Source organism: Rana temporaria, chromosome 4 (genome assembly GCF_905171775.1).
Source record: "Rana temporaria chromosome 4, aRanTem1.1, whole genome shotgun sequence".
Classification (NCBI taxonomy): domain Eukaryota; kingdom Metazoa; phylum Chordata; class Amphibia; order Anura; family Ranidae; genus Rana; species Rana temporaria.
This window is the reverse complement of record NC_053492.1, coordinates 269,181,390-269,469,747: the sequence shown is the minus strand read 5'-3', so window position 1 is coordinate 269,469,747 and position 288,358 is coordinate 269,181,390. Positions and strand designations below refer to the sequence as shown.

Below are 288,358 nucleotides of genomic sequence, written 5' to 3'. Positions count from 1 at the left end.
CACATATCCAATCGTGTGTACAGGGCATTACTGTACTAATGACACGGCTAGGGAAGGGGTTAACATCAGAAGCGATCAAAGGGTTAAATGTGTTCCCTGGGAGTGATTGATAACTGTGGGACAGGTGCTTTCACTGGCGGAATGTAAAGAACTGTGTTCCTGCTTAGCACATTCCCCTCTCACAGAACGATGGTCTGCCTTGTTTACCTAGGCAGACCATCGTTCTGTCTTTCTTACGAATGATCAGTGGGTCCTGGCGGACATCGCATTCGCCGAACCTGCTGATTGGCTCCTGCTGTGTCCAATCACAGCTGAAGTTGGCCGCTGGTGGCGCATGCTTGCACCCCAGACCCGGAACGTTCACTTTAAGCAATCATAAAAGTTTATATATAATTTATATACCTAATACCATATGGTATGAGAATTTACACAACTTATCTAGTAGGGGGATATAAATTAGAACTAAGAATAAGAGATAAACTTTCAGACCGCTAGCAATGGTTTGTGGGTATGTTTAGTCCACTAATAAAATCTGCCAGGTGTCACATCCATGACAATAAAACTTATGAGTAATTGGACTTCCACTTACAGAAGCACGACAGAGGTATTTCCAACCACTGAGTTGTATTGTTGTACTCAATGTAAGAAGGAATGTTATATAACACAGCGCTGCATATAAATAGGTTCTGGGTTGAAATTGTACACTTTCCTACCTCTGTGTACATTTATCGGAATATCTAGCATTTTTATTTACTGACCTCCACACCAGTGTTTTCCATGTTGACTGTCAAAACACAGTGATCAGGGAAGGTAATTAGGAGAGAAACAGCACAACTGTCACCGAAGACTGACATCTGATTTCCAGTCTGTGAGTCTTCTACCTTGTATACCATGACTATAGATGACCAGTAAGGCTTAATTACAACATATTTATAAACAACTGAAAGAATACATATAAAATGTTTACAACAACATAGCTGAAAACAAAAGACAAGAAGACAATATAGAAAAAAATAATACATTTTTGGAGAGGGAAACACTAGCTTATACTTTAAAGCATTACTTCACCCTTAGGCCTTGTACACACGACCGAACATGTCGGACCAGTTTTCGCAGACATGTCCGACCGTGTGTAGGGCCTATCGGACAGTTTTCCGGCCTAGCGGACATTTTTTCAGCGGGCAAAAGTTTATTAGCATGCTAAGAAACTTGTCCGCTGTAAGCCTGTCCATCGGACATGTCCGATGGTCAGTACGACTCATCGGACATGTCCGCTGGCCCGATATCCCGTGCATGCGTCGAAGTAATTAGATGCATGCGTGGAAGCATTAAACTTCCGGGTTCGCGCACGTCGCCGCGTCATCACCGCGTATTCTGTCCGAGGGGGAATTTGGTCTGATGGTGTGTACACACATCAGACCAAAATCACCCAGCCGACATGTCCGATGAAAACGGTCCGCAGACCGTTTTCATCGGTCATGTCTAGTCGTGTGTACGAGGCCTAAGAGGGAAGTTCCACCTTAACACCTCCCTATCTCCCCCTGTTGGAGGTTTTTGTCGTGGAGGAGCGGGTACCTGCTTGCCATTCCTCCCTGACTGCCTGGGTGATCAGAGCAGAAGTTCTCCACCTCCTCCCTCTGCCCGCAACCTTCTGGAACACATCACAGGTCGCAGAAGGCTACAGGTCCATTCATAAACTGCAGTGGGACTCGTACATGCACAGTGACAAGCCAACTGTGAAGCTGCAATGAGTCACAGCCAGCTTCCCACACTAAACATGTTTATGTCAGGGACCTGAGGACCGGTGAAGAACCAGCCAGGTGAGGACAGTGTTGGATTATTGGAAAGGTGAGTGTCCTTTTTTTTTGTTCAATCACTTTTATTAAATCTCAAAAAGAGGAGTAACAAAGCGTATGAAACATTTTTGGTTTAGTAATAATAAACAGATACTGTATAAGATTGTTTGAGACGTTTTAAACAACAGATTTATCTGTTGGTAGTGTATGTTTAGTATGGGCCCATACATGCACAATCAATGCCTGATGGATCTGACAGCAGGGAGGATTAATTAAGTGTTAATAGTTAATATATATTAATATAATATATATTATTTTGTTGTATGCACATAGGTTTGTATACACAGACCAATAGCGCTGTAGAGAATTGGGAATTTTGTCTAGCAGCTTTATGTTTACATTCAGGAAAGATATTGGCCTGAAGTTGGAGCACTGGGTGTCATCCGTGTTATGCCGCGTACACACGACCGTTTTTCATGACGAGAAAAATGCAATTTTTTAAAAAAAGGTCGTGTGTAGGCTCCAGAGCATTTTTCTTGACAAGAAAAACGTTTGTTAAAAATTTAGAACCTGCTCATTTTTTTCTCGTCGTTTTTCACGTCGTCGTTTTTCACGTTGTGAAAAACGATCGTGTGTAGGCTTTTACGAGGGAGAAAAACTGCACATGCTCAGAAGCAAGTTATGAGACGGGAATGCTCATTCTGGTAGCGTTCGTAATGGAGATAGCACATTCGTCAAGCTGTAACAGACTGAAAAGGGCAAAGACTGAAAAGCGCAAATCATCTCTCACCAAACTTTTTATAACACGCGGTAACACAAAATCAGCAAAAGCTGCCCAAATGGTGGTGCCATTATAATGGAATTTCCCCTTTAAAGTGCCGTCATACGTGTTGTCGTAGGTGTACATCACCGCGCTTTGCTCAAGCATTTTTTTTTCACGATCGTGTGTATGCAAGGCAGGCTTGAAAGGAATCACGTCGAGAAAAACTTTGTTTTTTTCAATGACATGAATAATGGTCGTGTGTACGCGGCATTAGGTTTAGGGATCATAGATATGGACACCTAGACAGATTCTGCCCGAAAAAAGCCCTGTCAAAGAGATCGTAGTGAAGTGAGAATATCTGGGAAGCACTTATAATAGGAGGCAGAAAATCCATCCAGCCCAGGTCATTTTCAGCACCTTGATAGCTGTAACAACCTCTTCCGTGGATATAGGGGCTTCTAGGATCTGCCGCCAAGAATCCGTGATTTGAGGAAGGGCGATGAGTGTCCTTTTTTTTCAAAGTAAGCGGCTACAGTATTTGTAGCTGCTGACTTTATTTTTTATTTTATTTTTATTTAAGACTAAGGAAATGATTTAAGCCCAATGAAAGTCTTACAACTTTTTATCTCTTTATAGTCCTGTGCCCCACATGTAATGATTTGGAACTGATTTTTCTAAGGCTCCATGCACACAGGAGCTACAAAAAAACTGTAAAAAAAAATGCCAGTAGCTTTGCAGGGAGCCTTTCAACGTGTTTTATCGTTTCAGTGTAGCGATTTTTAGCTTTTTTTTCTTTTTTTTATCAATGGATAAAAAAAACGTTAAACGCTGGTGCCAGCGCTTCTGAGCGTCTATATTTTTTTACGCCGTTCTTCGTTTTTTCCCGCCGAAAAACGTCACTTTGAACGCAAATTTGGAGCTTTTAGAAAAAAGCCAATAAACTCCAAAGCTTTAACGCTAAAAAATTCCCATGTGTGCATGGGCACATAGGCTAACATAGAGTTCAGTTTATGGGCTTTTTTTTAAAAATGCCAAAACGCCAATAAACTGCAGTTTATCAGCTTCTGTGTGCATGGAGCCTAAGGAGATGCTATAAAATAGCTTTTTCTCTTAAAATACAGTTGACTGCTTCCCCACTGCAGTGACCAATGCTGGCATAGTTGAGTAACAGCCACATCTGTCAGCACAAGTGTTCTCACAAAAACACAGGCACGCGTGATACTATCGCATTTGACCGCACGGAACGGTCATTAATAGGGGAGGAACCCACCACCTGGAATGGGGACAAGGTGAGTATTTAAGGATGCCAAGGGGGGTACTTCAGCATCACTTTCCTCCCATCTGTTGGATGATGAGGAGGGCTTTTTCTTGGAGGTTTTTGAATGCCTGTCTCTGCCTCCATTAAGAGGATACCAGTGGCCTCTCTTCAGTCGGGGCTTGAAAATATATGGGTCTCTATATGGATATTTTTTTCTCCATCAAAATATGGTGAGTGCCTTTATGGAATGTTCCACCGGTGGGGGAAACTTTTGTTTCTCCTTCTCGGGGACATTTTGTTTTACTCATTGTATTAATTACTTTGTTGGATCCATTTTCTTATGATACACATATATATATATATATATATATATATATATATATATATATATATATATATATATATATATATATACCCCCCTTCTTTCCATAGTGACACAATGGGAGGAGTGCTGTCTTATTGAATTTTTTATTCTGCCCCCCTATGGGTTGGAGGGATGGTGAGCCCCCTTTTTGTATGCTTGGTACCAAGATTGAACACTACCCACCTGGGAGCTTTTGAGATGCACATCCTGAGACATTGATACATATACCTCTTGAGGAAAGGGTGAGTCATTATTCACGTCTACTCTTTGTGGTGTGACATGGTGATGATTAGCCTTTTGAGTGCTTAATATGTGTAGCGCCCCCCCTACTTGCAGTACGGGCGCTACCCAAAAGTTAGTGGGGAATGGGAGGCTTAGTTTTACTCCCATTCACAAATCATGGAAATTTAGGCTGCTGTCCATTCCAGAATTTGTCCTGTAGGTCAGTCTGCACTCCTCGCAATGGTCAACAAAAAGAGTTAAGTGTACGTGCTCAGTGTCATATCCAGAGGTTGTCTTTGGGAAATAGACATATGAGTGCTGCCAGAATTGCTGCAGAAGTGGAAGGGGTGGAGGGTCAGCCTGTCAGTGCTCAAACCATACGCTGCACACTGCATCAAATTGGTCTGCATGGCTGTCGTCCCAGAAGGAAGCCTCTTCTAAAGACGATTACTAGAACCATGTCCTGTGGTCTGATGAGACCACGATAAATGTATTTGGTTCAGATGGGGTCAAGCATGTGTGGCGGTAACCCGGTGAAGAGTACAAAGATAAGTTTGTCTTGCCTACAGTCAAGCATGGTGGTGGGAGTGTCATGGTCTGGGGCTGCATGAGTGCTGCCGGCACTGGGGGGCTACAGTTCACTGAGGGAACCATGAATGCCAACTTGTACTGTGACATACTGGAGGCCAAACACACTTTTGATACTTTGGGCCCAATTTGCACATTTTAACTTAGGGGTGTACTCACTTTTGTTGCCAGCGGTTTAGACATTAATGGCTGTGTGTGGAGTTATTTTGAGGGGACAGCAAATTTATGCTGTTATACAAGATGTACACTTACTTACTACAACATTGTAGCAAAGTGTCATTTCTTCAGTGTTGTCACATGAAAAGATAAAATGTTTACAAAAATGTGAGGGGTGTACTCACTTTTGGGAGATACTGTGTGTGTATATATATATATACAGTGAGGAAAATAAGTATTTGAACACCCTGCTATTTTGCAAGTTCTCCCACTTGGAAATCATGGAGGGGTCTGAAATTGTCATCGTAGGTGCATGTCCACTGTGAGAGACATAATCAAAAAAAAATTCCAGAAATCACAATTTATGATTTTTTAACTATTTATTTGTATGATACAGCTGCAAATAAGTATTTGAACACCTGTCTATCAGCTAGAATTCTGACCCTCAAAGACCTGTTAGTCTGCCTTTAAAATGTCCACCTCCACTCCATTTATTATCCTAAATTAGATGCACCTGTTTGAGGTCATTAGCTGCATAAAGACACCTGTCCACCCCATACAATCAGTAAGAATCCAACTACTAACATGGCCAAGACCAAAGAGCTGTCCAAAGACACTAGAGACAAAATTGTACACCTCCACAAGGCTGGAAAGGGCTACGGGGAAATTGCCAAGCAGCTTGGTGAAAAAAGGTCCACTGTTGGAGCAATCATTAGAAAATGGAAGAAGCTAAACATGACTGTCAATCTCCCTCGGACTGGGGCTCCATGCAAAATCTCACCTCGTGGGGTCTCAATGATCCTAAGAAAGGTGAGAAATCAGCCCAGGACTACACGGGAGGAGCTGGTCAATGACCTGAAAAGAGCTGGGACCACCGTTTCCAAGGTTACTGTTGGTAATACACTAAGACGTCATGGTTTGAAATCATGCATGGCATGGAAGGTTCCCCTGCTTAAACCAGCACATGTCAAGGCCCGTCTTAAGTTTGCCAATGACCATTTGGATGATCCAGAGGAGTCATGGGAGAAAGTCATGTGGTCAGATGAGACCAAAATAGAACTTTTTGGTCATAATTCCACTAACCGTGTTTGGAGGAAGAAGAATGATGAGTACCATCCCAAGAACACCATCCCTACTGTGAAGCATGGGGGTGGTAGCATCATGCTTTGGGGGTGTTTTTCTGCACATGGGACAGGGCGACTGCACTGTATTAAGGAGAGGATGACCGGGGCCATGTATTGCAAGATTTTGGGCAACAGCCTCCTTCCCTCAGTTAGAGCTTTGAAGATGGGTCGAGGCTGGGTCTTCCAACATGACAATGACCCGAAGCACACAGCCAGGATAACCAAGGAGTGGCTCTGTAAGAAGCATATCAAGGTTCTGGCGTGGCCTAGCCAGTCTCCAGACCTAAACCCAATAGAGAATCTTTGGAGGGAGCTCAAACTCCGTGTTTCTCAGCGACAGCCCAGAAACCTGACTGATCTAGAGAAGATCTGTGTGGAGGAGTGGGCCAAAATCCCTCCTCCAGTGTGTGCAAACCTGGTGAAAAACTACAAGAAACGTTTGACCTCTGTAATTGCAAACAAAGGCTACTGTACCAAATATTAACATTGATTTTCTCAGGTGTTCAAATACTTATTTGCAGCTGTATCATACAAATAAATAGTTAAAAAAATCATACATTGTGATTTCTGGATTTTTTTTTTTGATTATGTCTCTCACAGTGGACATGCACCTACGATAACAATTTCAGACCCCTCCATGATTTCCAAGTGGGAGAACTTGCAAAATAGCAGTGTGTTCAAATACTTATTTTCCTCACTGTATATACAGTATATATATATATATATATATATATATATATATATATATATATATATATATATATATATATATATATATATATATGTTGGTTCACATTAAAACTTGAACCTAACCTCAGTCCACTAAATACAATACTTAATATTAAACTTAACCTTTAGGTTGGGTTCACAGTGATACGAATTGGATGCAGATTTTGCTGCGTGAAATTTGCATGTCAGGAGACTGTGATCGACTCTCAATGGAGCCGGTTCACACAGCTTTGGGGCAGCCGCGGTCCTCACTGGGAAAGGGTTCTGTGCGTCTTTGGTTCTGAATCAGATGCAAATTCAGACCTGATTCGCACCTGGATCAGTGTGCAGGGTCACACCAAACCCCCTGCTATGAGCCGCGGCCGCAGCAAGTGTGGACCCAGCCTTAACCGTAAATTTAATTCAGGAATAACCTTTAATGTAACCTTTAAGTTATTAAGTGCCCTAAAAAATAAGCATCACAATGTAAATCTCAATTAGAACTATATTTTTCACCAAAAAAATATTTTTTTTGTTTTTGTTGCACAGCTCCTATTTATGTAAATTGTGATGCCGGCAATGTAACAAAAATCTAACATTACATTTTACAAGCTTTGAAGCTTTTAAGTTTTACAAATGGAATGCAGTATGACATGGCAAAGCCATCTCATCTCTTTTATAAAATCACCTTTTCATGAACTGCTTATTAGATAGGGTTAGCTTTTGCATAATTGAATGTGTGCATGCACTTTATAACTGAAAAAACAGACTACTGAGAGTGAAAACAAACAGTTCTAGAGTCAAATGTCAGTAAATGAATGACGTTCTGCAAGACCTGTGTCATGAATTGATAGCCTTTTGCTCAGAGATCAAATTGTTTTTTGCACAAAGAAAATACATTCAAAGAACTAGTACAGCTCAAGCCTGAACCTTAAGTAAATCTCTAAATCATTGTAACCCCTAAAATGAAAAAAGGAAATGAAAAAAGATACATTATTAGGTTACAATGTACATATATCAAATTTAAAGGGGTTGTAAAGGTTTGTTGTTTATTTTCTAAATAGGTTCCTTTAAGCTAGTGCATTGTTGGTTCACTTACCCTTTTCTTCGATTTCCCTTCTAAATGTTATTTTTCTTTGTCTGAATTTCTCACTTCCTGTTCCTCCTCAGTAAGCTTGCCCCTATCATCTGAGTCGTTCTAACTGGGGGTTAGTCAGCGTTCTCGCCCCCTCCCTTGGGACTACATCCCTGCGGGGAGACGATGGGGGAGAGCACGCTGACTAACCCCCAGCCAGAATGGCTCAGATGATGGGGGCAAGCTTACTGATGAGGAACAGGAAATCAAAGGGAAATCAAAGTGAACCAACAATGCACTAGCTTAAAGGAACCTATTTAGAAAATAAAAAAACAAACCTTTACAACCCCTTTAAGTAATGCTACATACAAAATCTAAAAAAACTAACTTTTTTCACTAGATGTCCTCAGTCTGATGGCCATGCACCATTCAGCCTACCTTCTCGAAGCTGAGGTCATCCTGGGCATGGCCCAGCCTGTTATTGGATTGTTAAAGGATAAAGCAGCACCGTAATGAGTTAATTTTTTCATTAATTCTGCTTTTGCTTCCTAACCCTTCCTTTTCTCTGGCCTGTGGTTAAGCATCTTCTTTATACCACTGACTTTTAGGGACTTTTAGGGATGAGCCGAACACCCCCCGTTCGGTTCGCACCAGAACCCTCGAAAGGACCAAACGTTCGCGCGAACATTTAGAACCCCATTGACGTCTATGGGACTCGAACGTTTGAATTCAAAAGTGCTAATTTTAAAGCCTAATATGCAAGTTATTGTTGGAAAACGTCTTTGAGAACCCGGGTCTTGCCCCAGGGAACATGTATCAATGGAAAAAAAGTTTTAAAAACAGTAGCTTTTTCAGGAGCAGTGATTTTAATGATGCTTAACCACTTAAGGACCCATTCACGCTGATATACGTCGGCAGAATTGCACGGCTGGGCACATCCACGTACATGTACGTGGCTCTTTAAGCCCAGCCGTGGGGTCGCGCGCGCGCTGAAGCTCCGTGACCGTGGCCTCGGGACTCGCAGACCCGATCGCGATCGGTGCCCGGAACTGAAGAATGGGGAGAGCTGTGTGTAAAAACAGCTTCCCCGTTCTTCAAAAAACAACAAGGATATGGACAGCCGCACTCCAGTTACTTGAAAAAGACGTGCCCTTTATTGGGTACAGGAAAAAAGCTATGATTAAGCATTGACACTCAATGTGAAACGCGTCAGCTGTTTATCCCACTGTGTGCTGATACCTGTAGTGTTTTTTTTCCTGTACCCAATAAAGGGCACGTCTTTTTCAAGTTACTGGAGTGCGGCTGTCCATATCCTTGTTGTTTTTTGCACATCCAGTGCATTGCCAGCACCCATCTGCTTCTGAGTGGACATCAATTACCCTAGTGAGCTCACCTGGAGCGGCAGCTTTCTTACCTGTTCCCCGTTCTTCACTGTGGCGCTGTCAACGATCGAGTGTTCCCTTTTATAGGGAACCACAAACGATGATGTCAGACCTACAGCCACACCCCCCTACAGTTAGAAACACAAATGAGGTCATACATAACCCCATCAGCGCCCCCTTGTGGTTAACTCCCAAACTGCAATTGTCATTTTCACAGTAAACTATGCATTTCAAATGCATTTTTTGCTGTGAAAATTACAATGGTCCCAAAAATGTGTCAAAATTGTCCGAAGTGTCCGCCATAATGTCGCAGTCATGAAAAAATTTGCTGATCGTCGCCATTAGTAGTAAAAAAAAAAATAATACAAATGCAATAAAACGATCCCCTTTTTTGTAAACGCTATAAATTTTGCGCAAACCAAACGATAAACGCTTATTGCGATTTTTTTTACCAAAAATAGGTAGAATAATACGTATCGGCCTAAACTGAGGAAAAAAATTATGTTTTATATATTTTTGGGGGATATTTATTATAGAAAAAAGTAAAAAATATAGATTTTTTTTCAAAATTGTCGCTCTATTTTTGTTTATAGCGCAAAAAATAAAAACCGCAGAGGTGATCAAATACCACCAAAAGAAAGCTCTATTTGTGGGAAAAAAAGGATGCCAATTTTGTTTGGGAGCCACGTCGCACGACCGTGCAATTGTCAGTTAAATTGACGCAGTCCCGAATCGCAAAAAGTGCTCTGGTCTTTGGGCAGCAATATGGTCCGGGGGTTAAGTGGTTAAGGTGCCTAAAGGTCCGGGTCTTAAGTGGTTAAATAAAAAAATAAAAATGAAAAATTCCTTTAAATATTGTACCTGCTGGGTGTCTATAGTATGCCTGTGAAAACGTCTTTGAGAAACCGGGTCTTGCCCCAGGGAACATGTATCAATGGAAAAAAAGTTTTAAAAACGGTCGTTTTTTTCAGGACGACCGTTTTTAAAACTTTTTTTCCATTGATACATGTTCCCTCGGGCAAGACCCGGGTTCTCAAAGACGTTTTCACAGGCATACTATAGACACCCAGCAGGTACAATATTTAAAGGAATTTTTTTTTTTTTTTTTTTTTTTTTTTATTTAACCACTTGACCACTGGGCACTTAAACCCCCTTCCTAACCAGACCAATTTGCAGCTTTCAGTGCTCTTACAATTTGAATGACAATTACTTAGTCATACAACATTGTACCCATATGAAATTTTGCAGGGTATTGGAGTATTGCAGAGTATTGCGGAGTATTGGAGTATTGCAAGGTATTGGAGTATTGCAAGGTATTGGAGTATTGCAGAGTATTGGAGTATTGCAGTGTATTGGAGTATTGCAGTGTATTGGAGTATTGCAGTGTATTGGAGTATTGCAGGGTATTGGAGTATTGCAGGGTATTGGAGTATTGCAAGGTATTGGAGTATTGGAGTATTTCAAGGTATTGGAGTATTGCAGGGTATTGGAGTATTGAGGTATTGCAGAGTATTGAGGTATTGCAGAGTATTGGGGTATTGTTGCAGGGTATTGTTGCAGAGTATTACGCAGGGTATTGTTGCAGAGTATTGCAAGGGGAATTGTTTCAGAGTATTGCGCAGGGTATTGTCCTCCCAGAGTAACTCGACCGCGCTGTAGACGTCGTTTGTCTATAGCGCAGTCGGCAAAAGGTTAAGCATCATTAAAATCACTGCTCCTGCATCAGGAGCAGTGATATTAATGATGCTTAAATACCTGCTTTATCTACCTGCTTAAATACCTGCTTAAATACCTGCTCTATCTACCTGCAAAAAATGACACTCTCTCTGTCTCTCTCTGTTCTCTGTTAACTGCCACAACACACTACACAAGGCCGCCCTGCATGCGGCCTTTTATAGTGTGGGGTGTGTACTAAACCCCCTGAGCCATAATTGGCCAAAACCACCCTGGCTTTGGCCAATTATGGCTCTCCGTTTTTTGCACGCTGTGATTGGCCAAGCATGCGGGTCATAGTGCATGCTTGGCCAATCATCAGCCAGCGATGCCGCAGTGAATTATGGTCTGTGAAACGTAACTCGAATTTGGCGCGAACGATCCGTTTTGTTCGTATTTCGACGAACGATCGAACATACGATGTTCGAGTTGAACATGAGTTTGACTCGAATACGAAGCTCATCCCTAGTGACTTTCAATGTGCAGTATTTTAAAATAAAGATGATATAAGTACTTGAATTATGTTAATATATTTTTGCTTCTTTTTGGCTAGGGGTCCTGCTGTGGGGTTGCTATGTTCTACTTTGACACTGCCAGTATTAATTGTTTAACAGTTTATCCATTCTTTAAGATTCAGCTGGTAATTTTGACTTTCAGGCTACGATTACAAAACTATCTCTGTCAGTTTTAGTTCTGCAAAAATAAGCTTTAGTTTCCCTGTCAAACAGATATTTAATCTTCCACACAAACTATCAGTCAGAATCAGTGGTGGCCCGTAATGCAGTGCGTCGCCCCCCATCCATGCGTCCGGCCCCCTAATCTACATGCAGGGCATAGATTCAATGGGGCTTTTTTTTCCTTTAAGCACTCTTCTTGTGGATTTCGTTGGTGCACCTGGGAGATTACTTTATTAATTTGCCCGTGTGGCGGGACTATTCACATTGATTTGAACTTTGTTCACCACTCACTGTTAATTTTTTAGCGCAATCTCTTTTCCTTTATAATCTTTTTTTTCTAAGCATGTGATAAGAGCCAGAGGCTCTTATAGGCTTCAAAAAAGGATGGCCTAGGGGGGCAGAGCACTGATTCTCTGACCGGGAAATCAGGAAGCAGGTCTTGATACCGTTACCCGATTGGCCAAAATGAGAAGCGATCCTATTGGCCAAAGAGTAGGGAGAAGACTCACGGCCCCCGTGTTGCAGGGGAAGCCGTCGCCCATAGGGAAGCGCTGTCTGTGCTATTGATGGGGTAGGTGCCAGGCTGGTAGCCCGACTGACCCTCCAGGGGGGGTCGTGCGATTAACCCGACTGACCTACGGGGACATACGGGGAAATATGCACAGATGTTGTTCCTGTCATTGTTAGTTAGCAACGATATGTGGCAGTGAAAGTAGGAAATAGACTAGACATTACAATATTCGGGTGTTATGGCATGTAGCACCAATATAATATAGCAGCAGCAAGAACATGCAATGTTCACAAACTTAGGAACTTCTCCCTACTTGTTCCTTGCAATTGTATAACTTGTTTGTTTTCGTGGTCTCAGCAGCATGATCAATCTGACATTTTGAATTTGAGCTAGACAACTACCTAAAGTGGAAAGGGCAAAACCAAAAATTACATATATGATTCAATCCATCTATGATTCTAAAGTCCCACTCTAGCCTAGCTTTTTTATCTGTTAATCCTGCCAGTAAATGTTTTTTTTTCCTGACCGATGGACTGTTTTCATCGGACAAACCGATCGTGTGTGGGCCCCATCGTTTTGATTTCCATTGGTGAAAAAAAATAGAACATGTTTTAAATGTTTCCTATGGATAAAATTCAGATAGAAAAAAAACGATCGTCTGTGTGGAAGTCCATCGGTCAAAAATCCACGCATGCTCGGAAGCATTGAACTTCATTTTTTTCAGCACGTCGTAGTGTTTTATGTCACCGTGTTTTGGCGCGGTCGGATTTTTGACTGATGGTGTGTAGGCAAGACTGATGAAAGTCAGCTTCATCGGATATCCGACGAAAAAATCCGTCTGAATAAATTCCATCAGAGATCCGATCGTGTGTACAAGGCTTTACACTACCTTCTCCATAGGTTGACAATGTTCCTTTGCAAGTGTGACCACATTGCTTCCCTATAGATATAAAAGGTAAGTGTAATTTACCTAGGCATTATTTAACAGCTTGCTACCTATTTGCAGTAGACATACTGAGAATGGGTGGCACAGCCAGGCACTGCAACATACACCTACATCAAGGTGTACTTTCTGGTTTAGCAGCAACATGTACCTGCTGACCCATGCTATCATTCGACACAGCTTGAGTTTGTCAGCAAATTTCAGCCAATGATTTTAGCTGAAATGTGATGATTGGCTGTAGTCAATCACAGCACAGAGTTCTGTGTTGATAAACATATAGAACTCTGTACATAGACAGAGACCTGTCTGTTTCTTCTCCCTGAAGTCAACTCTGGGTTCAGGGAGAAAAAAGCAGCCAGATCTGTAAGTAAAAGCAGCACACATTACACTTGTTAGGCATCCAGTTTACGCCTTAATTGTCCCTTGATATTACAGCCAACCACCACAGAGGTCGCAGGTTCAGATCTGGACCCTGACAGTCAGGGCCGTCGCTAACGCAGGGCAAAAGGGGGCAGCTGCCCTGGGCCCTGTCATTGCTGTGGGGCCCAAAGTAGCTGACACTTAAGCCCTGCGTTGCCCGCAGTTTTCCCAGAGTAGCGGGTGCAGCCGATATCCCCCCCTCCCCGTCTCAAGCGACAGGCACGATAAAATAGGAGAGCGGGACATCTGCAGGCTTCATGTTCTTGAGCCTGCTCATCCCGCTTCTCCATCTGTCAGAAGCTGCGGACCAGAGTGACAGGAAATGACAGAGCGCCGCTCTGTTTTTCTCCCCCCCCCCCCCGACAGACCCGTGTAGCACACAGCCGAGTGAAGTGTTGTGGCTGTGTGCTGGGTCTGATAGGCGAAGACTGCTGCACTGCTGTGTCAGGTTAGAAAAAACAACGTGGAGAGATGGGAAAGTGGATTTACATGTGCACTGGGGGTACAGAGGTGAAAACATGAGGGGGGTACAGAGGTGAACATGGGGGGGTACAGAGGTGGATGGGGGGGATACAGAGGTTAACATGGGGTGGAGATAGAGGTGAATGTGGATTGGGGGTACAGAAGTAGATGGAAGGATACAGAGGTGAACGTGGATGGGGGGTACAGAGGTGAACGGGGATGTGGGTACAGAGGTGGTGGAGGAGGGGGGGTACAAAAGGTGGACATGGGGGGATACAGAGGAGGATGGAAAGATACAGAAGTGAACGTGGATGGGGGGGTACAGAGGTAGACGGGATACAGAAGTGAATGTGGATGGGGGGTACAGAGGTGGATGAAAGGATACAGAAGTGAACGTGGATGGGTGGTACAGAAGTAGACGAGATACAGAAGTGAATGTGGATAGGGGGTACAGAGGTGGATGAAAGGATACAGAAGTGAGCTGTGGATGGAGGGGTACAGATGTGGAATACAAAAGGTGAACTGTGGATGGAGGGGGGTACCAAGGTGAACTGTGGATGGAGGGGGGTACAGAGGTGACCAATAGATGGTTACTTTGGGGGGAGGCTATGCCATTACTGCCCCTCGTGCTGATTTTTTTATGTGCCCTGCGTGATACATACACCTCACAGTACACACTCTCAATCCCTGTGTGTCAGCCTGGACTCCCCTATCTCCCCCCCCATCATCCTGGACTTCCCTATCTCTCCCCCCCATCATCCTGGACTCCGCTATTTATATAGCGCTGACATTTTGCGCAGCGCTTTACAACATAAGGGCAGACGGTACAGTTACAATATAATTTATAACTTAAGTTTATGTGTGTGTTTGTTTTTTTGTTTTTTACACATTTGTTTTTTGGAATGTTGGGGTGGAGGGGAAATTTGCATGGGGGGGGGGGCCCAAGAAAATAATTGCCCAGGGCCCAATCAATATTAAAGACGGCCCTGCTGACAGTACTTCCCTCCTTCCAAGATGGCCCTTGGGAATTTTAAGGCTAGGGTTATGAGGAAACCTCTTGTGGAACTCTTTGGTCAATATTGGGAGCATGACGGTTCCTAAAAAAATTACTCTGGTTCATACCCTTCCCATTGAACCAGATATTGTAATTTGTTCCTAAAGATCCTGGAATCAATATTTTTTTCAACTGCAAATTCTTCTTAACTCTGTACCTCATTAGTGAAGGGGTGGAAGAATTCTCCCAGAATTTTTTTTTTTTTTCATTTAATGTCAGTAAGTTTTTTGGAAGAGAGTCTAATAAAGTATTTCTCCAAATTCTAATCAAGCCCCTCTCTGAGCACTTTTAATTCAAGATCTTATAGATTGAAAAGGTGACCAAACAATATTTCTGCCCCTGGGAGCATTCAATGGAACAATCATACGGGCGATGAGGAGGTAATTGATTGCCATTTTTTTATGACAGACATTCCAGAACTCATGGTATTGTGAAGACAGGTTGTCATATGACTGCTTAGTTACAACATAAACTTGTTATTCCTTGATTGGTGGAGAACTTATTCTACAAAGTTCTCTACAATGTTCCTTGCTATGAGGGGAATACAAATTATAGTCTATGCTCCCCAGTTGATGGGGAGATTATGGGTAGAAAATCCTAGGAATGCCCAAGATGACAGGAAAGTTGGGTGATATAATCAGCTGAACGCTGATAGTCTCATAATGGTTAGCCCCAAATAGGAGTACTAGAGGAACCATTTCATGGGTAACAGGTCCTGATGATAAAGGTGAACCAACAGTATCAATAGGGGTAAATGTATTTCTAGTTTGAATATTAATGCTGTGGGTGAATTCCACATCCATAAAGTTTCCCCAGACTTGGAGTTCAGCATAGTAGTACAAGGAATGTCATGGTCCTGAGTGATACGTTTGAAAGGGACAACAAAATGAGTAAGTAGAGAACTAAATTGATGTTCCTCATGGATCAATGGGGAGATAGACTGGGTAATGGAGTTTATTAGCCGGATTCATAGAGACTCGTAAGTCTAAATGAGCGCCGTCGTATCTATCTAAGCATATTCTCAAACTGAGATACGCTTCACTGTTGCTAAGATACGACCGACGTAAGTCTCATACGCCGTCGTATCTTAGCTGCATATTTACGCTGGCCGCTAGGGGCGTGTACGTGGACTTCGAATATGTAAATTAGCAAGATACACCTATTCACGAACGTACGTACGCCCGTCGCAGTAAGCTACGCCGTTTACGTAAGGTGTTTTTCCGGCGTAAAGATAAACCACCAAAAAGATGGTGCAGCCCATGTAAGGTATGGACGTCGGAAGTGCTGTCGTATTTTACGTCGTTTGCGTAAGCGTACGTGAATGGGGCTGGGTGTAGGTTACGTTCACGTCGAAAGCAATGAGTATTTGCGACATGATTCTTGTCTTTTACCTGAGATCCTCATCAATGCCTGATTGAACCAGCTCAAGCCATAGAGTCTTAGGCCGAGTACTCACGAGCAGACATGTCCGATTAAACCGGTCCGCGGACCGTTTTCATCGGACATGTCTGCCCGGGGACTTCTGTTCGATGGCTGTACACACCATCGAACAGAGGTCCGCGCGTAAACAATACGCGGGGCATGTCTGCGGTGTCGCTGCGTCGATGATGCGGTGTCGCCGCGACAATGATGCGGCGACATGGGCCGCCTGCCTTTAAAATGCTTCCACGCATGCGTCTAAGTCATTCGACGCATGCGAGGGATGGCGGGCGGCCGGACATGTACGGTAGGTCTGTACAGATGACCGTACATGTCGGGGGGACAGGTTTCCAGTGGACTGTTTTAAAGCAAGTCCAGGAAACAGTTGTCCGCTGGAAACCTCTCCGATCCGCCCGAAAATGGTCCGCTCGGGCCTACACACGGCCAAACATGTCTGCTGAAACTGGTCTGCGGACCAGTTTCAGCAGACATGTTTGGTCGTGAGTACGGGGCCTTATTGGGAGACTTTAAACAAACCCTTTGTTTGGTCTGACCGCCAGTTTGTGGTCTTTTAGGGCCACATTCACGTAGGTGAGCGGCGGTGTAACGTATCGTAGATACGTTACACCGCCACAAGTTTTCATCGCAAGTGCCTGATTCACAAAGCACTTGCGATGAAAACTACGCTGGCAGCCTCCGGCGCAAGGCGGGCCAATTCAAATGGGCGTGTGCCATTTAAATTAGGTGCGCTCCCGCGCCGGACCTACTGTGCATGCTCCGTTTTGCAATTCCCGTTGTGCTTTGCGCACCGTGACGTCATTTTTTCGAATGGCGGCGCGCGTAGCGTACTTCCGTATTCCCGGATGTGTTACGCAAACGACGTTAAATTTTAAATTTCGACGCGGGAACGACGGCCATACTTTAGACAGCAATATGATTGCTGACTAAAGTTAGGGCACCCAAAACGACGACTAACTTTGCGACGGGAAACTAGACTAGCGGCGACGTAGCGAACGCGAAAATCTGTCGTGGATCGCCGTAACTCCTAATTTGCATACCCGACGCTGGTTTACGACGCAAACTCCCCCTAGCGGCGGCACATTTTCTGAAATTGTATCTACATTTTTTTGGTACTGGCAGCATTTACACACTTTTTTTGTTTAGCGCAGTGTTTTCTTCTATTTTTTCCACGCCCACTACCTGCCTATTTTGAATTAGGCGGGGTTACGCCGGGCCATTTGCGCTACGCCGACGTAACTTAGGGAGCAAGTGCTTTGTGAATACTGGCCTTGCCTCTCTATTTTACATTGGCGTAGCTCAAATGAGCTGCGCCACACCAGCTTAAACATGCGCCGATGTATGTGAATCTGGCTATATTTGTTTAGGCACTATAATATCATTCACAGCAATTGTTCTTTTGACTTAATTGGGACAATCAACTACATTGTTTATCACAATATAGACATAGGTTCTTCAAACCTTCTCTCTATTACTCCTGAGTAGAAATTTTTAATAGCATCAATCTGCATAAGTTTGGGAGTGTAATGCCGGTCGTTTTTTGTGATGAAAACATCATTTTTAAAAACGTCATTTAAAATGATCGTGTGTGGGCAAAACGTTGTTTTCAAAAATGAAGTTGGAAAAAGGTCATTTTTTTTTCATCACAAAAAATGACATTTTTTTTCATCACAAAAAGTGATCATGTGTATGTGGCATTAGAATCCAGAAAAACATTTGGACCCTTGCGAATAACCCAACTAACAGAGAAACACATACCACCATTACTTCCAAACATTCCCAGTCTCTTTCTCTAAGACCCCTTTCACACTGAAGCGTTTTTACAGCGTTTTAGCGTTAAAAATAGCGCTCATAAAACACTCTCCATGCATCTCAATGGACCCTTTCACACTGAGTCCTGCAAGCAGCATCTTTGGAGCAGCTTTTGGGCGCTGAAAAAAAACGCTCCAAAAACGCCCCTCTCCATTAAAATGAATTAAAAAGCGCTGTAAAAACGCAATACCCTTTCACACTGAGGCGTTACACTGGCAGAGTGTTGAGAAAAGTCCTGCAAGCAGCATATTTGGAGCAGCTTTTGGGCGCTGAAAAAAACGATCCCAAAACGCCCCTCTCCATTGAAATGAATTGAAAGCGCTGTAAAAAATCCTTAACCTTTCACACTGAGGCACTGCAAAAATGCCCTAAAATGTTAGGGTCTTAGTGGTGCTTTACCAGCACATTGGGATTGCAGATGAGGCTTCGCTCGAATAATGCTCGAATAACGCTTGAAAAAAGCTCGAAAAACGCTTGAATAACGCTCGAAAAATGCTTGAATAACGCTCGAAAAACGCCCCAGTGTGAAAGGGGCCTAAGTCTCTAATCAATTTGGATAAATGGTTAAAGCTTCCAAATCATTAGGAGTCCCCACTTTAGTGAGCTCATCTTTTACCTGTTCAGAAAGCCCTTTGTGTAGCCGATGCTATTGCACTCTTGGTTCCAAGTGGTATCTGAGATCCAATGTCAGAATTCAGCTGTGTACTCAGCAACAGAGCACCTACCTTGCCACAAACTACAGTATACATCAGTTGGAATAATCAAAAATCTAATTCATTGTTGTCACACAAGTCTTAAAATTATTCAGAATGTTGCTGTTTTGTTTTACATAAGGGGGGCCTAAGCTATGGCTTCCTAAGTCAGGAGGTAGGCAGGTGCATTCTACTTTCTCCACTGTAGGTGGCGCTCGTCAACAACGGCATTGCAGTTGGAGAGGAATTTAAGAGGAACATGGTTCCTCTATGGTTTCCTGGGTCACTAGGAAAGCTTTCCAATTGGATCATGCTGCCCCATGTGACTATGGCAGCCATCTTACATCAGACAAAGCCTATTTAGGGCCCTGCCCCAACAGGAGATGAGCAAGCCTGGGTCCAGTAGCAGATATAGCAGTGGGGAATCAAGAAGAAGTGTAGTCAGTAAACAAGCCAAAGGTAGAATTCAAAACAAACATAAAAAGTTTAGCGCATAAAATTAATAGATCACCCAATGAAAGGATGAATAAACAGTGCATCAAACAAATGGTGAAACAATTATGATGACAATATATCAACCAAAAAAAGTGATGTATATGTATAGACACTGGATGGTGTTGTCAACCAACAGGATACTTAAACAAAAGTCTACAGAATGTAAGGATGCAGGTTCCACACAATATTGCATCATAAAGGTGTTTATGGAGGCCCATGAGGCCGCCCTGCAGATAACATCTGGGGCCACGTGTCGCTCTGCCGCCCAGTAAGTAGCAATGCCCCTGGTCGATTGAGCCATCACTGCTTCCAGAGGAGCCAAGCCCTTAGCCCTGTAGGTCTGTGGATAGTCTGGACAATCCAGGATCGTTCTGGATGAAGCACATTTCCCCTTATTTTTCACAGAGAATAAGACAAACAAGTAATCCGAGTGCCTAAAGGAGGACGTAGCTCGAAGGTAGTCTTTTAGCGTTTCTCCTACATCTAGTGGATGAGCTTCTGAGGCCCCTTTTTTTTAAATGTGGGCAGGACAATCTCTTGATTCTCATGGAATGGAAGACCGGCGTGACTTTAGGCTTCGAATTGAGCATGGGTATGTGTACCGCTCGGTTTGGAAAAAAGGTGAGAAATGGTTCTTTGTGGCCAAGGGCCCCAATCTCCAAAACTCTCTTGAACGATGTGGTGGCCACCAGGATAGCGGTCTTCGCTAAGAGAGCCCTAATAGAATTCGGGGCAGATCCCATGGTACTGGATTCCGTGATTGAGTCCAGGACAAGGGGAAGATCCAATTTGGGGAATCTCAGTTTTCTTTGGGGCCTCAGTCTTGCTGCCCCTCTGAAGAACTTCCAGACCAGCCCAAGAAACTCCAGAGAAGGCCAATAGGGCTAAGACTTGGACTTTCAGGGAGCTGACTAACAGAGTCAGATCTAGTCCCGACTGTAAAAATTCTAGAATCGGGCAAGATTCTCCCATATGACTGGGATCCTCTCCGCCGGCAGAAAGATGGTATTCTCGATTGTGTCGAACTGAGCTCCTAGATATACCAGGTGTTGTACCAGTTCTAAGTGTTTTTTTTCTAGATTTAATACCCATCTGAACTCGAGAGGTGTCGCTATTACTTGTGAATCAGCAGCTGCTCCTTGTCCTGTTCTGATGAGGATCACCACGGCCAGAAGAACTTTTGAGAAGACCCGAGGTGAGGTTGTCAGCCTGAAAGGGAAGCAGGTCAACTGAAGATGTTCTTGCCCCACTGCAAACCAGAGGTATTTGTGAAATTCCTCTGCTACGGGCACAGGAAAGTAGGCATCGATTGAAACTAGCCAGTCGCCTGGCTGCACAGCTTGTTGGATGGTAGACAGGGTCTCCATTTTAAATCTTTCATACTTTATGAACTTGTTCAGATATGTGAAATCTATTACCGGGCACCATGAGTCATTTTTCTTCAGTACCAAAAAAAGGGGGGAGAACATCCCCTAAAACCGTTTGTCTTTTGGGACGGGTACCATGGCTCCTTGCTCCACTAGCAAGTCCACATAGGACAGCAGAACCTGCTTCTGATCTTTTGCCCAAGGTAGTAGTGTGGGGATAAACCTGAGGGAAGGAGTGTTGATAAAGGATCACGTGTGACCTGAGGAGACCTTATGGTCGAGTAGTCCGAGATCGAGGCCGCCCAGACTTGCCGGAAGAAAAGCAAGCATGCCCCCCCACTCGCATGGGTGGGCCCAAACTCAAAACGACTTGGAAGGTTCGTGTCCACTGAACGTCTGGATCTAAGCGTATTTTTGGAAGGATGTCTGTCCCCTCCTCCAGTTCCTTCTGAAGTCTCAGCCAGGGCCCATAGGAGCACACTTCCCTGGAATGCTCTGTGCTGCCTCTCCTTTCCTGGCCAAACAGGTGCTTGTCCTGGGGCAAGAAACCCTGACTTCCCACCTGTGGCCTGGGCTATGGCACTATCCAGCTTATTGCCGAACAATGAGGGCCCCTCAAAGGGGATCCTGCACCAAGCCTGTTTAGACACTGGGCCAGCGAGCCAAGGGCATAACCACAGGGCCCATTTAGCTGTGACCGAGGAAAGCATAGCCTGGGACAACAGGTGGATAATGTCAATAGAGGCCTCCCCCAGGAAAGACGATGCCAGCTTCAGCTCTTACACAGCTGAGCCTCTGGCCACTTCTCCTGGAATGCCCCAGAGCACCGAGTCCATATTTTCCATCCAAACTTCCATAGCCTTGGACATAACCACAAGGGCCAGTGCAGGCTTACAGGCTGTACCGGCCAAATGGTAGATTCTCTTTGAGGTCTTGGTCAATTCTTCTCTCTGGCCCATCCTTAAAGTACACAGTGTCTTCATGAGGAAGCATGACATGTTTTGCTAGAGGCACTAGTGCTGCGTCCACTAGGGGGGCATTCTTCAGGTGTTTTTCAACACCGGCTTTAAAGGGGTAGAGTCTTGAAGTCTTGCCTGACAAAGAGGTTTTTCTATCTACTCTGCCCCATTCCTCCATGATGACATCTTTCAGCTCCATCAGAAGTGGAAAGTTGGAATGTTCCTTTCCCAGATGACTGCAGAATTGTCTCTGTTTAATTGGGGGTGTGGTGGGTTCCTCCAATTTCAGGGCTTCCTTGACAGCTTTAATTAGTGGAGAGACCAGAGAAAAGTCAAAACCATAGAGGAATTCATCTCCCTCCACCTCGCTATCTGAAGACCTGGGAGATGGCTGGGATGGGCCCGGATCCTCCTGGGCCTCGTCAGCCAGAAAGGCTGAGACTGTGGTGGTCTGGATCTGCGAGTGGATTGTACCCCATTCCTTAAAAGACTGCTTCACCACACGTTTCACTAGAGACCCCATCTGCTGATTTCCAGTCTCTCTTTTTTGGACCACCCAGGCATAGCATGGTTCACACAAAGACTTGCCCACCAGGACTTGTGTAGCACATCCCCAGCAGGGTCTGGGATCAGAGCGGCTGTCATGGCAATGGGTGTGGTGTCTGGAGTAGGAATGGGAACATCTACTCTGTTGATGGGTCCTAGACGGAGTTTTGGCATCTGGACCTAGAAGAAGAGTGCTGATGTTGCGACCTGGCAGGGTCTCCTTCATCCTGGGGATGATCTGACCTGGAAGGGCTGACAGACAAAAGAGAGAAAAAAAAAGGTCAGATGACAAAAAGCCGGGTCATAGAAAGCCTACAACTGTTCTCTGGCCCTTCGACTTCGCCCACACATACCTTGGGTGTAAGGGCTGGCCGCTTGGGGGCGGTGACCTGTCTATGGCACCCGGAGGTAATGCTGAGCACTAGTTCGCACTTGCCGAAAAACCACAGTCCTAGGACAGGGAGCAGGATGCAGGGCTACTAAAAGGCAACACTTCCCCTTTAAGAAACCTCCCCCCTGTTATTCATGGGTCTGGGGCAGTGCTCACATAGTACAGGACGACCAGGACCTGGGGAAGCTGCCGCACACTGTTGCAGGTTTTCCCACTGAGGCAGGGGATGAGTACCTTTTAAATCCCCCCAAAAAAATTGAAAATAGGAGGGGTCATACTGCGCTAGAGACAAAACATATGTGTACAGCTGCAACAAAAACATCAAATATCTCTATGGTGCAAAAACAATTATATAAACATAAGTTGCACTTGTAATGTAAATAATAACAAAATGAAATGACATATATAGTGGTAAGTACTTAATTAATAAAGAAAACAAGAAACACCAAAATAAATATAAATTGAGTCCATATAGCAAAAAAGTTTACTCAATGGAAGTAAAAACTGTTCAATGAAGAGATAGGATCCCGGGTTCACCCACCTTCACCAGAGAAGAGGAGGGGGAGGAGGTGTGGAGGGAATCCAAAATTGAAGATAAATCACAATCTGTATATGAATGCCCTTACCAGAAATGATGGACCCCCTAAATAGCAAGGTCTTAAACACAGGAAGATTAAGCCCTCTGTGGGGACAGATTAACCCACAGGTAGGCTGCCATGGAGTCCATCAGGAAATATTTTTTTTCCATTTATCTTGCACATGATTGGGTATTCTTGCAAAGTGACATTTTACCACATTTACTAAGCTAAGGGAAACCTACCCTGCAAAGTGAACAGCCTGGGAGAGGGCAGGGAAACACTGGGTGATAGCCATGCTCTGCTGCAGTGCACAAGTGCTGACAATTTAAATGCTAGAAAGAGCTGGGAAATGTTATGCATAGTAATGCTACTTCATTGACCAGTCAAAGGCATGGGTGGAGGTGGGTCCTCCTAGATCAGGATCAATTGCTCAACTTAAGTCTACTCTGAAGCAGTGGCGGCTGGTGCTCAACATTTTTGGGGGGGCACAAACGAAAAAAAAATAATTGCAGCCTCACTGTGCCCATCACATGCAGCCACTATGCCATCAAACGCAGCCACTGTGCCGTCAATTGTCACCACTGTGCCATGCCATAAAACACAGCAACTGTGCCATCAATTGTCACCACTGTGCCATGCAACACAGAAACTGTGCCATCAATTTTCACCACTGTGCCATGCCATCAAATGCAGTCACTGTGCCATCAATTGTCACCACTGTGCCATGCCATCAAACAGCAACTGTGCCATCAATTGTCACCACTGTGCCATGCCATCAAACGCAGCCACTGTGCCATCAATTGTCACCACTGTGCCATGCAACACAGCAACTGTGCCATCAATTGTCACCACTGTGCCATGCCACCAAATGCAGCCACTGTGCCATGCCATCAAACACAGCAACTGTGCCATCAATTGTCACCACTGTGCCATGCAACAGAGCAACTGTGCCATTAATTGTCACCACTGTGCCATGCCATCAAATGCAGTCACTGTGCCATCAATTGTCACCACTGTGCCATGCCATCAAACAGCAACTGTGCCATCAATTGTCACCGCTGTGCCATGCCATCAAACGCAGCTACTGTGCCATCAAACGCAGCCACTGTGCCATCAATTGTCACCACTGTGCCATGCCATCAAACGCAGTCACTGTGCCATGCCATCAAACGCAGCCACTGTGCCACTGTGCCAATTGTCACCACTGTGCCCTTTAATTGTCACCACTGTGCCCCATGATGCCACTGTGCCCATTGTCACCACTGTGCCCCATGATGCCACTGTGCCCATTGTCACCACTGTGCCCCATGATGCCACTGTGCCCATTGTCACTCACCACTGTGCCCCATGATGCCACTGTGCCAATTGTCACCTCTGTGCCCTTTGTCACCACTGTGCCCCATGATGCCACTGTGCCAATTGTCACCTCTGTGCCCTTTGTCGCCACTGTGCCCCATGATGCCACTGTGCCAATTGTCACCTCTGTGCCCTTTGTCACCACTGTGCCCTTTGTCACCACTGTGCCCCATGATGCCACTGTGCCAAGTATCACCTCTGTGCCCTTTGTCACCACTGTGCCCCATGATGCCACTGTGCCAATTGTCACCTCTGTGCCCTTTGTCACCACTGTGCCCCATGATGTCACTGTGCCCCTTTCCCTGTAAAAAGCACTTACCTGAGGATTCCATGTCCTCCCTCGATGTCTTCTGCCGCTGTGGTAAAGCTTCAGCCAATCAGGTTCCTGATAACCAGAATCCGGGAACCTGATTGGCTGAAACGGCCGTTTGTCTTATGCAAGGAGCGCAGATTGCCTGCGCTCCGAGTATAGACATCCGGGAGCCGGAGAAAAGCCTATCAGAGCCGCTGGCTTTGATAGGCAGTTCCCCTCAGCCAACCAGCTGCCGCTATTCGGGTAACCGGCGTCCCACGTCCGGTTATAGGAATAGACCAGGCAGCTGGCAACCAACCAATAACATACATTCGTGCATTTATGCACGAATGTGTGTTATTTGCGAGAGGGGGTGGCGCTGCAGCGCCCTCTATAGACGGCCGCCAGAACTGCGCTTAAAATGTCAAAATGACATTTTAGCCGAATAAAAGTTCTTAAAGGGCCCGTTTTTTTTTGTGTTTTTTTTGTGTGACTGTGGGAGGGGGGGCGGTGCCCATGCGTCCCTATGGACGGGCCGCCACTGCTCTGAAGATAAGTACTAAAGTGCTTGGAGTTCATGTTTACATTGTGAAATAAAGTTAACCTGTGCACACAAAAGGTAAGCTATACTAAACTTGCTTATACTAAACTCAGCCCATTCTCAGTCATTCAGAGTTGCATTATTGGGGGCAGGGTGTCATGTGTACCCATATTTGGAAGTACTGGGTATTTCTCAGAGCTCCAGCAGTAAATCAGGGTGAAGGTAGTGTAGAAAGCTTGCCAACTGGGCCTCCGATAAAGTAAACTTGCTGCTGTAGAGGTTCACTGTATTATGTGAATATGGCCATCCATTTTAAAGATAGACACGTGACAGTAAATCCAATGCGCAATTTAAGTAAAAAAAACTTTGAGGAGCCTTTGCAAAAAAGCCCTTCCGGCAACATAAACTTCCCATAAATAAAGGCACGTTGTTTTTTTTATATCAATAGATTTTTACTTTATAATTCCATCTATGCTGGTGATGAATGCCCCCTATTTTGACTGAACACTGTAGGAAGCAATGTTTTGAAGCGCATCAGAATGTTTCTTTTTCTAATATCCTTGTATTTTTCCTTTTTTGCAAATGTGAAAAATAAAGACTAAAAAATTAATAAATAATTGTTCCAGTAAAGCACAAAGCAAAGATATAATAAAAAACATGTTTTATTGCTACATTGTAAGAATAATAATGAAAGAGGAAAGTGTGACAAATTTTAGGTAAACCAGAATGTAAATTGCAAATAAAATAAAAAATATCTATTTAAAAACACAAAATAACATGTTGTAAAGAAGAAAAGGGAAACAAAGAATAAAAAAAAAAGTTACATCACATTTATAATTAATGCCTTTGAGAGTTGTAGCATGCAGATGGAATAATAAGTATATTTCTTTGAAGCACAGGAACTTCTCTCCCCCGCATGCTAAAGTGACAACTCTACACTTTGAAAGATGAAAAAGTGGAATTCTCTCAAGGTTAAAGAAAGTAGCATAAGCACCGATGATGTTAGTAATATCACTGTGCAATGTACTGTCTGAAAAAACATGGAAGACAAAATAAGACATTTCAGTTATTTTTTCTCCTTTTGAAACTCTGATTATTGTTTCTCGCAAGAATCTGCTCCTGCACAGTGTTTGAGCAATCTATCATAAGGTTTGGACAACTTGGTATTCCCAGGATCAATGGAGAAGGCCCAGTGATGTCCCGCTTGCCTACAGGAAAAATGTAAGTTGGAGATATCTTTTTTCTTCTAATGTTTAATTAGTTTTGTCTTAACTTATTTCTTATTGTGGGGTAGAAGTGCACTGTTTTCAGTGAGTAGGCTGACTAATAGGCTTGTGTTGTGAGAAGGAAGAGTGCAGCAGAACAATTGTGTACCTGCCAGGGGTGGACTCAGCCCTTCCTACTCTGTGCTGGCAGCTCATCTGGCAGCTCAGCTGGCAGCTAATTGCCAGCTCCCATCTCTCCACAGTGATCCACCTGTTGATGATCCGCTCGTCAGCTCTGCCTACTTAAAGCCTTTCAGTTCATTTGCTCTTTGCCTTCACCTGTGTTAACATCACAAGAGACTTTCTCCTGCATTCCTGTTGAAGACCTGCTTGACCGACGTTCCCTCTGCCTACAGATCCTGCTTGCTGTATGTTTACCTTTACCGCTGGCTCTTGGACATTGGCTTGGCCGACTACCCGATCCGATCCAGTTACCGCTTAACTCTGGCTATGTTTTGACTACGTTTACCATTTTATTTTTATTATTAAACAAGTGTGATTTAACTGTAGATCTGTCTCGGACTGATTCATGGTTTCTGACAGTACCACTGTAAAGCAGAAAGTAGAGCCTGAATATGTAATAAGCACATATAGAAGCCGATATACATGCACTATATGTATATTGGTAAATTATACACTAAAACTCTCCATATAAAAAAATCCCTCAGTGAGCCACTTCCCGTGGACAGTGCTCACCAGGCCCGTCGGAACTAGACAGGCAAAGCAGGCAACTGCTGGGGGCCCCGAGCTGGCCAGGGGCCCCCAAGCAGGAGCCTGTTCATTCCGTTGCAGGGATGGAGGCTTTCGTTTGCTGAGGGGAGAGAAGCAGGGGCAAACTGGGCTGTGTGGCTGCCGGATATTTCCTGCGATGTCTGTTACTTTAACTTTTTTTTTTCCGCAGTGACCAGTCTTCCCTCTCTGCTTGGTTGAGCAGATCAGAGTCAGTGTATCAAAGCTCCTCCCCTCCTCAGTCCATTCTGTAAACACACACACACACAGAGGAGGAGGGGGGAGAAGGGACGCTCTGATCTCAGGTCTGCTCTAAAGTTTTTATTATGCTTTGCTTTGTAGGAGGAGGGAGGGGGGAGAGTGTCTACCCCTACCCATCCACCTTGCACTGGTTCCTTTCTCTTACAAAGCCCCCCCAGCACATATCTGACCCCCTATGTGGCTGCATATGATGGGGAACAGTCGCTGCATTTGATGGGGCACGATGGCTGCATATGATGGGGCACGGTGGCTGCATATGATGGGGCACGGTGGCTGCATATGATGGGGCACGGTGGCTGCATATGATGGGGAACAGTCACTGCATTTGATGGGGCACGGTGGCTGCATATGATGGGGCACGGTGGCTGCATATGATGGGGAACAGTCACTGCATTTGATGGGGCACGGTGGCTGCATATGATGGGGAACGGTCGCTGCATTTGATGGGGCACGGTGGTTGCATTTGATGGGGCACGGTGGCTGCATTTGATGGGGCACGGTGGCTGCATTTGATAGGGCACGGTGGCTGCATATGATGGGGAACAGTCACTGCATTTGATGGGGCACGGTGGCTGCATATGATGGGGCACGGTGGCTGCATATGATGGGGAACAGTCACTGCATTTGATGGGGCACGGTGGCTGCATATGATGGGGCACGGTGGCTGCATATGATGGGGAACAGGCACTGCATTTGATGGGGCACGGTGGCTGCATATGATGGGGCACAGTGGCTGCATATGATGGGGAACAGTCGCTGCATTTGATGGGGCACGGTGGATGCATTTGATGGGTAACAGTCACTGCATTTGATGGGCACAGTCGCTGCATTTGATGGGGCACGGTGGCTGCATTTTTTGATGGGGCATGGTGGCTGCATATGATGGGGGAACAGTCGCTGCATTTGATGGGGCACAGTGGCTGCATATGATGGGGAACAGTCGCTGCATTTGATGGGCACAGTCGCTGCATTTGATGGGCACGGTGGCTGCATTTGATGGGGCACGGTGGCTGCATTTGATGGGGCACGGTGGCTGCATTTGATGGGGCACGGTGGCTGCATTTGATGGGGCACGGTGGCTGCATTTGATGGGGCACGGTGGCTGCATTTGATGGGGCACGGTGGCTGCATTTAATTGGGCAAGGTGGCTGCATTTGATTGGGCACGGTGGCTACATTTGATGGGGCACGGTGGCTGCATTTGATGGGCAGGAGACCATTTGTGAGGTCAGGCACTGATGTTGGACAAGAAGGCCTGGCTCGTAGTTTCCAATCTAATTCATCCAAAAAGGTGTTCTATCGGGTCGAGGTCAGGACTCTGTGCAGGCCAGTCAAGTTCCTCCACCCCAAACTCGCTCATCCATGTCTTTATGGACCTTGCTTTGTGCACTGGGTGAACGTAAACTGTATCGCTATGCTGTGGTTCCTGTAGGCTTTGCGTGCGGGGGGGCTAGGGTTTGGGGGCCTCCATGTCTATTTTGCTTGGGGCCCCCAAATTCCTTCAAACGGCCCTGGTGCTCACTAATCAGAATCCATCTGGTCCATCCTGAAAATGCTGACAGAGATAAGGGAAAACAGTGGCAATTTCAAATCCCCAGACCGTTGTAATGGCTGCGGGAGCCCTGATAGCTCAGGATCACTAGAGGTAAGTATAGCAGGGACCAGGGGGTGAGGGGGTCCAGTGCCTGTGCTAAAAGTTTTTTTCAATATCCCTTTATGAACAAAATTAATTCCCTGCTTTAATTCCTAGCAATTCCCACTAATTCATGGAAAAAGTCCTTCAAACATACTCTTTTACTTAACTGGGCCCATCATTATGTGACAAACTGAAGTGCCTTTTCTGGTAGTATAGACCGGTGATCCACTACTGCAGTCCAGGCCCTCAAAAAAGGTCTTGTTGCTGCCCCTTTCATCTGGATGTAATGCTGCTGCCACCTGAAGACTTCAGAACCCCATTAAGACCCTATCAATAGACTTTTCTTACAGCCACTAGCAAGTAACATGCACTGAAAAACTGATGTTTCCAGTCCATAAGAAATGAGAGTCAGTACCATCTCACATGACATGTAAGAAATTGAAAAAAAAAATATATATATATATATAATATATATGTGTGTGTGTGTGTACACTTTAAGGTGTGGGATCCTCACACTGCCAGCATCATCATGACTGCAGGCGCAGCTTGTTTAACCTTCTAATTGGTGGTGGAATGTGCACCAGTACAAGAGGAGTGGAAGGACACAATCAAAACTGAGCCCGCCCTTGGTGCAAGAGGGTAGGAGGACACTTGGTCCAAGGACCACGAATAACCCTAGAGTACAAAAGGGATGGATCTACAGGGAGAGGCAGTTTGCCAGCGAAGAGAACCGAAGGAGCTAGCTAAATGCTGCAAGAGGGAGAGAGAACACACTAAGCAACAAGGGGGGTCTGCAAAAGCTGAATGCAGACCTCTACCAATGTGCAACAGAGACAATATTGCCTAATCCTTACACACCCACAACCATCAGAGGATGAACTGTTTCCAGGTGGACATTCATGGGATGTCCGAATACTGGCTGCTCATTTTTGTGCTGAAGGCAGAGCTTTCTTAAAGGGGACTTTCCCACACTTTCACTGTTTCAGGACACTTTGCAAAGATACGTTCACCTTTGTGTAATACCTTCACTTGCGTTACCTTCACTGTTGTGTTCAAAAGGCTCCACCACTGGCAGACTTTGTGGCAATTTTTCCCAATTGCCTGTGGTTATGTACGGTCTAAAGAGTGTATTTATTCCCAATACTTCGCTGCATCCCTCTTACTGCTTACCTGGAGTACTTGTTGCAATGAATGTTGTTTGGTATTGTTTGCAGCGCAATTCTCCACACACCTAGTACGTTTTTCACCTCACTCCACCAGTCTTCTAACGCATCACTAATTTACTAACAGACATATTAGTCTGAAAGAGTTACATGTTGCTTATCCATCTGAAATTTCTCTTCCTTGCAGTGTCCTCCAGAGTGATCCTCACTAGGCTGCCAAGAGAAATGGCACAACCATTCCCGCATGCCAGGGTGCTAGGTGTTATCTTGGACTCTGAACTTTCCTTTTGGCCCCATATGCAATTAGTTTTCCAAAGCACTTGAATGGGCTGCCCTACACGCAACAATTTGTAATGAAAACACAAGCACGATGCACATTTGTAGCATTTCTGAAACGCATTGCAAAGCGCTCATTTTCTGTGCAGTTTTCCATTGATTTGGAAACACACGGATGCGAATGGAGCCTCATTGTTCTTGTGTAAATGCAGCAATTTAATTTTCAGGCCACATTCACACCTAGAGTAGTGGGAGTACGTGTTTTTTGGCTTGTTTTTCCAGTGACACACACATAGAGCAGCCTAGTGAGGATCACTCTGGAGGACACTGCAAGGAAGAGAAATTTCAGATGGATAAGCAACATGTCACTCTTTCATTGAGGACTTACATTTTGCAGGAATTTTGGCAGCCAGGGATTGATCCTTAGCTGATCTAGCTGTGGAGGGACTGACACATATAAACAGGTGAATGTCCTCCCTACACATTTTTGCAATCTTGATATTTGTTACCATCATTCAACGGTGAACGTCCTTTGACTCTACAGCTGCAATTGCACAGCTAAATGTCAAGAGTGGGGGTTAGTACAAGGACCAATCTTAATCTTAATCTGGAAAAGAAATGACTTTATGCACAACCTGTTCCTAAGAACCGAAGGACTATACAATTACACAATGGGGTTGATTTACTAAAACTGGGGAGTGTAAAATCTGGTGCAACACTGTATAGAAACCAATCAGCTTCCAGGTTTTTCTTGTCCAAGCTTAATTGAATAAGATGGAGTTAGAAGCATATTGGCTACCATGCACAGCTGCACCAGATTTTGCACTCTCAATTTTTAGTAAATATTCCCCAATATTGAATTTAAAGAGTAGCACAAATACTTGATGCAGCATTGCCACTACCTTAGACACTTTTTTGGCCAGGAGAGATTCACTTTAAGGCACACATACTTGATTGATGACACCAAAGTAGATAACAGCAAAGTGACAGTTATGGATAATAAATGCATAACGCACTGGAAATAAATTACTATATAACTACAGTCAGATGAAAAGATGATTGCTAGGTTGGATATTTTCGGTGAATTACCATGGTGTTTTCAAATTTCTAGCACTATGATAAGTATAATACAGAGATATGTTTGCAGCCTGTGGGTTGATCCTATACAGTGGGCATATTTTATTGGTTTGATCATTATTTAAAACGTGTTCATTATTCATTGTGTCTGGACAAGTATATAGTAACATTTCCCTATCATTTGAAAGCACAGCTAAGTTTAAAATGTCATGCATTGTGCTTTGCTTGACGCATTAACTCATCATACTTGATAATAGGTATGAGTTTTGGGTTCAGGTCAAACTCATGTTTTTTGTGGTTTAAGAAAATGGTAAACCAATGTGGCTATTTGAATCTATACCAATTTCCAACCATGCACTGCCTAATTTCTGAACTGTGGTTATGTTTTTTTATTTTTTTTATGTTTCATCCTATAAAAGTCAGGGTTCTTAGAGTTGTGCTGTACTAGTATGGGTGCTATGGGACACCCATGCGGATACTCTCTCGAGCTTGAATGTGTGCTTCCCTAGATGCAGCGTTACTCAACCATGTCCCCCAGTCCCTCCTCACAGGAATAGACTGATAGAAGCAGGAGCCAATGGCTCCCGCTGCTCTGTCTGTCCTGTGAGAGCAGAAAGAGAGACCAGCACTGCTGCAGACAGGCATTGTCATGAATCAGATGTGATCAGAACTGTGTGGACTGCACAAGTGAACCAGACGTATATAGGTGAAGAAAGTAATAATTTATTAATGAAATGTGAATAATATGTAACACAACCACCTCCAATAATACACAGTGCACAACAAACCAATATTAGACAAGACCCCAAAATAACAATAATCAGACGAATAAATATAGCCAAAAGGGAATACCGATACCTGGGCAGGCAGGGGAGTTGAAAGTCTTCTCCCCCGTGCTCCGTGCAGTCTTTCCTCCCCTCCCGTGCTCCGCGCAGACTTTCCTCCCCTCCCGTGCTCCGTGCAGGCTTTCCTCGAAAATTAATTACATAAAAAAAAATACTGTCGATGAGTGGGAAAATGGGTGGATCCGGACCAGTGTTTGGCTCTCAGCACTGGCATAGGATATGTTTCTGCCCTTTCTGAGACAGTTTGCTCTCACTCCTTGCATAAGAATCCATAATCTGACTGTCTGTGTGTTAACATTAGAAATATTCCTACCTCTGCTCTCTCCTACAAGATGGGATCACCTCTGCAGGGTCAATGACTGAGCTGGCCGCCTTATTTTGCACAGAACACATTTTTCAATGTTTATAGAGAAGCTAGGTGATGTTTAGGCCTAAAGCCTTGTACACACCATCAGAAAAAGTCAGACGTTTTTTTCATCGGAAATTCCAATGAATTCCATCGAAGTTTAAATATAGAACATGTTTTATTTTTCTCTGATGGAATTCCGGAATTTATGCAATCAAAATAGTCAACAGTTGGTATTGCATAGCCCAACAATGGACTTACATAAAAGTACATAAAATTTAGAAATTTGAAAATCTCACAACTATCATGAAGGGTACTATAACCATTCACAAATGCTTAAGAGGGCATGACACTTTCTATTTGATACTGAACTCTCCTGAAGCCACGCGTTAGGTACAAAATTGCAAGTAAAAACAATAAGATAAACTGTCAGCGCAAAAGACTAGTGCATAACAAATGTAAATGGATATGGACAGACAATAGATCTAAAAAACAGTCACAGTTCTTTAGTCCATATTCTAATATGTGGTAATAACCAGTCCTTTAAAGGAGGAGAGGGGAGGGATAGGAGGATGGTAGGCGGCAGCTGTCCTCAGAGAAAGTCGGCTCTGTAAGGGGAAGACAGGGGAACAAAACAGAAAGCGCCACCTAAGTACAATATGTTGGTCACAATTTATTGGGTTAAAAAGGAAATGCACTTACAAACATGTATAAAAAACGGGCTCATCTGTGTGCTGTAATCACAGTGTGGTCCGGTCTCAGGTGCATCCAGGCTCACGGGTAGGCAGGAGAGTGTAGAAATTCATCTTGTAGTAATCAGGAAGCCAGCCAGAACCAGCGTGGAACACAGACGATGACATCACAGGAAGCGGAACCAGAGAGAGCACCAGGGGAAGGACAGTATGAGGCAAACCACTGAGAATCTAGGCTACGCGCTCAGAGCCTTCTGCTCCTTCTAAAGGCCTTTAACCACTTAAGGACTGCCTCCTGCACATATACGTCGGCAGAATGGTACGGCTGGGCACAAGCACGCACAGGTACGTCCTCTTTAAGTGCCCAGCCGTGGGTCGCGGGTGCGCGCCAGCGACCCGGTCCGAAGCTCCGTGAACGCGCGGGACCCAGAGCTGAAGAACGGCTTCCCCTTTCTTCACTGTGGCGCCCTCATTGATCGTGTGTTCCCTTTTATAGGGAAACACAATCAATGACGTCACACCTACAGCCACACCCCCCTACAGTTAGAAACACAAATGAGGTCACACTTAACCCCTTCAGTGCCCCCTTGTGGTTAACTCCCAAACTGCAATTGTCAGTTTCACAGTAAACAATGCATTTTTAATGCATTTTTTGCTGTGAAAATGACAATGGTCCCAAAAATGTGTCAAAATTGTCCGAAGTGTCTGCCATAATGTCACAGTCACGAAAAAAATTGCTGATTGCCGCCATTAGTAGTAAAACATTTTTTTTATAAAAATGCAATAAAACTATCCCCTATTTTGTAAACGCTATACATTTTGCGCAAACCAATCGATAAACGCTTATTGCGATTTTTTTTGCCAACAATGGGTAGAAGAATACGTATCGGCCTAAACTGAGGGAAAAAAATATATATTTTTTGATATTGATATTTATTATAGCAAAAAGTAAAAGATATTGCATTTTTTTCAAAATTGTCGCTCTATTTTTGTTTATAGGGCAAAAAATAAAAACCGCAGAGGTGATCAAATACCACCAAAAGAAAGCTCTATTTGTGGGAAAAAAAGGACGCCAATTCCTAAAGGTCTGGGTCTTAAGTGGTAAAAGGCCGATATGTCCTCCATAATGTCGCAGTCACGGAAAAAATCACTGATCACCGCCATTACTAGTAAATAAAATATTAATAAAAATGCCATAAAACTATACCCTATTTTGTAAACGCTATAACTTTTGCGCAAACTAATCAATAAACGCTTATTGCGATTTTTTTTACCAAAATTATGTAGAAGAATACGTATCGGCCTAAACTGAGGAAGAACATTTTTTTTTAGATATTTTTGGGGGATATTTATTATAGCAAAAAGTAAAAAATATTGATTTTTTTTTTAATTGTCGCTCTATTTTTGTTCAAAGCGCAAAAAATACAAAAACGCAGAGGTGATCAAATACCACCAAAAGAAAGCTCTAAAAGCTCTATTTGTGGGAGAAAAAGGACATCAATTTTGTTTGGGAGCCATGTCGCACGACCGCGCAATTGTCAGTTAAAGCAACGCAGTGCCGAATCGCAAAAAGGGGCCAGGTCCTTTACCTGCATAATGGTCCGGGTCTTAGGTGGTTAAGGAATGTTGACCCCAGATGTGACATATCTTATCTTATTTATAAACGGCACCTCCCCCCAAACCTATTTATCTAAACACACATGAGGGAAAAGAAATTCCAATACATTTATAGGGGTGGATATTGCAGCTTTTAAGTTGGTCAGTTGACTGTTATGGTGGCATGATTTCATTGCTTGAACAGAAGCATGGATTGCTGGGACATCTGGGATTTTCACTAGAAGACCCATTAATGTAACCAGAAGCAAGGAGAGAAGGTCTCTTCCCCTTACCATGGATCTTTCTTTTTCCACCCAGAGTTGGTCTGAAGGTTTATCAAACCAAGCGTGCAGTTGGTCAAGATTGGCTGTGGTATAATAGTGCTGCAGTACTGGGAAGTTTATACCCCCTATATGCTTATGTTTCACCAAAGTAGAGTACGTTAACTTAGCCCTTTTTCACTGCCACAGGAAGTGCCTGTTTACAGAGTTCACTATTGGGTATGTTAATCGGTATAGTTCTAAAACAGTAAAATATCTTTGGGAGCACTACCATTTTGAAGGCTGCAGATCGTCCCAACCAAATAGTTCATACTGTTCAATATCTTTTAAATCTTGGGTAATTTTCTTAATAAGAGGTAGAAAATTTGTGTCATAGGTGCATGAGGAGGGGCTGTCAGTGTAACACATAGATATAGTAGTTTTTTGGGTACAAGTATATGGAAATTGAGATTTCAAATATGCCAAAGCAGATTTTTGCATATTTATCTGTAAAATGGTAGACTTAGCGATGTTACGCTTATAGAAGGAGACTCTAACGCTGGATATTTTCTAACTAATACAAAACTGAATACAATACTAAAATATTTTGGGAATAATTGAGGATACAGGGATAAGAGGGGATTTGGGGAATATAATAATGTGGTTTTAAAGTGTTTTTGATTTATGTTTTGACATTAAACTAAGATGATACAGTGTGGTAGTTTAAAAAAGATGGTTAAAACTATACTATGAAACTATTTTGCTACTGTACAATTGGTGTGAATTTGAGGAGTTTCGTTTTTTTTTTTTAAAGGGTTTACCTTTACACTTTCCAAAAGATTATAGATATGTTTTGGCTGCTACTTTCGCCGTTCAATTTAAGCTTATTATCAAGAGATAAAAAAAAAATCAGGTGTTGCAGCCAAAACTTTTTGACATTTTTTAGATTGGGCTGCTGCTGCTGTATTTTAAGCCAACCAATGTAGTACAACTAAACAAATCTGTTACACATTCAATGTATGTAATGGAAGAATTAATTTTTATTATTGTTGTTATTATTATTATGGCCCACAAACCAAACCCAGGCACAGTTGATTATCCCAGCTTAAAAAAAATCATACATTATATTACCATGTTGATTTTGTCAGACTGTACAATGAAACTATCTTCTATTAGTAAAGGATTTATTAGAAGTGTGACTTATTATCTCCAAAATAAAAGGAATGTATAAGTTTTGTTCTTTGAGGGATTACTGGGCCCTCTTAGTGATATTACTTCTCACTGTAAAAGAGCAATGCTTTTTTCCTGAACATGAAATGTAATATTGATTTTCTTTTAATGCAGGATCAGTTGATCGGGGGGGTTTGCAGATTAATTATAGTAGGGGCCTGGATTTATTTATCATATGGATTACCCTTAAGGATGTAAGAAATTGAATATCAAAACTCAGTCCATGCATACAATGTCATACTCAAAATATAAGAGCTATACAAATTATATTTTCCCCTTATATCTACAGGCTAAATGCACTTGCAAAATGGTTTATGTATGCATTAATTATTGCCAGCTACAAGGTTGTATCCACATGGCTGTTCCTTTTCCATTATCAGATTAGGTACTTCTGTCATATGAAAGAATCCCCCTTTTTATAAGAGTTTTCTATAAATGGGTAAGAAATGGCTACACTTCTTTAGTATCTCATGAGTTGTATATATGGAAGCTATTTTGGACCTGAACACACATCTCCATAGTGCAGGTTAGTAATCATAATCAAAAAGGAAAAAGATGTTTGAAGTTACTATATTCTTTGATATAGGATATGCTCACTGTGCTGTAACCCCCTTGTACAGTATTTGACTTATTTAGGTTTTTTTGTTTGAGAAAACACCTGGTTGCATGCATCTCTTAAACTTTGTTTATTTTCCCATTGTGGGCATGCATCACTCATTTACGACCTATAGCTCATTTCAACTCCAGCAGTGTATGTTTGCCCCATAGTGGCACTCTATATCCACGCAGTTAATAGTAAGCTATATTTTAAAATAAGAATTTCAAATCACAATCTGCAAGATGGAGTAGACTGGCCAAAGAGGAATAACTTTGATGCAGGTGGACAGCTGGAGCATTCATTGCAATATATGCAAACTAAAGCCCCATATACACTGTTAGATTTTCTGCAGATTTTTGACTTCAGATTTACCAAAACCATATAATATGAGGTCAAATCTTAAGAGTTTCAATTTGTATGCTATGAGGCAGGCCCTTACACTACATGGTTTTGGTAAATCTGAATACAAAAACCTGCAGAAAATCTAATAGTGTGTATGGGGTCTAAGAACTCCCCTTTCTATAAACAAGAGTTTGCTTTGAATGGGTTAAAATGTGACCATTGATATAAGATATGCTTATTGTGATGTAACCCCTTGTATTATATATACACATACATACATACATAATTGTGGATATGGCTGCTTCCCAATGCATTTTGTGATCACCACTTAAGCCAGTCCTGGTCATGCAACCCAAACACATATTCACACCTATAGGTAGATTCACACACAATAGCCTAAACTTGCGGTGGCGTAGCTTAGCGTGTTTAGGCTACGCCGCCGTAAGTTAGCTAGGCAAGTACATAATTCACAATGTACTTGCCTGCTAAGTTACAGCGGCGTACCCTTAAGCGGCGGGCGTAAGGGCGCCTAATTCAAATGTGTTTGGGGAGGCGTGTTTTATGTCAATAGTGCTTGACCTTACGTTTTTTACGTTTTTTCCGAACTGCGCATGAGCCGGGCGCCTACATTTCCCAGTGTACATTGCGGCTAAGTACGCCGCACGGGCCTATTGATTTTGACGTGGACGTAAACAACGTAAATCCCGATTCACGGACGACTTACGCAAACAACGTAAAAAATTTGAATTTCGACGCGGGAATGGCGGCCATACTTGACATTACTATTCCAATAGGGCCTAGCTCTAACTTTACGCGGTCTATCTCTTACGTAAACGGCGTAAAAGTACTGCGTCGGCCGGGCGTACGTTCGTGAATCGGCGTATCTCCTCATTTACATATTTTACGCCGACCGCAATGGAAGCGCCACCTAGCGGCCATCCAAAATATTGCAATCTAAGATAGGACGGCGCAAGCCGTCGTATCTTAGATATGTTTAAGCGTATCTCTGTTTGAGCATACGCTTAAACATAAGTCGGCGTAGATTCTGAGTTAGGTCGGCTTATCTACTGATAAGCCGGCCTAACTCTTTCTGAATCTAGCTACTAGTTTGTAAATTGAATTAAAGTGGTTCTAAAGCTGTTGGCGCTATATAAATCCTGTATAATAATAATAATAATAATAATAATAAAGCCTAAACATTTGTTACCTTAATGCATTCCTTGTATTAAAGCAAAAAATGTTTAGGCATTGGATTTTGCCCCTCACCCCACCACCGGACAATTAGAAAAAGAAGGGGGGAAGCAGATTGGCGTTTTGGGACTTTAAATGAGATTACATCTGTAATGTATCTCCATCCCTTATTCAAAGAGTAAAGCAAAGGAAGTTGGGACTTTAAATGAAACAGTGGGCTAATGAGGATAAAAAATGAGATAGACCATTGTATGTTGCATACATGTTTTTTAAAGGTAAAAAATATATACAGTAAAAATGGGTAGCTTGTACCGAAGCACATAGCATAACCAACATTTCATCCATAATAAAATAGTTGATGTGAGAATACATGGCAATGAATAGTTGGAATCAAACAATAAAAATAAAATGTAACCAGGTCCTAAAAAATACTGATTGATCAGAATACAGTCCCATAAACATATATAGCTACATCTTTGTAAGCCTGACGCGGTGTTTCGTGTATATAGAAAACACTCCTCAGGGGGGCATGTAATATATCTGAAATAACAGAATACATAATAATCAGGGTATTGGACTTAATTCCACCAGAGAGGACAGTAAGTCGATTCTGGCTACTTACAAGGTGTGCCACAATTATGATGTATATGTGACTTGGGCCGGAAAACTGCCTATCCAGGGAGCTCAGGTGGCAGAAGGTCAGACAACTAGCAGGCCGCAGAGGCATCTTCCCCAGGCAGCAGGTCACCATAGATGTCATGAAGTGAGATATTCCTTCATGGTGCAGTGTAGGTATCTGTAACAATAGGAGAAGAATAGAGCAGCCACAGCCTGAAAAAGATCAACTGGCCCACCAGCTTAGGAAAAACTGCTTGGCGCTGCTAAGACTGGTGGGAAATGTAGTCCCCAGGAAGGAAGCTTCAAAGAAGTAGAAACTGTGTGGGACTACAAGTCCCAGGAAGAGGAGCTGTGAGGGAAGGGAGGAAAACTGGAAAGCCTGAACTGTGATTAGCCTCATGTTACGGGTCAGATGAGAGAGGTGGTGCTGAGAGCTGATAGGGCTGCAGAGAGAGAGGTACTGGTATTATATGTCTTGCTGTAGGGAGTCTGAACTTCTAAAACTGTCCAGGGATTGCTTCCACCAAAGGAGCTTCTAAATGCATGCAAAAGACAATGCACTGGAGCAGAGGGACCCTGAGGCTGCAGATGAAGGTCTGTGCACCAGGATCTGTGAGAGACTATTTCCTATTTCCCTACTCAGGTGGGAGTTGTGATGTTCAGATCCACAGCTGCTGCGTACCGATGGACCGTTTTCATTGGTTAACCGCTGAAGCTGACTGATGGCCCGTCACGCCTACACACCATCGGTTAAAAAAACGATCGTGTCAGAACGCGGTGACGTAAAACACATGACGTGCTGAAAAAAACGAAGTTCAATGCTTCCAAGCATGCGTCCACTTGATTCTGAGCATGCGTGGATTTTTAACCGATGGTTGTGCCTACTAACGATCGGTTTTGTCCAATCGGTTAGGAATACATCGGTTAATTTTAAAACAAGTTGTCCCAGATTGCCCGGGATTGTCCCATAATTCTCATTTGTGTCCTGTGTCCCGGGCACCTTCATTCCAGGACAATACAGTGTCCCGGAATGAAAGGACACATAGCCACCCTAATAGTCAATTGCCAAGCTACTTGCTAGGGCCGCCCCACCTGACATCTAGCAACCAGGAGGGTTGAGCTCTGGTGTGTTAGCATGCTCCATGTGCAGAGCCCAGCCAGGAAGTTGGCACGGCGCTGTGCTAATCACAGGCAGGGAGACATTGTCCCGATGCATGGCTGCAGAGATCGGGAAATGTCTCACTGCCTGTGATTAGCGCAGTGCAGTACCGACTTCCTGGCGGGCTCTGCACGTGGAGTGTGCGAACACGCCGGAGCTTATCCCCAGAAACCAGTGACGTCACATTTGCAGAGTCTCAGAGCGAGGCAGAGAGGAGAAAAGCCTTTACCCAGTACTGCCCTGCGCTCCGTGTCCACCCACCTCTCCTCATTCTCTGGCCGCGGCAGCAGCACCCAGAGCGCCCCCTTCAGTCTTCAGTGACCTCCTGGTGGGCGGCGGCATTCTGCAGTGCTGGCTAGCGTAGATCCATGGCTCGGCTACCCGTCCCGTGTCCCGCAGCGCATTGCCCCACTCCTCCCGCCTGCGGATCGAGCCGACCAACTGCCTGAGGGGGCCCCCCAGCCTGGACCAGGGAACAAAGACTGGCGCTTAACCACTCACCAGACCAGTCCAGATTAGAAGGTGGGCAAATGGAACCTGATTGGAGCAGGTCAGGTGACAAGTCGGGGCACTGGGGCTGGGGAAAGTACAGTAAAAAATATGAGGCTGAGAAGTGGGGGGCAATGAAAAAATGAGGCTGACAAGTGAGGGGCAATAAAAAAAATGAGGCTGACAAGTGAGGGGCAAAAACAAATGAGGCTGACAAGTGAGGGGCAATAACAAAATGAGGCTGACAAGTGAGGGGCAATAAAAAAAATGAGGCTGACAAGTGAGGGGCAAAAAAAATGAGGCTGACAAGTGGGGGCAATAAAACATGAAGCTGACAAGTGGGGGCAATACAAAATATATACTGTATGTAGAAAATGTATACCGCCTGTCTAAAAACTGCAAAACTGCAAAAAACAGTATCAAAAATCATCTTTTTTAGGGCTGGCGCGAGGACGTATGCGGGGGGGGGGGGTTGACGTGTCCCTGAATGGCAGTTTGGAAATGTGGTAACCGTAGCCACACGGGACCTGACCTCTGACACTACGCCCATGGTTAAAGGGGATTAATAAAAGCAAAACAAATATTAATGCAATTGACAGATTGCATGATGCATATAATTTTTTAGTTTTACCATATTTCCACTTCAATGTATATCTAAAAACTAAGCTTTTTTTACGCTTTTGATAGTAAATGGTTAAAACCCTTATGGAAAAAAAACGCATCCAAGAGGTGCTGGGACTTTAAAGTGAGTTCATACAAAGTAGCGAGAGGACAAAAACATTTGAAAAGAAGATTGGCTCATGTTAGGTCACTCACAACAGACAAGGCTACACTCCAGTGGGTACCCCAGCAAGTTATCAGAAAAAAAAAATATGACCAATAACTCTCCGGATCCAGCAATTAGTTTCCCTACACAGATTCACACAGGATAGCTCTATATTAAGTCCATTCAATATTGTTATTTTAACTGAAGTATTTCTGATGCCCAAAACACATTGGCTGTTTTTTTAGTACAAACAAATACATTTATTTGGACTCTTATATCATTTTTGCCTGGCACACCTTCCATTTGTGCATGTTTTTTTTTTTCTGGTTAAAACCCCTGTCGGGTTTCTTGTGTTCCAGCAGGATAAATCCCTCCAAAGTTAGAGAAGCCCCCTCTTTGACAGTTGGCATGGAAACTGGAATTTTTTTCCCATTACAAAAATGTACCCTCTACTACTGTTTTGGTGACAATGCAATTTCACTTACTCTCAGTTTCAGTGGCAGTGGCATTAAAACCTGGTAAGGTTTCTTTTTTTTTTTTTCTTTCTTTTTTTTTTTTTTTCACCTCAGACTCAACCACAGCAAGAGACTTGCTCATGATTTTATTCATAATTCCATCTCCAATTTTGGTTTTGCATCATTTGTGGTATTTCAAATGTTATTTTATGTATTTTTGATTTTTTTTTTCATTGTATTAATTATTTTACGTATTCTCGTTTTATTTAGTTAATAATATAAATCGTACCCACCCCCTTCCACCCCCCACCCCTGATGGTTTGTCCCTTACTTTCTTTTTAGTCTTCTTTAACTGCTGTCTGCTATGATTTTCTCCAGATATTGCTTCGTTAATTTAAAATCTTTCCACGGCCTCCATCTCTTTTTGTATATATTGAGTTGGCCCTCATCACAACTACATAGGTGTTCCATATTATTATAATTTTCCACCCTTTCGAACCATTCTTTTATATCTGGTTTTCTGATACCTAACCAGTTTTTTGTGTTCAGTGTTCGCCTATCACGGAGGCCCTCTCGTCCGAGGATGAGAGGGCCTCCGTGATAGGCGGACACTAAACACAGTGGGCCAGATTCTCTAAGAGATACGACGGTGTATCTCCAGATACGCCGTCGTATCTCTGTTTCTGGCCCTGGGTATCTATGTGACTTGATTCTTAGAATCAGTTACGCATAGATACGGCATAGATCCGACTGGTGTAAGTCAATTACATCGTCGCATCTTAAATGCAATACTACGCTGGCCGCTAGGTGGCGTATATGCAAATGAGCATGATACGCCGATTCCCGAACGTATTTACGCCGCGTCGCCGTAGTTTACGTCGTTTCCGTAAGCGTACGGTTACCCCTGCTATAAGGTGGTTTAACTTTACGCATGCCATGTCAAGTATGGACGTCGGGACAGCGTCGGGTTTTTACGTCGTTTACGTAACTCGTCGCGAATAGGCCTTTACGTTAATTACGTTGCAGTCGAAAACAATGTATTTGCGCCATACTATGGAGCATGCGCACTGGGCTACTTTTACGGCTGGCGCATGCGCACCTCGTACAGCGCGGGGGCGCGCTTAATTTAAATAGAAGCCGCCCCCTTTGAATTACGCGGGGATACGCCGGGCCATTTACACTACGCCGCCGCAAATTACGGAGCAAGTGCTTGGAGAATACGGCACTTGCTCCTGTAAGTTGCGGCGGCATAGTGTAAATAGCTTACGTGACGCCGCCGCAGGATGTACGGGAATCTGGCCCAGTGTCTCCTGGGAAGCTGAGTGTTCCGCCTATCACGGAACAGAAGAAGTAGGAGGCGCGGCTTTGAAAAATGGACGGCCGCGATTCTGCATGTCTTAGGATAAGGTAAGGGATGTTAGGTTACCGGCGTATAAGACGTCCCCCGACTCTTAAGAAGATTTTAAGGGGTTAAAAAGTCGTCTTATACGCCGGAAAATACGGTAGCCTGGTGTGTCCTTGCAAGCAGGGTGGTGCAAAGTATGCTTTTTGTGTCCTGAAGCAGGATTATCACTGTCGCTGCTAAGCGGGGAGTAAGTGTAGTAATAGGCAAAAATACGGAATATTGCTGCACTTTATTGAAGCATTAAAATCAAATCACAGATATGACATGAGCATAATAGGTAAAGCGTTTCACACTAAAGCCAGCGCTTACTCATATTACTGAATCTCGCAGATGAGCTGTGCAAAACCCTGGGTTCCAGTTCACAACATGTGAGAGTCGGTCACTCACCTAGAGCGACATTTCTTTGGCTTTACAGATAGGAAGTAAGTGTAGCACAAGGTCCTACAGCTTTAGACATTTGTGTCTGCATGCATTGACCCTTGTTATTAGAAGAAGGGCTCACCAGTCCTAGCAACTCTTGGTATTTAAGAGTGGCACGAGTGCTCCCCAACAGGCCTCTTCAGAGTCTGGCTCAAGGAATGGTGCTCAACCCTGTGCCGCACTGCGCCGCAGTTCGAATGGATTTGGTGTAGAAGTGAAGAGAGCGGCCTCCAAGCTGCCTCTAAACAACCAGGAGTGGTCGGCAGTGGATGCACCTGCACACGCTCGCGATGACAGGCCACAAGTCACTGTCACTGTTTGCAAATCAAGGCCATGGTCCCTAGAGGCAGATTCTGTCCCCACACAGGCTTTTTTTTTTTTTACCTCTCCCAGCTTTCTGTTCTACTTAACTAGCCAGCTGGGATTTGTAGTCCATAACAGTCTGACTGAATGTAAAAATTGGCTCCCTGGACTACATGTCCCAAGATGCTACACTCCACTCTTACATCAAAGTCACTCTATCTTCAGGATGCGATGGCGCAGAGTCCAAGCTCAGTACTTGAAGAGAACCGCCTAACAGTAGCAATGCTGTAGAGTGTCTCCTGCATTGTTTGGTGGTGGACCTTGAAATCTGGAGCGAGTCTCTTGGCAGCCTAAATAAGCCCCTGACAGTTGCAGGAAAGCATACGGCTCCTTTCACACTGGGGCGTTTTTCGAGCGTTATTCAAGCGTTATTGGAGCGTTATTGGAGCGTTATTTGAGCGTTATTCGAGCAAAGCCTCATCTGCAATCCCAATGTGAAAGCCCGAGTGCTTTCAGAGCCCTTTCACACTGCCAGCGCCCAAAACGTTTTAGGACGTTTTTTGCAGTGCCTCAGTGTGAAAGGGTAAGGCGTTTTTACAGCGCTTTCAATTCATTTCAATGGAGAGGGACGTTTTTGGAGCGCCCAAAAGCTGCTCCAAAGACGCTGCTTGCAGGACTCAGTGTGAAAGGGTCCATTGAGATGCATGGAGAGCGTTTTATGAAGGTTTTAATAGCGCTATTTTTAACGCTAAAACGCTGTAAAAACGCTTCAGTTTGAAAGGGGTCTAAAAGCAGCAGTGTTCACAGGCACGCTTTTCATTCTGCAAAGTGTCACAGTATACATTATATAAGAACATATTTGCTATAGTGATTGATTATGCTACTAAAACCGCACATGACGGACTTTGATCTATCACCAGTGATTGCTATACATGCAGTTGCATATAGTAGTAATTGATCTCACAAATTTGGAGCATTGTGTTATTAGCAATTAATCGTTTGGGCATTCTACACTTTCTTTGCCCACATGCAACAATCATTAACAAATAATCGTGGGGGGGATAAATGATGATAATCAATCTAGCAATAAAAATTTACTTGTGTTAACACTATATAGTATACATAATACAAGGTATAGCTACATCTCTATAAATACAATTGTGTTTCTTGAACAAGTTTAAATTGTGAAAAACTAGAAGCAAATTATATTACAAACTAGGCAGACAAATGGGACAATTTAAGCAATATAGCTGATTAGCGAAGAGCTGGCATCCTGGGTTCAACTTCTAGCTAGGACACAGTATACAAGGATATTTGATGACCTTGCCACCTAGCTGATCTATGCAAAATACAAACATGTCATTGGCTTCAGCCTGCAATATTCCCTACTTAGCAAGACTGTGATATAGGCTTTAAAAGTACAAATCTTCAGGAGTAGGAACAGACAAGAATGCTTCCACATTTTATAAAGCGCTTTGGTATATGTCAGCACCATATAACACATTCTAGCTCTACGAATGCTTGGCTGACACTAGGGGGCGATCAAAACACAATTTCTTCTACGCTGCCTCTGCCAACATTATCAGCAGATTGTTTTCTGTTTACTGCACAACACAAAGATTAAAACTAGCTCACATTGTACATTATTACATATTTTACTTCAATCAGAAATTCAGAACAGCAATGTTTTTATCATTAACACTTACTTTACATTCTACTATTATTATTATTATTATTATTATTATTATTATTATTATTATTATTATTATTATTATTCCACTACCGCAAACCTTTTATTATTATTATTTATTATTATTTTTATTATTATTAATAATATCATTATTATATATTATTGTTAGGATGCTAAGCAGCTGTCATATTATTAACCACTTTAGCCCCAGAAGATTTGGCTGCTTAATGACCAGGCAATTTTTTGCGATACGGCACTGCGTCGCTTTAACTGACAATTGCACGATGTATCCAAGCAAAACTGACATCCTTTTTTTCCCACACATTCTTTTGGTGGTATTTGATCATCTCTGCGGTTTTTATTTTTTGCGCTATAAACAAAAAAAGAGCGACAATTTTGAAAAAAAAACCACAATATTTTGTACTTTTTATACTCACTGGGCCGGATTCAGAAAAGAGATACGACAGCGTATCTCCAGATACGCCGTTGTATCTCTGAGTGGGGTCGGTCGTATCTATGCGCCTGATTCAGAGAATCAGTTACGCATAGATATCCCTAAGATCCGACAGGTGTAAGTGTCTTACACCGTCGTATCTTAGGCTGCAATTTCAGGCTGGCCGCTAGGTGGCGCTTACGTATGTTTACGCAATGAATATGCTAATTAGGTAGATACGGTGATTCAGAAACGTACGTCCCGCCGGCGCATTTTTTTACGTCGTTTACATTCGGCTTTTTTCGGCATATAGTTACCCCTGCTATATGAGGCGTAGCTAATGTTAAGTATGGCCGTCGTTCCCGCGCCGAGTTTGAAATTTTTACGTTGTTTGCGTAAGTCGTTCGCGAATAGGGCTTTACGTCATTTACGTTCACGTCGATTCCAATACGTCCTTGCAGCGTACTTTGGCGCAATGCACACTGGGATATTTTACAGACGGTGCATGCGCCGTTTAAAAAAAAATAAAAAAACGCGGGGTCAAGGCAAATTTAAATAAAGCACGCCCCCAACATCCCCATTTGAATTACGCGGCCTTACGTCGCAACACATACGTTACGCCGCCGTAAATAAGGGCGCAAGTTCTTTCTGAATACAGAACTTGCGCCCAAAGTTACAGCAGCGTAACGTATCGGAGATACGTTACGCCAGCAGAAAGATACGCGCATCTTTCTGAATCTGGCCCTGTAGCTCCTGCTGGATATTGCTTCTAATCCCCTTGGGGAGGTTTCCATTTGTGGATGGACAAGTTTCCATTATTTCTTATGGGAAAATTTGCTTTGATATACAATTACTTTGTATTACAAGCATGTTCCCAGAACGAATTATGCTCGCAATCTAAGGTTTTACTGTATGTATATATATATATATATATATATATATATATATATATATATATATATATATATATATATATATATATATATATATATATACACTGTATTAATTGGCGTATAACACTCACTTTTTCACCCAGAAAATCGGATGCAAATAGCGTGTGCGTGTTATACGGCGATACTTCAATTTTAGCTGCATCAGAGGGGACAGGGAGGGGGACGGGATGAGCGCCTTCAGATCACATACAGTGAGAATCTCCTGTTTACTTGGCGGCCTCTGTAATAGGAAGTCCCATCTCCTGGGCCGCCATTGGACCACTGTTCTGTCTGTCATTGGAGATTCTCACTGTATGTAATCTGTCGGTGCCTGTCTTGCCCCCCTCCCTGTCCCCTCCAAGGCTGCAGATGGGCATTAATCAGGCTGCACTGATGGCTGATGTCGAGGCTCCTCCATTGATGGCAAAGGTCAGACTGCTGCATTGATGGCAAAGGTGAGGCTGCTGCATTGATGGCAAAGGTGAGGCAGCTGCAGTGATGGCACTTGTGAGGCTGCATTGATGTGGACTGGTGAGGCTGCATTGATGCGAACTGGTGAGGCTGCATTGATGTGGACTGGTGAGACTACAGATAGGCATTGATCAGGCTGCATATGGGCACTGACCCTTATTTTTCTTCAAAGTTCCTTATTTCCAATTACATTTTTTTCCCTGAAACTTCCCTCTTAAAGTGAAGGTGCATATATATATTAAATGGGAGGCTGTTTACTTTTTATATAATATCCTGATACAACTATCATAAAGTTCACTTCCTTAGACTATGCTGGCTCTTTCTGTAACATTATACATGGCTATTCTTTAGCTGTGCAACTATTTTTATATTTCTAAAGCTGGACATACACACAGACCAGTTACAGATGATTAAACTGAATTTTAAGGCTAGGGTTCAGTAGTGTATTTAGGTTTTGTGCTACCCTAGGCCTGACTAAACTCGTGCACCCCCTAATTTAAATATGACCCACCCTTCCTGTTAAGACCACGTCCCTTTCTGTTTAGGGTGGGGGGAATGGATTGCCTTAAAGTGGAGGTTCACCCTAAAAACAAGTATTTACCATTCAATCCAGCATACTGCCGACAGTATGCTGTTTTTTTTTTTCTCGGTTTATATACCGTAGTATAGTTATTTCTTCCCCCGGCTTCCGGGTAGTGAATCCCATTAGTCCTATTCGAGACTAAGTGATTAACGTATTACAAAAGCTTGCCCCCCGGCGCATAATGCACGTCACCAGTTTCCAAAAAAAGCCGAACTGCGAGTCGGCGCTATACGGCGCCTGCGCACCAACGTTTAGTTTTTTCCGAAACTGGTGACACGCCTTTTGCGCCGGGGGGGCAAGCTTTTGTCATACGTCAATCATAATAGGAAATAGGAACACCCAGTCCCGCGGGATTTACTACCCGGAAGCCGGGGGTAAAAATACCTATACTACGGTATGTAAACCGAGAAAAAAAAAAACAGCATACTGGCCATGTTGGCAGTATGCTGGATTGAATGGTAAATACTTGTTTTTAGGGTGAACCTCCACTTTAATTTGCATAGATTTCCTCTCACTTTTTGGCTATGAGGCAGGAAGTGAATGGAAATTTCTACAATGGGACAGGGATGATAAAAAATAAACTGACAGGGGCTATAACCCTCCCTTACTCTATCCAAAATAAAAAATAAAAAGTGTTGCCTATAGTTCTATTTTAAGCACAAATTCCTGATAATTTTATGGAGAGGACTAAGAAGATATAACCATGCAAATGGCACATCAGAAATGTATAGCACAGTGAGGAAGGTTTGTGGTCCAGGCTGATAGGACAGTCAAAACGCACTGTGTTTTTAAAAGCGTGACCTAAACTTCTAAAAATGCAGCAAGTTTGACAGTGCGGGAACTGCAGATAAGTCACAGCAGAATGGACAGACAGTGTTGTATTTCATTGCTTGATGGGCATAGGTGTGCCATGTGCGCAGCCTATTACATGATGCATTTTTTGCAGGAAATGCAGGCATGGCGGCCCATTCAAATGAATGGGCTGCTGTGCCTGCGCAAATGTGGGCCGCCAAAACACATACATGTGAACCAGCTAGGCCCAAAATAAGCCCATCAAGCAGTTAAATATAGACAGTAATACCATGTGCTGTAAATTATGCTGTGTCCTCTGAGGCCTCACTCAGTCTGGACTGCAGGTCTGGTCAGTGTTTTAAAAAGTTCCTCTATTTTACACATGGCATGGCATGGGGATAGGGAGCCAGGGAAGGAGAAATAAGACCTTACCTTGTCCTGGCAAGCTCCAGCCTCTGATCTAAACAATTCTCCACAGTTCACACACACTGCTAGCCGCTGCCTAGTTTCACTTGACAAAGCAGGAACCAGGCAGCACTCCTCTCCATTGCGCGGTCTCACTCCTCCCCTGCTCCTCCGAGGTACACTGGTCACTAAACACTGCACGCATAGCAAGGGGCGGGCCATAGCGTCAGTGGAATTCAAGGCCCCACCCACCCATGGCCAGGGCCGCTACTCGATCTAAAAAGAAAGCAGCACTGGCACTGGCTGCACACCGCTGATGATTTTCAGCGCCAATTTGCAGGCAGCACGCGGGCATAACGGGTGGCTCTGCTTTGGGCCCCTAACAGTGACAGGGCCCTGGGCAGCTGCCCCGTTTGCCCTGCGGTAAAGATGGCTATGGTTACACTACAAGTGTAGCACAAGTCAGCGGGGACTGTTTCTGTGCTGCCCCCCTGAAAAGTGTTGCCCTAGGCCTGGACACGGGAATACAGCATTGCTAAGGTTAGAGCTGCCCTGTTGGCACCCTCCTTCCCAACATCCTTCTTTCTGAAAGTCAAAGAAGAAGAGCAAAAAATTGTCAGCTGGACAGTGGCTGCATCCAATCAAATGCAGCCACTGTTTGGGTATTGTGACAGCTGTGGGTGATAGCATGGATGGGAGAAACAATAGTGTATTATATGATGTATTGGTCTCTCAATTGTGCTCATGCAATGTTACAATGGTCTTCTGATGGAGGCTGTAAGCAGCCATTGCAGCTTAACTGTGGTTGTAAGGGCTCAAAATGTATTTACCTTCATGCTTTCTATGCATTAAGGTTAAAAACCTTTTGTGGGCAGCAGTGTCCCCAGCCCCATAAAAATTATCTGAGCCCCATCTTGCTCCAGCAATTTGCACAAGAGCCTCGGTCTCTCCCTCCTCATTGGCTGAGACAGCAAGCCTGCCCTGAACACACTGAACATCGGCTGGGCAACGAGCCTTGCAAGCAAGCTGCTTGCTATGGGGGCACTAATCAGGGGGGGGAAGGACATGGAGCACCGGCGGAGGACCCCAAAAAGGAGGCTAGGGTCTGCTTTGTGCAAAACCACTGCACAGAGCAGGTAGGTATGGCATGTTTGTTATTAAAAGAATAATAAAAAGGGGGCACTTATTTGAACCCACTTTCCTGAGATTGTGGCCACTTCAGCCCTATTTGGTATTTAATGCTGGCTGTTAATGTTAAAGGGCATAGGTGGTTTAAAGGTGGTCCTGTCACTTTAAGTATATAAATAGGGTATCCAAAGGGAACCAATTAGAATACCCAGAAAAATCTGGAAGCTTGGGATCACCTATAAAAGGGGCTACAGTTGCTGGGAATTTGACCCTGTACAGCAGAAAAGCTCCCTCCCCCTCCCCAGTCGTAAGCACTCGTATGTGGTTGGGTCACCCTGGATTCCTGGGGGGATGTTTATTTCAATAATAAGTTGTAATTATGCTGCCTAAGTTCTAATAACTGATAACATGTTGTTTTGAAGTTATGATGACATTTATACTATTAATACATTTTGAATTTGGTTGATTTATATATATGTATATACTTAAACCAATAAAATGCCATGCCCATTCTTTGCCAAATTTCCTTATCTATGTTTCTCATTTCTGATTTGATTGTATTTGGGAAGTGATGTTTTTGGTGGGCGGGTGTGGCCTACAATCCCCCCCAAAATCTGCCATTAAATTGTGTAGTCAATCATTATTCACTGTTGTCACCAGCAGGAAACATGTTGTAAGAAATGCCACACAGTCATTGCAGGAGTGCATGCATGTAGGCATGCAAGTAGCTACAAAGAAACTGTAGGAAATCAGCAGCACTAAGATGCAGACAAGAATGAAAAAAGTGAAAATATAATTTTATTATTATTATACAGGATTTATATAGCGCCAACAGTTTGCGCAGCACTTTACAATATAAAGGGATACATTACAGCAACAATACAATTCAATACAAGATCGTTAGAAGGGCCCTGCTCCCGCAAGCTTACAAACTTGGAGGGAGGGGCTGGTGAAACAAACGGTAGTAACAGTGAGGGATGAACTGATGAGGAGAGTAGAAGATTAGTTTGTTAGCCGAAGGCAGAATAGGACTCTCTGAAGAGATGAGTTTTCAGGGATCGCCTAAAAGTGGACAGAGTAGGAGATAACCAGACAGAATGGGGTAGTGAGTTCCAGAGGATGGGAGAGGCTCTGGTGAAGTCCTGGAGAATTTGCATGGAAGGAGAAGACAATGGATCTCAAGAGCAAAAGGTCTTGAACGGTTTGGGTGATATTTGGAGATAAGATTGGTGATGTATCTCGGGGCAGAAATTTAAATGGTTTTGTACGTTATTGTTAGTGTTTTTAATTTTATTCGTGGAGCAATGGGAATCAAGTGAAGGGATTGGCAGAGAGGAGTGGCAGACACTGAACAGTTGGTAAGGTGGATAACTCTGGCAGCGGCATTCATGATAGACTGAAGAGGGGATAGCTTGCAGAGAGGTAGACAAATGAGGAGGAAGTTACGATAGGCAAGGCAAGAGATAACAAGTGAGTGAATGAGTTGCTTAGTAGTGTCAATGGTTAGAAAGGGGCATATTTTGGAGATGTTTTGGAGGTGAAGTCTGCACGATTCGGACAGAGATTGGATTTGGGGCTGAAAGGACAGGTCAGAGTCTAGGATTACACCTAGTACCCTAGCATGAGGGGAGGGACTGATGGTCGTATTATTGATCTTGATGGAGAAGTCAGGGAGGGGGGGGGCACGGTCTGGAGGAAAAATGACGAGCTCACTTTTAGAAAGCATTGTGTTTGTAAAAAAATGTAAAAAGGCAATTGCTGTGTTACACTGATTTAACAAAATTACCATCATTATCTACTTCTATTGTTAATAACGCATGGGGCTTTCTATTTTTCTTACAAGTTTTTATTTTTTTTATATATATATATATATATATATATATATATATATATATATATATATATATATATATATATATAAAATAAGGGCAGAATCAATGAACCACTTGGCCGTCACTTTTGTATGTTTCTAAATCGTATATCGATCCAGTAAGGACTGTCCCCTGGAAGTTTCAGTAAGCTAAGAGAGCATGACAGTGTGAGAGGCTTGACTGTGAAAAGACACCTCCTCCCTTCCTCTGAGAGTCAGCTAGTGACTGTGGCTTGCTGAGGCTGGCCAAGCTCATGCTATAGCTGAGTGACGTGTGTGCTTCTCTGCGGGAGTGTGCCCTGCACCTGGCTTTACTCTCCCAGGGATGTGCAGAGAGCGAATCCGGAGCCCTGGCTTGTGTGTGTGTGTGTCACATCTCAGCTCCTCTGCTCACTCCTTCCGCACATATTCTCACATCAGCATCTTCTTAGGATACAGGCTGCAGCAGTAGCAGCATCAACCATATGCTGGGGCTCCGCTCTCTCTTACTTAAGGATTGCTGGTAAGTGAGAACATCCTGGAGACAAATGCTCTGCTCTGCACTCTTTATGGGCTAGGCTATATAGACATGTGTGTGTATATATATATATATATATATATATATATATATATATATTAATAGAGATAGATATTGGATTATGTATTTGTACATGGGGATGATTGATAAACCTAAATGCAGAGGTCATTTGACATGGGTTTGTTGCCTACTCTTTCAGTTCTATAGTATGGGCAGTTGTCTGAATTGCCCCATTTCAAGAGTTGGACTAGCTTGGATTGTTCAGTTTATAGATGTGGTTCATTTAGTTTGTAAGAGCCATATGAAATGCTATAACTGGCACTGGTAGAGCAGTTGCAGTTGTAGCTTCACCTGGCCACTCTCTGCTAGGTACATTACTGATCTCATGAAACTAGTAGCGTTAGGATGTTAGTAAGGATACTACATTGTGTAAACACATACATTGACGCTTGTCTTTGAAATGATTATAATGTGTATAATGCCATTAAGGAATGATCTTTTAAGCTTCTTTATGCGTTGGTTTAAGCCCTGTATTTATCACAGAAGTATCGATCCATGATAGTGATACTTTTATTATTAAAGTAATAATATAGAATTATGCACTGCTCACGCTGCTTGCATTTTTCCATATTTATCAGATTTCTCTCTACTCAAGGTTTTAAACACGATGACACAGTTATCCTTTTTTTTTTTTTTTTACTTTTCTTGTGTTTTGCTGTATACTGTTTGATATAGTTCTTCTCTGATGACTTACACAGGCATTCGTGATTTGTGGTAGAACTACAATTTTCATGCAGCAGGGCGTGCTGGGAATTGTAGTTCCTCCACAACTTCTGATTGTCCTAAAATGTCTATGGATGTAAGGTGACCAGTCTAGATAGTTATCCAATCAGAAAAACTGTGGTAGGTGTGCACAGTCTATTGCATCAGGGTGTGCACCCCAAAGCTAAAACATATTTTAGTGTGCACGTGTGTATATATACTGACGGTGTCAGCAGAGCAATGGACCGTGTCAGTATGGCAGAGATTGGTGTCAGTAAGACAGTGGACAGTGTCAGTAGTTTTTATTCTTTAAAAAATTTTAGGAGCCCCATTAGGTGGCTTCGATGAAATATTAGGAGTCTAAACAGGGGGAATCTGCCCCACACAGGATGATTAGGGTGTGCCTAGGCACACCTGGCACACCCTGTGCACACACCTAAGACTTTGGGGTTGATTTATTAAAACTGGAGAGTGCAAAATCTAGTGCAGATCTGCACAGAAACCAATCAGGTTCCAGGTTTTATTGTCAAAGCTCATTTGAACAAGCTGAATTTAGAAGCTGATTGGCTACCATTCACAGCTGCACCAGATTTTTCTCTCTACAGTTTTGGTATATCAACCCCTGTATGTCTCAGAGAGAACTTCTGGCCCTAAGCAAACCTGTGTTCAGATTCACAACAAATCGATCATTCTGAATGGATTTTCCCAGCTGGACACTACTGGTCCCCCTAGATAAAGATGACGTCAGGGGTGTCTTAGCAATGCATAAACACGCAGACTCAAATGAAACAAGTGTCCATACTTCCAACGTATACTGTTCTCTCAAGAAGGGGCCAATGATATAGCTATAAGTGCATGGTCTGGGCTTGGTTAGACGTTGAAAGCCCATAATTGCTTGACATAATTTGGGGAGATCACACTGAGTATTAAAATAGATATATCAATATATAATTATAAAAAATAATCAATATGAGTATATTTGTTGTGTGAGCATAACAAAAAATCGTAGTCCTATTTATCTGGGTGTCATGCCATCCATGTGTCAATTAATTGGAGAGAATGTAGATGTTTCCCGACAAGCGCCCATACTTATATCACAGTATTTCTGTTGCACAATCAGATCTTCTAACTGGCATCTGAGATTTTTGGCTTTAGGCCCATAGTAAGAAAACAACTTTTCCAGTGCCACAAAGTGCTATGACCACAGGTGAAATATTTTGCTCATGTATCATATAAAAGAATAATGCACAAATATCTGTATTTGAATAGTATCAACCTACAAGTGCTCTAAAGGTCAAATCATGCTTATATGTAACAATTGATATTACAATTGTGTTTGCTTCAAGGTCATTTATTATGTATGTTCTCAATTTATATATTGTTTTATTAGAAGAAAAAAAAACATCTTTGCCTTGGGTTTGTCCTTCCTGGCAATATCCATTGTTTTGTTCAGACCGTATATGAAATCTGCTGTACGTTGTAATTGTGTATGAATTGGGCTTGTTATGTTATGTTATGTTGATGGTATATACATGCTGTGTGTAATGACGGGCAGCAAGTTGCCTTCAGCAATACCTTTATCTGGATAACAATGGGTGTTAACAAAACAGAGCTGCTTTTCATTTGCTGGCTGTTCTTAGAGCTCAGGTTGCTGTAATATGCTCCAAAGCTGTGTAAGGGGTTTTAAAGTACATCCAGGACACAGCATATGTAAATGCAGTAGAGTAAATAGTGCACAGTTCACATATAAATACATGGCATAAGTACAACTCAGGTGCTCCGTTGCCTAGAGGGAATGCACAAGTGACTATATGATTTATAGTTCTGCCTGGATCTGTTTGGGAAGCATACATTATGCCGACAGATGCAATTATAAGTATAGCATATTAATTCAGAAGTAGATCTCCATTTTTCGCTTATATTTTTGGGACTGCGATGGCTCTATGATGCATTTTGATGCAATATACAGCATTTTTAATGGGTACTGTTTGAGATCTTTAAGTACATACCTGTAATTGCACAGATGCAGGAAAATAACAGAATATTCTACATACTGTGTGTTACTGGATTTAACAGAGTTATTCAGATCACATGACTAACACTAATAAAAATAGATGGGGATTTTGGTATATAGGATCTTGTAATCATTTCCAGCAACTTTCAATAAAAAGGGAAATAAAGTTTCACAATGGTTTCAATATATCATGTGAAAATTTTAGGAAGAAACAAACAAAAGCACATGCAAATACTTGGGAATTATGTTTGACATATTCATTTTACAGAGATGTTATTTTAGAAGTAGAACATTTATTGCGAGATGTGCATTAAATAAAAGTTTGAATAATAATCTCTTACGTAACGCCATGATCTGACTTTTATTATTGCCCAAAAAAAATCCCTTTAAATGAATGTAAATATTTTATAATTGTTGTTCATCTGTACTTAGGAAATGTATAATATTATGTTTGTTGCATCTGTCTGATACATACCGTATGTTAATTAGTTGTAGATTTAATTATGATATGATGCAATATTGCATTGTCTATTTTTTTTATCAATCTACTGTAATTTGCTAAAGCAGCCTTTATATTCGCATTCAAACATTGTGATAATGTACACATGATTTTTTTTTTAACCATACAGCTAAAATACAAAAAATGTTGTTTGCTCTATTCTGGCAATTATCGCCTTAGCAGTGAAATATTCTTAGGAATGTGAATTAGGTAACCCTCATGCACATTTCAAAGAACATGTTTTAGACCAGTGGTTCTTAAACCTTTTTTGTGTCATGGACCCCTTTAAGAATCTGACGAAAACTATGGACCCACCCTCCCTATAAATATTAATATAAACCATACTTTGCTTGCAATGAATATACAGTATGTACTTTATTTTATTGAAATTTGATTGCATCATACAAATATGGCATACATAAAGCCTGAATAAAGTAAACAATCTTTACAAAAACTCGCTCCTTTTCATGCAAAAGAAAATGACCAATAAATAAAAAAATAAATAAATAACAAATAACAAAAAAAAAAAAAATTACTTTATCTTGTGCAAATTAAACAAAACAATGTGAATTCTGCTTAAATCTTCTACTGCTACTACTACTACTACTACTACTACTACTACTACTACTACTACTACTACTACTACAACTACTTCTACTACTAGAAAATAAGAATGAGCACTTGATATTATGGAGTGGCACAAGATGGCAGTTGTGCATACAATGATTATACACATTTGAATGGTAAACATGGGCCAACAACAAGTCAAGAGACGATTAGTGGTCGACGTTGTAAGTAGTGGCAGGGTGCATTTTCTTTCATTTGTTTCAATGGGAAACCATTGATTGGGACAAAGGGGAGGGCTGTATAGTGAATGTAAATGTTATTGTTTATCTGACCCTCATGGACCCCCCTGAGACTCATTCATGGACCATTTAGGGGTTTATGGATACTAGGTTAAGAACCCCTGTTCTTAACCCACAACATATAATGCTGTAGGTTACACACAGTATGGTATTTTAAGTATCTTCCTTTATGCTTAGATCCAAGGGTTATTTTGGGGTTCTGTGAATATATAATGCTGAAGCCTATTTTAAAGCAGTCAATCATTTGAAACTAATATTCAGTGTCAGGTGAAGGAGATATAGTGATTCAACCTATAGTGATTTTTACTTGTAATGACTAGATAAGAATTATTCTGTGTAGTTCTTTCCTAGGGGGCACCGATGAACAATTCCAGCCATTGAACGTGCTTATTAGTACAATAGGAATATTCTAACTTTCTGGAAATCTCTGTACTAGAGTTTTTTTTTTCTCCCAGAATGGAAGCCCATTCTGCTGAACCATGTCAACCAAGGGTCAAAAATGTTACCAAAAGTTATAGCAGTTTCAGGACAAGCAGATTTCTCACCTATCTTTGATCTTGGTGAGATGGCTTACTGTACTTTAGCCCTGGTTCACGCTGATGCTACTTTGAAATCGCGCAACTTCACTTGAAGTAGCGCGATTTCAAAGTAGCAAGGTCAGCGCAATTTCAGGTGCTATTTGTTAGACATCTTCATTCACAGATGTCTATTGAAGTCGCACCTGAAATCTGCAAAAGTAGTGCAAATTTTGAACAATGTCCTAAAAAAACATTATAAGTGATATTGGCCTAATATTTCAACTTGCTAGGTTAACATTGGTAGCAAGTGTTGCATGTTTTGTGCCTTGCTTGCTTTATTTATATAACGTCCAAAAAGTTTATTCAAAATTCCTTCTGAGTTTTTCATGCTTAGTATGACTAAAAATGAAATCAAATAATGTTGTAGCTAGTATGCGTTTGTACATTCAAAGGTGGAGCTAGAACACTATGGCCTACATAGCATTTCTTTAGGGTACTTTCACACTGAGGCGCTTGGTGCGCTGACGGTAAAGCACCGATATTTTTAGTGACGTTTTACCGTTGTGTTTCCCGCGATTTTCAGGTGCTAGCGGGGAGATTTTAATTTCGATTTCAGATTTCAATGGGCAGGGGCGCTATAGGAGTGGTATTTTTACCGCTCCTACCGCGCCTCAAAGATGTGGCTGGCAGGACTTTTTTTAGTGTCCCGCCAGCGCAACGCTCCAGTGTGAAAGCCCTCAAGCTTTCACACTGGATGGAAAGGAGCGGAGCCTCTTTCAGGGCACATTGCAGGCACTATTTTTAGCGCAATAGCACCTGCAAAGCGCCTCAGTGTGAAAGCAGCCTAAATGTACCCTCTCCCTTTAACTAGAGAAAGGGTGTGGTATATTTAAGCAAACTTTATATTAAAATGAAATGCTCTTTTTTTTTTTACTAAACATTAGGAGAATTTACTAAAACTGGAGAAGTTGTACACATCAATAAATCAGCTTCTATCTCCTGCTTATTTTGTTAGACTTTAAAAATGTAAGCTAGAAGTTAAATGCCATGCATACCTGCTCCAGTCTTAGTAAATTCCCTCCATTGTCTGCATATCTTTAGTATCCAAACAATGATGGCAGGTAACACTTGCTGTGCCTGTGGTATGCTAGGCACTTATAGAACAGAACTCTAGGGAAAAATATTTTTTGCTACAATCCAATAGAACATTCTACAACTGTGGCCTTCTGTATTGAAACAGCAATATGCTCCATGTAGAAATACAATTTAATTAAAACGTACCTCTAATGCAAGCTTTCTTTCTTTTTTAGTTTTAGAGGTAAGGAATGTTTAGAACCACCATTTTTGTTTTTTATCCCATTGGGGAGTCCCATAGTCAACAAAGAAAGTTAGTGAAAATCTCTTCAAAAGTGATTAGAAATCCCACCTTTGGATAGTTGAAATCAGAACAGGTGTATCTATTGGAAGACTAGCCCTCACCTCAAGTTCCAGTAGCAACCATAACATTTTGAATTCGTATTACTTTTTTATGCTGTTACAATGACCACCAGGACAAATATAGAGAGCTAATCTCCTCAGCAGGGACAGGCACCAACAAAACGCTGACTGGGCTTCCAACCCCTCCATACGTTGTTCAAAATTTAAATGTTCTGGAATCAGATTCACTTTAATACAAACACATGCACGGTGCAAATTGAAGCTTCATTTTCACAGATAATTGACAATGTAGTTGTTCAGCATTTCAGGTCAGTTTTTGATCAGGATCAGGTCAGGTTTGCATTAGTATCAGGTCAGGTTTACATCAGGATCGGGTCAGGATTTTATCCTGTTCACAACTGAATGACGTGTGATTCAGAAGCGTTCCCATAGAAGTCAATGAGCCTGAATTCGCACCTGTACCGAACCGCACTGCTTAGAAAACTTACAGGACTCTGTTTTAATTCACACTGAATCCACACTCCGGCTGCAACAGACATATGTGAAGAGGCACAATAGAAAGCAATGTTCTTTCACATGTCATTCAAATTGGATGCGGTTCAAAATCCAATTGGCATATGTGTGAACCTAGCCTTAAATGTCTGAATTTCAAATGTAGTCTTACACCAATTTATTTCCAAGCATTCTAACAGTGTATTTTTAGGTCATGTTTTTGGGTGGAAGACCTTATTGTGAACTATCACAATCAAGCGGAGCATGATATTCACATTTACTTATATATTCCAGTTAATCCATAACATTTAGGGGCAATACAAGATCTGCCTAAAGTGTATATAGCCAAAGGTTTTTATTGCAGTCTGTGTCCCTGCTTGGTAGACTTAAAGGGATTGTAAAGGCAGAAGTTTTTTGTTATCTTAATGGATTATATAGCTCCTCTCAGCCCCCCTAATACTTACCCGAGCACCATCTCAGTCCAGGAGTGTCTCAGCTGCCCAGGACTCCCCTCCTCATTGGCTGAGACAGCACCATGGTGCAATTGGCTCCTGCAGCTGTCAATCAAGGCCAGCCATCCAATCAGGAGAAAGATGGGGTGGGCTGGGTCACAACTCTGTGTCTGAATGGACACAGGGAGCCGTGACTCGGGTTCCCCATAACAAGCACTCAACATGAGGGAGGGGCCAGGAGCAGAGAAGAGGGATCCGAGAAGAGGAGGATCTGGGCCACTTTGTGCAAAACCAACTGCACAGAGCAGGTAAGTATAACATGTTTTTTTTTGTATTTTAAAGCGAGACTTTACAATCACGTTAAACCTGGTACACAAGTACGTTTTTTTTTTTAATTCAACCCAGTGAAAAAAAAAGAGGAACTATGCGATGTTACTACAGCAATCTTCCCGCTGAGCTATTGTGTTCTAACAATGGGACTGTTCCCCCATTGGCTGCAACCGCTCATATTCTGTCTGGCTGCTAGTTTTCCAACATGCCTGTTTGACAGAAGCTAGACATTAGGTGGGCTTCTGTCGGATGGGCTGTTGTACACACAGGCTGAATGTCAGCCAGTTTCTATTGGCTGATACCAGCTGATATTCGGTCCGTGTGTACCAGCCTTTACTCCCTGTATTCGTCCCTTTGACCATTGTTAAAAAGTGATGAGAAATTCAAAATGTTGCAGTTGTCAGGAAAAAAGATGGGGGAATAGTGACAACTGTCCCCTCACTTTGGAGAGATTTCCTTTAGCTTCCCTTTGTATTTATAGTACACAAAGTAAAGAGAAATCTCCCTAATGGAACACAGACAGCCAAAGCCATGACCAACAATATGTTAAAAAGTTATTTTCCAACCAACAAATCTTTATATTACAGCCCTGAAAAAGAAAAATCAGCACATAAGATTTAGCTGTCTGCTACATTTTCGGCACATTTTGAAAACATCTTTTAAAGGACAGCAAAATTTCAGGGGTGAACTCGGGATTGATAAAGAAAAATTGCTTCTATGAAACATTGTTAGCCATATTACCTCTGCTTCACTAACAGCTGGGGATCTATCTCGTCTAGGCACAACCTGTGCAATGCTTGATATTGTTCAAGAGTCACTTCTATTCAGAAAGGAAGAATAGAATGGGAATTGAACACTTTGACTGTATATCTTACCAGGACGAGTGACCTTTGCTCTCTAAGAAATCTTTCTTTGAGAGTATTGATCAGGGATAAGTTAAATATCACAGTATCATAAACTATGCAAATAAATATAGTAAAATGTACATTAAACTACCGTATGTCTTAAAAGTGCTTTTTTTTTACATCATGGAAACAGAATCTTATATTTTTGTATTGAAGCTTGTAACTACAAGACCTTCACATATTAAAATATAAAGACGTTAAACATTTATGTGATCAGAATAAGAAATGATGCTTAACAACATTCTAAATATTTAACAAGCTAATCAAAAGCTGCATTAATTTGAATCTTGGGAAAGACATTTCAGCTATTGCTTGTTCTACTGATATTAGTTTATGAAGTTGTATATGTACATGCTTATTCTATAAAGCAGACTTTCCCAAAGTGTTGGACATAGCACTATACTTCCTCACTGTCAATATTACATGGCAAGATGCAAAGGCTGGCACTACACTGATAGACATATTTTGTTGAGTATACTGGCTAAAACAGCACAAATCTAACATACACTCCTACATCTACGGATGAATGAGTCCCTCTCCTGGGATATCAACAGATATCAACAGAACAGTTTGGCCTACAATTTTCTGCCCTGCTTTTTTCCTTTTGTTTTCAGTCATAGGATGTTGGGTGGAAAGGGAAAACAGGGCCACCGATTAATTGAATTTCAGCAGGTTCATCAGGAACTGGCCAATAATTGCAGAGTATATTGCATGCTTAAGCATGTAAATTTACAATTCCACTGAATCTGTTTTTGTGGGCTTTGTAGTAGTTATTCCTAATACTGAAACTACACTCACCGGCCACTTTATGTGATACACCTTGCTAGCACCAGGTTGGACCCCATTTTGACTTCAGAAACAACCTTAATTCTGCTTGGCATAGATACAATAAGGTGTTGGAAACATTCCTAAGAGATTTTGGTCCAAATTGACATGATAGCATCACGCAGTTGCTGCAGATGTGTTGGCTGCACATCCATGATTCCATGATTCCATGATTCCACCACATGCCAAAGGTGCTCCATTGGATTGAGCATTTTGTTCAAGAATCCAGTTTCAGAAGATTTGAGCTTGTGACATAGTGTGTTATCCTGCTGGAATTAGCCATCAGAAGATGGGAACACCGTAGTCATAAAGGGATGGACATGGTCAGCAACATTATTTAGGTAGGCCATGGAATTTAAACGATGCTCAGTTGGTACTAAGGGGGCCCAAAGTGTGGCAAGAAAATATCCCCCACACCAATACACCACCACCTCCAGCCTAACTGTTGATACAGGATGAATCCATGCTTTCATGTTGTTTTATGACAAATTCTGACCCTACCATCTGAATGTCGCAGCTAAAATTGAGACTCCTCAATCTTCTATTGTCCAATTTTGGTGAGCCTGTTCAAATTGTAGCCTCAGTTTCCTGTTCTTAGCTGACAGGAGTAGCACCCGGTGTGGTCTTCTGCTGCTGTAGCCCTTCTTTTTCTAGGTTCGGTGTGTTGTGCATTCAGTGATGGTATTCTGCATACCTTGGTTATAACGAGTGGTTATTTGAGTTAATGTTGTCTTTCTACCATCTCGAACCAGTCTGCCCATTCTCCTCTGACCTCTGACATCAACAAGGCATTTTCATCCACACAAATACCGCTCACTGGATATTTTCTCCTTTTTGGACCATTCTCTGTAAACCCTAGAGATGGTTGTGTGTGAAAATCGCAGTAGATCATCCGTTTTTGAAATACTCATGCCAGCCATTTTAATGCTCGGTTTGAACTTCAGCAAGTTGCCTTCACCACATCTCGATGCCTAAATGCATTGAGTTGCTGCCATGTGATTGGCTGTTTAGCTTTTTGTGCTACAACGCAAAGAAACCAGCGAGTGTATTTTCAGTTTCAATGCCACTGACCACCAATGGGGGGAGGGAGGTTGATAATACTGACACAGATGCTGGGGTTAATAATGCATGCACTGACATCTGTGCTGGGGGTTACTATTATGTGCAATGAGTTATTATTGCGTCCACTGACACCTGTTTTGGGAGTTATTAATGCATCCACTGACAGCGGTTTTGAGTGTTATTAATGTGTCCACTGACTTCAATGCTGGGGGTTATTCTTGCATCTGGGAGGGGTGCAAATTGGCATCTTCGCCCTAGGCACTGGTTGACATTGTCTCGCCACTGGTACTTAAAATGGGCCAATTACAAAGTCACAAGCACATTTTCTTAAATCATGAGGCATGTGTGCACATGTAAGGAGGCTTCCAATAAAGTGATATAAAGCCTCTTCATGGACAATATTAATATGCAGTGGCCCATTTGTTTCATGGCAGTAATGTTTACAGTTAGGCACCAACCAGTCTTAGGGCTTATGACAACAGGCTTCAATGGGCAAATTCAGTGCGCTTGTGTCACAAGCTTAAGACACTTCTGAGATCATTCAGAATTCATTGCAGGTGTAGTTGATCTGCATTTGACCTGCATTGCATTCTCATAGATGTTCTGAAGTGAATAAAAGCCCATCAATGCAGACCCTTAGAATCCCATGTTGTCCCATCAACTGCCATTATTCAGACTGTATTCTAACTTAGGTAGAACTGTTCATTTCACTAAAGTTGCCATAAAGGACATAAGGACACTCATTGCAAAAGATTAAGGACACTTCTTGCAAAGTGTAGTATATTCTCTGCATATATGAAGGGTTCTTCACTGGAAGAGTTGTGAAATCACTGGAACTGGTTCTATCAGCTTCAATAGGCTGCTTCAAAAAATTTATAAAAATGCAAAACATAAATGACTACTTATATATTTTTTTCCCAATCAATATTTATTGAGTTTCAAGAAAAGCCATACAGCAGTGGAAATATTTGTGGACACAGCCGCTGTAATAACAATGAACAGAAAACATAATTCCACTAACGTATTTGTAAAGTGTAGCATGACACACACAATGGTACTACTGCTATACATCTGGTAATCCTGTTGCAAGGCATTAAACAGGTTGATTATAGCCAGTAAACCAGTACAAAAAAAACGAATGTAAAATATTCCAAGGCCCATAGTGTATTATACACATCACACTATTCGTAAAAGGGGGTCTTTGGACCTAAGGGACTACTTATATTTATAGGTAATACAGAATAGATGATACGGGAAGTTATCCGACTGGATACAGTGAGGATTTTTTTTTTTTCGTTATTGGTGCAAACTAGATTGCGGTATATGAGGTACATCTCTCTCTAATTAGAAACCCATATCGCTGTGTAAGTCCTGTGTCATGGATGTACTCTATAATTATTTTGTATTTAAAAATTAAAAATACAAATAGTAAATAGCAGCAATAATTTTAAAAGATGTCTAAAGTTATAGCGACCCTGCAGTTTGTGCCACTGAATGTCACTCCATTTTAGAGGAATCTAATGCCTCGTACACACGATCAGAATTTCCGATGGAAAAAGTCACTTTTTCCATTGGAAATTCTGACCGTGTGTATGCCCCATCAGGTTATTTCCATCGGAAACTCTGATGAATTTCGTCAGAAGTTTAGATAGAGAACATGTTCTCTTTTACTCCGATGGAATTCCGTTGGAATTCCGATGTGATTTTGGTCAGACAAAGGTTCGACCGTGTGTACGGGGCTTTACATGAATGTTACTGAAAAACCAACACTTCTGGAAGTGTCAATCTCCCATTTTTTCTTGCTGGTTCCTCCTGCTAACTTCCTTGTTACTACTGTGTCTTGTAGTAAAGAAGTGGAAGGTGGCAAGAATAACTACTGAACGCAGTAGGTAATACCGGTGATTGATACTTCTAAAAGTGTCAGTTTCTACGAAGACTTCTGAGGAAGATTTCAACAGAGTGGTGTTCAGCATTGCAGGTAGCAGGAGATCTGTTGCAGGTATATCTTTTTGGACCTTTTTATTTTGACTGGGACACTTAAAAAAAATCCAAGGTCATCCTGGACCCACCCCAGCCTGTGACTGGACAGCAAAAGATCAAACAGTACCAGGACAAAATTTCTCTGTCGCTTTTTTTTTTCCTATCAGCATGCTCCTTGCCATTATATTTCTCCTGACCCCTTAGCTCCACTATACAGGGAGTGCAAAAGGTTGCTAATGGGTCAAATTCATGTCCTTACACTACAGTACTTATATTAAAAAAAAAAGTTTAATTATGTATTCATGATTACAAAGCTGCATTAAAATATAAATAAACCTATTAATTTAACCGTTTCCCCCCAAAAAAGTTACATTCAAGGCTTGCTGTCACAATTGCTTGTTCTCCCAACCTAACTGTCAAGCCATCAAATGGTTGGTGCCATAACTGATGTGACGCACCATGGAAAGTGCATATGAAACAGAAGCAAAGAGGGCAGCCACTTAAAGCTGTAAAAGATATACGTTCGCCCATACCAGAAGTGTTGATTATTTCACTTTGTTCTTAATCTGTATGGGAGCAAGGAAAGGTGAGGACCAGCTACTGGGTAGGAGGTTGAGTTAGGTCACCATTGTCCCTTTGCTCTGCACGGTCAAAAGAACTGTTTTATTTACCTTATAGCTAAGAAATATGACATTTTCCTAAATCCTTCAACTTTCATCTTACCAAGTTTTTCCTCTAATATTTAATGTTTAGAAATTACTGTATATAATATATAGACTACCTTGGGTGCGATGACAAGATTTTGTATGTTTTGACATGTGCAGACATGTGGAGAATGTAGACAATGAAGAATTCTACTGAGCAGATCTATTCATTTTCAATTTATAATTGCTATTCTGCTGCTCGCTCAGAGGTCATTATTAAATCTGACTATATCAATAACACAGAAAACATCACATGCAGTGACGGTGGCACCATTACCTTCAAAGAGCAAACTGTTGCTGGCCTTGCCTGCCATTAGTCATCTCATTTTATGAAAAATGTTTCACTTGTCATTGCAGTTATGACAGATCTTAATACTGCCAATTGACCTTCAGTATCAGAAATCATTAAGCAACATGTGCAGCTAACGGCTAATTCTTTTTTAGCTTAGCGACTATTACAACAAGATTCCTATTATCTTTATTATAGAAGCTGCAATATAACAATAATTTTCTGTTAAAAAATCCCTACTGCATATAGCTATTGCTACTTGTGTCATGCATGTTACCACCAAGCTTAGTGAATTTAAAGCAGTAGTAAACCATATTAACAAACAAAAAAACGGTCCCCCCTCAGGGTAATGTCATAATGTGCTGGTATGCATACTAGCACATTATGATAGACATACTCATGAAACAGATCTCTCCAGCGATGCTCTTTCACCACTGAAAGGTAATCCATCCTCCCCAGGTCTTCCTTCCGGGGTGGCAGGCTCTGACCATTGTAATGGCTGAGTCGCAATTATGTTACCCCCATGCATGAGTTGTAGCCGTGGTACAGCTTTCTCACCAGACAGCATGCTGTCCATTGAGAGCGCAGTGTGTATGCACCAATGTTGTCACTGGCTGCTTCACATATCTTCTAAACGATGGCACGTTTAGGAGATTTTTACTGTACCTACAAATAAGTCTTATTATAGTCTTAGGCCCCGTACACACAGCCGAGGAACTCGACGGGCAAAACTCATCGTTTTGCTCGTCGAGTTCTGTGTGAAGCCGCCGAGCCAACTTTCCTCATTGAACAACGAGGAAATAGAGAACATGTTCTCTATTTGGCTTGACGAGGAACTCGTCGGCTTCCTCGGCCGAAAGTGTACACATGGCCGGGTTTCTCGGCAGAATTCAGCTCCGATCGAGTTTCTGGCTGAATTCTGCCGAGTGTGTACGGGGCCTTACCCAAAGTTACAAAAAAAATAAAAGGGGGTTTACTTTTTCTTTTTTTTTTTAACTCATACTTACCTAGGTGGAAGTGGCATCAGTCCGATGCTCCATCTGTCCCCTGATCACTCAGTTCTCAGTGGTCTGTGAACAGAGAGCTGGTGACTGTCAGTCACCGCTGTCTGCTCTGCCCTCCCCCCCCCACGTACTGGAGCAATGGGCTGTGTAGTGGCTGGCTAAGGCTCTCGATGGCTTGCTAAGAGGCTGAGTCAGGTGCCAGTCCAGGCATCTGGGTGGATCCCAACCATATAGTCATGATATTTCCCCAGCCTTGAGTGGCTCTGTGACGTTAGCCAGCCCCCTCATCAATGCCTATCAGTGCAACCTCATAAGTACCCATCAGTGCGACCTCATCAGTACCCATCAGTGCAACCTCATCAGTGCCTATCAGTACCCATCAGTGCAGGCTACCAGTAAAGCCTCATCAGCGCACATCAGTTAAGAAGAAACATTTCTTATTTGTACAATTTTATAACAGAAAAAAATGTGCTCTCTTTTTATTTGTTTAGCAAAAAAAAAACTGTGGTGCCTAAATACCACCAAAGGAAAGCTCTATACAGTATGTCTAAAAAAAAATGAAACTCATTTTATATGGGTACAGTGTTGCATGACTGCACAATTGTCATTCAAAATGCGATAGCATTGAAAGCTGAAAATTGCCTGGTCAGGAAGGTGCCCGGTAGGCAAGTGGTTAAATTATACTAAGTAGCCATTTATATTTAAGCTGAATAATATACAGAATGCAGTCAAGAGGGGCAGCTGCATTCATTTTATCGTTGTTGCTAGTCCCTATTACTCTGCAGCCCTAAATGGCCCTATGTTAGTCCTCTTGCTGTCTCATATAACTGTAGCTGTGCATGGAGTTTGTTGTAAGCTTTTAATGCTCCATTTCTCTTTCCCCACAATCCTGAAATAAAAGCTGTGAAAACTATGTGCAAAAATCCATGTTGCCTCCTTTCACTTTTACTTCCTTCATCTCTCCTCTTCTTATTGGCTGGGAAGGAGTGATGTCCAGGCAGACTTTTTTTTTTTTTTTTGTTTTTTTTTTTTTTTTCTTTTTATCCCTCCATTTTCCACCTCCCCCCCCCCCCCCCATCCCCTGGGACTCCAGTTGCCATTCTGACTTTTTTTTTTTTTTTTTTTTTTTTTTTTTTATATATTCCGAAGAAGTTTTATCGGATATTATGCCCTATGCACCCATAAGCTCCGCAAATGTCATGGAATTTTTGAACTCCATCCATTTAGACCATATCTTTTCAAATTCCTCTAAACTATCTGAATCACTTAGCCTTAGAAATTCTAAGTTTTGAATGTAATTCATTTTATTGCACCATTCTTTAATGGGAGGACTTTCCCTTTCTTGCCAATGACTGGCTATCATACTTTTAGCTGCCGTTAACATATGGGGTAAGAGACTTTTCTGGTATTGTTTCGTGGGTAAACTTATCCTCTGATGCAGACATCCCCAGGGGTCATCTGGGATCTCTATATTCGTAATTTCCGTAATTAATTGTCTAATTCTTCTCCAATAGACTTTGATCTTTGGACACTGCCACCATATATGGGCCATATTTCCAATCTGCCCACATCCGCGCCAGCACATCTCTGAGGCTTCTTTCTTATATTTGTGGGCCTTGTCTGGTGTAATGTACCATCGGTTTAGGCATTTATAGTTTAACTCAATTGTTTTACTATTTACTGATGTAGTATGCACTCTTCTCCAAATTTGTTTTAATTCTTGAATATTTAACGACTGTCCCAATTCCTCCTCCCACTTTTTAATACATGGTGGCGTGTCCAAACAATCATGTCCAGGCAGACTTAACACAGACAGAATGTTGAATGCAAAGCCTATTTATACACTGAGTTTTCACATTTATCTAGGGATTGTTAGAGAGCAGTGACATAAGAGAGGGAGCAACAAAGAGCTTACAATAGCATCTATGCACAGGTTTTGTTAGGCTAGCAAGATAAATCTGGGTCACTTTAAATACCTTTAAAGCCATAACAGTCTGTCTTTGGGTACTAAGAACTATTAACTTCATAATAGAAAAGTGTCGGTTCTTCTGTAAGTAGTTTCCGTCAGCAATAAAACAGGCAACCTTATATAGATTATATTGTATCATCCTTTTTTCCATCATACATATAGAATACAGAATGCAAAACACTTTATTAATCCCAAAGGGAAATTGGGAAATTGTAACAACACAGACACACTTAACAAAGACAACACAAGATCACAATAATAAACTGAACAAGATGCAAAAACACAACAAAATTACCAACAACAGCCATTAACACCAAATAACAAAATTAAAACTACACTACAAATAAAACATCCATACAATTAAAATACACCATAGAATAAATAACACAGATAAAAATAACAGGCAAACTACCAAATACAAATAATACACCACTTTCTCTAACACCATCCCAGATAATAATCAACACAATACCAACATACTATAAAAACAGCACAAAATCCTGATCATAAACAACCAGAATTAAATCTTCACCTCCAGCCCTCACAGAAAATAATTATTACATCTTTGCAATTAGGTTTTAAATGTATTCTCATTAGGTGCAGTCATAAACATGAACCTGTACTCGGTAAATGAAAGAAATTATAGCCTCAAAATTGCTTAAAAAATTAAGAGTTCTGTAAACTTAAAAAGATTTGCTGTTGAGACACTGAAGGTAGTTGTCTGTATCTGAATAGGCATAATGTGCTCTCACTGTAGACAGTTCCTTGACTGCTGGGATTTCGACAGCATCAGATGGCAGTTGGACTGCCTATGGGGAATAACAGACTAATTCAGACAGTGTTTTGGCTATTGTCATTAGGGTTTTTGCTCCTTTTCTTGATGATGTATGTACTACCTGTTAAACACATATACATGTTCTAATGGAAAGATCTGTCAAACTTTTTTACTGTAAGATAAACCATCATACTCCAGAGTTGATTAGTATTAACCATTTCCTGCCCAAGGTACGTAATAGGAAGTCCTTGACTTTGTGCGGGGATATCAGTATGATGCCTGCAGCTACAGGCATCATTCAGATATCGTCTTTTAGAGCCGGTGATTCTCTGCACCATAAGAATGATCATAGAAGCTGTTCCACCGCTTGATTGTTCTTACGGGCGGTGAGAGGGGACGTCCCCCCTCCCGCCGCCCTCCAGTGCTTCTACCAACTCACCGCTGTGAACGGTGAGTCGGAGAATGGATCTGCCAGCCCCGGATGCTTACCATAGAGATTTCTGGCAGACCAGATGGTTGCTGGAGTCTCTATGATTGTTCGGAGGCCAGGCGCGATGTTATGATGACACGCCCGGCCTCTGCATTCAGGAAACTGCGCCGCCTCGGCTGGGAAGCCGAGATCGTTTTTTTTATTATTATTATTATTATTATTTCGGGCTTCCCAGCCTAGAGGTGAGATGTGTGGTCTTATTGACACAATATCTCACTGTAAAGAGGTCTGATCATGCCATATTCCTATTACAAGGGATGTTTACATTCCTTTTAATAGGAATGAAAGTGATATTTTTTTTTTTAAGTGTCAAATTAAAAAGTTAAAAGTAGAATTAACAATGAATTATTTTTTTTTTTTTTAAGTTCCCCTGTCCCTGTGTGCTTGCACGCAGAAGTGAATGCATACGTAAGTCCCACCCACATATGAAAACGGTGTTCAGACCACACACGGTTGGAGAAAAAACACTTAGCATTCAGGAGAAAAATCAAAACTCATCTCTTTTGATATCAAAGGAGACAGGAACAACAAGCGCCCAGAGGCGATTTAGTTCGCATGTGCCGCGCTATATAAGTTCTTCATTCATTCATTCACATGTGTTAGAGCTAGAGCAATAATTCTAGCCCTAGACATCCTCTGTAACTCAAAATATGTAACCAGTAAAAAAAATTAAAGCGTCGCCCATGAAGATTTTTAAGTACCGAAGTTTGGTGCCATTCCACGAGCGTGTGCAATTTTTAAGCGTGACATGTTAGGTATTTATTTACTCAGCGTAACATCATCATTCACATTTTGCAAAAAAAATGGGCTAACTTTAATGTTTTTTTTTTTTTTAGTTAAAGCATGAAATCGTTTTTTTTTTTTTTAACAAAAAAAAGTGTTTGGAAAATTTCTGCGCAAATACCGTGCAAGATAAAAAGTTGCAATGACCACCATTGTATTCTCTAGGGTCTCTGATAAAAAAAACATATATAATGGTTGGGGGTTCTATGTAATTTTCTAGCAAAAAATAATTATGAATTTTACCTGTAGGAGCGAAGTTCCAGAATTGACCCGGATGGGAAATGTACTTTTTTATTTATTTTTTGGACATACTGGAAAAGGTAAAACATATATAGACAATAGCTAAATACATTGATGTCAAGTCTGGGCTTAAATCCTTGTTTTTTTTTTGTTTTTTTTTTTACCAATAAATAGCAAAGTCAAACAGTAAAAATAAAATGGATATTTAAAGGCGTGTAGGTAAAAAATTTGTCTGAAACTAGCAAGTCATATACCCATTTAGCTGTTTAGTTCAGCTATAGAACATAATCCGATCTTTTCACCTTTCATGTTTAAAAATTCAGATCTTCCGGAGGAGTGGAAAAATAAACCTATGATAAAATAAACCTAGACACATAAAACTAACTGCAATATATTCTGGCACCATACTGCTAATAGGAACCTCACTGGATAAACATAAATCATGAATTTATAAATGGAATTTGGAAGCTTAGCTCTTTTCACTTTTTTTTTGAATCAGCAGAAAAGAGTCCTCTGTATAACTTTTTATGTAGTTATTATGTCAAACCTTTCCAAAACAAACAGGATATTGCCTTTTTGAGTTGAGTTTCTCTGTGTCCTGTTTTCTAGAAATAAAAAGTGTGTCTGTTACAGAAAACGCTAGAAATTAATTAAAGGGGCTGTAAAGGTAAAAAAAAGATTTCCTAAATAGCTTCCTTTACCTTAGTGCAGTCCTCCTTCACTTACCTCATCCTTCGATTTTGCTTTTAAATGTCCTTATTTCATCTGAGAAATTCTCACTTCCTGTTCTTCTGTCTGTAACTACACACAGTAATGCAAGGCTTTCTCCCTGGTGTGGAGAAAGCCTCTTGAGGGGAGGGGGCGAGCAGGAGTGTCAGGACGCCCACTAACACACAGCTCCTTTTTCTATCTGCAAAGTAGAGAGTGTCCTGACTTGGCTGCTTGCCCCCTCCCCCCTCAAGAGGCTTTCTTCACACCAGGGAGAAAGCCTTGCATTACTGTGTGTAGTTGTTTTTTAAAAAGCACTTTGCAAGTTTCACAACATCCGTGCAAGCATAACAAATAATTCCTGTACTGTTTGTAATATATATGTAATAGTTTCCATGTTGCCTTTTTCCAAGTGAATGTAACACTCCCTAGCATTCAATTCTTAGAAGAAAAAAGCTGAGGAATCACCAACCAGTTGGGGAAACACTATGAGAGAGACTTCAGGGGTATCTACGGGGCATATGGGGAATCGTGTGTGAATGGCTGAACAAATGGGTGCTTGGCCAGGCAAAATAACCTCCAACTGGAGAACAAAGCTTAAAGCGGTAGTAAAACGCGGAAGAAAAACCTGCAAGACAATGGCATAATGTGCTAGTATGCACTTACCTTAGAATGAAGCTCCTGTAGCCCGACCCAGTCAGCTGTGAGGGGGCTGGCATGTTGCCTCGCCGTTTCTTCCGGGATCGCTGGCTCCGGTGCTGTGAGTGGCTGGAGCCACGATGACGTCACTAATGCGCATGTGCGCGGGAGTGCTCTGTTCCCGCAAGTTCTGGCACTATATGCCGGATCTTCGTCGGACCTTCACTGCGCATGCCCTGCTGACGTCAGCGGCTGCATGCAGGGTGAATATCTCCTAAACCGTGTAGGTGTGGAAGAATGTTAGGTCCGTAACTGCTGTCTGCCAGTCTCTGGGTGTGCAGCTTTCTTTCTGTCCTTTTATGTCCCCTAGATTTTGATAAGATCTGATTTTTGGAAAAAGGCTACATGCATGGGTTAAATGGGTAATCGTTTCTTAGCCTGAGGGTGTGGTTAGGGTTTTGCTTTTCAGGTTTAAAAAAAATGACAGTGGGTATACAACCGCTTTAACATACATACATATGCACACACACACATGCACACACACGTATACATACACATGCATGCACACACACATATACATGCACATTGCACACACACACATACACACACACACACACACACACACAGTAGATAGATAGTCATAAAAAAAAACGGCAGGCATTTACCTTGGCTCTTCCTGCCGGGTACTGCACTCTAGGGGGAGACAAAGAGCACACACTACTTTCATGTGACGAGCTCCTTCCCTGCACAGTTCAGCTGACAATCGAGGAGCTCATCTCAGCCGCCCCTGCCGCTCAACTGCCGATCCTTCTATCGAAGAGTACAGGGGGCCCTCAAGGGCCCCCTGCAGCAAGGGGCCCGGTCGCCATTGCGATCTCAGCGACCCCTATAATTCCGCCACTGTGTGTTCCCTTATATGGATACAAACAGCCTAATAGCTTATTGGGGTAGCTATAGGATGATTAATCCTTACAGAATAAAAAAAGGAAGGGACACCGGGAGTGATACATTAAAAATACAGTGTTAGTGTAATCTTTAACAAATACAACTTATGGACCTTGCTTTGTGCACTGGTCCAAATCATTTGGTGGAGGGGGATTATGGTGTGGGGCTGTTTTTTAGGGGTTTGGCTTGGGCCCTTAGTTCCAGTGAAGGGAACGCTTAAATTGTCAGCATACCAAGACGGTTTGGACAATTTCATGCTCCCCACTTTGTGGGAACAGTTTGAGGATGGCCCCTTCCTGTTCCAGCATGACTGTGCACCAGTGTACAAAGCAAGGTACACAAAGACATGGATGAGCGAGTTTGGGGCGGAGGAACTTGACTGGCCTGCACAGAGTCCTAAACCTCGAGCAGATAGAACACCTTTGGCATGAATTAGAGTGGAGACTGTGAGCCAGGCCTTCTCGTCCAACATCGGTGCATGACCTTACAAACATGCTTCTGGAAGAATTGTCAAACATTCCCATAGACACACTCCTAAACCTTGTGGACAGCCTTGAGAGTTGAAGCTGTTATAGCTGCAAAGGGTGGGTCAACTCAATATTGGCCCTACGGACTAATACTGGGATGCTATTAAAGTTCATGTCCTTGTAAAGGTGGGTGTTCCAATACTTTTGGTAATATAGTGTATCTCATGGACCTGACTCTAATTCTGTGTAGGTTTGTGTCATGCATGGATATCAGACTTGATTGTTGGGTTCCATGCAGAGGCGCTTAACACTGCAGTGGTTCAGTAAGCATGTTCTTGCAAGAGTGTGAGGCCCCGTACATACACACGACCGAGTTTCTCGGCAGAATTCAGCCAGAAACTCGGTTCAGAGCTGAATTCTGCCGAGAAACCCGGCCGTGTGTACACTTTCGGCCGAGGAAGCCGACGAGGACCTCGGCGAGGAAATAGAGAACATGTTCTCTATTTCCTCGTTGTTCTATGGGAGAACTCGGCCCGCCGAGCTCCTCGGCGGCTCCAGGACTGAACACGCCGAGGAACTCGATGTGTTTGGCACGTCGAGTTCCTCGGCCGTGTGTACGGGGCTTCAGTGGATTTTCATGAATAATACATAAATTTTCTTATTATTATGCATTTTTATCCTCACAAAATTATGCAATTCACTAAATGCTTTATTCAATGGGTTTATTAAATTAACTGCATGAAATTTTGTTGATTTTTGTGGTAATTTGTATGCAAGTCAATTCAATAATAATTTAACAAAATGTTCTACTTTAAATACCCTTAACTTCTAAAAGGCTATAATTATGAGTGTCTGGGAGCCTTGAATTGAAACATATTCATAAGAAAAATTAAGATAATTTTATTTCCCTGACATTTCACTGAAAATAGGAAAATTTCAGCACAATTTCACCATTTTAGTTTAATGCATGATAGTCAATAAGGAAGGCAAAACTAACATGTTTTGTAATGATTTATGAGAGGTCACTTGGCTTTTACTGGTCCCTGTGGGTTATAAAAGCTCCTTTCAACTATCCTGGAACTGTTCGTATGCCACAAAATGCACCTCATCAGCCTCCAATATTTATTTATTTTTTAACACAAACAGAAAAGAAGACAGACATTAAAAAAAGGAAAATAAAAAATAATAAAAACATACAATAAAAAAATAAAAAAACACACACAAAAAAAATATATTTTACCCAAATCATTCTGCCCATCCATATCTAAAAGCAGTACATTTTAATATTAAAGTAATAACATTTTATGAGAAAAAATTATTCATATTGTCATGGAACATGTTTTTTATAAAATTTTTATACTGCATTTGTGAAGTGTTCTTAAAAGCCATTTCAGTATTTTGAAAGAGCTTCTGCTATAACTGATTTGTTACCTGGCCGGTTAATGAGTGTGTGTTTGGCCTAAATATTTGAAAAGATTTCTGTCCTCTCTATAGGAGGTCTTCATCTGAGTTTTTTTGGGCCTGAAATCTCATTCGGTCTTTAGCTGAGGTTTTGTGGGCTTGAAATCTCATTCGGTCTTTAGTTGAGGTTTTTTTTTCAGGGCTAAAATCTCATTCGGTCTTCACCTGAGTTTTTTTGGGCCTGAAATCTCTCATTTGGTCTTCAGGTGAGGTTTTCTAGGCCTGAAATCTCACTCCGTCTACACCTGAGGTTTTGTTGGCCTGAAATCTCATTCGGTCTTCAGCTGAGGTTTTTTTTTCAGGCCTGAAATCTCATTCGGTCTTCAGTTGAGGTTTTTTGGGCCTGAAATCTCATTCGGTCTTCAACTGAGGTTTTGTGGGCCTAAAATCTCATTCGGTCTTCAGGTGAGGTTTTTTTCAAGACTGAAATCTCATTCGGCCTTCAGCTGAGGTTTTCTGGGCCTGAAATCTCTCATTCGGTGTTCAGGTGAGATTTTTTAGGCCTGAAATCTCAGGCCTCGTACACACGACCGAGTTTCTCGACAAAAACCAGCAAGAAACTTGCTGGGATTTTTTTTTTGCAGAGGAAACCGGTCGTGTGTACATTTTCGATGAGGAAACTGTCGAGGATCCCGTCTAGCCAAAAAGAGAGCATGTCTTCTTTTTCCTCAACGGGAATGGAGAAACTTGCCTTGTCGAGTTCCTCGACAGCCTAACAAGGAACTCGACGAGGAAAACAATGTGTTTCGCCCGTCGAGTTCCTCGGTCGTGTGTACGAGGCTTCACTCTGTCTTCAGGTGAGGTTTTTTTTAAAGCCTGAAATCTCATTCCGTCTTCTGCTGAGGTTTTTTTGGCCTGAAATCTCACTCCTGTGTCCTTACCAATGAGAAATAAAGGCTTGCAATGTTTAAACAATTGCTATATGGAAAAATATAATGCACAGTATTTATGCATATGAAAAAAGTTCTGTTGAAAAAATGATTAAAGAATAAAACAAACACACAATTTACACAGTGTGTACAGCCAGGGGATTTGACAGCAGAGTCTTAGTAAATGAAAAGCAAATGATAATGAGCATATTTTCATACAAGTAACTTTGATGCATCAGAGGTTCCATATCCTGTTTGAACATTGTGCTTCTAATATGGTCTTGGCGGTCCATCTGTGACCTTAGACATTCTTTTATTATAACATTTTATAATATTTTCTACATTAATATGTAATTGCAAATTACTTGTTTATATCAAACCTTACTACAAGTATGCACTCTCTTTAATCTAGATTGTGCTGTTACAGCGCAAGATAAAAATAAAGGCAGATATATAAAACAAAATAAAATATAGGATAGTTTAAATATTTATCTCTTTGATGAATCTAGGCCATAGAGCTAGAGGGGAATCAAGCATAACGTTGCAGTGCAGTCATCTGGGGCACTGAAGTGGGTATTGGGAATTATTCTGATTCACTGTTCCTTACTAGATACATTTATACATTTGCAGGATGTATAGAAAATGTGGAATGCATACATAAACATGTAATGCTTAAGGTGGTACGTGTGGCAAAGAAATCCCAGCCTTTTAAGTAAGATTGTGTCTTGCAGCCACACCACTTAATATTAAGTTTGTGCACAAAGACTTGCTTGTGTTATATTTTTAAACTATATTTACATGTGCAAGTTTTACTGTAGAAGAGAAAAGAAATTATACAGAATGAACAGGAAAACTGAGATATTTAATATGTAAACAGGTTAAAAATAAAATCAGTAAGAATTCATTAAAAAATTATTTTTCCACTATCTAAAAATACAAATTTCCCCCCTCCATTAACCTGCTTCCAGCATAATTCATGAAAAGTTTATATAATTATTTAAATTAGGCATGAACAACGTTTTTTGTTTTTTTTTGTAGTTGTGCATATGTTTTATATTTGCTTCTACTTGTATGTATTTTATATGGATATACTGTTAGAGAATGTATTTTCATATATTTTTAGAATGTTTACTAATTGATTTAAAGAAGGCACAAATAATGAAAAACAACATATACCGTATTTATCGGCATATAACACCCACAGGCATATAACACGCACCTTCATTTTAAGAGGGAAGTTTGAGCGAAAAAATATTAAATAGAGAACTTTGAAGCAAAATAAGTAAAGTATTGTAAAGTATTTTTTTTTTTTGTTAAAACAACAAATATGTTATACTTACCTGCCTGCTCTTTGCAGTGGTTTTGCAGAGAGCAGTCCTCATCCTCCTCTCCTCAGGTCCCCTGCTGGCGCTCCTGGCTCCCCTCCCCCAACCAAGTGCCCCATAGCAATCTTTAAAGGGGCTGTGGGGGGAGCTGCATGCAGAAGTTTTTTGTTTTTTTTTACCTTACTGCATAGAAATCTTCTGCCTTTGCAACCACTTTAAATGGCCCGATTATCAATTTTATTGCTAGGGAAGGTATTTTCTGTATGTTTAAATTCACAAAATGTGAAGGGTCACACCTTCTTCTAACAAGCTCATAGATAACACAGGGTTGAGTCTTTGAGTCACCTGCTGTGTGCTAGAGGATGTAGGGCTATCTTCTGAGAACCTGAGGGGTCAGCTTAGAGTTTTATCAATGACTCATGCAGATAGCAATCAGAGAGGAAGCAGGCTTGGTGCTTTGGATTTGGCTAGTACACACTAGAGAGATGTTCTTTGTTCATATTTCATATCTTGTAACTTGTAACCACCATAGCCTAGTCTAGACATCCTGTGGCCGAGTGCTCTACATTTTCCTTCACACCTCTACTCACCATGCCATTAACTGTGTGAAGGGATATGAGCTGAATTGGGAGACGGGGGTGGCTTCTTTAATTCCAGGACAACTAGCTCTTTAGCACAATGCAAGCCTAATGATTTTGACCTTAAACAGCTCCAGTCTTCCACAGGTCCCATTGGCTTTTTCCATATAGTACTTAGTAGTATTCTTCAAGTATAGCTAAAGCCAAAACTTTTTACTTTTAGTTGGATAAAGTAGTGAATTGCTAAAGTTTCCATAAGAAGTTTTTTTTTTCTGCCCCATTTGCAAGGGTACTTGCCTTTCATGCCATGTCCCATTGACCCAATAGGAATCAAAAGGAAATCTTCATTCCCATAATGGGCACGCTGATTCAAACCCATAATGGGCAAACTGAATGTACCAAGTTGATCAATCGATCAACTTGGGTTCAACCAGCCTGACGGATTTGTGGTTGTGTCAAGGGGCTGCTTTAGCCGCTAGCGATAATAGCTGTCTTCTCACAGGGCGGACAGTTTCCCTCACCCATTCCCGGGGAAGACACTGTCTGTATTGATGGGGGAATCGTGCAAATTTCTTTCCTGCAACCCAAGAAAATTTGCTCTTGCTCTGTGTATGGCCGGCCTTAGAGTGTATGCATAGATGGAAATTAGCTTTTAAGTTGCTGATTTAGGGTATAATGTATTTATATGTGAATTACTGGAGATATGTCTTCACTGCAAAGTCAGATTGATAAAATATTTATTTTACAAAGGTTTTTAAACAAGATTCATGTACCTTCTATCCAATATTCACACATTTTTTTCAATTTTTTACAAATCCAATTTAAAAAAAAAAACTATCTTGGATGAATTTTGTTTGAATCTTGGATGAATTTTGTTTGAATCTTGAATCCAAATTGTTTAATTCTTGGATGAATTTTGTTTGAATCTTGTGTGAAAACATTTATAAATAGATCCCTAAATGTTGGATAAGAGCAAGTAACTTCAACTGTTTGTGCTGACAGTTTGATTCATCAGTCCTTTAATATTTATGTTTAATTTTTGCTTTAAATGTGAAGGGAATATATCTAGCAGTGGAAGAGGACATTACTTGTCCTCTGATGAAGCCACGTAACGTGGCGTAACATGTAAGGGACGGACTGATTCTTGAAGCAATACATCAGTAAGCTGTCATCAGCTGTTTCTTAGTTTCGTTTTCTTTGATCTTTTAAAATGCACTTGTTAGCGTTTTTACCAATAAACTAGCCTTGGTTTACTACACTATGGGAAGCTACCTTTTTTATTTCCCCATGCTGAGCACCACCGCTGCCAAATAGAAATCTGGAGCCTACAAACATTGGATTATACAGGACGCCCTGGACATCCACAGCTAGTTGCAGATTCAACAATACCCCTTGTGGATATCCATTTAATCAAGGCTTGATTACTACCTTGGGAAGGTAAGCGCATTGTGAGCCCACATTATTTGAAGATCCACATGAGAAGATTTTAAACACTTGTTTATCACTATTGGAGAAGTTTATATTCATTTTTGTCTTTATGGAACTTCCTACACTTTTATGCACGTATAAGGGCTGTATTGTTAGCCTATTATTCCAGGACTGATTTAGGCTTTATGTTTGCCTGCTGACTTTTTGCAGGTATTTTTGTGCATACTTTTTTTCACTGGCCACTTGCTGGCTGAACGTTTTCATTCACTATTGATGTTTTTAATGTTTTTTAGCACTTTGTTTCAATTTTAGTTTATTATCAATGTTCACTGATTAACACTTTGATTACTTAGTCATATTCTTTGCGCTCGTCACTTTACCTTTCATTACTTGTAATATCCTAATTAAACTTTCCAAATGAAAATTATTTCATTATCAATGGATATAATTATTAAATTAACATTTTAGGGCCCCACATAGTGTGGTGACTGTAATTTTTAGTCACTGGAAGAACACCAATCACTGTTTAGGCACATAGAAAACAACTGTTAATATGTGCCCTGTTCACACCGCAAGTCAGCCTGAAGATGCAGTGTAGTGAAAAACGTTAAAGTGCAGACAGTCTGCTGAATTTCACCTCTTTGCTGTGCAGTAACGTGAATGAAGTGTCACTTTGTACACTTCAAATAAAGTTGAGTAAAATAAAGGGAACTGTTTGATGCGCTAGTGGTTCTCTAAAGCAGAACTCCTGGACTTACAGTCCTTTTAAAAATACGCTAGTTTATAAGGGGCTACATCCAATGAGGTGTGTGCCACCTTGTAGACTTTTATTTACTATTTACATTTATAGTGAGTACCGTTAATACAGCTATCACTATACTCCCTAAATGCTGACAGGAGAAATGTGCTGCTCCTACACAGCAGCTGCCACGCCTGGTCCTCCCTGCTGGTGTATATTCACAGAATACTTTAACCACTTTTTGCAATTCAGCACTGCGTCGCTTTAACTGACAGTTGCGCGGCCGTGCGACATGGCTCCCAATCAAAATTGGCGTCCTCTTTTCACAAAATTCTATATTTTTTACTTTTTTGCTATAATAAATATACCAAAAAATATATAAAAACAATTGTTTTCCTCAGTTTAGGCCGATACGTATTCTTTGAAATTTTTTTGGTAAAAAAAATCGCAATAAGCGTTTATTGATTGGTTTGCGCAAAATTGACATTGCGACGAACACATCGGACACTTTTGACACATTTTTGGGGCCATTGTCATTTTCACAGCGAAAAGTGCTATAAATTACTGTGAAAATGACACTGGTAGTGAAGGGGTTAAACAGGAGGGGGCGATGTAGGGGTTAAGTTTGTACTAAGGGAGTGTTCTTACTGTGGGGGGGGGCATGGCTGTGCGTGTGACCTCACTGATCGTCCTTCCCTAACACAGGGAACAGACGATCACTGACAGCCACACTAGTAAGAACGGGGAAGGTTTGTTTACACTTACCTCTCCCCGTTCTTCCTCTCTGTGACCCGATTGTGGGATAACGGTGGCGATCGGGTCCGCGGGTCCCGTGGGTGCGGTCACGGAGGACAGGACCGGGTTGCGAGCGCACCACCGGCGGCGCACTCGCGACCCACGGCTGGGCATCTTAAAGGGGATGTACCTGTACGTCCATGTGCCCAGCCATGCCATTCTGCCAACGTAAATAGTCGTGCGGCGGTCCTTAACCGGTTAATTTGTATTGATAACAAATTGATTCACAAATTGCAAAGCCTTCTGTGATTGGGCATGAGGAGAGGAAGGGCAGGCAGAGCAGCTGCAGAATCAGAAAACCAAAGGGTCCACAAGGTAGCATATGCCTCTTTGGACTTAACCACTTACAAGCCAGCACATGTTTAAAAGTGCTGCAATTCTAGAGTTGTTCTTTACATAATACTAATTAACTCTGGTTCCACACATTGATCGCAGTACAGTTTTGCAACGTTTCATGTGTTTTCCTACTTCTCAACTTTCAGTCGCACATTAAGTGATAGGATAGGTCAGTTGTTCAAATTGCTGATACAGTTTTTTTTCCTGCTGTCTGGCTGACTTTTCTTGGTGGTGGAATAGTTATTGCTCTGTAACTTCTCCTTTCATTCATTTTCTAGCACTACCTCCTTACACTAAAAATATTTCTTGCTATTAAGAACATAATTCAGGCATGAAGCACAGATAATGATGGATCTGTTAAAGAAAATATTTCTGAATCTTGTCAGTTACCCGTGACATGAGTAAACTCAGTGCAAAAATTGCATTAGAGTCTTATTTATATGCATAGTCGGCGTCTATTAAGTCACATCTCCTACTGCTTTCTTAATATGCTACAAATTACATTAATAATAATCATTTGTGTCATCATCTAGTGTGTTAGATGAATGCTATGCTATCTTTGTCACATAATGGAGGATGATGACACAGCTGCATGAGAAACATTTCTAAATATGTTAGCAAGTGTACTTAAAAAGTCTTGTCAAAGCTGATGCAACCAATTTCTTTTTAAATTATATATTGAGAAAATCCTTAGAGATACTGTGAAGCAGTTCTGGGGATTAAGTATTTCAGCATTGTGAAAAAAGTATCTTATTACTTACATTAAATGTAACACATACAGGGAAAAAAAAGGCAAGGATGCTAAAACTGTTACATCTTTAAACAGCTTATACTGAATGTGGAGGAACATGAGACCTCTATAGTAGATGTAAATATACTAGATATTTTTTTTGTCATTTAGATAAAGCAGGAAGTAAGAGTAAAACTGGTACATATATGTATCGAAATTTGGATGGTTCAGCAGAACCGGCCCAATTTTAAACCATGTATGGGCACTGTGATGGAAGTTGATCTATTGATTGACCTCTGTACAACCGCACTCAGAGTTTCCCCACTCTTTTCCCACTGTCAGGATAAAATATCTCAATGGGGAGGATTCCCTCATCCAACTAAAATGTGTGGATGGGGGAATTGGGACAGTTTTTTTTCATTCAACCCAATGGATGAACGAAAAAAAAGAACTAATGTACCCGCTGCCTAAAGCAGCCCATAAACAGCGTAAATTCACAGGTTGCAGGGAAGAAATGTGCACGATCCCCCCATCAACATAGACAGTGTTGACAGAGGAATTCCTCCTACGAGGAATTGTCTTCTCCCGACCAAAGGGGTGGGAGTGGGTGGGAGAAGACAGTGCTTAAAGTGGAGGTTCACCCAAAAAAAAAAAATTTAACATTACATTCAGCCGAGTTGTCCTAATGACAATTGGCTGTTTTGTTTTTTTTCGTACATACCGTATTTTCACCGCCGCTTCCAGGTATGTAGTCTGCGGGACTGGGCATTCCTATCTGATTGACAGGCTTCCGACCGTCGCATACTGCGCGTCACGAGTTGCCGAAAGAAGCCGAATGTCGGTGCTGCTCTATACGGTGCCTGCGCACCGACGTTCGGCTTTTTTCGGCAACTTGTGACGCGCAGTATGCGACGGCCGGAAGCCTGTCAATCAGATAGGAACACCCAGTCCCGCAGACGACATACCCGGAAGCGGCGGTGAAAATACGGTATATACGAAAAAAAAAAAAAAAACAGCCGATTGTCATTAGGACAACTGGGCTGAATGTAATGTTAAAAATTTATTTTTTGGGTGAACCCCCGCTTTAACGCTATCGTCTATAGCAGCTTGTGATATTTCGGAAGCAAATCCTGCAGGCTGGTTGTACCCAAGTTGATCGATCGATCATGATCATTCATCCTGCCCATTATTGCTTAAAATTTTGAACCATGTATGACCGGCCTAAGTCTCCTTCATGGAGACAGAAACAGAAAAAAAATCCTGACAGAGGCTATACCTAAGTCACGCTGCTATAAAATGTGTTTGCATTGTTGGGTAGGGAGATTTCCTCTAACTTCCTGTTGGATTTTACACTAGTCTGAAGATATTCCCTTTCTCCTTGTTCTGTGTGACACCCATCAAACAGTTAGTATATCTTTCAAACAGATATGAAAAAGTTAACAAGCAATACTACGGCTAAATTAGGGATTCAAAGAGGACCTGAACTTTAACAACAATGATTTTCCATATTAAAGAGAGCATTTCGAAATATGTTGTTTTGAATCCCTCCTCAAACATATCAGTGCACTTGCCGGTATCTCCTGTGCATGCATCCTCATGTATCTCTGCAGTGTTGGATCTTAAGCACTGCTGCCTTTGACTGCTAGTCATAGGGGATTTGAAGTGACATTTGATGATATTACTGCTATGCTACTTAATTTTCATCTTGTTGGAGTCTCTCAGGTAGTAACATCCTTGCCTCTACCAAAACGGCCACCTTTACAGAGACACAATACATAACAAGCTGTATTTGTTTGACTTTCTTTGGCTACGGCTTTTACAATTCCTCTTTAACCACTTGCCGACCAGGCAAAATCATTATACAGTGGCAGGTCGGGTTGTACCGGCGAATCGCCGCAGCTGTACGGTGGTCCATTTAATAGCCACAGCGGGCGTGCGCATGCCAGCGGCGCGGCGGGGAAGCCGATGCGTGTGGCTGGTGGCCACAGAGAGCCAAAACAGGGATCTGTCAACCTAATCAAACAGATCCCCATTCTGACAGGGAAGTACAGAGTGATCGTCTATACCTAATCGCTGTATCGGCGGGGGAGCCGATGCCTATGTCCGCCGGCCACCCGCGATGTCTGCCAGCCACCTGCGATCGCTCCACAGAGAGCCAGAATGGGATCTGTCAACGTAAACATACAGATCCCTGTTATGAAGTACAGAGTGATCGTCTGTTCCTAGTGATTAGGAACAGTTACCTCTCTGTACTCCCAGTAAGTCCCCTCCTCCCACAGTTAGAAACACCTCCCAGGGAACACATTTAACTCCTTGATTTCCTCCTAGTGTTAACCCCTTCCCTGCCAGTGACATTTATACAGTACATTTTTATAGCACTGATCAATGGTCCCAAAAAAGTGTCAAAAGTGTCCGATCTGTCCGCTGCAATGTCAGAGAGCCGCTAAAAATCACTTATCATCACCATTACTAGTAAAAAAAAAATAATAATAATAAAAATTCCATAAATCTATCCCCTATTTTGTAGACGCTATATTTTTTGCGCAAATCAATCTATATACGCTTATTGTGTAAAAAATATGTAGAAGAATACATATTAGCCTAAACTGATGAAGAAATGTGTTATATTACATTTTTGGGAGTAAATGTATTATAGAAAAAAGTAAAAAATCTTTTTTGTTTATAGCGCAAAAAATAAAAACCACCTAGGTGATAAAATACCACCAAAAGAAAGCTCTATTTATGGGGGAAGAAAAAGGATGTCAATTTTGTTTGGGTACAACTTCGCACGACAACGCAATTGTCAGCTAAAGCGACGCAGTACAGAATCGCAAAAAAATGCTCTGGTCAGGAAGGGGGTAAATCCTTCCGGGGCTGAAGTGGTTGAACTAGCCTTCAATTACAGTATGTGTCTGACATATGACCATGCACATAATTATCAGATCAAATGTCTCCTGAGCACCAGCTGCTCAAACCATTATGGTTCCCCCACTATGGTTTGATAGTTGGAAACAAACATTGCTAATTCAAAGCATCCTTTATTTATTTGTTTCTTTAAATGTGTCTGGATGTAAGGAAGATGGTAAAGATGATTCATCAGATTACTTTTTCCATTTAACAAAGATCTAGGTGTTGTTGTTGAGTACAAGCAGTTTCTGAATGGCAACCTTTCCATAAACTTTAGCTTTGGGATTTAAAAAAATGTTTTTGTGTTGAGCCTTTTTCCTAGAAGGTCTAAATTATGAGCATTCATTCTGGGAATGGTTCCTTAACCCTATGCTTTCATTGTCTAACCCTTTTGGTGACTGACGGTCACTGACCTGGAACAAACTTGCAAAGAGTGAACTTCAAGCTAAAGCCCTGTACACACGATCGATTTGTCCGATAAAAACAGACCGATGGACTGTTTTCATCGGACAAACCAATCGTGTGTGGGCCCCTTCGGTTTGTTTTCCATCGGTGAAAAAAAAATAGAACATGTTTTAAATTTTTCCTATGGAATAAAAAAACGATCGTCTGTGTGGAAGTCCATCGGACAAAAATCCACGCATGCTCAGAATCAAGTCGACGCATGCTCGGAAGCATTGAACTTCATTGTTCTCAGCACGTCGTAGTGTTTTACATGACCGAGTTTTGGCATTGTCAGATTTTTGACTGATGGTGTGTAGGCAATACTGATGAAAGTCAGGTTCATCGGATATCCGACAAAAAAAATCCATCTGATTAGTTTCCATCAGATATCCGATCGTGTGTACGAGGCTTTAGTCAAAACTCCTTATCTGCCAATGAATCAGCATTGCAATCAGACAACTAGCATTTTTGGAAGGAGAGATCAGCAACCGCCACCTCTATACTTCTATCAGCCTCAGTTGACTTTAAGTAACTTTGCAGGTTTTTTGTTTTGTTGTTTTTTTAACAAAAGCACCAGCAGTTTTCACATTTTCTCCTTTCGGAACTGTGGTGGTTCCCTACATATCAAAGTTCAGGCATATCTCTTTTATATGAGGCACATTAGGGTTAATTTACTAAGGGCAAATATGATATTCACACTGTGAATTTGCATTTGCATTGGAGTTATCACCAGAGGTTAGTGAATTAGTGAACTTTCACTTTGCAATAAAAAACATAATTTTTTTTTTGCTTGAACATGATTGGATGGTGGAAGCCAGCAGAGCTTTACCTCATTCATTTAAGCTTTGGGGAAATTTCCCATGTAAAGTGCAACTTCCTTTGCAAAGTTAACAGTCAATTTGCCTGTAGTAAATAAATCACGTTATTACAGCTGTGTCTTTAACTGTGTGTGTGTATGTGTGTGTGTATGTGTATATATATATTGTGAGGGGTTAGCTCTGAATTTATACAGACTGGCAGTCGAAGACGGTTGAAAACAAAGTTTCTGGTTTATTTTTCCATCTTGCTGGAAAACAATTGCAAGCATCCAAACAGCATAAACAAAATCAAAACATAAAATAAACTCTAGCCACTCTGGGCGTCTACCTTCCACACAGGAACCTATCTATGAAGTCTACCACAGCCTACTGCATGGTAGACAGTGCTGGTCATACAGCACAAAACAATAGTCTTTTCCTTTCTATAACACAGTCTCCTCACCTCATCAGGAGAATTTCTGGCACTGCTCTCCTGTTCACACAGCCTTAGGAGTGACGCAGCCAATTAGTGGTTATCCTCTGGGCTACTTTATAGAGGCCTTTAATTGCCTCACTCTGAACAGCTGGAGTCTTCCAACGGCCCTTAGCTAGCCTTCCTGGCTATTTCTGGCAGCCGACGCCTAATAATGATTGGTGTATTGTCTAACAAGGCAGAAATGTATGTCCCGACTGTGACAACACCCACAGATTTACCTGACTTCCTGTCACAATATATATATATATATATATATATATATATATATATATATATATATGAACAATAGAGAGTGTGCATTTACAAATATCAGCGGAGCAGGGTCATGTTGTCAAAGCCCATTTATCAGCAGGGTAATTTGTAATGTATATGTTTTCCTATTAGTAACACAGATTAGCAGTTTGCAATAAACTGCTCTTTGTAAGCATTTATCTGAGTAAAGACTACACAAGTTTTATTCGGCTCTGATGACCGTGAAGCCGCGAGGGATATTTAGAGCAACAATTCCAAACAAATGGTTAAAGCAGAATTCTAGTGCAAGAATTAATTAAATAGCATGTTGTAAAAGGGCACAGCACAGTAGTCATAACGAAGTAAGGTACTTATTATTTGTAATCTCTAGCCTAATCAACTGCTTTAAAAAAAATGTAGGTATGCTAGGTAAATGCATATTATTAATTTTGAAAATAAGTAGTCCTCTGACATAGCTAGTCTTCTGTGTCAGCACTACTAATTGACAAAACATCCCTTGCTTACTTGTGTTCTGTCATAGAGCTGGAATCAAGCATGGGATTAAGAGTCCCATGGGTTTTGTTGCAGCGATATTTATCTCCAGAAGACCTCTATTGTGGTGGTTTACCTGTGATGGAATGGGAGGGGAGACCTCCCCTAGATGACTGGTTGCTATAGTTATTGTAATCTCTCTTGAACTAATTACGTTGTATTATTTTCTTCTCTGTGCCTGATGCATATTTCTGGCACTACTATTAACACAAAGAGACAGTGGTGCTGACTTTTCAAGGAAGAAATAGGACATTTTCACTTAGCAACCAGTGAGATTGTAGCTAGTATTCCCTATTCCACATTAAAAAAAGAAATGTGGATGGGGCTATTTTGGTATATTTATTTTTGTATTTTTCTACAATTAGATAGTTGATACAACTTAAAGGATAAGTTCACTTTTACAAAAAAATTATAATAATAAATGCACAACTTTTTGTGGCTAAAAAAAAATGTGCATTTATTTATTTATTTTTGAAGAAAAGAAATGTGGATGGGGCTATTTTGGTATATTTATTTTTGTATTTTTCTACAATTAGATAGTTGATACAACTTAAAGGATAAGTTCACTTTTGCAAAAAAAATTATAATAATAAATGCACAACTTTTTGCGGCTAAAAAAAAATGTGCATTTATTTATTTTTGTTGTTGGGAGCCTGCAAAGCATTGAACCCACAATCAGCTGATCGTTGGTGCTATGCAGGGATATTTCATATTCTGTGTGTAAGCTGTTTGGTCCTACATCGTACGGCGAAACAGCATCAATGAACTATTAACAGTGCCGTTTAAGTTCCTTGAGAATTACAAGCCAATAGTCGCAAAGGCTTTTGGACCTTGTAGTTTTCTGATTGACAGAACACTGTGAATGGATGATGCAGCCAGCGGGCAGAACCCCACGTGGTCGCGTCTTACAGATTGTGACAGCTAGCAGGAGGGAGAAGATTCCCTGCTAGCTGTCAGATTGGAGGTTCGGGGGAAGCGGGGGGCCGGTGCTCCTGTAACATGTTACAGGTTACACCGTTAATATTAATATTAATATGGGTGTAACATGTAACAAAAGGTGAACTTATCCTTTAAATGACTGTAGATTCCTCCTGTATTAAACTGTATTGTAACGGTACTGTCTGTTCTCAAGTTGTAAAGCACTGCGCAAACTGTTGGCACGATATAAATCCTGTATAATAATAATAATAATAGCCATTACTTCTAAAATGAGTAATGTTTTAATCCCAGGGGGTTATGGGTCATGCTGCCCTTGGGTCTCTTAGAGCTGAACCTAGCTAATCATATCATTGTGTTTGCACGCTTTAATATATCTCACTCTTTCCTTAATACCTTCCTGGAGATCTGGACATGAGATTTTTGCAGTTTGTTTATACTCAGTTTAGCTCCTGCTTTAGAAAGGTTTAGACTGCTCATTTCAGCAGCCGATGTAATAAGTCCCTGCATCCGCTTAAAGGACCCTGTCCTCTCAAAAATTACAATTAAAGTGCATTCAAATGTAAGGTTTTAATGCCCAACATATTCATATACTCTGTAAAGATTAGTTTATGTTTTGCTATTTTGAACAACTGCTTCCGGTGTCAAGGCACAGAGTAGTAGCTTAGAATATCTAAACATCTAAATATATACCTTTTATCAAATAATAGTACAGTACGTTGAGTGGTTTTAAAGCGGTAATAAACTGATGCAAAAAAAAAAAAAAAAAACCTTCCCCCTGCAAAATTATAGCATAATGTGCTAGTATGCATTGTATACTAGTATATTATGAAATACTTACCTTAAAACAAAGCCCTCCAACAGCACGTTGTCACCACTGAGAGGGCTTCCATCTTCCCCCGGTTTTCCTTCTGGGTTCCCGGACTCCCGCTGTGTTAGTAGCCAGAGCCCAGATGATGTCTCTCCCGCACATGCGCGCGGGGTCTCTCAGTTGCGGCACAGTGCTCTGAAGATCAGGCAAGCTATACTGGACCTTCAGAGTGCATGCATCGGTGACATCACCGGCTGTATCCAGGGTGAATATCTCCTAAACGATGCCCGTTTAGGAGATATTAATTTTATTGTTATTATAGACCTACCTGTAGGTAAAAATTACAATGTGGACTTTACTACCGATTTAAACCCAACAGAATATAACACACACTAAACAGTTTTCCAGGTGTCAAAATATTAGTTAGTTACTGTACAAAGTATATATGTGACTTAATTTTGAGTGACTTTTTGTGACTTTTGAACACATTCATATTATGGGCAATATTTTTGGGTAATCTGCAGTGCACATTGATCCTGTTTATTTTATTTAACAGTTGATAGTAAAATAAACGGATGTTCTGTTTTGGAAGCATGCGTATTTGTTACACAAGCTTTTGAAATATGAGTACATCAATATTTTACTATTGTGGGATATATTTGTTTTTATGCACTTTGACTACATAGCAATATAGAAGGAAAAGTCATTCTAAAGTAGGCCCCGAGCATTAATATTTGAACAAGATAAGGCAGATGTTTGTGCCAAGGAGAGTGCCATAATGGATGCTGCAATTAACTGCAAGGTCCTTATGGCAGAGCTCATGGGCACACTTTTACATGATGTCTCTTGAAGTGGCAGCTAATGTCCTGCTCTGCAGGAAATGTTTTGTTGCACCTGGGGAGTAAATATTGTTATTTTCATATCTAGTGATAGGAGACCCACAAGACCCACAATTGTTGCTATGTGTTCTGAGCAATAGCATAATCAATTTTATTTGTCTTTTTATTGCTGTAAAAAAATAATGCTTTTATTTCCCATGTCCCTGCTGTTTGGGAAGATGAGCAAATTGTTTTTGAACGCAGAGAATTTATTTTCTGGTAATAAAGCCAAGTAATCCTGCTGGTAGCCCAGAAACTGATGAGTTTTAGAACTGATGCAAAAGTAACAATGTATTCTAAACACATTAGACCAAAGATTCAAGACATTATGGAGTGCAAATAACTGCAAATCTCTACAGATGAATTGTGGCTGCAATTTGGAGCATTTCAATTTTGTCTCAATTATTTATGATTTGTAGCCAAGCATGGGGGCAGAATGAATTTGTTATCCCAGTTGTTTCCACTGCTCTTTGTTATTTTAGTTTTATTGTTATGTTTGACAATCGACATCATGCTAGTAGACCAACTATTCTTTCTTTCTTCGTCTAAGTATCAGTCAGACATTAGGAAGCAATCTAACTACTAGATAATATTTCCTTTCCAGACAGTCTATTTGCTCAACAGTCCAAAAACATGAAATCAGCAAATGCTACTGCTTTTCTTTGGGTTGTTACACAGCTGGATTTTCTGCTAATGCTGTCATTGGAGTGATATTGCTATTGACCAGTCAGATCACCACACTTTATATCATATCATAGACACAATGGTGAAATATCCCATGGAAAAGGTAATCAACCAATCAAGCCCAGTGAACACATTTTGCCCCTTACCTCTAGGATCGATAGGTCTGGGGGTCTACTGCAATTTAAAGTCCCTCAAAAACATTTGTGGGACATTTATATAATTAAAAGTACATACAGATATCAGAAAACATTCAGATTTGTTTTGTTTATATGTGTGTAAGCAAACTACATCCCCTGTTCATGCTTTCATGGGGGAATGTCATTAATGCGGAGTTCCACCCAAAAGTGGAACTTCCCCTTTAAGCACTCCTCGCCCCCTTACATTTGGTATGTCATTTTTTTTTGGGGGGGGGAGTGGGTGCTTAGTTTTGAGTGGAACTTCCTGTGCTACTTCCTGTTTCTGACATCAGGCCGCCTAGGTTGCTCCTTCTATCCCCCTAGGTGGCCCCTCCCTCTCAGCAATCTTCTAAGATTTGTCACAGGTCCCTGAAGATTGCCTGTCCACTCAGAGAGTGCAGCGTGACTCGTGCATGCACAGTGAGTGCCCTGCTGTGAAGCGCCATCGTGCCCACAGTTTCGATGGCGGGGCCACAGAAGGGAGGGAGAGAGGAACGAGGCTTCGGGTAGCCACATCGCTGAACCGTGGGATGGATGAGTGTCTCTTTATTAAAAGTCAGCAGCTATACTTTTTTTCGCTGACTTTTAATAAACTAAAAACAGCCTGGAACTCTGCTTTAAGCTGAATTTTTCTTGGGCACAGTTTTGCCTTGAGAAAAGCTGGAATTACACACTGAATAATATTTTAGCTAAGTTTATTTGTTTGAAGAAATCCCTTAGACTTTGCCAGACACTGGTAATTTTGGAGTCTCCTTAAAAGCCTAACCCAAAGTACAAGTTACTGTAAATATGTAAAATAGTATCTTATTACTATCTGCCTGCTTAAAAGTAAATCCCATTGACTTTAGGTAGCTTTAGCAGTGACATATGCATTTTCATCAAGTGGTAATAGACCCACTTAGGCCCCTTTTACATGGGCTTTCTCTGTAAAAGAGCCCTTAGGCCTTGTACACACGAGAGGATTATCCGCTGGAAACGGTCCGGAGGATAAATTTGATCTGATGGTTGTACTAACCATCAGATCGAAATCTGAGCGGAATTCATCCGCGGTGACGTGTCGCGCCGTCGCCGCGATGATGACGCGGCGACGTGCACGACGCTGGAAGGTAAAGACTTCCCACGCATGCGTCAAATCATTACGACGCATGCGAGGGAGGGGATCGGACGTATAATATCCGCTGGGCCGTACACACCACAGGATCTATCCGCTGGAACTGATCCGCGGATAAATACCAGCGGATAGATCCTCTCGTGTGTACGGGGCCTTAGACAGATAAAAATTGGCCAGTAGTTAACTGTGACTGAGCTTGTTATCACTATTGAAGAGGAAATAGCAGTGTAAAACTGGCCAGCAGCTAGTTTTAATGATGAAAAATAGCCAAAAATGTACTTGAGACAAAGAGTACAGTCAGATGTTTTACCAAAAAAATTAAGAGCCTGCCAATGATACAGTAGTTAAAAAAATGGCCAGCAGATCTGGTCCTGTCATATTGTAGCCCACACATCTTTACAGATGTAGATATATATAAATATATATATATATATATATATATTTTTTTTTTTGAGAATTTATAATTTGCCTGATCTAAGGCAGGTGAGGGTGGCCAATTGGTATTACATTTCATAAATGTAAAATTATCTTTGAACTTTTTCATTTGCATACATTTACATGAGAATATACACATTACTTTTATTTGCATCAGCATTTTGTTTAACACTAAAGTTAATACAACACTCAAGCATTTACATTGTCTACTCTTCTAGTTATATTTATATTTGCCTGCCAAGTTGGTGGGAATCATAGTTTCCTGAAAGCAAGTTATACATTCAAATTAAATAAGGCACCACTGGGACTTGGCATTAATAGCTATAATTGCTAAGAATTATATATTGATATATACAGTAGTATTAAGTATCGAAAAACCAATGTCAAGATGTCAATGGCGTTTAATTGCTTTTATTACAATTACGTCTGGTGATGGATTTTTTCAAAGCTGTCTTTTACAGGGCATTTTATTACCTTCCCTACATGGCAGTATTGTAGGGTTTGAGAGACATTATAATGTCATTTGTTAGTGCACATTTTAACCACTTTCCGACCACCTAACATACTTGTACTGCGGCAGGTCGGCTCTATTGTGCGAAATCACGTACCTGTATGTCATTTTGTGCAATAGTTACTAGGGTGTGCAGGAGCTGCCGGAGGCGTGATCGTACGCTGATTGTACAGAGGGGGAGCCAATCAGCGGGTTCGGCAGACCTGATGTCCACCCGCAATCGTTCCCCTGCAAAGCAAAACAGCGATCTGCCTATGTAAACAAGGCAGATCTCCATTCTGAGAGGGGAGAAGATAGGGATATTGTGTTCCTGGTAAGATTTTTGTCTTCACCCAGTCACTGAATCCCCCACACAGTTAGAAAGCACCCCTAGGGACAAATTTAACCCTTTGATCGCCCCTGATGTTGACCCTTTCCATGCTAGTGTCATTAGTACAGTTACAGTGCACTGAACACTGTAATAATGTCACTGGTCCCCAAAAAAGTGTCAACAGTGTCAGTTAGGTGTTCGATTTGTCTGCTTCAATGTCACAGTCCCGCTAAAAATCGCTGATCGCCACCATTACTAGTAAAAATTATAAAAATGCTATAAAAATATCCCATAGTTTGTAGATGCAATAACTTTTGTGCAAATCAATCAATATACGCTTATTGAGATATGTTTTACCAAAAATATGTAGCAGAATACATATTGGCCTAAATTCATGAAGAAATTAGTTTTTTACATTTTTTTATTTGATGTGTTTTATAGCAGAAAGTAAAAAAAAATTAGTTTTGGACTTTACATTTTATAAGTTTATACCGTATTTATCGGCGTATACCGCGCACTTTTTCCCCCTGAAAATAGGGGGAAAATCACGGGTGCGCGCTATACGCTGATAGTGTACCTTGGACTCAGAGGGGAAGGAGAAGGACGAGCGCTGCTGAGTGCCACCGGGCGCTGCTGGAATTCACAAGCCATCTCTCCTGTTTACTCAGCTCTAACGTCACACAGACAGTCCCGCTTCCGCCACCGGCATTGGATCAGTGTTCTATCAATCACAGGAGCTGGTCCAATGCCAATGGCGGAGGCGGCACTGTGTATGTGACTGCCGCCGAATGAACAGGAGATGACGGCTCGGTGATTCCCTCACTCCACGAGAGAAGGTGAGGCTGCAAATGGGCACATAGGCTGCATCTAGGTAAATCAAACTTAGGGGCACATAGACTGGAGCTGGGCACATAGGCTGCATTTAGGCTGGAGCTGGGCACATAGGCTGCATTTAGGCTGGAGCTGGGCACATAGGCTGCATTTAGGCTGGAGCTGGGCACATAGGCTGCATTTAGTCTGGAGCTGGGCACATAGGCTGCATTTAGGCTGGAGCTGGGCACATAGGCTGCATTTAGGCTGGAGATGGGGCACATAGGCTGCATTTAGGCACTGTGGCCCAGATTCACAAAAGAGATACGACGGCATATCTCCTGATACGCCTTGTATCTCTGTTTTAGGGTCTTCCTAACTATGCGACTGATTCATAGAATCAGTTACGCATAGTTAGCCCTAAGATCCGACAGGTGTAATTGAATTACACTGTCGGATCTTAGGATGCAATACCTCGGCTGCCGCTGGGGGGAGTTTGCGTCGTAAACCAGCGTCGGGTATGCTAATTAGTAGTTACGGTGATCCACGACGGTTTTTCGCGTTCACTACATCGCTGCTAGTTTAGTTTCCCGTTGCAAAGTTAGTTGTCGTTTTAGCTGCCCTAACTTTACACAGCCCACGTATGTGCTGTATAAAGTATGGCCGTCGTTCCCGCGTCGAAATTGAAAATGTTTTTGTTCTTGCGTAAGACGTCCGGGAATACGAAAGTACGATACGCATGTCGCCGTTCTAAAAAATGACGTCACTTCGAGCAAAGCACAGTGGGAATTTCAAAACAGAGCATGCGCAGTAGGTCCGGCGCGGGAGCGCGCCTAATTTAAATGCCACACGCCCCTTTGAATTATGCGGGCTTACGCAGGAGGCCGCCGGCGTATGTTTTCATGTGGGTGCTTGGTGAATCAGGCACTTGCGATGAAAACTTGCGGCGGAGAAACGTATCTACGATACGTTACGCCGCCGCAGTTCTATGTGAATCTGGGCCACTGACCACAAAATTAAAACATTTTTTTTTCCTGAAACTTCCCTCTGAAATTGCGGTGCGCGTCGGCACGCGTTATACGCCGATAAATACGGTATATCTATTCTAAAGACGGACTTTTGTTGGGCTAATCATAGATAAGGCATTGTATCACATACACATGACAGCGCAACACGTTGATATTTAAAATTTGTTGGATATGGCGTGTGCATATTTGTGAGTGTTGCTGTTTTTTGTCACTCATTTTGGAACTCAACTTTATTAGTTATTTACACTAAGCACAATTTTCTTTTTGCATACTGTTATCATTTTTTGCTGAAATCATTTTGATGTGCATTTCACATTATAACACAGCTTCTAGTACAGTGTTTTCATTATTGTATTTCATAGGTAAATTATAGATTCTCTTTCAAGTTCTGGTAAGCATCATGTGGAGCAGCTATTGGGTTCAGAATATCCCTGTAAGACCATCTTCAGGGGATGTTCATTATGCTTTACCAAAGAGCCCAAATTGACAGTCTTCTCTAGGAATGGAATTGTATTTTTAAGTTATAGTACTCAAAGCTGTACTTTTTCAACAATATACACATTGATGATTCTTTTTATCTTTTTATATTCTAAGCTTTTATAGTGGAAGGAACCAAGAAAGCCATGTAAGAAGGTAACATGCCTTTGTGCTACCAATATATTATCTACATATGAAAGTGGAATTAAATCTACAAGAAGCGATGTAGTTGGTTAGTACCGAGTCCTGTAAAAGCAGAAGCAATCAAGCTGAACAATAACACATGAAGACTCTGTAAAAATATAATATGATTTGCTCGGGTACAGTTCACCAGACAAAATGGATTGGAAATGGTTTGTGCTTATCACAGCACAACATCTTAAAATGGAAAGTAATTTCTGTAAGAGGTGTAACCAATGTCAGTGTGATTTTAAATGCTGTGCGATGACGTATCTTAGCACTAAAACTATCATTTACATTTTTTATTTTTTTTTTTGTAACTCACGATCAAACAGAAACAAGCTCTAATGGTTAGCTAACAAAAGAAAACAGAAGCAAAAATTCAATTGCAAGAACTTACTCTAGCAGTAAAAAATATTACAGTGTATTGGCAAACAACCTTATACTGTATGTGAACGCACAGTGTAAGAAGATGTAGCACATCTTCGACCCTAATACAACCACTGCTCTTTTAAAAAGTACCCATTTAGAATGAAATCTCCATTACAAAGTTTTATTCTAGTTACACAGTATATAGTGCAGTACAATACCAAGAGGCATTCTAAGCCCTCTGCTCGAGGAATCTTGGAACAGAAGGAAACATATGCAGAAACAAATATTTAAAGGGGAGTTCCACCCAAAAGTCGAACTTCCGCTTAAAGCACTCCTCACCCCTTACATGCCACATTTGGCATGTAATTTTTTTTGAGGGGGAGTGGGGGCTTTGTTAGGAGTGGGACTTCCTGTCCCACTTCCTCCTTCTGCCCAGGGACCGCCTTGGCGACTCCTCCTCTCACCTTAGGCGGCCCCTCCCTCTAGGCCAGGGGTGTCCAAACTTTTTTCAAAGAGGGCCAGATTTGATTAAGTGAACATGCGTGAGGGCTGACTATTTTGCCTGACATTCTTTGAACCATTAAAATTCGGCCTAAGTGTGTTCGAATGAGCACTAATACACTGCCCAACAAGAATTATCTTGCCTTTGTGACTGTGTGTGGTGAAGAGATGAGCTTGGGCGTGTTATTTGGATATACTGTATATATTTCTTTTGTGGCCCCCAACGAATCCCAGAGCGCTGCTTAGGACTAAGGATGAGATTGGGCTTGTTATTTGGATATGCCATATTTATCAGCGTATAACACGCACAGGCTTACCATTGCCATAAATGCAGCCTCACCATTGCCATGAATGCAGCCTTACCATTGCAACCAATGCAGTCTTACCATTGCAACCAATGCAGCCTCGCATGTGCCATAGATGCAGCCTTACCATTGCCATCAGTGCAGCCTGATCGATGCCCATCTGCAGCCTCAGAGGGCAGAGGGAGGGGGCGGGACGAGTGCCGACAGATTACAAACAATATATATATCCAAATCCCCAGGGGGGCCATATTAAATCAACAGGGGGGCCACATTTGGCCCCCGGGCCGGACTTTGGACATGCCTGCTCTAGGCGATCTCCTGGGACACGTGACAGGTCCCAGGAGATCGCCTCTCCACTCCTAGAGCACACAGTCTGAATGGAGGTGCCGGCGGAGAGGGGTAGAGAGGAGCGACGCTCCGGGCGGCCACATCGCGGACAGTGGAGCAGGTAATTGTCTGTTTATTAAAAGTCAGCAGCTACACTTTTTGTAGCTGCTGACTTTTAATAAACATAAAAAGGCTGAAACTCCGCTTTAAGATGTTTTGCTGCCCCTTTCTGCACAAAAATGCTTGCAATCATGATTCGTTTTTTGTAGTCACCAACCCACCAACCCAGAAAAAAATATATCTTTAGTAAAAAGCAACACACATTACACAAATGAACACTTGCTAGGCACATGTTTAACTCCCTTTCGGGACAGTGTCATTAGTACAGTGACAGTGTATAGTAATACCACTGATCACTGTGTTAATGTCAGTTAGTCAGTTATTCAGTTCCCACTCAGTGTCAGCTAGTGTCATATTGCCCTCCGCACTATTGCAGTCCCCTTATAAGTCACTGATCACCACTATAGTAGTAAAAAAATATTTTTTTACCGTATGCTGTATATTCCATACTTTGTAGATGCTATAACTTTCACGCAACCAATCAATATACACTTATTGGGATGTTTTGTTTTACCAAAGTCATGTAGCAGAATAAACTTTGGTCAAAATTGATGAAGACATTTTTATTTTTTATTTTATTGAATATTTATGTTTTATAGTTATAGTCGTTAAGAATATTGTTTTTTTATTTTTCAACATTTTCGGTATTTTTTAATTTATAGAATAAAAAACAAAAAACCCAGAGGTGATTAAATACCACCAAAAAAAAGATCTATTTGTGTGGAAAAAAATGATCTAAATTTTGTTTGGGTACAGCATTACAGGACCACAGTTAAAGTAGCGCAGTGTCAAATAGCAAAAAATTGTCTGGTCGTGAAGGGGGTAAAACCTTCCGGAGCTGAGGTGGTTAAAGTGTATGCAAACACCAAAAGCTAGCAGTGTGTTTGGCAGCCTGTTTTCAAGTACACAGTTTTCTTAAGCAGATCGTTTGGGGAATCTGTCACAAAGATCCTGCCAGTACTGTAAGAGCAATTCCTGTTGCAAGTTTACAACACTTAGGCTCCATTCACACCTAGGCGTTTTAACGCCTGAAGCCCGACGCTATTGCAGCCTGAAATACGCTGGAGGGGTGATTTAACATTGTTCTCTATGGAGATGGTTCACATCTCCACGCCGAACGCTGAAACGCCGTACGCCTGAAGCTCAAAACAAGTCCCTGACCCTTTTTTTCAGGCAGCTTCAGCGTTCGGCATAGCCGACAATGTGTAAATCACCCCTCCAGCGATAAACCACGGTAAAAAAGCTGCGTTTTGTCGCGGCAAATCGCGGTAAAAACACCGCAATTTGTCGCAGCAAATCACGGTACAAAACGCCGTGCTAAGGTGTGAATGCAGCCTAAGCCACTCACAATCAGCAGTAATGCAGTCAGCCTACCACATGTGCTTCTTTAGTTGGCCATTGAGATCAGGTCTATCAGATAGAGGCCCAAAGGCCAGCAGCAAAAAGTGCTCAAACTGGTGGGATGTCCTGGTAACAGATTAAAAAAAAATTTGCTTAAGAAAGCAGTATGCAGTGAGGCATGATGCCAAAAAGATTTTGGGTTTACATACACTTTAATCCTGATGAAACTTCAATAGGGTTTGTCAAAATTCAACCCAAGCTCTAATGTCTCGTACACACAACCATTTTTCTCGGCAGGAAAAAAAACAAAGTTTTTCTCGACGTGATTCCTCTCCAGCCTGACTTGCATACACACGTGCATGCAAAAAAACGTCCGACCAAAGCGCGGTGATGTACGACGGGACTATAAAGGGGAAGTTGCTTTAAAATGGCACCACCCTTTGGGCTGCTTTTGGGCTGCATACTTGATTCTGAGCAGGCACGTTTTTTTTCCCTCGGAAAAGCATACACACAACCTTTTTCTCAACAAAAAAAGACTGACGGTAAACACGACGAGAAAAAAGAGAGCTGGTTTCATATTTTTAGCGGGCAGTTTTTTCATCGAGAAAACTGTTAGGGAGCGTACACACGACCGTTTTTCACGACAATATAAAAAATGGCATTTTTCTCGTCGTGAAAAACGGTCGTGTGTACAAGGCATAACCATTTTCCTAATTGTCCCAAGGAAATAAAATGTTTTGGCTGGAGTTGGGCCTTACAATTAACCTATACAATTCTACAGCTGACTCCCTGCCCCTTCTCCTGTCCCCCTGCCACTTTTAAATCTCATTATACCTACTTTTTTTCTGCAATCTTATTGCTAGTCCAGATATTTCTGAATCCTTCCTATTATTCCTCAGTGGCAGCAATGGAGAAATGTGAGCCCAGACTTCATGATGTTGGCTGTGTTATTAGGCTATCATTAGACTATTTCGTTGGCATTTGGTTGTAATTGATTTAACCTTGATGAAAGAGACATTTTGTATATTTAGCTGGGTCTGTCATGGTAGCTTTATCTCTTTGTTGATATGTGAAAATGTTAATATCAGATCAATAGTTATTTGATTTTTTTTCTCCAGGGCCTTGAGGCTATGAGTTTTGTTGTCTAAACTCTACACATTTGTTGATGAATAAGGAGGATCAGTTTTTTTTTTCTTCAAATATCTGACTTGGCGTGAGTGCCAGGGGACAGTCAAAGATCAATTTTCAGTCCAGTCACACATACAGCTGACATATGACAACATATACAAACATTAAAATAATCTGTTTGGTTTTTAGCCTGTTTAGGCATTTGTGGTAAGAATTTTGACTGTTACTTTTAAATCCTTAAAGCCTCTCCTGGCCCCTCCCTCCTGTCGAGTGCCCCCACAGCAAGCAGCTTGCTATGGGGACACCCGAGCTGAATTACAGCTCTGTGTGTCCATTCAGACACGCCCCCTCTCTCTCCTGATTGGCTAACTGACTTTGATTGACGGCAGCAGAAGCCAATGTCGCCACTGCTGTGCCTCAGCTGATCAGGAGGGAGAGTTTCAGATGGCCGAGACACTTGTGGCCATCACTGGACAGATATGGTGCTTAGGTAAGTATTAGGGGGGCTGAGAGGGGCTGCTGCACACAGAAAGTGTTTTATCTTAATGCAAAACCCCAAATCAAAAATGTAATATGTTGCAGCTTACCACATTTGTTTTTACTTGGTGGTCCAGCCAGTAACACACTTCTTGTCTTAGGGTGCCTCCATTCTGGATAGAGGAACAACAGAGACATATTTGAGCCACAGCACTGAAAATCTTGGGAGACGCTATCATTTGGATGTACTTGCAGATTTACATAGACAAGACTAAGGCCAGCCATACACGGAGCATATTTATTTTACTGCCGGAAAAACATTTGCTCGATTCCCCCATAAACACAGACAGTGTTGATGCAGGAATCCCTCCTTCCAGGCCATTGTCTTCTTCTGACGGGGAGGGGGAGAAGGGCAGGGGGAAGCTGCCCCCGTCTGGACAAGACAGTGATTATCACTAGCAGCTATAGCAGTCGCTTGTGATAATCGCAAGCGAATCCAGGAGGGTATTTACTAAATGTACTAAATTTGGAGAGTGCACAATCTGGTGCAGTTCTGAATAGAAATCAGCTTCCAGGTTTTATTGTAAAAGCTTAATTGAGCAATCTGAAGTTAGAAGGTGATTGGTTAACATGCACAGCTGCACCAGATTCTGAGTGCTCCAGTTTTAGCAGATCCCCCCCTCTGTGTTGGAAGTTTTAGCTTCAATCTGCTCTTTCTTGTCTCTGCTGTCTCAGGTTGGTTAATTCTGCAGCACACATACCATTAACACTAAAAGGGTTGCAAATTCACTGGGCATTGCCAGGTAGAGTGAGATTTTTTAACAGAGCAAGTGGCTCAGGAAAGAACTGGGCACAGAAAGTAAAGGGCACCATGATTTGGATGTGATCTACAACTGATCTGTGCACACACATCCATTCGACTGGTATGTATGGGATTCGATTTTATAGTTAATTTGCCCAGAAACACTAATATTAGTATAAGTATGGAATATTTTCTTAATCAAATATAAAAATATATTTTGACACCACATATATTTATGCCGCGTACACTAGATCGGAATTTCTGACAAGGAAACCGTGGATTTTTTTCCGTCGGAATGTTGGCTCAAACTTGTGTTGCATACACACAGTCACATAAATGTTGTCGGAATTTCCGAACGTCAAAAACGTGGTGAAGTACAACACTGCAATGAGCCGAGAAAAATGAAGTTCAATGATTCCAAGCATGCGTAGGACTTTTGTGCGTTGAAATTGCATACAGAGGATCAAAATTTTCGACAATAAATTTTCCCGTCGGAAAATTCGAGAACCAGCACTCAAATTTTTGCTGTTGGAAAATCCGACAGAAAATGTCCGATGGGGCCTACACACGGTCGGAATTTCCGACCAAAAGCTCACATCAAACATTTCTTGTTGGAAATTCCGATTGTGTGTATGCGGCATTACTGAGATTCTAACAATGTGATGTCACCTTTTATTTATGCTTCAATAGTATGTAAAACAAACAGGCAGAGTTTCTGCACATTTTAATCATTTCATAAGTTTGACTAAAGACATCTCCCTGAACAGATGAGTTTTCAGGGATCGCCTAAAAGTGGACAGAGTAGGAGATAACCGGACAGATTGGGGTAGTGAGTTCCAGAGGAAGGGAGAGGTTCTGCAGAAGTCCTGGAGATAAGCATGGGAGGAGGAGACAAGGGAGTTAGAGAGCAGAAGGTCTTGGGAGGAGCGATGAAGACGGTTTGGGTGATATGTAGAGATAAGATTGGTGATGTAGCTTGGGGCAGAGTTGTGAATGGCTTTGTATGTTATTGTTAGTGTTTTGAATTTTATTCGTTGGGCATTGGGAAACCAGTGGAAGTATTGTCAGAGACACTGAACGATTGGTAAGGTGGATGAGTCTGGCAGCGCCATTCATGATAGACTGAAGAGTGGATAGCTTGTGAAAATGTAGGTCAATGAGGAGGGAGTTACGATAGTCAAGGCAAGAGATAACAAGGCAGTGAATAAGTTGCTTAGTGGTGTCAACGGTTAGAAAGGGGCGAATTTTGGGGCTGTTTATGTAGCACTACCCCCGAAGGAGCTGCTGTTTTTTTTTGGGTAGCACATTTACCTCGTGGCTCTCCGAATTCCTAGGGGTGTATGGTGCATATAGCAGAAGTAAAGGAATGTCCACAACAGGTGTCTTTTGCTGTGCTCTTTATTACCCAGCCAGGTAAAAACAAAACTTGTGGTGAAGAAGGTAAAGTTGAAAGAAGGAGAAGGAGAATAGCAAATTCAGGCGTAGCAATAGGGAAACAGTCCTGCTCCCACGTGTAACACTTCTTGCGCCACTCTTGCCTGAGTGGGATTAACGTACCTGGACAGGCCTCTCTCACCGACCTGGCAGCCAGAGTATCGAACCTTTGAGGATAAGTCTCTGCCACAGACCCTCCTAGAAAGAATTCAGTGAGAAACCTCTGCCACAGGCCCTCCTGATGGTGATTTCGGAGATTAACCTCCTTGGTGAAATTACGCCTGGATCTCCTTCTAAATTCTTTCAGGTACCGACTGACAGGTGACCAGCCTCTCAGTGTCCGGATACCTCGATCCCCGGTGGATTGTCGAGACCCTATTGGATTACCAGCCTCTTATTGGCTCTCCTCAGATGGACTCCCCACCGAACAGCTGTACCGCTTGGGATCTTCAGAATTGGGAACCCAGTCGACCACTGGGCTCCCGGCCATGACTTGGTCCCGGAACCAGGAACACCGCGTGGCACACACGCCCCGGCCCGGTAGGCCATAACGCCGGGGCGCCGTGGAACAGACACTCTAAAGGTGGATGCCGCACTTGAAGAAGGACCCAGACCGAATGACGTTTGCCCCATAAATACCCTCCCCCAGCATGCACAGCGAGGCTCAACCCTCCTGATTGGCTGCTGGGGAAGAGCACCCAAACCTTGACTCCACTGCTGCCATCTACCGTCCTGGGGTGAAAAGAACAACCCAGCACAACAGAATGAGCCCACAGCACAGACAAGCTGAGACAGAGACCCAATTTGAACATATCAACTAGATCAGAGTTTAACTACACTCTATTCTTCCTCTAAATTTAAATAGCACCGGTACTTTGAAGTAACCAGGCGCTACATTTAGAACGTGAAATCTGCATGATTTGGACAGTGATCGGACTTGGGGCTGAAAGAACAGGTCAGAGTCCAGGATTACACCTAGTATTCTAGCATGAGGGGAGGGACTGATGGTTGTATTATTGATCTTGATGGAGAAGGCGGGGGCAGAGGCTATAGGAAAAATTTGGAGCTCAGTTTAAGAAAGATTTAGTTTGGGGAAGTGGTGTGACAGCCATGCTGATATGTCAGTTAGTAAGTTAGTTAATTGCAAAAGATTTTAGGCAAAAACACACATAGTTTGTAATTTTTTTATTATTTTTGTTGCTGCCCTGCTTCCTCTGAAATTCATGCCTGCCTAACTAGATTCTTTCTGAGTTCTAAGATACAATTTTATATAGATAAATTGGTGGTGGTGGTGGGGAGGGGGGGGGTGTTAATTCATACTCCAGGCTTCTGTAAAAAGCATAGTGATCATTTTATAATTTTTCCAACATTTACTTGCTTCCGAAACGACTTCTCATTCTAATGGCTAATGTTGTTTTGTTAAATCAGTGTGGAAATCAAATATTCATTTTCTCATAGTTAATATGTTGCTTCCTTTATACAGACTTTCCCATTATTTTAAGTAATACTTTGGCAGGCAGCCTGACAGATGCATAGAATGTTCACACTATTATTATAGCTTTCTCTTCTTTTTACATTTTTCTTCATAACAATGTTTTATAGATTTACCTTTAGCCTGTGAAAAACATCAGTGTCTGTGTTTGGTAATTATTCCCTTTATAGCGTTGCTTTAAAGTGATTGTAAGGCTTTGTTTTTTGTTTTTTAAAATAACAAACATGTCATACTTACCTCCACTGTACAGTTCGTTTTGCACAGAATGGGCCCGATCCTCCTCTTCTGGGGTCCCCCGGCGGCGCTATCAGCTCCTCCCTGCATTGTCAAACCCCTAGAAGAAGCGCTCTCCCGGGGGGTTGCCTTGCGGGTGCGCTCCCAAGTCCAGCATTTGCGTCCATAGACGCAGACTGTTGGACTCGGCCGCGTCATTGGATTTTATTGACAGCAGCGGGAGCCAGTGGCTGCACTGCTATCAATCTATGCAATCAAGAGCTGAGAACCCCGGGCAGAGAGGAAGAGCCCATCTCCGGCGTGGGAATTACAGGGCTCAGGTGAGTAAAATGGGGGGCTGTTGGACCGGTCACTGTCAGAACTTTTTTCACCTAGGATTCAAGGCGAAAAAACATGAGGGTTTACAACTCCTTTAATCATAGAGCTGCCTTGTGCTTTACTTGCTGTTGATGTTTGATGTTTAAGTTGAGTTAATGCAAGATGATGACCAGCTTTCTTAAAAATGTTTAGGGATAACTAGAGCCAATAACCAAAATGTAATAATATCCACTTTGCGCCCAGAGGCCGTCATGTGACGTCCTGGGCTTTGTACAGGGATATCTGAATGATGCATGCAGCTACAGGCATCATTCAGATATCGTCATTTTCAGCCGGCGATTCCTTACACCATAAGAATGATCATAGCCTCTTGATTCTTATGGGTGGTGAAAAGGGGACGTCCCCCCCTTCCGCCTCCCTCCGGTGCTTCTACAGACTCACCGCTGCAATCGGTGAGTCGGAGAACAAATTCGCCGGCCCCGGATGCTGATCATAAATATTTCCGGCGGACCAGATGGTCGCCGGAGTCTCTATGATCGTCGGAGGCTGGGCGCGATGTTATGACGTCACGTCCGGCCTCTGCATTAAAAAAACGGCACCGCTTCCCGGTGATCTTTTTTTAAATTATTATTTTAGGCTTCCCAGCCTAGAGGTGAGATGTGCGGTCTTATTGACCCCATATCTCACTATAAAGAGGTCCTGTCATGTCATATTCCTTATACAAGGGATGTTTACATTCCTTGTAAAAGGAATAAAAGTGATCAAAATTGTGTTTTTTCAAAAGCTTCAAAATAAAAAAATGATAGTAAAATTAACAATAATATATATTTTTTTTAAAGTGCCCCTGTCCCTGTGTACTCGCATGCAGAAGCAAACGCATATGTAAGTCCCGCCCACATATGAAAATGGTGTTCAAACCACACATATGAGCTGTCGCCGCCAACATTAAAGCGAGAGCAATAATTCTAGCCCTAGACCTCCTCTGTAACTCTAAACATGTAACCAGTAAAAAAAGCGTCACCTATGGGGATTTTTAAGTACTAAAGTTTGGCGCCATTCCACGAGCGTGTGAAATTTTTAAGCGTGACATGTTAGGTATCTATTTACTCGGCGTAACTTCATCTTTCACATTATGCAAAAAAATTGGGCTAACTTTACTGTTTTTTTTTTTTTTCTTAAAGCATGAAAATTTGCTGCGCAAATACTGTGCGAGATAAAAAGTTGCAATGACCGCCATTGTATTCTTTAGGGTCTCTGCTAAAAAAAACATATATAGTGTTTGGGGGTTATATGTAATTTTCTAGCAAAATACTAATAGATTATGATTTTTACATGTAGGAGCGAAGTGTCAGAATTGTCCAGGGCGCAAAGTAGATATTGCAGCTGACAAGTCTTTAGATGTGGTTACTGTGTTTGTTTTCTTTTTTGGAGAACATTTTGAGCATTACAGAAAATAGCTTTTGACCTTGCCAGAAATGTAGTGGCTGAAATCAGCGGCTCAGCTTTATCCAATTACACAAAGAGTTCTGTTTTTACACACTCACAGAACTCTATGTGCAAGATGCAAAGTGTAAATCTTACAAGTGTATAAACGTTGTGCTGTTTCCAGCAAGTATAAATGCTTTTTGCTGCTGTGTTTGAAGAAAAATACTTTGATTTACTAAAGGCAAAGCGACTGTGCGGCTTCACTTTGCAAAGAATAACCAATCACGTGCAAGGAAAATAAAAAAAAAACAGCATTTCTGCTTGCATGTGATTGGATGATTGAAGTTAGCAGAGCTTCTGCCCATTTACTAATCTCTATGGAGCAACTGTTAAGTCAAGTTTGCAAATGTAACACAATTATTTTAATGACTCTAGGAAGACTTAGATATAGTTATCAAGTAGAGCTTTATAATAGCATTGAAAGTACATTTTTGTTACAAGGGGTCACCAGGACCCCATAATGCTTTTTTTTTTTTCTTGTTCTGCCCTACATAGCAGTAAGCAGAAGAAAAGTAAACGATCTGATGACCACTGGTGGCTGGTGCTAAATATTTGGGGGGGGGGGGGACTAACACCAGCCCCCCCTCTCCAGAGAGGCGGACAGGAAGGTTGCGAACACCACAAACACACTCTCCTCCCCTTCTGGGGGAGACGGACAGTGGGCGGGATGGCCCTGATCGTCACAAGCACCCCCCCGTCATATGACGGACTGACCTTAGGAGGCAGGGGGATTGCTTCTCCTCCTGGCTGAACAGGACGTGTGTCCTGACTCTGACCTGACCCAATTGTCCTAAGACTCCCTGGCCTATCGGGCCTCAGGACCAGCTTCTTGATTGGCCAGGAGGAGAATCAGGAAGACGATAGTGAATATTAATTCGCTATTGTCACACAATTGGGTGGGCTGAGGGTGCAGTGTACAGCACCTCACGCCCACCCTTTTTTAAAGCCAAATAGAGCCTCTGGCTCTAATCACGTGCTTCTAAAAAAAAACATTGGATTCCAATGCGTCCGGCACTCTGCATGTAGATTAGGGGTCGGACACAGGAATTAGGGGGCTGGCTCTTGCGCCCAGTATGGGTGGGCCACCACAGCGGATGAATATGAATGTTCCTTTACGAAGATTTTGTATTTTCATATATAGACAGCAATTTCAAACCTCTGTTCCCCACCCATTTCTTCTTTTATATAAAAAAAAAGCTTGCTGTCTACATAAATCAATAGCTAAAGCTTAACTTAATACATAAAAGTGCATAAGTCAGACAAGGCACTTAGGCAGGCCATACACAGCGCAAATTTCTTTCCTGCAGCCCGTGGGAATTTACACCGATTCCCCCATCAACACAGACAGTGTTACCAGGGAATTCCTCCTGCGGGCGGGAGAAGACAGTGATTATCACTAGCTGATAAAGCAGCCACTTGTGATAATTGCAAGCAAATCCAGCAGGTTAGTTGTTCCCAAGTTGATCGATGGATCAACTTGGTACATTCAGCCTGCCCATTAATGGTTCAAATCTCAGCCGGTTCAGCAGGAATTCTAACCGTGTATGGACAGCTTTTTGCTCCAGTGGGAGCCAATGGCTCCTGCTTCTTTTAATCTATCCAATGAGAACCCGGGACAGCGGCTGGAACTGCTGGGCTCGTGGTCATCACCCTCCAGGTAAAAAAAAAGGAGGGTTCTGGGGGCAGCTGCAGTGCAGAAGGTTTTTTACCTTAATACATAGAATGCATTAAGGTGAAAACACTTGAGGGCTTACAACTCCTTTAATTGTGACTAACACTGCTGCCCCTCGTAAACAAAGAGGATTTCTGGATGTTATGTGAACGGGGACAACTATAATGTAGGCATTATTCTGATTGACTGCAACAGTGGAAGCACACTTTAAACATGCAGGGCTAGATTCAGATAGGTTAGCGGATCTTTAGATCCGCGTAACCTATCTGATTTACGATCCGCCGGCGCAAGTTTTGAGTCAAGTGTTGTATTCAGAAAGCACTTGCCTCTAAAGTTGCGGCGGCGTATCGTAAATCCCCCGGCGTAATTCAAATTCCGCGGCTAGGGGGCGTGTAAAATTTAAATCAGGCGTGTATCCGCGCCGAAAGAACTGCGCATGCACCGTCTGCAAAATTTCCCAGCGTGCATTGCTCCAAATGACGTCGCTAGGACGTCATTGGTTTCGACGTGAACGTAAATTACGTCCATCCGTTTTCGCGACCGACTTACGCAAACGACGTAAAAAATGCAAAATTCTACCCTGGAACGACGGCCATACTTAACATAGGATACGCCGCATATAGCAGGGGTAACTATACGCTGGAAAAAGCCGAACGCAAACGACTTAAAAAAAAAGCGCCGGGCGGTCGTTCGTTTCTGAATCGGCGTAACTCCTTATTTGCATATTCGTTGCGTATACAAACGGAAGCGCCACCTAGCGGCCAGCGTGAGATTGCAGCCTAAGATCCGACGGTGTAAGTCACTTACACCTTGGGGATCTTAGGGAGATCTATGCGTAACTGATTCTATGAATCAGTCGCATAGATACGACGGACGGAACTCAGAGATACGACGGCGTATCAGGAGATACGCCGTCGTATCTCTATCTGAATCCGGCCCACAGTATATGTTTTTTTAATTCCAAAGGCTTAAGTATCACCTTGTGGTCATCCATTTGAAGATGATACTTCAAGTTATTTTCCCTCTTGTTTAAATGCCATTCCACAAGAAGGTTCTTTTGTCCCCGTAAGTTGCTGATTTCATTTGTAGCAGCAGATTTTGATGCAGCGAGGCCTGTCACTTGTCCAGTGTTGCTCATCTTGTAATAGATAAGAAACTAGCATGGGAGAGTGTATTTCAGCAGAGAATCTGCTCTAAATCATAGCACTCTGACAGACAAGTCTTTCAAATGTTAATCAATCACATGGAAGGCAGACGGCCTACACAAGTCAGTTGACTGTTATGTAAATACTTCCCCAGATGTCTAGGTATGAACTTTCCAGATTGAATTAAACAGACTGCAAGTACATTGTGGAAAATTAAATGCGGAGCACTTTTGTCTGTATGTATAATTTATATTCTTATTCCTCTGCTATATGTAACTTTTATCATTTTGACTCAGAATCCTCTTTATTTCTCATGCATGTTTTTTTATGCATTCATTTAAAGATAAATAATAATTCAATGCCTATTGTTACTTTGTCTTGCCATTGGAGCCAGAGAAGGGAGTACGCTAAATATTCAGTTGAATACTAACAGTTTTACAGCTCTATAGTACAGTTGGGGTAGGCCACAGTTCCTTAGATTGTTGTCTTTCTCTGCTCTTTGATTTGCTAGCCCATTTACGTGAACATCAAAGTAGAGGTGTCAAGTAATGAAGGGTGCAAGGCCTATGGGCCACAATAGCCCATAGGCCTTAGCCATTGCCAAAAATAAACAATGTCATGTTATCTCATGCCACGCAATATTTTAAAAAATGCACTAGAAAATAACAGCTAGATGGAATAAGATATTTAGAATTGTGTTGGTATGAAAGAATATAGACTGGTAGTAGCTGCTTTGTCAGTGAATCAATGATCCTAAATGGTAAACATCAATTCCCTACCACAGTAGAGTTCTGGTTTAAAGAAAAAAACAGATTACATACTTATATACACTATATTGTCTAAAGTATTGGGGCACTTTACATGCACATGAACTTTAATGGCATCCTAGTCTTAGTCCTTAGGCCTCGTACACACCACCCAACATGTCCGATGAAAACGGTCCGATGTGTGTACACACCATCAGACTAAATTCCCCACGGAATATCTGGGGGCCCCCTTATTTGAGGGGACTCCCAGATTCCGATAAGCCCCCGCCCGCAGACCCCGACAACCAACGGCCAGGGTTGTCGGGAAGAGGTCCTGTCCTCATCAACATGGGGAGAGGGTGCTCTGGGGTGGGGGGGCCTGCAGTGCGCCCCCCTGCCCCAGAGCACCCAACCCCCCCATGTTGAGGGCATGCGGCCTGGTACGGCTCAGGAGGGGGGGGGGGGGCGCTCGCTCGTCCCCACTCCCATTCCTGGCTGGCCGGGTAGCGTGCTTTGGATACGGGTCTGGTATGGATTGTAGGGGGACCCCCTACGTCGATTTTTCAGCGTAGGGGGGGTCTCCTTACAACCCATACCAGACCTAAGGGCCTGGTATGCTCCTGGGGGGGGAACCCAAGCCGTTTTTTTCTTTGAAAATTGGCATGGAGTTCTCCCTCAGGAATGCATGCCGAGCGACGCTGTCAATTTTTTTTTTTTTTTTTTTTCCGACGCAACTTTTTTTTACCCGGCGCGATCCACAAAACTCGGCGTAACGTAACTTCGCGCATGCGCAGTACGGCCGGCGCGGGAGCGCGCCTCATTTAAATGGGAATCGCCCCCTGATGAAGAGGACCGCCTTACGCCGGCCGGATTTAAGTTACACAGCCTGAAATTTCTAGGTAAGTGCTTTGTGGATCGGGCACTTAGGTAGAAATTTTAAGGCAATGTAACTTAAATGGGATTTTTTAAGTTGCGCCGGCTTTTTGTGGATATGCCCCTTTGTTCTCTCCTGATTTCATTATGTTTCTCTTTCTTGCATTGAAGCCTAATAACTTTCCTGTTCTGAGTACTGCCATGTAGTTGATTGTAGAAGAGAAAAAAATATTATAAACAAGTTGAGTCACTGACATTTGGTAACAGTTACCTAATATCCAAGTGATTGCAATGTACAGTACAGTAAGTAGTACAAATGAGCTAACTAGTGTTGTATACTTTTTTCTTTTATTTCCAGACATTTTTATTATTGTTTACATATCAAAAACAGTGTTCGTCACAGGAACATATTAAAAACCAGTGTTATACAATATAAAAAAAAAAAACTGTTTCCGTTTGTCTTTTTTCTTTTCTTTCTGCCCCCTTCCCTCCCTCACCAGCCCTCACCCTCCCACTCACTCGCCCTTTCCCACACCACTATTATACATTTTATACTAATTTATTTATCTATAAATTAGTGTTGTATACTTAAACCATTACTGACCTATACTTCTCTACTTACTAGTCACCTTTCTACCATGGTGATCCAATATCATAAATAATTTAAGTCCAAGAAGATGTATGTGCATTAGGTGTTCTGAATTCCTCTGACTTTCGCAGTTGAATAATTGTTTCAGGTCAGTGAAGCAAGCAAGCCACTCGTCAAAATCTTCTACACTGGGCCTGTGCAGAACACTCTCCATTTAATTGTATGGAAAGTTCATACTTTGTTGGAACATTGGAACAGGGAATTTTTTGCTGGGGGGGACGGACTCCGCTTTAAAAATCTCAGTAGGCGACACTTAATTTTTTTTTACAGGTTACCTGTTTGGAGTTACAGAGGAAGTCTAACACTAGAATTATTGCTCTTGCTCTAACGATGTCTCACATGTGTGGTGTGAATAGCATTTACATTTGCGGGGTGCTTTAAAAAATATTTTAATAATTCCTTCACTATTTATTTTTACACTGTCCCTTTATTTTTTTTCTATCACTTGTATTTCTATTACAAGGAATGTAATCTATCATTATTGCTTATCAATGATTAATATGGATCCATTTCACTCAGATTTTCCCACACATTATTTCTTAATAAATATTGTAGTGAGTATTCTTATACCATTTTCTGAACACCATGGAGTGTTAGTTTCTGACACCATATGGTGTGTTGTATGTGATTATTTCATGTTTTCACATAATCTCTTGTACTAAAGATCAATAATTGTTGAGGTGTGGGTTCTGGTTAGGACAGGGAGCAAAAACACCAAAATTGTAATATGGAGAAAATTATTCCATGGAAGACTTCACAACAGGATAGATATTAAAATTCATGCACAAATGAAACACATGATGAAGGACTTAATAACAGCATCTAACAGCAACTCACAATATCATCATTTTAACAGCTAATGTGCCCCCGATCTGCCTGGGTCTTAAAGTAACAGCCCATGCACATACACAAATCAGGATTTTTAGTTTGAAAAAACTAAATTACAAAAATGATTTTTTTTGTTTGCTGTTTTACACATTAGTTTAACACACTTTACTGCTCTGTAGGAGGTGGTTCACACTGCCGCGACCTGAAAGTCAGCACAACTTTGCCAGGCAACTTCTAGGCAACTTTTGCGTCAACTTCAAGGCAACTTGGATGTAACTTTGAGGCAACTTCAAAGCAACTTCAGGGAATGCTTGGGTAATCGTCCAGTAATGTCAGATCCAAATCACATCAATTAAGATAAGGATCCGACTTGGAGGCAACTTGCATTGAAATCTATGGGTACAAGTTGGCTAGAAGTCACCTTAAAGTAGTACAGGAACCTTTTCTGAAGTCGGAGCGACTTCAGTAGTGTACATTAAGATGGCTCTCATTCACTTCAATGGAATTTCTTATGTCCAGCGACTTGGGGCAATTTGAGGTCTGACAAGTCGGATCCCAAGTCGCTGTAGTGTGAATCGGCACTAATGGACAACCTACTGAAAACAACTTATGGCTGATCTCATCTGTTAAGAGAGGTTAATTTCAGTGAGTTTCCTCTATTTGTTAAAATACAACTACAAAAACATAAATATGGCCCCATAAGCTTGTAAAAATGTAAAAGTCACATCAAAACACAGCAATTATAACTCCAAATATGCGATCACTAAAAACACACTGGGTGGAATTTCAGTAAAGCTTCTGCACCACTTTAATGGTGTTAATCATTCTTGTTAATGTATTGCGCCAAATTCATAAAGCATTTAGGGCTGGTTTCACACAAACTCTCTGATCAGGTCCACCTGACTGGACCATCCATAGCTCTCTATGGAGCGGCGGATGTCAGTGGACATGTGTCCGTTAACAACCGCCAGCTTTCCATCCTGTCTGCCAAATATGAAATTACAGGGGATCCATTCTTTAAATCAGATCAGATGACCAGTTGGATGGAAGCAGACAGGTGGTCCGTTTCCATCTGAAATCCCCATACAGAATAGCGGACATGGACCTGTCATCCACCTGCTCAGCAGGCATCAGCAGAAAGATCTGATGCTGAGCATGCAGATATGTATTACGGAGACTGTCCATATGAAATCAGCCTTAGTTCCGGCAGTTACTCGTGCACCAAATTTAGATAGTTCTAACATGCACCACTTTTGCATTGTGTCGCACTGAATGTGCCACTTTCACATTGTGTTGCATTAAATGCAACAAATTAAAAAGTAATGCCAATTAAGACTCAGTAAGACTCTTGGTGTACAGAATGGTTTTGCTAAAATGTCTAGCGTGCATTCTAAAAGTCGGGCCGCATGAGCCAAATTCAAGTATAAGTTCTAGACAGGTACATGAATTTGGCGCATTTTTCACCATTTTTAGAATGCACCAGAGCAGTGCCGGCGCAAGACATTGTGCTGCCTGGGACCAAGAATAAAATGCTGCCCCCCCCCCAAAAAAAAATCACACCAACCAAAAGGCCCCCACATTCATTATTTTATATGATAACTAAAGGGGACCCGTCATGGCTCTATAAATGTATATAGGACTATAAATATTACTTGACATGGCTCTATACATGTATAAAGGAGTAAAAAAAAGGGCCAGTCATGGCTCTATAGATGTATAAAGAGAACCTGTCATGGCTCTATACATGTATCCAGGAGTATAAAGGGACCTGTAAATTGCCGGCGGCCACAATGTCTTTTGCGCAAACTAATTGTGTTTTTTTTTTTGGTACCAAAAATATGTAGAAGAATACATATTGGCCTAAACTGAAGAAAATAGTTAATTTTTCTAAATTTTGAGGATATTTATTATAGCAAAAAGTAAAAAATATATATATATTTTTTAAATTGTCTTTTTTTTGTCTTTTATAGCACAAAAAATAAAAACCGCAGAAGTGATCAAGTATTACCAAAAGAAATCTCTATTTGTGGGAAAAAAGGACATCAATTTTATTTGGGTACAATGTCGCACAACCGCGCAATAGTCAGTTTAAGCGACACAGTGCCGTATCGCAAAAAATGGCCCGGTCATTAAGTGGGAAAATCCTTCCGGTCTTTAAGTGGTTAATCAGAGCTGGGCAAGGAAAGTCCCTCTCAGGTTCTCATGTCTCATACAACTTGTGATGTGTGTTTGTACTTACAGTTTTGCTTCAGACTCCACCACCAGATGCGGGTTGTCACCTGCCACACGTTGCGGGTTGTCACACGTTGCGGATTGTCACTTGCCACATGTTGTGGATGGTCACTTACGTCACCTGCCACACGTTGCGGGTTGTCATTTGCCACATCACCTGCCACACGCTGCGGATTGCCACTTTCCACAACGTCACCTGGCACACGTTGTGGATTGCCACCTGTCACGCGTTGCGGATTGCCACCTGTCACGCGTTGCGGATTGCCACCTGTCACAAGTTGCAGATTGGCATCTGTCACACATTGCGGATTGCCACCTGCCACATGTTGTGGATTGCCACCTGTCACAAGTTGCAGATTGGCATCTGTCACACATTGCGGATTGCCACCTGCCACATGTTGTTGATTGCCACCTGCCACACATTGTGGATGGTCAAGTGGCCACATCACTTGCGACACGTTGCGGATTTGCAACGGATTTTGTCACTTGCTGTTTTCCACAATAAAGACAGGCAGCATAGAGATGTATCTCTGCTGCCTGCAGCTGCAGTGCAAAGTGAGGGCAGAACTGTCCTGATGCAGGGCAGGTAGTGAGAGATGACATCATCTCTCTGCTCCTCTGCCTCTCACTCGCTGATTGACACCCCCCTCTCAGTGTCCTCTTCGCCCGCTCCTGTCACCACTAACAGCAAGCAGCGGCACCGGGCTCCTCACAGGCAGCAGCGCCGCTCACTCGCTAACTGCTCCCACCCCCGCTAGTGTCCACTCAGGCAGCCCGGCACCATGCTCCTCACAGCCCGCGGAACGGGCTGCCGGGCGTCAGTATGCTGCCTCACTAAAAGTGCCGCCTGGTACCCATGGTACCACTCGGTCCCATCATAGGGCCGGCCCTGCACCAGAGACATTTTCTCAAAATGTGCCTGCGCCAGTCTTTATGAATCCCTAGGAGTATATTTTCTTTTAATTTAGCATGGGGTGTTATACCACGATCTGTACGATCCATCTAGATTTTACCTTCAATGTGCAAGGTCCTTTCTTGTTCTGACTACTCTAGTCTGATGATAAGTTAAAACAAATCGATTGTTGTTTGCATAACCTTAGTAGGATTACATAACATTAGTAGAATTGCATAACATTAGTAGGAACATTGTTTGGATTGATAACCTGGTCAGGAATCATAAATGTCCATTAATCGTGACCATGTTGGTCACATCCTGAGGTTTATCTTGTAGCTTGATTTTTCTACAGTCTGATGTAATGGTTTTTTTTTATGCTTGTAAATTATGAAAGTGCAATTTCTCTTACTTTTATTTCTGCAATTTAAGACAAGGAGCTGATTTTTTATTACAGTACCTCAATGAGTTCAAAAGCTTTTGCAATTCAAAGCAAACTAATAAGAGTGAGACATAGCTCCCCGAGCACTCAACTCTTGCATGCCTGCAAACTGTAGTTGTAGGTAGCCTAATCTTAATTATTTTTATTAACTAAGCTGTTATTTGAGTCATATGACTGTAAAGACATTAAGTTTTTTATTAAACTGTGTCAAAATTTAAATTTCTAACAGTAATTCTGATTGCCTGTGGCTGTTGTTGTAATTATTTTTACACTATCAATAATTACTTGCTGTTTTCAGAAAAAATATAATTATATACCAGCACACACACATAGCAAATATTGAACTGCCAATATTTTGTTGACCTTCTCACAACATATGATATATGCTTTAATTTTTTATTCAAGCTCAACTAAAGATATTTGATGTGTTACATTTACCATTAAGCATTATCCTGGACTCACAAAGCCAGGCAAGTGGTTATCCAAGTGCCTATTCAGTGCAAATCAGAATGTGTGTTAAAGCAGAGCAAAAGTTAAAGTGTATGTTAAGCCCAAAAAAGTCTATCTATGTATATCTAGCCTTGAAAAAGTGGGAAAGTGTTAAAAACGCAGTTGTGTTTTTACTGCTATCCAAGGCTCTGTTAGAGAGATTTACTAATATCCTTACTAAATGGGATACGCTCAAGGTGTGGTGCAAACACAAGTTTGGGCCTAACTTTGACTGTTTAGGCCTGGTTCAGGAGGTAGTTTACATTCTCACCCCGCACCCCCCTTTCCTAGCCAGTCAGGCTGCCTGCTCTGCTAAAGCTCTGGCCTATTTTCGTCTCTATTGTGCTTGGGAATTCTCTTTGAATTCTTTATTTTTTGTTTTCTTTGTTTTTTTTGCACGGAGTGTCCCTTCAAAAATATGCCAACGCCTCATCATTAATATAGATCTGGTATGTACTTTTAGGGGCAACACCATTTTTTGAAGTGTAGGAGGGTCCCCCATTAACATACATATTAGACCCTCATCTAGGATAAAGTACCAAACAATTTTCCTCAGAAAGATGGGACTTTGAATGGATCACAGACAAAAAATGTATAGAAAACAAATTGTATTTGAATTTTATTACATAAATAATCAAATCATGATGAAAAGCGTGATACAAAGCATTGAATAAAACCAAAACATAAGAATGAAAACATAGTATTAAAAGACCAACTAAGAGCCAAAGCCCAGAAGCTGTCAAAAGGACTGACCAGCCAACGCGTTTCGAAAAACACTCATGGTTTATATCTTCTTCAGGGATTGAACCAGGCTTATTGTTTTCAAAGCTGAAAGTTGGATCACCCCTAAGAGCGTTTCACCAACCCAAATGCGATAATTCAATTGGGATTAAAAGGTCAGAGGAGAATATCCATCCATCACATGCATGTGTAGGTCAGATTGCCACGCACCCAGGGCTTTTTTTTTCATACAGGGATTCTGTAGTGAGCAGGATGAAATCCTGGTCGCCGGAAGTGTCTAAAAATTGATATTTTCAAGAGTTTAGCAGTAAAATGCCAGAACAGATCCGTAGAAGATCAGCCAAATTTTAGCACCTCTGTTGTGTTGACTGACAATAGGAGCCACGTTGAGCCTGTCCAGGAGTAAGATCATTACAGATTCATCAGTTGAGGATATACCCCTTCCTCTTCTGGGCCCTGTCCAACTACTAGATAAAATTAGGACACTGACATTAGATCATGCTAAAATTTGGCCGATCTTCTATGGATCTGTTCTTGTATACTACTGATAAACTCTTGAAAATATACATTTTTGGTACTTTCGGGGACCAGGATTTCCTCCTGTTCACTACAGCATCCCTTTAGGAAAAAAAATCCTGGGTGCATGGCAATTTGACCTACACATGCTTGTGACAGATGGATATTCTCCTCTGACCTTTTACTCCCAATCGAATTATCGCATTTGGGTTGGTGAAACGCTCTTAGCAGCGATTCAACTTTCAGATTTGAAAACAATAAGCCTGGTGCAATCCCTGAAGAGGACATAAACCATGAGTGTTTTTCGAAACGCATTGGATGGTCTGTCGTTTTGACAGGTTCTGGGCTTTGGTTCTTAGTTGGTCTTTTAAGTCTGTGTTTTTATTCATATGTTTTGGTTTTATCCAATGCTTTATATCAGGCTTTTCATCATGATTTGTTTATTTATGTAATACAATTCAAATACAATTTTTTCTATACATTTTCTGTCTGTGATCCATTCAAAGTCCCACCTTTCTGAGGAAAATTGTTTGGTACTATATGTATATGGGATGGGATCAACAGACAGTCCTGTCAGTTAACAAAGGCAAATCCCCCTTTTTCATCTAGGATAAACGTCTGGTATAGATGTAAGGGATCCCTGTCAGTTTATTTGCAAATAGAAGTAAAGTGGCAAATGCTGTCGTTTTTCTAACAATTAAAACACATTTTTTTGTCTTTGCGAATGTCAGTTTTGCTATATATTGTACAGATAAACCACTTCACAGACAGGTTTATAGCACCCCAAGTCTTGCTATTTAAAGGAATTTTTCATTTTTAATGTTGGCCTTAAAGTGGTTGTAAAGGCAGATGTTTTTTCTTAACTTTAATACATTCTACGCATTACTACTGTAAGATAAAAAGCCTTCTGTGTGCAGCAACCCCCCTTAGCCCTCCTAATACATACCTGAGCCCCATTTCAATCCAGCAATGTTGCACAAGTGACTCGACTGTCTTGGACTCTTCCTCCTCATTGGCTGAGACAGCAGCAAAGCGCCATTGGCTCTCGCTGCTGTGAATTAAAGTCAGTGAGGAGAGAGAGGGGGTGGGGCTAGGTCGGCCTGGGCCGTGACTCCGTGTCTGAATGGACACAGGATGCTACAGCTTGGCACAGGTGCCCCCATAGCAAGCTGCTTGCTGTGGGGGAACTCAAAAGGAGGGAGGGGCCAGGAGCACCGAAGAGTCACCCGATTAGAGGAGTATATGGGCTGCTCTGTGCAAAACCACTACACAGAACAAGTAAGTATAACATGTTTTTTTATTTTTAACAAAAAAAAAGAAACAAGACTTTAGTATCACCATTATAAAAATAGCTGATCTTTGCTAAGTACAATTTTTATTTTAGCTTTTTAGTTTTAATACATGTCCCCCAGGGCAGTACTTAGTTCCATTAGTTTGGCAACCCCTTTCCTATCAGCCTAGAAAATTGCCATTACTGCTTGACTCGGGGTGGGTTTTTCATGTTACGATCGGTATCCCTGAGTCACGCTCGGGGTAAGCTATGCAGAGCCTGCAGCGTGCGCTGGCTTACCTTCTCCTGGATCCAGCGATGCCACCGCGCTGTGTGAGCGAGCGGGACCTCGCTCGATTCACACAGTGTCCTCCTGTGCTGCCGATCTCCGTTCCCTGCGACGTTGTGACGCACGGGAGCGGAGAACGGCGCCAAATTCAAAAACGTAAACAAACACTATACATACAGTATACTGTAATCTTATAGATTACAGTACTGTATGTAAAAAAAAACACACACCCCTTGTCCCTAGTGGTCTGTCCAGTGTCCTACATGTCATTTTATATAATAAAAACCTTTCTTTCTCCCTGCAAACTGTAGATTGTCCATAGCAACCAAAAGTGTCCCTTTATGTCAAAAATGGTTTTAGATCAGCTAAAAAACAGCGATAATAAATTATAATCACTTGCAGAATTGTGCGATAGCGATTTGTGGGGAAATTTGTCATAGAAAAAAAAAAATAATGACAGCAACAATTCTGCAACTGAGAAAATTTCAGTGATTTTGATTTGATTACATTATTGAATAATTGTTATTAGAATTATATTATTATTTGTTATAATTATTTATAATTATTTATTATATTATAATTTATAATTTTGTTTTTTTAAAAATGTCATACCCGGGATGCCTATTAGATTCTTGTTTGGTCAGATTTAAGTGAGTTATTCCTAAGAATTACAGGCCTACAGTATTAAATGCCAAATTTCCTTGCAAATAATTGTACCGCTTTTGGTATGTAATTCCAGACAGAATCATGCCGCCAGGGAGGTTAACATTCAGGTCCCATTAACTTTAATAGGGCTTAGATTCAGTACCTGAACTTTGAGCATGTCCTGCAAACCCGCCCCAAACTAAACCCAAGTATGTTCGGCACATCCCTAATTACTAAAATAAAACAAGTTTCCATAGAAGTTACCTCATTTGTCTGAGACGGTATAAGCATATAAATCTATCTTTAATATGTTTCCCCCTTGGATGTAAGGTATGTTTAAAAAAAAAAAAAGATTATAGTGTTGTTAGTTTCCTTCTATTTATCAAATTTTATATTCAAGTATTAAAAATAAAACAGAGCTACCATGGTACCATGGGCATGAAGAATGACTACTCCTTACTCTATGTGTCCTGCTAACAGTCTTTTTTTCTTCTGTTCATAGTTTCCTCTGCGTTATGAATATTGTAGAAACATAATACAAATTGGTATAAGGTAACGTCTGATGCAATGTGCTGCAAGACTCCAATGGAAACAAGTATATTCAATATAGTTTTAGCCCATAAGCATTAATTGGTTCTGCTAATTAATAAGCCAAGGAAAATAAAGATGTGAGATCTAAAGTTTAAATTGGTTGCCATTGCCATACCATGGACACTAAACCAAGATCAACACATTTATATTCTGTGCTGTTGTAGCCAGTGTTTTCTTACTGAAAACTAACATTTCTCTTACTAAATATTGGTCCAGTTTTTATTACTCATTTTTATTGTACAAATTAGCCTAAGGAAAACATAAAAGAAATTCAGGATGATGGACTTCTTAGGCACCAAACTAACAATGTAGTGAAGGAAAAATAGACCCAATATTACAAATGGCCTTTTGTCGGGTATACAGGATAGAATGTATTTTATAAAGTATATGAATGTATTTGTATTGTATAAATTGTTTATAAAATCAATAAAAAAAAAGAGATTGAAAACAAACTAATAACGTATTAAAATAGTGATACATTTTATTCACGAAAAAATAGAAACAATTTGAAAAATGTTAAAAACATTGACTATTCATAATGTTGCCCTAGAAGAAATAACACTCCACCTATTCAACCACAATTGATAATAGATACTTTAGTTACAGAAAGACCAAGGATCAGACGCCATTGGCAATGTAGCATCAATTGTAACATATAGCTAAATTCACAAAGAGTTAAGCCGGCGTATCAGTAGATACGCCGTCGTAACTCTGAATCTAAGCCGTCGTACATTTAAGTGTATTCTCAAATTGAGTTACACTTTAATGTAGCTAAGATACGACTGCCTGCGCCATCGTTTCTTAGCTGTCTAGTTCCGCCGTCCGCTAGGGGCGTGAACGCTGATTTACGCCTAGAATGCGTAAATCAGCGAGATACGCCTATTTACGAACGTACGCTTGCCCGTCGCAGTAAAGATATGCCGTTTACGCAAGGCGTTTTCAGGTGTAAAGTTAGTCGAACAAATAGCTGGCCTAGCCAATGTTAAGTATGGACGTCGTTCCCGCGTAAAATTTTGAAAATTTTACGTCATTTGCGTAAGTCGTCAGTGAATAGGGCTGGACGTAATTTACGTTCACGTCAAAACCAATAAGTCCTTGCGGCGTACTTTGGAGCAATGCACACTGGGATATGTCCATGGACGGCGCATGCGCCGTTCCTTAAAAACGTCAATCACGTCGGGTCATGGTTTATTTACATAAAACACGCCCGCCTCTTCACAATTTGAATTAGGCGTGCTTACGCCGGCCCATTTACACTACGCCGCCGTAACTTAGAAGGCAAGTGCTTTGTGAATACAGCACTTGCCTTTCTGACTTACAGCGGCGTAGCGTAAATACCATACGCTACGCCGGCTCAAAAATACGCCGCCCTACGTGAATCCGGCTAATAGACTAGTGGTAAACAGTGTTTCGTAATTCAGCTCAGCTCTCCATGTTGCGTGTATTTAAAACGATTCTTTAGGAGTTTAGGCATATTCTATGAATAGAAAATCAACAATGAATTTCTACATAACATTAATAGAAAAAACAAATGTTTAAATAATTATTTTAATACAATGATAATATGTGCTTGCTGTCTAAGTGCTTGCTGTCTAATACCCCACACGTAGCGGAACCAAAAAAGTGGGCCCAAGCGTAGGGAGTGGCAAATCGTGGCTATGGGAACAAAATTTACTTACAGAAACTAAGATAAACATTTAGATTTTTTTATTACATTTTAGTTTCTGCAATTTATTTTAAAACCCAGTAGTGATTAAATATCACCAAAAGCTCTATTTGTGAAAAAACTTGGGTACAGTGTAGCATGACCGCGCAATTGTCATTCAAAGTGTGACAGCGCTAAAAAACTGAAAATTGGCCTAGGCAGGAAGGGGGCAAGAGTGCCATGTAGTGAAGCGGTTAAGGACATTTCTATCATGAAGTGAACTTTTCCTGTTCATGCAAGACAATGTAGAAGGTTTACTGGATTCCCCCAATCCCAAGCAACAAGCACTCACATTTCCTTGCTTTAGTTCCTTATGGCCACCGATATGGAGCAAAGAACAAAGTAAAATACCCTGCACTTTTGGCATTGTTGAAGATGTGGCTCACTTCCCATCTCCAATGTGACAGTGCTAGGAGCTGCCATTTGGCCCAGAGTGGCAGGGGGTATGGAAAGGTGAGTATATTCTACTATGTGTATATGCTACTTTGCCCTGCATTGACAAAAGAACGGTTCACTTTAACCAACTGAAATGTTAGTAATGCTACGTACAGACGATCCGACATTCCGACAACAAAACCGTGGATTTTTTTCTGGCGAAATGTTGGCTCAAACTTGTCCTGCATACACACGGTCACCAAATGTTGACGAAAATTCCAAACGTTAAGAACGCGGTCACGTACAACACTACGACAAGCCGAAATAAAATGAAGTTCAATGATTCTGAGCATGCGTCGAATTGATTCGGAGCATGCGTAGGATTTTTGCATACAGACGATCGGAATTTCCGACAATAACTTGTCGGAAATTCAGAAAAATTGAGAACAAGCTCTCAAACATTTGTTGTCGGAAATTCCGACAGCAAATGTCCGATGGAGCCTACACACGGTCGGAATATCCGACCGAAAGCTTACATCGAACATTTGTTGTCGGAAATTCCAATCGTGTGTGTACGCAGCATAAGTGTGTCTGTGCTCATTCATTGCAATGTTTGGAATACTTTTTTGTATACATTTCAAATAAGATGCAGCTGTTAGATATATGACATCATAATCAAGAAGCCTGATTTCCATCCCAGTGCTTAACTACCAAAGTGACCTCCCATCTTCCCATCTTCTTATCAAGAGAAAACATGCTTTTGTACTTGTAGATAGAGCAGGTAATAGTTAAGAATCTGTTTTGTGTGTGCTTTTCTCCTTTTGTATATGCTACCTGTATCCTGTTGGGGAGATTTCAGCGAGACAATGTCACGTAGACCATTGTCACCAGAACATGTTTACCCTTTGATATATTTCCCTTCACCTTGTGCCCCCATGACAACTCAAAATTTTTGAATTTCCCATTGCTTACTGTTCTGCAAACAATAATCACTGGGACCAAGAAGGGAAATTTTCCAAGTGGAGACATATACAATTTAAGAAGCTATATAGGAATCTTGGTATAAAAATTAAATTCAGATAAAAGAAGTTATGTTGCTCTAAAAACTGAGGCAAATTGCAGTTTTACTTTCTAAAATAGGTGAGAAGATATGAAGAGAGCATAAATAAAGAGAAAAAAAATGGGTGCTGACATTTTCAACTTGTCTTTCAAGCTGTCATCCTTATCCTGTCATCACTGACCCAGAAAAGGCTTGGAGGTGAGCAGTTCCAGCTTCACTGTCCAAATAACTGTTCTGGCTCAGTGGCATATAGAGTAATGAAGCAAGCATGAGGATGATAGCTGCAGTGCTTACAACCTCAAAAACAAGCCAGTATTGGATAAACCAATATTTCTACCCTGACAGTTTAATTTTAAAGTAAGAAGCGTGTCTGGATCTCAATACAGGAACTATAGGATGAGGTTCTAATGCCTCGTACACACGGCCGGACTTTCCGATTAAAAAAGTCAGATGGAGGCTACACACGGTCGGACTTTCTGATTAAAAAAGTCAGACTGGCTTTTTTTCTCTGAAAGTCCGGCCGTGTGTAGCCTCCATCTGACTTTTTTGTCGGAAGTCCGAAGGACCTTACATAGAGAACCTGTTCTCTTTGTTTCCAACGGACTCGCGGCGGGCTTTTACACAGTAAAAAATTCGACCATGTGAACGAGGCATAAGAGGTCCTTCTCTTCTGTTAAGCTACTGTATATGTTACACATGGACCACAAAGACACTTATGACCATTTTTACAATGTACGTAAAATTAGGGTTGTCACTTCATCCCTTTAAAACCAAACACATACAAATTTCACAGGTTCTGTTGCTGATTACGGTGTTAATTAAACTCATGCAGTTCCTTATCTGCATTATACTTGCTTACTGGGCATTTAAACCCTCTTCCTGCACAGGCCAATTTTCAGCTTTCAGCGCTGTCACTCTTTGAATGACAATTGCGTGGTCATGCAATACTTTACCCAAATGAAATGTAACAATTTTTTTTAACACAAATAAAGCTTTCTTTTGGTGGTATTTAATCACTACTAGGGTTTTTATTTTTTTACTAAACAAACAAAAAAAGATTGAAAGAAAAAAAATTTATTTTATAGTTTGTTATAATGCACTGAGGCTGCACTGATAAGTGGCACTGATGGGCACTGATAGGTGGCACTGATAGGCGGCACTGAAGGGCACTGATAGGTGACACCACTGAAGGGCACTGATAGGCAGCACTGAAGGACACTGATGGGCATTGATGGGCACTGGTAGGTGACACTGTTAGGCAGCACTGATAGATGGCACTGATTGACAGCACTGGTGGGCACTGTATATGACGACCCCCCTTCCGAGGCTTCCAATGCTTCATAATTCTTCCTTCTGGAGCCATATTCTTCTTCATTCTTGCTGGTAGTCAGTTAGAGTGTCCCCAACCATCTCTGAGGACTACAGAACGCATTTTGTCTATGTTATGGAGAGGGAGAGGTGTTGTGTAGTTTTGTTTTAGGGTGACAATGTTCCTCCACAGTTATGGTACAAGAAGTAGGTGTTGTCACCCTAGGGCAGTAGTCTTGTTATTTGGCAGGATCCCCAGGTTAAAATAAAGCAACAGACTCTTGAAAATAAAAATAAACTGAATGCAGCCACCACTTTTAACCACTTTACAACCGGGCCTATTTTGGCACTTCTCTCATGTAAAAATCACATTTTTTTTGCTAGAAAATTAATCAGAACCCCCAAACATTATATATTTTTTTAGCAGACATCCTAGGGAATACAATGGCAGTCATTTCAACTTTTTTTCTCGCACAGTATTTGCGCAATAATTATTCAAACACCTTTTTTGGGGGAAAAAAACGGTTTCATGAATTAAAAAATAACAAAACAGTAAAGTTAGCCCAATTTTTGTGTATAATGTGAAATATGATGTTACGCAGAGTAAATAGATACCTAACATGTCACGCTTTAAAATTGCGCACACTCATGGAATGGCACCAAACTTCGGTACTTAAAAATCTTCATAGGCGACGCTTTAAATTTTTTGACAGGTTACTATTTTCGAGTTACAGAGGAGATCTAGTACTAGAATTGTTGCACACGCTCTAACGCACGCGACGATACCTCACATGCGGGGTTTGAACGGCGTTTACATATGTGGGCGGGACTTGCATGCGTGTTCGCTTCTGCGCGCAAGCTACCGGGGATGTTTTAAAAACATTTTCTTTCATTTTATTTTTATTTTATTAATTTTTTTATTTTTACACTTTTATTTTCGATTTTAATTTTTTTTTATCACTTTTATTCCTATTAAAAGGAATGTAAACATCCCTTGTAATAGGAATCAGTGTGACAGGTCCTCTTTATGGAGAGATGTGGGGTCAATAAGTCCCCACATCTCTCCTCCAGGCTTCCAAGCATGAAATCTGTGAAAAAACATTCACCGATCTACCGGGCGACCATAACGTCGCGCCCGGGCTTCCGACCGTAATCTCTATGCTTCCCCAGCCAGCGCCGGCCGATTCGCTCTCCGGGCCCCCGATGGCACGGGAGAGCCCGGAGAAGCACCGGATGGTGGCGGGAGGCGTCCCCTCCCGCTGCCTATAAGAATGATCAAGCAGCAGAACTGCCGCTTTGATCGTTCTTATTGTGCACAGAATCGTCGGCTGAAGACGGTGATATATGAATTATGCCTGTAGCTGCAGGCATCATTCAGATATCACCGCACAAAGTCGAGGACGTATTTTGTCTATGGGCCAGTTGTAAAGTGGTTAAAGTGATACTAAGGGTCCTTTCACACGGGGCGGATCAGTAATGCCTCCCTGGCTTCTCCTCCCAGCTAATCTGGTCTTAAGATCCGCCTCCTGTCCTGAGAAAAAGCTGGAAGACAATAGCGAATACTGATTCGCTAATGTCACAAGTGGGTGGGTTTGGGGCGCAGTGCCAATTAGAGCCTCAGGCTCCACATGGAGATAAGGTGACGGTGCATGGAAATTAGGGGGGCACCACTGCGCCCCTTATGGACCAGCTGCCGCTGGATGGAACTATAAAGCCCCATACACACTATCAGTTTTCCTGCAGGGTTTCTCTTTAGGTTTACCAAAACCATGTAGTGCAAGGGCCTGCCTGATTGCCTACAAATTGAAACTCTTGAGGTTTGACCTCATATTAGATGGTTTTGGTAAATCTGAAGAGAAAACCTGCAGAAAAACTGTGTGTATGGGGCTTAAGGGGTTAATGTACTAAAGACAAACAGACAGTGCACTTTGCAAGTGCAGTTGCTCCAGAGCTTAGTAAATGAATGAAATTGCTGCTGACTTCCATCATCCAATCATGTGCAAGCAAAAATGCTGTTTTTTTTTTTTTACTTTTTCTTGCATGTTATTGAGTATTTTTTTACAAATCAAAGCTTACCTCATTTACTAAACTCTGGAGCAGCTGCACTTCCAAAGTGCACAGTCTATTTTCCTTAAAGTGTCTATAGACGGCCATCTATCATGTTTTCTGAGTGCCAGCAGAAACTGGCACCTGAGACACTTTGACAAGGGGAAGCAGTTGATCATATTAGAAATACTGTCCAACATCTACTATTTCCCTTTAGATAAGCCAGTACCAGAGGCTTTTCAGAACAGCTCCCCTATCCTGCTTACTAAACCGTTCATGTTCAGGGAAGCTTTAGAAGATTTAGATGCCTGTTCTTAATCTAGGCAGAGTAAATGAGTAAATCTAAAAAATGAATTTAAAAAATGAATAGTCATGGTGCAGTCCTGGGCTCAAATCCAATTAATTTCCCTGAAAATCCAGGGTCTGCCCACTCTATCACTCTGGTTTAAAACTTTGCTGGTTTTCTTTCAAAAACGTAACCGTGAGAAGGATTTATTCTAATCAAGCTAGAAAAATAATTTATTAGATTCATCTAAAAATTGAAAGAAATTGAAATAAGTTAACTGACTTTAAAATTGCATTTTTTTTTTACAATCCAGACAAATGTTCTAAATGTACTTTTAGATTCTTTTTTTTTTTTTTTTCTGGTAAAGTACCACAAGCTCTATAATGAGATGCAGCCCATTAAACCACTTCAGTTAGGCAGATGGTTACTTTACAAAGCATCCACTGATGGGGAATTTATGCAAAAATGACTGTGCTGGGGAATCAATGAACAGATCAGTTTACAACAGCTATCTTCCACATCTAGTATAAGCCTGCTTTCCTGATTAGACCAACTCCAAGATACAATCGCAGTACCATTTTAATTAAATCAGAGTTGCATAATGCAATATGTACTTCCACTAACTAATGTCATTTACAGTAACACAAAATGTACAGCACACAAAGACTTTGCTTTTCTTGTTTTTATTTCTGCCTAAGATTTTGTAGCCGGACACTTGTAGTTAGATGCTAAAACTGCACTGATTAATGGTCTAAAACCATCTGATCAAATCTATGTAAATGTTCTGACGTTTTCTATTTTTTTTTTGTTGAATATTTGAAATTATTTAGTATATCTAATGATAAACTATACCTAGGATTAATAAAGTTGTTCATTAAAAAAATATGAGTACATAACATAACTCATCGTTTTGCTCGTCGAGTTCTGTGTGAAGCCGCCGAGGATCTCGGCGAGCCAACTTTCCTCATTGAACAATGAGGAAATAGAGAACATGTTCTCTATTTGGCTCGACGAGGAACTCGTCGGCTTCCTCGGCCGAAAGTGTGCACACGGCCGGGTTTCTCGGCAGAATTCAGCTCCGATCGAGTTTCTGGCTAAATTCTGCCGAGAAACTCGGTCGCGTGTACGGGGCCTTAGAGATAACCCCTCTTAAACATTTGTCATGACAAGTCTCCCCATTATAAGAGTTTCTCTCTATTCCTATTTTGAAAGCTACTTAAAATTTAGGATTTACACATATTTTCATTCCAGGTATATTAGTGATCAGGATTATTATACAGAGTGTGTCTCCCTAACATGGACATAGACAGCATTTAAAATTTAACAGTGGTTCTAAACTCTCCCCTGTCTATAAAAAATTCTAATCTCTATTGTCCATTGAGGGACACAGGGATATGGTAATTCTTTAACATTTGGGCACTATTTTGGCATTATGGCAGACCTTAGTCTACAACGTTAGTTGGCCACAGAACACTTCTCATGTCCAGAACCCTGGCACAGCCTTTGGTTTGACGCAGTCACTGAAGACTCACCATTTAAATAAGACCACGTGGTGAAGATAGCCTGGAATATCAACTTTAGGCACTAAGCTCTGCATTGTGGCACTTTCCAGACCTGTATGTAATGTGCCATTTAGCCGCAGATTGCTCCTCAATTTCAGAGCCATGATACATATAGCATATAGCTGGTGTATCTCAGTCTCTGATGATTCCCTGTGTGAGTAAACCTCTGGAAGTGCTGAAGATAGCCTGATACACCATCTGCAGACATAGCGCTTTGCCATGTGGTGTTTTCCAGACCCTTGTGTACTGTGTTAGTTTGCCGCAGTTTCAGAGCTGTGGTACAGCTTCTGTTGTGACCTAGTCTCTGCAGTCTCAGTCTCTGAGTGAGCCTCTGATTGTGGCTAACATAACCTAATATATGACGCAATGGACTCTGCTTCTCAGATCTTTGGATACTGCATGAGTAACCCACAGATCGCTTTCCAGTTCTAGAGTTGTGGCACAGACTTTCAGCAAGACCTAGTCTCTCACAACTCATTTATATTGGCACATGGCTCATTATATATTGACCTCTACAACACTTGAATGAGCAATTCCTCATCTTCGGAGGAAATCTAGGTACTCCACCATGACAAGGTTGACAGTGTCATTAGTGCCCACACTATTTCCATCGCACAACATCCTGGACATCAAGTCTTGTTTTTGGATCTCTGTATCCCATTTTCTCCACTGTATTGTGTTCATCAAGAGTTTAACCTTTTTTACTTTTTCACAAGAAAATATCTACCTTCTTAGTTATTATCACCTAAAAAAAGTAATTAGACATAGCACTATGTTACCTACCTGTTAATTTTCCCTAGGTGGGAAAGTCCAGATGTGATTATGGGTCATATTTACAGGAAGAAAGACTGATTGTTCACATATATTCAAGTATATAATTAGACAGGTTGTTTTGTGGTTATTATAACTCTAAAAAATCTAAAGGTGTTGGAGTATAGGAGTTTGACGGTATCCTTTTTGTCCTTGTATGTCTATTACATTATAATATATCCTCGTCTAGCTTACCCTTTTACATAGGTGTGTGGATTTCTATGCCTCTTTCTTAGAAGAGACATAGTATTCAATGCTTCTTTGTTTCACGTTGAGGGTTCTCTTCCTACTCTTCCTTTACATTTTTGCTGAGCGGACTGTCATATTATAAATCTGTCTTTTCTTGAATCCTGTGTATATGGGTGTTCTTCTTCAACCTCCTGCTGTTTGTTGGTTGGACTTTGATAGGAACATACTTTTTTGTCTGCCTTCCTTTTCCTGGGGTCAAGGATTAGGTATCCTAGGTCTTGACCTTTTCCTTAGTAAACATTCTATTTTATTGATCATTTTAGTTGTTAGACCAACAATCCTCTTCTGTTCAGGTAGTTGTTCTTCCACCTGTTTTCCTTGCGGTGGATTAATGTTTGTTTAGCCTAGTGATGCTACCTTGCTCTACCCTGAAACACCAGGTTGATTCTTGGTGCATTTGTTTAGCTGTTTTATTTCCATATATACTCTAGCCTTTTTTAACCTAGTCTTTGTTCAGGCATTGCTTCACTTGGATGCTTTTATAGGTTTCCCAACCATTACATCTGTCAGTGGCTGTTGCCCACCCCTCGGTTGGGTTGCTTTTGGATGTCCTAAATATCCAAGTGTTATTATATTCCTGTGTCACTCAATGGACAATAAGGAAAATTCAATTGTTGTGCTTACTTATTTTTCTTGAAGTCCATTGAGGAACAAAGGTCTTGCTCTCTATGCTGTTGTACAAGAACAAGTCTCCTGCGCTCTGATATTTTTAGGAAGTACTATGAAGTGGTGCAGTTCAATTAAAAGTTATCATCTAGAGTCTTGCAGCCCTCCTCAGAATCGTGGGAATTCATGAAACTATAAAAGAGAAGAAAAAGAGCGGAGGGCGCACCGACCTCGTGTGATACTGATAAAATGTATTTATTCCAATAATAAAATCAATGGTTATACTCACAAAATTGGAGTTAAAATCAGGCTTTAAAAATGAGTACAGCAGATGTCCAGCATCGTCAGTGGAACACGAATAATCGTTTGAACCAATCAGTCGATGTAATAGCTGACGCGTTTTGGGGGCGTACCCCTTTCCTCAGAGCTAATGTGGTCTGCAGTGCTCTGCAGACCACGTTAGCTCTGAGGAAAGGGGTACGCCCCCGAAACGCGTCAGCTATTACATCGACTGATTGGTTCAAACGATTATTCGTGTTCCACTGACGATGCTGGACATCTGCTGTACTCATTTTTAAAGCCTGATTTTAACTCCAATTTTGTGAGTATAACCATTGATTTTATTATTGGAATAAATACATTTTATCAGTATCACACGAGGTCGGTGCGCCCTCCGCTCTTTTTCTTCTCTCTATGCTGTTGGCCTTATGAATTGCTTACTTACTAAACTGAGGCATGCTAGTTGGAGGCGGAGTGATATGCCAGCTAGGTTGACCTTTTTTAAACCAAACCTTTTGAAGGCTGCAATATAATTTAAATGTCCAAGAATTACTATATTACTGTAATTGGACCTCAAGAAAAATGTTTTACAGTATGTGCAAAAATCTATGTATATAATAAAGAATGTCACGTCACCAATACCTCCGTCTGACACCAAGGTGACAGAAACAATTGAGTACTATCCATGATACTTTTTTAATTTGCACTAACATACAATTTTTCAGGAAAAGCTTTTGGGGTGTGTCCCCTTTATCAAGGTCCCAGCAGTACTTATGCACTGCTGGCAGCTTGACGAAGGGAACTCTCCCCAAAAGCTTGTCCTTAAAAATTGTATGTTAGTGCAAATTAAAAAAGTATCATGGATAGTACTCAATTGTTTCTGTCACAAGTGCATTAATACGCTACAATGACCTTAGACACCTAGGTAAAACTGAACTTCAGCTAGATAAAAGAAAACACAAATGAATACAGCTATGTATTCCTTAAAATAATTTAAGGTATTTTTAAATGTTCTTAAATATGACTCTTCTAATCCTCCATGTTTACAGTATGCACATGTGACAAAATATAACATAATTAGAGACAGTAGAGAGAAATGACCATCAGTGTGTTGCATCTTCTTTACTGTCCAGTAGGGAGAGAGTTGATGAAGCTGTATTGCTTAATTGCAGTTAAGAAAAATGTAGGTCATCAACCTTTCTGGGATAGGTGTATACACCTCTACTTTCTGGGAGAGGTGTGTAAATTACAGAATTGGATCTATAGAAATACAAATATTTTGGCATGAAAAATAGCACCCATACCAGTATTTTAGTTGTGTATTTGTTTTCTTGGAACTTATCTTAAAAGTTAGACCTGAAGTTCAGTTACCTACTTGCAGACCATCCCCATGCACATATACGGCGACGGGGCAGCCATTCTAGGTCGCATACATAATTTATGTCTGGGACCCGCTGATTGGCTGAGCAAATCACAGTTACTAACAACATCAGGCTCTGTACATGGAGCAGAGATGTGACTGCTTTTTTCTCTCTGCAAAGGAGAACAATCAGCCACATCTACTAGTAAAAGCAGCACATATTGCAAGCATTACACTTGTTAGGCACACAGTTATCCCTTTCATTGCACCTAGATGTTAATCTGTTCCCAGCCAGTATCATTAGTAGAGTTACAGTGTATAGTATTAGCACTGATCACTGTATTAGTTTCACTGGAGAGTGTCAATTTTTCAGTTCCCACCAAGTGTCAGATTGCCCGTCGCACTATAAGTTGCTGATCACCACCATAACTAGTATAAAAAAAATGGAATATATATACCATTATTTGTAGACATTATTAGCCGGATTCAGAAAGACTTACGCCGGCGTATCAGTAGATACGCCGTCGTAAGTCCGAATGCGCGCCGTCGTATATTTAAGCGTATTCTGGAAACCAGATACGCTTAAATTTGGCCAAGATACGACCGACGTAAGTCTCCTATGCCATCGTATCTTATGTGCATATTTACACTGGCCGCTAGGGGCGTGTACGTGGATTTACGCGTCAAATATGTAAATGAGCACGATACGCCGATTCACGAACGTACGTACGCCCGTCGCAGTAAGATACGCCGTTTACGTAAGACATATGTCGGCGTAAAGATAAACCACCAAAAAGATGGCGCAGCCCATGCAAGGTATGGACGACGGAACAGCCGTCGTATTTTACGTTGTTTGCGTAAGCGTACGTGAATGGGGCTGGGCGTAGGTTACGTTCACGTCGAAAGCATTGAGCCGACGTTTCGTAGGGAGTATTTGCGACGCAATTCTGAACATGCGCTCGCATGCGCCGTACGAACGGCCCTCATTTACATGGGTCACGGTTAATTTAAATGTAGCCCGCCCACTACATGCCTACTTTGAATTAGGCGGGGTTACGCCGGCCCATTTGCGCTACGCCAACGTAACTTACGGAGCAAGTGCTTTGTGAATACTGTACTTGTCTCACTATGTTACGTCGGCATAGTGCAAATGGGATGCGCTACGCTGGCCTAAAGATACGCCATTGTATCTGAATCTGGCCCTATAACTTTCAAGCAAACCAATCAATATACACTTATTGGGATTTTTTTTTTACCAATTACATTTTGTCCTAAATCTATAAAGAATAAAAAAAAAAAAATCTTTATTTTTTATTAGATATGCTTTATAGGTGAAAGTAATTTATTTTTTTCAAAATGTATGTATATAATAATAATAAAAAAAGTGGTGATCAAATACCACCAAAAGAAAGCACTAGTTATGTGAAAAAAATGACATAAATGTAATTTGCGTATAGTGTTGCATGACCGCAAAATGGCTAATTAAAGCGGTTGTATACCCCGCTTTCACATTTTTACCTACAGGTACGCCTATAATAAGGCTTACCTGTAGGTAAAATTAATATTTCCTAATCCTGTACGGTTTAGGAGATATTCACCATGCATGCAGCCGCTGACATAAGCTGCCCATGTGGTCTGAAGGTCCAGCGGATGCTGCTGAAAAATCAGAGCTCCTTGCCGGAAAAAGGACTCCCGTGCAGGCGTGACATCATCGCACCTCTGGACACTTACAGCGCCAGAGCCGTGAACCCAGAACAAACACAGAGGGAACATGTAATCTCCCTAAGCGGTGACCGGGAGGTGATGCCGGCGCTTCGTTTTAAGGTATTTCACAATGAGCTAGTATGCAGTGGATACTAGCTCATTATGCCTTTGCCTTACAGGTTTTTTTTTTTTTGCAGGTGCTGAATAGCAAAGAATTCTCTGGTCATGAAGGGGGTAAAACCTGCCGGAGGTCAAGTGGTCAAAATGCTTTTTTTGAGATACAGCACCACATACATTAGGTATGTGTAATAGTATGCATTCCACAATCTGCAGGTGGCTGCTTCTGCTCAGAATACTCTGTGCTGTGTCCCCTTTACAGCTATGAAGGTTAACAGCAGTGGCTCCTAATTGGGAAAGTTGTGCTGCTCTCCAACTCCCTATTCCCGCCTCTGTTATTCATAGAATTCTTCTCACTATGCTCCCATGACACATCAAGTTCTGTGAATGGAGGAGGAGTTGAATGACAGCATCTCTTCCACCCATTCATGAAACTTGATGCATCGTTTAAGTGTAGTAAGATGAATGGCGGAAGAGACAGGATGGGGAGAATTGCGCAACCTTCCTGTTGTAGAGCCACTGCTGTTAAAGCCGGGGTTCACCCCAAAATAAAATTTTAACATTAGATTCAGCCGAGTTGTCAGAATGACAATCGGCTGTTTTTTTATATTTTATCCCCGTACATACCGTATTTTCACCGCCGCTTCCGGGTATGTCTTCTGCGGGACTGGGCGTTCCTAATTGATTGACAGGCTTCCGACCGTCGCATACAGCGCGTCACGAGTTGCCGAAAGAAGCCGGACTGTGAGTCGGCTCTATACGGCGCCTGTGACGTGCAGTATGCGACGGTCGGAAGACTGTCAATCAATTAGGAACGCCCAGTCCCGCAGAAGACATACCCGGAAGCGGCAGTGAAAATACGGTATGTACGGGGATAGAATAAAAAAAACAGCCGATTGTCATTCTGACAACTCGGCTGAATCTAATGTTAAAAATAGTTTTTTTGGGTGAGCCCCCGCTTTAACCTTCATAGCGCTGGAAGACAGCTGCTCAGGGCAGTACCCAGTGGCTGTAAAGGGAACACAGAATAGAAGATTTTGAGCAGAAGCAATTGTCTTCAAGTCACATCATTAAAACATACCTAATGTGTATCCAAAATCTAAAATAATACCAATAATAATAAACTTCAACTGAAAAAGTGCATGTAGATTATTTTGTGCTGACAAAGTCTATAGATGATCCATTTTTATTTATTTTTTTCCTAACAAGGCTTTAAAAGAGTTGAGAGACATGCAAAACAAATTATGTGTCCTATTAACTCAAATAAAAACGATGTATTGAAAAAATGGAAAAAAATCTGATTTGACTGTTAAAGAAGTCTCTTGAGGAGCAATGTGTTTGCTCTTCACTGTGTATCTATGTGGACTCAAGCTAATAAGTATACGTAGATGAATAAGGTATTCATGATGGAAAGGACACAGTTTAATACATATTGTTGGGGGGTTTGTAATACTGATTTAAATAATATACAGAACATAAAATAACTATAAGCTTTAAACTTAAAGATACACTTCAGCAGCATACAAAAAGCACAGCCTAACCACTTAATATGTCACTTTTACATCTAGACATTGCTGTAGTGCTCCTGTCCACCTCACTCATTTTTGCTAGTAAACTTGGATCTGAAAACACATGCTTTTGAATGAGAAAAATTCTCAAACTCACCCGATACAGATTATTTTCTGTCTGTCATGTACAGAAAACATGGTGCAGCAAAAAATGTTAATACTATGAGTTTTCTCACAGCCAGTAATCAGATACAAACCTGCACTGGAATTCTCATTGTAATTGAAGATAGAAAAAGAAGAAGAAAAAAAAAATTCATTCACAGGCTTCAAGAAGTAAATTTCCACTGACTATTTTAGGTTGTCTGTGCATATCCATCTGCAGGGAATTACACAGGTTAGGGTATATTGAGTTTCTGATTTTATTATAGCTTTGGTATTTACTGTACAGCATTAGTTACTCCCTAATCATTGTGTCTTGTTGCCTGAATTGCTGTTTAAAGTGGAGGTTCCATCAAAAAAACAATTTTGCTTTAAACTGTAGCTTACGACTAAAAAAGAAAAAAAAAAAAACTTTTTTTTTTTACTCATCTGGAAATGCCTGTTGCTATGCGGTCCCATGAAATCTGCCTTTGAAACCACCTAGGATTCTGACATCATCTCCCTCTAATGCTCCTGGGAAATGTGTGTCATCATTTCCCAGGATGCAGTGCGCTGTCCAATTATCACTCCCCATCCAAGACTTCCAGGAAGTAAGTGCTTGTAGGCTTCACAATGCCCACAAGCAAAATGACAACGGTGTGGACATAGTTTATAAACTTTCTTTTTTGAATAATTATGCGGATCGGCGGCGGATTGTAAAATAGTAAGTGACCAGATTTATATTATAAAAACGCAGGATGAAAGGACATACATTTTAAAAATGCTAATTGTGGTTGGAACTCCGCTTTAAATAGGTATAGTGACAATGTTTTGAACTTTTCTGTATTTTTCACAAACATTTTATATGATTGTTCTTATATTAGCACTTACTCATTGATTTAGTTAAAGTTGCACTTTTTGATTATTCGTTATATATTGCATTTATGCATAATCATTTTTTATCTGATAGAGCACTGGTTCTAGAGATATATACTGAGATATCGGTTCACCTGAATGCGTATTAATTTGGTTAGATAGGAAGCCTCATTACAGCAACAAAATCATAAAATGATTGACTCTGCATATAGTTCATCTTGTAGGAAAACATTTTGGGGTTGATTTACTAAAGGAAAATAGACTGTGCACTTTGCAAGTGTATTTGCTCCAGAGCTTGGTAAATGAGGTAAAGTTTCACTTTGCAAAAAGTACCCAATCACGTCCGAGGAAAATTAAAGAAAAAATGCATTTTTGCTTGCACATGATTGGACGATGGAAGTCAACAGAGCTTCTGCTCATTTACAAAGCTCTGGAACAACTGCACAGTTTATTTGCCTTTAGTAAATCAACCCCAGTGTCACACTTGTAGGAAAAGGAAAGCATCTACGCCTGTAGGATATCCTGGTAAACAAAATACATATCATATCAGTTAGTAGCATAATAGTAGGACTATATTTAGACTTCTACTTATTTATCTATATGAACATCCCTTGCACCCTACCCCTTTGAATTCTAGTGCTGGATATATTCATTAGTGCACACAGCTGTCCATATGCATTAAGGAGAAAAGGAAAAGGGACCACAGATGGTATATGTTATGCTTTGCTTCTTTCCTGATGTACTGTGCCATTTTGTTTATACGTTTATATCATTCTCTGGTTAGTTCCCACTCTACCAGCAAAATACCAACTGCTTATATGTACATATTGTACTTAAATGACCATATAATGTTAATATTGTGTAAACCAACACAGCAGGAGGAGAGTAATCAATCTGAAGCAGTTGGCCACCTTAAACATACAGTGTTTTGAAAAAGTATTCCTACCCCTTGAAATTTTCAAAATTGTGTCATGGTACAACCAAAAACGTAAATGTATTTTATTGGGATTTTATGTGATAGACCAACACAAAGTGGCACATAATTGTGAAGTGGAAGAAAAATGATAAATGGTTTTCAAAATGTTTACAAATAAATATGTGAAAATGGTGGCGTGCATTTGTATTCAGCCCCCTTTAATCTAATACTCCTAACTAAAATCTAGTGGAAACAATTGCCTTCAGAAGTCACCTAATAAGTAGAGTTCACCTGTGTGTCATTTAATCTCAGTATTAATACAGCTGCTTTGGGAAGCCCTCAGAGGTTTGTTAGAGAACCTTAGTGAACAAGCAGCATTGTGAAGGCCAAGGAACACACCAGACAGGTCAAGACATGGCTCTTCACCTTAACTAACAGGCCGGGCAAGGAGAGCATTAATCAGAGAAGCAGCCAAAAGGCCCATGGTAACTCTGGAGGAGCTTCAGAGATCCACAGCTCAGGAGGGAGAATCTGTCCACAGGACAACTATTAGTCGTGCATTCCACAAATCTGACCTTTATGGAAGAGTGGCAAGAAGAAAGCAATTGTTGAAATACAGCCATAAGTCATCCCATTTTCAGTTTGCAATAAGCCATGTGGGGGACACAGCAAACATGTGGAAGAAGATGCTCTGGTCAGATGAGACCAAAATGTTACTTTCTGGCCTAAAAGCAAAATGCTAGTGTGGCAGAAAACCAACACTGCACATCACCCTGAATAGACCATCCACCACAGTGAAACATGGTAGTGGCAGCATCATGTTGTGGGGATGCTTTTTTTCAACAGAAACAGGGAAGCTGGTCAGAGAGTTGCTGGGAAGATGGATGGAGCCAAATACAGGGCAAACTTAGAAGATAACCTGTTAGAGTCTGTAAAAGGGGGCCAAGGTTCACCTTCCAGCAGGACAAGGACCCTAAACATACAGCCAGAGCTGCAATGGAATAGTTTAGATCAAAGCATATTCATGTGTTAGAATGGCCCAGTCAAAGTCCAGACCTAAAGCCAAGTGAAAATCTGTGGCAAGACTTCAAAATTGCTATTCACAGACACTCTCCATCCAATCTAAAAGAGCTTGAGCTATTTTGCAAGAAGAATGGGCAAAAATGTCCTTCTCTAGATGTGCAAAGCTTTTTTTTCAAGGCACTGTAAATTGCAATATTTGTATGCAGACCAATAGTTACTGACAGTCACAAGAAATGTGTAACAATGTGCATGTAAGGGGATCTTGAAGGGGATGCTGTTATTTTTTTATTTTTTTTACAGAGCATTATGTGCTTTAATTATGATTTGATAATTACAAAGAAAGTTTATAAAGAAAGAGCACAGCAGTGTGCATGGCATGTTTTTGTGTAATACCCTGGAGGCTTTAAATGTCAAAGGTTGTGTCCTTGTTTTCCCTTGAGTAATCTGTGGATAAGAAGGTGTCATGTAGTTGGGTTTCCGATTCTCCCCATCAGGAGATTATGGCACTGTTAGCTGTGCTTCCTCTGGAGGTTGTTGAGTATGCCTCCTCTATGGAGTTTTGCTGGGGAGGAGAAGTTATTTGTCCTCTATGTGGAGAATTTCTGTTCATTCAATACAAAATGCTTCAAGAAAGAAAGTTTAAAAGTTGACTATAGTTGTGTGGCTATGGAACACTCTTTACTCACAATTAAAAACACTTGACCTGAAGTTAATTCAAATCCTTCAGTATAAGAATGGGATTTATACAGGCTACAGATAGATTGAAAGTATGGAAATCATCAGGAAAGAGAACCACTGGAGAATCAGTAAGGGTCAGAGAGCCTGGGTGTATTAAAGTGATGTAGTGACATTGAAAGGTCTGTTGTTCTTAATGGGAAATGCATCAGGACGCTGAAAAATCTGTGTCCCAGTTATGTCCCAAAAATTACAAGGTGCAGAGGCAATAGTGGAGGTAAAATGCAGGTCAAATACATACCTGTCCATACAGTAACAAAGGAAGATGTGTACTGTAGATTTAGGCACCCCAAGTGTGACCCACAAGTTTATGAGATCCACCTAGGGAGCTATAGTATGAGTTGTTTGCATAGAACCATCTGAAAGAGAATTTCTACTATGCCATGGTGTGATTTGCCCATGGAGAGGACTTTCCTTCTGCCATGAGGCTAAAAACCCTCCCTTCCCTCATCATGAACCATAGGTGTTATGTGAGCTATTGGTTACATACTCACTGTAAATCTACAAGTAGAACCAATATTTCAGCAATGAATAAAAAAAGTGATAACTGTATGCATTGCGTCCATATATGCTTTTTGTTTCTTAAAGCACTTTGAAAAAGAAAATTCAAAAGATTTTGACCTGGAATTCTGAAATTCCTCTCAAATAAAGCTCTACTTCTATATGTTGTGGATACCACTCGGCTGCAGTGAAGTGGTTGCAGTGAAGTTTTTATTACAGTATTGTGTGATTGCTATCCACCTAAATAACATGGTGGCTTCTTAGAACTTTTAGAAACCGTAGGGATGTTCCTCCTTACCGCTATAGACATTAACGTTACTATTACTATAATGTGAAGTACTATTGCATAATGTGAAAAATATATATATTTGTTACATCCATGTTTAAAAAAGTTACACCTTTGATTTGGCAATGTTAGAGAGTCCAAAACCCAAACTACTTTGGGGACCAAATGACTAAGCATGATTAAGCATCTATCCATGATGTGAAACATGTTAGCTTTTTTGTCCCCTATGTCCACTTTCTACCATTGATTGCAGTGTTGCATGAATTTTTGGATGTTATACAGCTTTGGATTTTATCCTTTGTTCATTTTGTTTCAATAAATTGGAGTGCGGCAGTCCAGGAACATTTCTTTTTTCTACTTTGGGGACCACTTATTACTAGAGTCCTGGAGAGAAGTGATAAAGTGATTGTCATACATATCAGTTTTGGACATGAGTTGACAATTGTTCTCACCTACTAAAAACTGATTTAGCAGGCAATACAGAATCTCATAACCAGAAATAGACATACAGTATCACCTGCAAACTGATTCTAATTAATTTTGCTGACGGTTTTATTCAATAACTTTAAGCGAGTAACTATTCACAGTTGTGGTGTGTGTGCGTGTATGTGCGTGTGTTGCAGTAATTCAGTCTCCAAATTCCCCAGTTATGTAAGATGTGCATAGACTGTAATCCAGCACTAGCGCCACAGCTCCAGACATGGTTTTTATTTTTATCAGCAGATAAGAATGCAAGTCCTCTGGAGTGACAGAATAACATATTCCAGATCATAAAAGATTTAATAAAGGGTTAGATATGGTAGAACAAGTCTGAATATTTAATTGTGTGGGCCTGTACATTAAAATAGCATGTGATCTTCTCTAATAACTAAGAGGGACACTGAACGCAGTAGACAGCGCATTTGATTTGTTTGTGCTCTCTCTACGGGTGCATGACAAATCAGCTGCAGCTTGTTCCTCCACTGGCAGCCAACATGCAGAAAAAAAGAAAGGCCTTATGAGGTTTTTTCGAGCTGCCCAGGAGAGAACAGAGAGAGTACAGATCAGACCCAGGTGCACTGCAGTAAGCCAAGCAGAAGAGAACAGTTTGTTAATGGGTGTTTGAATAATTCACATCACATACACTGATGGTAGGCTTTAAATACAGCCGAGGGATCAGAATATTTATTCCTTAAATAGAGAGGCATAATTTGCTCGGAAAATTCATTAACTTTTGCATTGACTTGTGTTACAATAATATGTGACACTTTATTCTGGAGAAATATGCATTGATGCCCTGTGTGCAATGATTAGAGTATCATATCCATTACAAATCTATAACACTAAAGGGAGCTACCATCTGTCCCAGAATATTGTGTTCAATATCAGCATAGAGGCGAAGAAGCTGAGCGGGCATATTTATTACTAACTTTTTATTGCAGTGTTTTTAGCCTAACACGTACCACTAAAATATATCCAAAAGGTACACTACAGTGAAACATGAACATTGTGCATTTAAACTTACTCAGGGGACATAACTAACCCTCTGAGTGGCTCTAACTTTTATCCTAGTATTCATTATTAGCTCTTGGCTGCCCCACTAGCTAAATCCCCATTGCTGCTGGCACCTTTATCATCTAAATTGCACTGACTTTAAGCCAGTTGAAATGTACGCTAGTGTATTCTCTGTTTCCAGCCCTTCCCTGGCCCTTTTCCCATATATTAAAACACAAAGGTATGTTGTAGAGCAAGATTTATTAAACAAGACTTATAGCACAATTCAGAAACTATCTGAGAAGTCTACTGAATCTGCAAGGGATTATATAAACTACAGATGTAGTATTTTTTTTTTCATTCAATAGCAGTTTACTGTGACTTGATATATACTCTTGCCAGCACACCATGGATCAACAAAGAATGGCGTCCAAAGGGATATTTATTGCATGATCACAATACAAGAAGAGTGCAACATTTCGAAGTCATGCAGGACCCCTTAGTCAGACATGTGATGATCATCACAAGCCTGAGGAAGGGGTCCTGTGTGTCTCCGAAACGTTGCAGTCTCCTTGTGTTGTGATCATGCAATAAATACCTGTTTGGACGCCATTCTGTGTCGATCCATGGTGTGCTGGCAAATATCTTCATTGTGACTTGAACCAGTATCCAGCTGGTTGTTGCTGCAGCGCCCAAATTTGAGAGCTCATCCAGGAATGTGTGCGATGGGGACTTGAAGTATTGATATATGCGCTGTTTAGACCGCGCAGCATAATATTTTACATTGACGTTTTCTCCCTCTGGGTACGGTTTGACCCTTTTGTTGCTTGCAGCAGTTTACCATCAGCTAATTATCCCTTTAGTAGCGCGGGAATACACATATATCTTATTTCGTTTATCTTATCCCACCCATTTCCGCAGCAACTACTGTATGGATGTGTTTTCATTCATGGAAAATTCTAAACAGCGCAGAATAATTTTTTACATTAACTTATCTCCCTCTGGGTACGGTTTGACCCTTTCGTTGCTTGCAGCAGTTTACCATTAGCTATTTATCCCTTTAGTAGCGTGGGAATACACATATATCTTATTAAGTATTGATATATACTCTATTATCTGGACCCAATAATGGCAGCGCACGTATTTTTGTTCCTACATGTTCACAGTAAAGAAGATCTAAACTTGATCAAACTTCATATAAACTTTAACACAGTCATTTCAAGAGTTATTTTTACCTGTGACAATTGTCTCCCAACTGTGCGCCTCCATTGAGTCTTAGTTACATGTGCTGCTGGTGGGTACTACAAGCAACCATGCAGACACAAAATTGCACAGGCATGGTCCACTGCTGTCGCTATCTGCAAATTGGCCAAGAGTAATTATGGGAAGGCTTCTACGGTATGTGCTGTAGACAGGAAGTGGCTGAAAAAGGCCGGGGGGAATAAATGGTGCTGAAATCCATAAAAGGGGGAAAAAAAGGAAAGTTTCCTCTAAACCCATTACACTATCATCTCAGCCTTCTTGGACTTTTACTAGCATTTCAAACATACTAAGAGGTTAGCAGAACATATTCTCACAGCTGCCAGGCCAAAGATCCCTCTTAGATAGGGAAGAGACGCTGCGGTGGCTCAACGCGATTGGCACTGTGCTGACAAGCCATTCACCTCTGCAGCTAGGGGTTCGGATCCCGGTCTTGGCTACATGTGAATTGAATTTGGTGGTCTCAGCCCGTCTCCCGGTGGGTGTGCTATGCGAGGTAAGCCTGCGCTTAGTACGCCCACCCCCCTCCCACAAAAACCATCACACTTATACACACTCGAAATTGGGTTAACATGCACGCACTTTGACCATGCGGTCTCTAAAAAGAGAGGCGAAGGACTAACGGGCCTTATAGGGAGTCCCTCTGCCCTGTTGGGCTTTAAAGCGGAGCAGGTAGGGCAGGCTATGTGGGAGGACCCCCTCACAGACCCGCCATTGCCACCCGGGGCATGGAGAAAGGTGGCAGATTGCCTCTGGGGGAGGCCTGCCTACTCCCAACTCCTGCAGTCCGGCTCCTCTCTCGAGTACACGCACAAAATACACTTTAAAAAAAAAAAAATAGGGAAGAGACACAGTTCCTCCCAGGTGGATATAATCATTAAAGTGGTTGTAAACCCTTACAGGCCACTTTTTACTACAGGTAAGCCTATAATAAGGCTTACCTGTAGTTACCCTGGATATCTCCTAAACCTGCATGGTTTAGGAGATATCCTCTGTATCAGCATGTGCAAATGTCATCGGCACATGGGCACTGAAGCAGTGGCACGTACGTGCCGTTGCTTCAGCTAGTGTGCCATTACCAGTGAATCCCGCGCACAAGCACGGGAGTAATGTCATCTTGGCTCTGGCCAATCACAGCGCCAGAACCCGCAATACCCTTAAGTAGCTTCGGGAGCAATGTCACTGACCAGAGCTGTGTATGGGGACCGCTAAAGGGGGCATCGATCTAAAGTAAATATATCATAATGAACTAGTATGCTATGCATACTAGCTCATTATGCCTTTGTCTTACAAGTTTTTTTTTTTTTTGAGGGTTCACAACTACTTTAATATTATTAGAGGTCAGAAAGTTTGTAGACATAATAGCTAGATCAGTGTTTTTCAAACTTTTTGTCAGTCAAGGAACCCTTTAAAATTCTGCATAATCTCAAAGTATCCCATTCTAAAATGTGAAAAATTAAATTAATTGTTTTTCATAATGCAGCAACATCCACACACATAGGACACCCAACGTTAGAGGTGATTTATTCTTCCTAAGCTTAAAACATTGTAGACTGGTACTAACTAGTGATCCAGTGTTTCTCTTCTCCCTCAGTTCCTCTCCATCACTCATCTAATGTGACCCCAGTGCTGATGGAGAGGGGCAAGTGACAGGCACACAAGGATGCTGTGCAGGTTTCTGATGTCCTCCAAACAATGATGTCATAGTTTTTTAGAATGCCAGCGGGTAGAAGGTTATAATGGTGCACAATGAAAACCTGTGACTTTGTGAAAGTAAAAGAAAGGCTAGTATGCAATTTTTTTCAATTTTAAAGCATTTTGCCAAGGCACCCCTGAAACAACCTGAAGGCACCCCAAAGAGCCTGGGCTAGATTGTGGGATAAAACATACAGTTCTCCAAATCCTTAGGACCACTTAGGGCCAACAACTTTATGGTACCGACCTCCTTTTAGATACATCAGGTACACACTAACTATAGAAAAATAGTACATTACACATTGGCAAGGGTCTACTGTTATGATTTTCCTCTCTTCTTTTTTTTTTTCTACATATTTTTATGCTATATATTGCTGACTATATATATCAGATGACGCTCTGACTGCTCTACTTTCAAAATATATTCCCACAGTTTATTCTTAGATCTACTACAAAAATTTACCAAGGGATTTTCTACTTTGCTCCATTGTATGTAAGATAGTTATTGCTGTTATGCAATGCACTGTATAATCATGTTTAAGTTGTATTTCTGCTTAAAAGCTGTAACTTAACTAATTGTTGAAAATTAGAATAAAAATGCAATTATAGAGTATATATATATATATATATATATATATATATATATATATATATATATATATATATATATATATATATATATATAAAAATATATATGTGTGTGTGTGTGTATATATATATATATATATATATATATATATATATACACACATATATGCAATTTCAAACACATGCACACAGGTGATAGGTTTTCCTGCACATGATTAATTGCAAAGAACAGAATGCACAAGGGACATAATAACATATTGTCGCATCCCTGGAGATTCTACTTGTCAAACAGTCTATGTAAGATTGCCTAATACAAATTGCAGTTTTTCTGTACATCCTGCTCTGTCCCTTAGAAGCAAGAGTACGGAGGCCCCCGATGAACAGCCGTCAGTGAACCTGCTTTATTTACTACATGGAGGGCAAAACAAAGCTTCCTTCCAAGATGGCATATGGGAAGTAAACAGAGAGCATGCTTTCTCTGTCTGCTGAAGCATGCACTCTCATTTACCTAATCCTTACACCATTTAACTAGTGCATGCCCTGTTACCAGGTTCAACAACTGCACTAACAAAAGATTTTATTCTTGGTAGTGTTTCTATAAAAAATAATGTTTAGATATGAATCTGAAGAAATATTTCCTACATTTATATCTATTAAAAGGTATAAAGACAATACACATGATTACCACCAAAACCAAAACTTTATTTACATTATTATTGTAATTGCAGCCATGACGAAGGGGGCAATATGTGGACCTTGATCTTATACTTTAGCAATATTTGGAATTTAACCTTACTTTGGATTCATATATGATGGTGTGGCACCCCAATTTCAGATTTATATTTTGTCTTATTCCTAACCTGACAGATTCTCTTCAAGGCTGCTCTGGGAATACACAATTGTTGAGCTATGTTTAGCTCATAAGGCAGATATATGAGTGTGCTTAGCACTACGCATAAATTTTCAGCTGCTGTTATCTCATGTGTCAAAGATCTTATCAGAAGTGACTCTGCTGATAACATAGGAATGGAGCACCAGAAACAAATGGCACTCAGAGTTTTGGAGAGAGAGAAGTAAACACTACAGATATACTGTATGTGCCTAGGTCAGATTTCATGAGTAGGGTTTACGACCAATTTAAGTTTTTTCACCTTAATGCATTCTATGCATGAGTGATCAAACATTTGGTTGTTATTTATAAACAGTGGCCTTGTTTGTATTAATCATACGTTTATTCAAAATACGTGAAGCGTTCAAATTAATACAAGTAATATCTTACTTTCAACATTTTACTATGTATAATACTGTGCAGAAGTTTTAGCCAACTGAGAAAAAATTATGTCAAGTACAACTGATTTCAAATATATGTATTTTACCGTTTTTTTTCTTATCAATTTTATACATGCAAAGTGAACAAACAAGAACAATCTTCACCAAAGAATGAAAATCAATTTTTAAATCACCTTTGGCTTAAAAACAGCATTACAGGTATAATCGATGGAAAGTGCAAAATCAGGCTCACTTCTTCATAGAAACCAATGAGCTTCTAACCCCAGCTTGTTCAATTAAACCTAAAACCTGGAAGCTCATTGGTTTCTGTGCAGAAGTGAGCCTGATTTTGCTCTTTCCAGCGATAGTAAATAAACCCCATTGTGTACTAAAGAGTTGAGTGTGCCTGTATTTTGAGTTGGTACACTAATAAGACTCGCAGTTTTTAGGTTTTTTTTATCATATTTACTTTCAGGTAGTTGAATGATGGAAGTCAACAGACCTTCTGCTCATTTAATAAGCTCTGGAGAAACTACTTTGCAAAGTGCACAGTCTATTTGGAAAATTTTAACTGTAAACATATTGCTGAAAGCAAAGACTGATGAGTTGATTTACTAAAGACAAATAGACTGTGCACTTTGCAAAGTGCAGTTTCTCCAGAGCTTATTTAATGAGAAGAAGCTCTGACTTCCATCATTCAAGCACCTGCAAGTAAAAATTCCGTTTTTTTTTTCCTCTCTGCACGTGATTGGGTATTCTTTACAAAGTGAATCTTTACCTGATTTACTAAGCTCTGGAGCAACTGCACTTTGCAAAGTGCACAGCCTATTTGCCTTTAGTAAATCAACTCATCAGTCTTTGCTTTCAGCAATATGTTTACAGTTTGAATTTCCTTTAGACTTTGAATTCAATTTAAAGTTTGATTCAAATTTTGATTTGAATTTTGGAAGATTGGACTCATTTGATTTCATTATTCTGAGAATACGGGTATATATGAAGCTCCAAATAATGAAAAAGTTGGCAAAATTTTTATTCAGAACAAAACGAACCGCACATGTCTAGAATGTAGATTCTCACTAGCAGGAACAATTGTACCGCACTGGAACTCTGGGTCAGCCTACTCAGTCAACTCTACTCTGTGTCTTAGGGCCAGATTCACAGTCCGGCGGCGCAGCGTAACGTAACCCGTTTACGTTACACCGCTGCAAATTTTCCGATTTAGTGCCCGATCCACAAAGCACTTACCTGGAAATTTGCGGCGGTGTATCGTAAACAGGTCCGGCGCAAGGCGGCCCAATTCAAATGGGGCGGGTACCATTTAAATTAGGCGCGCTCCCGCGCCGGACGTACTGCAAATTTCCCGACGTGCTTTGCGCGAAATTACGACGCGCCGACGTTTTGTGAATCGGGACGTGAAAAAAAGACTTGCGCCGGGAAAAAGAAAACATTTAAAAAAAATTCAAAAGCAACGCCGGAAAGACGGGCATACTTTAACATGGTGGAGTACTTTTACACAATGTTAAAGGTGCCCTATCTTTGCGACGGAAATCTAACACTCGCAATGACGTAACGACGGGAAAAATCTTCGTGGATCGCCGTAACTCCTAATTTGCATACCCGACGCTGTATTACGACGCAAACTCCCCCCAGCGGCGGCCGCGGTACTGCATCCTAAGATCCGACAGTGTAAAACAATTACACCTGTCGGATCTTCTGGCTATCTATGCGTAACTGATTCTATGAATCAGTCGCATAGATAGAACAACAGATACGACGGCGTATCAGGAGATACGCCGTCGTATCTGCTCTGTGAATCTGGCCCTAAGTCCCTAGTAGTTTCTAATCTGTGCAACCAGACTATTAACTCCCTAAGTGGCCGTCGGGTGCCTACTAAAAAATAATAATAATAATAATAATAATACACTGTTGCCCTGTCCACTATGGGTTCCTTACCTTGTATGAGCATAGGGACTGGAATAATTTTATGTTGTGGCTAAAAAGATGCTCTGCAATATAACCAGATCCAAGTTTATATAAGAATTGTGAAAATACAAAAAAAAAAAAAAAGAACAATGCCTAGTACAATACAAATGCCTTTACAAATGAATAATTTCTGTGTACTTCCCACTCAGTGGTCAATGGATGCATCTGAAGATGTGAGTGCATTTAGTGACCCCCATAGCATTCAACAATAACTTGCAAAAGTAATTTTATTACGTGTTCTCTCTTTTGTCTCAGCAAGAAAGGAAAAAAGAAAACTGACATTTGTTAAAAGGATTTCCTTTTCTTTTTGTGAAACTGATGTAGCGGTGTGTTGCCACTAGTTACTAACATCCACGCATATTCACCCTGCTGCCAGACATCCATACGTCACACTTGTAGACAATGAAAAGTCTTTTGCTTTGTTTTGTTGTTTTATTTGGGGGAAGGGATGCAATGTTTTTTGCAATGTTATAGCGGCTATGCTTTACATTGAAAATGTCATTGAGGTTTACTCATTACCTTTGCAAATGTTATAGCAGTTATGCTTTACATTGCCTTGGATAGAACAAAATTGGTGGACTCTAATCTTGACAGCGTTACTACAAACCATTCTCCTCCTCTGCACTCTCCCAGCAGACTTCTACCTCCAGAACACTTCTCCTCCTGCGCATCACTTTCCTGTCACAGCATTAGACATCCTGTCCCACCTTCTAGGCCTCACTCTGAATACGTCCTAGAAGTAGTTTCACTTGATGATCCTTAATAGGCCAGGGGCCTGCAGTTCCCCTTCTTGGTGGCCTTGAACATTAGTTGGAAAATATATTTGGTAATGGAGTACTGATCCCAGCAAGCCCAACTTGCAAATCCTGAGCTTTTAGGCTGCAACGCTTTGACACAAAACCCCAAAGTCTCTCCTGTGACTCTGCACCCAGCTCCTCTGGCATGCCTCTTCCAGATCTCCACTGTGCTTCACTCACCGACTCCTGCCTGAAGGATTTACCCAGACCGTGCGGACCAACTGCTTCTCCAGCTCCTGTTCCAGGACACCTCTCCATGACCGTGTAAGGAATGACTCCCTCCCAGCTCCGAGCTCCTCCGCCAGATCCACAACCCCCCCAAATGAGGGTGTTTCTCCTGCATGCAGTCTAGCACCATATCCTTCAGTTCACTCAGCCGACAACTCCTCCTCCAGCAGGCTGGCCATGAGTATATGTAGGAGGCCTGCCCCCTGTCAATCATAGTTGGGGATTGGTCAGGGCTCCTCGCATGTACTCCATGCCGCTCCAACTCTCAGCCCTCCCCTTTTCCAGAACATTCTCACTGGAAGCAGGGGAGGCGCCCAACAGCTGAAGTACATGTCAGTCACACCCACTGCTTCACTCCCTGCCACTTCCTGCCACTCCCTGCCCCCAGATCTAGCTTGCAGTATAGGCCTGCTTAAATTTACCTGGACTGACAGAACCTACAACACTACACCTCTAGCACCTATCTATGGTAGAGGGTGCTGCACTGATATCAATTCATAATGCACTCAGGTTCTTTCTGCTTCCTACCCCACATACTTCTCACTGAATGCCCCGCACCCATTCACTTGAAGAATGTCTCTGCACCCAATAACTTTTAAGCTGAACACAGGTGTACTTTTTTGCTGAACCACATGTATTACATACTTCTATGCTGATCACCCTTGTGCCCATGCACTTCTCTCCAAACCACCCTGCGCCTGTGTATTTCTGCACAGAACCCATCTGAACTCACGTATTTCTCTGCTGAATGCCCTGCACCCACCCACTTTTTTGAAGAATGCCACTGTACATGAATATTTTTATGCTAAACACCTTTGCACATGTGTACAATTATGTTAAACCCCTCGCATTGCATACTTCTATGATGAACATCTCTGCTCTATTGCACTTCTTAGCAGAACTGCCCTACACCTATTTTTCCACAGAACTCCCAACCCCCTTATATTTTTTTGATGAACGCCCCTTTTCCCATATACTTATTTGCAGAACCTCCCTGCTAAAATAAAAAACAAATTACAGTATATTTATTTGCAATATTGCAAAGAGCTGTCCTTTACCTCATCTTTGACTGTCCTTTACGCCCCTTCTTCCTGCAGGTGCCTACTGTTGGGTGCTATTGGGATTCTTGAAGGCTGGACTGTCTGTATCCATAGACACATACAGCATGGCTCTACCATGCAAGCCAACCAAACCCCCCTGCCCTGCTCTCTCTTCACAGAAATTGACTGACAGCAGCAGCTCCCGCCATTGCCTGTATCTCATGTGAGACCAGGAAATTAGTGGAGCGGTGCTGCTGACAGGGGCAGTGCTTGATCCTGAGAGGAGGCAGGTAAGTGTTTAGGGGATAACTGAAATACATCACAGGTGATATCATTTAACAAATAAGTCACTAAATGTGCTCTGGTATAAGCCTCTAATATCAGCCTACAGTAGAGCTTAGGCTGGGAGAGAGAAGCAGCACAATTAGCCAGTCAGCTTAGGACAGAGCAGAGTGACAAAGAGATCAGCGTATCAGTCTGCAGCTTCTCATTGTCCAGTCACAAGCTGGGGGAGGGACCAGTGGCGCTGGTGCTAAACTTTTTTGGGGGCGGCAAACAAACCCCCCCCCCCCCCCCCAGGTCAGCACTCACACCTCCATGGTCACGGCATCGCAGCTTCTTTGGCTTTTCCTCCTGGCCAACCTGATCCACCTCCTGTTCTGATTTCATCTGTGTACAGTATTTAGCTTGTTGTTTAACTTTAAACTGAAGGATGGGGAGATCAAAAATTCCTATACGCCTATAAATGACCTAGGGTTTTAAAAACAGACTTTGTGAAATAGTTTGTTACACAACAACTAGTACAATATAACCACATGATTTCCTACGTTCCTAAATTAACAGTGACCTATATAGGGCAAGGTCATTCCATATGGGCTTTTTTTGTCTATCTTCTTGTCTTTTATTCCCTAGTAAACAGAGTACATGAAATATGTAACTAGTGTTTCAGTCTGAATAGTGATACACAATACTCTTTTATTTAAGCCTAAAAAATGTGCTGTACACAGGTAAAAGCTTCCACTGGATACTAATTATCTGTAGTTTGGTACACAGCTCAGCAGTAGCTTTGAATTTAGTACATTTTTAAATGTATGTTAGATTAATACAGAATCTTGGCATAATAATTGTTGACAGCAATATAAATTGAGAGAGTAACTGCAGGTGTATTAACAATAGCCACACTGAGAGCATAGACATGTTGGAATTAAAATCCAGCTTGGAAAATGAAGGTCATTAGTCCTACTTGTCAGTGCAGAGCAGTAAGGGAACCAGTAGACCTGTGATTCATGTCCTTCTGGTGTAATGCATTTTTACTCCTTTTAAAAAAAAAATCGCTTTTCTTTTTAAAGGAACAAACCATTGCATCTATTTGCATAAAATAAACATACATTTCAGGTATGAATATTTTTCCATAGCTACATTTGTCTAGCTTTACATCAATGTAGCTATGTAAATACCATACCTGGCTAATTTCCATGGAAGCTGAAAATCACTATAGTAGGAATCACTACTGCCATGATCTCCACTAGCTTCTGGGTCCCGTGCCAGGTGGTTGCTCTGCTACTTACTGAACACAGGAGGTTGCCCACTCAGCATTGTCACCATTCAAAAATCGCTTTGCATTTTTTCAGCATTTTAGTCTGGGAGATAAATGCTGACCCTGGGTGATGCCTAAATAAAGCTGGCACTGGACATCTAATGAGAACAGAAAATTAAGGCACTGTTAGAAGCAGTACCGGCAATACTGTGATCTCTGAGTTGATAAATACCCGTATCTATTATACATACTGTAACTTAGCATGTTTGTACAGTATTTAATGCTAAAGCCTCGTACACACGACCGAGAAACTCGACAGAATCTATCAAGAAACTTGGTGGGAGAGCTTTTTTGCCGAGTGTGTATGTTTTTTCATCGAGGAAACTGTCAAGGAACTCGACGAGAAAAAAAAAGTTCTCTTTTCCCTGACGGAAGTCTCAATTTCCTCGTTGTGTTCCTCGTCGGCCTAGTTTTTGATGAGAAACTCGAGCGTGTGTATGCTAAGAAACCCGCGTATGCTCAGAATAAAGTATGAGACGGGAGTAAAAGTAGCATTTGTAATGGAGATAACACATTTTTCACGCTGTAACAGACTGAAAAGTGCAAATCGTCTCTTGACAAACTTTTACTTAACACGCAGTAACATGAGATTAGTAAAAGCAGCCCCAGGGTTGTGCCAGTGGAATCGAACTTCCCCTGCCATTGTATGTGTTGTACATCACCGCGTTTGAGAACGAGGAGATTTTGTCTTGACCTTGTGTACGCAAAGCAAGCTTGTCGAGTTCCTCGACAAGCCTAACAAGGAACTCGTTGAGGAAAACGATGTCTTTTCCGACGAGTTCCTCGGTCGTGTGTACGAGGCCTAAGTCGGCAATAATCTGTTAGACCTACTCCCTGCGGGACTTGTACCACTGGTTGAAAAACATGTTAGGATCTATTCCTTCGTAGCTGAAAAGCATCAGCTTAGCCCTTGTTCACACAGACCTGCGGGAATCAAGCCGTACGATTTCACTCCCGCATGTCAGTCCTGATTTCGGCGGCGATCAACAGTGCGGCACTGCAAATGCAGCATTGAACCGATTAGGACGGTGCCATTGCCGCCGATTTGACATGAGATTTGACATGTCAAATCGCATGTCAAAATGCCCCAATGTGAACAAGAGCTTAAAAAAATCCTCTTATGTATGGGTTAAATTCAAATGAGAAAATGACAACATTAATGAAAGTTATCATAAATAACCAATAATGATAGCATTATATTTCACCCTCAAGCAATGTCTTTCGTTGCTACAATCAATAGCACTTTATGATTCAGATAATTATCAATGTTCTATAAATAGCTTGTGGCCAATGCAGTTTAAACTGAACATGGGCAGAATTTCATAAAAACTACTAAATAAAAAAAACGCTTGAAAGTGAATAGTGAGCAGGATTAGTAGGCAGGGTGGTGGGCTGTTGAATGATGCGTGTTGCCAAATTGCACTTAAAAAGGGGAGGGACTTAAAGGATGGGTAAGAAGTCTACTGTAAAAAAACACAGCACTGTTTTATAGGCTATATACTGTATACTGTTTATAGGCTATAGGTTAGCCAATACCTCTAGACCCATGCTCTCTTAGCCCAGCAGCACCAAGGCTTACTCTGTTTTCCCTAAATGACCTTCCTTTAATATCTCCCACCACCCTCCTCTTACACCATTACCCTCAGTATCAACCTCCTCCTACCCTTAGGCCGCGTACACACGATCGGTCCGTCTGATGAGAACGTTCTGATGGACCGTTTTCATTGGTTAACCGATGAAGCTGACTGATGGTCAGTCGTGCCTACACACCATCGGTTAAAAAAACGATCGTGTTAGAACGCGTGACGTAAAACACAACGACATGCAGAAAAAAAACGAAGTTCAATGCTTCCAGGCATGCGTCGACTTGATTCTGAGCATTCGTGGATTTTTAACCGATGGTTGTGCCTACTAACGATTGTTTTTTTATTATCGGTTAGGAATCCATCGGTTAAATTTAAAACAAGTTGGCTTTTTTTTAACTGATGGATAAATAACCGATGGCGCCCACACACGATCGGTTTGGACCGATGAAAACGGTCCATCAGACCGTTTTAATCGGTTTAACCGATCGTGTGTACGCGGCTTAATACCTCCATTAACCTTTCTGTTGCCAGTGAAGCTATCTCAGGTTGAGGGGATACTGGCTCCTCAGTATTGATGGGCCAAACAGCCCTGGGTTCTGTTTGAGCAGGGCTTGACAACCCTCAAAGGAGTTTGTAAGCTAAACCCAAATCACCATTGAAATGAATGTGAGCCAAATCTGTCCAATTAACATGGCCATTTTATAGGCTAATAGGCGATGCAGTGTAAAAAAATATATAGCATGGGGGTGGGCACTGTCATGGGGAACATGTACCAATGCAACGAAAAAGGTGAAAAAAATTATTTGAAGACGGGAACAGTGATTTTTTTTAGCACTGATATTAATGAAGGAAAAAAAGAATTTTAAATTGCCAGCAAATTACATTTCCCTATTGCTTCTTATTTAAAAAAAGAAAAAAAAAAGGCACAAAGACCCAAATGGGCCAACAAAATACATAGAAGATCCTTAAGTGTGTGTCATTTTTTTTCTTTGTAAATGTCATTTTTGCTGTAACACATCTTGCAACAAGTATAACAAATGTGTATAGTCCCCCTCAAAATGCATACCAGACTGTTTGAGTCTGGTATTGATTTTAAGGGGGCAACAATCAGGAAAAAATTGTGAGGTCCTCCAAGGAAAACCATACCAGGTCCTTAATCCAAGCATGCAACCTAGCTGGCAAGAACAGGTAAGAGCTAATGTGAGTCCCCTCATTCTGAACCACACCAGGCCTTTATGCCCTCAACATGGGAATAGGTGCTTAATACTTCAGTTGAACCCACAGGTCAATGATGATGAATATTTCAATTGAATCCACCCGACAAAACCGCTTCAATGTTATACTGGGGAAACCTGCTCCAATCTTCTGTCGCATTTAAAATCTGGACTTCACTATCTGCTAAAATTCTCCAAATATGTTTCTCATTCACAATCAGTTCAAAATATTTTCCATAGATGTTGTTTCAAACCTTCATATATCCTGAACACTTGTCTAACTTCTGGTGCAATTGTGGAAACAATGGCTCCTTACTTTACATATGGTGGTCCTGCCCAAACCTCTCTAAGTTTTGGTTGGACGTTGACTCTCTCATCTCATCGATCACTAACAACTCCCCAGCTCTCCCCCATCAGTTGGCCTTATTGCGACTTGGCTTACAGGTCTGGTCTCCCGAACACCATGTGCTCTTAACGCATATTCTCATTGTTGCAAGACTTATCCTCTCCAGAAAATGGAAAAAATCCTCTTCCCCAACTCTTTAAGACACCATACATTTTATTATTCAATCAAAAAGACAGTAAACATGAATAAATGCAATTGACTTAAAAAGTCCAAACAGTTCAATGTGTACTGTAGCAGCGCTAGGTAATCATAACGTGAGTTCTGACTATAGTACTATGAAAACATAGGTATCCAATAATGGTGCAGATGAACATCAGCTGTGAACAGTGTCTTCCATAACATGTGCTCCTTATCACCAAGGGGGTTGTGTTTCACCACGTGGGGGGATACTATCCCCTTATGGGGATGCACTCACCAGACCGAGAATAAAAAACAGCATGGGATACACAATCAGCCTCTGTCTTCCCACTTCCGCCCTACTATGGGTATAGACCTCACGCGCGCCATTGCGCATGTGCGGGAATGACGCCGTGACGGCAAATTATTAGTGGGACGCCTCTGGCTATATAATAGGTCGCCGATAGTTGTAGCCACGACCTCAGACGAAGTCAGCCAATGACGAAACGCGTCAGGGAGTGGCCAACATCGGACGACCTAGAGACTGTACCCCCTAAGGATCAGGAACTGAGGAGAGAGCCGGAGCGCCATTTCTTACTTATCCAGGAAAGGGAGACAGGCACAGTACTTTACATGCTCATTTATCTTACATTGTGGTACGCATATTTAAAGGGGGGCCTATGGGTTTGTTAATAAACTTTTTGAAAAACGGTACTACACTATCCAAGTTTATTCCTTTATATGTACACGGGCAAGATATATACAAGCAGAGTGGTGGAGAGTGCAAGACCAATGACAGAGGCTGATTGTGTATCCCATGCTGTTTTTTATTCTCGGTCTGGTGAGTGCATCCCCATAAGGGGATAGTATCCCCCCACGTGGTGAAACACAACCCCCTTGGTGATAAGGAGCACATGTTATGGAAGACACTGTTCACAGCTGATGTTCATCTGCACCATTATTGGATACCTATGTTTTCATAGTACTATAGTCAGAACTCACGTTATGATTACCTAGCGCTGCTACAGTACACATTGAACTGTTTGGACTTTTTAAGTCAATTGCATTCATTCACGTTTACTGTCTTTTTGAACGATTTCTTTTTTTAAGCGGCTGCTTATATCTGTATCCATTTGTCCATTTTTCCTGGGTATCACATATCTTTATTGCTATCTCCTGTGCGCTGAGCAGTGCTTTATCTGAAGGAAGGGCGCGTATTATAAGCACTTTACATACATTTTATTATTCAACACTACATTATGGAATTTGCCTTTACCAAAGGGCAGCTTCAGCTCCCCAATATTCAGAAACATTTGGAACTAAGGACTCAAAATAACAGAAGCACCTCTTTGCAACAAATATGCCCAACCCCCCCCCCCCTTTTCTTGTTGTACATTCTCTGAGCAGTATATTTTATTTTGATTACTACATATTAAGTATTTCCATACTGTGTGTATTATTCAGTGTTTTCTATTGCTTGCATCATGGCTTTTCCCATCAACCTATTGCAGCAAAGAAAGAGGCTACTGGTATAATTTCATTTTATTTTCTTTGACTTTTCATTTTACTAAGTCTCTCTGCATGGAAAGATGGTTGTCTTCGAAGTTTTTCACTTGCAACCTCCATTTTTTTTTACTACGTCTCAAAAACCATATATGTAGCCAGAGCTCTCTTATTGACTCATTGGTCATATATATATATATATATATATATATATATATATATATATATATATATATATATATATATGACTGATAGGTCAATACGAGAGCTCTGGGTTACATACAGTATATTGTTTGTTTTTACGCAAGCCTTTCTTTCTTTATTTTTTTAATGTTTAAAATAAAGAAAACTTTAACGTGAAAAAAGTCAAACGCCTGCAAAAGCTGTGGTTTGTTTCAGTCCTATGTGCACAAGGCATTAGTAGGTAAAACAGCTGTGTATTTAGTTGCTTGCCTGGGTTTCAACTTTAAAAACTACCTACACACCAATCATAAATCTGAATTACATTCTAATTTCATAATTTCAAGATTTTATACTCCACTTGGAATAACTTTCTAGAGAAGGCATCTTCCTTACTATACAGAATGCCTTTTCTACTAAAAGGCAAAGCCTATGCCTTATTTTCCCTGTTGAGAACTGTTTTGAACAAGTATCCAATATAAACGGCTGCTCCTAAGCAAGGTATTCAGAATTCTAGCTGAACAGATGCTTGTGCCTTTTAGGCAATTGTAATGCTGGATTTGTTTTGAAGTCAGATTATGCCACATGAAAAGCTGAATTCTCTGAAGTAATCCTATTGCCAATGTTTCAAGTTTATTTGGGATTCAGAGCTAAACAATGAAAAAATTGCTTTCAAATTAAATTTTTCTTCCTGATGATTACTGAAAACTCCCTGGTAAGCATGGGCATCATTCTGAGCTTTGTGCTTTCCAGTCTGACAAAGCACTTTGTCAAATCAGGATAAAGACTGCTCATTTTATAACACAAGGTTTCTTGCATTTCAAAAAAAAGTTGTAGCCCTTTTTTAGAGTGGAAGGAGTTAGGAAAATGCTCTCCACAAACAAGTTAATGCACTAATTTTCACTAAATGTAAGAGTGGGTTTGATAATAAAGTTGGCAGTGCTACCACACAGGACAGGGCATTTATGAACAGAGGGGATTCCCTCCCTGAGAAATTAACCAGTAATCAAATAGGACAGAGACTAAAATCCAGTTCAAGAAGTTATGGGCAGCTATCGTTAACCAGCCAGAACACAGAAACAGTTACCTAATATTTGAGGTAAGTGAAAGATAGAGCTGGGTTATCTTACTGGTATTGTTAAAGGGGTTGTAAAGGATTTTTTTGTCCCCCTAAATAGCTTCCTTTACCTTAGTGCAGTCCTCCTTCACTTACCTCATCCTTCGATTTTGCTTTTAAATGTTCTTATTTCTTCTGAGAAATCCTCACTTCCTGTTCTTCTGTCTGTAACTACACACCGTAATGCAAGGCTTTCTTCCTGGTGTGGAAAAAGCCTCTTGAGGGGGGAGGGGGTAAGCAGGAGTGTCAGGACACCCACTAACACACAGCTTCTTTCTCTATCTGCAAAGTAGAGAGTGTCCTGACTTGCCTGCTCGCCCCCTATCCCCTCAAGAGGCTTTCTCCACACCAGGGAGAAAGCCTCGCATTACTGTGTGAAGTTACAGACAGAAGAACAGGAAGTGAGGATTTCTCAGAAGAAATAAGGACATTTTTAAAGCAAAATATAAGGATGAGGTAAGTGAAGGAGGACTGCAGTAAGGTAAAGAAAGCTATTTAGGGAAAAAAAAATCCTTTACAACCCCTTTAAGGTATTGATGTTGGTGTGAATTATCTGGTTCCTGTGGAGGTGGCTTTTACACCCCAGATGATCTCCACAGTCTCCTTGGCTTGTAGCGTAATGTAATGGGATTTGAAATTGAATCACCACACCATTGAAAGGTCCAGATAAAGCTTTCTTCCAGTTAAAGTCAGGGTGCAATCAAACAATAGCCAACGTCTTTCAGGGATCCAAGTGCCCCTTTCATCAGGGCTAGAAAGAACATAAGAAGACTTCAATATCAATCTGATATGGACACGATATCCCCTCCATGGGGACATAAATAGAAAAAGAAAAAAAAAACGTAAACATGAACTGAAAAAAATAACAACAATAACACTGTAATAATTATTTCTAATATTAAAATTATAACATTTTTGGAGCCATTTTAGTCTTATAAACATGGCTGCTTGGCTAGCATGGTTGCTGCCAAACAAGCTGCTGATGAGGCCTGTGTTTGAAATTCACTCTGAAAAAAATAAGGATGCTTTTGATTTGCTCACCAGATCTTACCAATAATAACTTTATCTAACACTTTCATTCTGTGGTGCTTCAAATTCAATTATTGTTACCTAATTACCTAATAGTCTCTGTTTCTGGCCTGGATAAAATACAACAGCAGCTCCTCTATGTGGACATGTGGTGTACTTCCTTCTTCTGTTTTTTTTTTTTTTAACCCAGCCTCCCAGAGACAGGAAGTGCATACATAAATAACTGTGTATATTAAAGCACAAGTATTTACAAATACAGACAGTAAAGGGCAGTACTACATTTATTTCCCCTATCTGCTGGAACAGGAAGTTCCACGTTAGGCATATAAACATCATAGCTAACTAGATATGCTTACTGTATTAGTTGGCAGGAGTATCTTAAAGTGTTACTAATCCCACAACAGTGAAATCAGTCTGTATATGCAGTAAAGCATGCTTGTTATACTCAATGTGGAATCTAGAGGGTTAATCTTCTACATTGTGTAAACAGGCTGTTTGATCCTGTTTCTTCTGTTCCTCCCCTTCTTCCAAAGTTCCCAAACTATCTCCTGAACAGAGGCTAGGGGACAAGCTGCACATGCTCAGTTTGGTATGTATTGCTAGAGAATTTTTTTCTTGGGAGAGTGCAGGTGTTCAACACAGTGGCAACCAGCACTGTCCAGAAAGAGGGTCAGAAATCCTGCAGACTGATAGGACAGTCAGAGCAGAATGAAAACTCCTCCTACAAGCTTTAACCAGACACTGATAGAAGTCACAAGACTGCTATATTCTGCTGATGAGAAAAGTGTAGCACTACCCCGTAGGAGCTGCTGGTTTAGATTTGGGCCTTGCACGTTTCCTCAATATTCGTCGTCTAGGGGAAGAAAGTCTGCAAAGAACTCCAATGTCCACATGAGACGTAAAACCTTAAGCTATTAGGTTTTATTTGTCTCTTAAATTGCAGGAAAGTAGATGGATGAAGGGGGGAAGATGAAGGGGAAGGTGCACAGTACAGATCACTGAAGAAAAATTTCTAAGTCCCAATAGTCATTCACCATTTCCTCTCAAGTGGGTATTTCTCACCCGGATAAACCCCTCTCACCTGGCCTAGCAGCCGGAATGATGCACGAACAATGATCAGCAACAGTTTCTGCCACAGACTGGTTATGAGCAAAACGAACAGTCCGGAATCCTGTGCCACAGGATTTTAGCACCTGAACTTCCAGCCATACAGTTAAAGAGCCTTTAAGCCAACCCGGTAAAACTGTAGGGTAACTTGAGCTGTAGATCTCCCTTAATAGGGTCACCAGGCCTATCCCGAGACCTTAGCCTTCCACTTGGTCTCCTCCTGGGCAGGTCCTCCATGGTTTCCTCCATTAAGTAGCTTCCTCTAGTAGACGGACAGCTTGGGATCTCTTTGCAGTTGTAGGCCCCAGCCAGGATAGCTGGGCCTACTTGGTAGAAGGGCAGCCTCGGGCCAACGTGGCCCCGAGACTAAGAAACACAACGACATGTAGCTCGCGCCAGGAGGGCCACGAGGCGAAGGACCCCAAAAATTGGCGTCTGCCCCTTAAAGTGGTTGTATACCCTCCTGAGCCACTTTCACCTACAGGTAAGCCTAGATTAAGGCTTGCCTGTAGGTGTTTGCAAAATTTCCTAAACCTACACGGTTTAGGAGATATATGCAGAAAGGAATGCACCGTTGTCTACGGCGCATGCGTGCTGTAGACAATGACGCAGGCGCACTGACCGTGCAGGGCTTGTTACCTGTAGATGCCAGGAATAATGCCGGAATTCCCACGCGCATGCGTGGGAGTGACATCATCGCCGCTCCGGCCAATCACAGTGCCGGAGCGACAATAACAGGAAAAAAGCTCCAAGGGGACATGGCGGCGATGGTGGACGGGACCGTGGAGGACTTTGGGGGCTTCGTTCTCAGGTAAGTGACACATAATGAGCTAGTATGCTGTGCATACTAGCTTATTATGCCTTTCTCTTGATAGCGACTGATCAATGGGAGCAGGGTGCTACAAAAGGTATTTAGCAGTTTATATTTACTAAAACATTTCCATGTTCTGTGTACTGTGGGAGACCAGATATAGTGAAAGCAGGTTCTGGGTTTACTAACACTTTAAAAACAATGCTCTGCATTGCTGGAGCACTGTCCTCCTTCTGTTGCTTAATAGTGTTTACACACAGACATATTTTTTTCCTGGCAGAACAAGTTGGGAGACTAAAAGAGAATTAATTCTTCTGTATTTCATCTCTATTCAGTTTTAATCCTCTTTTTAAACAATGCTAACAGTTCAGTTCTGTCTTCATTTTGTTTTCAGTCCATTCATTTTCTACTTGCTTTTTTCTCTAGCCATTGACAAAACTAAAAACAAACTGAAAATGGATTAAAAACAGACTGAAATGGGATAAAAGGCTACCCTGAATTGTTTTGTGTCTGTTTCCTGTTGACTACAGATTAAAAAGTCAGCAACCAGCAGGATGAAGCATGCACACTACAACATGTTATATTTGTAAAAAAGGCAATCAAATATGAATCAAAGATGATGCAATCCTAGAGAGTTTAACATGTGGGGCTATGTTTATTATGCTTTTAGAACAACAAGGAGAATAAAACAGTTAAAAAACGGAAGTGAAATATATACGCATGTGAACATTCTAAAGGCTGCCATACACTTCTGAAAATTTCAATAGATTAATGCAGATTTGGCCAAAATAAAGCCATGTGTACCATCCTCCACTTAACTTGAAAAAAGTCAATTTGCCATTGGAACCAGGTGGAAAATTGTTGACAATTATTCTGCCTGCGGAAGGTGTCAACTGTTAAAATGCAATAGCAGGCAGGAGAAATCCATCCATCTACCATTTAGCATGGATGGAAGCAGGGCTTTTTTTTCTCAGAGAATAGGTGCAGGAACTCTCTCTCCCCAGCCAACTTCCGGCCCCACAACCACGCCCAAACTCCACCCCAACCATGCCCAAACTCCACCCCCAACCACACCTTCCTAAGGGTAGAGAAGTACAGCAGCACCAAATAATGGTAATAAGAAGAAATCCCCCTTTTCCAGTTTTTCTCTCTGCACAAATCTCCCCCTATCCTAACCCTTATCTCTGCATAAATCTCCCCCCTTTCCCACCTCTCCTCTCTGCACAAATCTCTGCCTTTCAACCCTCTCCTCTCTGCACAAATCTCCCCCTTTCCCAGCTCCCCTTTCTACATGAATCTCCCCCTTTCTCACCTCTCCTCTCTGCACAAATCTCCCCCTTTCCCACCTTTCCTCTCTGCACAAATATCCCCCTTTCCCACCTCTCCTCTCTGCACAAATCTCCCCCTTTCACACATCTCCTCTCTTCACAAATCTCCTCTTTCCCAGCTCCCCTTTCTGCATGAATCTCCCCCTTTCACACCTCTGCTCTCTGCACAAATCTCCGCCTTTCCCAGCTCTCCTCTCTGCATGAATCTCCCTTTTCTCACATCTCCTCTGCACAAATCTCCCCCTTTTCCACCTCTCCTCTCTGCACAAATCTCCCCCTTTTCCACCTCTCCTCTCTGCACAAATCTCCCCCTTTTCCACCTCTCCTCTCTGCACAAATCTCCCCCCACCTGCTCCACTCATTGTTAAATTTGCCCCCAGCTCCCCTATCTGTATAAATCCCCCCTCTTCCTCACACACTTTCACATTTTATTTTCTTTAAACAATACTTTACAATCACTTTAAATACAATCAGAGTTAGTACCTGAATATAGCTTGATAGCCTCTTGCAGCCAATGTAAAGCAGAGCTCAGACTTGGGGATGGAGAAGCAGCACAAGAAGCCAGTTTAGTTGTGCTGCAGTGCAAGAAGCATACTGATGGGAGGAGAGAGAAGAGTGATAGAGTGATTACCCATCTTTTCAGTCACAGGCTGAGGGAAGAACAAGAGCTATAAAGGCTCAATTACACCACAATCCCTGCATTCAATGTGGCGCTCTGCACACATTTGCATTTGTATTATATTGCAGTGCTTTTGTATTGCAATTTTTATTATTATTACTATTTGTATTATATTTTACTCAGTGGCATTTGCATGCATTGGTGGTACATTGACTTGAGTTCCAGTGTAAAAATTCAGCATGTTGTACTTTTTTAAATGCACGTGAAGGCACTGCAGTGGCATAAAAATAAGCTAATTGACATGCATTAATTTTTCTTGCATATTTCAAACAAGAAAAAAGCGAGCACTGTGTACTTGTTTAGCAGCTGACACACAAAAGGTGAACATACAACCTTCCAATAATCATAAAACAACACAAAATGTGCAGCGCTTCCTGTGATAAGTAAATAAGTAAAAACCAGTCATATAATGTAAATAAGTCCCGATATATGAATCTATGACTTGATTTCACCAAATTTTCAGTGTAATAAGAATAATTCCAACAATGTGCGTGATAAGTCTAACCACTCACCAGAAAGTGGAAAAAATTCAGCATGAGATAAAAATCACCCAATGTGCTTGGGAACAATTTGTCACACACGTGCACCTCCACCAATCTGTACATTCACCAGATAGTAAATGATAATGTACCTTAGGTCATTACATTGAAACGAAGAGACATCTCGTCCTGGTTTATTGGTAGGGTGGTGGTACCCGATAAGATCAGGCACAATGCAAAAAAAGCTCACCCCTGGGAGCCCAAATTATGTTCATATAGTGTTGTAGTTTATTAACCACTTAAGCCCTGGACCAATATGCTGCCTAAAGACCCAAGGGGTTTTTACAGTTCGGGACTGCGTCGCTTTAACAGACAATTGCGTGGTCGTGCGACATGGCTCCCAAAATTGGCATCCTTTTTTCCCCACAAATAGAGCTTTCTTTTGGTGGTATTTGATCACCTCTGCGGTTTTTATTTTTTGCGCTATAAACAAAAATAGAGCGACAATTTTGAAAAAAAAATAATTTTTACTTTTTGCTATAATAAATATCCCCCAAAAACATATATAAAAATTTGTTTCCCCTCAGTTTAGGCCGATACGTATTCCTCTACCTATTTTTGGTAAAAAGAATCGCAATAATCGTTTATCGGTTGGTTTGCGCAAAATTTATAGCGTTTACAAAATAGGGGATAGTTTTATTGCATTTTTATTTTTTTTACTACTAATGGCGGCGATCAGCGATTTTTTTCATGACTGCGACATTATGGCGGACACATTTTTGGGACCATTGTCATTTTCACAGCAAAAAATGCATTTAAATTGCATTCTTTATTGTGAAAATGACAGTTGCAGTTTGGGAGTTAAACACAGGGGGCGCTGTAACATTTAGTGTTCACTTAGTGTGTGTTTACTACTGTAGGGGGGTGTGGCTGTAGGACTGACATCATCGATCGAGTCTCCCTAATAAAAGGGATCACTCGATCGATGCGCCACCATAGTGAAGCACAGGGAAGCCGTGTTTACACACGGCTCTCCCCGTTCTTCAGCTCCGGGGAGCGATCGCGACGGAGCGGCTAGCCGCGCCGTCGTCCCGGATCGCTCCCCGAGGCATACCGACCGCCACATGTAGCGGGGGGGGTCCCGATCGGACCCCCCACCCACGTCAAGCAGAGGACATACGGGTACATACATGTACCTGTCCGTGCAATTCTACTGACGTATATCTACATGAGGAGGTCGGCAAGTGGTTAAACTTAAAAACAAGTACAAACGCTGCAGCATAAAACAAAAAAGGCCAAAATAGTATATAATCAGCCACCACTCCTACCAAGAGGACATGGTGGCAATGACCTCAGCACGTAGGCTTGGTGAAATCTAGTCACAGATTCATATATCGGGACTTTATTTACATTATATGACTGTTATTTTCTTGCAAATGTGTTCACACTGCATTTAAAATCCCTTCAATTGCATCTGATTCCTTCTGTATTAAATTGTAACTGTACTGTCTGCCCTAACGATGTAAAGCACTGTGCAAACTGCTGTCGCTATATGAATCCTGTATAATAATAATAATAATATGGTAAATGAGTCCAAGGGTTAATAAACTGCAGCAGAGAGAATGCAGTTATGCCTGCCCTGCCAGAAAGGGCTATGCTGTCTAGCAGAGCTGTGTAAATTGCAGGAGTGGATGTATGGAAATACATATTTTTAAGCAGGTAACGCAGCGCCTATACTGTCATGAATCAGATGCGATCAGAACTGTGTGGACTGCACAAGTGAACCAGACGTATATATAGGTGAAGAAAGTAATAATTTATTAATGAAATGTGAATAATATGTAACGCAACCACCTCCAATAATACACAGTGCACAACAAACCAATATTAGACAAGACCCCAAAATAACAATAATCAGACTAATAAATATAGCTAAAAGGGAATACCGGAATCGTAGTCTAGCTAATCCAGGGTCATAATGGGAGATCAGCAAATGGGGGACAAGGAGCAATGGACAGGGAGAGGGTGGAAGGGATCAGATAGCAGGGCAGGGATCCAGGGATACAGGACTGACAGGAACAGGTACCAATAGGTTTGGGATCAGGATCAGAGTCGGGTTCAGAGTTGGGTTCAGGTTCAGAATCAAAGTTCCAATCAGGGCACAAGACAAAGCCAGGGCCAAGTATGTTGAACTTGCCAGGTTTTTATACCATTACCTGTTATCAGGTTCAGGTGATTCCTAATTGCAGGAGGAGATATATGTTCCATCCTGCCAGGATCCACCCGCTGGTGGAGGCCAGTACTGCAGCCCAAAGATCACATAACACCAGCAGGGAAAGGCTCTTCTGACAGTTCCAAACTGCCAGGAGACACCTGCTGGTGAACATCAGTACTGCACGCCAAATATCAGATGGTATTACCAGCAAGTGGAACCTTTCCTGACAGTACGCCCCCCTCAAAGGAGCGATCTCCGGAAGCTCCAACTAGCCTTTGCTGGGGAAAATCCATGGTGACAAACTGGGCAACAGGTAAAGTCACATCAGGTTGGGTATGAGGAAAGTCCATGGCTTTAAACCGAACGAAAAGCAGCTTGAGCTAAGAAGCGGGTACAGACACATCCGGGCAGACAGCGGGCACATCAAGCTGGAAAGCAGGCACATCCGGGCAGACAGCAGACACATCAGACTGGAAAGTAGGCACATCAAGCTGGAAAGCAGGCACATCCGGGCAGGCGGCAGGCACATCAGACTGGAAACCAAGCTTATCTGACTGGGAAGCGGGCACATCAGACTGGGAGGCGGGCACATCAGACTGGGAAGCGGGCACATCAGACTGGAAACCAAGCTCATCAGACTGGAAAGCGGGCACATCAGACTGGAAAGCGGGCACCTTAGACTGGAAGGCGGGCACCTTAGACTGGAAGGCGGGCACATCAGGCTGGAAAATGGGCACATCAGGCTTTAAAGGCAGGCACATCAGGCTGGAAGGCAGGCACATCAGACTGGGAGGCAGGAACCAAGACACCAGACTGGGAGGCAGGAACCAGGACACCAGGCTGGAAGGCAGAAACCAGGACACCAGGCTGGAAGGCAGGAATAAGGACACCAGGCTGGAAGGCAGGAACCAGGACACCAGGCTGGAAGGCAGGAACCCAGACACCAGGCTGGAAGGCAGGAACTGGGACACCAGGCTGGAAGGCAGGCACCGGGACACCAGGCTGGAAGACAGGCACCGGGACACCAGGCTGGAAGACAGGCACCGGGACACCAGGTTTGAAAACAGGCACCGAGACACCAGGACACAGTGGCTCATCAAGCTGGGCAGCAGACAGTAGCTCATCAGGCTGGGCAGCAGACAGTGGCTCATCAGGCTGGGCAGCAGACAGTGGCTCATCAGGCTGGGAAACCGCCACCACAACCTTGGGCTGCAACACTGGCACCTCGGGCTGCAACACTAGGACTTCAGGCTGGGTAGCTGCCACTGGAACGTCAGGCTGGGTAGCTGGCACTGGAACGTCAGGCTGGGTAGCTGGCACTGGAATGTCAGGCTGGGTAGCTGGCAATGGAACGTCAGGCTGGGTAGCTGGCACTGGAACGTCAGGCTGGGCAGCTGGCACTGGAACGTCAGGCACTGAAATGTTAGGCTGGGTCGCTGGCACTGGAACGTCAGGCTGGGTGGCTGGCACTGGAACATCAGGCTGGGTGGCTGGCACTGGGACGTCAGGCTAAGTGGCTGGCACTGGGACGTCAGGCTGGGTGGCTGGCACTGGGATGTCAGGCTGGGTGGCTGGCACTGGGACGTCAGGCTGGGTGGCTGGCACTGGGACGTCACGCTGGTGGCTGGCTCTGGGACATCAGGCTGGGGAGCTGGCACTGGGACGTCAAGCTGGGTAACAGGCAAAGAGTTGGTAGACTTAGATGGGTCATCAGGTTCAGCTGGCATGCAAGCAGACTGGAGCAGGTTGTTTGGTGTGGAGGCAGGTTGGGTTACTGGCAGGATCGTTTTGGATGGAAAAAACTTTCGTATTTTCTTGGGCTTAGCCACTGAAGCTCTGTAAGTAAGGGGTGCAGTAGACTGGAAAGGAGGATTGGGATATGGCAGAGAAGAGGTAAAAGTAGCTGGAGGAAGTTCTTGTGCGTTTGTAAGCAGCCGAGAAGAGAAAGGTGGGTTGAATGCAGGATAGGTACAGGGAGCAAAGACTGGATATTGGTATTTGGTGGGAAGCAGTGTGTACTGAGCTGCGACTGGGGTTGCCATGAGTGATGGGAGAAAATACTTTTGAACAGGTAGGTGTCTGATGGTAGAAGTGGTTTGCTGGGGGTTGGCCGGGATTGATTGGCAGTTCCAAACTGCCAGGAGACACCTGCTGGAGGACATCAGTACTGCACGCCAAATATCAGATGGTATTACCAGCGAGTGGAACCTTTCCTGACATATACAGTACTGTATATGATTTTTTTGTATTGCAGATTTAAGGACATATTTAATAAATTGAGCCTAAATCACATTTGGATTTTATTCCCATCATTTTCTCTTTTTGTTCCAGCATTTTTCAACTTTCCTGTTAGTAGTGTATTATAGGGATCTTTCACACTGCAAGCTATGAGTGGGGCCATGAGAGGCAGCTGGGCTGCAGTTTTACTGCCCCTCCGGCCACTCACCGGAATTATAAAAGTACAACCTGACAGGGATGCACACATGCCATGGCAATTTTAACTCGGGCTGTAGATTTTGACAGGTGTTGCACCACCTATTAAAATGTCATGAAATGGCAATCGGTCTCTTTAATCTAAAAACTGGACTCCTCAATTCCGCACTACTTATGTTTTCACAGACTAGTCAAGTTACAACCTCAATGCTTGTGGCTACATACAAGGTACTAATTTTTTTAAATATATGTGACAAAATCTTAAAAGACAATAATAAACAATTATTGTGTATCCTAATCAAACGCATGTTTCTAGTGATTTTTCAGAGACGTCAAGTAAACCATTTATTCACAGAAAAAGGCATTACAAATCATCTTCTTGATGTGCTCTCAGAATATCCACTGTAAAGTCAATAATATTTCTAAGATTACACTTGAGTGCTCAGATATAAAGGTGTCATTTAATTTTGCATCATAGAAAGCTAGTATAACTTTCAAGTAATGTCCACAGCTTTTCTGGGCTGTTCAACACAAATGCTAGCAAGACATTTAACAGTGTTGTTTCAAATTTGAATTGGCATGGCCAAAATCCAGTTCACAGATGGTTACTCTCTTGCTATGTGTGCAATCATCTGGTGACCAGCAGGGGATCTGGCCACTAAAGCCAAGTGTCCTACTGTCATGCCTTTTTAAGACCTTAGTGGGCCCAAGGCAAAACTATATTAACATGCTTCTTCAGTAAGCAGAATATTTATACTCTGGAATGAAGGATGAAGCTTAATTCAGAACAAATCTATGAGCTAAAGTTAGGACAACAATTTTACTGATATTTGAGGTTCTTGCTCAAGCAACAATAATATTATGTCAGAATGTTTATACTGAAATAATAAAACAGTATTGTATTTATGAAATTATGCAAATCTTTGTTTTGGGAGATTTTACATTTTACATAATTACAACCAAGTAATTCAAGTTTGTTTATCCGTGCTATTTTGAAGACAAGTGACACATATGATATGCTTTAAATATGTATATTTATTAACTAAAAATGCAGTGTAAAATTAATCAGGTATATTTTGTGATTATACAAAAAAAATGGAAATACTTTTAAATATCAAAGAATTATGATGCTACAGATGATATTCACATTTCTACGCAGGCTCTTATTACAAAATACCACATTTCAATACTTGAATGATAACCTGGTCAATTTTAGAGTTGGTAACTTAGTGAATAGCCCACTGTGGCTTCACGGACTTGTGTAAACAACTGGTGTTGATTTTAGCACGGTGATTCCTTCTCAAAACAAACAGACCTTCTAACTTACACTTAAAAATGCACAGACAAAATGTTATACTGTACACATGGCTTTATAATCCAATCAAGACTTATTTTTAAATTTAGAATGAATCTATTCTTAAACACACATCATGATAAAACCATTGTACAGATGTTGGCCTTAGCTTTTTAGATGGTCTATGAAACTTTGGTTTTAAGAAGTATCAGGTTGAGTCCACAAAGGACTTCTTTCAACATTCTACATTTTTCCGCCTTTCAAGATCTCCCAGTCTCTCTCCAGGTTCCTCAGAGATCTTCCTTTAGCCTAGCCTCTCCTCGCATTCTAGCCTTCTCTTTCTGCTATGTGTAACTACTTTTATCCCACCCAAAAAGTGGGTGTGTGCGTCACTACTACGTAATGGATGGTGTAAAATGACGAGCTGTTTTCATGTTAACATAACAACCACATATGTGCGGCCATCTTGAATTCTTAATATTTTCACCACCAGGGGGCAATGTTGTATACGAATTACATTTAAATGTTATTTACGTTTAATGTCGAAGTCAATTTATGACAGACCTTTGACTTAACAGAACATATTAATTGTCTAAGTTTGACAATTATGTGCCAATTCTCTCCAGACATTCTGGAGACCTCTTGAAATATATGGGTTCAGAAAATCTCCCTACACAATTAATTGGGGTTGTTAAATTCCTTGAAAGTGAAGTCATGATTCTAATGATAAGCATAACAGTTATTCATGAACAGTCTCATTAATAGGATACCATGTTTGCAACCTTTATCATAATAATATATATATATATATATATATATATATATATATATATATATATATGCATTAATGGGTTTTATGACTATCCAAAAAATACATTATGAAAATATAATACGATAACTTAATTTGTGAATAAGCCCTCTTATTTTGTGGCTTAATTCTGGAAATACCAATTAGGTTTGTAAGCTCACTTGAAATACGATTCTCTAATCTATACATTGCCTCTAGAATCTTCCCTTATTTAATTATCTCTTACCATGTGGTTCTAGAAAGTACTGATAATTGCAATTACTCCTGTTACCACTATTTGCTATTTCCATACCGAATGAAAAGTTTGATTTACATGAATATGCACTGTGAGACCAAGCTGGAAGTGAATATAGATTATTAACTAAGCGTGTGTTTGTCTTACCATTACCCAGTCTATAGTTGGGGAATACTACCTTGTTTATATGTTTTGTACATCTCTGGCAAAATATAAAGTTTCTTTCTGAAGTAACTTTTTTACTTGTTAATTTCTCTAAATAGCAATTTTTTTTATATTATGGTTTCTAAAAAGAAAGGAAACATTATGCCTAAGAAACGGGGGTCAGTAACCCATCGATCGCAGGCTACCTGTCGACCACGGGTAGGTGAGCGGTAGACCGGGAACAGGTCTGCGCTGCTGAACCTCGCCTCCTACTGCTAGCTGCCGGTCCTCTCTTTTCCTCAGTCTCCTCCTCCGAGCCTTCGGTCTTTCTCTCTCCCTCCCCTCCAGCCTGCCCTGGCACTGTCAGGGCAGGCTGAGCGCAACACACTTCTGATCCCTGCAGTCTGAGCGCAACACACTCCTAATCCCTGCAGTCTGTGCGTCATGCACTCCTGATCTCTGCAGTCTGAGTGTAACGCACTTCTGATCCCTGTATTCTGAGTGTAACACACTCCTGATCCCTGAATTCTGAGCATAATATAACCTGTAAAGGGTCAACTGTATTTTATATTTTTATAATTCTATAATTTTAACTGTAAGTGTAGAAAGAAAGAAAGGAAGAGAGAGAGAGTGCTGTTTGCTGTCAGATTCTTTCTCTAACTAAGAGAGAGTGCTGTTTGCTGTCAGATTCTTTCTCTAATGGTCTTTGGACCATCTGAACATTGCAGTCACTCTGACTTATTTAGTTGTGTGTACATTTTAGCTTGAACTTGTAGACCATTCTTTTTTAATCCTATTCTTTCCCACTCAACTGGATATGCTATATCTGGTTAATCGGGGTTAAGCTAAACTTGCACATTTCACTAGTTTCCCATATTTGAGAGAAATTTCCACATATCGACTATTGGAGTCAATGAGAAGGTAAACGTAGGATGGTTTAATGTGATTTTTTTGCCTGCAATGTGTGTCAAATTTAGATTTTTTTTTTCATTTTGCGTAATTTTTTGTGTATTTAGCTGTCATTCCAGGTTTTTGACATACTATAGAAACAAAGGCACATTGCCTCGCTGCCAAATATATTTGTTTTATAAATATTTGGGGAATTTAATATTCCAAGCATTTAAAGATGAGATCACTTATGTAATGAATGCAGTGATTGTATTTTGGAGATTGTGTTTTGGAAGGGCAACTGTAGCTCCGGTACAATTAAACAATTCCCCCCATTCCAATAGCTCAAATAATTACCTTTCACCCAAAACCAAAGATTGTTGCTGTGCTGTCCTGCTCTTTGCTGGACAGCCTTTCCAGCTAAAATTACCCTGCTTGGTATTTCTCCTTTCTTTTGGATTCTGTACTATTGGTGACCTGTGCTGTGTTGGGCAGGGCCCCACAGCAGAGATTGCTGGATTGATTTATCATTTAAATATGTTCTAAGTGATTTATTGGATTAGTGTGGGAAATCTTTATTCTTGTGTGTTTATTTAAATAAAGGGTCGCAGGAAAGAATTTTGTACAATTCCTCCATCAACGCAGACAGTGGAGAAGCCGTCTCTGCTGAGAGAAGACAGTAATTTATGCTAACAGCTATATTAGCGAATTCAGCAGACTGGTTGTACCCAAGTTGATCGATTGATCAACTCTGTAAATTCAGCCTGCTCAATAATGGTCTGAATCTCGGCCAGTTCACAGTTCGGACTGTGTATGGCCGGTCTAACATGTAAAGGGCAGCAGCAAGGTGCTTACATAACAGACCCAGAACAATATGGCTTTAGAGTTTTGATAAACATAGGCAACTCGGGTACAACAGTTCTCATCAACATTGGCGGTACTTTAGCATTAGCAGAGGCCTAACACTTGAGGTGTCACTTTAATAATGCTTAAGGTACCTGAGGAGCATCTGAGTGAAAGGGGGTGGCTGAAAGGCAGAACACAGGTGTAGGCAAACTTACCAGACCAATAAGAGGATCTTTGTCCCAGGTCTAAAGTCCTTAGATAGCGGAGCCAGATGCTGTATCCCTGTTCTGTCCCTTGTCGACAGGAACCTCTTCCTAGCGCTAAATACACTGTTTCTAACCAGTGGGGATCCTGTCCCTACTCTATCCACTTCATAAATGTGCACCAACTGCAGTGGGACAGTGATATTTATTAGCTATTTATTTTCATTGCCCTCACTAAACATCGCTGCAGAGGTCATCCAGTGTTGCAGAGCCCATTTGGATAGCTGCTTCCCTGATGATTCCTACAAAGGCTTCAGAGAAACAGAATTCCTCTCATACGCCTTTACTCTGTACAGCGGCCAGAAAAACAGTGCCATCTACAGAGGAGAGAAGAAACTGCAACTGCATACACAGCTTGCTGCACTTACTTTCTTTTAAATTGTTGTAACTAATTAGATAAGAAGAGAAAATAGAAAATTATTTTGTCAAAAAACGTTGCAAGTATATGTCTTAACTTTTGTAAAAGCACCAGAAAAGTCAGAAATTATTAAATGTAATCATATTTCTAACAGAACACATTTTTCTTTCCTTATTTTTTAAATGAATTGACAGTAGAATGAATATATTGGATTTGAATAAAAGTTTTTTTTCACTCATAATCAAGTCTTCAAAAAGTCATACGACTTTTAGTAACCTCATCTTTAAAAGCTGGATATTTGAAGTACTGCACCATAGAAAAGAAATCAATTTTAAATCTATTAATAATTTAGAGCTTTTTCCTTTTTTCTTTTAATCCAATCACAGTGGTCAAAGATTGAAAAAAACGTGTTTTTCCTTCTTTGAATAGTAGAACTATAGTCTTGTTTAATTATAAAAAAATAATTTTGACTATTATAAAATATATGTGATTAGTTTTTTAGCACTGGAAAATAGTATGTCTCCAAAAGGATATATAATAAAGGGAAACTAAGTAATTACACTGTCAATGGGATCTGAGACTTAGATTTATCGTCTTTAATTAATAGGTATGATGTATAACCAGCAGAATGTTATTGTGTGCTAGCCATCTAAGAGGAAAGTTTAAAGCTAAAGAGAAACCATTAAAAGCTGAATTCCATGCATATATAAAAGAAAATTAATGAAGTTATTAGTACAATAAAAATAAATAAATAAAGCAACACTTTATTTTGCCATTATGAACATACTGCACATTGCTGCCAAATATAAAGTATATTCAGTGGTGCATTATCATTGAAAAGCCTGTTCCCATCTGGCCCCTGAGACGAAGTTGTGCGTCTGTTGAGCACTGCCACATTACCATTCGCACAGCAAAGAGTAGGAAAAGCCATGCTTCAGTCATGGCTTGCATATCAAAGACACCTCCACCCTTTATGTGACAGTTGACAGGACGCAAAGGTCAGTGCCAATGGAAACCTGCCCGCAGACTCACACAGTCACCAGGCCAGGGTTGTGGGCAAGTGGATTTTGTCTTCATCAACATGGTAACAAAGTTTTTTGCCAGAGGGGTCCCCCCTAGCAAGGTACACTCCCAATGTTAAAGGCATATAACCAGGTAGGGTTGTATTTTGAAGGGGAACCTTGCAGCATTTTTTTTTTTAATGCATGGGGTCATGTAGGACAAGGATCTGGTATAGATGAAAGGCATTTTTTGTCACTTTGCCTACAAACAGAGAGAAGCAGACAGAAGCTTTACCAGCAATTTTAATTGCATGTTTTTTTTTTGTAAACACATTTTATAGTAGGTTGTTTACATGATACCGATGTACCACTCCACATGCACCTTCAGGCCATCACCAAGCATTTTATTTCATGGAATTTAGCATTTTTAAGGTTTCAATTTAAGCATTATTAAAATCCCTGTGCCCCAACAAAATTAATTTTTTAGGATTTTTTTTCTGCTTTGGTACATGTCACCCTGTCCCCCCCCCCTTGCAGAGTAATTCCCAGCCTCCCTTGCCCTTTTTTGACAATCCCTTGCCATTTTTTGACAATCCCATGCCTATTAGCCTGAAAAAATTGACCTTACAGATTTCTTTTTTTCGGCTCCCATAGATTTCAATCGAGTTTGGATTCATGGACTTATGTAAAGTTTGTTGAAAATATCACAAACTAAACCCTCATTTAAATCATAACAATCAACAATAATGCATTTTCACCCCATTCACACCTGAGCATACTGGAATCACAGGCCGAATTGTGTGAATCTGCCTGCGTCTCCAGAAGCGCAGCAAAATGTGTGTCAAAATGATACATGAGCTACTTTGGCATTATTTTGGAGTCGAGGGAGGCCCATTAAAAAGGGATAGTGCCGCTACACAAATGCAGCACAAAATCGTACAAAAGAAACCTGATGCAGCAGCGTCGCTTAGTGACGCTCAGGTGTGAATGGGGCTTCAGTGTATGTCAATGAATCCAATAAAAAGAACCATAAACATCAACACATCTCGCAGACATGAAGTGCTATTTAATCAATGACTAACTTGTGTATGTGTGTTGAAGTGTGTTAAAACAGTGTAAATGGGATAAGCACGTAGCTATTGACAAAATAAATCCAACATTTGCATATCAGTAAAAGTGCTACTTAGTTTGCCTTGCACATTCTTGGTGAAAAAAAAGTATTTGGTATGGCTGGTGGAGCAGATATACGAAAGTAATACATTTAAATGACTGGAAAATGAAAAGATTCACTTTAATTGAAGAACTTTTTTTTCATTTTGAATAAGGGAGATTTTGAAAACAAAAATAGAAAGTAAGAAGAAAGACTTTATTTGCCCAATCTGCATGTTCGTGTGGATTAGGGTCTTGTTTAGTGCTGCAGTTGCAGTGGAGGTCTCAGACCTGCCAATGTAGTATGGCGGGGTGCCTGGATCACAACTGGTTGAACAGAAATACAAGAGGAATTGTCAGACCAAATCCCATTCCCAACCCACTTTGCATTCTGGGAAAGAATACTATGAGTTTTATGGATGGAGAAGGCAGGATGAGAGGGCAAGTGGGTGGCACAACTTTTTAACATTCACAATGTACAGCGGCTAATCTGAGCCCTGCTGAGCTGGAAGATCAGCATTGTGGGGAAGACTTAGCAGCAGTGGGGAGAATATTTCTATACTATGCAGCAGTCAGACAGACATTGATCCTTATGCCTCGTACACACGACCAGTTTTCCCGACGGGAAAACTGGCATGTTTGCTTTTAGTTGGGAAAACCGGCCATGTGTATGCTCCATAGCAGTTTTGCCGACAGGAAAACTGTGAGCAAAAAAATTTGACCATTTTTCCCGCCGTGATTCTCTGTGTTTTTTTGCTCGGCAGTTTTCCTATGGGAAACACTGCAGTGGAGCATAAACATGCCCGGTTTTCCCGACCAAAGCTGTTATGGCAGTTTTCCTGTCGGGAAAACTGGCCGTGTTTTCCCGACAACCGAGCAGGTTCTCGGTTTTCCCCTCGGTTTTCCCGGCAGACTTTTGACTGGTGCTCTATATAAAAAAAATTAAAAAAAATCAGCTTTACCAAAATCTTGAAGCAAACTTTGGAAAGATATGTGTTAGCCATAATAGTTTTAAGTGCAAGTAAAACGTGCAAATTACTTTAACCAATAAGATTGTTCTTTAGGAAAAATACCTTGTTGCCCTTAGAAATCAATCAACTTCCAACTGTTGTCCTGCAGTGTGGAGTTGAAAATGAAACCAGGTTTAATTACTATTGGCAAGTAGAAATTTTCCTGTTAGCACACTTGGCTTGATCAAATTATACCACACTATTCAGCACATCATGAGTCTTATGTATAAAGAAAATACACTAACAAGACTATCTCCTTTGCCCAAAGCATTTAGTTAGCTGTGGCAATAAATGTTCGTGTTAGCACATTGTTCATACATACGCTCCTATTTTCAGTTTACCAATCGATGGTGTCACTTTTAAGCAAACCTGTGTGAATAATGAAAATCACATTAGCGACATCTCTGCAATGTTCAGCACTTTGTAGCCCCAGGTATTATCATGTGGCATTTGGGGGTTGGGGGTGTCTTTGGGAGTTTTTGTTTGTTTGGGAGTCTTTGTTACCAAGAGGAATCTGTTGTTCCTGTTACATTCATAAAGGAAGATTGCTAACCGGTTCACATTAACGGAAATGTATAGTTCTGTTTTATTTTTTTGAGCAGCAAGCTTTTACCATTGCTCTTAAGATGGAATTTTACATTTCCTAGGGTATCACAAAATACCTCCAATGCAAGCAGATGTATATTCATAAAAAAAAGCATACAAAGCAGGTTCACATTAAAGGGAATGTATAGTTCTGTTTTTCCATTTCTTTTTCTTTTTTTACTTTTTTTTTTAGCAGTAAGCCCTTTGCTCTCAAATTTGAACTTCTAAGTCTCTTAAGGTATCATCACCTGAGCCACAAAATACATACAATGCAAGCAGATGTGCAAAGTGATCAAAGTGTTTCTAAAGTTGAGAAAGTAGCATTCTTTTTTTTTTCATAATTGGCCAATGTCCTTGCAGGCTCTACAGAAGCAGAGCATCAAAATAAACATATCAGAAGCCCATTCAAGCATTGAATGTAGATGTGCAAAGTAATCAAAGTGCCTCTAAAGTTGAGATAGCATGTTTATTTTTGTATTTTTTTTATAATTGGCCAGGCCATTGGTCAATGATTTTGTGGTCTCTACAGATGCAGAGATCCTAATAAACATGCCAGAAGCCTATTCAAGCCTTGCTGCCATTTGGCTGACTCTACAAGAACACCACTACACTAAGATCTACTAAATATTTTATGAATTGGTAACTTTCCATCGACTAGCCAGCCCTGCCACTTTAGTTATTTTTTGATACCAGACCAACTCCTGGGTCCTCAACTGTCCATCACTTCCAGGCTTATTGGACTCCACCCAAGGCTATTGCATTATCCATATTCAGATACAAACATTGCTGCTGTACATTTGTCTTCCCTCTAACCACTACCAGCGGGGGCGGCAAACAAGCCACCTGACCACTCGACCAGGTGGTACTCACACGGTCGGGCTCTTAATTGGCGCCGATGCAGAGAACTGGGAGATCGCTCTGGGCGGCCATCTTTCAAGTCCCGGATCTTCCTGTACATTTTCCCCCCTGCCTGGCCAATATGGTTGCTTCTCCTCTCGGTCAATCGCTGCAAGAAAATAGTGAATATTAATTTGCTATTAACATATAACTGGGTGGGCTTGGGGTGCAGTGCTCTGAGTCCCAAGCCCACCCATTTTTTAAGCCAATTAGAGCCTCGGGCTCTAATCATGTGTTTAAAAAAAATGTATATTAGGGACTGGGTGCATGGATTAGGGTGGCAGCGCCCCTGTGCTCCGTATGGAGCGGCCGCCACTGACCACTACCCTTTTCTTCTCCCAGTCTTTTTGACAGTCACAGTCTTGTACAGAATGTCCTTTATATACTGTAAATACCTTAAATAGGATGATATAGGATTCTGTCTAAATAGCTGGCTTATAACATTCAAGGTGTACTGAGCGTTGGACTTGATTTACTGGAATACATACACATTTTTACTGATGTGCCAGATAAGCAGGTCGAGCAATCTAAAAGTACTTTAATTGTAATTACGACATGTGCCTTGTGTGCAGAAACATGCACAACATTTACAGCATACATATGGCTAATGCACATGTGGTTTGCTAAGCAGCACACTATTTACAGATTGAAAAGACATTAGATAAATGATGATGTACCTAAAATAAAAATGGGATTTTCTCTAATGTTGTTGGGGCTATTTTACATTGGTTTCATGCAGGAAGTGTGCATTGATATCATTGATGTTAAAAAGCACTTTAAGGCAGAAAATCAACACACATTACTCGACCTTATCTGTATATAAGGAACCAAAACAGCATTGTTTTGATGCTCAATGCACATTATCATAAATCATGTTCACTGAGTGCGCAAAGGACTAGATGCTAAAACCTGCATGAAAAGCATGTCAATTAGCTTCATAGTGATTTCTCTCTGATCTTGTGCATTTCCATTTTGCAAATCGTTGACAACACCGCCCAACCCCCCTAACACTCCCCCCCCCCCCATCATCAACTCGTCTTCACGGCCAATTAGGTCTTCGGACCCCTGGCCAATGGGGTCTCAGGACCCACTTCCTGATTGGTTGGAAGGAGAAACAGGAAGACATTAGAGAATATTAGTTTGTTAATGTCACACAACAGGGTGGGTTCAGGGCACATTGCTCTGTGCTCTGAGCCCACCATTTTTGAAGCAAATTAGAGCCTCAGGCTCTAATCATGTGCTTCTAAAACAAAACTAAAAAAAAAAATTATAGAAATCCATGCGTCCGGTGCCCTGCATGTAGATTAGGTGGCCGGGCAACAATTTTCTGATGTTGTTAAACCTCAGTACACAGCACTCGATTGTGTTATCCTGGTGCTATATTCAACTATGTGAAACAAATATATTCTGGATATTATATAATCTTTCACATAAAGTGCTCCTGGGCATAAATAATTTCAAACAAAAAAGTATATAAAAACCGCCTTTCCTATCTAACTATGGAACCCAAACATAATAGTTCATATACAAATCGCCCAATTGCTTTCCACTGCTGTTCCTCTGTAAATCAATCAGTGATGTCACTTTTCAAAGTGCTCTGTGCTCAAAGTGTCAAAAAATTATATACATATATTCTGTTCTGTGTTTCATATCCTCCACCATTCATCACCCCCACACCTGTACACTCACCAGATGACCTATTTAGAAAGAGTATGGCCAAAATGTGCTTTTCCCCCAAGAGGTTAATAATCCTAGGCAGCAGCTTTTCCACTCCAGGGTAATGATCCCTATAAAATGTAAGAGAGAGAACTCTAATAGTGTAAAACCTTTTCATTTAAATATCATCTAAAAAAACATCAATATATGTGCTTACATTATGAAGTGCATTCCCCTTGTACCCGGGTTGAATCGCTTTTGTATAACCAGCTGGCTCCACTAAACCCTCAAAGCGTGCATAGACTGTCCTCAATAACTCACCACTCCCAGGTGTCAGGCTCTCATTCAGTGCAGATATCGTCCTGTAGTCCTGCCCCGACATACATTTCGTCACATGATGTCTTTGGAACTCTTTCCAGAGAGGTCATGGTCATCTGGTGAGTATACAAGTGTGGTGTTGATGCACAGTGGAGGATAAGAAACACAGAACAGAATGTTTGTATATCATTTGTTGGCACTTTGAGCACAGAGGACTTTAAAAAGAAACATCACTGATTGATTAACAGAGGAACAGCATTGGAAAGCAATTAGACACTTTGTGTATGGATTATTATGCTTGGATTCACTAGATAGGATTTTTTATTTATTTTTATTTATGCACAGGAGCCCTTTATGTGAATGATGAATTTATTTGTTTCACACAGTTGATTATAGCACCAGGATAACACAATTGAGCGTTGTATATTGAGGTTTACCAATTATTAGAACAGCTGTTACTGTAGAAATCAGCAGTTAATTTTCTGATGTTCTGGCCATATTAGAAAGTCTAGCACCAAACTCATGAAAGCCACACAACAGTTTTATTATATCCACAATGTGCAACAAATACACCAAAAGGATCAAAAAAGCAGACAAGCACCAAGCACACCACACAGCACAATAGTGCGTTACCGGGTATTGTGGTGTATTGCAGCACATGTGCACCCAAGGTGTTTTGCTTTAGCGTCTTGGGTGCATTCATGTTCTGTCGTGTGTTTTCAAGTCAGGATAGGATACTTTTCACAAGTTCACAGGTATGTTTTTTTTAAGGCCCCGTACACACGAGGAGACATGTCCGATGAAAACGGTCCGCGGACCGTTTTCATCGAACATGTCTCCTGGGAGCTTTTGGTCTGATGTGTGTACACACCATCAGACCAAAATCCCTGCGGACAGAGAACGCGGTGGCGTAGAAGACACCGACGTTGTCAAACACGGAAGTGCAATGCTTCCACGCATGCGTCAAATCAATTTGACGCATGCGCGGGATTTCGGGACGCTGGTTACACGTCATAATCAGAGGATCATGTCGGATTAGGTGTACTAACCATCGGACATGTCTGACGGACATGTTTCCAGCGGACAAGTTTCTTAGCTTGCTAAGAAACATTTGTCCGCTGGAAACCTGTCCGCTAGGCCGTACACACGGTCAGACATGTCCGCGGAAACTGGTCCGCGGACCAGTTTCAGCGGACATGTTCGACTGTGTTTACGCAGCCTAAGTGTGTGTGTGTATATACTGTATATATATATATATATATATATATATATATATATATATATATATATATATATAAAACATCACTGATATATACCTATATATCCATCACCATGGATCACTGCGATAGTGATCCATGGTTCCAGCACCAAGGCCTGACAGGAGCCATGGTAGTTGCTGAGCCACAGTCCTGTTTTGAAAGAAGTGCTGGGGCAAATTTATACACATAAAATTACCTGAGAACTTTCAAAAGTTGATGAGCTTGAGACGGATGGGCGGGGGGCGTCTAACCATGATGTTTTCTGTGAACCAATGGGAAATTTAGAAATGGTTTATATAGTGTGATACATTACCCTCCTTGCTGAATTCAAAAGTGAAATAATACATCCCCAGGCATCCTTTGAACCTGCATGTTCCAGAGAGGGATTTAGAATTTAGCTATGTTGAGATTACGTATATACTCGAATATAAGTCGACCCGAATATAAGCCGAGGCACCTAATTTTACCACAAAAAAATGGGAAAACCTATTGACTCGAGTATAAAACTAGGGTGGGAAAATGCAGCAGCTACTGGGTAAACAATGCCCAGTTGCAGTCTAATTGTGACCAATTGCAGTCTAATTGTGCCCAGTTGCAGTCTTTGTGTCCAGTTGCAGTCTAAATGTGCCCAGTTGCAGTCTCTTTGTGCCCAGTTGCAGTCTAATTGTGCCCAGTTGCAGTCTAAGTGTGCCCAGTTGCAGTCTAATTGTGCCCAGTTGCAGTCTAAGTGTGCCCAGTTGCAGTGTCTTTGTGCCCAGTTGCAGTCTAATTGTGCCCAGTTGCAGTCTAATTGTGCCCAGTTGCAGTCTCTTTGTGCCCAGTTGCAGTCTAATTGTGCCCAGTTGCAGTCTCTTTGTGCCCAGTTGCAGTCTAATTGTGCCCAGTTGCAGTCTCTTTGTGCCCAGTTGCAGTCTCTTTGTGCCTAGTTCCAGTCTAATTGTGCCCAGTTGCAGTCTCTTTGTGCCCAGTTGCAGTCTCTTTGTGCCCAGTTGCAGTGTCTTTGTGCCCAGTTGCAGCCGTACCTTTCATTAGTAAAACAGCATGTGTCTGCCACTGTGTAATCCAGTCTGTTCAGCCGTCCATTGTAAGAAAGCCCTGCCTCCTCCTCTTCCGTCCGTGATAGAGGAACACTGATACGATGTTGGGAAACTATATCAGTGTTCCGCCTATCACAGACGAGGAGGAGGCGGGGCTGTCTTACAATGGACGGCCGAACAGACTGGATTACACAGCGGCAGGCACGCGGGCCCGGATTCAGATAGAGATACGACGGCATATCTCCGTATCTCTGAGTTCCGTCGGTCGGATCTATACGGCTGATTCATAGAATCAGGTTCCGCTTAGATCTCCCTAAGATCCGACAGGTGTAAGTGACTTACACCGTCGGATCTTAGGCTACAATTCCAGGCCGCCGCTAGGTGGCGTTTCGTTTTTTACACGCAACGAATATGCAAATGAGGATTTCCGCCGATTCAGAAACGAACGCCCACCCATCGCTTTTTTTTTACGTCGCTTGCATTCGGCTTTTTCCGGCGTATAGTTACCCCTGCTATGTGAGGGGTATCCTATGTTAAGTATGGCCGTCGTTCCCGCGCCGAGTTTTGAATTTTTACGTCGTTTGCGAAAGTCGATTAAGAAAAGAGCTGGACGCAAGTTACGCTCACGCCGAAACCAATGACGTCCTAGCGATGTCATTTGGAGCAATGCACGCTGGGAAAATTCGCGGACGGCGCATGTGCTGTTCGATCGGCGCGGGGACGCGCCTGATTTAAATTGTACACGCCCCCTAGCCGCGGAATTTGAATTCCGCCGGGGAATTTACTATATGCCGCCGCAAGTTTTGAGGTAAGTGCTTTTTGAATTAAATTAAATTGCCTCAAAAACTTCCGTTGGCGGATCGTAAATCAGATAAGTTACGCGGATCTAAAGATCCGCTAACCTATCTGAATCCGTCCCACTCTGTTTTACTAATGAAAGGTATGGCTGCATATGGATTTTACTGCTGACTCGAGTAAAAGCTGAGGGGGTAATTTTCAGCCTAAAACATGGGCTGAAAAACTTGGCTTATACTCAAGTATTTATGGTAAGTTTAACCGGTTAGAGAATTGGACATTAAAAGAATTCCGATAGTTTACCAGATTGTAAATTTTAATGACCTTGACAATATTAATACAATGGAAAGGTCAGTGATAAAAGCCATGATTCTACTTTTTATTTAGCCATACAAATTTGGTATTACTTTTGTTCTTCACCATAATTTATTAAAAAGACAGATGTAGGTACATAGAAAATTATTTACTACAAATGAAAATTTGTTAAAAACTGATTTTTTTACAAATTATCATTTGAGACATAATAATATCCCGAAGGATAATCACTTAACCTTTGCTAAACACGGTACACAATTATGTTTAATGATGAAGCTTTTTAACATATGCTTCAGAGTATTACCCTTCTGCCTTTAAATATTTTACATCAATTGGCCCAAAGGAAATCTTGAATGTCTTAGTAATTTCAAACCTATGCATATTTTAGTCACCTTTCATCACCCTCAAATATATAAATAAGACTTTAGTGTTATATAATTCCACCTACCATAAAATGGTATAACATAGATATTTCAATAGAATAAATGTTAATTACATCTGTACAGGTAATTAGTTTTATGAATTTTTTACTCTGTTGGGACTATGTTAATATTATATCAGTAATGGCAAGGAACTGCTTGACCAGCAGTGTACTACAAAGAATATGCTGATAAACAGAATAATTAGTATTTCCCATGACTGTATAATAATAGATTTCAGCAGTTTCACCTGCACTATTAGAAACTGGTGTATTCATAATTAGCTGTTCGACAAGCAGAACTGTAATGTTTAGGCTGACTCAGAATTTTGGCAAGAAATGTAACAAACTGTGAATTTGGTGCCTTGATTGTTTGTTATTTGTGCTCTCAGAGATTTATAAGTCTGAAAAACAAGTCAGAGCAAATCTTAAAGGTATATACCTTATGCTAGCTAAATAAACTAGTGATGTTTATTTAGAATGTTTGTTTTGTATTGCGTCATAATCGTTCATTCTTGCACTGCTCTTGCAAGTATACATTTTATATTCCTTTACAGGCAGTAGGCAGATGCACAATAAGATGGTCTCAATTCCAGCCTAGTTCCACAGGAAACATAAGTGGTCCTATACGGTCCTTCAATACTTTCCCAAACAATGGTCAACTGAGGGAAACTTAAAGAGTAACTGCAGTCTGCTCACATAATTTATAATTAAAACATCTTTGTAATTCTGAAGCTTCCCTCCAAGCACTTTGCATATTGTTTTATATATACTATGATTCTATACTTGCCAAATATGCTGCAGAATTCTCCGTCCACTAGGTCTGGCTGCAACCATTTTAACTGTGGGCAGCTGAAGCTGCTGCATGTTCATTCCTGGATTTACACAGACACGCAGAGGCACACCTCCATCTCTGTAGCTCTCAATGGCCTTTTTATGATTCATCCCACCTCCCTTCCTGGCAGAGTGAGAGAGAGAGCTGTGCTTGCTGTCATAAGTCTAGGCCAGGGGTGTCAAACTCAATTTCATTGTGGGCCGCATGAGCAAAATGATTGTCCTCAAAAAGGCTGGTTGTATCTGTAAGATTAGATGTCCAGCACATCCCCTCCCCTTACATTAGATGTCAAGAGCCACCCCACCATCAGAAGTTGAGTCCCCCACTCTCCCTTACATCACAGTGCACCCCCCTTTCATTATGCTGCTGCTGGGAAGAAGCTGGATGCATTGCTTGAAAGCAGAAAGTAAGGGTCTGGATGGAGAAGGACCAGAGGAGGGTTGGAGCAGGAGAGGTGTGAGGGCTGCAGGAGAGGTGTGAGGGCCACATGAAATGGCATGGAGGGCGGGATTCGGCCGGCGGGCCTTGTGTTTGACACCTGTGGTCTAGGCTTATGACCAGACAAGAAACAGGAAGTGGGCTGTATAAGGTATTTACTGGCAAAAACAAATAATGTTTTACTATCTAAAGTTAAAACAATAAGGGCAGAAGAATTAATAGATGGAAAGTTGAAAAGTTGGAAAGTTGAAAAAAATTACTGAAGTCCTGCTTTAAAGTGGAAAGTTATAGACTCTAAAAACTATGGTATATATATTTGAAGATTGAACTATCCTAAAGTACCGACTGCCTATCTCAATTCTTAAAATACCCCTAAATGAACCCTCTTTTTAAAGTAGATAGTCCTAGGTACTTAGTAAGAGGCATTGGGGGGTTTTTCGAGTCATACTTTTTTGTCACAATTTTTTGGGAAAATTAAGAAATGAAATATATTTTTTTTCTCACAAAGTTTAACAAGTTATTTCTCTCACAAGCATACTTACAATTACATATAGCCTCATAAATAAAATTCTTAGCCCATTGGAGAAATAATACAATGTATGAAAATGGGAGGAGTCACCAGCAAAACATCTCGACTTACAAACCCCCTAAAAATAAGATCCTGGTTATGACTCTACTCCACTCAAAATTATATAGGAATGCACTAATACTTTTGTATCAGATGTGGACTATGACACATCTCAGCTTTATACATATAGAATTTTGAGTGAAGTAAAGCCATAACCAGGATTTTATTTTGAGGGGGTTATACATACAATTACACTGCAACACTTATTCTGCTACTCCTCTTGAGTAGAGGTGGGCAAACAGTTCAAGCTGAGCAAAAGTTTAGCCCCAACATCACTTGTACGCCTGTTCAGAGGGGTGCTCGGCGGGATGTTTGGTCGATGATGTCACAAGAGGGAGGTGCCACCAGGTGCCATCACCAGGTGACCCCCACCTCTTAACTATTTAAGAACTGTTAAACGGTGGAGAAAGCATTCAGCAGAGCCCCCCCTACCCCAAAGCACCCCTCCGTGTGGCCTAGTATGATTCAGGGGGGGGGCGCGTACTTGCCCCCCCTTTCCTGGCCTACCAGGCAGCATGCTCACATAAGGATCTGGTATGGATTTTGGAGGGACCCCACGTTGTCTTTTTTTTTTTGGCATGGGGTTCCCCTTAAAATCCATACCAGACCTAAAGGATCTTTTTATTGCTGACAATGGTATTGTATATTAGACAATTTAATTATTATTTTTTTCTGTATAAATGTCAGTTCTGCTGCGGCAGGTTCTACATATGGTACAGATGTGCCACTTTAGAGGCAGACTAAGGGGACATCACAGGCACTATATTTAAAGAAATGTTTAATTTTTATTGTTTTACCTTAAGCATCATTAAAATCACTGCTCCTTTAAAAATTTAAAAAAATATTGCATTGGTACATGTCCCCCAGGGCAGTGCCCATGCCCCTATACCCTTTTTACGGCCAATAACTTGCATATAAGCCTTCAAAATGGGCAATTTTAATGGGGTTCAGAGTTTGGTCCGAACTTTTGCGATGTTCAAGAGTTCTGGCGCAAACCTAACCAGGGGGTGTTCGGCCCAACTCTACTCCTGAGTAGAGGGATACCAAATGTCTGAGAATTTTTCACAGGCTAGATGCATAGAGGGGCTCGAAATTTAAGGCTCACCATTGGGCTTTCAATTTTGAAAAGAAAACACCCCAATGTATTTTCTGAAAGGCATAGTGAAACTTTTAATAATTACATTTTTTTTTTTTTACCACAAGTTTTTAGAAAATGCAGGAATTAGATTTATTTTTATTAACCACTTCAGATCCGTAGGACGTCCTGGGACGTCCTGGACTTTGAGTGGTGATATCTGAATGATGCCTGCAGCTGCAGGCATCATTCAGATATCTCTGTCTTCAGCCGGCGATTCTGTGCACCAGAAGAACGATCAAAGCGTCTCGATCGTTCTTCTAGGCAGCGGGAGGGGACGTCGTCCCCCTCCCGCCGCCATCCGGTGCTTCTCCGGGCTCTCCCGTGCCATCGGGGGCCCGGAGAGCGAATCGGCCGGCGCGCGTTGCTGAACCATAGAGATGACTGGTGACCAGACGGTCACAGTCATCTCTATGACCGTCGGAGGGCCGGGCGCGACGTTATGACGTCACGCCCGGTACCCGGAAGTAAACAAAGCCGCAATCGCGGCTGTCGGCATGTAATCGGTGAAATGTTTTTCACCGATTTCATGCTTGTAAGCCTGTAGGAGAGATGTGGGGTCTTATTGACCCCACATCTCTCCATAAAGAGGACCTGTCACAGTGATTCCTATTACAAGGGATGTGTACATTCCTTGTAATAGGAATAAAAGTGATCAAAAAAAAAAAAGGAAAAAAAAGTGTAAAAATAAAAAAATGAAGTAAAAAAATAAAATAAAATAATAAAAAAAAAATGTAAAACGCCCCTGTCCCGGTCGCTCGCGTGCAGAAGCGAACGCACATGCAAGTCCCGCCCACATATGTAAACACCGTTCAAACCCCACATGTGAGGTATCATCGCGTGCGTTAGAGCGTGTGCAACAATTCTATCCCTAGAGGTACTCTGTAACTCAAAAATAGTAACCTGTAAAAAAATTTAAAGCGTCGCCTATGGAGATTTTTAAGTACCGAAGTTTGGCGCCATTCCATGAGTGTGCGCAATTTTAAAGCGTGACATGTTAGGTATCTATTTACTCGGCGTAACATCGTCTTTCACATTATACAAAAAAATTGGGCTAACTTTACTGTTTTGTTATTTTTTAATTCATGAAACTGTTTTTTTCCCTAAAAAAAGGCGTTTGAAAAATTATTGCGCAAATACCGTGCGAGAAAAAAAGTTGCAATGACCGCCATTTTATTCCCTAGGGTGTCTGCTAAAAAAAAATATATAATGTTTGGGGGTTCTGATTAATTTTCTAGCAAAACAATTGTGATTTTTACATAAAGGAGAACAGTGCCAAAATAGGCCCGGTAACGAAGTGGTTAAAAGTCATCAATTAATCACATATTTCTAACACACAGCATAGGCACACTTAGAATTACACCTCAAAACACATGTTGCTGCTCCTCCTGAGTATGGTGAGATCAGACATGCAAGACCTTTTCATCCTAGCCACACAGAGAGGCCCAAAATCCAAGGAGCACCTTCATGTGTTCTATGGGAGTAGATTACACATCTAATTTCCTGACTATCTATCACATTTTTGGAGGTTATGGAGCACCAGGACAGGAAAAAAAACCCCACAGAATTACCAAATTTTGGAGAGTAAACAAGCCAATGTATTTTTTTAAGAGGCATGGGGAGTTGTTTTGAAAATTTCCTTTTTTGCCACAAGTTTTTTTTTAAATGTGTTAAGAAACTAAACCTATCATAGTACCTGTTCCTATAATCCAAACACAATTAGCCTATTAGCACTAGGCTTTCCCCAGAAAAGCCATGTTCATTGACCATGAAGTACAGTAGGCTTAAGAAAGCAAGAGCAATAGAGTTCCTGTGGTTTCAGGACTACAGTTGCCCACAGGGGATATTTGGGACAGGTGTCTTGCAGTAACATAGTCAGACAGATGTGCAGATGGGTAAATTTAGGTGGCAGGCAGAGGCAACACTGCATGGGTGTGGCAGTGATCAGAAACACTGTTGCTGGTGGCATCAGTCTGATGGCACTCGGATTTGTGTAGCAGCGATCACAAACACTGTTGCTGGCTTACACTGGTTTTGCAACATAGGGGGCTGGAGTGGCAGTGAAAAGAAACACTGGTGCTGGCATACACTTGTTTCGTGACACTGGGACTGTTGTGGAGGCGGTCGGGAAAACTGGATGGTACCAATGGTCTGGTGTGGTGGCAATCAAGAACAGATTTTAGCTTTACTGTACTGTTGACTCTGACTTGTGGTGATTAGCGACACTGAACTGCCTCCCAGAATGATGCTCCTTCTAGAATGATGCTCATTCCACCTGGCCAGTACCAAGACAGGAAGCTGTTGTTGTGGCACACGCACAGTTTTTGTGTACCATTATACCAGCAGAAGAAACCTGTTAATTTTCCCAATATATTACAGCTGTACTTTGTCATCTTAAGTAGGGACACAGCTATCACCAAATAATCAGGCCCATAGAAGAAATGTAACAATTGCACTGGTCCATAAAGATATACAGAGGGTATTAAGACCTGAAGTGGTTAATCAATGGCTTTCATATACGATTATATAGGATTTTACTGGTTGGATTTAATCACTTTTAGAATATGTTCTTTATGATAACCAACAACCCAAGGTTAAATACCTGCACAGAAGAGAGCAGTAATCTGCAAAGCCTTGGAAAATGCCTACCAAGTATATATCATAAGCTAAAATATGCAAAAGTAAACAGTTTCTATAAAATTCTGCATCCTCACGATACAGACTACTGAGAGAATATGTCACAATGTTCTTTGCCCATCAGACATGACCTAAAAGCTCAAAAGATTTGATGGAATTTGTAAGAACACAGTCAATTTAAAGTGCATCGAAACATTTGAAATTAGTATTGATCTATTTGTGCATTATTTACAGGTGCCTTACAGTCCGTTTGCATGACTATAATGGAGCTTTGCTGCATTACGGTTTAAGATAAATATTGCATTAGAGCTCCCTGGAGGGGAAAGCTCTCTCTGGGAAGAAATGATGACAGCACTGCATACATTGAATGTACAAGATTATTGCACCAAGGTAGACTTTGTCTGCTGTTTGGACCTAATTATTACTCATGCGTTTAGCATGCATGATGAAATAAAGTAATAGGCACTTGCTGAAAGAGAAATTTAATTGAAATAGATGAGCTAGAATAAAAGGAGATGTTTACTATATTGTTTTCTTTCTCAGCTGGTTAATGCTACCATACCATACAACAGATTAGAAGCACTGTGATGGCTCTGTCTAGACGGGGCGTGCACAACTGTTAAAGAGGGTCCAGGCTATTATACTGTAAATACCTTACTTTAATCAGAACCCCCTGCTGCTTTTCTATATCCCTCCCTTGCTTTTATATATGTCAACTCAGATCTCAGAATACATCAAACATCTAGAAAGAGTGCTACTGTAAAATGTTTGAATAATGGACTTTGAATCATTAATAATGCTGGCCTGTGTGGAGACATCCTCATGCTGAATGGAGTACACAGACAGAATAGCCTGAAAGTTTTGACCTTGTGTATTCATCTTGGGCTGTGTAGATTCCATTTTGCTGCGGTTTCAGATTCTCCACTGCTAAAATAAGGATCATCTCCAACTTCCCATCAATTCACTCAGCATGAACTGACAAAGTTAAGCAGAACAGAAACAATATCATGTTGGCGTAAACTATTGGAGGGAGCCAGGCTGCTCTTGATATTGTGCATAGTTTTTTTTCCTGGATGAATAATTCAGTGTTCTTGTCCAAAAGCAGTGCCAGTATCTCATGTCACTCAATCATGCCGATTCAATTGTACCGGGTACAAAATAAATGGCAGAGTTTTGACATTAGAGATTTGATGTGTTAATAGGCATGACGTGACCCCATATTGTACGATTGTAAGACTGACTTTAGAAGTGTCTGTTTCAGTTTATAAAATCATTCTCAGCACATTCTCTGAAAATATTCCAGCCAACTGGCATTTGGTTGTATTTTTTAATTACAAAAGAACAACTGCCATACTGTTTAAGGCATAGTATAACAAATATTTCTACTATGTTTCTAAAATCTAAAAACTGAATTGCCTTTCAGTGGTCCCTTTCATCATGTTACCAGCTTTTTTTTTTTTTTCTGGGTGATAAGAACATAGTATTATCTTTTGATCCTGCCAGCATCTGCATCCTTCTGGTGACTGGTAACAACACAAACCACAGGGTCCAATAGATAGGATAGATTGGTCAGTCCACTGTGCGGGCTCCTTCTGATTACAGGATGACTGTGCTGACACAGAGTGTGCCTTTAGTCACTGCTATGCCCCATCAGCCCATGCCTCCTTCATTCTTCTTTATTGCCTAAGGGACACAAGTTTCCTACCAAGTTCTTCAAACAACTGCAAATCAACATGAGATTTGATGTCTGTAACTTGTGCAGTGGCATGCACAGACCCCACAGAGACAGAAGCTTTGCTATAACAGTCAAATGACTGCTGAGAAACATCTAAAAATGGTATATAATAATGTTTTTATGTTTTGAAACTTACATCATGCAGACAAGATATGCAATGCATGACATCCAGTATAATTTTAAGGTCTAACATACTCGTTCATTTTATTGTTTGACTATCTTGCTTTCCTAATGTAGCAAAAATTACTAAAATTGAGTGTTACAGATATTCTCATAACTAAGTAAAACAAAATGATGTAACCCTACAAGCATGTGCTCGAGTGCATTTTATTTTGAAATCTTCTATATTGTACAATGTTTAGCTCAAGTGGGTCTTAAAAAAAAAAAAGCCGCTAACGCCCTAAATGTTAAATGTTTTGAAATGTATGAACAGCCTGTAAGAAATCACTTGAGGATTATAAATGTAAGAGATACATCCTAAAAACCTTAACATTTCTAGGACGTATCTTTTACATTCAGCTATTATTTCCCCTACCACTGCTCCCCCTATGATTACTACATGCAATTATTGGCTCCTCTGTAAAATTTCACTTTTAGATAGTCTGCAAGTGTCATCGAGTAATACATTCAATTAAAAACAAGGACAAAAATGGGGGTATCAATATCTATATTGTTATTAAAGGTTCCACATCCTAAATTGAGTATAAAAAGTCCCTAACAGAGAAAAACTACAGGACTTTAAAACGATTGTAAAGGTAATTAAAAAAAAAAAAAAGTTCTATACTTGCCTGCTCTGTAAAATAAAATTTCACAGAGCAGCCACAAACCTGCTCTTGTCAAGTCCCCCTGCCGGCGCCTCTCTGTCCAGTGCCTCCATGGGAAACCATTTCAAATGGGGGGACTTGTGCATGCTTGCTCCCGAGCCCCACTGTTGCGTCCATTGACACAGACAGCGGGATACGGCCCTGCCTTCAACTCCATTGTCACTGGCTTTGATTGGCAGCACTAGGAGCCAATGGGTCCTGCCACCGCAGCAAAGCCAGCGAGACCTGGAAGTGAGGGGAGAAAAAAGCTGCAGACATGCACAGCACTGGATCAAATGAGGGCTCAGGTAAGTGAAAGGGGGGGTGAGGGGGGATGCTGATGCCTAAACATTTTTTACCTTAATGCAAGGAATGCATTAAGGTAAAAAAAATTCAGGCTTTAGAACCACTTTAAAGGTACAAACTAATAACAATGTTATATAGAATAACATATTTTATTCACATTATTGGTAATATTGGAAATAAAATACATCAATTCACCCCACATACCCCAATACTCGTTTCAACTATATTGGTAAATTCACAGTACATAATTACATTTTTTAATACAAATAGGTATTAGGGCAGGGGACTCCAAATTACGGCCCTCCAGTTATTCAGGAACCACAATTTCCATCGTGCCTAGTCATGTCTGTGAATGTCAGAGTTTTACAATGCCTCATGGGTTGTGTAGTTCTGCAACAGCTGGAGGGCCGTAGTTTGGAGATCCCTGTATTAGGGTATCAAAAATGTAATGTATTTCTCGGGTCAATGCCCACTTGTAATATTATAATAATTGGGGTAAAGTAACCTGCTATGCAAATCACAGCTTATTTGTATCACAAAATGTCAAAAATATCATACATTTTTGTATAGGGGCCAAAAGATCTACCTACTGAACAGCAATAACCCCAAATTTCCATTTATATACAAATTAAAAAACAAGAAAATGTTCTAAACCAAGAATATATCCAATCATCCAGGAAGTTAAACACAGAGGGGGGGGCCTCACCATCGAAGGTTAAGCAGGTTCCAGAAAATATATAATTTAGTATTACCGTATTTTTCGGCGTATACCGCGCCCTTTTTTTCCCTGAAAGTCAGGGCAAAATCTTGGGTGCGCGATATACGCTGATACCCACTTCCCACGCTGTGTTTGAACCACTGCGCCGACATATACCGAGCGCAGTACACTCGGGTATAGTCGGGCAGGCTCGGCTCCTCTCGCGGTCACGTCCTGTGCGTCCTGTACGTCCTTTATGCGACAGGAGCCAGCCCGACTATACCCGAGTGTACTGCGCTCGATATATGTCGGCGCAGTGGTTCGAACACAGCGCGGGAAGCGGGGATCGAGTGGGGAGGACACCACGATGGCCGCAGAAGGACGCCAGACCGGATGAGGCTGCCGATGGACGCGATGGACGACGGGCAGGACGCGATGGACGACAGGCAAGACACAGACGAGGGGCATCCAAACTGTAAGTATTTTTTTTTTGCAGGAATTTTCCTTCAAGTTTGGGGGTGCACGCTATACACTGGGGCGCATTATAGCCCGATAAATACGGTACTTAATACATAGTAAAATGATTTTTCCTATCTTTTTTTAAAATGCAGTACACATGACGAGGAACATCCGATATTTCTATATACGTAACAGGAACAAATTACAAATTTGGGTATCTCTTGGATGCACTGAACACACTAGAGTACATCCAACATGTTTAAAATGAGATTGAAGGAAGGAAGATGGACAGCCGCACTCCGAAATGACTTAAAAAGAAAAGTTGTCTTTATTTTCAACTGAACATGTACAGTCACCGCAATCAACAGACAAGACAGCCGACGCGTTTCGCACTCTTGAACTAGTGCTTAGTCATGGCCTCCAACGTGTTTCTTGGATTAAAGCACACATCATTAAGACGCAATTTGCATTTATATAGTAAATCATATCTTATAAAGAGAAAAAAGCTATGTAAGTTATACAGATATATGTAGTTACATACCAATGGTCATCAACCCTGTCAGTGATTGCAGTATTCTAGTCTGCATCAAATACATAACATCTGGCCTGTTAGTGGGCTATGAGGACAGGATTGATGACCACTGGTATATACCGTACATTAGCGTACATTAGCGTACACATGTTACACTATCCTAAACAGACCATAAATGCATAGTTTAAGAACCATCTTTCCATAAAAACATCCCATGGACCCTTGTCATACAATGTGGCACCAAGATAGCATACAGCTGCAGATAAGAGATAAAACAAACATGATGTAAATGTACCCCCAGGAAAGGTAATGGGTAAAAATGGCATAAATCAAACATATCAACCACCAATAACAGAGAGTAAAATGTGCCCCTTGTGTACCTAAAGCTTGCATTGGGTTGTATACGAGAGATCCTAAGGAAGGTGTACCCTAAAATAAAATCACTAACCACACCACTGCTATCTCCAGGGAGAGCGTGAAGGGTACCTTTCTCAGTGCCTTTCTCTTTTTATATATCATCAGAATGCCACATCACATGCCTGGATCATGCAATGATTCTATAGGCGTACACTGAGAGCACAGCACTTCTGAAAATGCTCCAAAGTGGAGCGCAAGATACATTCTTATGATGCTAATGTACCTATGTCCCTCCTACCGCTAAATAATAAAGGGGAGAAGGACAGATGTCTTAAAACCATAATAAAGATGGGGATGGAATGGGGGGTATTCGAAATGAGTCCGAAACTTGGGCCTAAACTAGAAGCAATAGATGGGCATCATGATCATTGCTGAACTCACAGATTGTTCTCATCCCGTTTGCACATTTTAAACAGGGATCCGTTACAAGAACCACCTATATAATATTATACAAACACAACTTATGTATTAGTAATCACATACATCGATAACAAACATGTATATACAGTATAAGGCAAATAATATCAACAAAACTAACCTCAATATTAACAAACCAAATGATCCATTACTGTATATAAAAAATGGAGGAAAACTACGTTAATCATTAATACCTGGAAAAGTAGTTATGTGTAATCCGTAAAAACATATCTACATTCCGATTTCAATTAAAATGTATTAAAATTTCCACCTCTAATGGGTAATGAGATATGATACAGGGTTTGCCGTAGAAGGATCACCTCCATGATTTGTCTCAAAAAAACATGCACTTGTTGCATAGGCTGGAACAAACGTATGTATATATTTTTTTTATTAACAACTTCAAAATGTTCATTTTTTTTTAAGGAATATGAAACTCTTAGTTTGAAATGCTTGCATGGCTCACTGACAAGAATAACTGCATCACTTATGACTTCGGAGACAGCCAGTGATTATATAACATTTATGGATCCAAGGAACATTACAGTAAATAACATTCTGACTGTAGGAATAAAAAAGTGGCCATCTCCCTGATTACAGATTTGTGTCATTCCAAGTGTAGTGCAAAGTGTTTCTGTACAAGAAAAATACTGTTTTCCTCATTGCTTATCGGCTCTTTACAAATATTGATGTTTGTCTACAGCATACGTAATTAGAAGGGATGAATGTATGTTATTGGGAAGCTTGAGTCAAAGTCGAAGTGCTTTCATCAGTGATGGTTTATTGACTCTAAGGCTGATTATACTATTGTAAAGTGTAGGAGGGCATTGCATTCAATTTTTTTATTCAATAATTTCAGTAGCACATACATGGGCTCAGGACAAATTTATTGTCTCATAGTGAAGTCAGAATCAAGTCTATGTACATGAATCGTAATACACATTACGCTGTACTGTTAGTACTAATGGTCTCCTGGAATGGCCTATGGAATGACATACTTATTGACAAGTACACATTTTATGTTTGTGCATCCCTAACTTAAAGTGGAGGTCCCACTTAAAAAAAAAAGCCAGCAGCTACAAATACAGCAGCTGCTGTCTTTTTATATATGGACACTTACCTGTCCATGGTGCCCGCGATGTCGGCAGCCGAAGCCGAGCAATCGTTCGGCTCTCAGCTGTCCCCGCCGCCATCCTTGGTGAAGGAATCAGGAAATTAAGCATTGCGGCTTCACTTCCCGGTTCCCTACTGCACATGCGCAAGCCGCACTGCGAGTCTTCACTGGTCCCCGCTGTGTGTCTCCCAGAAGACAGCGGCGGTACAGAGTAGGCACCAGAAGTGGCATAGATCACAGAGGTGATCTATGCCTGGAAGTGGGAGCAAATACCTGTATTAGACAGGTATCTGCTCCCCCCTGAAAGGTGCCAAATGTGACACCGGAGGGGGGAGGGTTCCAAAAAGTGGAAGTTCCATTTTTAGGTGGAACTCCACTTTAATCCCTTAAAACAAATCTTAAAGCCAGAAAACGGTTTTGCAACTAACATGTGTTAGTAAAACTATACATATCGCAACTACTTAGTGTATCCAGGTGAGTTATACCTTTAGGACAAAAAAAATTTAATTGGTGGTAAATAGTAATGAATATTTCCTGATTTTGTATCATCAAAGGAAAACTAGCACACAATAGCAAAAAAAAAAAAAAAATAAGGAAAGAAAATTGCATAACCACTTGCCGACCGTATATTGTATATATGCAGCAACAAGGCGTCTCTCATACCTAGTACATGATCCTGCACTTCGGAGTCTGGGGCGTGGACGGGACCTGACAATCATTCAGGATAGAAGCAGAAAGGAGGTCTGTCAGTAGGGAAGGTAGTGATCCTGTGTTTCTGCAAAGCATTTTCTTGTTTGTAGAGCAAAAAATAAAAACAGGTTATCCAATACCACCATCAGAAATCTCTATTTGTAAGAAAAAAAAGGACATACATTTTATTTGGGTACGGCATTGCATGACCGCTCAATTGTCAGTTAAAGTAACACAGTGCTGTATCACAAGAAATGGCCTGGTCATGAAGGGTAGTAAACCTTATGCAGCGGAAGTTGATAATGTATGGCATGCCTTACACCTGAACAAGACCAAAAATTGCATAGGATTCTTTTCAAACACTGACCACAGCCGCCTTGGACATGTGAGAACCAGTTCCAATACAAACCAGTCCGATTCATGTGTTATTTGAATCGGATGCGGATCAAAATGCATCAGATTTACATAGGCGTGAACTGAGCCTTAAAGCGGAGGTTCACCCTAAAACAATTATATACCGTTACATCCAGCATACTGCCAACATCTACAGTATGCTGGTATTTTTTTTTTTTACGCGCTACATACCTTCTTATAGTTCTTTTCACCCGGCTTCCGGGTTCTCACTGCTCCGGGGAGTAGGCGTTCCTATTAAGATGCGTAGATGATTGACGTGCGGATAAGGCGCGTCACGCGTTCTGAAAATAGACGATCTGGGACTCGGCATTATACGGTGCCTGCGCAATCAGCTCTACACGGCAGGCGCAGGCGCCGTATAGCGCAGAGTCCTAGTTCGTCTATTTTCGGAACACGTGACGTGCCTTACCCGCATGTCAATCATCTACCCCTCTTCATAGGAATGCCTACTCCCCGCGGGAGTGATAACTCGGAGCCGGATGAAAAGATCTATAAGACGGTAAGTACAGCGGAAAAAAAAACATACCAGCATGTATCGGCAGTATGCTGGATCTAATGGTATATAGATGATTTTTAGGGTGAACCTCCGCTTTAAGGGAAGCTTTCTTCATTGTGAATGGGCTGAATGTTTGTTATACTAGTAAAAGCTGTAACTGATTCACAGCTATCACAAGGTACAGAGCACACTCTGATCTGGTTCTGTACAGCATAGACATCTCAGATCACAGCCATTTACTGTTGCACTGGCCATCTCAGTGTGTCTGACAAATAGTTTTACATACACATTAACTGTGCTTTTCTACATATGGGGTGGGGGTCTGCAAGATAAACAGACTTTACATATTGATTCAAGGGCCACTTTAATAAGGCTGAGACTTCACGTACAAAGTCTTTGGTACTTGCACATTATGTTTCTAAATACCTGTTATTAGAACAAACAAAAACATTGTCATTCAGCTCCTGTGGAAATATACAATTTTATTTCAGTGCTTGTGTTGTAAGCACTTTAGAAAATGTCTGTAACTGAAGTGGCAGAAAGCCCGTTGATTGCATGGTGGCATGTTAGATGCATCCCCACCCCCTTCTCCACTTTTTTTTTCTGTGTCTTTTATACTTGATGCTGCAGACAATAAAATCACCACCTATAAGCCTGACAGGTTATCGTGAAGATTTAAGGATACATTTTCTTATTTTGCTCAACAGCTCCTTAAAGCTAGCTTTGCATTTTCAATCACATAAATATTCAAACAGCTGTTTGCATGCTCTGCATACCGTTCTTTCTTCCATCTGTTATCCATACCAAAAAAAGTTTGGCAAATACTTTCAAGATTGACAGTCCAGTCCTAAATGGACTGATAAAAATAAGCTTAGGAATAAATCCAGAGCATGTCAAGGACTAGAAGGGCTGCTTTTTCATTTTTCACCAGAATATACCAAATTTATTGTGTTGCTGACCTGGAATTTCTCATGCAAGTTTCTGCATGATTCATTGCCCTGTATATGACTTCAGAAAAAACTGAGAGCCATCAAAAGGCAGTCAAGCTGTTAATCTTCACAGCAACTTTATCGAGACACAGAAATACACAGCATGACATTACAGTGTAAGTGACTCAAATTCCCAAATTAAAGCAGAACCCCAGACACCCTCTATCCATTCCACATTCGCAACAATCAAGTGTATATTATAATAAAACTGTAATAAAACTGACAAATTATAAACTATCAATGATTTAAAGAAAGTTGAAATGTATTTATGGAAATATGCAGGCTGCTATTGCTGACCTCCTGGTAAAGATTAGTTGTCTTGGTGTTTTACTGACCCTCTGACTTCAAAATTTTCTGAGTCATTGAGCTGCAATAATGAGTTTAAAATGAAACTAAAAGTCATTTAATTTCCCCTTTATTCCAAACAAAACCATTCTGTAGTCTCTATCAGCAGAGCTGGTTAAATCTCTAAATATAGGCCTTAAAGAAGATCTACAACCAGTCACTAATATTTCATATAGTCTTTAAAGGATATGTTCACCTTTTGAAAAAAATAAATCAAAATCAAAATTTTGACTGAAATGTAATGTGCATATATTAATATTTCCTGCAAAAGCATGGAAAGCACTGCCCGCATGATCAGTGGACCAGGGGTACAACGTGGGCTCCTGCAGCCCTGAATCTTTAAGCCTGTACCTCCATATGGGCTGACAGTTTGAAAGCTACAGGGCTTGTGAATGAACTACAAGGGCCTTCATCAGCACCTTTACAGTTCATAAAGACAAGCCATCTGCCGGCGTGGAGGACAGTACTTGTAGTTCATTTATTCACATTGTAAATGAATGACGTGGCCGTGTGGGTGGAACCCCAAATGGCAGTGCTGTTTTTTTTTTATTTTTATTTTTTTTTAAGAAGATTTATTAGTTTTTCAATAAACAAAACCAGCAGACAAATCAGCATATGATTGACCAGTACATTTTGTGTAAATTGAAAGGTGATAAACAAAACGAAGATGTCTGGGGTGGGGTAGAGGAGGAAGGGTAGTTGGGGGGGGGGGGGTAGTGAACCTAAGACGATTTTACATAACTTGTACTATCAATGAGCTCAAACAAATCAAGTAAATGCAGTGCTGTTTTTAATTAGTGATAGTAGATAGTGGATGTGGGGACAAGAACCCCTGCCCTCTGTCACAGGAAGGGGAGGATCAGGGGGTGAGAGGTGGCAGGAGCTGGAACGTGTTACATGTTCCACCCCAAATATGGTTGGAACATGTAACATGTTTCAAAAGGTGAACGTATCATTTAACATGGTAATGTAATAAAAACTATTTAAAACAACGTTTTCAATATATTTAAATTGTCAACATTTATTAAAAGAATACCTTGAGAAGATGTGATTAAGGGGAATTTGATCACCATGTATAATTGCATAAGGTGTCTATATAGTGAACTTAAAAAAAGATTTTATTGTATCATACCACAGAGTGGTACTGTGCATACAACATAAATAGAGGAGTGCCACATCCTATGAATATAGAATATGAATGAAAAAGTGGGACTTGGACTTTTTAAGCATAGTAAGACAAAATAGTTTTAGTACAAAAATATTTTATTAATTAGACATAAAAATTCACAAGCTTTCTAAAAACCCACATTTGATAGAAGTACATATAACCAACAATACCGCTACTGTACAAAATCATATGAATCTACAAGGTCACTTGGGAATTGCAATAGCATCATTCCATGTAGTATCAAAAGTCCAAGAGTATGGTTCGGTATCAGCAACACGGTAGAGAGATATTGGACAAGAGGAAAATTTGTCTCGACATGTTGCGCATACAATCAAGCTTCTTCAGGAGCATTACATATTAGCTATCAAGAAAGTGAAGACGAATATGAATTAATATTAACATATAGTAGAAAAATAAATAATAACATAAACATACATATACAACTAGCAAGCTACCATAGCTGTAACCATAGTGGCCAGGTCCAAGCACCATGATGTGGCAGAAAGAGACAATACAGGTCACTATGGGGCATGCATAACATAATAAAATGAAAAATGGCAAGTATTATAGTGCAGATAGTTACTAACTCGTTACCAACTAGACAAAGTGTATATATGATGGTATGTCCATATGGACTAATAACATAATGGTAATGGGACCAATTACAAAAACATGGGAAATTGGCCGAGGAGGAGGGGGGAAGGGGGAGAGGGGACAAGGGGTCAATTTACAATGTTTTTGTAATTGGCCCTCTTTGCCTCTTTCTGCCACATCATACACATTGTCTAGTTGGTAACGAGGCAGTTACTTCCTGTTTTGGTTTAACCACTCTCAAAGGTCTCCTAATTATGCTCCTGCATTGTCCCCCTGTTGCATGTTCTGCTGACTACAAGCCACCACCGTGAGACACATTGCACATGCATAGTCCATTGTTATCACTAGCATTAAACTAGTCCAGAGCAATGGGATGCAGCCAGTGTTGGAAAGTGAACATAGAGGCAGAAAGTGGCTGAATGAGGCAGCATTGAAATGGTAAAAAAAGCTGAAAAAATAATATTTTATGGGAAAACCTATCACAATTGTTTATGATACACAGGGGTTGATTAACTAAAACTGGATAATGTAAAATATAGTGCAACTGTGCATTGAAGCCAATCATCTTTTAATCCCAGCTTCAATTACGCGTTGGAAAAAAAATGGAAGTTGATTAATTTCTATGCACAGCTGCACCAGATTTTGCATGCTCCAGTTTTAGTAAATCAACACCATAGTGTTTTAATGAACGAAATGTCACCCAATAATATTTTCCCATTGATCGGTGTAGTGCTACCTGGAATTATCATTTAATAGACTGAAATACTTGGTAAACATTGCTCAATGTTGCACTAGCTGCCATTCTCTGCCGTAGTTTAAACATAATTTCAGTCAATTGATTTTGATTTGTTTAATTGTGAATTTCAGCACTGCTCTGACGAATCATATATCTCTTCTTCCCAGGTGAAAGCAAGTTTTTAGCCAAGGGGATAGCATACATGCAAAGTCCTATGGCTGGATAGACTTACATTTTGGTTAAGATCAGCTGTCTAAGCCCAAAGAATTTGGATGCTGGGCTAGATTTTTTTACTCAGCTCCATGAGTTTATGGAACTTTTTTGTTTCAAATATTCCAACGAAACACAAAATGCAAATACTGGTAAATACAGTCTTTTGCCTTTTTTGCATCTCTCTATTGAAAGCTGTTTTTGCTGACAAAGCATGTGCTTTAGGAAACTTGAGTATTGTCGCGTGCACACGATCGGAAATTCCGACAAGAAAACAGTGTTTTTTTTCCCAACGGAATGTTGGCTCAAACTTGTGTTGCATGCATACACACAGTCACACAAATGTTCCAACCGTCAAGAATATGGTGACGTACAACACTACAATGAGCAGAGAAAAATGATTCCGAGCATGTATCAAATTGATTCTGAGCATGCATGTTTTTTTGCGCGTCAAAACTGCATACAGACGATCGGAATTAATAGTAATTTTTTGCCGTTGGAAAAATAGAGAACCTGCTCTCAATCTTTTGTTGATATTCCGACAGCAAAAGTCTGATAGAGCATACACACGGTTGGAATTTCCATCCATAAGCTCACATCGGACTTTTGCTGTAATTTTCAATCATGTGTACGCGGCATTAAAAGACCATGAATCGGTAATGACTTTGTTATAATTAAAGTAAATCTCTAGCTAGCCCATTTTTTTTCTTGTTTTGAATAGGGAAGGGGTATAATCACTTTCAAGTATTTATTGCTGTATGTGTCTCTTTAGCGGAAAATGTCCCTCTTTTTATTTACAGTTGTCACTGAAGCAGGTGAAGGAGTTGAGGAAATAGAATTCCGTTAGTGCCGGTCAGTGTGAACCGGCTCTTAGGGACATCTGTCTCCGTCTGTCTATCATGATAGGTCTACTCTCTGAATTGGTCTACCGATATTCATAATGTATTGCTGGCCTGTTAGGAATAATGTTGTATATGTATATACAGCAATGTATAGACAGAATATAAGAATATTGGTACAATGTATATATAAATGTAAATGAATATTGCAAAAAACAATACATGCAATGTATATCCTTTGCTTCATAAATCATTCCACCATTTTAATGCTAAAACTATCTTTAGCAAATCATTCCATCCCATGTGCCATATTGTTTTGAGCTAAAAAAAAAAATAGCAAGTGCTGTCTTGTGTTTAGCATCTGCTAATCTGCATTTTAAACATATTTTGTGTCTCTCACTGTTTCTGTTCTACTGAATTAATCTAGCTTTGTCTCATGACTAACTGTAATAAGGGCATTACTTAGCAAGTGTTAGTTGGGAATATAAACGTGACACTGCTACTTGCATTACCACTTCTCAGAGCAACAGTTCACACACAAAGCGCACCCTCCAGAATTAATTTCATTTTAGACTTTAATTAAACACTTACATCTGTTACATTTGTTTTTGAATGTTTAATTCATGACATGTTAACTTGTTTTACAGGGTTCATCTGTAATGTCTCTGTGTTTACGATGTTGCATGTTTCTTTTGCCGGATGGTTTAATTGAAGGGCAGTAATTATTATCATTATGTAGACAATCAGCCATGGGCATGCTCAGGCAGGCTTTTCAAAACATGGCTTTAAGCTTTTAGAGATGATGTAAAAATGTAGACAATGGATAACTTTATTTTAGTATCCTAGGCAAACCTATATATCTATCTATCTATTACAATGACCTTTAAAATGCTTCATATTATTTGTCGAAATTTTTAACATTGTGCTGAAAGTTTTTGTTGTTTTATGATTGTAAGCAGAGTAACCTTAATGGTCATTACAGTCACGATTGTGCAAGTTAAGACGGCAAGGGTATTGTAGATACATACAATAGAGAACATTCAGTAAAAGTAACTATTCTTTCTATGTGCCATTAAGTGTACCACAGCAAAGGCATTTCAGCAAAAGTTAGGGATGAGTGAATGAATTAAAGAAACGAAAGGCAGGTAAATCACACATAGGGGGATATTTCAGGATTATACAAATGAGGAAAAGGTATGTACTATTAGGGGTGAGACGCTGAACGAAATTTATCATGAACAAAAAGAAGAGAAGATAATGTTTTATTAACATTTGCATCATGTACGACATGGCTTCACTTGCTGCTGCCTGTAAAGGCGAATAGGTTTGTTGTAGTTTGAAGGTGATGGGGAGTCAGATTTTTTTTTTTTCAATGAACATTGGACTAGAATTAAGAAAAGGATATGTTTTGTATCTCATATAAGGGATAAGCCAGATACCATTGAGGTCAAGCCAAACACTTGAAAAACATGAGGCACTGGGAATAAATGTGCTTCTAGCATCATAGTTCCTGAAACTAAGATTCGAGGCATGAGCACAGGAGTAACCACCTGTGTAGAACATTTGACATGATATATTATATAGCTCCTAGCTCTCTATGTGAACTGAGGAGCCCATATTTTCCCTGAAAGGTATGCTGTTTTCCAGCTTCTTATAATTGATAGGGTTGTCTTAATGCAAAAATATCAACAAGATTTCCACCATGAATGTTTCATTCCCTAAATAACCATACACAATCTCAGATTTTAAAGCGGAGGTCCGCCAAATGTATTTATTTTTTAAAGTCAGCAGCTACAAATACTGTAGCTGCTGACTTTTAAAATAAGGACACTTACCTGTCCAGGGTGCCCGTGATGTTGGCACCTGAAGTCGATCGATCCCTCATCGTTCAGATGCTGCCGCCGTCATCTTCGGTAAGGAAATCAGGAAGTGATTCACTTCCTGGTTCCCTACTGCGCATGCGCGACTTGAACTGCGCAATGCTACTGGTCCCTGCTGTCTTCTGGGACCTGTGTGTCTCCTAGAAGACAGGGGGGGGATGAGAAGTGGTGTAGATAACTGTGGGTGGCTCGGGTATCTATGCCCGGAAGTGGGAGCAAAATACCTGTATTACACAGGTATCTACTCCCCCCTGAAAGGTGTCAAATGTGACACCGGAGGAGGGAGGGTTCCAAAAAGCGGAAGTTCCATTTTTGGGTGGAACTCCGCTTTAACTTAAGCACTTTTATCGTGTGTAATAATATGGTGCACAATTATTATACGTTTATTTAACATGCTCAAAAATCCCAAAACTACACTTGTAAATTACACTAAAAAGCCCTAAATAAACCTCAAAACCCCAGTTCAGCTATGATCTCTTCTCTAATGGTACTGTAAAGATGAATATTATGTTATGAATCTCATTCTATAACACTTACAGGGCCGGCCCTACCATGGGACCCAATGGTACCATTGTACCAGGCAGCACTTTCAGAGGGGCAGCAAATTTCCTGCCCACACGCCATCCCATTCCGCCAGCTCCACTCTCCACTCCACTGTGGGGCTAATTGCCGCCCTACCGCTCCTCCAGTTCCGCTCTCCGCTCCACTGTGGGGTTAATTGCATGAATAGAGCCATAGCAGGTCCTTTTTATACTCCTATATACATGTATAGAGCCATGATAGGTCCACTTTAGTTATCATGATATAAAGTAATGGATGTGGGGGCATTTTGGTGAACGTAATTTTTTTTGGGGGGGGGGGGGGGCAGTATTTCATTCTTGGTACCAGGCAGCACAATGTCTTGGGCCGGCACTGAACACTTACACCTATAAAAGTATTACATTGAAACTATTGTTAGCAAAAATAAAGGCATGATGCAATATTATTATTATTATACAGGATTTATATAGCGCCAACAGTTTAAGCAGCTCTTTACAATATAAAGGGAGACAATGTAGCAACAATACAATTCAATACACAAGGGTTAGGAGGGCTTACAATCTAATAGGGAGGGGCAGGTGTAACAATAGGTAATACTTGTGAGGGATGAACTCATGGGAGAAATAGAAGATTTGGTTATTAGCTGAAGGCAGTATAGGCCTCCCTGAAGAGTTGAGAAAAGTGGACAGAGTAGGAGATAGATGGACAGATTGGGATAATGAGTTTTAGAGGATGGGAGAGACCCTGGAGAAGTCCTGGATATGAGCATGGGAGGAGGAGGAGACAAGGGAGCTCAAGCAGGAGGTCTTGGGAGGAGTGGAGAGGATGGTTTGGGTGAAATTTGGAGACAATATTTGGGCAGAGTTGTAAATGGCTTTGTACGATATTATTCGTTTTTTTATTATTATTATTTGGCAGAGAGGGGTGGCAGACACTGAATGGCTGGTAAGGTGGATGAGTCTGGCAGCAGCATTCATGATAGACTGAAGAGGGGATAGCCTGTGGAGAGATAGGCCAATGAGGAGTTATAATAGTCAAGGCAAGAGATGACAAGGGAATGAATAGGCTGCTTGGCGGTTTCAACGGTTAAAAAGAGACTGCATGTGTTTTATCCCAGGACATACTGTATGTATTTTCATAAATTTCTGCTAGCTTCAAATTACTTTTTTTTAGCATGTGTCCCTGTTCACATGCACTTTAGCTGTATCTAGCTGCATGTGTTTTTTTCACAAGGCATATCTCCTTATTTTTGGTAGCTTCATTTGCCCAGTGTGTCCCAGTCCACATGAACTTCATTGATAACTAGCTGCATGTGTTTTTTCACAGGTTTTACAACCTAACTATTGCTGGCTACAATTGTCTTTAAAAGAAGCTTATGTTTCCTTTGCAAAAGCATGGTACATGGTGTGACAGTGTGAATCCCTGTCACTATGTGAATTTAGGTTATGAATATAGAAATGACACAGGACTCTCAAAAATCAGTTATAAGAGCTCCATTAGGTGTTTTGTGAGCAGAGAAAACTGTGTCTTGAGGTTTCTCTAGATTTGGTAGTTCTGGATCAGGGCCTGGAGTTTAAAGGTTCCAAAGAGTATTGGGTGGGCTAGAAGCAAACTATACTATTAAACTAATATGCCACTGGTCCATTTATACAATGTTGAGGGCTTTAGCTTTATCTTTTTTTTCCTATAGTTTTAGATCCATTTTGCTTCCACCGTACAATTCAGGCCTATTACCTCTGCTTAAAAAATCAGATGTCGCTGCCAAAAATGTTGTCACGTTTTAATGAATCAGATTACACTGTACGTTGTAAAATAATAATGTAAAAGTAAAAAAATATTTGATACCACACTATGTGATGCCAAACTTAGTTATCTAGAAGCGTGCAGTTCTGTGACATCACATACCGGTTTATGGTATCTCCTATACATGTAATTCTATGGTACAGGTGGTCCCCTAGTTACAAACATCTGACTTACAAACAACTCATACTTACAAACGGAAGGAGACAACAGGAAGTGAGAGGAAATCTACCTCTAAAGCCTCGTACACACGGTCGGACATCCAACAAACTTTCCCTTGGATTTTTGTCCGAAGGGAATTGTCTGGTCACACCCATAGCATACACACGCTCTGACTTTTTCGGCAACAAACACAAACGTAGTGACGTTTCAACGTACTGACGAGAGTTTAAAAGAGGAAGTTCAATTCTCCGGCGTCACCCTTTGGGCTCCTTCTGCTAATCGAGAGTTAGTAGAGGTTTCGTCTGTGTGCATTCACGATTTTCAGTTTTGTGCAATTTTGTTCGTTTCTGAACATCCGTTCATCAAGCAGACATGTTGCGCAATGGGGTTGTGCTAACTTGACTCACAAAAAAACATATAAAAATATGTTTTTATTCATAATACCAAAATACACTAATCCAAAGTAAAGACATTTGTTTTTACTCCGTCAGTATCACCAGCAAAGCAGCTTTTAGGATTATCACATTATAAAGAAGAAGAGAATGTGCGCTGCTTTTCTTGTTTTCAGAACTTGCCGCTTCACGAATGTGCTCTTTCAAATACCAACGCTAGTTCTACTAGACAGAACGCTATCGGCTGGTCTTTGCTTCTGAGCATGCGCGTTTGTACTTTGTACAAAAGTCCGATTGCTTGCTGTACACACGGTCGGACTAGGCACCATCGGACTTTTGTTGACGTAAAGTTTGTCCGTTTGCAGACCAAACTTTTTGTCCGATGAAACCCGAAAAAGTTTGTCCGATGGAGCGTACACACGATTGGACAAATTTGAAAACTTGCAGATTTTGAAGATTGTTGGCAAAATGTCCGACCGTGTGTATGGGCCTTTAGAAGGGAAATTCCCTCCTGTAAGTTATTATTGGAAAAGGTACCTCTGCTGATGCTTTATCACCAAGGCTTGTTTGCACAACCCAAAATGTTTAAAATCCAATTGTCATTGGGACAGAAAGTGAGGTGAAATCTTCTGAACAGGGGCACAGACAACAAAACAAATGTTACAGGAGTGTTGACCCTTAGAGCCGGTTCACACAGAGGCAACGCGAATCTGGTTGCAACGTTGGACATGACCTGAGCATGCACTACAGCGACCTGGACACGCCCTGAGCGCGCACCACAGCGCGACTTGGGGCAACTTACAAGGCAACTTCAAGTCGACTCCAGGACAAGCGACTTTACAGTGGCCAATCATACAACAATCAGCCCTGTGGGAGGGAGGGGGAGGAAGGGGTTTGCCTGAGAAAACTATTTTCTCTTCCTGTATTGTTGCTTTAGTTAAGACAAGATGCGACTTTGGAGGCGACTTCCATTGAAATAAATGGGTACAAGTCGCCTAGAAGTCAAATTGAAGTAGTACAGGAACCTTTTCTGAAGTCAGAGCGACTTCAGTAGTGTGCATTAAGATGGCTCCATTAACTTCCATTGATTTTCTCAACAGTGCGACTTGGGGCGACTTCAAGTCGGATCACAAGTCACCCCTGTGTGAACCGGCTCTTACCTATAATATCTAAAAAGTTTTAAAATATTTTTTTGGCTGGAGCTACTCTTAATAAATGTAGCTGTTCCGACTTCCCTAAGGCCCTTTTTGAATATTCCCTTGCCTATTAGCCTTGAAAATGGGCAAGATTTATCTTCATAAACTTCAGTGGGCTTCAGTGGGGAATTTTCTGACTTAACAACCATTTAGGAACCTCCCATGAACCAACCCCAGACACAATCACACATCCCTAATGGCCATTAATATTAGGGTGGTACAGATATAGAAAAGAAGTACTTCTAGTAATTTGTTGATTTTTTTTATATTTGCAAAAATACTGAGTGGCTTTGAGCAGGACATTTGCACGATATGTGGAAATAAGGGCAAATCCACTGTATAGCCATCTTGAAACACCCAAAGAAGATTAACCTTAAAAGAGCAGCTATTAAACGTAAAATTATTGCAGCTATGTGGCAAATTTGCACAATAGCTTTCAATTCCTACAGCATATCACCAACCCTTTGCCCTTATCTTTACTCTAAGTTTGTTTCAGGACTACATAGGGCTGCCTTTCTATCACTCCACCTTAAAGTGGAAGTAAACCCTTCAATTTGATAGTTACAAAAACAGTTAACATTCCCGGCATGCCGGAAATGCTAGCTGTCACATTTGTTTGTGCTCTCAACCAAACTGCCAAACCATCCAATGGCTGGTTTCATACCAGGTCACATATACAGCATCATGGCAGTTGCAGATTAAACAGAGGTCAAGATGGCCGCTTCCTTGGCTGAAAACGATAGGAGGGTTTACTTCCACTTTAACCACTTCCATACCAGGTACTTACGCAGCTTCCCGCCCAAGCCAATTTTCAGCTTTCAGCACTGTCGCACTTTGAATGGCAATTGCGCGGTCATGCTACACTGTACCCAAACAAAATTGGCGTCCTTTTTTCCCCACAAATAGAGCTTTCTTTTGGTGGTATTTGATCACCTCTGCGATTTTTTTTTTTGCGCAACAACTAAAAAAAGGCTGAAAATTTGGAAAAAAAATTACGTTTTTATTTTTTTCTGTTAATTTTTTTGTAAATAAGTTTTCTCTTTCAATTACGGGCACTGATATGGCGGCACTAATGGGCACCGATGAGATGGCACTGATGGACATCGATGAGGTAGTACTGACGGGCACAGATGAGGTGGCACTGATTGGCGGCGCTGGTATGCGACACTGATGGGCACACATAGGCGGCACTGATGGGCACACATAGGCGGCACTGATGGGCACACATAGGCGGCACTGATGGGCATACATAGGCGGCACTGATGGGCACACATAGGCGGCACTGATGGGCACTCATGGGCGGCACTGGGCACTCATAGGCGGCACAGATGGGCACTCATGGGCGGCACTGATGGATACTTATGGGTGGCACAGATGGGCACTGCTAGGTGGGCACTGGGCATGGATGGGCACTGTGGGGTGGCACTGATGGACACTGGGGTGGCGCTGATGGACACTGGGGTGGCGCTGATGGACACTGGGGTGGCGCTGATGGACACTGGGGTGGCAGCACTGATTGTTGCCAGTCAGTGCCCATTTGTGGGCACTGACTGGCATCTTTTTTCTTTATGTTTTTTTTTTTATTTTTTTTTTAGACTTTTTTTTTTTTTTTTTGGCTTTTTATTTTTTTTGCCCACCCTGGTGCTCCAGGGTGGGCATCCCTGGTGGTCCAGTGTGGCGATCCGAGGGGGGGCTGCGCTGATAAACAATCAGCGCTAACCCCCCCTGTCAGGAGAGCCGCCGATCGGCTATCCTCTACTCGCGTCTGTCAGACGCGAGTGAGGAAGAGCCATCGGCGGCTCTTCCTGTTTACATCGTGATCAGCCGTGGTTGGACACAGCTGATCACGTGGTAAAGAGTCTCCGCCGGAGGCTCTTTACCGAGATCGGAGATGCAGGGTGTCAGACTGACACCCCGCATCACCGATCACCGCGATGCGCGCCCCCACGGGCGCGCGCGGCATGAAATCCTGCAGGACGTTCTAGAACGTCCTGTCAGGATTTCATAACCACTTCCCGGACGTAAATCGGCCATAGGCCGGGCGGGAAGTGGTTAAAGGGGTATAAAACTCAAAAGCAAATGCTTATTATATTGCAGCTCACCAATTCCTAGATGTGACGGCTCTATACATTTCATTTTTTATGCTTCCTTTTCTTTATTATCACCTGTTGATCCTTCCACTAAGCCTGTTGTTTTTTTCAACAGAACAAGCTATTCTGCAGATGTAGTCATTACAGACTTAGGACAAACCATTTACCACTAAGAGGGGCACTTACAGTGGTCAGTTTTTATTAATATACGTAATATATTTATCCTAAAAGGATTTTTTTTTTGCTATAACTGTTTACAAAGAGTTAGCTGGAATTTGGCTTCAATTTGTTAGTGTATCTAAATCTGTTTGTATATCTAACACTACCCTCCCCCCAGACTGACAATAATTCTGTCTAAATGTACCCCCTAAATGTACCCCCTGTGCTCCTTCATCCATAGTGGGGTCACTGTAATAAAGGAAGTGTGTTACTGACCATATCACCAAATGTAAACAGAGGGGAAAGGCCTAAAATAGAAAATGAATGCAGCCACCGCATATAATGATTAGTAAGCTACAATATATTACATTTTGGTTTTGGTTTTAATACTTTAAAGTGGTTGTAAACCTTTACCTATACCCAGTGAAGTGACTAGACTAAATTAATCCTCCTACATAAGTTGTACCAGTTTATTTGCAGCCATTTGTTCTGTACATTCTTGTAAAACTCAGAGTTGAACAGGATTTTTCACTTACAAAAGACTTACAAAACAGGGGGTGGGGAGCTGCAGTTACACACTGCAAAAGAGCTCTTAGAGCTGCTTGGAGGAAAGTAACCCCCCCCTGTCCCCCTTCACACAGGAACATAGCTGAGGCTGTCAGTCACAAGCTGTGCTCTCTCCCCTGTCACCTTTTATCTCTTGGTATCAGGAAAACTTTTCAGAAGTGACTCATGCTGATTACAGAGGAACTAGACAGCAGAGAAAAATTAAACATAGTGCTTTGGAGAGAGGAAAGTAAACACTATAGAAATATGTGCTTTTCTCAGATTTCCTGTCTGTGGTTTACAACCACTTTAATGAAATACATTCTGCAATACAACACGTCAGTAATTCATCATGGATCAATGCCTCTCATATGTCCCGAATACAGTTCTTTTGTAACTTTGGAGATATACACCTACAAGTACTTCATCCTCCCCATTTCTTGAGGTCTCTACCGGATGTCTCCTTGTTTTCTCTTTTGCGAGAATGCAGCACAGAAGGTCCTACCAGACATGCCCTATCCTTCACTTATAAACTCTTACTTACTGCGACATCATAATTGTTTCCTGGCTTCCTGGACTTACGGGAAAGAGAACTCCAACTAGATTGAAAACCTGCAGCATGCTTTTAAGTCTTAACTCTAGCATACAAATCGTCTATTAGTAACAAATACCAGGCTAACAAAATTTTGATACAGTGGTATCCTATCCCTGTGACTGTGTCTGTATAGTTCTCTATCAGAGCTTTGTTGGTGTTGTGGTGTGGTGCAGAATCCACCCAATCCCTCCCCCCTTTTTTTCTCATTCCTTTTTCTTTATCTGGTAGCTACTGTTTCCTTCAATTATCATTTAAATCTCCTCCTATACACTGTGTTTACTTTGCTGAATCAGTATCATAGGTGAATTCAGGACTTGTGATATATTGCATCTTTAATTATTTGATGTGAAATATGATGACTTTAATACTATGCATTGAATTGTGTTTCATTTCAACTACTCTGTTGATGCTTCTACTTTTGAGTTTGATATTAAAAAAAAATTGGAAAAACTATTTCCAAATAAAGAATGCATAAAATTAGTGAAGCTATACTCGTATCATTAGATCTGGGACACAATTTCCTATTAACACTATTCCAAATAATGTTAGCTCATGTATTGAAAGGCCAGATAAATATAAATGACAGCTTCTCGGGACTTAGTAAATGTAAAGAATGCAGTGGGAATCTTTGGTGGGTACCATACTTGACAAAAATCCAATCTAAATATTGCAGGCAAAAACCTCTTGCTTGGGCAGCAGAAGAGTTAAAGTTCATAGGTCAAAGGTCAGTTAGGGTTAGGGTTGAGATTTAGGGTTAGGGTTCAGGGTTAGGGTTAGGGTTATGGGTAGGGGTTAGGGTTAGGTTTAGAGTTAGGGTTAGGGGTTAGGGTTTAGGGTTAGGGTTAGGGTTTCCCATTGAAGAATAAGGCTAGGATTCAGGATTGGAACAGGGACCTCCCCCAGGTCAAAGGTCATAAGGCAGGTTCCCAGAAGTCAAAGGTCACGGGGCGTGGCTGACCCACCCCCATCAAAGTGTACCGCCTACCCCAACTAAGTCGGGGAATGAACAAGTCGGGAAATGAACAAGTTGGGGAATGAACAAGTCTGGGAAAGCGTCTTGCGCGCACAAAGCCTGTCTATTCAGATGCTAACGTACAGTCCTGACAGCAGCCAGAATATGCAGATAAAGTACATGTATGGCAACTTTCTTACCTTTCAAAGAATTTGTATTTCTGTCCATCTTGAGATTTACACAGCTTTGCAACATAGCACACCCTTGCACAGGTGAGGGGACTTAAAATATCTCAGCTGCAGTTTCATATTAACTTCTCTCCATCACCTCCATGTAACTGGACAGTGAAAGGAGAAGCAGTACGTTGTTGAACTAATCTCCTTGTCACTCTTGGTTTTCTACACCTGATTGGCTCCTTGTGCTGTTTCTTCTCACCCTCTCTGAGTTATGTTATACAGTAAACTGCAAAAGCATAATATACCAAGTCAATTCCGGATATTTACACTACGTTGATTGAAAAATACAATAAACAGTGTATTAATAAGTACAGGTTTGCATTAATTTCTGTATTTTTTAGACATGTGCACACTGAAATATTTTGTTTCGTAATTTCGTTTTCGTCCGACAAATACATTTATTTAGTTACTCCCAAAATTAGTTTTTATTTATTTTGTTTTTCGTTAAAAAAATGCATTCGTCCGAAAATCCAAATTAATTAAGGTTGAATCTGTCATTGAAGATTTGACGGAGCAACGAAACTGTACGATGCCGCATCAAATGTTCCGCCTACAAGCTATAGAAGAATTCTAATGTTGTATGACTAATAATAATTATATTTATTATTTATTATTACTATTCAACCAACATTAGAATTCTTCTATAGCCTATGGGCAGAGCATTTCACCATAAATGTCCACTTGCTGCGATCGTAATTTTTTAGCTACTTCGTCGAATCTTCTTGTCTCTCTATGTCGAATATTTATGTCTCTCTATGTCAAATCTTTTCTCTCTATGTTAACTCTTCTTCATGTCTCTATAATGTTGAATCTTTTCTCTCTATGTCGAATCTTTTCTCTTTATGTAGAATAATATTGGACTAATAGAGTTACATTCGACTGCAACGAAAACGAAAATAAAGCATTTATATATGTTGGATCTTTCAGTTTTCGTTTTCTGTGCTTTCGTTTGTTATTTTATCTGCCTGAAGTTCAGCTTTAAAGATTTGTTATTAGCACCACTTTTGGAAGGTTATCCATCTATTGCTTTTCTGATGACAGCTTTAAGTTGATGTATTACCATCATTTTCTGTCTAAAGTTCTAACACTTCCCCACTCTACCTTTTTATTACTTGTTACTCATTTTTCAGCCTATTAATTACATCCGTTCATCTGTTGTATAGTAGAGTGTACTGTACAGAATGTAAACATGTGTTCATTTGATAGACTGGAAGACATTACCTTTCTGATAAAGTCTTTGTTGGCAAGTTGCCTACAGAAAGTTTACTTATTCTGTTTTTGAATGCATTGAGAATACTCATTAAAGTTGTCTTCAATGCTTATGTCAGAAGTGCGCAGTTTACTCTGTTCACAGCTGTCCTAATACATGCAAATATAATGCAATTTAATATAATAAAATGTGCTTAATGTTTTTCAGACTTCCCAGACATAAGAACTTCATTGTACACCTGAACATTCGAGAGGATGGCGCTTTGAAAACCTTCTTTAACAAGGATGACTTTTAAATAGCACATACCTAGATAAATGAAAACTGATTTCTGGCTATCTTTATTAGATGAGGAGGGTTGTCTGCATGTATTGAAACACACAAAGGTTAGTAAACCCAACAGTCTTTCTTTGTTCTTTGTGCCTGTATTAACACAGAAACATACTCTGATTTGTTATCTATGCTAAAAATTATGGAACTTAATAATTACAATTACATATTAGTGCATTCTACACTTTCAGTATTATTTTTCATATAAACCTTTCCTGAGAGGACTTGGGAAAGTTACATTGCTGACCTCCTTCTAGAAATCTTAGTTTCCAAACTTTTTATAACAACGGTCTTGACCAAGAACAAATAATTTGATGTGAAAGTAAATTCAAAACTCCTTATCTACATACTTATTATAGGTCAGTGACTTAATGTCATTGATTGAAAATGTCCTTGTGGAACAGCCTACTTTCCAGACAACTAACATTTTTAGAAGGAAAGCCACCCTGCATACCAATGGTTGGTAAACCTCAAGCAGCAGGTTGTAACCGTCTGATGGGCTGTAGTTTGAAAGCCATGAACCTAGAGTCTAGGGCAGTGATTATCCACCTTATGAATCTTCAACCTTATGAGGTATAGAGGACGTCAGCTGTAGCCCCTGAAAATACCAAATGGTATTAGTATCACATAATATTTAGTATATGTAAATCTAAAGACTATCAGAAACAGCAGATATATAAATGTAGATGATCCGAGACTGCTAACATGGTATAGATGTTGGATACTGGTAACCTGCTGCAAAGGTCAGTCAAAGACCGGGTCATGCTTTTGAAAATGCTAAAGATCCCTATCATCAGTTCTCCCACTCTTACTACTAGGGTCTACAAAGGATGAAAAAAAAAATTTGGCCATTGGACTGTAGGTTGGGTACCAGAGGTCTTGGGTGACAGGTTATCAGCAAGCTAAGGATGTGGATGTAGATAATCAGCCATATGTGCTACACAATAATGGGGATTTAATGCACTATGCATGTGTGTGTGTTCGTGTGCATGTAGCTGGGTCATGAGTGAATGATTCACTTAACCAGAAAAACAATAGCCTCTCACAACTGAACACCATTTTTGGGGCACTCATCCTCGACATCTGAAACCTACCAGATGACACAGACAGGCTTTCTTTTCTCCGCTAAATCTATAGCAATACAGTTTGATCTACTCTGCCTATAGCCTGTACATGAACATTAAAATAGCAACAGAAAACTGGTGTGCTCACCCCTTTGTTCTTTTCTATCGAGTTTCTTGTCAGTCCGTGTGCCTCCTATTGTACAGATTAAAAGACACTGATATCAGTGTCAAAGTCACACATTTACATTAATTGCAGTTAAAAATACATTAAAAATATATGGTGAACTGGTTAGCAGTCTAAGAGACCCTTAAAGGAACACTAAAGGTTTGTTTTTTATTAGATCAATTGATTGCTGTAAGCAATGGCTTTTAAATATCACTTACCTCGTTTTTCCTTTTGACCTCCAAAATACAGTAATCCAGGTTTGAAAATGCCATTTCCTGTCTCTCCTCTTCTTACTTTCCACCAGCATCTGAGCCGTTTTGCATGATGGAAAGCAGAATGTGCTTACCCCCTCCCTATGACTACAGCCCTGTGTGAAGATGCTCTCTTATCCCTCACAGGCATGGAGGCTAAGACTAATGGGAACTGTAGTTCCCATTAGGCCGTGATGTAGCAAGAATGAATGCGCACCGCAAACCAGGAAGTCAGTGAGAATAACGATTCAGGAGTGACGGAGGTGAATAAAACAGCTTGATTTCAACAGGTATCAAGCTAGTTATAATGCAAAACATTACTTTTTACTTTATCAGCTACTGTCAGACTTTAATTTAAGAGGAAAATATTTTTGTCTTTACAACCCCTTTAAAGGTAGTACACTATGATGGTAACAACCTCCTTTTGAGTACTAGGGGTGGCAAAAAACTCTGGGGCAGATCCATGTACCTGAGCGCAATAATACGACGGGTGCAGCGTATCTAAGATACACTACGCCGCCGTAACTTTTTTTTTTTCGAATCCTCAAAGAATTTGCGCCGTAAGTTACGGCGGAGTAGTGTATCTTTGGCGGCGTAATGGCGCGCCATTCAAATCTCTGTGATGGAGGCGTGTTTTATGTCAATACGTCGTGACCCGACGTAAACAATGTTTTTTTTTTTAACTGCGCATGCGCCGTCTGTGGGGGTATCCCAGTGCGCATGCTCGAAATTAACCCGTAACAAGCCAATGCTTCTGACGGTGACGTCATTCTACGCAAATCCCTATTCGCGAACGACTTACGCAAACAAAGTAAAAAATTCAAATTTCTACGTGGGAACGACGGCCATACTTAACATTGAGTACGCCTCATAACAGTAGCTTTAACTATACGCCGGAAAAAGCTGAACGCAAACAACGTTAAAAAATGCGCCGGCCGGACGTACGTTCGTGGATCGCCGTAACTAGCTAATTTGCATACTCGACGCAGAATTCAGCGGAAACGCCACCTAGCGGCCGCCGAAAAATTGCAGCTTAGATCCGACGGCGTACTAAGACGTACGCCTGTTGGATCTAGCCGAGATGGCGTCATATCTTGTTTTGAAGATACAAAACAAAGATACGACGTGCAAAATTTGAAATTACGCGGCGTATCAAGAGATACGCCGGCGTAATACTTTTGTGGATCTGCCCCTCTGTGCCCATAGTCATCAGCCACCGGTGCTTTGGTAGGGGGCCCTCATTTTTTTGTGAGGAACCTCCTTATCAAAGTACTTGCACAATACTGAAGAGTATGCAGGCTAGTATCAAAATAGCAGGGGGCTGCAGGCTTGCTTTGGGAATACCAACCCATATGGCTTGGTTGTTAAGCTGGTAACTTCTAGGAGTGGAACGTCTATGCTGCTTTTTTATGATAAAAAATTATCCATAACCCAGCTTTGTGCTGAAACTGTGAAGAAACACATTGTGTTTCACCATGGACAGCTATTCACAGCAGATTCATCTACAGGGTAAAGGCCGTTCTTCACAGCTACTGTACAGGCCAATTTTTATTTTCCATGTTTTTTTAATTGGCTTTTTTCATACATACAAAAAGTTTTCATTTCAACAAGATTCTCTCACATTATACATCTATTTCTACTCATTATTCAATACAGAATCTTGATCAGTTTCCATAATTCACATTACCTTTAAAAACAACATTTGCTACAACATATGCCTACATATATTCTACTGTACAGGCCAAATTTTAATGGGTGTTCACTGGCCGCTTGCTGCATTTGTCTGATGTAAATGTATGTGAATTTTAATGGCTGATTCCTGGTGAATGCCACAGAATCTTATTTGAGTAAATGTCAGAAAAAGATTCACTGGGCAAATCACCCAGTGAATCTTTTTATAAATAAATTGCTTTGAATTACTGAATAAGAACAAGTACTGTATGCAGATAAGGGTATTTTACTACTGTGACTTTCCTGATCTGCATAATTGTATAGGATTTTGGACTCTATGGACATAAAGTATTACAATGAGTTACAGCTAGAAAAAAAGATGTGCCTTTCTCATGATAGATTTACTCTGAACTGTGATTAGTTAACACAAATGTGCAAAGAGCATGGAAGCCAGAAAACCACAAGGATCACTTTGCTAGGCTTCACTCGTTATTTCAACTGTGTGTTTTTTTTTTTTTATTATATGGTAATTTCCTCATTAAATATTCAATTCACATACTAAATAATGTACAGGTTATTGCACGCACATTCAACTTTTTAGATTTTTTTAAAGAAATACTTTAAAGCGGGGGTTCCGCAGGTTTTCTTTTTTTTGGATCCTTCTGGCGCTCTTACCTTTGGTAATCGGCAACTCGTGTGTCCCAATCGTGTAGCCGCCAGCATTTTTTTTGTCCCGCAAACGATACTTTATAAAATTCATAGATGGACATTTCCATCTTGATTGTGGGCACTCTGAAGCCCACCAGGATGTCCTTCCGGGATACGGTGAATGCTGACGTCCCAGCATTCACCGCTCTATCCCGCGCATGTGCAGTGTTGACGACGATCGTCGCCGTCAACACTGCACAGTTGCCGAATCACGTGACCCGCGAGATATCGCAGGATTACAGTACAGCGCGTCTCCTGGGATTCTCATCATTTACTCCCAGGAGACATAGCGCTTGTCGGGGAAAAGACAATACACACCCACTCCCGCGGGGAATGGATGACTGACACAACACTAAATGCGGCATTACAAAGGTAAGGAATCGGAAAAAAAACGGATTGTGCTTAAACGATGGCTAGTGGTTAGATTTAGACAAACATGAAATTTAGGGTGAACCTCCGCTTTAAATAAACTTTTCAAAACTTTTCTCAAAAAGAAAAAAAATATATGTCCACCTCTACTGGCTTTTTCTATGAAACATGAAGAGGATGTGAGAACATAGTGGTGTTGCTAGAGCAACGAGTCTGATTCCAACTTTCCATTCAAGTTAAAAGAAGAAAAATAAAATATCAGATCGGTTGCTGTAGGCAATACTTCCATGTTTCATGGCTTTCATTTAGGGAATACTGTAAAGTAAATCTAAGAGGGAATAAAATGCTTAAGTGACAAAACACAGCATTCCATATTTGTTTGTTTCACAATGCTTCTAATTTAAACAATAGGGTTGTTTTTTAATATAAAATATGAATACTAATTATTACATTTTAATAGTACAAGCTATAAACCAACTAAAGTGACATAATGGAAGGTTTGATGGGTAAGGTATGTATTTTTGCTGATGAAAAAGAGGTGTGTAACAAGGTTGATACTCATGGAAGTGTTTCTATTATGAAACATGAATTGGCATTACCAGAAGATTGATAAAAGCAGTGGAAACTGTTGTCTATCATTTATAAATGTAAAATAATGCACTTACGCAAAAATAATCATCTGATAGCGTACAATATTGGGGATACAGTGTTTGCCGGATTTATAGAGGCAAAATATTTTGGGTGCTTATTTCAGTTGATTGTAAAATGAGTAAACTGTGTTGTCTGGCAGTGGGGGAAGTAAATAGAGTTTTTGGGTGCCTTACTAGAGAGATCACCAGCAGAAGGAATAAGGTATTGATTCACATATTTAGATTAATCTAATTTAGAATACTGGGGTTGATTTACAAAAGCTGGAGAGTGCAAAATCTGGTGCAGCTGTGTATGGTAGCCTATCAGGTTCTAACTTCAGCTTGTTCAAGGAAGCTTTGACAACAAAAAAATGGAAACTGATTGGTTTATATGTAGAGCTGCACCAGATTTTGCACTCTCCAGTTTTAGTAAATCAACCTCACTGCGTCCAGTTCTGGAAACTTCACTTACAAAAGGTATTAATAAAATAGAATACGTACAGAGGCAGGCAACACAAATGGTCAAAGATGAAAACATATCAGGAGAGACTGCAAGAAAGTAATATGTACTGTGTGGAGGAAAAAAGGGGAGGGGGGGGCATGACTGAAACCTTTAAATACATGAAGGGTGGGAATAAGGTTCAGGAGGGCAGTATATTCAATATGAAGTTTAAGGCCTCGTACACACGATCAGTCCAAACCGATGAAAACGGACTGAAGTTCCATTTCATCGGTCCAAACCGACCGTGTGTACGCCCCATCGGTCTGTAGTCCTTCAGTCTAGAAACAGAAAACTTGCTTTAAAATTGGACTGATGGACGCCTGACCGATAGGTCAAAACCGATGGTTAGTACGCAAAAGCATCAGTTCCAAACCAGGGCATGCTCAGAATCAAGTCGACGCATGCTTGGAAGCATTGAACTTCATTTTTTTTCAGCACGTTGTTGTGTTTTACGTCACCGCGTTCTGACTCGATCGGTTTTTGAACTGATGGTGTGTAGGCACATCAGACCATCAGTCTGCTTCATCGGTGAACCGATGAAACTGAACTTCAGTCCGTTTTCATCAGTTTGGACTGATCGTGTGTACAGGGCCTAAGAATACAGGGACATGACCTCAAATACACAGAAGGAAATCATAAAACTAACCTTAGAAAATATCATTCTCCTGAAAGAGGTTATTTACCAAAACTGGAGAGTGCAAAACCTGATGCAGTTGTGCATGGTAGCCAATCAGCTTCTAACTTCAGCTTGTTCAATTAAGCTTTGACAACAAAAAAACTGGAAGCTGTTTGGTTTCTATGCGGAGCTGCATCGAATTTAGCATTCTCCAGTGTTAGTAAATCAACCCCTTGGAAGATACTTCCAGCAGAGGTTGTAAGTCAGTCAACAGTATAAAATTCAAACATGCTTGGGACAAACATACTGTAGATGTATCCAAAAAAAAATCTACATTTCTATTCTTTTCTAAGGGACTGAACAGATGGATAGTGCTTTTAAAGCATTATTAAAGGGAATCGTTTTTTGTTTTGTTTTTTTTTCTAAATAGGTCCCTTTAAGCTAGTGCATTGTTGGTTCACTTACCTTTTCCTTTGATTTTCCCTTCAAATTTTTTTTTTCTTTGCCTGAATTTCTCACGTCCTGTTTCTCCTCAGTAAGCTTGCCCCAATCATCTGGCTGGGGGTTAGTCAGCCAGAACAGCTTACTGAGGAGAAACAGAAAGTGAGAAATTCAGACAAAGAAAACAAAGAAAAAAACATTTAGAAGGGAAATCGAAGGAAAAGGGTAAGTGAACCAACAATGCACTATCTGAAAGGAACCCATTTAGAAATAAAAAACGAACCTTTACAACCCCTTTAAACATTATTCTACAATGTCCAGTGTCTATATAGGTTATTGAAGGCTTAGATAAAAAGTCGTAACCTCTTGCAGTGGACTGTTAATAAGAAAAGGGTGACCAGATGCACAAGTGTTGGCTTGTATTTAAGGTGGAGTGATATAGGATTAGTAACCTCGTGGTTTATCACATCAAGTGCCTCCTTTTTTTTTCTGTTAATTAGTTTTTTTTTTTTTTTCTCAATCAAAGGTTTTTATTTAGAGATAATAAATATAGCAAATAAAGGGACAATTCCATTACATGGATTCTGCAGGATACAAAACAAGTACAGATAACAATATATGTCTGTGAACAGTAGAATTTAGCCAAAATTGGTAAATTACATTCAGATAATTTAAAACATATAATAATAGTTCGTAAGTGGGAGGGGGGGTAGGTGGGCAGGGGGTGAGGGGAAGGAAAGGAGGGGGGGGATGGGGAGAGGTGTGGGTAGGGGTTGCAAAATTGAAGGCATTGGTAAGTCTATCGACGAGTGTGTATAGGGTATTTCCAGGGTAGGACGGGTGGTATTTATTTCAGCTTCTTAGTACAGGATTGGGTGTGTGTTCGTTGGAGATAACATGTCAGTCTAAACATACAAGTAGGGAGGGTACAAGAAAATCAATTGCATAGAGACTGGTATTCAGCAGAGTAGGTAAACAGGAACCATGGTTGCCAAAGATCATTGAATTTTGTGCTATTTTCAGTTTTCATGGCCAAAATTTCCTCCATTTTGTAAATGTAAGTGATTCTATCCAACCATTCTTTGCTGTTAATTAGTATATAATACAAATCTATGTACTATTACTGATATGGCATTTGATTAAACAACACTAGATATATAATATTTTCACGTGTTTGAGGTTAAGAATGGATCTAGTAATTTTAAAACTTGTATGTAATTCAAGAAGACACTGTTTGGTATACGTAACTATGAATGCATAATCTTGAATTATTTTGTATGGAAAAATTCAACTGGGTCATTCAGTGACTCTTTTCCTTTTTTTTTTCTACCGTCCTTTTTTTTTGTTTTACGGTATCCCACTGTTATGAAGTCTTCAATAAACTAAATTATAACTTGACTATTGAATTAAGATTCAAATGTATACTCTTATAGGCCAAATAGTTAATGTAAATTGGTTCTAGATCTTTCTGTGTGATGAAGCATGTTTTCTTGGATGTTGCAGAAGCATGTTTAAATGTTTTATGGCCATGGCATTTTAGGGAAAGATAATGGAAGGTGCTATTCCATCCTTTTTAAATTGTTCCAATTGTTTTAATGTGCTGACAAACTGTATTAACAATTTTAATCTCTGTAAATTAACAATATAATGCTGTGCTGCCAAGAAGAGTGTTCACTCATGTTTATTAGTAAACTTCCCTATTATTCCATCATAGATCAAGTGGCCTAGGCTCAATTTTACAAAACATTGGGTTTTTTGATTTGGGAATTCAGTCGTAAAACTCCCAAAGGGAAACTTCACACTTTGAAATTTTTGTTTTACTTTTGTGGATGCAACAGGAATTAAGAGGGAAGATTTATTGTAAAAATTTGACTTAAAGAGGAACTTTACTTCCTCTTTGTTTCCCTGCAACGGTAAAGCATAATGGGCTACTATGCATTGCATTATTATGTGTCACTTACCTGAAACCGAAGCCTGCGATGTCACCGCTGTCCCCTGTTTGACAAAGTGTCCATCTTCCTTCCGTGTATCGCGGCTCCAGCACTGTGATTGGCCGGAGCCGCGATTACGTCACTCCCGCGCATGCACGTGGGAGCCGCCAGTCATGGTACGCTCTCCTTTAGAAACAGCACGATCTCCATTTCTAAAGGTTTCCAAAGTTCGCCTGCGCCGTTGTCTACGTCGTCCATATCTTTTGTAAATATGTATTTTCGAGCACCTACAGGTAAGCCTTAATCTAGGCTTACCTGTAGGAAAAAGTGGTTGTAAAGGGTTTCCAACCACTTTAACCTCCTGTCAGAAAATCATGAGGATTGTCTTTAAAAAGGACATAGACAAAGACAAAGTTAGAATTTCTGACAGTGTTTTTATTGATATCTGTGCTATTTTGTTGTGGTGACAGCCACACCACTCATTCTTTGTATAGGTGACACATGGAACAGGAAATGAAGGAAAATCTCTACACTCACACACAATCTCTGGTGGTTACAGACAGAAGTAAAAACCTGAAAGAGATTTATGTTCTTCCGCACTCAACCTAAAACCATAAAGGAATATTGTGTTAAAATGTGTTAAAAACAAGACAAAATAGTAACATTGAGATTGCTGGGAGAAACCAACGAACAAGCTGAAAGAAAAACAGGTGCTCCAAGAAGGTTTCCAGGCAGACTTCAGGGGGATTAGGTGGTACTGGCATTGGCAGCAGGCAACACAGATATTTATATTCTTTTTTGAAGGTAACGTTTTAATTTGACATTTTAGTTTAGGCAGTTGCAGTTTCAGTTGCTAATCCACTCTGCCTCTAGTGGCCAATATACCAATGTAAACTGTAAAAGTCAAATTAAAAATGTCAATAAAGTCTGCACTATTTTAATAACAATTTTAATAACTAAAAATATGTGCTCACTAAAAATACCATCCCTTAAAGCCTTTGAGAGACATGAGAAGCCATTAAGTATTTTGACTTTGCATCTGCCAAAAATGAGACATTCCTCAGGGGTCGGATGATCCTTTAGGATAATATGCCTTTATCTATCCAAGGTGAATTATATATACTCTAACTGAATTTTATTTGAATAAATGTACCGATATACAAATTATTTTTTACAACATATTTAAAATAGATTTGTTTAGGTTGGGGCCATACATGGGTTATTTGTACATAGATATATTTCTTTGGAAAATGCAACCCTTTGTTCAAGATTATATGTGACCTGTTTACAGTGACTCAAAATTTTGTCTGTTGGAATTTTTTCCTGAATCAGATGAAGGTGGTCTTGTGCACATGAGCAGAGACAAAACAGGAATTTAGAACAGCAGGGAACAATTTAAGTATGTTTGTCGTTTAGAGATTTCTGCTGCGAATATCATTTAATCAGTTTGAGAATGAAGATTACAATAATTTTCTAGTCTTACCCACAGCAGGTGTCATGCCATCAGCGTGCAGATAGTATAAAGGTTCAAACTCATTTTAGATGCAAACGGAACATTTAAAGGGGCTACATCATTTTGAAAGATAAATATTTAGTTAGGTTTTTATTGCCAAGTAAAGATTAAAGTGCCTCACTCTAATGTATTAAGTAGCTAGGAGAGAGAGTATTGCAACAGCCATTTCATGTATGCATAAAAGCGCATAAATGAAAACATTAATGCCAAGTAAAAATGGCATCTATTTTAGTGTTATAATTCAATTCACAATTTATATGCTTATATTCACTTATTAATCCTTTAGATTGATATAGCAAATATCAATAAATATTGCTTAGAACAAATTACATTTTTAGTGGCAAAACTTGCTCCTTAAAGGGCATGGCTTCACAAATTTGTAACTATTTCAGCTGTCAATATACAGCAGGGTTGCCAACCTCCCATAGCATTTTTTACTGAGAAAACATGGAGAATTTACTGAAGGAGTCCAATTTTTACTGGCAACCTGAAAAATAACAGAATTCCTATTAAATATGAAGACAATCAATATGTATACAGTATAAAAACTATATGGAAACACTGACAATACACATAAATAATTTGCTTGGTTTAAACTTACAAAAGTCAACACGGTATGACAAATTATCATTCCCTAATTTTTACGGACAGTTGTTAAAGTCACTGATTTTTACAAACTGTCAGTAAATTTACTGATGGTTGGCAACCCTGGTACTTTGTGCTATAATGCATTGTTTAACAAATCTGTGTTTGCTCACTTATCTTTGATCCACAGTAATGCAGGCTATACATTGGTCGAATTCCGAACTAAAGCCTCGTACACACGATTGGATATCTGATGGAATCCAAACCAATGGATTTTTTCGTCGGATATCCGATGAAGCTGACTTTCATCAGTCTTGCCTACACACCATCAGTCAAAAATCCGACTGTGCCAAAACGCGGTGAAGTAAAACACTACGACGTGCTGAAAAAAATGAAGTTCAATGATTTTTGACCGATGGACCACACAGACGATAATTTTTTTCTATAATTTTTTTATCCATAGGTCAAATTTAAAACATTTTCTAGTTTTTTCACCAATGGAAAACAAACCGATGGGGCCCACACACGATCGGTTTGTCCGATGAAAACAGTCCATCGGTCTGTTTTCATCGGATAAACCGATCCTGTGTACAGGGCTTTACTCTCTTTAAAAAATCTGCTTTGTGCATTTTGTGCTCCGATTCGACCAACCAAGCCTTTAATTTCACCTGATGTTGCTACAGAAAATATTTTTTATTTGTGGCCGGGAATCTTCTTTTCTTTCCAGGTCACAGCTCATGCGCATTTCTTTTTCGATTATATTTCTCGCACAATTCTCCCATCATTGATTAGAAAATTGATGGCTTTTAAAAAAATTCCCAACATGCCCACTAATGGTGTGAAATGAAAATGAAGATTTTTAGTTACAATTTTCGAAAGAAAGTTCTTTCAGAATTCGACCAGGTCCAATACCCCTACTTGCACTTCCCATATGTTACCGGCTGTTTCTAGACTGTTATCCTGCATTATGTTACCCTCGTGTTTAACTGTCATGAGGGGTGGTTTCTCACCCTCTTCCCCCTTCCATGTATGACCTAGTTAATCAGCTGGAATTAACTTTACAGTGTTAAATTACAATCTCTACATGTCTATTACCTTTGCTTTTGCTGCATTCTTTACCATATTGTTGTGGGCTGCGTCCCTACAAAGTTGGTGAACTATTGTGCACATGGTTTTCCACCCCTCCCCTTTTGGGTTCTTCTGTAAAAGTTACTAGGAAAAAAAAAATGCTAGTGACCTGCCATTTTTACTAATCCTTATTTTCAGAAGGAAGTTAGCAATGGCAATCCATAATTTCACCTATGATAAGCAGACAAAGATCCGATAACAGTTGGGTGTGCAGACACAGTTCTAGCACTAAAAGATCTTGTTGCTTTTTTGTTTTTTGTTTTTTTGAACGATTGTTGTAAGAATAAAGGTCATGCTTAAATTGGCCAAAGTGTATGTTTTTGTGCTGTGCAAAAACATCTGGTGCTATAGCTTTGTCCAGGGGGAACAGTCGAGATTGGCTGGAAAAATAGGTGCTGTACAACTTATTCATACTCTTTGATCATTTGGGGTGTCTGCAGAGATAACAGACATGACTTCTTCCTGGTGCTGATGTTTGGTGATCAGCTGTCCATATGCGAAAAGAGAATCCTCAGCCTAACTTAAAGCAGAACTCAGCTGTTTCTGAGTACCACAAACCAAAAACACTGTTTAGTTCATTTTTATATTCAAAGTAAACTCACCCATCCACCCACATCTCCATACATTATTTTGTAGAGAAATCACTTTGAAAAACACCCCTAGCATTTGTAGGTTGTCAGAGCTTTCATGGCAATCCTGAGAAAGGGCAGATGATTCACGTAGCATTTGCTTTCTGGAATCCATCTGCTCTTAGTTCAGGCAGGCAGAAGGGTAGGCCTAGCTGAGAAAGACCCTCCTTGTCTTCTCCAGATGAAAGAAATAAGATGCCCATGTATGACATCATTTTGGCCTACCTAAGCAGGAAATCAGGAAGCAACTGAAGAAATACTAAGATACAGCAGCATGAGGATTACAAATAGTTAATGTTGATTCATTGAGTTTAGTCCTGCTTTAAAATGTACCTATGCTCAGATAATGGATATTTAAATATTTATCTATGCCTAACAAACTGTGAAAGAGCTATAAAACAAGCCATCCTTGACCTCTGACATCCTTGTACTGTACTGCTACTGTGTTTCCCCGAAAATAAGCCCTACCCCGAAAATAAGCCCTCATTTTAAATGCGTGTAATATCCTATAATCCACTCTATTACAGTAGTATATAATGTACAATATGTGTTTCTGTAATATAAATGCAGGTCACAGAAGCGCAGAGCGGCGCTATAAGGTATTTGGCACAATTATATTACAGAAATGCACACATTGTACATTATATACTACTGTAATAGAGTGGATTATATGATTTTACATGCATTTTCAGTCAGTTCCCACTGGGGATTCCTGTCAGGCAGGAAAGAGAGGGCCTATAATTGAGGGAAAGAGAGGGGGAGAGAAGACAGCACATTACATGGTAAGACCTACCCCAAAAATAAGCCCTACTGTGTCTTTTGTTGCCAAAATTAATATAATATAAGAGGCTTATTTTTGGGGAAACACAGTAGTACTGTAAATATCACAACACAGACTAAATCCCTCATTCACCTCTGTAGCTATAGGCATTGCAGAGAAATCCATCTGTAGAGTTCACAATAGAAATCTTAGATCTTTTTTTGTTAATTCCAATTGCACCAAAATCTCAGCAACTTGCCAGCATTCTAATGCATACAACCAGGATTGCTTCTAAGCTTTTAGAAGCTAACTAAAAATAATGCATTGCTGTGCGCCATGCCGCATTGACATGTGTTTAAAGGCAAAAGTTGACAAGTGTTTTGATGCATTTTCATTGATTTCATTTGAGACCACATTGAGCAAAATGCAAATATTAAAATACAGACTTAACAGCTTGCCTTGCCCACAGTAGTTGTACTGCAAGCAGGTGGCAGCTCCAAGCCGGGCGATGTGCCTGTACATCGCAGACTCTCTTCCAGGTTCCAGGAGCATGTGTGCACCCCCTGCCAACCTGTGCTGTGTTTTGACAATGATTAGACTAAAATCTGATCAGCTGTGGCCAATCGCACACAGAGTTCTGTGTTTACAAAAACACAGAACTCTGTGTACTGTGAACAGCGATCTAGCTGTTTCTTTCTGCTTTGCAAGGAGAAAAACAGATAGGTAGTAAAGAAAAAGCAGCACATATTATACAAATAATGCATTGCAAGGCACACAATTAACCCTTTGATTGCCCCTAGATGTTAACCCCTTCCCAACCAGTGTCTTTAGTACAATTAGTGTACAGTATTAGCACTGATCACGCAATTAGTGTCACTATTGATGTCAGTGTCAGTAAGTCAATTAATGTACCTCCCAGCAAGCGTCAGCTTGCACCAGATTGACCGCCACACATTCACAGTCCCCCTTTAAGTCGCTGATCTCTGCCATTTCCAGTATAGTGTCATACTGTAGCTGTGTAGATTCCAGTATATACACCATAGTTTGTAGACGCTACAACTTTCGCACAGACCAATCAATATTCACTTATTGTGATTGTTGTTAACCAAAGTTATGTAAACGAATACATTTCCTCTACATTTCTGAAAAAAAAATGATTATTTTACAGTGGATAGGTTGTATAACAGAAGGTACAAGATATCATTGTTTTTTTAATAAATTTTTCAGTCTTTTTTTCATTTATATAGCACAAAATAAAAAAATAAAAAAATAGTGGTGATCAAATACTACCAAAGGAAATCTTTATTTGTGTGAAAAAAATATATACAAATTACTTTGCCTAAGTGTTGCATGACAGCGCTATTGCCAGTTAAATTAGCACAGTTCTAAATACTGTAGTAAATATGCTCTGGTCATGAAAGAGGCAAACAAACTGTTTGGCTGAATTTGCATCGCACAGACATCACATGTTCTCTGCACAGCAATGCAGTGCCAATCGCATGCGATGACTGTGTTTGCACCAGTGTGAACCCAGTCTAACAGGGGAAACATGATACTTACCAAATTTGTTACTTGAGTTTCTGCATGTCCTTTTATAGTAATAGGCAATTTGTGTGTTTTGTCTTGAGAAGCAGAAAATTCTTTCAGAAGCATTTCTAAACTAGAAAACAACAAATATTGTTTGTCTAATGCATGTTTAGATGGATTGAAATGAAACTTAGTACAAGCTGTAGGATTTCAAAACAGCAGGCTAAAAGAATCTCTAATAGCAGTTTACTTGCAATGTCTTTCTGAATGCATCATTTAGCAGATAATCTTCTGCTTTTCACCATCTTGCTTGTGTGAATTATGGGGGTCCGTTAGCAGTTGCAATGTGATTTGATCCAGCATTGGTCAGCCCATCAATACTGTTGAGTGCAAATCAACTGTTTGCGGCTGTTTACATTTTTCCCAATAAAGTTCAAATAATATATTACTATTTTAACAATTTTTTTTCTTTGTCCTACCTGGACTACAGTGTACTGCAATGTTCATTTAAAGGATAAAAGTACTGCACTCTAATAAGCAAACGTGTGTTGGTAAACTTTATGTATATGTCGTACAATAAAAATGTATTCAATGAGGACCACTAAGTTTTTCTCTTGTTTGCCTTACTCACTAATATATACATATATATTTGAAGTCGTGGCCCTATGACCGAGACAAATATGGATCACATAAACACGCAACAAGACTTACAACATAACATAGACCTGAGGTATGCCTTGGTCGGAATGCAGAGAAAAGGGGGCATACCCAAGAGAAGTAATGGATGATTGTGGAGGAGAATATGTGGAGAAGTGCCCTAAAAAAGGGGATAGGAAGGAGGGTATTGCGCACTGGAACCGACAAGGAGCAAGGGCGAGTAGTGTGCTTAAATACCCCCCAGGCTCCTCCAATAAATCCAGGCCTTCTTATATATATATATATATATATATATATATGTAGCACTACCCCCGAAGGAGCTGCTGGTTTGTTTTGGGTGGCATGTTACCTCATGGCTCTTCCGTCAGCCTAGGGGTGTATGGTGCATATAGCAGTAACAGAATGTCCACGGCAGGTGTCTTTTGCTGTGCTCTTTATTACCCAGCCGGGTAAAAACATTAAAACTTGTGATGAAGAGTAGAGGTGAAGTAGAAGAAGAAATAGCAAACTCAGGCGCAACAATAGGGAAACAGTCCTGCTTCCAACAATACTTTGTATTCTTCACCACTCCAGCCAGAGTGGGTATAGCGTACCCAGACAGGCCTACTCTCACTGACCTGGCAGCCAGAGTACCGCTCGGACTTGTAGGAAAAGTCTCTGCCACAGACCCTCCTGAAATGGACTCAGGGAAAAGCCTCTGCCACAGGCCCTCTCTGTGATTGTGATTATGGAGATGATCCTCCTTGATAGAATTGCGTCTGGAACTCCTTCAGATAATTTTCAGGTATCGACTGAGTCCAGCTACCTTGATCCCCGGTGGTTTGTCGAGACCCTATTGGATCGCCAGCCTCTCATTGGCTCTCCTCAGATGGACTCCCCACCGAACAGCTATCCCGCTTGGGATCTTCAAGATTGGGAACCTAGTCGACCACTGGGCTCCCTGCCACAGCTCAAATGTTCCGGACCAACATGGCCCCGGAACCAGGAACTCCACGTGGCACACGCACCCCGGCCTGGAAGGCCATTTCGCCCGGGGGCCCTGTGATGCGCAGTCACCCTAAATGTGGGTGCCGCACTCCAAAGAAGAACCCAGACTAATGGCGTCTGGCCCATAAATACCCTCCCCCAGCATGCACAGCGAGGCTCAACCCTCCTGATTGGCTGCTGGGGAATAGCACCCAAACCTAAACTCCACTGCTGCCACCTACTGTCCTGGGGTAGGAACTACACCCCAGGAACAATAGCCCACAGCACAGCCAAGCTGAGACAGAGACCAGTTTAGAACATAATAATTGGATCAGAGTCAGTTAACACTCTGATCCTACTCTAAGTTTGACTAGCACTGGTACCTTTTAAGTAACCAGGCGCTACACACACATATATATAATATATATATATATATATATATATATATATATATATATATATATATATACACACATATAGTATTGCAACAAAAGATGCATTTTCTATTTTTAAAGGCACAACACCCAAAAAAAATGTATATAATATATACAGTATACTATATACATTTATTTTTTATTTATTTTTTGGGTGTGGTGCCTTTCACTTGTTTAAATAGAAAATGCAGCTTTTGTTGCAATACTCATGTGTGGCCAGTCTATTATGGACCTGCCCTCTAGGATTGTATCATCACATAGCATGGTTTCACAGCACTCCTAGGCTAAACAGCACTCACACCACAGTACTTTAGCACCACTAAGTCCAATAAGAAGAACAGTCAACTAGCGTCTTTGAGTAAAAAGTGGAAGGACCCATGATGTCTCAAGACATGCGTAGGGCTTTAAAAAAAAAAATCGAGGGGGGCTTCAAGGAGCGGAAAGGTAGAGGGTAAAAGATAGACCGGAGCAGAACTTTAAATTAAAACTGCAGTCGAGACCTCCATTGAATCCAGTTATGTGTTCTATGTATTAGTAAAGAGTACTAAAGAATCTTTCTGCTGGCATCCTGTAACCCCCTGCACGGCAAACTGGGGGAGAAGGGGCAGCACTGTAAACATTTCATTCTCTACTGCATTGTTCAGTGATGTCAGTTTAAGGCCCCGTACACACTATTAGATTTTCTGCAGATTTTTGTCTTCAGATTTACCAAAACCATGTAGTGCAAGGGCTTTCCTGATTGCATACAAATTTAAATTCTTAAGGTTTGACCTCGTATTATATGGTTTTGGTAAATCTGAAGACAAAAATCTGCAGAAAATCTAATAGTGTGTATGGGGTCTAAGACAGGGAACCTGCTGATAGGAAAAAAATGTGGGATGATCTCATACATGAGCATACTTCTGCTTAATTTGGGAGGTCAAGGACAAGGCCATGTAGTTTAGCAAGGTTGTCTGAATTACAAGGCTGACTGATCAGAATGGTTGTTTTTTTATTTTTTTTAGGTAAAAAGATTTATGCATTTATATTTCAACTGTAAAGTCAGCTGCTTGCCTGCTGTTTCACTTTAAAGATGATGGGCCAGATTCAGATAGAATTGCCTACCTTTAGGCGGGCGTAGCGTATCTCAGATACACTACGCCGCCGTAACTTAGTGAGGCAGGTACCGTATTCACAACGAACTTGCGTCCTAAGTTACGGCGGCGTAGTGTAAATGGGCCGGCGTAAGCCCGCCTAATTCAAATTGTCCAGGCAGTGGGCGTGTTGTATTATAATGAGCCTTGACCCCACGTAATTGACACGGCATGCGCCGTCCGTGAACGTATCCCAGTGTGAAAGCTCGAAATCACGTCGCAAATAGTCAATGCTTTCGACGTGAATGTAATTTACGCACAGCCCTATTCGCGTACGACTTACGCAAACGACGGAAAAATCAACGCTGTCCTAACGTCAATACTTAGCATTGGCTACGCCTCATATAGCAGGGGTAAGTTTACGCCGAAAAAAGGCTTACGTAAATGACATAAATCAATGCGCTGGGTGGACGTACGTTTCTGAATCTGCGTATCTAGCTCATTTGCATATTCTACGCTTACATCTACGGAAGCGCCCCTAGCAGCCAGCGTAAATATGCACCCTAAGATACGACGGCGTAGGAGACTTACGCCGCTCGTATCTAGGCCAAATCTATGCGTAACTGATTCTATGAATCAGGCGCATAGATACGACCGCGCTCATTCGGACATACAACGGCGTATCTGGAGATACGCCGTCATATGTCCTTTATGAATCTGGCCCGATGTCTGACATGCAGATCATTTCTTTGACACAGTGTCTGAACATCTTCAGTCCACCTGATTAGGTTATCCAGACATGAATTCTAATTAATTTAAGTAATGACAGCATATTATTTGAAACTAAAATAGTATCTCTGTAATTATAGGATGTACATCTAATTCTCACCACTTGATGAAAACTGGAAATTGCAAATGTCTGAATGATAAACCTATCTGATCATATTAATTTAGACTGGGAAGGGAGAACAAACTGCAGACTAAATGCAGCAAAGTTAATGAGGCTTTCAATGACAGCTTTATAATAATATATTTACAGTCACTCATAATAAATCTTGTGTATTAGATTCAATTGCAACTGTCAAAGATCAATAATTAGTTTTAGTCTAATGAATATCTTTATTTGTGACTAGAAGTGTATTCAATATAAAGTACAAAAATAAATGAAGTAAAAAATAAGTTTTGTAATAGAATTTATTTCCAGAAGCTAGCAACACAAAAGATAACCTTAATATCTGTGATCTGCCAGATATGTAATACATTTCATTCTTCTTTACTTCATGTACTTGCTTTATGTCATGGTGTTTAACACCAGAAAGTAAAAAAATATCTACAGGCAGTTTTCTTCCCTCTACCTAAACCTATTTATATGTTTATTTTATTTTTTTACTTGCCTTTAGAAAGCCATGCAAAATTGCAGTGATGTTTTACAGTGGCACCAAGGACTTAAATTCTCAGCCTTCCATGCACCCCCCTAGAGTCAGGAGCATGGGCTCGGAGACTACTGGACATTATTGGCAGGTTTCTGGTGCCTAAAAAATACCCACTATTAATGCACAGAGAGTCATGATGGCACCTCCAGCAGTCATGATAATTACGGGTGGTGTGGCCATGACTGCCTCTTAATAAGTGAAAGTAGTTGGGTGACAGTGGGGCTTCTTCCAAGCAGTAAGTGCGCTGGTGCCAATTAACATAAAATTTCACAGTGCCACAGGGGGAAGAAAATTGTGTAGTGAGAGCAAAACTTCAGCTTTCTACTAATATGTGCATTGTACTTTTATAATTGCTCAAAGCATTAAAATGGTACTAGACTGGCACTTTAAAGCGGAGGTTCACCCAAATAACATGTATATAACATTACATTCTGCATACCTCCAACATGTACAGTATGCTGTTTATTTTATCCTTTTTGGCTCTACATACTGTATTATTGCTTTTTTGCACTGGGTACTCACTTCCGCGGGAGTAGGCATTCCTATGCAGAGGCGCCGTATCATGTGGGACTTCGCCCAGATGATTGACGTGCTTGAGAAAAACGTCCCCCCCGGCGGATAAGGCGCGTCACGAGTTTCCGAAAGTAGCCGAACTGCGAGTCAGCTCTATACGGCGCTATACGGCGTCTGCGCACCGACTAGGAGCCGTGTAGAGCTGACTGCGCAGGCGCCGTATAGAGCTGACTCGGCGAAGTCCCAGATGACATTGTGCATCTGCATAGGAACGCCTACTCCAGTGGGAGTGAGCACCCGGAATCCGGGTGGAAAATAGCAATAATACGGTATGTAGAACCAAAAAAATAAATAAACAGCATACTGTACATGTTGGAGGTATGCAGAATGTAATGTTATATACAAGTTATTTGGGTGAACCTCCGCTTTAAATAGTTCAAGGCATATCACTGCACAGGTTTAAACTTTTTTTAAATTGTTCCAGTCTTAGTGGTCTAGAAATGGTAATTTTGCTTTCTAGAGTCAATACGGGAGTGTTCTTCACCTTTACTACGGAGAGCCGACTGCCTGGAATATATTAGTCTATAGTAGCTGTGTTTTTGCAGTGTGTTTTGCAGTGGATTTTTAGTTTTTTTCATGCACGTTTTTGATGCAGTTTTAATGCGTTATTTTCTTTTATTTTCAGAAAGTGTTGATATTGATAGGAGGAGGTGTCTGTTGTCATGCAAGAATATCCACAAAAAATGCATGCGTTTTGTTGTGATTCCATTAAAGTCTATGTGGCCAAAAAAGCTTTGTGCTGTGTGTTAAAAAAAATCCCTGCACCTTTTCAAAAAACGCATTGCAGGCAACTGCATAGATATGAATGGGACTCATAGGAAATAAGGTTAAATTAATTGTACTGTGTTTCTGTAGATCTGCAAAGGCACTACAAAGGCATAGATGTGAACCTAGCCTTATGCATAGTATACTGTACAATGCACTTGCATGTTTTGTGGAAAAAATTCAGTGATGTGTAAGGTTTTTATACAATTGTACTATTCTAGCTTTCCTTTTCATTGCCTCTGGCTTGGCAGGATTCCAGGCACGTGTAACACCCCCTCCATTCTTGCCCTAACAGTTATAGGAGGAAACTAGCTAAGGAGTCTGGCAACTCATGTTGACCCAGGTGGCCTTATTATGTTAGAAAATAAGAGGCACATGGCACCGTTGCTGTATCTCTGTCTATGTCAACACTCCCCTACAACTGTCATCAGTATGTCTAACAATGTGTTCATTTTGTGCTACAATATATCAAGTTTTGGGAAATCAAATGACCACTCGCAGCTCAAAATAAACAATTTTATCAACATCTGCATTATTTAATTGAAAATGACAGGAAAACAGGAATGACAGGAAAATGACAAGGAACATTATAAATGTAATATACACTGATCAGCCATAACATTATGACCACTGACAGGTAAAATCAATAACATTGATTATCTTGTTACAATGACATCTGAAAGTGGGTGGGATATATTAGGCGGCAAGTAAACATATCGTCCCTGTTTTGAAAGCAGAAAAAAATGGGCAAGTGTGAGGCCCCGTACACACGACCAGTTTCCTCGGCAGAATTCAGCTTCCGACCGAGTTTCTGGCTGAATTCTGCCGAGAAACCCGGCCGTGTGTACACTTTCGGCCGAGGAAGCCGACGAGGACCTCGGCGAGGAAATAGAGAACATGTTCTCTATTTCCTCGTTGTTCTATGGGAGCTCTCGGCCCGCCAAGCTCCTCGGCGGCTTCAGGGCTGAACTGGCCGAGGAACTCGATGTGTTTGGCATGTCGAGTTCCTCGGCCGTGTGTACGAGGCCTAAGGATTTGAGTTATTTTGACAAGAACAATTTGTAAAGGCTAGATGATTGAGTAAGAGCAACTCAAAAACTGCAGCTCTTGTGGGATGTTCCTGTCTGCATGAGGGTCAAGGCTCATTGATGGACATGGGGAGCGAAGGTCTGCGTACACTGAACCAATTGAGGAGCTACTTGCTGGAAAAGTGAATGATTGTTCTGATAGAAAGATGTCAGAACACACAGTGCATTGCAGTTTGTTGTCTATGGGGCTGCGTAGATTCAGACTGGTCAGGGGGCCAATACTGACCCATGCCCACAGCATGGGCGTCCGCTGATATTTTTTCAGGGGGAGGTGCTTCGGCAGCAGCGATACACAGTTGCATTTAACCCTTTCTTCGACCGATAGTGGGGGTTTAAACCCCCCCTCTAGCGCCCGAATAGGATGGATGGTGTCAGTAGGGCAGTAGACGGAGTCAGTCGTTCTTTTTTTTTTTTTTTACAAATGTATTTATTTTTACGATTTTTAACAGTCTTGTTGGGGGGCTTTGGTGAAATATCAGGGACCAAATAGACCCCTGATAGCTCACTTTTGAAAAATTGGAACAAATATCATCTTTGTGTACCAAACTTTTCCTGATTCCCTCAATCTCTGTACTGGTCCCCTGCAGCTTCTGTGAAAGTTGTGACAGGCTGTGGTAGCACTCCATCATCATCCTCATTGTACTATAAAGGGTTAATGTTCCTGTATGGTATACAATGTTGCTGAGGCTTTGGGTGGAGGAGGAGAGCAGTGCAGCTGGCTGGAACATGGAAGTAAAAGTGGCAATTTCCCCTCAGCAGTACTGAGTCAAGGATTGCAGTTTGGGTCTCAGTGGGGGCTGGGCTGGGCTCAGGGCCTGTAATGGTTACCAAAAGGATTTTTGCTGCAGGACACTATGTTGATGTTCTGGTCTGAAAAGGGATTTTTTATCTCCCTCACTGAGGAACTAGCTGTGGAAGCTGGATGGCAGTCACCTCTTGGGACATTGTGAGCAAGACCTACTGTGGGACTGTCATATGTGACAGCAGCTATAAGGATTTCTGCTAGTTGTCCTCCTATTGATAATTTTGGAGAATCCTGAGCCCCCTGAACTACCTCCTCTGTTTCAAGTTATTAAGCAATATACCTGGGCATATTGTCAGCGGCCATTCCAGAGGGGAGCACTACATAAAGTAAAACATTTTTGCCAACCCCCAAGAAATTGAGCACTGGCCACCACTGCACTGTACTCACAGCACACACGGAATACACAGCAACAACTGTACCACACTGTGTTTTTATCCAATTCGTATTTTCTCTTAGCAAAAGTATATAGTAGTAGATCACAAAATCGTATTAGCATCTTTACATAATGTTTACATAATGTTTCCTCACCAGTAATAATCTATAATAATAAATGGAGATGTGGGTCTGGCAGTCATACCTTCAGGCCTGTCTCAGGGGTTGATTGGTGCACAGTGTCCGGACAGCAGTGCTCTGTGCAGGGTCAGGCTCTCCTCCTAGACCATATCCCAGGGCTCTCAGTCCCCACTGGTCCTTCAGGATTCCCTCATGCCCTTCTGTGGTCTCCCTGGGAGGAAGGGAATGGGGAACAGGCAATGACACACAAAGAGATGCAGAGAAGCCCCGCGGCAGCTTTGCTGTGTGCTCCCTGCAGAGTTTATGATACAAGGGACTGCAGAGTAGAACAGGAGAACCTGCCCACCTGAAAATCCCAGCCAATGGTGGCCCAATGCTCTGTCCTCCCAGCCTATAGCAGCAGGAGAGGGATTTAACTCTTAGAGGGCTGCAGCTGTGGCACTTTGGACTTGCAGCCCAGCAGCCCCAGCCAACCAGACAAATGTCTGGTGTGCTCTATGGCCAGTTCGGGCCTGGCTGAAAAATGTTTATATTTTAGACTTTTTATTCCTTTATTTTCACTTGGTGATCCTGACAGTAACATACTCCCTGCCTAAGGCTGGCTACACTCACTCCACCATTGCATCTATGGAAAAGTAGTGCAGCCACCCTTGGGTAGCAGCACTGTCAATCTGTGGCGAGGGTGGTGTTGGATGGACTTTACATAAGTGAATAACAATTTAAAGCCGAACTCCAGCTGACACATTTAAGCAGTTACAGAAACATTTATTTTTTCCTGTTGGGACAAAGGTTTCAAATAAATGAATAAAAGTTGACCATTGTAATTATCCCTGTCAGTGTTAAATGGTTTGTCTCAAACCCCTAACTGACACTTTTGCTGGACAGCTTGGTCTTTTAAAGGAAGTTGAAAAAGAACAGACTTACTGGTCAGATCACCACGTGTAAATAGAGAGAAAGAGAAAAGGGCTAAGGAGGTATACTCCTCCCTGGTTGTTTTTTCGCAGCCCAATCTCTCCCCCCTCCCTGACTCTATATCTTTTCCCCGTTTGACTGAAGCAGATAAAGAGACTGGAGACAGATATCACTCTGGATAAGGTTCAGGTGGCCTTGGGAAAGTTGCAGGGTGGGAAGACCCCAGGGGTGGATGGGTTGCCATCTGAGTTCTATATCAACTTCATGGAATTGCTGGCACCCAAACTTACATCTCTTCTCTCTAATTTTGCATCCCTGGAGTCGTTACCGGATTCTATGGATGAGGCCAATATTGTGTTGGTTCCCAAGCCTGGCAAGTATCCTCGGGATTGTGCGTCTTATTGACCGATATCCCTATCAAACGTGGATAAGAAGATTTTTTTTTTTTCAAATTGTTTTTATTAGAGTTTTCAGATAGTACAGAAAGAAGAACAAAATAGATAAGACAAAGAGTTACACAGCTCAAATGTACATACAGTGTAAAAGGGAATATGCCTTACGAATCATTGCTACAGTGTGCTTCAATAAGAAGTGTACGGACCAATGGGGGGCAGGGGGTGCACCCAGCCACCGACACGACACAATCTCCGCGCACCTACACAGTAGATTGACATGCACCAGCAGTGAGAACCAGGCTAAATGAGAGAGATGAGGGTTGCTTGAAATGTTTAGCCAGCAGTTTCGGACTCCGCCAACCAAGCTCGCCAGACTTTGTCATATTTCTGCGGGCAGCCTCGATTAAAATATGTGTCTTTGTACAGGGGAAGGCTGGCGTTAACCAGACGCCTCCACTGCACCAGGGAGGGGGGTGTGGGTTTCTTCCAGTGCATAGCAATATTTTTGCGTGCATAGAAAAGGAGCAGGCTAACCAGTGTACGCTTGGCGGAGGATGATACAATGTTTTCAATGATGCCCAAGAGACAAACCTCCATTGCCAGGGGCAGTTGAGCTGCCGCCACTTTGTTGGTCAATTCTATCACTTCTTCCCAGTACTGTTTCACCGCAGGGCATGTCCAAAAAATGTGAGAGAAGTCGCCAGGAGAGGCGCTGCATCTCCAACACTCCGGGGAATGCGCAGGGTTCATCTTATGGAGTCTGTGTGGGGTGAAGAATGCCCTGTGGACAATTTTAAATTGCACCAGCCTGTCTCGAACCGAGACCAGGGTGCTAAAGGGAAGGTCCCACACATCATCCCAGTCATCGGTGTCCAGCGTGGGAATGTCGCCCTGCCACCTGGAACGCAGCCCGTCGAGGGGGGGGAGAGACACAAAGATCAGATAGGAGTACAAGTGCGAGGTGGGCTTCACATCACAGCTAAACCTAAGTGTTCTCTCCAACTCCGACTGGGCCACGATGCATGTGGACTGTCGGAACTGTGCTGCAAATGCATGTGACAGTTGGTGATATCTGAAAATATAGTGTGGAGGTAAATTAAATGTGGACACGAGCTCCGCAAAGGGTATCAACTTATTTTGCGAGACAATGTGCGACATCAATTTGATGCCGCGTCTTGACCACGCTGCGGGATCTAGAAGTTTGTAAAGGTGGTCTAGGGTGGGGTTCAGCCAAATGGGGGCGTTAGGGGAAACCTCGGAAGGTTTACATTTTTCAATAGCTAGTCCCGTCCGCCACGCTCGTAGGGTGGTAGGATAAGAAGATTTTTGCTAAGGTTCTGGCCGATCATCTCTCTCAAGTTATTGAGGACCTAGTTGATGTGGACCAGACTGGGTTTATGCTGGTGACGCCGAAAAGGCATTTGATTTGGTAGAGTGGCCCTATCTCTAGGAAGTGCATTGCCGTTTTGGGTTTGTTCCAAAAATTCTGCATGGGCTTCAGTTGCTCTATCGGGCTCCCAAGGCGTGGGTCCGTACTAATAACTGACTCTCTGGGCCAGATTCACATAGAGATACGACGGTGTATCTCCTGATACACCGTCGTATCTCTGACTTAGGCCGGTCGTATCTATGCGACTGATTCATAGAATTAGTTACGCATAGATATGCCTAAGATCCGACAGGTGTAACTGTGTGCGGATCACGCCTGATTTAAATTGTACACTCCCCCTAGCCGCGGAATTTGAATTCCGCCGGGGGATTTACGATCCGCCGCCGCAAGTTTGGAGGTAAGTGTTTTGTGAATTAGCCACTTGCCTCTCAAACTTGCGGCAGCGGATCTTAAATCACATAGATCACGCGGATCTAAAGATCCGCTGATCTATGTGAATCTAGCCCTTTGACTCCTTTTGCCTCTTTCGAGGCACTCATCAGGGCTGCCCTCTTCCCCCTAGCCTGTTTGCCCTGGCTCTTGAGCCCCTAGCTTACTGTCCCTTCTGATAATTCAGTCAAAGATTTTGAGGTGAGAATTCATCTTGCTTTCAGGTGCATTCAGCTTGCATGTAAGAGCATTTGGAGATTGCTTTGGATCAATCAAAATACCTTCACAGGTGGATTTTACCTGCAGTTGGCCTAGCTTTGACCCAAATTTAACAACCTGTGGTCCTCCAGCTGTTGTGGAATTACATTTCCCATGAGGCTTTGAAAGGCTGGCAGTTAGAATTACTCCCAGAGGCATGATGGGACTTGTAGTTCTACAACAGCTGGAGGGTCCCAGGTTGCCCACCCCTGTTCTAAGCTGTATCAACCTGTTACAATCTGCTTTTCCATTCACATTGACTTGTGTGGGGAGAGAAGCAGTAATAACATAAACATATGCCATGTACACAGGCACTTAGGCGCTTACTCTTCCCTCAGTGATTGGGCCATCCAGAAACACTTAGATAACTCCTCCAATCTAAGGTATATTTCAAATAATATAACCCTTATAAAACTTGTGCTTATTGTTAGCAAGAGCACTAGAAATAAAGATAACAAACATTTAACTTTTTATTTTATATACTATTTATAATTGGAGTTATTTTTTTTTCCGTTGTTTTTTTATTTTTTTCCTATGCTGCATGCTGCTTATATAGATGAAAGAGCAACAACCATTTTCATTTTATATATATATATATATATATATATATATATATATATATATATATATATATATATATATATATATGTGTAATTAGTGGTAGTGCCACTAAGTGATAGTGTGTGTTGTGTTTAATCCTTTCATAATATATTTTTTTTCCTAGTGCAACTGCTTTGTTATGATGTAATGTTCCTGTCTTTGTGTGTTTCTGCTGTTTTCCCATTAAACAAGGAGGGTTCAGTCATGTATCTAGCCCATCCTGATTAGCATGGGTTATATCTGCAGCAGCTTTCCATCATTATGTAATCTACGAGTACCGAATTTTCTTTGAAACATATTTCAAAAATTATTCAATGTGATACTGTAAACAAATAACAGAATACATTTACATTATTTGACAACTTTGTTTTTTTAAAGCGATATTAAATCCAAAAACAAACCTTTAATATATTGCAGCTTACCAGTCATAAAATGTGGTGGCTGCATTTGTTTTCTTTTTTAGGCTTTTTTTACCTGGTGGATCGGCCAGTAACACACTTTTTGTATTATGGTGCCTCCACTCTGGATGGAGGAGCTACAGAGACACATTTGGACAGCTGCATTGCCTAACTAGGGACAGGACAAGATGGATTAGCAGATTTGGATGGACTTGACCTACAAATAAAGCCGAACTCCAACTAAAACTTTTGAAGTGGTTACAGCAACAGTGTAAGCACCTCTGTCAGTGTTAAATGGCTTGCCTTAAACCTCTAATGCCACGTACACACGATCGGAAAACGATCGGAAAACCGCTGATTTTTTCCAACTGAATTTTGGCTCAAATTTGTGTTGCATACACACGGTCACACAATATTCCGACCGCCAAGAACGCGGGGACGTACAACACTACAACGAGCCAAGAAAAATGAAGTTCAATGATTCCGAGCATACAGACGATCGGAATTTCCATCAAGAACTTTTCCTGTTCGTTAAATTTGAGAACCAGCTCTCAAATTTTTGCTGTCGGGAATTCCGTCAGAAAAAGCCCGATGGGGCCTACACACAGTCGGAATATCCAACCAAAAACTCACATTGAACATTTCTTGTCGGAATTTCAGATCGTGTGTACACGGCATAACTGTCACTTTTGCTGGGTAGCTTGATCTGTTAAAGAAAGTTGAAAAACAACTTACTGGCTAGATCACCTGGTAAAAAAAAAAAAGAGAAAAACTTAAAAATGCACACTAATGCTATATAACGATAAAATATATTTTTGTCTTGTTTATTATGGCTTTACCCTTTTCATATTCAGAGGCTATTAAACCTGAGCTTGAGCAACCAAATGATCCTCAGCCTGTTAAAAGATGTTGTATATTTACCTTTCTGGTGTCGCATGTCTTCAAATTCCACTGCTTTGCTGCTTCCTGGCCACTGCAGTGTCACCTTAATTACTTAACCTCCGAAAGATTTACCCCCTTCATGACTAGGCCATTTTTTGCGATATGGCACTGCGTTACTTTATGGGCTTCTGGGCTGCCCCATGTACATTTACTGTGGCAGGGCGGCCCGGCTGTGCAAAATCACTTACCTGTACATGATTTTGTGCACACGGTTTAGGCGCGCCGCTCCCGCTGTGACCGATCACTGTGATGGCCGCCGCGACCCGCAGATCGCTCACAGGAGAGACCGATTCACCAGCTGCCTGTTTAAACAAGGCAAATGGCGGATCTGTCAGGAAGCTAAATCACGGATCTCTCTTTTCCTTCAGTGTGACACTCCCCTACACAGTGCAACTCCCTAGGGAACATTCAACCCTTTGATCCCTGGTGTTAACCCCCTTCCCTGCCAGTGCCATTTATACAGTAAGAGTGCATTTTATAGCACTGATCACTGTATTGGTGTCACTGGTCCCCAAAAAGTGTCACTCAGTGTAAGATTTGTCCACTGCAGTGTCACAGTCCCAGTAAAAAAAAAAAAAAAGTCCCTAAATCTATCCTGTAGACACTATAACTTTTGCGCAAACCAATAAATATATGCTTATTGGGATTTGTATTATCAAAAATATGTAGCAGAATACATATTGGCCTGAATTGATAAAGAAATTTTTTTTTTATTATTTTTTTTGGATATGTATTCACAGATAGCAAGGATAACTTGCCACAAATTTGTGGCAGTGTTGAATTGTAAGTCTGTTAACTTGCTACACATCTTCACTGGCAAGTTGTACATTAAGCCTCGTACACACGACCGAGGAACTCGACGGGCGAAACACATCGTTTTCCTCGTCGAGTTCCTTGTTAGGCTGTCGAGGAACTCGACAAGGCAAGTTTCTCCATTCCCGTCGAGGAAAAAGAAGACATGCTCTCTTTTTGGCTCGACGGGATCCTCGACAGTTTCCTCGTCGAACAATGTACACACGACCGGTTTCCTCGGCAAAAAAAAATCCCAGCAAGTTTCTTGCTGGTTTTTGCCGAGAAACTCGGTCGTGTGTACGAGGCTTAACAGAGCACTTGAAGCACAATTTCTAGTTGACACTTTTCCATTTTGTGTGGAAGGTCTCTAGCGAGGCCAAAGTTGCGGTGATGAGTCTACAGCAAGAGCTCTGCAAGTCTACAGCATGAAAATTCAGCCACAGTGACCCCTGTGGTGCGATGACTATTGCACAACATAACTGAAACAGAACTTTCAGCAGACTTGCAGAATGTTTAAAAAGAAAGTTGACCTGGAGTCATGCAATGTGGACTTGCTGCAATTGTGCAACAACCTTGTGAAGCCTGGCAAGTCTAGCAATAGCTTTGCAAGTCATAATGACACTTGCATCACAATTGCTTGCTATCTGGGTTATAGCAGAAAGTGAAAAAAATATATATTTTTTTCAATATTAACAGTATTTTTTTGTTTATAGTGCAAAAAAATTTAAAGCGCAGAGGCAATCAAATACCACCAAAAGAAAGCTCTGTTTGTATGAAAAAAAGGACATCAGTTTTATTTGGGTACAGCGTTGCACAACCGCGCAATTGTCAGTTAAAGTGACGCAGTGCCGTATCGCAAAAAATGGTCTGGTCAGGAAGTGGGTAAAAGCTTCCGGAGCTAAGTGGTTAACTGACAATTGCGCCATCATACAATGCTGTACCCAAATAAAATGTATGTCTTTTTTTTTTCCTACAAATAGAGCTTTCTTTTGGTGGTATTTGATCACCCCTGTGTTTTTTGTTTTTGTGCTATAAACAAAAAAAATGTGCTTACTGTATTTAAACCTGTTGTAATTAGGTGGGGGATGGACAGATGGAATTCAATTTGAAGAGAGAAGGAGTCATTTTTTTTAGTCCTCATGCACACTGGACTTTTTTTACAGCTGCTGTTTTTGGCTTTAGGCATTTTTTTCTACTGCCAGTAAACTCCCTAGAATGTTATTCTATGGGCCAGATTCTTAAAAGGCTTACGACGGCGCAACGCCATTTGCGCCGTCGTAAGTCCTAATCTGGCCCGGCGTATCTATGCGACTGATTCTTAGAATCAGTTACGCATAGATATCTATTAGATCTGACAGGCGTAAGGCTCTTACGCTGTCAGATCTTAGATGCATTTTTTTTCCCGCCGCTAGGTGTCGCCGACATTGTGTTCCCTGTCGTCTATGCAAATTAGCTATTTACGCGAGATTCTCGAAAGTACGCGCGGTCGACGCAGAGAATTTACAACGTTTCCGTAGCTTTTGCGACGCGTAAAGTTGCCCCTGCTATATGAGGGGCAACCAATGTTAAGTATGGCCATCGTTCCCGCGTCGAAATTTTAAAAAGTACGTCGTTTGCGTAAGACGTTCGTGAATGGCGCTGGACGCTGAAACCAATGACGTCCATGCGACGTCATTTAGCGCAATGCACGTCAGGAAATTTTAGGGATGGCGCATGTGCAGTACGGTCGGCGCGGGAACGTGCCTAATTTAAATGATCCACGCCCCCTACCTGGATCATTTGAATTAGGCGGGCTTGCGCCGGAGAATTTACGCTACGCCACCGCAACTTTACAGGCCGTGTAACGTAAATGAGATACGTTACGCCGCCGCTGTTTTACGCCAGTCTACGAGAATCTGGCCCTTAGTGTCCATGCATACATAGACTGTTTTTAGCATTTTTTTTGCAGAAGTGATTTCTGGCTGGAAAAACCCCAGAACTAGTGGGTTTTGAGAGGAGTTTTTCAGCTGTAAAAACGCTCTAACTCTGATAAAAGCTGAAAAAAATGCCAATTTTTTTGAGCTAGAAGCTTTTGTGGGAGTATAGTTTTGCTAAAAATTGAAACACCTAAAAAAAACACTGAAAAATGCTACTGCAAAAACTATGCAAAACTCATTCTACAGCTTTCTATAGCTACTTCTGGCATTTTTTATAACGTCCAGTGTGCATTCGGCCTTATAGCTACATCCTGTATGATTTTTTTTTTTTTTTTAATAACGATTTTAAATTGTGAAAAATACAAAACTTCAATTTAAATATTCATACATTTCTAAACAAAAAAAATGTAAAATGGACACGAAACCATTACCATTTGACTTTAAAGCAGAGATGATAAATATATGACTGGATCACGGCAAACTGGAATTCCACCCAGATCACCGTGACTTTTACGCTTACCGTTATATTTGTTGTTAGTGAATCAATCATTTTTAGATTAATTTTTAATGTGCAGCAAATCTATGCTCTTCTTCCAGAAGTCTACAGAGAGCTGTACTTTTTTTAATTTCTCAGTAGCATAATGAATAATATCTTTCCGTAATACAATAAGTCTCATTTTAAAGTTTCATTTTCACATGTATTTTTCATTTCCAGCTTTCGCTCTGTTTTCCATTTTACCCCTAGGCAATCTGTGTGACTTTTATATATATACCGCTACATTAGTCATATATCAGTGAAATAGCACCGAATATTTTACTATGGCTTGCTATCTGAATCCAGGAAATCTCATAAAAATAGATCAGTTCCATAACTTCCCTTGTGTCCCATCCAGCCATTCGCTAATGTGGATTTGATATTAAAATTTGATTCATTTGTACAATTATCAGTTTGTTTTCAGTTAGAATGTAATTGAGTTCCGTACATTCCTGACTTTGATGCATTGTTCTGTCTGAACAGTGCCGGTGTAGTGAGAGACAATTTCTTCCTATTCTACCGGATCAATTGTGCTACCCGTTAACATTTAATATTGTTCGAAAGGGCAAAATAACGGTGTATAATAAATGCAGGAGAGATCTATCATGAGGCAGAAGGCTGCTGACACATGACATAAAATGTTGAGATTTACTTTATAAGTGTCGGTTGCCCTCACCTTGGTAGATGGCGATGCTTTATGAATAATTCAGTATGATTATATAATACATTCCGTGGCCAAACAGTTAAAACGGATGCTTATTTTATTCACAAGTCGGCCCAGGGTGTAGCACTTTAAATAAAAACTAGGAAAAAAATCATCGCTTTCTGTCCTTTGTTATTAAAAAAAACAACTCATCATGCCTAATGAATATCATACTTGTAAGCACACCAACTATCTTAATGATAAGAAAGCAAAGAGTATGAAGTAATCTAATATATCATTGTCTCCAAAATGACAGCAGCCTGTCTTTAGGCGGAGGAACTGAACTTGGATGTAAATGTTTAAGGGTAATGTAAAACAAGCTAGAGCGTACCATGGCTCGAAAAAGAGATGTCTGTGTAACATATTAGATCGTAAGCTGTTGTAGACAGGGTTCTATGCATGGGCGTCCGCTGAAATTTTTTCAGGGAGGGGCGCTTCGGCAGCGGCGATACACAGTCGCATTTAACCCTTTCTTCAAACGCTAGCGGGGGTTAAAAGCGCCCCGCTAGCGGCCGAATAGCGTAGCTAAAACGATGGTAAAGCGCCACTTTACCGATAACGCGGCCAGCTGGCAGTGTGAAATAGCTCTTGAGATAATTTAGCTTCACTCCATGCCCATATAAATATAGCCTAGAGAATGTACAGAACCCCCTTCAGCACAGGTGGACCCCACCTTCAGCACAGACTCCCCCTTCAGCACAGACCCCTCCATTCAGCACAGATGGACCCCCCATTCTGCACAGAACACTCCATTCAGCACAAATGGACCCCCCTTTAGCACAGACCCTCCCATTACGCACAGACCCCTCCATTCAGCACAGACCCCCCTTCAGTACAGACGGAGCCCCTTTAAGCACAGACCCCCCTTCAGCAAATACCCCTCTTCAGTACAGACCCCCCTTCAGCACAAACCCCCCTCCCCCATCCCATTCAGTACCTCAGGTGAGCCATCAGCGCAGCACAGGCACAGCAGGTTTCCTCCCCCTGTGTACACATAAACACTGGAGGGGAGGCAGCTTCACTCTGATCGCTGTGCCTGTGTGACATCCAACCCGGGACCGTTTAGACAGCCGTGGTCGCAAAACTCTTCAACACCTTCTCGATTTTCCAGGGGGGGTCAATTGCCCCCCCTTGCCCTATGGAGCGGACGCCCATGGTTCTATGATTAATTATAACACCTTTTTATATTATCCAGATGTATTCAGCTTGTTATTCCCCACATAGTAACATGTTGCAGTATATATAGGCATTTTAAAACCAAATCATAATAATAATGTAGCCTTGTTATGGGTCATATGAAGTTGTCCTCTCCACATAGGCTATGACGCTAACCTGCAGGTAACCAAATGTGCCAGAGCCTTTGCTAAAGGAAAAGTGGACTATGAATATATAGTTGGCAGTGCCTCCACCTAGAAAAGGGCTCCAGCGTATGTAGAGATGATTCCTTTCTAGGACAATAACTGGTAACTCACCCAAAATAACTGACAGCAATAGTATTAATACACCCAGCATAGATTTCTAAGGCCGCGTACACGCGATCGGTCAAAACCGATGAAAACGGACTGAAGGACCGTTTCATCGGTCCAAACCGATCATGTGTAGGCCCCATCGGTCAGTTATCCTTCGGTCAAAAAAATGAGAACTTGCTTTAAAATTGAACCGATGGACGCCTAACCGATAGGTCTAAATACGATAGGTCTAAAACGATCGTTAGTATTCGGTCAAAAAGCCGCGCATGCTCAGAATCAAGTCGACGCATGCTTGGAAGCATTGAACATCGTTTTTTTCAGCACGTCGTGTGTTTTACGTCACCGCGTTCTGACACAATTGTTTTTTTAACCGATGGTGTGTAGGCACATCAGACCATCAGTCAGCTTCATCGGTTAACCTGTTGGACTGATCGTGTGTACGCGGCCTAAGAGTAAATATATGCAGACATACCAGCAGGTGATTAGTGTAACTTTAAATATAAAGTGATGGCATTACATTCAATCAAAGCAATAACAAGAAGAATGTACATATGTCTGAGAAGAACCGTGTATATATGTATCTATATATATCTGGATATATAACTAAAGGCCTTTAACACCAATACCTCCAATTAGGTCCTGTGGAACAGTTCAGTTGCCCCTGATGAACTGGCTTGCTAAGCATTACACAATCCGGGTAAAAAGGATGAGCGCTGATGCATCTGTGAAGTGGTGGCTTCTTGAGAACGCTTGAACAGACGAACACACCGATGGGGAAAATGTCTGAAACATGCCATCTGCAAGGCAAATCAGGGCTATCTAGCCTATCTCTTGGTCCCTAACCTGACTATGGGCTATCAATGCTACCAGACCGCTACCTATCTAAATGGTCATCGGAAGCCTATCCTGTCGCTACCCTGAGCTGTTTACTGTTCCCTAGGCTAATACTAGCTAGGAACCCCCAAACCACAAAGGGAAACTGTTGCTTTAAATAATGAAGTGGCAAATATACACTTCAACACAAACCAGTCACTTGTTAGGTTATAATCAAATGAGCTTTGCTCTCATATACTTGAGAATAATATATTGCAGTATGCAAAAAGAAAGTTTCAGTGAATCAGAGGAGCCTCTGATTCAGCTATCTCTGATTCCCACACAGGAGCGCTCACACAGGAGTGACAGTAATATAACAAACAGTGAGCACACAGTGCAGTAACACTTGACTATTGTCCCTTTTCAGTCTGGATGGATGGATGGATACAGCACAATATCAGCCTGCAGCACCTCCTGGCTTGTAGTGCATGTGGCTGGCCACTCTCTCCCTCACTTCATGTAAGACATCCACATATATAGCCTTGAGGGGTTTCCTGACCCTTAAGTAGGGGCAGGAAACAATCTCTTGACAGGAAGAATATGTTTATAATAAGAACTCTATGGCAGATAACAGGCATGAATGTAAACAACCTCACAGACAATGCACAAAAGAACACTTCCCTCGAATAATAATAATAATAATAATAATTATTATTATTATTATTATTATTATTATTATTATTATTATTATTAATAATACTAATAAAGAAGGACACTCTTACAATGCATATACCCTCTAATTCTATTGGTCAATGATGAAAGATAGTTCAAATTTTTAAAGACATATAGCTAGATTCAGAGAGACTTAGGCTGGCGTATCAGTAGATAAGCCAGCCTAAGTCTGAATTTGCGTCGGCGCTAATTTAAGCGTATTCTGGTAACCAGATACGCTTAAATTAGGCTCAGATACGAGCGGCGTAAGTGTCTTACACCCTTGTATCCTAAAGTCTAATTTTGAGTCTGACCGCTAGGTGGCGCTTCCATTGCGGTCGTCGTAGAATATGTAAATCACTAGATACGCCTATTCACAAACGTACGCCCGGCCGACGCAGTACAGATACACCGTTTACGTAACGCATTATCAGGCCTAAAGAATTTCCATCAAATAGCTGGAATAGTAATGTTAAGTATGGCCGTTGTTCCCACTTCGAAATTCGAAAATTTTACGTTGTTTGCTTAAGTCGTCCATGAATAGGGATTTACGTAATTTACGTCCACGTCGAAACCAATAGGCCCGTGCGGCGTACTTTGCCGCAATGCACACTGGGATATGTAGGCGAACGGCGAATGCGCCGTTCCAAAAAAACGTCAATCACGTCAGGTCAACACAAATTAACATAGAACACGCCCCCTCAGCCTATTTTGAATTAGCTCGCTTTAGGCTACGCCGCCGTAACTTAGCAGGCAAGTACTTTGTGAATCATGTACTTGCCTCGCTAACTTACGGCGGCGTAGTGTAAACACGATACACTACTCCGCTGCAAAGTTAGGGCGGGCTATGTGAATCCAGCTAAATGTTCACCCATATGTTAGTGAATGTAAGTTACGATCTTGATTGGACACTCAGGTCTTACAATGATAACCATTTTTTTGCCAACAATAAAAAATTCAAGGATATCAGCAAAGGACATATGTGTGACTCTGCCCTTCAAGATGAATTCTGGATGAAAATAAGAGGCTAAAATGATTACCCCAAAAAAGATATTAACCCCTTCGTGCCTAAGGGTAAAACAAATCCTAGGGCCAGATTCACGAAGAATCGTAGATACGTTACACCGCCGCAAGTTTTCATCGCAAGTGCCTGATTCACAAAGCACTTGCGATGAAAACTATGCCCGCGGCCTCCGGCGCAAGGCGGGCCAATTCAAATGGGCGTGTGCCATTTAAATTAGGCGCTCTCCCGTGCCAAACCTACTGCGCATGCTCCGTTTTGCAAATCCCGTCGTGCTTTGCGCGCCGTGATGTCATTTTTTCGAACGGCGACGCGCGTAGCGTACTTCCATATTCCCAGACGTGCTACGCAAACGACGTTCATTTTTAAATTTCGACGCGGGAACGACGGCCATACTTTAGACAGCAATACGTTTGCTGACTAAAGTTAGGGCACCTAAAACGACGACTAACTTTGCGACGGGAAACTAGACTAGCGGCGACGTAGCGAATGCAAAAATCCGTCGTGGATCCGCTGTAACTCCTAATTTGCATACCCGACGCTGGTTTACGACGCAAACTCCCCGCAGCGGCGGTACTGCATCCTAAGATCCAAAAGTGTAAAACAATTACACCTGTCGGATCTTAGGGATATCTATGCGTAACTGATTCTATGAATCAGTCGCATAGATAGAAACAGAGAGACGACGGCGTATCAGGAGATACGCCGTCAGATCCCCTTTGTGAATCTGGCCCTAAATGCCTAAAGGCATATTCCGACAACAATTGTGTGATGGAAGGGTTTTGTCGGATAATACAATCCTCTTTATACTCCATCGGACAATTATTGTCAGAATTTCCAACAACAAATGTGTTCCCTCAGAATATCCGATCGTGTGTACACAAGTCGGACTAAAATCCAAAGTACAAACACACAAATTCCACTGATTTGTTCGATGGAAATCTGATCGTGTATATGAGGCTTAAGCCCAATTTTGTGAGTTTGACATGTGTTATTAAAACCATATATATCATCTCAACTACTTTGTGCATTCAGGTGGATTATACCTTTGTTTTTGTTTTTTCAGGACAAATTGGAATTTCATTTGGTGGTAAATGGTAATTGATATCTCTTGCTTTTTTTATTATCAAAGTAAAAAATTAAAGTCAAAAAATAAAAATAAAATATTTAGCTGTATATTTTATGGTACTACCATAACCTCCACCAAAGAACAACCCAAAATAAATTCTCCTGGGGATCGCAATGATACCACACATGTGTATGTTAGTTGTTGTTTGTAGTACAACAAAAACAATAGTGTACATTTTGCTTTTTTTTTTTTATACTACCTAAATCACACCGATGCTGACACTAACTGACACTGATATTAATAAAAAAATAAATAAAAATCTATCTGCCCCCCAAACAAACACTAACCCTGACATTGAACTTTGACCCTGACCTTGACACAAACACTAACCAATGTCGCTCTATTTTTGTTTATAGCGCAAAAAATAAAAACCACAGAGGCGATCAAATACCACCAAAAGAAAGCTCTACTTGTGGGAAAAAAAGGACGCCAATTTGGTTTGGGAGCCACATCGCACGACCGCGCAATTGTCAGTTAAAGCAACGCAGTGCCGAATTGCAAAAAGGGGCAAGGTCCTTAACCTGCACAATGGTCTGGGTCTTAAGTGGTTAAAGCACTTTACCCATAACATTTTCATAAGAATGAATGTTCTTAAACAAAAGAATATATATTCCATAGTAACTGTTTCCCGACTGGGTCATTGTAAAATTTCGTTCAGATGGGAACCCTATTGTTCTGGGATTGTTCATATGATGTCCTCCTGAGAACGTGTCTCTCATGGCCCCTCCATGCCGCGCTCTGGTGCGATCTGTAACCCGCTATGTCCACTGGACAATTTTGGGCCTTTTTCATTTATTTAGCCAAAAAAGTAGAAAAACCCAGTAGTGATTAAATGACACCAAAAGAAAGCTCTATTTGTGTGAAAAAAAAAATAAAACAAATTTCATATGGGTACAGTGTTGTGTTGCATGACCGTGCAATTTTCATTCAATATGTGACAGCACTGAAAGCTGAAAATTGGCCTGGGCATAAAGGAGTTCCCGGTATTGAAGTGGTTAATAATCATGATACCAAAATTAGTATGTGCTTTAAATTGCACCCAATATTGCTTCTGTTTCTTCTTGCTGGGGGCCATTGTTTGAAGCCCAGGGCAGTCACTTTTTTATTGGAACATCCCTCCCTCTCCTTCGTTTCAAAAACGATATGTCACTTTATAAAATATGTGTATTTCCAGCCTTGATTGTATGTCTCGGCTCAGCTAGAGGGGAAGGCTGATAGTAGAGACTTTATAGTGCTAAGGTTCACATGACTGTTTCTGCAGAGGGAGAAAGGAGAGAACGTCAGGGACATCCAGTCACCTAAAAAGGATTGGGGAATAATGTCCCCTAATGTAAATTCATTATCAATCACGTTGTCCAGCAATGTAAATCAATTGTCAATCATGTGACGAACTGCCACTTGACAATGCTTCCCTGACACTCTACCACCACTAAATAGCATATCCCTGTAATAACAACAACAGCACTGGGGATCCTGGGTAACATCACTGACTAATAGGGGTGCAACGGATCAAAAAACTCACGGATCGGATCGATCCTCGGATCAGGAGTCACAGATCGGATCATTTTCGGATCAGCAAAAAAAAAAAATGATTTATGAAAAAAAGACGGATTCAAGTCTGGGCTCTAGCTGGGCCAATGGCTCTATATGGTAATCAGAACCCACACATTTTTTAAGTCATCCCAATCCTAACAGGTTTTCATTAAATGTGAAATTTATCTAAAAAAGGTTTTTATTTTCCCCTACAGCTTTAGTGACCTAGCTTACATATAATGAATGATGTCCCACGTCATTCAGGCTGCTGGATCCTGTAGAAATCTTCTGTGCAGGGGCCGGTCTGGTCCTCTTTCTGGCACTGAACATCCAGCTCTGCAGAGGTAAATAGGTTCAAGTCTCTGTGCTGAACACAATAGAAGAAGCTTCCAAGGGGGACTATCCCCCCTCTTTAACCCTTAAGCCCTGGGTCAAAAACTCATTGATCGGACGATCGTGACCGTGATCAAAGTAAGTACTAGGTAAGGGGCGGGCCAGGCGGTAACAGGAGAGCCAGCACCAATCAGTGAGCAGAGACGGGACATCCCATCCAACCAATCACAGCCGATCTGAGATTGGTTGGGGTGGAGCAAGATGGGCGCCGTTCCAGAGCTAGGCCGAAGCCGGGGACTTTCCTACGGCCGAGGCTCCGGAGCGCTTCACGGATCGCGTGGTGTGCCGATCCGAACGGGTGACCCGTTCGGATCACGAATCGGTGACGATCCGTTGCACCCCTACTGACTAAGTATGACTAGATTTGGTCAATTATGTCTCCTGGGATCTCTGGATGTTTGTTTACATACAGCAGCCTGAGATTTGTATGCATTAACAGCCAATTTTGGCCAAATAGTTTGACTGTTTTTGAGTCAAACCCACATTTGCCCTGAACGCAAATCTCATCCCTACATACTTTTATAACAAATCAAGAGTGATCGTTCAGATTCTTACAAATGCCTATTAGTGACTGTTTCTCTTTATTTAGTATATATCAATACATTTGTCTGTACACTGACTGTATACATAACCAAGCATACACACATTGTAAGCAACAGACACATGTAAAAATTAAAACACAACTGACAAGAAAAAGCTGTAAACACTACAAATTGGAAAACCTCATTACAATACTGAGCAGGTTTAATTATTTTTTATGTACACCGGTAAAATATATAAATTTATGAGCTAAAGAAGGAAGCTATTCAGAAGACAAAGTGCCTTTCCAATCAACTTTTAATTCCTTAGCTTATTCCAGTTTTTCTTTTTATGTAATCATATATCATATAAAAGTGAATGCTGAGATTCTTTGCTGGTATTTGTGTTTTCTCAGTTAATATATTGCGATTTTATGTTCACACTGTATTGACTATATGCTCTGATTTGCAGCAACATAACAGATCTTCAAATTAATTCTTTTGACTTTGTGTTGCTATCAATAATGACCTTAAATGTTACTTGCAGCTTCAGTTTTCACAGTATAGAATTACACATGAAAGAACACGCTGTGTTTCTCTTCAGGCACTGGAGAAACAGTTTTGTTCGAGTTTTGATCCATGGAAGCTTGGTTGCTGAACTGTGAATGTCATTTCTGGCTAAGCTTGTAGCTGTTCTAAGAATATTATTTTACAATCACTATTTCCAATAAGGTTCCTGACAGACGATATTACTACGTCTGCCTGGCACTGGATCATTTCTGTTGTTAATAGCATGGTGATTTCCATCTGGTTAATACAGGCTTTGTTCTGCTCTGTTTTCAGGCAAGCTATCTTTAATGTTAGCAGATGTTCTGATCACCCAAATTAAAACCGGAAACCCCTGAAGGTACCAAGTAAGATCACAATTTAGAAAACGCTAGCTATTGCTGGCATAATTAAAGTCCATATTTCTTAATATGTAACTCTGAAAAGAAAATGCAAAAAAATAACTGGAGGCTAAGAAGCCCAAGAATGTTTTCTAATCACTCTGGCTCAGATACAATTTGTATTTGTAATTAACGTTGCATATAAATATTTGATACACTTTTTATTCAGGCTATATATTCATTTTTGTTTGCTCAACAGTGATTGCAGAATAACTCTCTGTTTTGTTACTGAAAAACACCCAAAAGAAATTAAATCTTTCCTTTGAACTGGCATCTAGTAATATTTGGGCACTTTTGGGTTGTCTAAACTGCACATTAAAATGATCAGTAGATCCAAAAAAATATAGGTAGTTATATCTTGACCTTTCCTGAAAAAAACAGCTTCTCCTGAAAAGTTAACTACCGTATTTATCGGCGTATAACACGCACCCTAACTTTAATGCCGCGTACACACGATCGGTTAAACCGATGAGAACGGTCTGATGGTCCATTTTCATTGATCAAAACCGATCGTGTGTGGGCGCCATCGGTTAAAAAAAAGGCAACTTGTTTTAAAATTAACCGATGGATTCCTAACCGATAGGACAAAACCGATCGTTAGTAGGCACAACCATCGGTTAAAAATCCACGCATGCTCAGAATCAAGTAGACGCATGCTTGGAAGCATTGAGCTTCGTTTTTTTTCAGCACGTCGTTGTGTTTTACGTCACCGCATTCTGACACAATAGTTTTTTTTAACCGATGGTGTGTAGGCGCGACGGACCATCAGTCAGCTTCATCAGTTAACCGATGAAAACGGTCCATCGGTCCGTTCTCATCGGATGCACTGATCGTGTGTACGCGGCATAAGAGGGAAGTTTCAGGAAAAAAACTTTCCACAGCCCCCTGTGTATAACACGCAGGCACAGTTTCCCCTCTATTTTTAGGGTAAAAAAGTGAGTGTTATACGCCAATAAATACAGTAGCTATTACCCTTTAGTAAATCAACACCTATATCACATTAGTGGCCCAATGAGGGAACGTAGGAGGAAGGTTAAGATGTGGCCTAATTAACCGCTTCAGCCCCGGACCATTTTGGTGGTCAAAGACCAGGCCACTTTTTTCGATTCGGCACTGCATCGCTTTAACTGATAATTGCGTGGTCGTGGGACGTGGCTACCAAACAAAATTGACCACTATTGGTGGTATTTGATCACCTCTGTTTTTTTTTTTTTTTAACAAAGAAAGAGTATCAATTTAAAAAAAAAAAACAATATTTTTTACTTTTTGCTGTAATAAATATCCCCAAAAAAATCACGGGGAACGGTCATCAGTGACAGTGTCACCAGGCAGAATAGGGGAATGCTTGTTTACAAAGGCATACCCCTGTTCTGCTTTTGCCGACCACAATCGCAGGACTCCCGGGAACATCGAGTACCCGGAGACCCTGCGACCACACTCGCGAGGCACACGGCAGACACGCGAATGCCCACTGGGCGGCAGATTCAAAGGGACGTACCTGTACGCTAATCTGCCTGCCCGTGCCATTCTGTCAACGTAAATAGTCATGCGGCGGTCAGCAAGCAGTTAAAAATATAATTTTACCCATTAATATCTTTGGATCTATTAATCATTTGTATTGACAAAACAGAAACCAACTAAGGTTAGTTATTCTACAATCACTATGGTAAATCACCTCAATAGAGTCCACTGTAGTAAATCAACCCCATACAGTCCACTGACTGATAGAGAGACGGGAGCAGGGCCAGATTAACATAGGGGCTATTGGAGCTGCAGCTCCAGGCCATTACCTTAAGATAGGCACAGCCCAGTAAGTCACTAAATCCCCCAATGTAATTTAATTTGTTTTAACAAAAACATTTTTGTATTTTCATTTTATTTATTTCCAGGGCTTTTTTTCTCAAACGATAGGTGCTGGAACTTAACCACGACCCCACACAACCCTTCCCCCTACACACACCTTCCATATCATATCAAATAGTGGGTGGTCAGTCAAATTTCATAAACAGTAGGAGGGTCTTAAAGGGGCATTAAATACCAGGTTTGCATTACATACAGTGTGCAGAGCTGTCACTTGTAAACACAGAAACCAGACTTCTGTGTTTACAAGTGATTGTGGTAAGCAAGCACCAAAGGGTCTGAGCCATATGAAGAATGAAAAAAATATATGACATGTTTATCATTTTTTTCACACAAATTGAGTTTTCTTTTGGTGGTATTTAATCACCGCTGAGTTTTTAGTTTTTTGAAAATAAATGAAAAAAGACTGAAGACTTTGAAAAAACAAATTTTTCTTCATTTCTGTTATAAAAGTTTGAAAATGATCTTACTTCATAAATTTTAGGCCAGACTGTATTCTGCTACATTCTTTGGTGAAAAAAACCCCAAAAGAGTGTATATTATTTAGTTTGTAGGAGACTTATGGAGAACACAAACTATAGTATATGTATTTGAAAACCTATCAATGCTGATGTACTGACATCTCATTTTTTGAGGCCCGAAAACACCAGGATAGTACAAATATCCCCCAAATTACTCCTTTTTTTAAAGTAGACAGTCCAAAGTATTAAGTAACAGGCTTGGCAAGTGTTTTGAAGTTGCAATTTTTTGTCACAATTTTTTGAAAAATTAGGAAGTTTAAAAAAATATTTTTTTTCCCTTTTTTTTTTTACATACTGTCACAAGTGCAGTACAGCGTCATCATATAACTGCTGTGGCAGTGACTGACTTTTTTATTAAATATGTTTCTTTTTTTATGATTTTTTTACACACTGTGACCTGAGCAATACAGTGTTACCATAGTGTTACCATACCATAGTGTTACCATAGTGTTTGTACCAATTAGTTTCACTATTACACTATAAACACTATACACTATAAACAACCATTTTTAATAAATGAAATAGATTAATTCAGTGTTTACTATTGTGGGTAGCTGTGATTGGCCATAGCTAATCATATGGTACTGATGATGGAAGAGTATATAAATGTGTATAACACACCTATATATTCATGCGCTAATGGATGAGTGACTTGTGAAAAAAATGCTGTATGAATTAGTAAATGAATTAAAATGTGAACACTACCGTATATACTCGAGTATAAGCCAAGTTTTTTAGCAAATTTATTGGTGCTGAAAATGCCCCCCTCTGCATATACCGTATTTATCGGCGTATACCGCGCACTTTTTTGCCCTTAAAATCAGGGCAAAATCGTGGGTGAGCGATATACGCCGATACCCGCTTCCCGCGCTGTGTTTAAACCACTCCGCCGACATATACCGAGCGCAGTACACTCGGGTATAGTCGGGCAGGCTCGGCTCCGCTCGAGTTCACGTCCTGTGTGTCCTGTACGTCCTTTACGCGAGAGGAGCCGAGCCTGCTGAGTATACCCAAGTGTACTGCGCTCGGTATATGTCGGCGGAGTGGTTCAAACACAGCACGGGAAGCGGGGATCGGCTGAAAAACACAGCGGGGAGGACACCACGATGGGCACAAAAGGACGCCGGACTGGACAAGGCCGCCGATGGACGTAATGGACGCCGGGCAAGACACCGACGAGGGGCATCCAAACTGTAAGTATTTCTTTTTTTTCAGGAATTTTCCTTCTAGGTTGGGAGCGCGTTATATGAAGATAAATACGGTACTCAAGTCACCTTTTTGCGCCTGATCTCCCGGATTTTGGGGACCTGGTACCGCCAGGCCGTAGGTCTCCTGGGCCCCAAACTTGGCACATATAGCCCCATTCTTCCTTTACAAGTGTGCAAAGTTTGTTGTCCGGAGGACTTACGACCGGGGAGCACCGATTTTTTAAATTCGTGCACCCCTTCCATAGACTTTCATGTTAAAGGGTCATTTCTCAGGTAACTTTGGGGACCCGGTACCGGCCCACCGAAACTTGGAACACATGTAGCCCCAGTCCTCCTTTACAAGTGTGCAAAGTTTTCGGTCTGGGGGACCTATGGCCGAGGAGCATCGAATTTTCAAAGCAGGGCACCCCTTCTATATACTCCCATGTTAAATGTAAGTCTAGTCATGGACATAGTGAGGCATGGGCACAGTGAGGCATGGACACAGTGAGACATGGACACAGTGAGGCATGGACACAGTGAGGCATGGACACAGTGAGGCATGCACAAGGACACAGTGAGGCAAAGTAAGGCACAGTGAGGCATGCAGATGGACACCCTAGGCTTATACTCTAGTCAATACGTTTTCCCATTTTTTTGTGGTAAAAATAGGTGCCTCGGCTTATATTCGGGTCAGCTTATACTCGAGTATATACGGTATATAAAAGGGTTGCTGCTCTCAAAGTGCATGTGCCTTTAAATTACTGGTCAGAATAGGAGCGCTACCTTGTGCTAAACTAATACATCATTACCACAAAACAAGAATAATAATCTGAATATCAACAATACCATTAACCATATTAATCAATATTAAATCAATAATAATAGTCTTATAAAAATTCAAGTATGTAAACTTTGCAGTGCAGCTTCAAAATGTTCAAACTGAGCAATGTAAAGTGCCAAGTGCTGAAAAGATAATACATGCAGTCTGTGATCCCCTCTATGTGCCCTCTCACTCGTAATCCAGGACTCCCATAACAGAAGTCACAAGTGATTGGGAGGATGGCTGGGCTCTGTCCCACGTGCTGTGTTTCCAACTGTAGCGTGCGTTGTTCTCAGTGAATCATCAGGGATATGTACAAATGGCAAAGAGAGCGATATAGCATAGGGGGGAGGGCAATGGCGCTTGCTAATAATCAAGATAATACCATAACAATACAAAAAACGAAATAACTTCTAGAATCCTGCTGTGGTCACAATCCAAATGTTCAATCAATTGAGCCAGAACATTTGTGTCACTCCTGATCAATATCACCCACCATCAATCAACAGGATGAAAAGGGGGGGGGGGGTAAACTTGAGTGATGTTGTTACCACCCAAGTGGTTCACATTTACAACATTTACAACAACATCACTCAAGTTTACCCCCCCCCCCCTTTTCATCCTGTTGATTGATGGTGGGTGATATTGATCAGGAGTGACACAAATTTTCTGGCTCAATTGATTGAACATTTGGATTGTGACCACCGCAGGATTCTAGAAGTTACTTAGTTTTTTGTATTGTTATGGTATTATCTTGATTATTAGCAAGCGCCATTGCCCTCCCCCTTATTTAGCAATTACTATCAGTGTGTAAGCACTTATTGGCATGGCTGCTGCTTAGTGTAATTTTAATTTTGAATCTGTAGTTTTTTATTAATATTGCTCTAGTTAATGTGGTTTGTGCAATAGTTTCCCCCATTATTGATATAGCGTAAGGCCCCTTTCACACGGGGCGGACCAGTAATTATCCGCCCCATAAACCTCCGCTTGCTCAGCGGGGATAGCTCCGTTGATCCCCGCTGAGGCGGTGGCGGCAGGGCGGTCCCCGCACACTGTGCAGGGACCGCCCTGTCTTTTCTCCGCTTTCCCCTATGGGGGGATCGGATAAACACGGACCGTATGTCCATGTTCATCCGATCCGCAGACGGAAGGAAAAATAGGGTTTCCTTCCGTCTGCAGAATCAGATCATTGCGGAGGCGGGTGAGATCGGGTGTCAGATCTCATAGGGACATACATTGGTCCCCATGAGATCGTGGATGTCAGCGGATGTTCATCCACTGACATCCGCAATCTCATAGGGACCAATGTATGTCCCTTTTTCATCCGCAAATGGATGGATGGATGAAAAAGCGGACATGCGGTCCGCAGGTGTGAAAGTGGCCTAACTCTGTTTATTGCATATAGAACTAACAATATCCACTTACATTGTTTGTTTTTTTATATGCAATAAACAAACGGAGCTACGCTATATCGCTCTCTTTGCCATTTGTACTTATCCCTGATGATTCACTGAGAACAACGCATGCTGCAGTTATAGACACAGCATGTGGACCACAGAGCCCAGCCATCCTCCCAATCAATTGTGGTTTCTGTTATGGAAGTCCTGGATTAGGAGTGAGAGGGCACACAGAGGGGAGCCCGGACTGCATTGATTATCTTTTCAGCACTTGGCGCTTTACATTGCTCATATTAAAAAAATGTAAGATGCACTGCAAAGTTTTGAAGTTCATGAACTTTACATACTTGAATTTTTAATGGACTATTATTATTATTGATTTTATATTGATTAATATTGTTAATGGTATTATTGATACTCCCATTATTGTTTTTGTTTTGTGGTAATCATGTATTAGTTTAGCACAAATTAGCCCTCTTATTCTGATCACATATGGTACAGATGGACTGTGATTGGCCCTGTCTGTACCCTGTGATCACTGTGACCAATCACAGAGATCAACACAATAGTACACAATAATTGGCATGCATCTAAGCCATTCATTGTGTACAGTTGTCATGTGATCTTCATTGTGTACAGTTGTCATGTGATCTTCATTGTGTACAGTTGTCATGTGATCTTCAGTAATTGGCCATATGACATGCACCCGGAACAACAAATGTCCCGCCTGGCTGTCATTTAAGTATAGGCTGGGTGGGAACTGGTTAATTATCAAGACTATTGATTAAGCTCTGCACATTGATAGTTATTGTTTTTAAGGAGTGATTCACATTTGTTTTAGCAGCTGGTAGGTTCATTTAGAGTTTAGAAGAGCCCTGTGGGTACAACATAAGGTTTTTGGTAGTACCAAGATTATGTGAGTGTGGGTGATTTTCCAGCTCCAGTTCCTAAATTCTGGCTGGTTAGTTAAATATTTAAAGAAAACATTCTTGGGCTTTTAAATATTGTTTCTGGATTATAAAGAAAATACATCAGATGTATCCAAAACAGATATATATATATATTTTTTTTTTTAATTATAAGCAATTTTTTCTTTATTTTTGGTCTCTTTTGAGATGCTAGTTGTTGTCCTACAGTATATGTCTACCTATATGTCTGATGTGCCAGACTGTTGCCGAGACTCCTCTGTAAAGGAGAACAATTGCAAAGTTGGAAAAATAAAAGAGAAAGAGCAGATCTTAAAAGGATTCTTTTCCAATGGGCTGATCATTACTATACATAGATTTAAGCATAAGCCTCGGACACAGATCTTACTTGGAGTGGACTTTGGAATGGTGTTTAATCTAAAACATTGCAAGTAAGCTGTTTTTTTGTTTTGTTTTTTATAAATCATACAATTTCCATCTGTTAGTGAGTCCAAGGTTTTTTTTTTTTTTTTAATCCTGGTGCACAAACAGGACACTGCAGAAAACATAGTTAAAGCGGGGGTTCACCCAAAAAAATATTCTAATATTACATTGAGCCGAGTTGTGAGAATGACATTAGGCTGTTTTTTTTTATTTCCTTGCCGTACATACCGTTTTATCAATATTTTCACCGCGGCTTCCAGGTATGTAATCTGCGGGACTGGGCGTTCCTATTCACATGTTAATTGATTGACATTCTTCCCACCGGCGCATACATCGCGTCACGAGTTGCCGAAAGAAGCCGGACTGCGAGTCGGCTCTATACGGCGCCTGCGCACCGACGTTCGGCTTCTTTCGGCAACTCGTGACACGCTGTATGCGCCGGTGGGAAGCATGTCAATCAATTAGCATGTGAATAGGAACGCCCCAGTCCGCAGATTACATACCGGAAGCCGCGGTGAAAATATAGATAAAACGGTATGTACGGCAAGGAAATAAAAAAAAAACAGCATAATGTCATTCTCACAACTCGGCTCAATGTAATGTCAGAATATCAGTCTGTATATGCAGTAAAGCATGCTTGTTACACTCTCTGTGGAACCTAAAAGGTTAATCCTCCACATTGAGTAAAAAGGCTGTTTGATCCTGTCTGACCTCCCCTTCTTTTACTGTCCCCTAATAACTTCCTGATAACATAGAGTCTGTGAAGTCAGGCTGCACATGCTCAGTTCGATGTATATGGATAGAGAGGTTGTTTTTTTTCTTGGAAGGGTGCATGTGATCAGCACAGGGCCAATCAGCACTGCTCAGACAGAGGTCTTGCTGTCTCATAGTACAGTCATAAAACTCCTCCTACAAGCTTTAACCAGTGATTGGCTGCACACTGCCAGAAGTCACAGGACTGCTCTAATTGCTAATGAGAAATATTATTAGGCAGTTTATATTTACTAAGATAATGGCATTTCCATAATGATTGCAGGGTCCTGGGTTTAGTAACACTTTAAGTAGAGGCTCCTTACCATGCCTGTCATCCAGTCAAACTGTTACTAAATAGGTAAAATAAAGGTATGCTTTAAAAATAGGACAACTTAGAGAATCTATATTGTTTTTTTGCCATCACATTGTTAAGCTCTTATTTTGTAATTATTTCTAATAATTTAATAAGTGAAATTCAATTAAAAGACAACAAAAAGTCAATTTGTTTCTTCTCAGTTACAGTTGTATTTTTAATTTTATTACACATGGCATCATTAGGTGGCATTTCACATTAGTCTATCAGCTATGAGTACTGTTGATTAGAGTTTTTCTTCCCATTAAAGGATCTAATCAAGAAAAATAATTTTCCTGCTAGCAGCAATAACATTAAGAGCCATGCTTCCCTTATAAAATGGAATGTATTATTTTCATTGTTATCTTCGCTGCTGACCACTGCGGAAGTACTTTGTAGAATGTACTTTCTTAACAATTCTACATCCACACATTTATATATGATCATTTTCACTATGGATCCCAACATCTAATAAAGCCAAGGATGTAATTATATGCATAATAAGCCATGCAGCTGCCAAGGAGGCCAGCAGCACAGTGGGTTAAGCATCTTCCGGCGACATAAAACTGTAACGAGGTAATGGTAATTTGCAGATTTCCTAGTGCGCTCAATGTATTTTGCTGAAGAAAAGGGTTGACTTTGCTGCTACTGTGTACAAATTTTTGAAAATAGCTTGTGGGCCCAAAGCTCAGGGCCTTAGCAATCTTTTATAGTCTTACTTTTTGATTCGGTGGAAGACCCAGTAGAAAAAGGTCTAGCGTGCTAGTTTGTGCTAAGGAGCCTGCAGCAAGTTATACAACTTCTTCATGCTTCAGGTCAATGGTGTAAATATACTTATACAGCAAATTGTATAACTGCTATGGGGCCCTGAGCTATATGACTACAAATTGATTTATGCCTATGAAAACAGCATTTTCCAAATATATTTTAAAATAATAGTATAACATATATAAAGCCTTGGAACTTATATACAAATGATCTGGACATGAGTTTTTTTGTACCACTAGCGAAATTGCCTTCAAAAGAACAGTAGAGAGACTGGGAGCCCCTTATTGTCTAACTCCACCTTTTGTTTAATTTTGCATGTTACACCCATCATTTTGTAACATGGGACCACCTGCCACAGCAGCTGTCTTACCTGAAATATGCAGAGCCTCACACAGCCATGTCAATCATTCACAGAGATCTGTAAATGAATGAACTACATGTCACGTCTTCCAGTGAGGCAGACAGACATGTAGGGCCAGATTCACAGAGCAAGTACGCCGGCATATCTACTGATTTGCCAGCGTACTTTCAAATTTCCTGCGTCGTATCTTTAGTTTAAACCTTAAACCAAGATACGACGGCATCTGGGTAAGATCCGACAGGCGTACGGCTTTGTACGCCTTCGGATCTTAGATGCAATACTTCGGCGCCCGCTGGGTGGAGTTTGCGTAGTTTTCCGCGTCGGGTATGCAAATGAGCTTTTTCCGCCGATCCACGAACGTACGCGCGGTTGTCGCATTCTCTTACGTCGTCTCTAGTCGGCTTTTTCCGGCGTATAGTTAAAGCTGCTATTTTGCGGCGTATAGATAGACTTGCCATGTTAAAGTATGGCCGTCGTTCCCGCGTCAAATATTGAATTTCTTTTTTTTTGCGTACGTCGTCCGTGAATAGGGATGGACGTAAGTCACGTCGAAGTTCAAAAAATGACGTCGTTGCGACGTCATTTCGCGCAAAGCACGGCGGGAAATTTTCGAAATGGAGCATGCGCAGTTTAATCGGCGTGGGGACGCGCTTCATTTAAATGAATCATGCCCCCTACCCTCCGATTTGAATTCCGCCGCCAGAAATACACTACACCGCCGTAACTTACGGCGCAAATTCTTCCTGGATTCGACTTTACGCCAGGTAAGATACGGCGGCGTAGCATATCTATGATATGCTGCGCGTGTCCATTTGTATGTGAATCTGCCCCGTAGTTCCCAATGAAACACAAGTATGATGAGCACCACCCTTGTAGCCTATTGATACTTCCTCCAGCTCTTCAACTAAAAACCTGTACCTCTGTACAGACATAGAGGTAGAGAAAGAGTCTGCAGAAGCCTGACATTGTACCCGTGATCACGATTCCAGTGCTCTGTAAGCTGATTTGCAAAAAAAAATTTGAATGCACATATTTTCTTTCCAGCAAATAGATGTGCATTTATTACTGTTTTGTAAAAGGTGCCGTTAGACTTCAATAGTTTTGTTATGGGGACTTATCACAAATAATTATGGCCCAACTTCAGTCAGTGAGTTGGTTATCTCTTTTGGAAGTGTAAGAGGGGCAGGATACAAGCACACTTTTAAAACCCGGTACACACTGGCCGAATGTTGGAAGACATCGGTCGGCTCAATAAAAACTGTCTGACATTCGGCCCATATGTATGTCAGTCTGTCTGACAGAAGCAGACTGTTTGGATGGCTTCTGTCAGACGAGCATGCTGGAAATCCAGCAGCCGACTGGATCAAGATCAGCGCTCTTAGCCAATGGCTGAGAGTGCTCATCAGAGTGTTCTGGTGGGAGGAGTGTCCCTCCGTCAGAACACAACAGCTCAGCGGCAGAGATCACTCTACTAACTTTGGATCCTTGGTACAGTGGCTCCGACCAGAAATGTCAGGTTCGTTAATGTTCGTTAATTCTAACGGGTTAGGGTGTACCAAGCTTAAAGTGATACTATACTTTTTTTTTTTTTTAAATAACAAACATGTCATACTTATCTTCACTGTGAAGCTCGTTTTGCACAGTGTGGCCCGAACGCCGTTTTCTGGGGTTCCACGGCAGCTCTCTCGGCTCTTCCCCACTTCAGATAACCCCCTGTGGGAAGCGCTCTCCCAAGGGGGTTACCTTGCGGGTACGTTCCCGAGTCCTGCATTCGGTGTCCATAGTCGCCGAGTCCAGGACTCGGCCCTGACGCACACGTCATTGGATTTGATTGACAGCAGCAGAAACCAATGGCTGCGCTGCTATCAATCTATCCAATGAAGACTCGAGAACACCAGAGAAACATCAAACGCATTCTCGAGGTGGGACATTCCAGGGCTCAGGTAAGTAAAACAGGGGGCTGGGGGGCCAGTAACCGTCAGATGTTTTTTCACCTTAATGCATAGGATTAGAACCCCTTTAAGAAGTCACTCATGTCAGGATAACATATTTTTCTTGCTGCGGGGAGCAAAATGAATTGTGAAGATATGTTGTAATCAATGTACAAAGTCAGATAGTCTGTGTAAACTGTATTTCTTTTGTTAAACATTCTGTGATGCATTTAGAAAAGCTTTCCAATATTCTATCAACAGCACATTGGACACAGCTATCTCACATTCAATTTGTGAATTGAGCCTTTGGACAAAAGTTTGATCATTGTGCTGTCCCATTCAGTTCTGTGTGTAACTTTGTCAATCTATCTTTCTAAACCTGCTTTTCTTGACATATGACAGATGAAGCCTGAATATAGATTACATCATATTTACAAACAATATTACATAATTACCTGACTATAAAAAAAATATATATATATATATATATATATATATATATATATATTTTAACCCTGACCAAATAAATAAAATACATACAAAATCGCTATACAGTACATTGCAATTAACAAAAAGAAAAAAGAACAATCTATTCAAAAAGTCATGCTGATTTTAAGAAAAAAGCTGAAGTTTGGGGGTGGTAGCAGTTATAGTAATAGAATTCCATTAGCAAATAGGATTGTGTAGAGCAGGGATAGTGCACCCATTGAATTTTACTTTTGTTATGTTTGTATAATATTGAGACCAAAATCCCTGGTGGGCGTTAGTGAGGAGAGCTGAGGGAACCCAGCGGACATCTGTTCGTTGATCTCTCCTAGCTAGATTGAACCCAGAAGCAACAAGTTGCTCATCATTCCCCAGCCACTATTAGCTTCAGTGGAGCATATAGGTGGTATATAGGTATAGCTTGTCAGCCCCTTATGTGATAGCAATAAAGATAAGTAAAAAAAAGTTTAAAAAATGAACTGTGCAGTATGTACCTATCCTATTTATAATAATGTATCTCTTATGGACTTTTTTCATCAGACAAACCGATCGTGTGTGGGCCCCATCGGTGTAAAAAAATAGAACATGTTTTACATTTTTCCGATAGATAAAAAAACGATAGGAAATTCCGATCATCTGTGTGGAAGTCCATCGGAGAAAAATCCATGCATGCTCAGAATCAAGTCGACGCATGCTCGGAAGCATCGAACTTCATTTTTTTCGGCTCGTCGTACTGTTTTACATCACCGCGTTTTTGCACGGTCGTAATTTAATCTGATAGTGTCTAGGCAAGACTGATAAAAGTCAGCTTCATCGTTTTTCAGACGAAAAAAATCCATCGGATTTTATTCCATCAGAAATCCGATCGTGTGTACACGGCCTTAGACTCAACGTAAACCTAAAATGACCATTTGGGTGGATTTAGTGTCAAAAGATCTGACAGGCCAAATCTGGAATATTTTGGAAGTTATACGTTTTTTTCTTTTTTGCCGTAATTGTGCACATATTCCTTTTTTTGCAGTCATTTTTATTTCACTGGCAAGTTCACATTCAGTAGTTTGAAGAATTCTGCTTAGTATTCATCTGGAAGCACTACAAGAACATTCTGTGACAGACGATTGAATGGTGCAGAGGCACAGTACATTGTGTCAAACAACATATACTGTATTTCAGGCAGGAATCAACAAACATCTCATGACAAAATGAAAAGAACCTGTTTCAAACACTCCACAGTTCATGCAGGTTACAGTACTTATTTACTTTTGGTGAGTCTATAGCTAAAAAGCGACATTAGGTAAATCATTCAAAGCCTGTTCAAGTGTGTTTAATAATAGAAAAAAGTTATATTATGCAAATTAAAACATTAAAATACAAAAATGTACACTGACAGCATTTTGGTTCATTAAAGGGTTGCTCTACTTCATCCACCTCTCTTTAGAATCCACTTCCCCGGTAAATTACTGGTTCCTACCAAAATAATAATGTTTCACACAGTGTCAGTGCAAGTGAAAACTGATGCAAATGTTTATCCATGTCAGTATACTGGTGAGCTCACTAGAGTTATTATATAAACAAGGATAGGTGGAAAGGGATTATAGTATATAGTCATTGGGCTCCTGAGATGACTGCATGCTTATGAGCACACGGAGGATGGGGAAAACATCCCTTTACCAACCAGTCACTGGGCAAATGGTTGGCTTTTCCCAGTCGATCGCTAATGTTAGCTATAAATAAGCCTGGCACTATGGATGCGTTTACAGGGCCTAATCATGTATGATCTGCCAATACAGTCAAACATTTTTAATGAAAACTTCTACATACTATCGGTCATCAGTGAGATCTTTTTAGAGTCATCTACTGTGTATTAGTACACATAAATTGTGGGGTACCAAGCAACGTAGTACTTGAAGAAAAAGACATACTGTATTTATTGGCGTATAACACTCACTTTTTTACCCTGAAAATAGAGGGTAAACTGTGCCTGTGTGTTATACGCAAGGGGCTGTGGGATATTTTTTTCCTGATACTTCCCTCTTAAAGTTAGGGTGCGTGTTATGTGCCTGTGCATGTTATACGCCGATAAATACGGTAATTCGTTTTGTAGATTTATACTGAGATCATACTAATAAGAGCCTACTGGTAATGGCAACATGGAGTTCCCCTCTTACATAGGATGGGCTTGTACAGAGTATTGCTTCGTGGCACTTAATACATGAACAATCCAGCTACGGATATTAGGCATTAGTCCAATATTCTTAATTTTCATTAGAATAGCATACAGACATATCTTCCAAGTACACATTACTCTATGCACTGCTTTGTGATTTCTATCACATAAGTACATTAGTCCATAAGACTTTTTTTGTGTTAAGAACTGTCAGCAAAGGATGTCTATGAAAGTATGATGGTAGCCAAACACATCTACATCGTGGTGCTATTTTGACAATATCCACTTCGCCTGTCACACCTGTTCACCCCTTATGGACCAGAGCAATTTTTAAATTTATAGTATGGACCTGTTCATTCAGTGATAATTTTGTCATTATTTACGATAACAACATAATACGTATATTGTTATGTTTACATATATTATATTTTATATATATACATATATATATATACGTAAATATATATATTTACATATATATATTTATTATATATATATATATATATATATATATATATATATATATATATATATATACATACAGTATCTCACAAAAGTGAGTACACCCTCACATTTTTGTAAATATTTTATTATATCTTTTCATGTGCCAACACTGAAGAAATTACACTTTGCCACAATTTAAAGTAGTGAGTGTACAGCTTGTATAACAGTGTAACTTTTCTGTCCCCTCAAAACAACGCAACACACAGCCATTATTGTCTAAACTGCTGGTAACAAAAGTGAGTACACCCTAATTGAAAATGTCCAAATTGGGCACTATTAGCCATTTTCCCTACCTGGTGGCATGTGACTCGATAATGTTACAAGGTCTTAGGTTTGAATAAGGAGCAGGTGTGTTAAATTTGGTGTTATCGCTCTCAGTCTCCCATACTGGTCACTGGAAGTTCAACATGGCACCTCATGGCAAAGAACTCTCTGAGGATCTGAAAAAAAGAATTGTTGCTCTACATAAAGATGGCCTAGGCTATAAGAAGATTGGCAAGACCCTGAAACTGAGCTGCAGCAGGGTGGCCAATACCGTCCAGAAGTTTAACAGGACAGATTCCACACAGAACAGTCTTCGCCATGGTTGACCAAAGGAGTTGAGTGCACGTGCTCAGCAATCCTTTGGTTGACCAAAGGAGTTGAGTGCTCGTGCTCAGCAATATATATATATATATATATATATATATATATATATATATATATATATATATATATATTGTATATTATTTAGTTTTTACATATATTGTTTTGTACAATCCTTAGACAAATAATTGTAACAAAACTAAACAAAATGCAATTATACTTTACATTTTAAGCAGTGTTAGTTTAAAAATAAAGTGTGTTGCTGCACATAGAAAGTGAGCACTTTATTCTGTAATTTGTAATTATACTAAAATTATGATTCTGGTACAAAGCATTCCAAAGTTATTTACATATGAATTAAAGTGTTTTTGTTTTTCAATATTGTTCCTTTTTGTATGTGATATGTGTAAATATATGTTAAAGGTGTAAAAATATTAAAAAACAAAAAGGTAAATAAGGGATTAAACATTTACTTGTCAGGTTGCTTTTATTTGACTTCATCTGCAAATCGTAGCTTGTCCCTTTGATCTGTAGATTAATAAACAGAACAATACAGAATGAAAGTTTCTTTGTATCTTTCTGTATTCACGGCTGAGCGATGTTGTTAGTAAACATTGCCAGATTGCTTTTTTTGACAGCTCCAATTACCGGGACCTTCTCTTGTACTCAGCAATGCAGCTGTGAATAAGCCGAATTGCTGTGTACTGGGACAGGGGATGTCCTGGTGTTCAATCGAATAGTGCGCTCTGTTGAAAAGTGCCCGTGCATGCGCAGTATGGAAGGGCACTCCAGCTGATTTCCCCATCAGCTGGCGTGACATCACCATAGTGCATGCGCACATTGTAGAAGGCATTTTTCGATGGGAGATACCATTTCATGGGCAAAATTGAAGGCTATGCAAACAGCGGAGGGAGAACGTAGGTGTCAGATTGTGCCTTGCTGTTGCGGGGTGGGTTTACAGGTTTCTCAAGGTTGGCTTTTGTCTGTTTCAGGGCGGGTTTGGTGTGTTGAATGGCGGGTTTTGCCTGTGTCTCAGGGTGGGTTGCAACACAGACAAAACCATTCGTGTAACACAGCCACAACCCACCCTGCAACAGCGAGGCACAATCTGACAACTACGGTTATGCCCATCAAATGGTATCGCCTGTAGAAAATAGCCTCCTACAATGTGCATATTTGCTATGGTGATGTCATGCCAGCTAATGGGGAAATCAGCTGGAGTACCATTCCGTACTGCGCATGCGTGGGCACTTTTCAACGGCAGGCACTATTCAATAGAACACCAGCACCAGAGCAGAAAGACTGGATGTTCTACACACACCCTGTGTATAAAGATAAACATTTTTGGGCGTGTGTGCAATGCCCAAAGTCTGCAACTAATTAAAATAGTAAACTCCCCCCCCCCCCCCCTCCACCACAGTATTTCAGTATTTCTAGCTGTGGCCTTCTTGTGCAAAGACAAATGTAGCATTTACTTCTTGGAATCCATTTGCCCATAGATTGCAGGCATGCAAACAGGAGGGTGTGCTTAGCTGAGAAAACCCTTACTCACCTCTTGGAGACTCCTGGGATGTATGACATAATTTGCTTTGGCCTGAAAACCAGAAATGAATTGAAGAAATGTAGTAAAAAAAAGTAAATATAATATACTTTCCTATATAATTGCTACTGCTATCAGGAAAAGAGTATTAACCATAGTCAATGTTGAGTGACAGAGTGAGGTTCTGATTTATTAAAAAATTATTACAAAGGATCTTTTTTTTTTTAATAACAAACATGTTAGGCTTTGCACAGAGCATCCCCATTCCTCCTCTTCTCTCCCACCCCTCCAATGTTTTTTCCCCCTACTGAATACCCCCCTAGCAAGCCGATTGCTAAGAGTGCATTAGTGTGGGCTCAATTCCAAACTGCATTGTCTATGTCTATTGAATACACACTGTGCAGCTCAGCCCAACCCCGCCTCTCTACCATCACTGGATTGACAGCAGCAGGAGCCAATCGCTCCCGCTCTTCTCAATAAGTCCAATGAGAAGGGAGAGAGAGCAGTGTTTCTGCTCTCGGGAAAAGCACTGAATCGGTCATGGATAAATATTTAGGGGGCTGGGAGGGAGCAGCGCCTAAAAGGATTTTTACCTTAATGCAGAGAATGCATTACGGTAAACAATCTTAAGCCCACAAGTATTATGAGCAATGTAAATCTATTTAGGTTGATTTTTCTTTTTATACAGTTTGGTTTCAGTTGAGAAAAAAAAAAAAAGATTTTTACTTTCAAAGAAAGTTTAAAACATTTAAATATCAAAGGAAAATAGCTTATCTTCATTGTCTCTAGCTGCCACCTTTTTGAATTGGATTGGTACTGAAAAATGTGTCAGTTAGAAAACATAATTTGAACTGAGGTTAGCTAGCATTCTGTTCCTAGATTACTTAGCGTCTGGCATGTTACCTGAGAGAATACTGAGAAACATCTACCATGTGAATGACTTTTTGGCCTTTTGCCAGTAGACTGTAGAGAGAAGGAAATTATTATAAGGGTAGTTAATGATTTGATTTTACTTCCACCATATTTAACACATTAGTATTTATTAGACTTAAGTATTAATAATTATTTTAGTTATTTGCATCTGGTAGTCATTTACCTAATTGATACTAGAGCCTTTTTGAATGCCCCAGTGGGACATTATAGTTCAAGACTGATCAAAGAAGCAAATTATATTATAACAGGTTTAAAGAGGTAGTATACCCGAAAAAAAACCCTGTAAGGCAAAGGCACAATGGGCTAGTGTGCACAGCACACTAGCCCATTATGAAATACTTACCTTAGAACGAAGCACTGGCATCGCCTCCCGATCACCGCTGAGGGAGCTGACATGTTCCTTCAGCATTTCTTCCGTGTTCGCAGCTCTGGCGATGTGAGTGGCCGGAGCCGAAATGACGTCACCCCTGCGCATGCACACGGAAGGCCTCTTTCCGGCAAGCAGCTCTGATTTTCCGGCAGCATCAGCCGGACTTCGGAGCGCATGCGCTGCTGACATCAGCGGCTGCATGCAACGTGAATATCTCCTAAATCGTACACGTTTAGAAGATATTCATTTTACCTACAGGTAAGCCTTACTATAAGCTTACCTGTAGGTACAAATGTCAAAGTGGGGTATACGACCGCTTTAAAGAATAAATATAAGTGAAATATTTAATGAAGCATTTTATGTTAATCAAATTTACTATTTATGCTTCAGCATATATGTACATTGTTTTATTCGCAAGAATCAGCTCTTATTATAATACTTTAGCAGTAAACCAACAGTAATGCTATTATCGTAAGAAATGTACTGGATCTTATGTTGTATCCCTGTAGCAAAGAGTTTATCTTGCTATCCATAGAAAAAGCAATAATCCTGGTTAAATAAGTTATTTAAAGCTAATTTGCTGATTAGTGAGAACATCACTCCATTGATAGATAGTATTACAAAGCAACTAAGACCTCTGTTCATTTTATTGAAAACGGGTTCTTAATTGAAAACACCAGCAAATGAACATGAATTCAACATGTCAAGGTGCGTTATGTGTAAAGCATGGTCCTCTTCTAATTTATTGAACTACAAACGTTGTAAAAAAATATGGCAATCACTAAACTGAATTCAAGATTATCTGGAGGCTACATCATACCTCACTGAAGGTTCACAAAGAAAACTGATGTTCTAACCCCTAAACCACTCTTTTTCCAACCTGAAAAAATGTGGACTTTGATCATTTACTATGATCTGTTATAGTAGATGGCATCAATTCTTTGGTAGACATAATTGGATCAGCCCTAGGCTACATACAATGTTATGAGGACTTATGGCAATCACCCTCTTGACCAAAGGGATTCTGGGAAATAAACATGTTTTATTTTCTTATTGTTTTAGTGTTTTCACTCCTGACCTCAGGAATTGGGAAAGACATTGATAAGGAACAAATGCTATCAGCTCTGAGTTTGCCATCAATATATTAAACATTTACATAATTTAAAGTAAAATGATATTAAAGTCTCTTTTTTTTTTATTTAACAAAAATAACAAACATGTTGTACTTACTTGCTCTGTGCAGTGGTTTTGCACAGAGCAGCCCAGATCCTCCAGTTCTCGGGTCCCACGTTGCTGCTACTGGCTCCTCCCTCCTGCCTAGTGCCCCCACAGCAAGCAGCTTGCTATGGGGGCACCCAAGCTCAGCCATTGCTCTCCGAGCTGCAAATCGGGTCTCGCCCCCATTTCCTTATTGGCTCACTGTATGGGTTGCCAAAAGCCAACCAGGAGTGTGAATCTCCAGAGAAATGCTCTCCTGCATGTCACTGGATCAAGAGGGGGCTCAGGTAAGTATTAGGGGGTGTTGGGGGTGTTCATGAAGGTAAAAAAAACCTTGTGCCTTTACAACCACTTTAAAAAAAAGACACATGTCTATCAAGTTCAACCAAATGACAAAAATAAATAGATTAAAAACCTGCATCCTTAGGAACCCTAAACTCTGCCCTATGTACCTGCATATTTATTTAATCCTGTGTACACCCATAGGTATATCAGTGGTAATCAAACCTGTCCTCAGGGCCCACTAACAGGGCAGGTTTGCAAGATAACTTTGACAGGTCTCTCCCACGGTGGCCGGACAACTCCCGCACCCCCCACCCCCCGGCCACCCAAGCCCCCTCTCCACCTTCACTAGCCACTAGCCATTCTACTTTATTAGAGTAGAACGACTGGTACTCTAATAGGCAGTACCAGTGGGAAAGTTAGACATTTTTTCACCCGGGGCAAAGAATCAGTTTGGTACCCCCCCCCCCTTATGGGACCAGATTAGGCAGAAGTGAGAAACTCCCAGGCCATAGCTGTTGAGTCAGCTGTCTGTCCCCACCCCCATGCTCCTCTGTTGTCCCCCCTGCTCCTCTGGTCCTCCCCCTGCTTCTTTATTCCCCCCAGGTGAGCGCTGTGGGCAGGGAGAGGAGGTGAGCGCTGCAGGAAGGGAGAGACAGAGGAGCAGAGGGGGCGGCGGTCCGCTGTCACTGAAGCCGGCCCATTGAGCCATCGGCCCACCGGGAAACTCCCTGTAGTCCCAATGGCCAGTCCATCCCGGTATGGGAGTAGTGGTGCTCAGTTCAAAATAGGTATGTACTTCATTTATAATAGTATATTTATATCTGTATATGTATAGTACATAAAACAGGACACACCGCCTCTATGATTAAGAGCCTTATGGCCTGAAATGCATTAGAGGAGGAGGGACAGCAATGGCAGCAGGATCTGGATCATGTGTGCACTGGACATTATGGAATAAGCTTATGGGAAAAGGAATGGGGGTAATGCAGTTTTCTTTTTACTGTCACAAGACACAGACCATGTTCTAAATGAAAAGAAGCATAAACCAATTGCTATGTTTTGTTTTACGTGCCTTTTCTACTATAAGCAGCATGCAAACAGCGGCTTTCAAAATGGTTAATATTGTTTAGACATGTTTTCCCGAAGTTTAAATGTAGCTGAAATGTGCTGAATTGATATAAACATGTAATGTTGGTAGCTGGCAATGGATTTTGATGAGACTGTAATTACCAGCGCACATTATTAAGTAACTGCATCCTGCTAATGTGTCTCCTGATGGTGAAATGTGTTTAGTGTATGTGCTCTAAAATATCAAGTTAACAGTGCTATGCACTTGCTAAACAATAGCTTTCAGAAGACAGAATGAAATGTCACCATTACATTAAAGAACCTTAATGAGCCCTTAATGCTGCTATAATTGCCACATTGTGGCTTTCGTTAAAGGAACTGTAATTTCAACACTAGGAGTTAAAAAAAAATGCATGTGATGGCTGTATCTTTTATCAGAGACATTTCTATTTTCTCAGAAGTTAATAAAAATAAGCTTCCTTGAAAGCACTAGGATACACAAGGCACTGAGTAAGGATAGGGATGGCCAAGCATTGTTTATAATAAACATTTTTAAAGGAGTAACTCCACTTTTGTGAAAAAAATATAACAAATAAAAAATAATAATAATATAACAAATACAAATACTACTCACATCATATTATAATTTAATGTTTAATAGTAATGCAGTTTAATGTTAATTCAATACAAGATAGTAACCTGAAGGTGTTCTGTACGCAGCTGCATTTCTTGCTTGTGATTGGCTCATTGATTTCCTAGAAGTCTGCACACAGATTTTAGGGATCCTCTGCAACACAAACGTCTAAAGGGATGCTGGTGCTGCAAATTTTCTCATCAAAACACTGAGAGTACAATAGCTGATCATAATGAACCAGGGTGTCCAATTAAGAATCACTTGGCACTGGACATGACCAAACAGTTATTTCTTGAGAGCAGTAACAGGTAGGAATCTGCTACAAAAAAAATCTGGGACTGCAAGGGTAATGAATGCCCTGTCAGCGCAAGTAGAGGAATTACTGATAACTGGCACCACCTGTTGGACACAGCTGATTACATTATAAAGAGCCCGGTTGTCATTTTGCTATAGACCGGGTGAGAAGGTTTTAAAATTAATAATTCAACACCAAGTTCACTTTACAGACCACTTATGTATTTATACATGTTGATCATATGCCCCCTTAATCTTCTCTTCTCAAGAAAGAATAAATGCAGTTCAGCTAATCTTTCCTAATAGCTGAGCTCCTCTATCAGTTTGGTTGCCCTTCTCTGCACTTAGTCCAGTTCCCCAATTTCATTTTCCTACATGGTGCTACAAATACTGTATCTGCTGAGTTTTAATATTGGGACACTTACCTGTCCAGAGTTCCCGCGATCTTGGCACCCCAGCCAATTTTCAAATCGGCTGTCGAGTGCTGACGCCGCCATTCTTAGTAAGGGAAATCGGCAGTAAAGCCTTTGGCTTCACAGCCAGTACCCTACTGTGCATGCGCAAAGCACGCTGCGCTTTCTAATTGACCCGGCAGTGGAGGAAGGAGAAGGGGGGCGAACTTCTGAGGGATGGCACTGTCTACAGAAGTGGGAAAGGGGACCTGTCAAAAACAGGTTCCCTTTGCCCCCTCCTTCCTGAAAGGTGCCAAATTTGGTGCCACAGGGGTGAAGGCGACACATAAGCAAAAGTTCCACTTTACTAATTGCCATCCTGGGCAAATCTGAAACGTTGCTCCTACATGTAAAAATCTACTTTTTTTTTTTTTTAAGTTAACCCAATTTTTATGTATAATGTAAAAGATGATGTTACGCCAAGTAAATACATACCTAACATGTCACGCTTTAAAATTGTGTCTGCCCATGAAATGGCGGCAAACTATGGTCCTTAAAGTTCTCCATAGGCGAGGCTTTATACGGCTTTACAGGTTACCAGTTTAGAGTTGCATAGGAGGTCTAGTGCTGGAATTATTGCTCTCGCTCTGACATTCATGAAAATACCTCACATGTGTGGTTCGGCCACTGTTTACATATATGTGTGGGAGTAACATATGCATTTGCATTTGGGGAGGGGGAGTTACCGCTCCAGGTGGGTCTGCTTGGGAATTAGCCCCCTCTCAGAAACCATGAGTGCTGACAATGCATATAGCAAAAGAATGAGGAAAAATCGTAATCAGCCGCACTTCGAAAACATCTCTTGGTTACTATGACTAAGCACTAGATTTTAGTGTGAAACGTGTCGGCAGTGTGTCCCATTTTTTGCTGTGGCTTGTAGTGTTTTTATCCTGTTTTACCAATAAAGGCAACCAAGAGATTTTTTTGAAGTGCGGATTTTTCCTCATTCTTTTGCATTTGCATTTGCACGTAAGCATGGTGGGTCAGGGCACACTTTAAAAATGTTTTTATTATTATTATTGTTTTATACAAAAAAAATACACTTTTTTTGGGATTAACTTTATTGCTATCACAAGAGATGAACAACATCCCTTGTGACAGCATGGTCCCTGACAGGTCCTCTTTATGGAGAGATCTGGGGTCTATCAGACCCCAAATCTCTCCTCTAGCCTCCCATGCAGCCAATCACACACAGATAAGTCTGATTGGCTGCTTTCCTGGCAACTGGTGGCCAGGTAAATAAAGAGGCGGGACCAGAAGTTATGACATATCTTGTCACTCCCGGTTTCTGCTGTTACAGAAAGAGGGGAATGACATCGGTGCAGGCATCATTCTGGTATAACCACTGAAATTGGAGGATGTCCAGGGACATCCTCCCGGTGGGAAGTGGTTAATGAAAACTACCTCAGTAGATATGTTAGGCTCAAAGCACTAAATTGTGAGGTGGAAGGGATGTGCCCCTTCTTCTGTTACCCTCAGAGGGTTGTGAAATCTAAAGATGACCATACACATACAGATTTAAATCTAACAGATACCTCCATCCATGCTAAACAGCGCACATGGATGAATCTACTGCTGCTGTTATATGTTGACAGCTAGCCCTGCCTGCTGTCAAAAGTACCTAAACAGTGGCTGCATCTGATTGGATTCAGCCACTGTTTGTCCTCCAAATTTCTACTCAGCTCCTTCAATCTTTCAATCAAGGTATGTTGGGGTTTGCCAATTTCACCTGGAACTGGACGAAACTCATGCAGCGTATGGCCAGATTTAATCAACTGCACTTTAAAAAAGCCTTGTACTTTAGTTTGTTCTTTTGTTACACTGTTTCGTTTTATGCCTATTTGGCCAAAATGTTAGTTTGCCGAAGATAACACTTTTAGAAGTAAACAGCAATCTGCGTGAGATGAACAGTAAATTGTAATTGCCTTGTTTCGATTGAATTAGCTTTTTGCAATTTGTGTCTCTGTAGTATCATACAGTTAAATCCCTCTCATGATTTCCCATTTCCTAAAAGCAAATTTACTTAAATATGTCCTCCCTTTGAAAGAAATGAATTGGGATTGTGGGATTTGTTGTGTCGTCAATGTACCTGATAACAGGGTTCAGCATCACAAGTTCATGCCAATTAGAAAGTGTTCAATGGTACATTTAGCATCTCTTGTGTACGTGGATTGTTTGTGTAATAGTTTGTTTTTCTCTGCAGTTCTTTAGAGGCCCAATAAAATGTAAGATTAAAACAAACATTTGCTAATGTCTTAATCATGTCTCCTTATGCTTTTGATTCCTTTGTCAATTTGCATTATGTGTAAAGGGCTCTGTTATCTGTATAGCTAACATTTTTGAAAACATGCAATGTTTGCATAGCAGAAGAAAAGCATACATACACGTTTTATGACTAATATTGCTAAATTACAATTGATTCATACACACTATTACACATTTAAAAATCATTTATATATACAGTTTTTCCAACTCTTAATTAAAATCTTATATTTTGTCAAATTCCAGGGCATCTTAGCATACCAAGACATTATCTTGATTTTCTGTATTATTCTATTAATATCCATAGCAGTATTGTTTGAATAAGTAATAGCAATAGAGTTCTAATAGTATGAGGGGCCAATTTAAACCTGAACATTATTCCTCTTTTTTCTTTTCTTATTCTATTTTCATGGGAATAGAACAAAAAAAAAATCTAGCTGGCTGATACCGGTAGGTTTTCCACCAAAGTGAACGGCATTGTCTGGTTCAATAGAAATTGGTCGACATTTGATCTGTGTGTATTGCAGTTGATCTGACAGAAGCCGGCCATTCGGTCAGCTTCTGTCGATAGGTCATGACAGAAAAAGGTCTGCCAATTGGCTCCTCATCAGTGACTTGAGCCAATGGCTGAGAACGTTGACCGGAATATTCTGGAATCCCCCTGTCACAACACAAAAGCACAGCAGGGTAGATCAATGTACTAACATCAGATAGTTAGTACAGTGGCTCCTCCTGAGCTGTCTTTTTTTTTTCCGTTCAGCCCTGCTGGGTTGAGCAAAAAAAAAACTACTAGTGTATACCAGGCTTTAGCTGGAAACACTGCAGAAAACTCTCTGGCCCCTTACTACATATGCTTAGTACTGAATTCCAATCTCAGGATTTTTTATTGAACTGAAGTGGTTATCTTCACAGGTGTCAGTGGCCCTGACTGTTGGAACCAAATAATGCAGAGCAGATTTCTGAAATCAAAATCCTGCTAGAGAGAGTGAAGATATATCCTGCCATTATTGGAAACCTAGACTCTTTCTTTAATGGGTAAGTCCACCCAAATCTCACCATGTTTTCTACTAGGATCTGCATACAGTATGTCTAGTATTCGGTACATAGGATGAGTGATATTTTAAAACAAAATATGTTGAAACAAGAGCAATAAACTCAAATGGGAACAGCTCATCTTTAACGTCTGCCAGAACAGAAATGACTCAACCCTCCATTTTCCAATGATAGTTTTGGCCTTTTTTTGAAAAAACTTTTTAATGACCAATCTTGGAGGTCAAGTGTACAGGTGCTTCTAAAACATGCCTGCATGATTTGCAAATATTCATTGAATTTTTTTTGTAAAACTAGCTACCAGGTTCACTGTGCTGCACTACCGGATAGGCCAAAGCTGTCTGTAGAGATTTATTACCACCCAGGATGTTGCATGTGGTCACGGGAAGTTTAACAGAAAATTGACAGGAAAATTACACTTACCTTAATTTGATCAATCAATTACATATTAATGTAGTTCTGTACACTCTACTGTATGTGTGCATATAATGTATTTCCTAAAGGTTATTTCCATTAAAATGTGTTAATATCTAACATTATATTATAAAGACTTTGACAGGAGCAGCAACAGTTGCAATTTAAAGTCTGTTCTTATAGTGTATTATTCACTTTCCAAACCGGATTGTATTTAGCTACACTTGCAACAATCAGTGCAATCATAGCCAACTGGGAGAGCTGGCATGAGATGTATCAAGATGTGTTAGACAAAATTACCTTTCTGCTGTTCCGGGTCACTCCTTCTTTAGATTAAAGTTAAGATGACAAATAAATGTCTCTGAATGGAGTTGAGTGAAATGGTATAAAGCTGCAGGTTTTCAAGCTTGCAGGCTTTTGTCTGATCTACAGTTGCAGGAGAAAATGAGGCAATTCAGCACCGTGTCATTGTATGTTGTAAGATGCTTGTCCCCTGTAAATCTTCTATAGCAGAACGTTTCATTTCTAAACAGCTGGATGCATGAGATGGCAACATATATATCTTTTTTTTTTTATCATAGACCATTTGTATATTGCATTATACTTCAGTTTATCTATTTCAGTATACAGTAAGTTGCCTTGTGCATATTACAGGTGTCAAGGCCAAAGCATGTTACAACAAATAAATGCCAATACATAATTTGTGTAAGTCACAATAGTGTCACATCCTGGTATTTGTGATTTTTTTAATATAGTGAGGCTGATTTACTAAAAGGGTTGAGAATCCTCACATAACAACCAAATGTAAATATTTACTTTCATTATCCAATCATTTAAAACAAATTCTTGTTTAACCGATTGCCACCCGCCGCACGCAGATATACGTCTGCAGAATGGCACGGGCAGGCAAAAGGACGTACCTGTACGTCCCCTTTAAGAAGCGGTTGTTGCGACCGCCGCGATCTCCGTGAGCACGCCCGCAGGTCCTGCGGACTCGATCGCCGCGGGCATACCCGCGGTCGTCTCACGGAGAGATAGAACGGGGAGATGTTAGTGTAAACACAACATCTCCCCGTTCTGTCTAGTGACACTGTCACTGATCGTATTCCCTGTCATCGGGAACACGATCAGTAATGTGTCACAGCAAGCCACGCCCCCCTACAGTAAGAATAACGCCTTAGGGAACACGTAACCTCTACAGTGCCACCTAGTGGTTAACCCCTTCACTACCGGTGTCATTTTCACAGTAACCAGTGCATTTTTATAGCAATGATCGCTGTAAAAATGACAATGGTCCCAAAAATGTGTCAAAAGTGTCCGATGTGTCTGCCATAATGTCGCAGTCATGATAAAAATTGCAGATCGCGGCCATTACTAGTAAAAAAAATCATTAAAAAAATGCTATAAAACTATCCCTTATTTTGTAGACGTTATAACTTTTGCACAAACCAATTAATAAAGGCTTATTGCGATTTTTTTACCAAAAATATGTAGAAGAATATGTATCGGCCTTAACTAAGGAAAAAAAAAGTATTTTTTTTTCCACAAGAAAAGAAAAAGAAACAAGTATTTTTATATCTTTTTGGGGGATATTTATTATCGCAAAAAGTAAAAAATATTGCATTTTTTTCCAAATTATCGCTCTGTTTTTGTTTATAGCGCAAACAATTTAAAAACGCAGAGGTAATCAAATACCACCAAAAGAAGACTCTATTTGTGGTAAAAAAAAGAACGTCAATTTTGTTTGGGAGTCACGATGCACAACCGCGCAATTGTCGCAGTGCCAAATCGCAAAAAGTGGCCCGGTCATTTAGCAACAAAATGGCCCGGGCTTAAGTGGTTAATGATTTCATAATTTCAACAGACTTTGTCACCAGGATTTTTTATTTTTTTTAAAGGAAACTGGTCATAGTTATGTTTCCAACAGGAACAGAGTCAGATCTTGAAGACCTACGTCCTCCAGGAGTAGCTTATCATTTAACATACCCATTAGTGTCAAATGGTTGTACTACCAGCTGTGTGCTGTGGTCTCATCCCTACTTCACTACAGGACATAGTAGGCACATGGCCACAGGGGCTGGCCAGGCATCCTAAGCACCAAGAAGCATGTCAGATGCTGAAGAATCTTTGGTGGTTGTAACCAGAGAGGTGGGGTGTAAACAACCTACAATAACTGGAGTCTTTTTTTTTAATGTTGCTTTTCTCAAAATCTCTTACATTTCTTCAGTTACTTCCCGAAGAAATGATGACCTAGGCAAATGATGTCATACATTCCAGGAGTCTTCAGGAGGGGAGGAGGGGTTTTATCAGCTAAGCATATCCTCCTGCCTGTATGCCAGAGCTAAGGGTAGATGGATTTCAGGAAGTAAATCCTACATGAAACATCTGTCCATTTGAGATGGTCATGGCAGAAATGCTAGGAGGTATTTTTCTAAGTGATTTCTCAGCCAAATAAAGCATGGAGACGTGGATGGATGGGGGTTTGCTTTGAATATTAAAAATGAATTAAATCAATTTTTTTGTTTTGTGGTACTCAGATTCAGTGTAGTTCTGCTGTAAGAATTATATGTGGGTAAAAAAATAACTACTCTACACCACATAGATACTAAACCACTTTGTTTTCTCTCAATTTTTTAGTTCATTTTTCATACTATGGTATACTGTATTTCCATAAAAAAAAAAAAAAAATAGTTTAAAGCAAATGAATTTTGTTTTAATTTTACCTTCTATGTATAGTAAACAAGCATCATTGGGAATTATCCACTCTGGCATAAACATCTAGTTCAGATATTTAAAAGATGAAAAGATGGTAATTATGTACTGCATGTCATTAACAACAAACTAAGAGGCATCTTATTTGAAGTACTTAACTCTTGCTAATATAGCAAATGTAATTTAAAATGAATACAATTAAGGGATACTGTCACAGTACTGAAGCATTTAAACCGATAAAAAATAACGATAAAATACATATATAATGCTTACCATCCTTGCCATCCTATGAATCCACACTGTGCTTAATTGCAGAGATTATGCCGCCATTGGAATCTTGAGCAGCCAGCACTTCTGGGTACTGCCTGCATCTCTCCATTTCTGCCTTCTGGGGTTTCAGTAGTGTGTAAACTCAGAGCTGCAGGAACATTCTAGTGACAAAGCTGTTGGGCTGGAGTGGGGGCAAAAATGGGCAGCAGTTAGACAAAGGCATCCAACACACCCTAAAGCATTAGAAGCTTCTAGCGCAAGCTGTAGCACTGCAGGAGAGCAAAGATTGGGTTTAAGGAAGGAGCTGATTATAAGTAGTAAACATATATTTTACACAGCTGTATTTGCTCAAACTATTTCAGTATTGTGTCAGTGTCTCCTAGTGTAGGATGCTAGGTAGATATCTTATTTGTGGGTCCTTCTCTAATCAAAGGACAGTGATCATCTGTCCTGGTCTGTCCAGTGTTTTAAAGGTTGGGAGCTTGATTGATTCCCTCTACCTATGGAAGAAGCTTCCAAAGCTTAGGGGGGGGGGGGGAGATGCAAATAACCAGCCTGAATATATATCATGCTCTAGCCAATCCATGAAGAGCTGTTTGCAGATGGGGGCAGGAAATGTGATACAGTAAATAGTTGGAAGCATAAGACTGCTGCTCTCAGGCAGCCCATGGACCTTGCAGCTGTTCTTAAGGTCTCAGTGATGTCAGGGCCTGGGTGGATTTTCCTAGAAGCCGATTGCAGAACCTCACCACAAAGGATCTGATCTGGAGAAAGACTGTCCACCTCACTGGACCATGTACAGAGAAAGCTGGTTGGGGTGGCAGCTGTCCTGTGGACTTTCAAATAAAGACCCTAAATTATTCCCTGCGACTGTACAGTGTTCTGGAAATCGCATTGGCTACCAGTAGTTGTGCATAGATGCAAGGTAACCAGATGTCAAAAAAACTTGTCTCATGGTCTTCAGCTGTGAGGCCTTAGACAGCTCAGAAACCCGCCTCATGGTCCCCAGCTGTGAAGTCTTATCCCGTTCAGAGGGTTACCTCATGGTCTTTAGATGTGAGTCACTAGACAGCACAGAAACCTGCCCCATGTTCCCCAGCTGTGAGGTCTTATCCTGTTCAAAGATTTACCTCATGTTCTTTAGATGTGAGTCACTAGACAGCACAGAAACCTGCCCCATGTTCCCCAGCTGTGAGGTCTTATCCTGTTCAAAGAGTTACCTCATGTTCTTTAGCTGTGGGGGTGGTTTAGACTGTCCAATATTCATGTTTACTAAAGGAGAAGCTTGTCTTCTAATTGTTATGTGCTAATCATTTTGGAGTATCTCATGCCCTCTCCTGGTAAAGCTTCTTAACAGGAGAGAGGAGGAGAAGAGAGTCAAGGGTGGAGGAGGGAGCAGAGTGTCAAGAGGGAAGCAGAGTATCAAGGGGGGGGGGCAGAGTGTCAGAAGGAGAAGGAGCAAAATGTCAAAGGGGGAGAAAAAGAGCAGAGTGTCAGAGGGTGAGCAAAGGAGCAAAGTAGCAGAGGGGGAATAAGAAGCATAGTACTTGGGGGAGGAGTAGAGTACTGAGGGGATATGCAGATTGTAAGAGGGGGAGAGAAGGAACAGAGTGTCAGAGCAGAAATGATGAGCGTTGTGGGGAGTGTTGGGGGAGGAGCAGACAGTCAGAGGGGAGGAAACCAGAAGAGTTTCAGATAAAGGGAGAAATATCAAAGTGTCATATGGGAAGAGAAGAAGCAGAATGTCAGATGAGGAGAGACTATGGGTGTGGGGAGGGAACAGCAGTGTTTTAGATGGGGTGGAAACTAGGTGTACCATAATTCAGATGGACATAGAACAGACAGTGTGTCATATGGGGACAGAAGAAGTAGAATGTCAATTGTGTTGAAAATGAGCTCAGTCTTGAGTGGAATTGGCTTTGTAGGGGATGTCGGGGAAGGGTGGGAGGTGAAAGGCAGGGTACACAGAATGTATTACTTTTATTATTTTATTTGTATTATACAACTAAAATATAATGATGATGATATTAACAACAATAATTATTATATTAACATGTCCAATACAGTACAGTTTTTATTGCATCGCAATACACACATTTTGCTACTTTCTCAAGTAGACAAGATACTGAAACCACAAATCTGCTGGATTTGAATTCTGCACTACTATTTCAGTTCTTAGAAAAGCAGAAATTGCACATCTGCTGAGCTACTGCATAATGTAGATGACAACATCCTTGTTTTCTTATAATTTATTTGGTCAATTTATAAAGCTGATTTTATGACTTTCAGCACAACCGGTAGCCATTTTCGAAATCTACCACTTTCCCTTAGGCTCCAGTGAAGGCCACTCAATACCTGTATACTTTTATGGCTGACCTTGGGATAGGAGTTCAGTTTAGGAATTTATGGCCAGTCCTGTCATCTAAGACCTATTTACAAGATTCACTGTCATTCAGTGCTAAGCGATTGTTCCCAACTCCAAAGACAATTTGAGCAGCTGACAGGGCAATCCCATAAAATTATTGCCTGTCCACCTAGGTGTCCTTCCCAATTATCTCAAGTAGAAATTAATACTTTTAAAAGCTGCTGGTCTTGAAAGGTTATTTCAATTTACTCCATAGGTTTTTGCCCATTATGATGAATGAGTTTATTAAGCCATTATTATCCATGTCAGCATTTCAGGAAAAGCATAATGTTTAAACGCTAAGGAGAAGGTGGCCTAGATAATATTGCAATTAGGCTAATATATTGCTCCCAAAATAGATGCGTATTATTTTTAATAATCAGGGATTGTTGTTGTTTTTTTGTGTGCATTGATGCTAGGTTAGCCCCCTTTCACACTAAGTAGCATGTCTTGTGTACACATTTTTTCAAGCAAACATAGGGCAGCCCATTCATTTCATGGGATGAGCTGCATGTGACAAACATGGCAAAGAATTTCAAGTATTTTTTTTTGGGCTTTGAGTATTTTTCAAGAGCAAAAAACACGTCTTGCTGTGTTTGGGGTGCCATTAATGAATTGAACCGCAAGTGCAACATGCTTTTTTCTTTTTTTGTATATGACTTTACACACTGCTGTAGTGTGAATACGGTCAAGTGTTGTACTTTAGGAACAACTGCTAGATACTACTCAGCCTATTTAACCCCTTCCAGCCTGGTATTTTTTGGCCTCAAGAAATTAGGCTGTCAGCACATCAGGATTGATGATTTTTAGATGTATATACCATAGTTTGTGGACTCTATACCTTGCCTACAGACTAAATACGGTAATATACACTATGGGCCAGATTCACGTAGATGGGCGTATTTGTGGGCGGGCGTAACGTATTTGATTTACGTTACGCCGCCGCAGGTTTATCAGGCAAGTGCTTTATTCACAAAGCACTTCCCTGTAAAGTTGCGGCGGCGTAGCGTAAATCACCCAGCGGAATTCAAATTTGGCGGGTAGGGGGCGTGTTTCATTTAAATGAAGCGCATCCCCGCGCCGAACGAACAGCGTATGCGCCGTCCCTAAAATATCCCGGCGTGCATTGCTTTAAATGACGTCGCAAGCACGTCATTGGTTTTGACGTGGACGTAAATGCCGTCCAGCCCCATTCACGGACGAGTTACGCAAACGACGTAAAATTTTCAAATTGCGACGCGGGAACGACGGCCATACTTAACATTGGATACGCCACCTAGGGGGCATGTTTATCTTTACGCGGCGTATCTCTTACGGAAGCGGGGTATCTTTACTGCGACGGGCAGGCGTACGTTCGTGAATCGGCGTAACGACTCATTTGCATATTCTACGCTGAACTCAATGGAAGCGCCACCTAGCGGCCAGCGTAAATATTGCACCCTAAGATAAGACGGCGCAGGCCGTCGTATCTTAGGCATGTTTAAGTGTATCTCAGTTTGAGCATACACTTAAACATACGACGGGCTTAGATTCGGAGTTACGTCGGCGTATCTACTGATACGCCGGCATAACTCTTTGTGAATCCGGCCCTATGTTGGTGATTAGTGTTGCTCACGAATATTCGCATTGCGAATATTCGACTCGAATATAGCATATTCGAGAAATCGCGCTATATTTCGAATTTCGCGGTGAATATTCGCAATTCCGAATATTCGCATTTTTTCAATTTGATTTTTAAAACAGATCACATCCTATCGACGTCTAAAAGCATTGCTGGTATGATTAGAGACCCTGGGCCGAGTAGCTAAGCTGAGGCGATCCTTTTATGTTGCCAAATTGAAAAAAAAACATTGCGATTTTTCGCTATTGCGAATGCGAAAATGATTGCGAATTTTCGATAACTGTGGTAGGAGAACTCTGATTGTCTCTGATGCAAAAGGGGGGGCTTTGTGTATGTTTCTGTTATGAATATTTGTATGTTTGATATTATTATTTTTTGTAAGAAGGAAAAAATTGCGCATACCTTAAAAAAGGGGAGAATACAGCAGCAACTCAAAA

At 41.0% G+C, this 288,358-nt stretch overlaps 1 long non-coding RNA gene across 1 annotated transcript; it reads left to right on the top strand.

Moving 5' to 3' along the window:
- Window positions 1-53,335: 53,335 nt before the first annotated feature.
- LOC120937227 lies at window positions 53,336-280,635 on the top strand. The gene is made up of 3 exons (XR_005748689.1): window positions 53,336-53,609; window positions 214,630-214,805; window positions 280,363-280,635. It is a non-coding gene; the product is annotated as an uncharacterized LOC120937227 (long non-coding RNA).
- The last annotated feature ends 7,723 nt before the right edge of the window (window positions 280,636-288,358 follow it).